This window comes from Somniosus microcephalus, chromosome 20, assembly GCF_052327205.1.
Source record: "Somniosus microcephalus isolate GS21.2 chromosome 20, FLI_Smic_1.0, whole genome shotgun sequence".
In the NCBI taxonomy this organism is placed as follows: domain Eukaryota; kingdom Metazoa; phylum Chordata; class Chondrichthyes; order Squaliformes; family Somniosidae; genus Somniosus; species Somniosus microcephalus.
In genome coordinates this window covers 76,879,327-77,167,684 of record NC_141006.1, presented here as the reverse complement: position 1 = coordinate 77,167,684, position 288,358 = coordinate 76,879,327, and the positions used below count along the sequence as shown (strand labels likewise).

Below are 288,358 nucleotides of genomic sequence, written 5' to 3'. Positions count from 1 at the left end.
ATGGGCACTAAATGCAGGCCTAGCCAGCCAGCGACGCCCACATCCCATCAATGAATAAAAATGAATAAACTAAATGAGGTAAATAATTTGATTAATACTAAACTAATTAATTAAATAAATAAAATAATGGGAGAACAGGAGATGTGTTGTTGCGGCAATATGTGGGAGCTTGTGGACATTTTTGTCACAGTCTCAGGATACGGGGTAGGACATTTAGGACTGAGATGAGGAGAAATTTCTTCACTCAGAGGGTGGTGAACCTGTGGAATTCTCTACCACAGAAGGCTGTGGAGGCCAAATCACTGAATATATTTAAGAAGGAGATAGATAGATTTCTAGACACAAAAGGCATCAAGGGGTATGGGGAGAGAGTGGGAATATGGTATTGAGATAGAGTATCAGCCATGATCATATTAAATGGTGGAGCAGGCTCGAAGGGCCGAATGGCCGACTCCTGCTCCTATTTTTCTATGTTTCTATGATATTTGGGTAATTAAAGTCCCCCAATATCACCACTCTATAGCTCTTGCATATCTCTACGATTTCCCTGCAGATTTGCTCCTCTGCCTCCCTCTCACTATTTGGAGGCCAATACAATACCACCAATAGCGTGATCATACCCTTTTTGCTCCTCAACTCTAACCAAATAGATTCTGTCCTTGTCCCCTCAAGAACATCCTCCCTTTCCAACACGACAAAGTCTTCTTTAATCAGCACTGCCACCAAAACTCCCTTTTTTTCTTCCCTATCTTTTCTGAACAGCTTGAACCCTTGAAAATATTCCAGTCCTCACTGTTTTTAAGCCACGTTTCCGTTATTGCCACAACATCATATTGTCACACGGCTAATTATGCTTGTAACTCACCAACCTTATTCACCACACTTTGTGCATATACGTACACGCATTCTAAACCCATTTTTGAATTTTTCATAGTCTTTCTTAGTCTGCTCCTATCCAATATGGTACTACTTCCGCCTCTAGTACTAATTTCTTCTCTAGTACTATCCAACACACTCACTATTTCATGCACCTTATTCCTCTTTTCTACTCCTATATGCTGGTGCCCATCCCCCTGCCAAGCTAGTTTAAACCCTCCCCAACAGTACCAGCAAACCTCCCCGCGAGAATATGGTAGGGAAGGCAGAGTGATGGGGATGGGATGAGTGGCACAGCAGGATGAGGTTGAGTGTGGCTTGGCATTAACGTTTCGGGATCTACTGAAGTCATTGAAAGGTTTGCGCCACTGCAGCCTGGTCCTCCTGACGACATCCCTGCTTGTGCCCTCCTGTGCAATGTGCAACCAGGCTGCGTTGGTCTCCTGGTGAGGCCTCTTCCGCCCATTGGAAGGGAAGAGGACCTCCCTGTGTGCTGTAACTCCCTCTGGAGGGATTCATGGGAGAGCCTGGGTGCAGCCGTGCACCTCTGTGCAGTGATTGTCAGTGTTTGCAGCACCTCAATGCTGTAGAACACTGAGAACACAACTGTCAAAATGAATGTGGACATGGCCCTTTTAAGGAAATCAGCTGATGACGCATCATCAGATTATGTCATCAGATCCGCTTCCTCTTAATTGGCTGGGAACCTCGAAGGCAGGTTTAACAAGCCGAATCCGGGCAAAATCACTCGGAGGAGGCGGAATGAAGATGGGTACGAAGTTTGAGACCATTGTCTGCTCCGGCCACACTGGACTCACCACAGCTGGCAAAATCACGGCCAGGTACAGCAAACAATTAAGAAGGCAAATGGCATTTTGGCCTTTATTGCAAGGGGGTTGGAATACAAGAGTAAGGAATTCTTGCTACAATTGTACAGGGCTTTGGTGAGACCACACCTGGAGTACTGTGCTCAGTTTTGGTCTCCTTATCTGAGGAAGGATATATTTGCCTTAGAGGCGGTGCAACGAAGGTTCACTAGATTGTTTCCTGGGATGAGAGGGTTGTCCTATGAGGAAAGTTTGAGTAGATTGGGCCGATACTCTCTGGAGTTTAGAAGACTGGGAGGTGATCTCATTGAAACATATAAGATTCTGAGGGGGGTTGACAGGGTAGATGCTGAGAGGTTGTTTCCCCCTGGCTGGAGAGTCTAGAACTAGGGGACATAGTCTCAGGATAAGGGGTCGGCCATTTAAGGCTGTGATGAGGAGGAATTTCTTCAGAGGGTTGTGAATCTTTGGAAAAGGACTGTGGATGCTGAATCATTGAGTATATTCAAGGCTGAGACAGAGAGATTTTTGGATTCATGGGGAATTAAGGCTTATGGAGATCGGGCGGGAAAGTGGAGTTGAGGTCAAAGATCAGCCATGATCTTATTGAATGGCGGGGCAGGCTCAAGGGGCCATGTGGCCGACTCCTGCTCCTAATTCTTATCTTCTTATGTTCTATCTGACACATACATGCTTCCATCCATAAACACAGTTCCATTATCCCTTGCCAGACAGCAATGCAAAGCCAGTAGTACAACTCCGATCAGCCAGCGCCGCATTGCCCTGCAAGTAATATAACTGTGCCCTTATGTAAACAGTTTTATTCTGCTTTTTCCAGTAGACTTTTAAGAATTTAGAGTTTGGCTTTTATATAATACTTTTTGTGCAAGTTTTTCTTTCTGTTGGTGGTTTGCTGATCTGCTCTTTAATCAGACTTTAAAATGTTATAATTTGATTTTCATTCCAAATACCTTTACCAGTAGCCAACTATTGGTCAGCCAATCCAACTCTTGAACGTTTCCCAACCAATTGCTAGTCTTGAATAACTGTCTTTAAAGACCTGTCTCACAGCCACGGCCATTTCCAATGATCTCTATAACCTAGCAATTACTGTTGGTAATACTGGTGGATGAATGCTTAACACATTCATGCAACATTCTTCTGTCCTCTGTTTGAGTGGTGGGATTAACCCTTTTAAAATATGCATAGAGCATTTGTCCAGTGATGTTGCCATCACTCATCCCTAGCCTCATGTCTCCTTAACAACTCGTAGAGCTACAAGGCAAGTGTACATGGCTGAATATATGACCCTAAGTAATGAACTGGGAGCAGGTCACTTGTCTAACCCTCTTGACCAGAGAATGATGCATGCAGAGAGGGATAAAATTAAAATGGAATCAACTAGGCAGAGGAAAGCAATAATCACTAAATAAGCACGGAGAACACCATGGAGCTAAATACTAACTCCGTGCTGGACCGACCAAGAGTTTGAAACTCACTCAACAGTAAACTTTGAGGCAATAAGAAAAATACCACAACAAATTCACACCAGACAACAGATGTATACCCACCACTACGTCGCCATAAACAGACACATTCAGACTAGTCCACAATGAACACAGATAGCATTCAAAAAATAGCATCTATCTTCAAAGAAGATGGACCTTTTCTAATTGACAACAATCCATCTCCCATTTAACATAAGGTAGTGTCACACATTGGAAGGAAAGCACAAATTGCCATTTTTTAAAGGAACAGGTATGTTGAATTCAAACTGGTTTAAATTGTTTTATTTTATATATAAATAAATCTGAATTGGCCTAATTCAAGTTTCTTCTTACGATAGCAAAATACTGCGGATGCTGGAAATCCAAAATAACAACAGAAAACACTGGGAAAACTCAGCAGGTCAGGCAGCATCCGTGGAGAGAGAAATAGAGTCAACGTTTCAGGTCGAAGACCTTTCGTCAGAACTGGAAAAAAACAGGAAAGGGGATAGATTCCCAGCCCCTACTTGCTTTAAAATCTATCCCCTTTCCTGTTTTTTTCCAGTTCTGACGAAGGGTCATCGACCCGAAACGTTAACTCTGTTTCTCTCTCCACGGATGTTGCCTGACCTGCTGAGTTTTCCCAGCATTTTCTGTTGTTATTTCAAGTTCCTTCTTGTTTGGAACGATTTTCTCTGATATGTTAACAAACTTGTAAACATACCTCACAGATTTCTACTGATTTCTAGCAATATCATAAGACATGTTCTTAATTCACTAGGAATAAGGGGTCGGCCATTTAAGACTGAGATGGGGAGGAGTTTCTTCACTCAGAGGGTTGTGAATCTTTGGAATTCTCTGCCCCAGGGGGCTGTGGAGGCTGAGTCATTCATGGCTGAGATCGATAGATTTTTGGACTCTAGGGGAATCAAGGGATACAGGGATTGGGCAGGAAAGTGGAGTTGAGGTCGAAGATCAGCCATGCTCGAGCGGCCATATGGCCTACTCCTGCTCCTAATTCTTATGTTCTTATGAATATAGAACAGGATAGGGGTAGCAGAGGTCTGGATCAGCTGAAGGTTATGGAGGGTGCAGGATAGCAGGTTGACCAGATGAGCATTCGAATGGTCAAGCCTGGAGACAACAAAAGCATGAAGGAGGGATTTGGTAGCATATGGACTGAAGTAGAAGCAAAGGTTACAGAGGTAGATGTAGACAGTCTTTTGATGGAGTGTTGATGGATCAGAAGCTCAGCTCAGGGCCCAATAAGTTGTGGAGTTTGCAAATTCATCCCTAGTTTTCAGTGCATTGTTTCATAAAATACAATGTAGAGGAGAACATGTGGCTTATTCAGTCCTTTGTAAATTGAGCAATTCGGTGAAGATCCAAGTCCTGTAGGCTATTGAATACCACCAGGATTGGAAAGAGCAGGAGAGAAGATAAGATCAATAAAAAAAAAGCTGAGTAATTTCAAGACTGGTATTTAAAAACCTGTATATTGTAAAATGATTTAAATACTGGAGATAAGGAACTCCACAGTATTGCAGTTCTGAGAAAATGGGAGTGAGAGTAGGCAATAGTGGGGTGAGTTTTGATTTCAACACTGTACAAATGCAATGAGGTGGAAAAGCATGTAGGGTGTGTCTGAGATGTGTTTACCTTTTTTCCTTAAAGAAAATAGCAACCAGAAACAGAGGTTCAGTCTTTGATTTTGATAGTAAAAGTAACTAGTAAAAAAAAGGACCCACCCTTATTAATAATCTGGCAGGAATGTAACTGCAAAGATGTTCTTGCCGTTGAGTCTTAAATCAGAAGTGGCACAAAGTTGGGATCGTACCAAATAAATCCTGGATATTTCTCGCTCCTCAGCCTAGTGGGAGAGGTACCTTTCTAGTTTTCAGTAATCCCCCTGACAATTTAACACTCAAGAAGAAAGTATTGTGTGTGTCAGCCTGTCAGACAAAAATCTTAAAAGCATAGAATAAATTGGCATGCGATTTTTTTTGTATAATACAACCTGCTCCCCCAAATATTGCAACCCACGTAATTTCACTGGGACGTTAAGATAAAAAATGTTCTTCATTTTTTACAGTCGCTGGTGGTGCTTATAAACTTAATAAATATAGTCTAATGTCTCTAAAGTGTTTAGTGAATTGTGTTATTTGATTAAATGCTGTGCTGATCATCAGCAACAGATAGAATTGTTTTCAAAGGATAATTTGCTTTATTTTAATGTGTTTTATATAAAAAAGAAGAAAGACTTGCATTTCTATAGTGCTTTTCACGACCTCAGGATGCCCCAAAGTGCTTTTCAGCCAATGAAGTACTTTTTGAAGTGGAGTCACTGTTGTAATGTAGGAAATGCAGCAGCCAATTTGCGCACAGCAAGCTCCCACAAACAGCAATGTGTTAATGACCAGATAAGCTGTTTTAGTGATGTTGATTGAGGGATAAATATTGGCCCCAGGACACCGGGGAGAACTCCCCTGCTCTTCTTCAAAATAGCACGGTAGAATCAGGGCAGATGGGGCCTCGATTTAACATCTCATCTGAAAGACAGCACCTCCGACAGTGCGGCACTCCCTCAGTACTGCACTGGAGTGTCAGCCTAGGTTTTTGTGCTCAAATCGCTGGAGTGGGACTTGAACCCAGGACCTTCTGACTCAGGCGAGGGTGCTGCCCACTGAGACACGGCCGACACTGTTCATTGCTGAGGCGCTGCTGCTGTGGGTTAATTTTACCCTTCCAACTTTGGCTTTAAAATTAAGCTTTGCGATATTAACCTGCCGACGATTAGCGTGTTTATATGAATTTCCTCTGTGCACTATCTTACAATGTCTCCGTTATAATAGCAGCAAGAATTTCACCAACACACGATCATTAGCGACCTATGTGCGCAGTATAGTTTCCGAGGCATTCGTTTTCTAAATTATGACTGGCCTTTCTACTGGTGCCCGCTTTTCCTCATCGTGGCTTCACATCTGTTGCAGGAGTGCATTTGCTGACCGCTTTCTTGGCAAAAAGCATTGGTTAATTTCAAAATTACAAAGCTCGTGCAAAATCGGACGAAGCAGCTCGTCCTTGCAAAGCAAGATGTGCAAAACCTCAGAGAAGCTCCAGAGAGAATAAGAACATCGGAATGGTCCTGTCTTTAATTCAATGGGCGTTTTGTGTGTCTGCAATAAGCACCCTATGTGGGTGCCTGAGCTGTCAAACCATGTTTAACTGATTACAATGGTGATATTACAGCAATACGTTTAACGCTTTAAATAAGCCCCAATTCACATAAAATAGCTTTTCTGAGATTATGCAACTAACCTGGAATTGGCAGCCCGTCCATATTCAGCTGGGGCTTTGCCACAGCCCCTGGCTGCTGAAGGTGTCAGCCTTAAATTAAGTCAACACTTCATGACATCATTACAAGATCCTTGCCGCGATGGTGAGCTTTGCAGGGGGGGTGGGCGGGGAGAAATGCTCTTTTAAATAAAAATAATAATCTGAGGGCTCGGGCGTTTAAAGAGATAAGAAATAAAAGAGAGATTTATCACCTTGATTGTCAGAACCATCGAGACTTGGAGCAGAGAGAGCATTGAATTGAATTGAAGACAGAAGAACTGGGGGGGGTGAAGAAAACTCGGTAGTTTATAAAACAATCTTTTTGCGAGTAACAGAAAGTGCAATTGTTTATTTCCCAATAGAAACCATTCCATCCTCCCTTTAAAAAGCTGTGTCTTCGGAGAATAATCATTAGGTCGCTAATCACAAATAAAATGCTTCATTTGCACAAAGTATAAACGAGCGGCATTGATCTTAAAACCCAACTATTTGTGGAAAATTCAAAAGTTGAAATGCAAACGTTCCTCAGAAGGGGCGCTTTTGCTTTTTGTGAACTTGTGATTCGGTTTTGTTTAGCATTTTTTTCCCCCGTGCATAAAAAGGACCACTTCACTGGTGTCTGTCCACTCCTTCCACCCAGCGGGTTACCAAAAAACCTCTTCCAGTTGTGTGTTTCTGCTGAAGGCGATTGGTTTCGGGTCTGCGGAGGAACTCGCTCTGGGAGGAGCTGAGTTGCCGACTTTGTTTCCGACTGTCTGGCGTGTTGACTGGGTCGGGGGCAGTTGCTGTGCCGGCGGTGCTGTCACTCAGATGTGGTCGGGGTCTCTCTCTCGGCACAGCAGCAGTGTGTGAGCACCGGGCGAGACCATGGAGCTGTCACCTGCCTGAAGCTGGAGCCTTTCCAGTCCCTGTTCTCACCATGAGCTGCCTGGAGGTTATGTACCACGCGTATGGAGCGCATCATCCTTACTTTACAACCACCCCAGCGTATACAACACACTGTCCACAGGTAGGGCACCCAGATGAGCAGCTCCGGCCAGAAAGGTTCCTGGTGAAAAAATATTGACCAAATGTTGCTGGACTAATCTCTTGTCAGGAATGTTGACTTACTAACTGGGACAAGCGGAGCTTTCAAGATTGAGATCGATAGGTCTTTGTCGGGTAAGGGTCTGAGGGATCTGGAGCTCAGGGGGTAGATGGGGCTGAGGTGCAGATCAGCCTTGGTCTAGGAGCAGGTTCGAGGGGCTGAATGGCCTCCTCCTGTTCCTATGTTGGGAATCTGTAATCTTAACGGATCTATTTCTCAAAAGTCGTCGTTACAAACTTGTTTACACTTCATGATCTCATAAAGTGAGCAATGCCTCTTTCAGTCTTCGAGTTTAACCGCCTTTCTCAGGCGGAACGCACCGAGCCCGGCTGGAGTTTGTAGAAATGTGATCAGTGGACGGGACCTCTAGTCCTGGGACATTAATCCTCGGTATAAAACACAGGAAAAGTTCACTTGTGTGGGTTGTCCTTGTAATCTTTTCTTAAGTTAAACCTTGTTTTAAATGTTCACCACTTTGTTTTCCATTTTAATTTGCTGTTTTGGCGATGGGGAGTGATGATGCGGGTGTTAAATGTCTTCCAGGGCTTTAGGATATATCGCTGAGTGAGTGAGGGAGGGAGGGAATGAGGGAGGGAGGGAGGAAGGGAGTAGGGGAGTGAATGAGGGAGTAAGGGAGGGAGGGAGTAGGGGAGTGAATGAGGGAGTAAGGGAGGGAGGGAGGGCGGGAGTGGGGGGGGTGAATGAGGGAGTGAGGGAGGGAGGGAGTGGGGGAGTGATGGAGGGAGTGAATGACGGAGTGATGGAGGGAGTGGATGAGGGAGGGAGTGAATGAGGGAGTGAGGGAGGGGGTGAATGAGGGAGTGAGAGGTGGATGAGGGAAGGAGTGAGGGAGGGAGTGAATGAGGGAGTGAGGGGTGGATGAGGGAAGGAGTGAGGGAGGGAGGGAGGGAGGGAGGGAGTGAATGAGGGAGTGAGGGGTGGATGAGGGAAGGAGTGAGGGAGGGAGGAGGGAGTGGATGAGGGAAGGAGGGAGGGAGTGTTGTCCCCCGCGCTCTGCGCGCTCGGAGCAAAGTTTTGAGCAACTTATTTTAATTTGTGCTAAACATTCCATTTTTACAAAATCGATGCTTTGTAGTGACGGAAGCGCCAGTCTGTGATGTGCAGGGTTGGGGAATCGGAACTTGCCCCTTTCCCCGGTGCTCGGGGGGGAGCCCAGCCTCTCTCTCTCGCCTCTCTCAGTGTCCCGGGATACTTCACACTGGCGGCCAGACTCGGTGCGAGTGAGCGGCCGCCGGGGGCACGGGATTGTTTTGAGTTTTATTCCTGGAATCGAGTCGCGTCAGATCCGACAGTCGGGATTTATAAAGGGAAACCGGGTAATAGAATCGGCCAGAATTTCTCCAATCCGGCAACTCTTTCCAGTATTAAAACCAGCGCTGTATCTCGGCCTGGGACAGAGTAAAGACAAAAAAGATCGGGCTTGTGTGAGTAGAAACGCTCAGAAAAAGACATTTCTATTAGAGTGAAGTACTGCAGCATAACCTGGGCTCACAGAGGTGGGTTTGGACAGATTCGCGACCTCTCACGGAAAGTTTTCTACAGTTCGTTCATAAGTATCTTGCAGTTTGCAACTGGCGTGTAATTTTGTCGTTGGGATTATGTCTGACTGGAGAATCTCACAGTAGAGTTGAAGGTGTGATTGCAGAGCCCCCCTCAGTGTCCCGCTGCTGCAGCCTGGGCTGAGCGTTGGAGGCCAGGTAAACGGGTCTAACCCTCGCCGCACTAACATTCTGCCATCTCATTCTTACAGACTTTGTCCGTTTACCCCCGAGTGCAGGAAGTGTCGATGGAGGGCACCCCGGGCACTGCGCCTCAGCCCCCGGCCCCGAGTAAAGAGGGTGGCCTGAGAGAGAAGGAGCGGCCCGAGGCGGAGTACATCAACTCCAAGTGTGTCCTCTTCACCTATTTCAATGGAGATATCAGCAGCGTGGTGGATGAACATTTTACTCGCGCTCTGAGTGACTACAATCCAGAGACCAGGAGCTGTAAACCCAGGAAGGGAAGCACAGGATCATCAGGTGAAGTGTCTGCAGCCCACAGCCAGCTCTCCTGTCCGCACGGCCCACACTCCTTCCTCTGGTGGGGGTCCCAGGAAGACAGTTTGCCTCTTGCTTTCCCCTTTTTCACCCCCCAAAAGGCAGACATAGAAACATAGAAGATAGGAGCAGGAGTAGGCCATTCGGCCCCTCGAGCCTGCTCCGCCATTCAATGCGATCATGGCTGATCATCCAAATTCAGTACCTGCCTTCTCCCCATATCCCTTGATCCCTTTAGCCTTAAGAAATATATCCAACTCCTTCTTGAATATATTTAATGTATTAGCCTCTACTGCCTTCTGTGGTAGAGAATTCCACAGGTTCACCACTCTCTGGGTGAAGAAATTCCTCCTCATCTCTGTCCTAAATGGCTTACCCCTTATCCTTAGACTGTGACCCCTGGTTCTGGACTCCCCGACCATCGGGAACATCCTTCCTGCATCTAGTCTGTCCAGTCCTGTCAGAATTTTCTAAGTTTCAATGACATCAAAGTTTTTTTCTCCTTTTTCCCCCTTTATTTTCGATGGTATTCTCACTAAGACAATCTATCTGCCGGTTGTTTATCACGTATTTGTGGGGCTCTAAGTCATTGTAGTTACCGCCAAGTACAGACAACCTTCACCGACACAAGTAACTGGCGAGAAGTAGAATTTTTTTTAAATAAGGAAAAACTGGGATATCTAAATGGGAACGGGATGTACAGACAGCAGGTCGGTCAGTGTCTGAGCAGGAAAGTCTGTGAGTTTGTCTGGCGAGGATTATGATCCATTCTCACAGCCACGCATTGAGCGTGTTGCCTGGTGCACATTCACCTGCCATTCTCCAACTGGGGTCTTTATTACTTCCCCTGGAGTGGGATCCGGAGCTCTTAATCTCAGACAAGTAGGAATGAAATTAAACAAGCAAACAGATTAAATGAGTATGGGCGATTATATAGCGCCTAGATTACCGCTAACTTTCCCACATTACAACAGTGACTACACTTCAGAAAGTACTTCATTGGTTGTAAAGCGCTTTGGGACGTCCTGAGGTCGAGAAAGAAAGATTTGCATTTCTATAGCGCCTTTCACGACCACAGGGTGTCCCAAAGTGCTTTACAGCCAATGAAGTACTTTTTGAAGTGGAGTCACTGTTGTAATGTAGGAAACGCGGCAGCCAATTTGCGCACAGCAAGCTCCCACAAACAGCAAGGTGATAATGACCAGATAATCTGTTTTAGTGATGTTGATTGAGGGAGACATGAACTAAAGCCAAAAAAAACCCACCTTATACCTGATCAAATTGTGGACAACTATTTTATTTTATTGAAATGCGCTATTTTATAAGCAAAGCCTGCCTGAGAATCTTAGCATGTAGAGCAGGGGGGAGCGGGACTAACCGGAGAGCTCTCTCAAAGAGCCGGCACAGACACGATGGACCGAATCGGCTCCTTCTGTGCTGTCTGATTCTGTGAGTGGCCTATATGGGTTTTTATATGTGATCTGCAATAAATAAAATAAAATCGGTCAGTTTGCAAGGATTCTGAGAAGCTGGACTAACGCGTTTAGTGAAAATACAAACCCGCACATCATTGGAGTCATTGTATTACGTTAATATTTTTTGAGATTCTAACAAATCTCTCTAGAAATGGTCTCACAAAATTGCTGCATTATTTTAACATCCTTAAAACGGCGCAACAAACAATATGGGGACTATTCCTGACTGGGATGTTTGCATTCCTCCTTCATTGCCAACCACCTCACTGCCGAATCAACATTAGAAAAAGAAAGATGATTCAAAACACAAACAAGGCCAGGTTTCCGAATAAACGGCTCTGGGGGAATCTCATGGTTCACCAGTGAAGGGAAGACATTACAAACTCTCCTCACTTTCTCCATTTATATGTTCTCGTTGCCTCTCGTGTTATTTACTGGTGAGAACGCGGTGAGTAATGTCCGATGTCAGCAGATTGGATATATCACATCTCTAGTCAGTCATTTTCAATAATACATCCCCTCTAAATATAACGCGTTTCCAAAAATGATTTTATGTTAATGGGCTCTTCCTTGACCTTGGTGTGGCGGCTGGATTCTAACTAATAATAGGCGCCTCGTGCACTCGGTTTATTTTAAGCATTAGACTGATTAACGCTTTTTTTTTAACGTTTTAAATTCCGATAGTGCTCAAACCCAGTTAATGTAGCAGGAGATCCCGGAGATGGCATTCACAACACTGCGGGGAATAGCTGCTATATGTAGAGACATGATGGTCACTGTGTTTATCACCTGCATCAGAAGTCTCCATGCGGCCCATTTGCAGAGTCCCCCAACACACAAGAGCAACAGGTCCCGGGACGCTCGACTCGGCGGCGCTTTCTTTGAGCCAGCCCAGGCTCGATGGGCCGGATGGCCTCCTTCTGTGCCCTGCCATCTCCCCCCCCCCTCCCCCCTCTCCCCACCACCCCATTCTCACAAAGTATCTATATCAAAATAAAACTCATGGGATCTTGCTTTTAAAATTAATAAAGCAGCTGGCTGCTTTGACACTGCTCGGTGAAGACAGAGTGTGGATTTGTGCTACCCTCTGTGGGACCTCGAACAGGGCTGAGAGGTTGTGTTGCGCAGGGTTCGGCTGGCGGTCGCTCCAGGGTGTTGCTGGGGAGTTGCTGTTATGTGTCCATGCACGCACGCAGAAACTAAGTCCACTTATCCTCGCACATGTCATATTTGAAGATAAACAGTGTTCTGATTAATAAAACAGGTCAATTATCCCCAGAGTTTCAAGGAAGTGTCCAGAGACCCCGAGAGATCAGTCAAGGCATCCCCAGCGACCTTCAGCTGATCACAGTTCAGTCTGTCTTGATAGCAAAATACTGCGGATGCTGGAAATCCAAAATAACAACAGAAAATGCTGGAAAAACTCAGTAGACCAGGCAACATCCGTGGAGAAACAGACTGAAACGTTGACTCTGTTTCTCTCTCCACGGATGTTCCCTGGCCTGCTGAGTTTTTCCAGCATTTTCTGTTGTTATTTCAGTCTGTCTTGAGTTCCACCATTGGATGTAGCCCTCCCAGTGTCTGCAGAATCCAATAATATTCTGAAATAACAGAAAATGCTGGAAACACGCAGTCGGCCAGACAGCCTCTCTCTCTCTCTCCACGGATGCTGCCTGGCCTACTGAGTGTTTCCAGCATTTTCTGTTATTTCAGATTTCCAGCATCCGCAGTATTTTGCTATTCCAATGACATCCATTCGCTGTGTGTTGACTCACTGGCCTGTTATAAAGACCGGGTATGTTTTTTCACTCGTGATGCTGTGTCTCTCTATGGATGACTGACACTAACTTTCAGGACAAGGTGGGCCGGGGGATTGTATCAGCATTTACACTGTTCACAATGAAGTCCTTTCTAAATATTGACATATTTGGAAGAAGGTTGGAAACACAATATCAGCTTAATTACTATGAATACAACAGCAGGGTATATTTTGTACAACAGATCCCTTCGAAGAGTGAGGTGATTTGTTTTGTAAAGGTGACTAATTGTAACAATTTGGCGTAAATATTAAGACCGATTGGAACAGAGGAGGCTGAGGGGAGATTTAATTGAGGTGTATAAAATTATCAGGGGTCCAGATAGAGTGTATAGGAAGGACCTATTTCACTTAGCAGAGAGGTCAATAGCATAGAAACATAGAAGATAGGAGCAGGAGTAGGCCATTCAGCCCCTCGAGCCTGTTCCGCCATTTAATGAGATCATGGCTGATCATCCAAATTCAGTACCCTGTCCCTGCCTTCTCCCCATATCCCTTGATCCCTTTAGCCTTAAGAAATATATCTAACTCCTTCTTGAATATATTTAATGAATTGGCCTCAACTGCCTTCTGTGGTAGAGAATTCCACAGGTTCACCACTCTCTGGGTGAAGAAATTCCTCCTCATCTCTGTCCTAAATGGCTTACCCCTTATCCTTAGACTGTGACCCCTGGTTCTGGACTCCCCGACCATTGGGAACATCCTTCCTGCATCTAGTCTGTCTAGTCCTGTTAGAATTTTATAAGTTTCAATGAGATCACCTCTCAATCTTCTAAACTCCAGCGAGTATAAGCCCAATTGACCCAATCTCTCCTCATACGTCATTCCTGCCATCCCAGGTATCAGTCTAGTGAATCTTCACTGCACTCCCTCCATGGCAAGAACATCCTTCCTCAGATAAGGCGACCAAAACTGCACGCAATACTCAAGGTGTGGTCTCACCAAGGCCCTGTACAACTGCAGCAAGACATCCTTGTTCCTGTACTCAAATCCTCTCGCTACGAAGGCCAACATACCATTTGCCTTCTTAACCGCCTGCTGCACCTGCATGCTTACCTTCAGCGACTGGTGCACAAGGACACCCAGGTCTCATTGCACTTCCCCTTCTCCCAATCTATTGGCGTTCAGATAATAATCTGCCTTCCTGTTTTTGCCACCAAAGTGGATAACCTCACATTTATCCACATTATACTGCATCTGCCATGCTTCTGCCCAATCACCCAACCTGTCCAAATCATACTGGAGTTTCTCGGCATCCCCCTCACAGCACACACGCCCACCCAGCTTTGTGTCATCTGCAAACTTGGAGATATAACCAGGGGGTATAGATTTAAAGTAATTGATAGAAGCATTAGAGGGGAGTTGAGGAGAATGTTTTCACCCAGAGGGTGGTGGGGGTCTGGGACTCACTGCCTGAAAGGGTGGTAGAGGCAGAAACCCTCATCGCATTTAAAAAGTACTTGGATATGCACCTGAAGTGCCGTAATCTACAGGGCTACGGACCAAGAGCTGGAAAGTGGGATTAGGCTGGATAGCTCTTTCTCGGCTGGCACAGACACGATGGGCCGAATGGCCTCCGTCTGGGCCGTAAATTTCTCTGATTCTGTGATTCGCCCATGCTGTACATTCTTACTAATGTCAACGATGCGAGGTGTAACTTGGAATTCAGCCTGTAAGCAACTCATGCTTTGCTTTATCTTTCAGAGGGCTCCTCTCTTACCCAGCGCAACTTCCCTGCTTCTTTCTGGGACAGTAATTACCAGGCACCGCCACCCCCAGCCCCAGCAGCGAGCAGCAGCAGTAGCAGCACCCTGAGCTCTCCACCCACCGAGCTCCACTTCACGTCTACAGAGCCATACCCGGCCGTCCTGCACCCTCACCTGGGCCAGCCGCCGGATCATTGGCACTACCCGCTGGGCGGGGGGCCCCTCAGCCCGCAGAGCTCAGCGTACCATCACCCCAGGACTATACACGAACTCTACCCGGTCAACCCCAACCTGGACCCTCGCTACAGCTCTTTGCTGGTCCCGGCGCTCCGCTCCAGCCGACTGCAACCGGCCATCGGCGGCCAGGAGCCCAGCTCCCCTTGGGCAGGGGTCTTCCCGACCTCTGAAGTGACACAGACTCTAAGCTTAAATGTCGATGCAGGTAAGGCTCTTTACATTGTCATCTGAGGAGGAAAGCCCGCACTGTAGAGCTGGATTGGGAATGTACAGTGTGAGAATCGCTGCAATTGTTGCAGAGACGCGATGATCAGCAATAGTACGGGGCGACTCTCTACATTTTACAATCAATGATCATTATTGCGTCCCACAGACTTTTAAAAAAACAAGACAATTCATTGAAGTTACTGTTTTTATTCTAATCTTCAGTGTCTCTGTTGGAGAAAGTTTGCTCTACAAATTGTACTTGAAAGATTTTTTTGAAAAAGTTCAGATATTAAAAACTAATCTTCACCTGTTCTTGTTTACTCCGATCCGTGTTTGTGTGGCGACATTGCAACACTAAATATTTCACTTTCCAGCCACATGTCTGTGTAATCGATTAACGAGTTTTAAAATGCCGCCTTTTGGCCAACAATTACTGGTCGCCCCTGTTCTTCGTTCACACAATAACTATAATTTTATGGCTCCAAGGACAGGTTGGAGAAGCTGGATTTGTTTTCATTAGAGCAAAGGAGGTTGAGGGGTGATTTGATAGAGGTGTACAAGATTATGATGGGTTTGTGATAGGCTAGACGAGGAAAGGCTGTTCCCACTAGTTGATGGTACAAGGACTCGGGGACACAGATTTAAGGTTTTGGGCAAGAGATACAGGGGGGATGTGAGGAAAAACTTCTTTATACAGCAAGTGGTGAGGACCTGGAACTCGCTGCCGACGGAAGTGGTGGAAGCGGAGACACTCAATGTTTTCAAAGGGAGACTGGATAGGCACTTGAGGGAAATAAACTTGCAGGGCTACGGGGATAGAGCGGGGGAATGGGACTGACTGGATTGCTTGACAGAGAGCCGGCACGGACTCGATGGGCAGAATGGCCTCCTTCTGTGCCGTTAGGACTCTATGACTGATAATTTATAGCCTTTTTCTGGGAATCTACTTTTAGTTATGGAGTCGAGGCCTCTTGAATTGTTGTAATAGCAAAATACCGCGGATGCTGGAAATCTGAAATAACAACAGAAAATGCTGGAAATACTCAGCAGGTCAGGCAGCATCCGTGGAGAGAGAAACAGAGTCAACGTTTCAGGTCTGGGACCCTTCATCAGAACTGGAAAAAGCTGGAGATGTAACAGATCCCCTTTACACGAGGCAATTATGGGACGGATTTGTACCCGATAGAGCAAAGCTTGCGGTCAGTGTTAAGAGTTAGAATTGTGGAAAAGGTCCTGCTCTGTGGGTGGGGAGAGGGGGCGCATTGACTTCATGTATTGAAAACATTGATCTCAGATTGGTTCCTGCACGGTTTGCCTCTCTCTGAGGGTGCAGTTCATTTCTTTATCTGTTTTCTTTTATTCTTTATTCTTTCTTCCAACCACCTCCCCCCACCCCACCCCCCACCCTCTCCCCCCGTCTTTTTTTTCTAATCAGGTCTCCAGCACCACGCCAAAGCCAAGGATGTGTTCTGGTTTTAGACATGTGTGGCTGCCTTGTTCAGTGTGCAAGCTGTAATAATGTCCTGTGATCTCGGTTACAGCTCGCCGCTTCTCTTTACCCGGCGGATCACTCTTCAGCTGATTTCTGAAAGACTTGGGGGACAACTTGCCGTGAATCTCCGCCCCACAAACAGTCGATCAGTTTGTACATATTCCCTGGCAGCGCCGGACGTGGGGCGAAGGCGAGCTCGCACTGTGAGCGGGCGACTCACCCAGCAAGCTGTCCCCGAAGATCATCCGTTCAGAGATTCCAAGGGAAGGTTTCCACACGGCCGGGTCACAATCTCACCGGCATCTATTTATTTTATTCTTCAACTGACTCTTAAAGCAAGAAGCAGGACTTAAAATAAAATTTCTCAGTTTCATCGTAATGCAATTCAGTTTTGTTCTTTCCTTTCCCCCTCCCTGTTTTTTTTGTGATTTGTTTTTTTTTGATGTGAAGAATCTCGCCGTGATTAAAGGAAAACGTGAGGCTCCTTCAGTGGGACATTGTATTCTTTGGGCTCTGGTTTGTTCATCGAGTTTCCTGAGAAGACTCGCTTCACACCAAGAATTGGAACTACTGCACAGAGTGGCGCAAATGGTACCGCGAAAAAAGAGCGGATTCGATTATTTCAATCTTCCAAAACTGCTATTAAGAGAAAAAAAAACCTTACCTGGGATACGTGCATCGATCTTTAACTCAAGAATTGCCAGGCAGAAGAATTCAATCGAGAATCTTATTTTACGAAGATGGCGCTGGAAAGTGTGCATGACCAATTATTTTTTATTCATTCAGGGGATGTGGGCGTCGCTGGCAAGGCCAGCATTTATTGCCCATCCCTAGTTGCCCTTGAGAAGGTGGTGGTGAGCCGCCTTCTTGAACCGCTGCAGTCCGTGTGGTGAAGGTGCTCCCACAGTGCTGTTAGGGAGGGAGTTCCAGGATTTTGACCCAGCGACGATGAAGGAACGTCCGATATACTAAGTCAGGATGGTGTGTGACTTGGAGGGGAACTTGGAGTTGGTGTTATTCTCATGCGCCTGCTGCCCTTGTCCTTCTAGCTGGTAGAGGTCGCGGGTTTGGGAGGTGCTGTCGAAGAATTGGTTGGGTTGCATTATAGACACAGCAAGGTGAACCGCCCAGGTCTGGAGTGCAGGTAGCATTACCAACTCTAGCTGGAGGTATTCCCGGAGCTTTGATCACGTGACTTCTGCCAATGTTCTTGCATTTGCCTTGTAAGGGTTGGGTGAGGTCCCCTGTAGTTGAGTGTCATTGCTCCAGGTTTCGCCAGCAGCTGTTGAGCGAGAAGTTCCCCCAGAACCAGGAGGGGAAGAATGGAAACTGAAAGAGGGAGAGGGATTCACCGGGAAACCAAAAGTGGCAGGAACTTTGATTCCACCAGCAACTCACACAATTTTGCACCAAAAACCAACAGTAATAATGGCAATACTGAGATATGTAACTGGTAGTAATAGTTATAGTGCCCCAATATTCTACCTGAAGCTAATAATAATCCTAGAACCTGCTGATATTCACCCTGTATCTACAGCCAGAATCCCCCTGCACTGCACAAGATGTGGTCAGGTTCCCCAGTCAATGCCACTTTAACAGGCCCCACCTTGCCCCTTAACTCCTTGGACTCTGGTCTGATTTGGATTCCAGTTCGGTGTGAAGCTATCAACTCTGAGCTTGGAACCTCAGTCAGAGCCAATCTGGACTTGGACTCCACATGCCAAAACTGGCTGGCACAGACCAACCTGAACCACACCGAGAGATCGCACAATGGGCAGCGGGCTCGGTGTTTGAAGCACTCGTCACAGAGCACATCATCCTAAACTCAGCTCAGCACCAACATTTCTAAACCACTCCCTGAGCTCAGACTCATTAAAGGAGTGTTTTCATAGAATTATCGAATTTACAGCATTCGACCCCAATGCCTATGTCGGTGCTGACGCTCTCTCCTGTGCCCCCATTTGCCCCCCTGATCCTTTACATTCCTCCCTTTAAAATGCATCCCATTTAAAAGTCTCTGAATCAACAGCCACTTGTCGTGAAGCATCCCATGGTCTTATAGCCCTCAGTTCAAAACCTTTCCCTCTTCCAGTGAGAATCCTGTATCCGGCTCCTTGTTTCCCATTCACCAACCAGTGAAAACAATCTTTCACTATTTACCCACAGTCTAGACCCCAGATTTCACTCACGCCTTTACTGGCTGCTCCACTCTCAGTGCCACACTCTCTCACCATGTTACTGCTGCTCCTGGATTTGCAGAGAGTGCTGGGCCCCATGCCCACCACATTCCCACTCTTTCCCCCACCCACCTGAACCCCAATCTCCCCTGACCCCCAGTCCCCAGATTGCCTCTCCCCCACCTGCTCAAGCCCCAATCTCCCGACCGCACGCCTCTCTCTCCCAGCCCAAGCCACAGTCTCCCCAACCCCCCAATCCCCTTTCTCCCTCTCCCCTGACCCCCAGTTCGCTGTCACTCCCTCTCTCCGCCCCATCACCAGCCTCTTGCCTCCTACCCTCTCCCTTCCCCCCACCATCTCCCATCAACCAGCAGGTCCCATTTCCGATCACCTGGTGACCTCACCCAGATGGAGGCTTCTCTACAGTGGCAGTCGATAATGTCAGGGAGCAGGGAAGGAGGTGCAGGGAAGGGGGGAGGGGGAAGGGGGTGCGGGGGGAAGGGGGTGCGGGGGGAAGGGGTGCGGGGGAAGGGGGTGCGGGGGAAGGGGGTGCAGGGGAAGGGGGTGAGGGAGAAGGGGGAAGGGGGTGTGGGGGAAGGGGGTGTGGGGGAAGGGGGTGCGGGGGAAGGGGGTGAGGGGGAGCGGGGAAGGGGGTGTGGGAAAGGGGGTGAGGGGGAGCAGGGAAGGGGGTGTGGGGGAAGGGGGTGAGGGCGAGCGGGAAAGGGGGTGCGGGGGAAGGGGGTGAGGGGGAGCAGGGAAGGGGGTGCGGGGAAGGGGGTGAGGGGGAGTGGGGAAGGGGGTGAGGGGGAGCGGGGAAGGGGGTGCGGGGAAGGGGTTGCGGGGAAGGGGGTGCGGGGGAAGGGGGTGCGGGGAAGGGGGTGCAGGGGAAGGGGGTGCGGGGAAGGGGGTGTGGGGGGAAGGGGGTGCGGGGGAAGGGGGTGAGGGGGAGCGGGGAAGGGGGTGAGGGGGAAGGAGGTGAGGGCGAGCGGGAAAGGGGGTGCGGGGGAAGGGGGTGAGGGGGAGCAGGGAAGGGGGTGCGGGGAAGGAGGTGAGGGCGAGCGGGAAAGGGGGTGTGGGGGAAGGGGGTGAGGGGGAGCAGGGAAGGGGGTGCGGGGAAGGGGGTGAGGGGGAGTGGGGAAGGGGGTGAGGGGGAGCGGGGAAGGGGGTGCGGGGGAAGGGGTGAGGGGGAGCGGGGAAGGGGGTGCGGGGAAGGGGTTGCGGGGAAGGGGGTGCGGGGGAAGGGGGTGCGGGGAAGGAGGTGCGGGGAAGGGGGTGCGGGGGAAGGGGGTGCGGGGAAGGGGGTGCAGGGTGGAGGGTCTGTGGCAGATAATTTAATGCACAAACTTCTCCCAGGGTGCTAGCAGCAGTGCCCGGGAGATTTATGTCCCATTCCATAAGAACATAAGAATATAAGAATTAGGAGCAGGAGTCGGCCATTCGGCCCCTCGAGCTTGCTTCACCATTCAGTAAGATCGTGGCTGATCTTCGACCTCAACTCCACTTTCCTGCCCGATTCCCATATCCCTTGATTCCCCTCGAGTCCAAAGATCTATCGATCTCAGCCTTGAATATACTCAACGACTGAGCATCCACAGCCCTTTGGGGCAGAGAATTCAGGGAGGCACCTGGGCACTCCAGGAGGGCTGACAACCCTTAAGTGCAGGGCAGCACCAAGATTGAAGCAAGTAGCAAAGAGGATGAGGTACATCAGGAAGTAGAAATTAGCGGAGGCCAAATTTGGATTTTAAAGCCTATAGATTGTAGGCAGAGAGAAAGCGGGATGGTTGTGGGGAGTCAGTCGATTCAGAGGAGCTTTGGCATAGCAGGGACATCAGAAGGAACACATGAACATGCATCTCTTTTGGATTGAAAGTAGGCGTAGAAAATGCAATAAGGAAATTGGAAGGCATAGAGCCAGATAAAGTTGAAACGTAGGCTTCAGTGCGAAACAAAAAGTATGGGGGGAAGGATGACTAGAAATGGATAAGAAAGATTCCAGGAGATGGCACAAGTTTGCGGAAGTGAATTTAAAGCAAGATGAGAAAGGAGCAGCTACGACCAGTGCAGTTTCCAATTTCTCAGAAGTCTTGGTAAATGGTGAATCTTCAGGTCACACTTCCTTATCAACATGTTAATAGAGAGATGGGATAGCAAGTGTAAGGAGCTATCAGTGAGTGATCTGGCAGATCCAAATCAGTGCGCACTGCGCCCTGTCAGTAGTGCACCCTGGACATAACTGCATGGTTGCGAAGGCACAGTGTAGCTATGATAAGATTTTCATCTGCTTGTAGACCAACTTCCCAAAGTGCTGCCAATGGGTTCGGGCCCCTAACAACCAACTGACTCGTACCTTTAAATCCAAATATCGCTTTTGCTGCCCCTAACCATCTGGGATAAACACAGCTGGCATATTCCTGGGTTTGCATGGAAGCTGTTTGCAAATAGGCACTGATGGTTGAGTCAGAGCCCGCTCAACTCTGTTGCTACCCCATGGAACGCTTCTCAGTAATACGACATCTTCATAGATTAGTGTAAAAACTGTTCACAGTCAAGCACTGGTGGTTCCATCATAGCTCCTTGCCGTGGCAAGAAACTCTTTTGGTGCCCCTAGACCTCTTGGAAAGTCAATCGGGGAGCTGTCGTCTTCGAGGGCTAGCTGGTGGTGCACTGGTAGCTCAGTCCAAACTCCCTCCGGCTCATGTAGTTGTAGAATGCAGCTTGAAAGACGTTGAGAGAGCTGGCATTTTCAGAGAACGACACGGACCTGTTCTCAATCAGGTGTTGGTGGTTCAGTCAGAGGGAGCCCCCTCTGACTCGCACTAGGGTACAAGATATATTGGCTCAGTGGGTAGCACTGTCATCTTTGAGTCAAAAGGTCGATGGGTTCAAGCCTCACTCCAGAGACTTGAGCACATAATCCAGGCTGACACTCCAGTGCAGTACTGGTGAAGGTGTCGTCTTTCAGACGAGATGTTATGCTGAGATCTTGTCTGCCTGCTCAGGATTCCATGGCACTATTCAAATAAGAGCAGTGGATGTTCTCCTGGTGTCCTGGCTAATATTTATTCCTTGACCAATATCAATTTACAAAAATCATATTCTCTGGTCATGTATCTCATTACTGTTTGTGGGATTTTGCTGCTCATAAATTGGCCACTGCTTTTCCCTACATTCCAACGGTGACTGTATTGGATGTAAAACACTTTGGGACGTCCTGAGATCGGGGAAGGGCGCTATATAAATGCAAGTATTTTCCTTTCCTTACCTTTGATTAGGTATTTCTAGTTAGGAATCTTCCCAGCAGTTTATGACCAGAGTGAGGGCTGCTGTGATCAGCGTCTTACTTAAAAGTGAAACTGTATCCACAATCGAAAGAACAAACCTTTTCTACTTCACCACACTCCCAAGTTGTTGAAGTCTGGTTAATGTTACAGTATAGATGTTATTGAGACTGATATTGGAAGGATGATTGAGTGGCTCATTTGGTGCAAGTATTTTAACACTTTACACAAGCTTCTACTTATTTGACATATCTTTAATTATTTGAAGCACTGCACTCATGGCAGCTGGTGAATCTTCATGGCTGGTGTTTTGATGAACTTTTCAAGAAGCGATCATTTCTTTTGTAGCTGGCCTTGCTGGCTGCATGACCTGTCTGAATGGTTCAGCTTAGGCTCATATCTAATCTCCTCGATTAGTGCAGTTTGTGATTATGATCAATGTCAATACTGTTGGTTGTGACTGGTCATTGGGCCAGTCACATTTTACTGAAGAGGATTTATTTTCCCTGCGCCATGCAGCCACTGCAAGGTTCCTCCCCAGCCGACTCTACATTACGTCTGCTGTCATGGCTTGCCTGCTCCTTCGCTCTTCCCATTGGCTCCTGCTCTTCTCTCTCCCTCTCCCTCCCAGGAACAGGCCTGCCACGGCAGCACACTGTCCACTGTTTCTCTTTTCCGGCTCTTGCGTGCAGCATTCCTGCTAAAAGCAGCATCGGCGCTCTCCATTCACTACCTGACTCCTGCTCCCACACCCAGGACCACATGAGGTCCTTTATTACATAGAAACATAGAAACATAGAAGATAGGAGCAGGAGTAGGCCATTCGGCCCCTCGAGCCTGCTCCGCCATTCAATGCAATCATGGCTCATCATCCAAATTCAGTACCCTGTCCCTGCCTTCTCCCCATATCCCTTGATCCCTTTAGCCTTAAGAAATATATCTAACTCCTTCTTGAATATATTTAATGAATTGGCCTCGACTGCCTTCTTTGGTAGAGAATTCCACAGGTTCACCACTCTCTGGGTGAAGAAATTCCTCCTCATCTCTGTCCTAAATGACTTACCCCTTATCCTTAGACTGTGACCCTTGGTTCTGGACTCCCCTGCCATCGGGAACATCCTTCCTGCATCTAGTCTGTCTAGTCCTGTTAGAATTTTATAAGTTTCAATGAGATCCCCTCTCATTCTTCTAAACTTCAGTGAGTATAAGCCCAATCGACCCAATCTCTCCTCATACATCATTCCTGCCATCCCAGGTATCAGCCTGGTGAATTTTATTTAGAAATGGATCTGTTTCATTTAATTACACATAAGTATTCATTTACTGGTGGTATGTTTTCTTTAACCTCTGTTAATTATCCTTCCCTCCCTATTGTAGAATTACAAAAAGCCTGATTTCATGCAATGAACCGATAGAACTACCTTCTGCAGTGCATCATCAAAATAGATAATGGGGCATCCTTGGAAGAATGAGACTAGGAAATCTAATCCTCTGAACAGAACATTTTTGTACAGTTATAGTAGCTTCTGCAAAGAAATCCTGAGGTCCCTGTGGGCTGTATAGGTATTATGAAGGTCCCTTTTCTCTAATGGTGGGTCGTGGTTAATCATAGCAGTCTTGTTCAGAGGACATAGGTCAACAACACAAAACTGACCTTAGATGCAGTAATGGCACTGTTACACTGCAGACACTTGTTTGAGAGCACGACGAATTTTGAGCAATAGGGATCCAGCAGATCCAAGTTATACTGTTGGGTCTGCCTCAGTTTCTGGCCAGACAGAGTGGGGGATCTGCAAAGTGGATCCAAATGCCAGTCAAATTCTTAATGTTAACAATGAGCAAGTGAGACAATCATCTTGTGGTCCGCGGGAAAACTTTGCTTCACAGTGTTTGATGTGGACACACGGCTTGTCAGAATATTAAACACCATTTCATTTGGCAATTTCATTCCCGATTTATGCTACTAGTTTAGTGCCATTGCGAAGCCAAAACCATTTCACATTGCTAAAGAACTGGCAGCATAACTGGTTGCTATTTTTGCCCAACAGGACTGCAGAATAGAAATGCCATGTTGCACAGTAACGAAGTTCTTTTAGCAAAGCCCCTCCACTTCATAATACCCATTGCATACATAGCAACATAGGAGCAGGAGGAGGCCATTCAGCCCCTCGAGCCTGTTCCACCATTCAATCAGATCACGGCTGATATATGACCTAACTCCATACATTAAAAGAAAGTAGAGGTTGTGACATACATAACTACCTAAGGGGTTTCCTGGCTCATTTCAAAACATTTACACTGGATTGATTTGAATTAAACCAAATTGAATTAAGAGTAAATTATAAATTAGGCCAGACTTTAAAAATTCTTATTAAGGTGAGCGAAGGTGCTGTGCAAGTACTACTACCAGTTTAATATGCAGTGCCAGTGTGTTATATAAGAGCTACATCTGAATTCAGTGTATTATCGTAAACACGGCCACGTGGGATTGAATGTAACTACCCAGAGGCATTCTGCTCATTCAGTTTTATTCTGCTGTTTAAAAGTGATAGGGGGAAATTCAGTTGTTTGCGCCTCCTGTTAGCGCCTTAAGAGGGCGCTAATAGGGCGCAAAGTAACTAGCGCCCGGACGCGGCGATGTTTGCTCCGCTCGCGAAATTAACTAGACACTTTGCGGCGGCGCTAAACACTACCGCCACGATCTCCTGTGCCAGCAGATCGTGACATCAGTCGAGTGCGCAACGCCCCGGTAGCGCCCCGGACCGGATATTGAGTGGTGCCCCCCTGCCTTACCACCTGCCACTAGCAACGACAGGTTGAGGGGAGCATTTTGCAGTCAGAAAGGGACTAGGGGAGCGCTATTTAAAGGTGACCGCTTCCTGCCTTTTTTTGTTGGTGACATTTTTGCACCACGCATTCTGGGAGAGAGAGAGAGACTTCTGGAGAGATTCAACGCTGTGTGAAGGAGTTTTGAGTACTGAGCAGCACTTTGCAGGTTCATTTTGATTTGCCCTTCCTTGCTTCGCCAGCGCTCTGAGGTAGCGCCTCGCTCCTCAGCCTTTGCGCCTTAAGACTGGTGTGTAACGCCTGATTTAGCGCTCCAATCACCTCCAGGGGCGATAAAAGCCAAGTTTGCCGTTGGAGGTGATAATTAGCGCCAGGCGCTAAACTGTGCGCACGGCCGATAATGGCACCCCAAAAGGGGCGATACTTAATTGTTCCCCCAAAATGCTTTGTGTTCTTAATCTTAGAAGTCAAGCAAAGAATAGTTTGCCTTAAACATGACTGAAACCTTTTGCTCTACCAGGGTGCAATGTGATTAAAAAGGACTCATGGAACACAAGCTTCTCGAGCCGAGGTTAGATCTGAAGGCATTTTATTACATTTTCTCATCTTTGCCTTTTAGCTTTGAGAAAACACACCAGACTGTACGCTTTTGGATGTTTTACCCATGTTTAATCATCTGCTTCGGGGAATTTAAGTAAGTTGAGACAATGCAAATCGTGCCTGGGTTCTATTGGACGGAATATGCTTGACGGGCCAAATGGCATTTTCCTTTGTTGTTATTGTAAGCGGGTTCCCTGATTGGTCCTGAGTTTGAAGAACAATCACGATGATTAGAGTTTTCTCTAAACTAAGCTTGAAAATCTTAAAGGGGAATTCAATTTGATAAATTTACATTAAGGAAATTTGTATAACAGATTTCAAAAATCTTTTCTAGAGCGACTTTGCTTGGTGGATGACTTTGTTGCATTCTTTCACCCATCATTTTTTAATGAGGGAAGTAACGGTCCTGCAGTGAATTGTTTGACTGCATCTACATCCTAGAGCACACCAAGCCAAGTGTTGACAGTGCAGCTGCGTGAAATACCGATTCACTATTCACCCAACAACTGAATCCACTTTACCCAGGTCAAGGCCACGGCGGAGCACTTCCACATTACCCCAACATGCAGGCTAACACCATGATGTTTCTGCTTCAGTGCTTATGTTACTAGACTACCAATCCAAAGGCCTGCACTAATGATCCATAGAGATATGAACTCAAATCTCACCACAGTAGCTGGGGAATTTAAATTCAGTTAATTAAATAAATCTGGAATAAAAAAGCTAGTATCAGTAATGGTGACCATGAAACTAGCGGATTGTCATAAAACCCCACCTGGGAAGGAAATCTACTGTCTTTACCCGTCTGGCTTCTCCAGACCCACAGAAATGTGGTTGACTTTTAACTGCCCTCAGAAATGGCCCACTCAGTTGTAACAAACCGCTACAAGAAACTATAATAAGACCTTCGCCACACGGACTGCAGCGGTTCAAGAAGGCATCTCACCACCACCTTCTCAAGGGGCAATTAGGGATGGGCAATAAATGTTGGCCTTGCCCGCGACGCCCACATCCCAGGAACGAATAAAAAAAATCTCCAAGCCTCCAATAACCAGGCTCGAGGTGAGTCTTGTATCAAACACTGTAAATTTCTAGTTCATCCTGTGCTACACTTGATTGTATTCGGCTGGTTAATGTTTGTAACCTTACATAAACTCTGTTTTTGCTGCTTTATTATTATTTGCGAGCTGTACCTGTAGCAGAGAATTCATGTTCACTGGGCACTGGGCTTGGACCACCTCCATTTATTTAAGATCTTTCAAAGCCACCAGATGCAAGGCTTCCATCCAGCTATCTGAGTCGGATTTGATGCAATGAAACATTGCTCTAACATACACTGCGCCATCAAATCATCTGAATTTTAAGATATGTGATGCCATTATGGACAGATTATAGATTTTCTAACACAGGAAACAATGCATGTAGCCATTCTTTATTGTAGAGGAATATCTGCTTCTTAAGATGATGGTAACATGGCAGCTGCAATAACATAATTTCTGTATTCTTAGATAAGTGAGGTCAGATACCATTCTTGACCATCACAAGTACTAGGGCGTCCCTTAGACGGTGAGGTTTCACAAGTGGAAAACTTTTTTGAGCGATGGATTCTTTTACCGCAGCATCAAGTGCTGCTCTGGGTGGGTTGATGAAGGAACAGTACTTGTGTAACTATGGGTAATTGAACCAACCTATCACCTTGATTAAGTACAGCACCGAGGCAGCAACAAAGAGGGGCGGGGAACTAAAAATAATATGTACAGAGGCTGCAAAGCACCAGAGCTGCCTACACAGCTTAGCTAACTAACTATGGTGGTGCAATATTTCAAAAACACACACAATACTAAGAGATGATTGAGAAAGTGCACTTTTGTGAAAGAAAGATACTGATTTTGTTATAAATCCACAAACTGCCAAACTGGAATGCCTCTTTAATAATGTGTTACTGAAGTCTGAAACCTGTGCATTAATCAGAAGAAATATACATTTAACATATTAAATATATGTAATACCCACTGGAAATGTTATGTACACTAAGTATGGTTATCAATCTTTAACTTAGACACTGTATTATCATTGTTATAAATCCCTGGGTTAAAGTTGCCCATGTGAAGGTACGGCAAGAACTTTTAAGGACACAATGTGACTAAGAGCAGACTTTCCATAATTCTGCACCAGTATCAACTGTTGCAGACAGTGAGGCTGCGCAGTCTCCAGGCAGAAACCCCAGGAGGAAGGGGTGGAGTCGGGTTTTTCGAGCGGGAAGAAGGGAGCGACTGGAAGCAAAGAGGGCAGGAGCTCTGAAAAGAGGGCTCAGGAGGCAAATGGCTGCCGCATCCCGTCCCGGGCTTCCAAACTCAGCCGCCGCCCTTCGTATTAGTAGCTCTGCATCCAGAACTCAAAGTGGGATTCAGTGATCGTGAAGAGAATTCAACGAAGGGGTTCGGAGTCGTAAGTCTTGCAGACATTATACATACCATGAGCTCCAACTTAAGCGCGCCAACGAAAGAGTGCACTCGAATTTGGACACAGGGACAGATTCTCCTTTGAATCCATATAAATGGAGAATGTATGTTTATTATGTCTAGATTCATTCTAATGTATGCAAATGTCTAATTTAGGTCATTGACCCGTAATCTTCTTATACTGTCTGACGTTAAAACTATAAAGTAAGATAATTAGAATTAAGCCATTGTAGTAGTGATCTCCTTACTGGACTATAGAATACTGTCTACAACAGAGACCACATCTCACATATATCTAGAGAACCGTGAAGGGGTTACATTTTGGGGGCTCGTCCGGGATTGTGGTCTATTTATGTCAGTAAACTAACAGTATTGAATGCTCATTGCTAAGAGAGTGGTTTGTGGTTTCTACTGGGCTGTTTGAGCATAAAAGATGGATGTTATTGAGGTTGAAGCTTGGTGCAAACGGAAGCAGATAGCTACTACCCATGCCATTGTGCTGAATGGTGTTGCTAACGATGACCCTGATGATGTCTTGCTAAGGGCTCTGAATTGTGTCAAAGCCTTTGGAAAGGTTAGGATAGTTGAGCGCTGCTTGGATACAGCTACCAAGAAGCAGTTTGTGTTGATCCAGACATCAGAGAACCTGAGAGGTCATGGTTTACCTGAGGTAGTTGGGCTTTCTGAAGAGGCTGGTCCCTGGCCAGTTCAGTTTGTCCCTATTACTACTAAGGAAGAAGAAGGGTTTCAGACCAAGTTGTTGTCATTCTTGAGACAAGAAGGCAAGACTGTTGCTGATGTCAAAGGTCTGATAGGTCCTTCGGCCCTGGATATGAACACTCAGTTGGTCAGTGCCATTAGTTCTCTGGTGGATAAATGCACCAATCTGCCCTTCGAGGCTCAGGGATACCGTAAGCTCCGTATGTTCTCAGGAGTGAGACCAACTCCCAGTGGGGAAGAGGAGTACGACGCCTGGGCTGAGCAAACCCTGCCTCTGCTAGAGGAATGGCAGTGCAGTGACAATGTGAAGAGGCAGAGAATAGTAGAAAGCCTTAAGGGTCCTGCTGCTGACATTGTAAGATTCTTAAAGGCGCAGAACACCTCTGCTACTTCCTTTGACTACATGCAGGCTCTAGAAACTGCCTTTGGAACTACTGAAACCATTTCAGATTTGATGGTCAGATTCAGAAGCACATTCCAGTGTGAGGGAGAGAAGCTGTCCAGTTATCTGCTGAGAATAGACAAACTGCTGCATTGTATGTTACGGAAAAGAGGGATTGAGTTGCCTGAAATGAATCGATTCCGCATTGAACAGGTTGTGCGAGGTGCATTGCTCGAAGACGTGACTGCTCTTCGCATACGCATGACCCATAAGTTGCGAGATCCACCTACCTTCACTGAGCTGCCAAGGGAAGTCAGAGAGGAGGAGGATATGCTTCAGGCCCGGAATGTAGCAAAGAGTGCTGTGATGTCCAAGCTTGTGACTCCTGTTACAGTTCCTACTCCTAAGGGTGATGTCAACCCTGAGATGGAGCAGCTGAAGAAGGAAATAAATGTCATGAGAGCCGAGATGGCATATTTTCAGTCTAAGCCCAACACAGAAAGGGATGACGCACGGGTGCAAAAGGTTGAACACCCTGCGAAGTCTAACAGCAAAATGAATGATTCCTCTAAAGGATATCCCCATGAAGGAGATAGACCTGGAGTCTTTTGTTATAACTGTGGAAAGGATGGACATTTCAAGCGAGAATGTAGAGGTGAGGAAAATCTAAAAAAAGTAAATGACCGTCTCATAAAACTTACCAAGAAGTCGGGAAACTACAAAGGGGCACAGTAACGGAACGGCCTGCTGTCCTTGTAGTTAAGACACATTCCGCTAAGTGCAATAATAGACGAGGGGATATGAAAGACATCATACCTGAAGGTTTAGTAGGGCCGAGTTCTGCTGTATCAATACAGATTGAAGGCATTTATACTAAAGCTATCCTCAACACGGGTTCTCAGGTTACCATACTGTACAGATCCTTCTATGACCGATACCTGACGCATTTGCCGTTAACCCCAATCAGTCTTCTGCAGATCTGGGGCCTTAGTCCTGCTGATTACCCATATGATGGCTATTTGTCGCTGAGGTTGGAGTTCTTGGAAGCTGATGTAGGGACCACTGAGACCATTGATGCACTTGTGTTGGTTTGCCCTGACCCCATGGTGAAAGGTGAGGTTTCCATACTGGTTGGCAGTAATACACCCATAGTGAGACAACTCCTGACAAGCTGCAAAGAGCAGGGAGGTGAAAACTTCTTGAGCACCAGACACATTCACCCTGTTTTCAAAAAGGCTTTTGAGAAACTGCCTGAACTTTCTTCCGACGTAGATGATAGCAAAAGAGGAACTGTGTGGTACGTTCGAGCCAAACCTATCACCCTGCGTCCTGGAGGAGTGGCTAGAATCGCTGGGATACCAAAATTCCCTGGAACGCCAGGTACTGAAGCCATTCTGATAGAGTCACCTGATGATCCTGCAGAAGAGTCACGGTTTCCAAATGAGCTTCTGGTGAGACCAGAGTTGCAGACCCCGACAGCTGTGATGTCAAGGAGAGTTACAGTGACCGTGAGGAATATGTCAGGCAAAGGAATCACATTGAGGAAAGGAATGCCGATTGCGCATCTGTTTCCTGTAAATGTACTGTCGTCACATGTGAAGGAAGAGTCCAAAGTTAACTCAACCGGAGATCTGACACCCTCCTCCTTCAACTTTGGAGATTCATTCATTCCTAAAGAATGGAAGGACCGATTAGTCAGGAAGATGATGGAGCGGAGAGGAGTTTTCTCTACTCATGAGTTTGATGTTGGTTGTAGTAAGAGTACTCGCCATTCTATCAGAATTACTGAGGATAAACCCTTTCGGGAGAGGTCTCGATGGCTGGCACCAGCTGACATCGAAGCAGTGAGACAGCACCTGTCGCAGTTCAAAGAAGCTGAGATCATTACCGAGTCCAGGAGTCCTTATGCATCTCCTATAGTGGTGGGGAGGAAAAAGAACGGAACGATTCGGATGTGTGTGGACTTTAGGACACTTAACAGACGTACTATTCCCGACCAATACACCGTTCCAAGAATTGAGGATGCACTGGCTTGTCTTAATGGAAGCAAGTGGTTCAGTGTGTTGGATCTCAGAAGTGGATACTACCAAATACCGATGAGTGAATCGGACAAAGAAAAAACAGCCTTTATATGTCCAGTTGGGTTCTACCAATTTGAAAGGATGCCACAGGGAGTTTCAGGCGCTCCAGCAACTTTTCAAAGAATAATGGAACAAACAGTTGGGGACATGAACCTGCTCGAAGTATTGGTGTACTTGGATGATATCATTGTGTTTGGGGCAACCCTTGAAGAACACAAAGCTCGGTTGCTGAAAGTGCTTGGTCGCCTGGAGGATGAAGGTCTCAAGCTATCATTGGACAATTGTCAGTTTTGCCAAACATCCGTGTCCTATGTGGGGCATATTGTATCACAGGATGGAGTAGCCACAGATCCATCCAAGATCGAAGCTGTTACCACATGGCCCAAACCGAACACATTGACTGCCTTGCGGTCATTTCTTGGGTTCTGCGGATATTACAGGCGCTTTGTGCAGGATTACTCCAAAGTGGCCCATCCTCTGAATCAGCTGCTGGCTGGTTACCTCCCACCAGCCGAGAGGAAGAAAAAGGCTAAAGGTAAAGAGAACAAGGACTACTTCAAACCCTCTGAGCCTTTTGGTGTTAGATGGGATGAGAAATGCGAAGAGGCCTTCCACACCTTAAAGCAAAGTCTTACTCAAGCCCCCGTGTTGGCTTTTGCAAACCCACAGCTGCCATATGTGCTACACGTGGATGCCAGTCAAGAAGGGTTGGGTGGTGTGTTGTATCAGGACCAAGGAGCAGGACTGAGACCTGTAGCGTTCATCAGTCGCAGTCTTACGCCATCAGAGCGTAACTACCCAGCTCATAAGCTAGAATTCTTGGCGTTGAAGTGGGGGGTGGTGGATAAGCTGCAGGATTATCTGTATGGAGCGAAGTTTGAAGTGAGGACAGACAATAATCCATTAACCTATGTGTTGACTTCGGCAAAACTTGATGCCACCGGCCACCGCTGGCTTGCTGCACTATGTGCTTACGACTTTAGTCTCAGGTACAGACCTGGGAACCAGAACATTGACGCAGATGCTCTGTCTCATCGCCCACACTACCAGAAACCAGAGTGGAAAGATGTTGCTTCAGCAGATGTGAAAGTAATGTGTCAGATGTCCGTGGTATCTGGACCAAAGAATTCATTTCATGCCCGAGAGATTGACCACTTGGGAGCGTCAATGCATGCTGTTCCCCAGGCATTTTGGAACCTTTCCAGTTTGGATGTACAAAACTTACCCATGTTGTGTTCATCTGAAATATCCAAAGCACAACAGGAGGATCCCTGTATTCATGAGGTGTTTTCAGCTCTCCGTCTGGGTGATATTACACAGATCGACAAATCAAAACATCCTGACTGTCGTCTGCTCCTAAGAGAATGGGACCACTTGGAAATTAAAGAGGGAGTGTTGTGTAGAATCACTCACCCACCCACTAAACCATGTCATTCACAGTTGGTCCTGCCTGAAAAGTACAGGGAAATAGTGATGAAGTCTTTGCATGATGACGCAGGTCATCTGGGAGTAGATAAGACCTATGGGTTGGTCAAGGACAGATTCTATTGGCCGCGTATGAAGTCTGTGGTTGAGGAGTTCTGCAAGTCCTGTGCACGCTGTGTCCAGAGAAAGACTTTACCTAAAAGAGTTGCTCCTCTGTTTCACATGCAAAGTGATGGACCTCTAGACCTTGTCTGTATGGATTTTCTGTCCATCGAACCCGATTCCAGCAATACCGCAAATGTCTTGGTCATTACAGATCATTATACTCGCTATGCCCAAGCTTTTCCCACAAAGGATCAGAAAGCATCCACCGTTGCCAAAGTGTTGTGGGAGAAATACTTCATCCACTATGGACTGCCAAAGCGAATACACAGTGATCAAGGTAGAGACTTTGAAAGTAGACTTATACATTAGTTGTTGTCCATGCTCGGGATTGAGAAGTCAAGAACAACTCCATACCATCCTCAGGGAGATCCTCAACCTGAGCGGTTTAACCGTACTTTGTTAGACATGCTTGGAACGCTGGATTCAAAGCGAAAGAACAAGTGGAGTCGGCACATTGGACATCTTGTTCATTCTTATAATTGTACCCGAAATGACGCTACTGGTTTTTCACCGTACTACCTCATGTTTGGACGTGAAGCGAGGATGCCGGTGGATTTGTGTTTCGGAGTATCCAGTGATGGCACATCACAGAGAACTTACCTCAAGTATGTATCTGACATGAGAAAGGAATTGCAAGCTGCTTATGAACTTGCTGAGTCTGTTTCTGCCAAACAGAATAAAGGAAATAAGCAGAGGTATGACCAGAAGATCCGTTTTTCCCAACTCATGCCTGGTGACCGAGTTCTCATACGGAACCTAGGACTTCAAGGGAAACATAAGTTAGCAGACCGCTGGGCTTCTACACCTTACATTGTTGAAAGTCAAATGTCACAACTACCTGTGTTTCGGCTAAAACCTGCAGGTGGGAATGGACCCATAAAAATACTGCACCGGAATCATATCCTGCCATTGGGACAGCAAGTGCGTCTGGATCCGCCAGCGGATAATGAGCCGACACCTAGTAGGAGAACCCTGCAGAGAAGAAGAAGGAAAAAAACGAGAAACCAGGAAAACTTTGTTCCAGAAGACAGAAAACCCATGACACAGTGTGTGGATCATGAGGAACCTGATGAGTCGGAAGATGAAGAATGGGATCTATGGTACGACCTCCCAGAAAGACGCATAAGACAGAATCTGGATGAATTGTCTGAACCATTTAGCTCAGACTTGGACATGGTCTGGGAAGAACCAGATGCTTCCGAGAAGGAGATAAAAGAGACTGAAAGGCATGATAACAAAGGAACCAACGCCTCCAACGTAGTTGAAAGAACTGAAGACCGGGTATCCGAAATAAGGAGCTCACAGTGAGTTAAGAAGGTTCCTGAAAGATTGACATACAGTACACTAGGAGTGCCAAGTGTAATGATAGCCCCTACGGTTCGATATGTTACCTCCCTTTATACATGGTTGGGAAGCATGCAACCCCTTATGTGTAAAGTTCATTAGTCATGGGGACATGCCTATATTTGGTAGGGGGGGAGTGTAATACCCACTGGAAATGTTATGTACGCTAAGTATGGTTATCAATCTTTAACTTAGACACTGCATTATCATTGTTATAAATCCCTGGGTTAAAGTTGCCCATGTGAAGGTACGGCAAGAACTTTTAAGGACACAATGTGACTAAGAGCAGACTTTCCATAATTCTGCACCAGTATCAACTGTTGCAGACAGTGAGGCTGCGCAGTCTCCAGGCAGAAACCCAGGAGGAAGGGGTGGAGTCGGGTTTTTCGAGCGGGAAGAAGGGAGCGACTGGAAGAAAAGAGGGCAGGAGCTCTGAAAAGAGGGCTCAGGAGGCAAATGGCTGCCGCATCCCGTCCCGGGCTTCCAAACTCAGCCGCCGCCCTTCGTATTAGTAGCTCTGCATCCAGAACTCAAAGTGGGATTCAGTGATCGTGAAGAGAATTCAACGAAGGGGTTCGGAGTCGTAAGTCTTGCAGACATTATACATACCATGAGCTCCAACTTAAGCGCGCCAACGAAAGAGTGCACTCGAATTTGGACACAGGGACAGATTCTCCTTTGAATCCATATAAATGGAGAATGTATGTTTATTATGTCTAGATTCATTTTAATGTATGCAAATGTCTAATTTAGGTCATTGACCCGTAATCTTCTTATACTGTCTGACGTTAAAACTATAAAGTAAGATAATTAGAATTAAGCCATTGTAGTAGTGATCTCCTTACTGGACTATAGAATACTGTCTACAACAGAGACCACATCTCACATATATCTAGAGAACCGTGAAGGGGTTACATATACATTTAACAAACATTGTCATAACTCTGTGGGCCCAGCTTTTTATGTGGTATTATGCTGGTATTAAAACGTGGTTTGATCTAACTACATTTATGGTGCCTTGTGCATATGTCAATTACATTATGATTCGGGTTCTGTTATTGCGAGTGTGTGTGAATTATCAGAACAAGCTGACCGTCTAGTAGGACCATTCTTCCAGCATGGGGGAGAAGCCTTGCTTGTTCCTATTTTGTTTCAGAATTTCTTTTTTATATTTGTTCTCAGGATGTGTGCGACATTGGCAAAGAACACGTGCACTGCCCATCCCCAATTGCCCTGTGAAGGTGGTTCTTACCTCGCAGTGATTGTTTTTCAACTGAGTAGTTTGTTAAGCCACTTCAAAGAACGCTAGGATTTAACCACCTAAAGAAAGACAGACTTGCATTTCTATAGCGCCTTTCACGGCCTCAGGACGTCCGAAAGCGCTTTACATAGAAACATAGAAGATAGGAGCAGGAGTAGGCCATTCAGCCCCTCGAGCCTGCTCCGCCATTTAATGAGATCATGGCTGATCATCCAAATTCAGTACCCTGTCCCTGCCTTCTCCCCATATCCCTTGATCCCTTTAGCCTTAGGAAATGAAGTACTTACAGCCAATGAAGTACTTTCGAAGTGTAGTCACTGTAGTAATGTAGGAAGTGTAATATAGTGTAGCTCTGGAGTTACAGGTAGCCTAGACTTTTAGTGGTTCTTTATACTGGACAAAAGTGCTTTGATTGTTTAATGAGGGAATATTTTTACCTTCTGTTCACTACTTTATCAAAATGCCATTGAACCTTTTTACAGCAAGCGTAAGCCTTTATTCTTGTAAATTAATCAAGAGATTAATCAAATTAAAGAAAGTGAAGCTTTTGTAAATCATTATTTAACAACGGCCTAGGACAGAAATGATGGTAAAAATGGCAAATTCTGTTTCTTCAAGAAACAAAGTGAAGCAGTCGGGCTTTTACAATAATACAGCAATGTTCATGGTTATTCTTACTGATCCCAGTCAACAAACGATCAGATTTATTGAATTCAATTTCACAACTTTCCACAGTTGGATTTGAACTCATAACCCTGCACCATAATCACTAGAGAACCACACTACAGATGACTGGGCACAATGTCATTACTCTTCAAACAGAACTGTGATCCTAGACACACTATTATGAAATGGAATCACTGGAGCCACACAAGACAATGGTCATGAAGCTCATAGTCTGGCTGAGGGCAACCCCATACTACCATTTTTATTATACTTACAAAAAATGAATTTGCAGGAATATGGGTGGAGCAAACATAAGAATGCAACATCAGCCCCAACTAAAACAACATTCCAGCCATTTCTTGCTAATGTTTGGGTATTTTATAGTGGTCCCAGTTGCTCTTCATCATTTTTGTCCTATGCCATTGTTAAATAATTACTTGAGAACATAAGAATTAGGAGCAGGAATAGGCCATACGGACCCTCGAGCCTGCTCCACCATTCAATAAGATCATGGCTGATCATCGACCTCAACTCCACTTTCCCGCCCGATCTCCGTATCCCTGGATTCTGCTAGGGTCCAAAAACTGTCACCCTCAGCCTTGAATATACTCAACGATTCAGCACCCACGGCCCTCTGGGGCAGAGAATGCCAAAGATTCACAACCCTCTGAGTGAAGAAATTCCTCCTCATCTCAGTCCTAAATGGCCGACCCCTTATCCAGAGACTCTGCCCCCTAGTTCTAGACTCTCCAGCCAGAGGGAAACAACCTCTCAGCATCTACCCTGCCAATCCCCCTCAGAATCTTATATGTTTCAATGAGATCACCTCTCATTCTTCTAAACACCAGAGAGTATCGGCCCAATCTATGCAATTTACAAAAGCTTCACTTTCCTTTGCTATGATCTCTTAATTAATCTCTTGATTAATTTACAAGAATAAAGGCTTACACTTACTGTAAAAAGGGTTGAATGGCATTTTGATAAAAGTACTGACTAGAAGGTAAAAATATTCCCTTATTAAACAATCAAAGCACTTTTGTCCATTATAAAGAACAATTAAAAGTAAGTACATCATCTATCATCGATGACAGCAGAACATTGCATGCAATGTAGTCCTCTGATATTTTGACTGCTGACTACCTGTACTGTACAAGTCTGTGTTTACAAATGTCTAACCTCTTGCAGATAAGAGACCTCATACTGATGTAGATACACATGGCATAGGATTAACAGTAGAACTTCAAACAATTCATATCAGATGCTGTTTGAGTGCAATGAGGGAAGCTTTGATCTCTGATTTGAAATGTATTGCTGTTTGCTAATGGATCCACGAGTTCTATTACCCCTTTCACTAACCCATTGGAGTGAAGTTGCAAATTTTACCCTTTTGTGATTTGGAATTATTCCTTTGTCCTATCAGTACATTCTGACCATGTTCCATCCTGCTGTTTTGCTCAAGATCCTTTCACGTCGCTTACGGTGCCATTAAGTACATGTAGAAAGAAGGTGGAATGTTCGGCCCTTTGTTTGCATAGAGTTTATTTTTATCTCTTAGCTGTTCAGATAAGACCAGGCTTTACCTAGGTCTTATCTGTGCCCAATTGAAGTGGTGGTGGGCTGGAGAGATCTTTACAAATGCAATAAAACCTTCCTCAGACAAATAGACTCCTGTTTGTATTGAACGAGAAGCCTGGCCACCAGCCACTAATTTTTCTTATTAAAAGCTAAATCTATCCGTAGCGGGGGAAAAAGAAACACAGAATGGGACACTATCCTAACGAATGCCCGAGGTCTTTCCATTTCTAGTGACTTACAACAACAACTTGCATTTATATAGCACCTTTAACGTAGTAAAACGTCCCAAGGCGCTTCACAGGAGTGTTGTAAGACAAAAATTTGACACCGAGCCACATAAGAAGAAATTAGAGTAGGTGACCAAAAGCTTGATCGAAGAGGTAGGTTTTAAGGTGCAACTTAAAGGTGGAAAGAGAGGTAGCGAGGCGGAAAGGTTTAGGCAGGGAATTCCAGAGCTTAGAGCCTAGGCAGCTGAAGGCACGGCCACCAATGGTTCAGCAATTATAATCAGGGATGCTCAAGAGGGCAGAATTTGAGGAGCGCAGACATCTTGGGGGGTTGTGGGGCTGGAGGAGATTAAAGAGATAGGGAGGGGCGAGGCCATGGAGGGATTTGAAAACAAGGATGAGAATTTTGAAATCGAGGCGCTGCTTAACTGGGAGCCAATGTAGGTCAGTGAGCACAGGGGGTGATGGGTGAACGGGACTTGGTGCGAGTTAGGACATGCACAGCTGAGTTTTGGATGACCTCAAGTTTACGTAGGGTGGAATGTGGGAGGCCAGCCAGGAGTGTGTTGGAATAGTCAAGTCTAGAGGTAGCAAAGGCATGGATGAGGCATGGATGACTTGCACCACAACTACCAGCAGTGGAAGATTTTTTTTCAACTCATCCCTTTGAATAAAATTTCGGTGCCAAAATGAAATCTCTATAGAAAAGTTTTGAGACCATTTGTCACATTTTGAAGTGAAAGTGTCCAAAGTTTTAACAATATCTTAAAGAAAGCCAGTCATTTCCTGCCGGGACTGGATATCTATAAGCTCCCACCAAAATGTCAGGGTAGGTCATTGTTTCATGTTGATTTCTTTGGACCAGGAGCTGGAAATTTACAAGAACGTTCCAATTTGCAAGCTTCCTGTGCCAACATCAATGAAACACTAATTGACCCGAGGTATCTGCTTATTTACGTCAATGGGGCCTTATGACCCTAAAAGAACTGGCCACTTTAGACACAGCTGCACTTTAGCAGCAGAATAATACATTACGCCTTAGATGGCGGAAAGCACTTATATTCTTATAAAGCAGCACATCATCGTATTGTGAGCAATGCCATGGGAGATCTGTGAGTGGGGCTGTGTGCGTGTTTGTGTGTAATAAACAAAAACGTTTTTGCATTCAGCACATCTTTCAAACTGAAAATGTAATGTGCCAAGTCAGAATTGCACTTACACCTGATTGTGTTGGGAATGTGGGACTCCTTTGCACAGACTGGTGAGAACGTGGAACACGTTGCCACATGGAGAGGTTGAAACAGTCCTGAATTTGAGGGGAGGCTTGATGTGGTCATTAAAGTGGGAGGAGGCTCGTGTGGAGTATAAGCGATAAAGACCAGTTGGGTCGAATAGCCTGTTTGCGTGCTGTAGATACTCTGTAGTTCTAGATAAAAATGGTTACTGAATAACCCTAACTTTTCCTTCAGCCCCTTTTATCCCCTCCCTGTTTGGTGTCCTCCATTTTCACCAACCTTGACTAAGTGCTTTTGTCTAAACTTGGTTTGTAGTCCCTTGAGTTTAGAGCGGTGATCTAATCAAGGTCTTGAAACTGATAAAGGGATTTGACAGGGTAGATACAGAGAAACTATTTCCTCAGCTGTGGGAATCCAGAACAAGAGGACATAATCTTAAAATTATAACTAGGCCATTTAGGAGTGAAATCAGGAAAGAAAAGAAAGAACTTGCATTTATATACAGGAAACTTTCGATTTACCGGCACCTAAATAACCAGAAATCTCAGTTAACCGGCAAAATTCAGGAGTAGGTTCAGGTAAGTTTTATTACTTGCCTTCCTCGATCTGTTGCTGTGCAAGGGTGTGGCTGCAGCTGTTGCTAAGCTACAGAGACGCTTGGAACCTGTGGCCATTGTTCTGAACCTGTTGCTAAGCAACAGGGTTTGTTGCTTTATACGGAGCTCTCAGCTCCGTATCTTTTACTATAGCTTTCGGTTATCCGGAATTTTTGATGAACCGGCACCACGTCGGTCCCGTCGGTGCCGGATAAAAAAAAATTCCTGTAGCACCTTTCATGTCCTCAGGATGTCCCAAAGTGCTTTACAGCCAATGAAGTACTTTTGCAGTGTCATCTGAGGGAAACGCAGCAGCCAATGTGAGCACAGCAGGATCCCACAAACAGCAATGTGATAATGACCAGATAATCTGTTTTTTAGCGATGTTGATTGGGGGATAAATATTGGCCCCGGGACACCGGGGAGAACTCCCCTGCTCTGCTTCGTCCACCTGAGAGAGCAGACGGGGCCTCGGTTTTAACGTCTCATCCGAAAGACGGCACCTCTGACAGTGCAGCGCTCCCTCAGAACTGCACTGGGAGTGTCAGCCTAGCTTTTTGTGCTCAAGTCCCCGTGAGTGAGACTTGGAATCCACACCTTCTTGACTCAGAAGGCAAGGGTGCTGCCCACTGAGCCACAGCTGACACTATAAGAGCATTGTAAGAACATAAGATCGATACATTTAGTATTATTATTTCCTTGTTGTGGCTCCTCTCACTAAAATTTAAAGCTCACGCTCACTAAAATTTTCACTTTTGTCTTTGTGAGGTTTTGCTCTCCGTTTGACTTCACATAACTCCGAATCGCAACCAAAGCTCCTGTGATTCACGTCCAGTTGTTGAACTCTTTAATTGCACGGTCCCATCAAACATTCCAATTTAATTTAAACCTGGCAGCCCGTTAAAATGTGCTAAACTACAGTTTATTGCAGGACCATTAATGCTAATTAACCACAATTTACCTTCCAAAATAGCCTTAATGTTCACAGACAGGATAATCCATAAAAGTTCTACAAATACTCACATTCTATTTAACTGATACACATGGGAGCTGGCCTGTTTAAAAGACAATAAATACACGGAATCACGGCCGAGGCCATATGCTGTGTGTCATTTATTAGCAGCATATGGTACACATTGCTGGTGAACAGGCTCAACAGCCCCACTCTGCATTGCTGTTACACCAACGGATTTGTATTACCCCTGTATATGGTTTCCAAAGTTTTATTTTTAAGTTGGAAGTTTGTAATAAGCTAGTGTAACATTTTCATTTTACAGTTATGTCCAAGATGGTGGTTTGTAAATTAACAAGGGTTGATTGGAAGAGGGATGAATAAATGATGTGTTACAAGATCACGTTGTTTTTGATACAAATACATTTTGCTTGGATTGAACAGCCTATTTAATTTTCCTCTTCAAAGTTAATGGAGTCAAGACTGATTGGTAGAGGACTGATGCTAATATTGCCATCTTTTGTCAAATCCAAAACCAGACACAGATAGGCAAGTCTTCTTCAGCAGCACCTCCCAAACCTGTGACCTTCACCACCTAGAAGGACAAGGGCAGCAGGCACACAGGAACACCACCACCTCCAAGTTCCCCTCCAAGTTACACAACATCCTGACTTGGAAGTATATCGGCCGTTCGTTCATCGTCGCTGGGTCAAAATCCTGGAACTCCCTCCCTAACAGCACTGTGGGAGCACCTTCACCACAAGGACTGCAGCGGTTCAAGAAGGCGGCTCACCACCACCTTCTCGAGGGCAATTAGGGATGGGCAATAAACGCTGGCGTTGCCAACAATGCCCACATCCCGTGAATTAATATTTTAAAAAGATAGAAGGCAGCGTGGGATCATGGTTTGAGTTCAGCGATTTTTGTTTTGCTGATGAAAATGAATAGAAAACTTTAATAATCTGAATAATTAATGCCACCATATCACAAAATAGCAGAACAAGTGGGAAAACGGACATTTATTTCGAAAAAAAATTAGACAGTTACCATCTACTTCACTTCTCAACAATTTCTGGACAACCCATTGGAAAAACGTACTGTCCAGTCCCAATACAGCCAGCTGGAACCTTAGCTGATGCCATCACATCAAGTGCTGCCTTATCGTGCCTTCAGATTGGATCTTTAATTGGTTAGTCGCTGTCAGATCAGGAGTTCCTTTGCGCTTCCTTGGTCGGTTTGTTATGTGTGGTAGCACTCCCATGGCAACTGATTGTAGCTGCGACTAGGTGCCAATCAGACTAGAACCGAAGAAGGAGTTCTGATTGGCTTGAACATATTCAGTATAGTTAAGAGTATTCAGCAATGTAAAGCAATAGAGAAGGTCAACGCATTTTTGCAGATCTGATAGGATGAAAACGGTGAATATTTCCGAAACTGCAACAAGAGGTTTGGTCATGGGCAATGTTATCTTCTTCAAAGAAAAAAGAAAAGACTTGCATTTCTATAGCGCCTTTCATGACCTCCGGATGTCCCAACGTGCTTTACAGCCAATGAAGTACTTCTGAAGTGTAGTCACTGTTGTCTTGCAGGAAATGTGGCAGCCAATTTGGGCACAGCAAGCTCCCACAAACAGCAATGTGATAATGAGCAAATAATCTGCTTCAGCGATGTTGATTGAGGGATAACTATCAGCTAGGACACCAGGGATAACTCCCCTGCTCTTCTTTAAATAGTGCCATGAGATCTTTTTCATCCACCCGAGAGAGCAGACAGGGCCTTGGCTTAACAGCTACATCTGAAAGATGGTACCTCTGACAGTGCAGCACTCCCTCAGTACTTTTCTTAAATTATTCTTCCAGATTTATTTAATTAACTGAATTTAAATTCCCCAGCTGCTGTGGTGGGATTGGACCTCATAGGCCGCGATTTTCTCATTGGATGCGGCTTGGGAACGGGTCAGCTGGTTTCTGGGTTCCAGTCCCGTCCCCAACTGCATCCGGCCCACAGACGTGATTTTACATCGATTGGCCTTGTTAAGCCCGCCCTGCGGGCTTGCCGGCCAATTAAGAGAAAGCCAGTCAGATGACGTCATTTGATGACGCGTCATCTGCCGGTTTTCTTAAAGGGACCACGCACAATTTTTTTTTTGACAGCTCACTTCTCAGTGTTTGAATGCATTGAGGTGCTGCAAACACTGACAATCACTGTACAAAGGTGAGCTCTTGCACCCAGGCTCTCCAATGACTCCCTCCTTAGGCTAGAACAGATGGCAACTGCAGGTGAGATTACAGAAGCGATCTGTCACTGGTGAGAGAGGTTCTCCCAATGAGGTGGGACTAGACATACAAGTCAAAACTTGTTACCTACAAAAAAAGTGTAAATGCATTATAAATGAATTTCCCAACATTTTCTTAACTCTGAGACTCACCAGTGCACCATTGGATCCTTCACACCACTTCTGTAGCTGTCATCCAGAAACATTACAGCAGACTCACAACACACCACACTTACCTGGCGTGGTGTTCGGACATCGGGAAACCCGAGGCAGAAGTGGCAAAATTTAAAAATAGCCTGTCAACTACCTGTTAACAGCCAGTTAAGTGGTTTTAATTCTCTTCCCGCCGCTAGGTGTCAGGTCCATGCACAAATCGGGGACCCGACACTTGGGAAAATTGTTTGGAGGCGGGTTGATGGCGGGATCGCAACCCACCGTCAATCAAAACCATTTTGACCCTTGGCCCGCCTCCAAACCCGCTCTCTGAGTGCCGATAAAATTGCGGCCCTTATGTCCATGATTGACCGTGGTTTGTATGACTCCACCCTTGGCGCTGTGTATTAGAAATGTTTCCTACGCTTTCAGATTTCACTCAGAGTTTGCGCATTTTATAAAATACACAAACAATAACTCACAAAATTTGGAACTTTTCATTTTTTTGTGATCAGCAAAATGTTTTTCAGGTGTAGATAACATACCAGACAAGAGGTCGATCAGCCTGATAGCTAACTGTGTGATACAGGCATCTCAAACTTTATCAGATTCAAACAAGGTGTAACCCTCCCTTCCATAAGCCCGTAGAGGAAGCAATGGTACATGAGTGCAATACAAATCGCAAACTGAAGATAAGGAATAATCTGGTGTGACACAGGCAAGGATTTGTCTTGCAGGAAGTGACTGAAAGCCAAGATGTTAGACACTCAATTACTTCATTTCATGGTGGGCATGCTGCGCCTTAACCTTTTTAAAAACTTACTAGCAAATCCTCCCACAGTGTTGCTTTGAAGCGAGGAATGGAGGCCAGCGAACAAGCGGGAGGGCGAGTTCAAAGATGGGTTGAAGAAAAGTGGTAAGTAAAGGACAAGGCCCATCAGAGATCAGAAGTCCCAGAAAATGAGGAGTGTGGATGGGAAGAGCTGGGAGCAGAGGTAGGTCATGGAACACGGAGCAACAGGCTACAGAAAGTGCTATGGCTGCACGCTGGAGACATGCTAAAGACATGCTAAAGACATGACCAATAATACCAAGTGATTAGGATGTACCAAACAGCAATGCTCCACAATCAACAACAACAACTTGTATTTATAAAGCGCCTTTAACGTAGTAGAACGTCCCAAGGCACTTCACAGGAGCGTTATCAGACAAAATTTGACACCGAGCCACATAAGGAGATATTAGGGCAGATGACCAAAAGCTTGGTCAAAGAGGTAGGTTTTAAAGAAGAGAAAGACTTGTATTTCTATAGTGCCCTTCACGCCCACCAGACGTCCCAAATCGCTTTACAGCCAATGAAGTACTTTTTGAAGTCTAGTCACTGTTGTAATGTGGGAAACGCGACAGCAAATTTGCACTTAGCAAGCTCCCACAAGCAGCACTGTGATAATGACCAGATAATCTGTTTTAGTGATGTTGGTTGAGGGATAAATATTGGCCCCAGGACACCGGGGAGAACTCCCCTGCTCTTCTTCAAAATAGTGCCATGGGATATTTTACATCCACCTGAGAGAGCAGACGGGGCCTCGGTTTAACGTCTCATCCAAAAGACGGCACCTCTAACTGTGAGGGAATACGCCATATTTCAGAAAGATACACTATAATATGAACAGAATTCTGATATTTATTAATACAAGGCATACTGGGTTTAAAAATCTAAAGCCTCGGAGACACAGGCTGCAAACAGAAATACAGGCTTCTGAGAGTTGTTTAACAAAGTTGTAAAAACCAAACAAGCTTTGAAATGGGAATTCATTAAATATACTAATGTAGCGGTTCGTGTGCATCACCACTAAATAATCGAGTTCGACTTCGACGAACTATAAATAAGTTGTTTATTTACAGGAACAGGTTAAATACAACAGGTAAGGTAGCAGGTAAGATGGCTGACTGTAGGAGCACCGTGGTGTAGGTCTTTCCCCAGCAGGGACGCCACAAGGACTGACTAGAAGTTTCCCAGCTCAACTGCCAGCAGGTTCCGAACCCAACTGCCAGCAGGTTCCGAGCCCAACTGCCAGCAGGTTCCGAGCTCTACTGTTGGAAGGTTCCGAGCTCTGATGTCATGACGCCAGAGTACAGGAGAGAAGCCTGAGTATAGTAATAGACACATACAGTAAGGTAAGTTAAAGGGAATTATGTATCTCAATGTAAGGGACAACCGGTGGTACCGCCACATAGGCCCCCCCAGAATTCGCTTTAACGAAAGTCCAAGGATGAGATGGTCTGACGAGCTGGTGGTCTCGGCGGTCGTGCTGTCTCGGCTTAGTAGACGAGGTATAAAAATACTGCTCGTAAGCGGATCCTTACGCATGTCATGGCGAATAAAACGTATCCGTCAGGCGAAGGACCATAGAGACGTGCGAAACAGCAGGCCTTATCAGAGTGACGGGCAGATTGGGCGGACGCGGGCGATGTCTCCGTTGACTGGTGAGCGAAACCTTCAGGAGGCTGGAACGCACGGAACAGTGCGTGCCATAATGCTACGACATTAACAGAACGGAGGGTGAAAAGTTGCTGTGTTGATCTGTGATCAGAGCAACTTCCACGTGTTGATCGCGGCCGCAGGATGCCCTTTGGACCTGTCCTCGATGTGTGCAGCTTCAGTAGACGTTTGCGTTTGTTAAAGGAAAAACTGGAGAAAGGGCAGCAACGGTCCAGGTTGTTGTTGCTTTCAGGAGGGGTTAACTCTGCCTGGAGGGCGGCAAAACTTGTAACAGTTGTAGATTTAGGAGAAAACAGCCGTGAGGGCGGCAACGCTTTTCGTTCGCGCTGAAACGTGTAGTAGGTAACACAACCAGCAGGCTGACGGGCTGGTGTGTCGTCGGCGGGGAACGAGTCTTCGTGTTTCATGAGGGCAGGGTCCTCGTGGTTCGCGAGGGATGGATCCTCGTGGTTCGCGAGGGATGGGTCCTCGTGGTTCGCGGGGGTGAGTCCTCGTGGTATCCCCGCAGGGCGCGCTCCGATTTTGTGGGCCCGAACATGCTGTACCCCGCGCTTGGAGAGATGTATACTTGCTGTTGCTTTGGACATAGAGGCAGACGATCCGTGTGGCGGTAGGAAAGACGAGTACGGGGACCGTAAGCAAGTGCGTGGTCGGCGCCGCATCGATGTTCTCATCGAACGGGGCTTCTACCTTTATAAAGCACGAGGGAGACTGTGGCTCCCTGGATTGCGGTAGCGACAGCAAAACGGCTGGTGCTTCCATGGCGTGCTTCTTTTGTGAAAATTGCTCACAAATAAAAACGGGGTCCGGTTCAGTTTTGTCCGTGTCAAACGGGATCTGCTCCAGACTGCGCTTACCTTGCGAATACGTTCACAAAGACGGGGTTGCCTTTGGAGGAATCGGTGTTAGGCGGTTGCTGTTCCGTGGTTGTTCGTCGGTCGTCTTCTGTGAAGACGAGGGTCAGGCTGCGCGTTGCTTCCATGAAAATCGTTCACGGATACGGGGTCACCAATTGTAGTGTAGGAATTGATGAGCTCCCGTACTCACGTCGTTGGGTCACCAATGTAGCGGTTCGTGTGCATCACCACTAAATAATCGAGTTCGACTTCGACGAACTATAAATAAGTTGTTTATTTACAGGAACAGGTTAAATACAACAGGTAAGGTAGCAGGTAAGATGGCTGACTGTAGGAGCACCGTGGTGTAGGTCTTTCCCCAGCAGGGACGCCACGAGGACTGACTAGAAGTTTCCCAGCTCAACTGCCAGCAGGTTCCGAACCCAACTGCCAGCAGGTTCTGAACCCAACTGCCAGCAGGTTCCGAGCCCAACTGCCAGCAGGCTCCAAGCCCAACTGCCAGCAGGTTCCGAGCTCTACTGTTGGAAGGTTCCGAGCTCTAATGTCATGATGCCAGAGTACAGGAGAGAAGCCTGAGTATAGTAATAGACACATACAGTAAGGTAAGTTAAAGGGAATTATGTATCTCAATGTAAGGGACAACTGGTGGTACCGCCACACTAAAACAATTACCCTATTGAAATGAGAGTTTGGCGATTCCAGAGGGTCTGGGGTTTGCAACTAACACAATGAGAAGATCCAGTTTAAGGTGTTATAAGCTAACACGTTGAACAGAAACACAAACATTAAAAGAGGCATGTGCCTTTTGAAAAGATGACATCAAGTAAAAGAAACACCTGCTGGTCAAATAGTTTTTATGTTAAACTTGGAAGACAGGAAACACGATTAAATATGCAACCAATTGAGATAGCTAGAAATGCATGAAACACTCTGGTCAAAGTGTCTTTAATATATACATAGTAAATATGATACCAACAAGAACACTTTGAAGATATGACTTCAATAGATGCACCAAGCAATTACATTGTGTTTGTATTGAACTTGGAGCAGTAAGGAGACTCAACGTCTGCTAAAAACCAGTTAAGCCAATATTAAGAATTAAATGAAAGAATTTTGTAAGAATGGCATCAAACAGAAACCATAGCTGGCATATTGCTTTTATGATGGTTTTTGAAACACCTAAAGGTAGAGACGTAATTGACAGTTAGAATAGAAAGCATTCAAAAGAGAGAATCAATAAAGACAATTAGCTGACATCAGCAGAGAACTTCAAAGAATAAAGCACTGCAAAAAGTGTATAAAAATAAGAGCTTTTCAAACAGAAAGTCAGAAGTCGCTGAACGGGCAAAACGTTTCTCAACTCTTCAGAGGCATCTCTATAAGTTTTTAACTTTGAGTCTCGGGTAATCAAAGTAATTGATTTTGGTGGATGTTCTGGATTTAGAAATAAGTAAGAAATAAAAAATGTAACAAAGTAAAGATTTGAGAATAAGGATCTCTGAGAAATAAGAAATGTAAGCTATCCGTATTTTGAATTGTTAATGTTACGACAGATTCAACAGCTGTTAAATGAATGTCGGCTCTTAAATAAAACAATATATTTTTAGAATTGTCTCAAAGAGTAAATCTGTATAAACTCACAAACCCAATTTCTGTACACTCTTTGTAAGGAGTTGCAGAATTCTGGGGTGTATTCCGGACCCTCATAATATCCGGAAGGTTACAGGCAAGTTAAACATATTAAAAGTGCTATCTGGAGGACAGTAACATCTTCAGTCATTCCTTTCCTTTAGGGAGAGATAGCCTGAACCTTAAGACCCATTCAAGCATCTTGTAGAATTCAGCTATCTCTAACTTAAGTTGAAGGTGAACGTCTGGGGAATACGCCTGATCTGGGGTAGCCCGAAAGGGCTAGGACTGTAATTATCCCTTCACAACAGTGCAGCACTCCTCCCTCAGCACTGCACTGGAGTGTCAGCCTAGGTTGTGTGCTTAAGTCTCTGGAGTGGGACTATGAACCCACAACCTCCTGACTCAGAGGCGAGTGTGCTGCTCATTGAGCCACAGCTGACACAATAGTGTCTAGGAGAGGCGAAGCGGTTTAGGGAGGGAATTCCAGAGCTTAGGGCCTTGGCAGCTGAAGGCACGGCCGCTAATGGTGGAGCGATTAAAATCAGCGATGCTCAAGAGGCCAGAATTAATAATTGATAAATTGTGGTTAATAGACAATGAAGGGCTTTATTTTATGAAGTCTACAGATTTTTTTCAAAAGAGTTTTACTCAGTGCCAGCGTCTGGTAGGCAATGAAGATCAAAAATAGGCTACTTTCTGTGATTGTTCCACTGTTCAGTGGAGAGTTGGTGCTGATTAATGGTTCAGTGTTCGTGCCTGAAGGAGTAGATTGCTGGAAAAACTCCATACAGCTCTTTGACGGGGAGCTTTTCGTATTTCCACTAAATCTGATGGAAGGGTAATCTTAGTTAACCAAAGTAATGTCCATCAGGCCCATTAATTTAGCCCAAGTTTGAATCTAAAATGTAGTGAGATTATAAAATTCAGAACTTACATGGAATTACGTGGACTTTCCAGCACAGAAACAGGCCATTCGGCCCAACTGGTCCGTGCCGGTGTTTATGCTCCACACGAGCCTCCTCCCACCCCTCTTCATCTCACCCTATCAGTATAACCTTCTATTCCTTTCTCCCTCATGTGTTTATCCAGCTTTCCCTTAAATGGAAGCTACGGACATTCTTTTAAAATTGTATTCAGCAAAGCTTCCACCCTTCCTTGGGTTCTGGAACATTGCTGGTTACAGATTACACCATACTTGTAGCGAGATACATTGAGGTTCTTGCCTAGTTTGGTGCACTGGTAGAACTAAGAGTGGCTGGTTGGTCTACAGCAGCAGAGTCTCTCCTTGGTAGACAGGAGTTTAGTTTGAGCACAGAGGGTGGTCGAGGTGCTTTCTGTTAACCTTTTCATCAGCATTTCCTGAAAAGATTAGGTTCAGTCTCGAGAAATAGGATCACGCCACTGAATCCAACTTGAAAGGCAGTCGGTGTGATGTTCTTTCACAGATCCTCTGAGAATTGTGGACAGGCGCTCCAAACAGTAAGCAAGGACGAAACAGGTTTAGTCATAGTAAACATAGTAATGTTTCACGTTATTTAGAGGCTCCTTAAAACCTACCGCTTACACCAAGCTTTTGGTCACCTGTCCTAATAACTTCTCCTTTGGCTTGGTGTCAATTTTTGTTTTTTGTCTGATAACGCTCCTGTGAAGCACCTTGGGACATTTTACTACGTTAAAGGCGCTATATAAATACAAGTTGTTGTTGTTTAGATAGAGTGATTCTATTTAAAGGCGCAACACAACAACAACAACATGTATCTATATAGCGCCTTTAATGTAGTAAAACGTCCCAAGGTGCTTCACAGGAGTGTTACAAGACAAAAATTTGACACCGATCCACATAAGGATAAATTAGGGCAGGTGACCAAAAGCTTGGTCAATGAGGTAGGTTTTAAGGAGCGTCTTAAAGGAGGAGAGAGAGGTAGAGGGGCGGAGAGGTTTAGGGAATTCCAGAGCTTGGGGCCCAGGTAACAGAAGGCACGGCCACCAAAGGATGAGCGATTATAATCAGGGATGCTCAAGAAGGCAGAATTAGAGGAGCGCAGATATCTCGGGAGGTTGTGGGGCTGAAGGAGATTACAGAGATAGGAAGGGGCGAGGGCCATGGAGGAATTTGAAAACAAGGATGAGAATTTTGAAATCGAGGCGCTGCTTAACCGGGAGCCAATGTAGGTCAGCGAGCACAGGGGTGATGGGTGAATGGGACTTGGTGCGAGTTAGGACACGGGCAGCTGAGTTTTGGATGACCTCAAGTTTACGTAGGGTGGAATGTGGAAGGCCAGCCAGGAGTGTGTTGGAATAGTCGAGTCTAGAGGAAACAAAGGCATGGATGAGGGTTTCAGCAGCGGATGAGCTGAGGCAAGGGCGGAGACGGGCGATGTTACGATGGTTGAAATAGGCGGTCTTTGTTATGCTGCGGATATGTGGTCGGAAGCTCATTTCAGGGTCAAATATGACACCAAGGTTGCGAACAGTGTGGTTCAGCCTCAGACAGATGTTAGGGAGAGGGATGGAGTCAGTGGCGGGGACCGAAAACAATGTCTTCGGTCTTCCCAATATTTAATTGGAGAAAATTTCTGCTCATCCAGAACTGTATGTCGGACAAGCAGTCTGACAATTTAGAGACATTGGAGGGGTCAAGAGAAGAGGTAGTGAGGTAGAGCTGGGTGTCGTCAGCGTAGATGTGGAAACTGACGCTGTGTTTTCGGATGATGTCACCAAGGGGCAACATGTAGATGAGAAATAGGAGGGAGCCAAGGATAGATCCTTGGGGAACACCAGAGGTAACGATGCGGGAGCGGGAAGAGAAGCTGTTGCAGGTGATTCTCTGGCTACGATTAGATAGATAAGAACACATCCTTATTCTGATCAAGAATATTTTGTAGTAAGATATTTTTTAATGTATCTCTGACTGATAGTTTTTTAAGTTAAATTGTGCTCAATTCTTTAAAGAACTAAAAGAGAAATTGATTTGGTCTGGTGCAGCATTCATTCATAAATATTCAGCAGTCACTAATCAATGATGCTGTGCAGATGGGGGGTACCATGGCTGTAATTTGTTTATATTTGTTTTACCCGCTGTGAATTTGTACACAAATTCCTACACTTCATAGAAGAATAGGATTGTAGAAATTTACGGCACAGAAGGAGGCCATTCGGCCCATCGTGTCTGTGCCGGCCGAAAAAGAGCTCTCCAGCTTACTCCCACTTTCCAGCTCTTGGTCCGTAGCCCTGTAGGTTACAGCACTTCAAGTACATATCCAAGTACTTTTTAAATGCGATGAGGGTTTCTGCCTCTCCCACCCTTTCAGGCAGTGAGTTCCAGACCCCCACCACCCTCTGGGTGAAAAAAGTTCTCCTCAACTCCCCTCTAATCCTTCTACCAATTACTTTAAATCTATGCCCCCTGGTTATTGACCTCTCTGTTAAGGGAAATAGGTCCTTCCTATCCACTCTATCTCGGCCCCTCATAATTTTATGCAGTTCAATTAAGTCTCCCCTCAGCCTCCTCTGTTCCAAAGAAAACAACCCCAGCCGATCCAATCTTTCCTCATAGCTAAAATCCTCCAGTCCTGGCAACATCCTCGTAAGTCTCCTCTGTACCCTCTCTAGTGCAATCACATCTTTCCTGTAATGTGGTGACCAGAACTGTACACAGTGTCACTCCCCCCACGTCATGCAGCTGTCCCCAGGCTGTGGTGCAGTCTAATTTATTGTAAAATTGTTTAGAGCTGGCAAGAACTATGTCATTTTGAATTTCACCATCAATATATTTAATCATTATAAATATACTATTATTGGGCAGGGTGTAATTTATTATCCATTATTATTTGCACACTTGTCAAAGAAAGGTCATTGCATTAATATCGCAGCTTATCACATTGTCAAATCATCTCTCAGCAAAATACTTCATACAAGGAATTACTACTGCTGTTTTGTAGGTAAATGCAGCAGCCATTTTGGACTACCAACACTTGACAGGCAGCAGTGCGAATCACAAGGTAGATACCGATGAGCATAGCCGTTTGGCCCATTTCAGTTAAAAAGGAAGATAGACTTGCATTTCTTTAGCGCCTTTCACAATGACCGGATGTCCCAAAGCACTTTACAGCCAATGAAGTACTTTTTGGAGTGTAGTCACTGTTGTAATGTAGGAAACGCGGCAGCCAGTTTACACACAGCAAGCTCCCACAAACAGCAATGTGATAATGACCAGATCATCTGTTTTTAGTGATGTTGATTGAGGGATAAATATTGGCCCCAGGACACCGGGGAGAACTCCCCAGCTCTTCTTCGAAATAGTGCCCTGGGATCTTTTATGTCCACCTGAGAGGGCAGACGGGTCCTCGGTTTAACGTCTCATCCGAAAGACGGCACCTCCGACAGTGCGGCACTCCCTCAGCACTGCACTGGAGTGTCAGCCTAGATTTTTGAGCTCAAGTTCATCCATTCAGAAAGCCCGTACAGTCCCTTCCCCATGACAGCCTCCAAATTCCAGTATTTTTCCCTCCACCACTCTGCACCTGGAAGCTCACACCAAGAGAAGAACAACCCAAATCCCCTTTGCTCTTGAGGCAGTACAAAGAAGGTTCACTCGGTTAATCCCGGGGACGAGGGGGTTGACATATGAGGAGAGGTTGAGTAGATTGGGACTCTACTCATTGGAGTTCAGAAGAATGAGAGGCGATCTTATTGAAACATATAAGATTGTGAAGGGGCTTGATTGGGTGGATGTGGGGAGGATGTTCCCAATGATGGGTGAAACTAGAACTAGGGGGCATAGTCTTAGAATAAGGGGCTGCCCTTTCATAACTGAGATGAGGAGAAACTTCTTCACTCAGAGGGTGGTAGGTCTGTGGAATTTGCTGCCCCAGAGAGCTGTGGAAGCTACATCATTAAATAAATTTAAAACAGAAATAGACAGTTTCCTAGAAGTAAGGGGAATTAGGGGTTACGGGGAGCGGGTAGGAAATCGGACATGAGGCTAGGTTCGGATCGGTCATGGCCCTGTGGGTGGTGAAGCGGGCCCAGGGGCCTTGTAGCCTGGTCCTGCTCCTACTTCTTGTGTTCTAATTCTGTGTTAGATTTCAGGAGAAGGTTCTATTCACAGGGATTAGTGGAGACCTCGGGAACAGGCTGCCAGCTAGGAGTCCTTCAAGAGTAAATTGGGCCTGTTCCTGGCTGGGGTGGAGATCACCTCTTACAGAAGGTAAGTACTGCAGGAAATACAGGGACAGAGTGATCTCCTGGATGAGTTTCGATCGCCTAGATGGGTTGGAGAGGAATTTCCCAGTTTTTTTTCTCCCAAATTGGCCATTGGGTTTTTTATCTGGTTTTTCGCCTCTCCCGGGAGATCACATGGGTTTGGGTAGGATGGAGAGTGAAAGTAGATTTGAGTTTAGGATCAGATCAGCCATGATCTTATTGAATGGCGGAGCAGGCTCGAGGGGCCGATTGGCCTACTCCTGCTCCTATTTCTTATGTTTGCTTACTTTCACAGTTTAGATTGAAGTAGTGTTCCTGATCTACCTCCCTTATATTGTGTACTGTCCTCCTATAAGATCACTTCTCAGTCACTTATTTTAATGCTGAAAAGAACAGAGAAAAAGAAAGATTTGCATTTCTATAGCGCCTTTCACGGCCTCAGCACGTCCCAAAGTGCTTCACAGCCAATGAAATACTTTTGACGTGTGGTCTCTGTTGTAATGTGGGAAAAGCACAAGTTCCTCTGGTCTTTCCCCATAACACAATCTGCTAACAGTCGGGACAAATCCTAAAGCTCTCCTTTGAATCCAGGCCGTGAATGTTTCCTTGTACATACTCTCCATTCCAGCTCGAGAAAGTTCAAGATTGCACTTCTGGAGTTGAAAATTCTTATTTAGTTTACCAGCTTCTGCCACAAATTTTCCTCGTTCTTTCCCCTAACAGTTTTATCAGTGTGTTCCCCTTTCAATTTTGACTCCTTTCCACTGCACTCCTACCCCCACACCCCCATTTTTATTTTCCTTCCCTTGGCTGTTCCCCGTCTCAATTTTCTTCTACTGAGCGGCGCACTTTAACATATTGTCAAACATTCCCCTTTTAAGTGACCTCTTTAATGACCTCTTGTAAAAAGAAAAAAAAGAAAGACTTGCATTTCTATAGCGCCTTTCACGACCACCGGACGTCCCAAAGCACTTTACAGCCAATGAAGCACTTTTTGGAGTGTAGTCACTGTTGTAATGTGGGAAACGTGGCAGCCAATTTGCGCACAGCAAGCTCCCACAATGCGATAATGATCAAATAATCTGTTTGTGTGATATTGATTGAGGGATAAATATTGGCCAGGATGCCGGGGAGAACTCCCCTGCTCTTCTTCAAAATAGTAGCCGTGGGATCGTTTATGTCCACCTGAGAGAGCAGACGGGGCCTCGGTTTAACGTCTCATCCAAAAGACCTGTAGATGAGGTCTGTGGGTAGGATGGAGACCATGGGATCGACTTTCACTCTTGGCGTTAACGGGACGGCGACAGATGCAAAATGGGATTGGTGGCCTTACTGCCCCATTAACACTAGCAATGCAGCCAATCACAGAGAGTTTTGAAGACTGAAGTTGTCCCAACAAGAATTGCTGCACTGTTTTTGTATTTAAGTTCCCGATGGATTCTTTCTCCCTCCTTTAACCTGCTGCCTCTTTTTAATACTTCATCATCTGTGTGATCGGATGTCGCTGGGCTTAGTTTGAAATCTACGGGAGCCCTCCTGCGAAGCAGTCACACCAGTCAAACAAAATGTAGATTGAGCGTTTGTTGTTGTTGCTGGCGAATGCAATGCTTGCCATTTCAGCCACTCAATATTAACATCAAACACTCGCAGGTTGGGTATGGTATGATAAGCTGCAGAATAAAGCTCCCTCTACTCAGCCCCAGGTGGGAAGCATGGCCCTCCACTGGGCACCTCTGAGTAACATTACCAATTCAGTGCCAGTTTCGTGCCCAATAAGAACTCAATTGACATTGCACAAACTCATTTCATATAAGACCCTTACAGACATCAGATAGAGGGAGCTTTCAGCCCATCAGCAGGATAGAAGTTAAAGCTATGAACACAAGCATTGGCATTCATTCACACTGTTATAGTTACTGGGCTGTGAAGTAATAAAATGGCATGCAACAACTGAAATGTAAAAACAGAATCAAACCCGGAAAGTTGATTTATCTATTCAAGTGATCATTTTTGTAGAATTACATTTCTAGAGTTTACTGTGTCAGCTGTGGCTCAGTGGGCAGCACCCTCACTCTCTGCAGTCAGAAGGCTCTGGGTTCAAGTTCCACTCCAGAGAATTGAGCAGAAAAATCTAGGCTGACACTCCAGTGCAGTACTGAGGGAGTGCTGCACTGTCGGAGGTGCCGTCTTTAGAATGAGACATTAAACCGAGGCCCCGTATGCCCTCTCAGGTGGGTGTAAAAGATCCCATGGCCACTATTTGGAAGAAGAGCAGGGGAGTTATCTCTGGTGTCCTGGTCAATATTTATCCCTCAATCAACATCACTAAAAACGTATTATCTGGTCATTATCACATTGCTGTTTGTGGGAGCTTGCTGTGCGCGAATGGACTGCCGTGTTTCCTACATTACAACAGTGACTACACTTCAAAAAATACTTCATTGGCTGTAAAGTGCTTTGGGACGTCCGGTGGTCGGGAAAGGCGCTGTAGAGATGCAAGTCTTTCTTTAACTGAAATGACAATCAGACAAATATGCACTCACAGTGACTTTCTTAGTTATGAATGCTACTGTTTAAAAATATTTCCACTTCAATTAAACATTTCGATACAAATTCAGATAAAACATAATCATACCCAGAAAGTTGATTATCTGTTCAAGTGTTCATTTTTTGTAGAGTTACATTTCCAACGATTACTGGCAATGTATCAAGGTAAACATGCCAATGAAAATATTTCTTAAATTTATTGCCTGGGTATCTCCTCCCTGTCACCGTATTTACCCAGTATAGAGAGAATGCTCCTTTACTTACAGTGCAAGTTATGGGAGGTCTCTCTCGAGAAGGTCTGCCTGTGGGCATCAAAAGACTTTCCGTTTTCAGAGTGAATCTGGACAGACTGTTGGCCCTCGTGAGATGCAGCGATCCTCGTAAATCTCAGAAGTGAGGTTTTTTACACAGAACTAATGCACTTACAGTGATTGGTTGAACACAATGTTACAAAAAACAGGCAATCCTGATTGGACACAGCAGCCCTGACACAAAGTATGCAGGTTTGAACATCAGAAGAGGACAGTATCTGGTTCCGCTGTGATACCTACCTAGTGCCTGATGACATTTATGAACATAAGAACATAAGGAATAGGAGCAGGAGTAGGCCACACGGCCCTTTGAGCCTGCTCCGCCATTCAATAAGATCATGGCTGATCTTCTACCTCATCTCCACTTTCCTGCACTATCCCCATTTCCCATAATTCCCTTAATATTCAAAAATCTATCAATCTCTGTCTTAAATATACTCAACGACTGAGCCTCCACAGCCCTCTGGGGTAGAGAATTCCAAAGATTCACCACCCTCTGAGTGAAGAAATTTCTCCTCATCTCAGTCCTAAATGGCCGACCCCTTATTCTGAGACTGTGACCCCTGGCTCTAGACTCTCCAGCCAGGGGAAACATCCTCCCTGCATCTACCCTGTCAAGCCCTGTAAGAATGTTGTATGTTTCAATGAGATCACCTCTCATTCTTCTAAACTCGAGAGAATATAGGCCTAGTCTACTCAATCTCTCCTCATAGGACAACCCCCCATCCCAGGAACCAGTCTGGTGAACCTTTGTTGCACTCCCTCTATGGCAAGTATATCCTTCCTTAGGTAAGGAGACCAAAACTGTACACAATACTCCAGGTGTGGTCTCACCAGGGCCCTATATAATTGCAGTAAGACGTCTTTACTCTTATACTCAAATCCTCTTGTAATAAAGGCCAACATACCATTTGCTTTTCTAATTGCTTGCTGTACCTGCATGTTAACTTTCAGTGATTTGTGTACAAGGACACCCAGGTCCCTCTGAACATTAACAATTCCCAATCTCTCACCATTTAAAAAATACTCTGCTTCTCTATTTTTCCTACCAAAGTGGATAACTTCACATTTCTCCACATTATGCTGTCTTGGATGTGGTACCAGAGAGTGGTTGACATCTATGGAGCTGTAGGCCAGCATAAATTAGCCTCTTTCGGATGAGACGTTAACCCGAGGCCCCATCTGCTCTCTCAGGTGGACGTAAAAGATACCATGGCACTATTTCAAAGAAGAGCAGGGGAGTTCTCCCCGGTGTCCTGGGGCCAATATTTATCCCTCAATCAACATCACTAAAACAGATTATCTGGCCATTATCACATTGCTGTTTGTGGGAGCTTGCTGTGCGTAAATTGGCTGCTGCGTTTCCTACATTACAACAGTGGTCAGTTCTCGGACCACTGCTTTTCTTGATATATATTAATGACTTGGATGTGGGTGTACAGGGCACAATTTCAAAATTTGCAGATGACACAAAACTTGGAAGTATAGTGAGCAGTGAGGAGGATAGTGATAGACTTCAAGAGGACAGAGACAGGCTGGTGGAATGGGCGGACACGTGGCAGATGAAATTTAACACAGAAAAGTGCGAAGTGATACATTTTGGTAGAAAGAATGAGGAGAGGAAATATAAACTAAAGGCTACAATCCTAAAGGGGGTGCATGAACAGTGAGACCTGGGGGTATATGTGCACAAATCATTGAAAGTGGCAGGGCAGGTTGAGAAAGCTTACGGGATCCTGGGCTTCATGGGTAGAGGTATAGAGTGCAAAAGGTGGGAATTATGATGAACCTGTATCTGGTTCGGCCCCAACTGGAGTACTGTGTCCAATTCTGGGCACCACACTTTAGGAAGGATGTGAAGGCCTCAGAGAGGGCTCAGAAAAGATTTACGAGAATGATCCCAGGGGTGAGGGACTTCAGTTACGTGGATAGACTGGAGAAGCTGGGGTTGTTCTCCTTGGAGCAGAGAAGATTGAGATTGAAGATTTAATCGAGGTGTTCAAAATCATGAGGGGTCTGGACAGAGTAGATAGAGGGAAACTGTTCCCATTGGCAGAAGGGTCGAGAACCAGAGGACACAGAATTAAGGTGATTGGCAAAAGAACCAAAGGCGGCGTAAGAAAATACTTTCTTACACAGCGAGTGGTTAGGATCTGGAATGCACTGCCTGAAAGGGTGGTGGGGAGGCAGATCCAATCATGGCTTTCAAAAGGAAATTTGATAAATATCTGAAGGAACGGGCGGGGGAGTGGGACTGGCTGAGGTGCTCTTGCAGAGAGCCGGCACGGGCACGACAAGCCGAATGGCCTCCTTCCGTGCTGTAACCATTCTATGATTCTATTCTACGAATACACTTCAAAAGTACTTCATTGGCTGTAAAGCGCTTTGGGACGTTCTTAGGTTGTGAAAGGCTCTGGAGAAATGCAAGTCTTCCTTTTTCTTCAGGGAAAGAGAGAGAACATTGGCGGAGAGGGAGTAAAATCCTGAAGATCTAAACTTAATAGAAACACAAGAAAATCAAATATATTAAGGGACAAAGACAATTCTCTGCTCCAATGGAATGAGATGTGACACAGGGCCCTCTGGTGTACAGAATCTGTAAATGCAGTTGCCATGCTTGCATTAGTTGGTAACAAATGTTGATACATAGAAACATAGAAACATAGAAGATAGGAGCAGGAGTAGGCCATTCGGCCCCTCGAGCCTGTTCCGCCATTCAATGCGATCATGGCTGATCATCCAAATTCAGTACCCGGCCCCTGCTTTCTCCCCATACCCCTTGATCCCTTTAGCCTTAAGAAATATATCCAACTCCTTCTTGAATGTATTTAATGAACTGGCCTCCACCGCCTTCTGTGGTAAAGAGTTCCACAGGTTCACCACTCTCTGGGTGAAGAAATTCCTCCTCATCTCAGTCCTAAATGGCCTACCCTTTATCCTTAGACTGTGTCCCCTGGTTCTGGATTCCCTGACCATCGGGAACATCCTTCCTGCATCTAGCCTGTCCAGTCCTGTCAGAATGTTATAAGTTTCAATGCGATCACCTCTCATTCTTCTAAACTCCAGCGAGTACAAGCCCAATCGACCCAATCTCTCCTCATATGTCATTCCTGCCATCCCAGGTATCAGCCTGGTGAATCTTCGCTGAATTCCTTCCATGGCAAGAACATCCTTCCTCAGATAAGGTGACCAAAACTGCACACAATACTCAAGATGTGGTCTCACCAAGGCTCTGTACAACTGCAGCAAGACATCCTTGTTCCTGTACTCAAGCCCTCTCGCTACGAAGGCCAACATACCATTTGCCTTCTTAACCGCCTGCTGCACCTGCATGCTTACCTTCAGTGACTGGTGCACAAGGACACCCAGGTCTCATTGCACTTCCCCTTCTCCCAATCTATTGCCATTTAGATAATAATCTGCCTTCCTGTTTTTGCCACCAAAGTGGATAACCTCACACTTATCCACATTATATTGCATCTGCCATGTTTCTGCCCAATCACCCAACATGTCCAAATCATCCTGGAGTTTCTCGACATCCTCCTCACAGCACACATGCCCACCTAACTTTGTGTCGTCTGCAAATTTGGAGATATTACATCTCGTTTCCTTGTCCAGATCATTTATATATATTGTGAATAGCTGGGGTCCAAGGACCGATCCCTGCGGTACCCCACTAGTCACTGCCTGCCATTCGGAAAAAGACCCGTTTATTCCAACTCTTTGCTTTCTGTCTGCCAACCAGTTCTCTATTCAAGTTAATACCTTGCCCCCAATCCCATGTGCCTTAACTTTACACGCTAATCTCTTATGCGGGACCTTATCAAAGGCCTTCTGAAAGTCCAGATACACCACACCCACTGGTTCTCCCTTATCTATTTTACCAGTTACATCCTCAAAAAATTCCAATAGATTAGTCAAGCACGATTTACCTTTTGCGAATCCATGTTGACTTTGTCCAATCCTGTCACTGTTTTCCAAGTGCTCTGCTATTACATCTTTTATAATGGGCTCTAGCATTTTCCCCACTACCGATGTCAGGCTTACCGGTCTGTAATTCCCCGTTTTCTCTCTACCACCTTTTTTGAATAGTGGGGTAACATTAGCTACCCTCCAATCCATGGATACTGTTCCAGATTCCATCGAATGTTGGAAGATGATCAGCAATGCATCTACTATTTCTAGGGCCTCTTCCTTAAGTACCCTAGGATGTAAATTATCAGGCCCTGGGGATTTATCGGCCTTCAATCCCATCAATTCCCCTAACACTATTTCCCTACAAATACTGATTTCTTTCAGTTCTTCCCTTTCATCAGACCTTATGTTCCCCGGCATCTCTGGGAGGTTATTTGTGTCCTCCTTTGTGAAGACAGAACCAAAAACGTATTTAGTTGGTCTGCCATTTCTTTGTTCCCCATTATAAATTCCCATGAGTCTGACTGCAAGGGATCTATGCTTGACTTCACCAATCTTTTTCTCTTCATATATCTATAAAAGCTTTTACAGTCAGTTTTTATGTTCTCTGCAAGCTTACTCTCATATTCTATTTTCCCCTTCTTAATTAATCCCTTTGTCCTCCTTTGTTGAATCCTAAACTGCTCCCAATCCTCAGGATTATTGCTTTTTCTGGCCAATTTATATGTCCTCTCCTTGGATCTTATGCTATCCCTAATTTCCCTTGTTAGCCACGGTTGAGTCAACTTTTTTGTTTTATTTTTATGCCAAACTGGGATGAACAAATTCTGTAGTTCATCCATTCGGTTTTTGAATGTTTGCCATTGCCTATCCACCGTCAACCCTTCGAGTGACATTCCCCAATCAATCCTACCCAACTCGCGCCTCAGGCCATCGTAGTTTCCTTTATTTAAATTTAGGACCCTATTCTCTGAGTCAACTACTTCATTCTCCATCTTAATGAAGAATTCGATCATATTATGATTGCTCCAACCCAAGGGGCCTTGTACAACAAGATTGCTAATTAATCCTTTCTCGTTACATAATACCCAGTCTAAGATGGCCTGATCTGTGGTTGGTTCCTCAACATATTAGTCCAGGAAACCATCCCATAAACACTCCAGGAATTCCTCCTCCACAGTATTGTTACTAATTTGGTTAGCCCAATCTATATGTAGATTAAAGTCACCCATGATGACTGCTGTGCCCTTATTGCACGCTTATTTAATTTCCCTTTTAATGCCATCCCCAACCTCCACCTTACTGTTTGGAGGTCTATATGCCACTCCCACTAACGTTTTCTGCCCCTTGGTATTTCTCAATTCTACCCATACAGATTCCACATCATCAGAGCTAATATCCTTCCTTACAATTGTGTTAATCCCTTCTTTAACCAGTAATGCTACCCCACCTCCTTTTCCTTTTTGCCTATCTTTCCTGAATATCGAATACCCCTGGATGTTGAGTTCCCAGCCTTGGCCATCCTTGAGCCACGTTTGGCCACGTTTGATTTAAACCGTTGATTTCTCTGACTGCCACTTTTGTTTTTCACTTTCCTATCTTTTGCTTTTATCCTTGTTTCCCTTTCCTCTGTCTCCCTGCTCAGGTTCCCAACCCCCTGCCATTTTAGTTTAAACCCTCCCCAACAGCACTAGGAAACACTCCGCCTAGGACATCGGTTCCAGCCCTGCCCAGGTGCAAACCGTCTGGTTTGAACTGGTCCCACCTCCCCCAGAACCGGTTCCAATGTCCCAGGACCTTGAATCCCTCCCCGTTGCACCATTCCTCTAGCCACGTATTCGTCTGTAATATCCTTCTATTTCTACTCTGACTAACACGTGGCACTGGTAGCAATCCTGAGATTACTACCTTTGAGGTCCTATTTTTTAATTTACCTCCTAACTCCCTATATTCAGCTTTTAGGACCTCATCCCGGTTTTTACCTATATCGTTGGTACCTATATGCACCACGACAACTGGCTGTTCACCCTCCCCTTCCAAGATGTTCTGCAGCCGCTCTGAGACATCCTTGACCCTTGCACCAGGGAGGCAATACACCATCCTGGAGTCTCGTTTGCGGCCGCAGAAACGTCTATCTATTCCCCTTACAATAGAATCCCCTATTACTATAGCTCTCCCCCTCTTTTTCCTCCTGTCCTGTGCAGCAGAGCCACCCCTGGTGCCAGGAAGTTGGCTGCTGCTGCTTTCCTCTGATAAGCCATCCCCCGCAACACTACTCAAAGTGGTGTATCTGTTTGAGAGGGGGATGTCCACAGGGGACCCCTGCACTACCTGCCTGCGCCTACCTGCCTGTGCCGATACAGATTACCAGAAATCTAAATTCATAGCAGGCTAATAAAATAAATATATCGGGTTCTCATTTATATTTTTTTGCAATGCTACTAAACATCAAGCCAAAGAATGTAGTTGAGGTACATACAACTTAAGGAGAAAGTTGTATGTACCTTTGATCAGACATGATCTCATTGAATGGCGGAGCGGGCTCGAGGGGCCGAATGGCCTACTCCTGCTCCTATCTTTCTATGTTTCTATGTTTCTAAATCTTTCAGGTGACTCCCCTGATGATTTAAAGAAAGACTTGCTTTTATACAGCATCTTTCACGACCTCAGGACATCTCAAAGCGCTTCATAGCCAATGAAGTACTTTTTGAAGTGTAGTCGCTGTTGTAATGTAGGAAAAGCAGCAGGCAATTTGCGCACAGCAAGCTCCCACAAACAGCAATAAGATAAACGGCCAGATCATCTGTTTTACATCCACCTGAGAGAGCAGACGGGGCCTCAGTTTAACGTCTCATCTGAAAGACAGCACCTCCGACAGTGCGACCCTTCCTCAGTACTGCACTGGGAGTGTCAGCCTAGATTTTTGTGTTACAAGTCACTGGAGTGGGACTTGAACCCACAACCTTCGGACACAGAGGTGAGAGATGCCACCCATTGAGCCACAGCTCAGTAAGTTGATCTACTGGTGGTGAAAACTCGTGAGAATAAGAAAGGCTTAATTAAAAAAGGTGTCCGGAAGATCTTTGACCATTTACCACCGAGTGGAGTGCTGAGTTGTTGAAGTTCTATTTCACAGTCCTGCTAAAATATGGTACGGATTATTTTGAAAAGAGAAATATTATATTTTTTTAAATAATTTGAAAGTTTATTGTAAAAGTATATATAGCTTCTACAAAGAAGGTACTGTTATCTGATCACTGGCTTCTAAGTTGCATTTGAAGTTGGAACACTGGCATTAGGAATGAGCAATATGAAGAGAAAAATATAAAAGGATAAGTTGAAAAAAGGGACAGTTTATCAAATTGACAGGATTGACGGCTGGAGAGGGAAGATGGAAGTAACATGATTGAAGAGAAGATGAAACCAGCAGAATAGCTGAGAGACGAAAGCCGAATATCTGCTCCAGGAAAAAACTAAACAAAGGCAAGAATAAAACTCATAGTTTCTGTGGGATAAACAATAAGCGTCAAGAAGCTGTTTTTTAAAAAAACCTATAGGAGCAGAGCTAAACTGGAAAGAAAAGGAAACTGTGAAAGACGATTAACAACAAAAAAAATCATGGAATAAGAACAAAAGAAGAGTTTTACATCGGATTTAAAACCAGAAAATCAAAGGAGATAACAAATATAATTGTCAGCATGAACTCCATCAGTTATTAGATAAATTTAATATTAATAGTTTGCACAGGAAATAATTTAGAAATTGTTACTGTATTTTAACCTGACTACGAATGTCTTGTAATGCTGTAAGTAGGTTACAGATAATGTTAGTGCATGTGTATTGGTTCATCAGAGCCTGTCCAAAGCAGACTGCTGAGGCTCAATCAATTCACAAATAAAAACACAATCACTTTATTATTTTGAGACGTTGTTTATTTGCCTTTGCCGATTTTCTACCTCACCCCAAAGGCATTCACTGGAATTGAAGTTTTGCAGGAATTAGATTTTTTTTTAAGAAAGTCCTGAAAAATAAACTGCACATCGTGGGGTAATGAAGCTTAGATGCATTACTCTGGCACCCTCCCTATCGCCAAAGTGGCCATTTGAAAATTATTAGAAATAATTTGTATTACAGAAATAAAACAGATATGAGAATAAAATGGAAATATATATCACTAATAAATAAACACCTGAGTACCAAGCCTTCCACATCATCGCTGGTATGACAAAAGTAAGTCTGGCCGAAGGTCTCACTGACTCCAGTGTCCTGGACTAAAGAAAGAATGACTTGCATTTCTATAGCGCCTTTCACGACCACTGGATGTCCCAAAGCACTTTACAGTCAATGAAGTACTTTTTTTGAAGTGTGGTCACTGTTGTAATGTGGGAAACGCAGCAGCCAATTTGCACACAGCAAGCTCCCACAAACAGCAGTGTGATAATGACCAGATAATCTGTTTTTTTTAGTTATGTTGATTGAGGGATAAATATTGGCTGCAGGGAGAACTCCCCTGCTCTTCTTCGAAATAGTGCTATGGGATCTTTTACATCCACCTTGGTTTAACATCTCATCTGATAGATGGCTCCTCCGACAGTGCAGCACTCCCTCAGCGGTGCACTGGAGTGTCAGCCTAGATTTTTGTGTTCAAGTCTCTGGAGGGAGACTTGAACCCACGACCGTCTGACTCAGCGGCGAGGGCGTTACCAAACTGAGCCACAGCTGTCAGGATGCTACTAAATGAGCCAAGTCATCTAGATTTCAACTCTAGACATTTTTACCCTTTGCTCTTGTCACATAGAGGTATCCTTAAAGCAAATTGCTTTTCAGTGAAGAAAAATGATCAAATTGAGAGTGTAGGGTTAATAAAGAACACACATTATTCTCTTATGACAAACAGTAATTACTTCATTAGTGTGATAAATTGCACATTCATTTTTATTCTTAAACTGAACAGCGATATTTTTAAGTGACTGACTTTGAATAATTGAATAATTTGCTGATGAAAGTCAGACTAACCTAACCTTCATTCAGTGAGTAACATTAGAATACAACCTGACAGTGCGGTGAGGGTCAGAATACAACCTGACAGTGCGGTAAGGGTCAGAATACAACCTGACAGTGCAGTGAGGGTCAGAATACAACCTGACAGTGCGGTGAGGGTCAGAATACAACCTGACAGTGCAGTGAGGGTCAGAATACAACCTGACAGTGCAGTGAGGGTCAGAATACAACCTGACAGTGCAGTGGGGGTCTTTTTAAAGTTGTTATTTGCCAAAGAACACTTTTGGTTTTAACAGCTCTCTGTGGGAGGTTTCCATCACATTCTCTCATGTGGGGGGCGAGAGGGAGGGGACGGAAACTTGAAGACCTGTGAGACTGCACTCTCTCGCCCTCCCACTACAGGATTGTGACCCGGCGAGTATATGGATTGTGCCAGTAATTCTCCAGCCTATATTGTTTTCATAAAGAGCTTTCACTGCCGTTATCAAAGCTGGAATAACCCCACTCCCATAACTGCAAGAGAAAACACTTAAAATCCCCTCGCCGGGCAGGTGTGAAGAGAGAAAGAGAGAAAGACTTGCATTTCTATAGCGCCTTTCATGACCACTGGACCTCCCAAAGCACTTTACAGTCAATGATGTACATTTTGAAGTGTGGTCACTGTTGTAATGTGGGAAACACGGCAGCCAATCTCCAATCTGCGCACAGCAAGCTCCCACAAACAGCAATGTGATAATGACCAGATAATCTGTTTTAGTGATGTTGATTGAGGGATAAATATTGGCCCCAAGACACCGGGGAGAACTCCCCTGCTCTTCTTCGAAATAGTGCCCTGGGATCTTTTACACCCACCTGAGAGAGCAGACGGGGCCTCGGTTTAACGTCTCATCCGAAAGATGGCACCTCCGACAGTGCAGCTCTCCCTCAGCACTGCACTGGAGTGTCAGCCTAGATTTTTGTGCTCCAGTCTCTGGAGTGGGACTTCGAGCCCACAACCTTCTGACGTGGAAACAAGGGTGCTGCCCACTGAGCCACGGCTGACACATACCACGCACAGAAGAAGATCTCACACTAGTCTGAAAACGCCCGATCTCGTCTGCTCTTAGAAGCTAAGCAGAATCAGGCCTGGTTAAGTACTTGGATGGTGAAACCACCTGGGAATACCAGGTGCAGTAAGCTTCCTTATCTGAGGAAGGATGTTCTTGCCATGGAGAGAGTGCAGCGAAGATTCACCAGGCTGATACCTGGGATGGCAGGAATGACGTATGAGGAGAGATTGGGTTGATTAGGCTTATATTCGCTAGAGTTTAGAAGAATGAGAGGAGATCTCATTGAAACTTATAAAATTCTAACAGGACTAGACAGACTAGATGCAGGATGGATGTTCCCGATGGCGGGGGAGTCCAGAACCAGGGGCCACAGTCTAAGGGTAAGGGGTAAGCCATTTAGGACAGAGATGAGGAGGAATTTCTTCACCCAGAGAGTGGTGAACCTGTGGAATTCTCTACCACAGAAGGCGGTTGAGGCCAATTCATTAAATATATTCAAGAAGGAGTTAGATATATTGCTAAAGGGATATGGGGAGAAGGCAGGGACAGGGTACTGAATTTGGATGATCAGCCATGATCTCATTAAATGGCGGAGCAGGCTCGAGGGGCCGAATGGCCTACTCCTGCTTCTATCTATGTTTCTATGTAAGACCAGTCTGAGATTGACAATTGGGATTTTTGCCGAGGGGATGATTACAGAGAAGACTCCAGTGATTGGCCTATTTTCCTCATGGTTGGCTATTGAATGTGTATATACTCTAGCGCACCATCCAGTGGCAATCACTGTGTACTGCACCAACCTCTCTCCAATTCAAAAAGGGCAGGATATCGGTGATTACACTCCATTTCTGCTTAGACTGGACATATATATAAAAATTCTAATTAATTGGCTCCTTGATTAGAAAAAGAAGAAAAGTTGTGATCTACCATCCCTAAACTATTCTTTTATAACTAACATTAATAATTATGCAGTTCTTTCTTACTGACTGCAGGAGCTAATAGTTTACAGAAAATGCTGAAAATACTCAGCAGGTCAGGCAGCATCTGTGGAGAGAGAAACAGAGTTAACGTTTCAGGTCGATGGCCTTTCGAAGGGTCATCGACCTGAAACGTTAATTCTGTTTCTCTTTCCATGGATGCTGCCTGACCTGCTGAGTATTTCCAGCATTTTCTGTTTTTATTTCAGATTTCCAGCGTCCGCAGTATTTTGCTTTTGTCTCGGAGCTGATCGTTTACCTTGTCTGCCGATGAAGATTCCAACCTGATCGATTCAGCCTCACTCAGGAGACTTTCCTCTGTTCACTCTTTTTACACACCTCAAAGGATTGCGGAGGCTTGTTAGATTTCCGTAAATGTCAGCCACGTCAAAAATAACTGGTTGTCATATCCATAATTGAACAAAGTCTGTGTGAGTATTTATCTATGAAATATGTGTTGGTCCGCCTCTCAAATGTGTTACCATGGAAATAACGACAAACTTCACAACCTATGTCCTGGTGCAGGCTGGAACAGTGCAAGCCGTTTTTTTTAAACCCTTGTGCCTAAATTAAAGAGACAACCAGACCGAAACAAGACAGAAATGTTTACATTTTTCTCACAAGTGTCACCTAATCTCTATTTCTGTACTTGCCTTGACATAGAGTCATAGGGGAAAAAATTCAGTATTGCCCCGCTTAGGGCGCCATTATCGGCCGGGCGCAGAGTTTAGCGCCTGGCGCTAATTATCGCCTCCGACGGCAAACTTGGTTTTTATCGCCCCTGGAGGTGATTGGAGCGCTAAATCAGGCGCTTCACACCTGTCTTAAGGCGCAAAGGCCGAGGAGCGAGGCGCTACCTCAGAGCGCTGGTGAAGCAAGGAAGGGCAAATCAAAATAAACCTGCAAAGTGCTGCTCAGTACTCAAAACTCCTTCACACAGCGTTGAATCTCTCCAGAAGTCTCTCTCTCTCTCTCTCAGAATGCGTGGTGCAAAAATGTCACCAACAAAAAAAGGCAGGAAGCGGTCACCTTTAAATAGCGCTCCCCCAGTCCCTTTCTGACAGCATAACGCTCCCCTCAACCTGTCGTTGCTAGCGGCAAGCGGTAAGGCAGGGGGTGCCACTCAATATCCGGTCCAGGGCGCTAACGGGGCGTTGCGCATTCGACTGACATCACAACCTGCCGGCGCAGGAGATCGTGGCGGTAGTGTTTAGCGCCGCTGCAAAATGTCTAGTTAATTTTGCGAGCGGCGCAAACATCGCCGTGCCTGGGCACTAGTTGCTTTGCGCCCGATTAGCGCCCTCTTAAGGCACTAACAGGAGGCGCAACCAACTGAATTTTTTCCCCCATAGAGCCATAATGGCATCGAGTCCGTGCCGGCTCTCTGTAGAGCAATCCAGTCAGTCCCATTCCCCCGCTCTATCCCCGTAGCCCTGCAAGTTTATTTCCCTCAAGTGCCTATTCAGTCTCCCCATGCAAACATTGAGTGTCTCCGCTTCCACCACTTCCGTCAGCAGCGAGTTCCAGGTCCTCACCACTCACTACGTAAAAAAGTATTTCCTCACATCCCCCCCTTGTATCTCTTGCCCAAAACCTTAAATCTGTGTCCCCTAGTTCTTGTACCATCAACTAGTGGGAACAGCCTTTCCCCGTCTAGCCTATCCAAACCCGTCATAATCTTGTACACCTCTATCAAATCAACCCTCAACCTCCTTTGCTCTAATGAAAACAAATCCAGCTTCTCCAATCTGTCCTTGTAGCTAAGATCCCCCATCCCCGGAACCATTCTGGTAAATCTCCTCTGCACCCTCTCAAGGGCCTTCACATCCTTCCTAAAGTGTGGTGACCAGAACTGGATGCAATACTCCAGTTGTGGCCTAACCAGCGCTTTATAAAGGTTCAGCATAACTTCTCTAATTTTGAACTCAATACCCCTATTTATGAAGCCCAAGATCCCATATGCTTTGCTAACCTCTCTCTCAATATGTCTTGCCACCTTCAGGGACCTATGCACATTAACTCCCAGGCCCTCTTTAAAACTGTGCCATTAAGTGTATATTGCCCCTCCCTGTTCCTTCTGCCAAAATGCATTACCTCACACTTCTCTGTATTAAATTCCATCTGCCACTTGTCTGCCCATTCTGCTAGCCTTTCTATGTCCTGTTGCAGTCGATTGGTATCATCCTCACTGTTTGCCACACCCCCAAGTTTGGTGTCATCGGCAAAATTAGAAACTCTACTCTGTATTCCAATATCCAGGTCATTTATATATATCAAAAAAATCAGTGGCCCCAGCACTAGCCTTTGGGGAACACCACTGTCTACCATCCTCCAGTCTGAAAAACAGCCATTTACTGTTTTCCTCCACTCACTGTTTTCTGTCCTTAAGCCAATTCCTTATCCAAGCTGCCACTGACCCACCTATTCCACGAGCCTCAATTTCGTTAACCAGCCTTCTATGTGGTACTTTGTCAAACGCCTTCCTAAAATCCATGTAGCTAACATGACGAATTTCTTGGGTCGGAGCGATCATAATATGATCAAATTCTTCATTAAGATGGAGAATGAAGTAGTTGACTCAGAGACTAGGGTCCTAAATTTAAATAAAGGAAACTACGATGGTCTGAGGAGCGAGTTGGGTAGGATTGATTGGAGAATGTCACTTGAAGGGTTGCCGGTGGATAGGCAATGGCAAACATTCAAAGACCGAATGGATGAACTACAGAATTTGTTCATCCCAGTTTGGCATAAAAGTAAAACAAAAAAGGTGACTCAACCGTGGCTAACAAGGGAAATTAGGGATAGCATAAGATCCAAGGAGAGGACATATAAATTGGCCAGAAAAAGCAATAATCCTGAGGATTGGGAACAGTTTAGGATTCAACAAAGGAGGACAAAGGGATTAATTAAGGGGAAAATAGAATGAGAGTAAGCTTGCAGGAAACATAAAAACTGATTGTAAAAGCTTTTATAGATATGTGAAGTCAGAATCAGGGGAATTTATAATGGGGAACAAAGAAATGGAGACCAATTAAATACATACTTTGGTTCCGTCTTCACAAAGGAGGACACAAATAACCTCCCAGAGATGTCGGGGAAAATAGGGTCTAATGAAAGGGAGGAACTGAAAGAAATCAATATTTGTAGGGAAATGGTGTTAGGGAAATTGATGGGACTGAAGGCCGATAAATCCCCAGGGCCTGATAATCTACATCCTAGGGTACTTAAGGAAGTGGCCCTAGAAATAATAGATGCATTGCTGGTCATCTTCCAGAACTCGATAGACTCTGGAACAGTACCCATGGATTGGAGAGTAGCTAATGTTACCCCACTATTCAGAAAAGGTAGTAGGGAAAAAGCGGGGAATTATAGACCGGTAAGCTTGACATCAGTAGTGGGGAAAATGCTAGATTCCATTATAAAAGATGTAATAGCAGAGCACTTAGAAAGCAGCGACAGGATCGGACAAAGTCAACATGGATTTACAAAAGGTAAATCGTGCTTGACTAATCTACTGGAATTTTTTGAGGATGTAACTGGTAAAATAGATAAGGGAGCACCAGTGGATGTGGTGTATTTGGACTTTCAGAAGGCTTTTGATAAGGTCCCGCATAAGAGATTAGCGTGCAAAATTAAGGCACATGGGATTGGGGGCAAGGTATTGACTTGGATATAGAACTGGTTGGCGGATAGAAAGCAGAGAGTTGGAATAAACGGGTCGTTTTCCGAGTGGCAGCAGTGACTAGTGGGGTACCACAAGGATCGGTCCTAGGACCCCAGCTGTTCACAATATACATTAATGATCTGGGCGAGGGAATTGGATGTAATATCTCCAAATTTGCAGACGACACAAAGCTGGGTGGGAGGGTATGCTGTGAGGAGGATGTCGTGAAACTCCAGTACGATTTGGACAGGTTGGGTGATTGGGCAGAAACATGGCAAATGCACTATAATGTGGTTAAATGTAAGGTTATCCACCTTGGTGGCAAAAACAGGAAGGCAGATTATTATTTGAATGGTAATAGATTTGGAGAAGGGGAAGTGCAAAGAGACCTGGGTGTTCTTGTGCACCAGTCGCTGAAGGTAAGCATGCAGGTGCAGCAGGTGGTTAAGAAGGCAAATGGTATGTTGGACTTCGTAGCAAGAGGGTTTGAGTACAGGAACAAGGATGTCTTGCTGCAGTTGTACAGGGCCTTGGTGAGACCGCACCTTGAGTATTGTGTGCAGTTTTGTTCACCTTATCTGAGGAAGGATGTTCTTGCCATGGAAGGAGTGCAGCGAAGATTCACCAGGCTGATACCTGGGATGGCAGGAATGACGTATGAGGAGAGAGTGTGTCGATTGGGCTTATGCTCACTGGAGTTTAGAAGATTGAGAGGGGATCTCATCAAAACCTATAAAATTCTGTCAGGCCTGGACAGACTAGATGCAGGAAAAATGTTTCCGATGGCCAGGGAGTCCAGAACCAGGGGTCATAGTCTAAGGATAAGGGGTAAGCCATTTAGGACTGAAATGAGGAGGAATTTCTTCACCCAGAGAGTGGTGAACCTGTGGAATTCTCTACCACAGAAGGCAGTGAAGGCCAATTCATTAAATATATTCAAGAAGGAGTTGGATATATTTCTTAAGGCTAAAGGGATCAAGGGATATGGAGAGAAAGCAGGGACAGGGTACTGAGTTTGGATGATCAGCCATGATCTCGTTGAATGGTGGAGCAGGCTCGAAGGGCCGAATGGCCTACTCCTGCTCCTATCTTTTATGTTTCTATGTTTCTCCCCCTATATCTGCAGCTATGTGTGCCCCTATTAATACTATTTTTTTTAATTTATGTAGAAAATATTTGGTGACTTTTTTTCCAACTGGGCTTGTCTCTGATACCCTACCCATGGTTGAAGGACCTGCCAACACTTGCTGTTCAGGCTCACACATGAAGAATAGGTAAGATACTGGAAGGTTCCTGTCACTCCTGGAACTACAAGCAATCATCAATCAAAATCTTCAAAAGAGAAAAAGAATTGGAAGATCAAAACCTGAGTTTCAGATACATTAGTTAAATAACAGTTTACAATGTACAGATAAAAAGAAAGACTTGCATTTCTATAGCGCCTTTCACAACCTCAGGACATCCCAAAACGCTTTACAGCCAATGAAGTACTTTTTGAAGTGTAGTCACTGTTGTAATGTGGGAAACACGGCAGCCAATTTACACACAGCAAGCTCCCACAAAACAGCAGTGTGATAATGACCAGAAAATCTGTTTTGGTGATGTTGGTTGAGGGATGAATATTGGCCTCAGGACACCGGCAATAACTCCCCTGCTCTTCTTCAAAATAGCGCCATGGGAACTTTTACATCCACCTGAGAGAGCAGACAGGGCCTCGGTTTAACGTCTCATCTGAAAGACGGCACCTCTGACAGTGCAGCACTTCCTCAGCACCGCACTGGGAGTGTCCGCCTAGATTTTTGTGCTCAAGTTCCTGGAGTGGGATTTGAACCCACGACCTTCTGACTCCAAGGTGAAAGAGAGTGCTGCCCACTGAGCCATGGCTGACAAAATGAGTGAGGAGGTGGAGGGATTGGATTATGAGGAGCAATTATGTAAATTGGGCACATTCTCACTGAAAAAAAGAGAAGGTTGAGCGGCGATATGATTGCTGCTTTTAGGATTCTAAAGGGACTGGATAAAGTCGACCGTGACGAGCTGTTTCACCTTGTCCAGCACAGTAGAACCAGAGGACACGGCCTGCACTTGAAGGGGGTAAATTCAAAACCTATCTGTGGGAACATTATTTGAGTGAGTGAGTGGGAAATCTATGGAATAGGCTCCGTGGAAGGTGGTGGAAGCAGAAAGTGCAGAGTCATTCGAATGCAAATTAAATAGATTACTTTCAGAAAATAATATTTTGGGATCAAGCATGGAGTAATTTGAGACGTGACATACAGTAAGCGTAGCATGCTGTGACATTGCCTGCGAATGTTGTACACATTTATGATGGATTCAAGTAATTTCTCTTAATCTCAAAGCATGTCAAGAGAAACTTCAACAAACTATCAAACTTCATTATAACAAAGTGTTCTCGCCGGTCCTTTTCCCCTGTTTACAGTTACGGGGCCCTGTTCCGCAGAGTAGATCAAGTCGTGATAAGATGAACAAAAAACTGCAGATGTTGGAAACCTGAAACAAAAACAGAAAAATGCTGAAAACACTCAGCATGCCAGGCAGTATTTGCAGAGACAACACATGGGTTAACATTTCGGTTGTGGACTTTTTGTCGAAACATTGTTTTGATGAAGGGCCCTCGCCAAGAACGTTAACTCACCTGCTGCCAGTCTTATTGAGTGTGGCCAGCATTTTCCTGACAAGGTGAACTCCAGATAAGATTTATTGGTCCCCGTGCCTTTTTAAAAGTGAGGTTTGACCAGCTGCCAGAAAGTAATATAGGCTATGGCTCAAAGTATAGACATTAGAGTGCAGTTTTAACTACTACTTTGAAGTTACAAAGTGAAGATTAAAAAATGACAACTACTCAGATATTTTCTTTGATAAAAGAGGCTTTATATTTTCTGTAGTTTAAAAAAATTTTTTTAATTCATTCCTGGGATGTGGGCATCGCTGGCAAGGCCAGCATTTATTGCCCATCCCTAGTTGCCCTTGAGAAGGTGGTGGTGAGCCGCCTTCTTGAACCGCAGCAGTCCCGTGTGGTGAAGGCGCTCCCACAGTGCTGTTGGGGAGGGAGTTCCAGGATTTTGATCCAGCGACGATGAAGGAACGGCCAATATATTTCCAAGTCAGGATGGTGCGTGACTTGGAGGGGAACTTGGAGGTGGTGGTGTTCCCATGCGCCTGCTGCCCTTGTCCTTCTTGGTGGTGGAGTTTGCGAGTTTTGGAGCGTTTCAGAGTAATAATAGGGCTCCTTTATGACAAAGAAAATTTAAAGAATCTGAGTAGAGGATTAATAGGAAGGGTTCAGGAAAGCAATTTATAATTTTGATGTAGACAACTGTAGAGGGATATGAGAAATGCTGTGGGACTCAATATTTCCTAAAAACCAGGTCCATTCAAATGAACCACAATGGTTTATTTCTGGTCTTGTATATTTCTATAAGGGTTGCCATTTCTGGCTACGAGGTGCACTCTCCTCAGAGGTATTTCTCAGGGTTGCAAGGGTTGGCAAGAGGTGGCAGAGCAGATCAATGCTGTGGTAGCTCTAGGAGATCTTTATCCACCAGCTATGTACTCCGATGTAATGCCTCCTCATCTTTGTTGTTTCTTTAAAAGTAGGAGGAAGCAAGCCACATTCATGCATGACACACCCATTGCATTTCTAGAGAACCTCTTTCTGATGCTGCGTAAAGCAATTAAAGACTTCTGCAGCACTCATTCTCGTGCTTCATGGTTATGCAAAGCACAGCTGAGCAACCACAGAGCGAGGGTGGGGCTCATGAAACAATCAGGACTTCAATAATCTCTTCATGATCACAGGACAGAAGAGGCCCACAACGGAAGGGAGAGGCCGTCACTTGGAGGAGGCGCTTCCAGTGTAAAGTCCCTAAGCCGCTTGGTGGAGCTCACTTTCAATATCGCCATCCCATGGAGCTAATTAGAGAGAGAGACAAGCACTGGTGAACTATATCTACATGCCAGTGCCTACATTCTTGCAGCTTTCTCTTTCTTCAAAGAATGTGTCATTCACTCCGACATTCTGCTAATATGCAACTTACTTGGCACCACAACTGTTGTGTATGTAATATGTATGTTACTTTAAACCTATGGCCAGGGCAGCACTACTTTGTAGGGCACAGTGATACAGTAGTACCACTCCTGGCCATAGGGGTATAAATAGTACTGTGGGTACTGATCTCCCCTCAGTTCCCGCCTGTTGGTATGAAGTAAAGACTTACGTCGAACCTTCTAAGCTGTCTCTTCCTTATTGTATATTAAGTATATTCGCATACTTTACACTGGCGACGAGTAACGTTCGAACTCACCAGTACAAGGTGCAACAAAGGATCGGTAGCAGTACGGGGAGAGAAGCTTCTTACCAGCCTGCAGAGTCCAGCGTCGACCGAAGGAGGCCGCCCAGTTCAGGAGGAGCGGCAGCAACGGAGCGAGAGAGGTTTCCAGCGGAGGCTGCGGCAGCTGAGAGAAGAGGCTGAACGGGCGTTCCAGACACGGGGCAAAAGTCCACCCAGGGCCAGGTAAACTGCAATCCTTCCCGGGGAACGCGAGCTGCAAGGGCCAGAACGGGCAGGCGATCTGGGGAACAAACGGAGCCACGAGGACTAGCGGGCCACGAGAGGGGAAGGTCATTGTAATAGCGGCGGTGGCAATAACGGGAGCTGCAAGCGCCAAAAATAACGAACCTGGAGAGACGTCGTTGACAGCAGAGGGAGAAAAGGCGGGGAAAGCGCCATCTAGTGGACAAAGGGGAAAAGTTTTTCTCTTCAGCAGTTTAAAATAAAAACAACAGTGCCATCTAGTGGAAAAAGGCGGGAAAACCTCTTCAGCAGTTTTAAAAATGGCTAAAGAAGCTCGGTTGTCAGAATTTGTTGCCGACATAGAAGAATGGGACGCATATGTAGAAAGGCATGAACTTTATTGCATAGTAAACAAGGTGAAAGATGACGAAAAGGCAGCAACCTTATTAAATTCTATGGGGGCAAAAACATACGGTCTGCTGAGGAATCTTCTTACTCCAGAAAAGCCAGCAGACAAAACGTATGCCCAAATTGTTGATACGTTAAAGGAACATTTAAACCCTAAGCCACCATTTATAGCGGAAAGGTACCGCTTTTACAGACGCGACCAAAGGAATGATGAGTCGCAGGCAGCTTATTTGGCTGAGCTCAGACGGTTGTCCAAACATTGCCAGTTTGGAGCCTTTTTGGCGGAAGCGATCAGAGACAGATTTGTCTGTGGCATGTTAAATGAGAGTACATGAAAACGGTTGCTAGACAAGAAACAGCTCAGCCTAGATCAGGCGATAGAAATAGCATCAGCACATGAAGCAGCAGCACAGGGTGCTGCTCAAATACGACAAAATACAACCGGCTATGACACCCATGAGGTAATATTTCACAAAGGTAAATGCTACCGTTGTGGCAAAACCACCCACGACCAAAGTAATTGTTGGTTTCGTGATAAAATATGCCGGCAGTGTGGGAAAAAGGGGTATATAGCGAAAGTTTGTCGGTCGGGTACGAAACCCAATAGTGGGGGCAATCCGAGCAGTACCAAGGCAAGGACAAAAATACATAAGATATCTGACAGTAGCTCAGACGAGTCACAGGAAGGCACAAAAGCAGAGCCTAAAGGTCTGGGATGTCTCAAGTTATATGGTGTAGACAAAACGGAGGACCACAGCACAATGTGGGTTAAAATGAAGGTAGCAGGCGTCGAAGTTAATATGGAGCTGGACACAGGTTCAGCCCTATCAGTAATTAATGAACAAGATTATAACAGGCTGTTCAAACGCATTCCCTTAAAGGATACCGAAATCAAATTTAAAACATATACGGGACAAAAAGTTTACCCGAAGGGAAAAATGCAAGTAACAGTTAAATACAACGGCAGAAAAGTGCCAGGACTTTATTTATACGTCCTACCAAATGGCGGACCACCACTTTTGGGTAGGGAATGGATAAGAAAAATCCATTTCGACTGGAAGTCGATACACGAGTTAAAAGTAGAGACCACCAAGGATGATACAACCATTACAAGCAGGCTGTCGAAAATATTGGCAAAAACGCCAGAGGTGTTCCAACAAGGGCTGGGGACCTTAAAGGACATTAGAGCAAAAATAACTATTGCTCAAGACGCAAACCCCAAGTTTTGTAAGGCCAGACCGGTGCCTTACGCCATTCGGCCAGCTGTGGAAGCAGAACTGGATGCCTTAGAGAGTGCAGGTGTCCTTACAAAGATTGAGTGGAGTGAGTGGGCCATGCCCATCGTCCCAGTTATAAAGAAATCTGCAAATAACACGCCGGGGGAACCAAAGAAGGTTCGCATTTGCGGGGATTTTAAGATAACTATTAACCCAGTCCTGCACACGGTACAGTATCCGCTGCCGCGGATAGAGGACATATTCGCATCGTTAGCTGGGGGTAGACACTTTACGAAGATTGACCTTTGTCAAGCTTATTTACAGATGGAGGTGGAGCAGGACTCGAAAAAGCTCCTAACGATTAACACACACAAGGGATTGTACCAGTACAATCGCCTGGTATTTGGTGTGGCGTCCGCCCCAGCCATATGGCAGAGGACCATGGAACAGGTCCTACAGGGCATTCCAGGAACGCAGTGCTACCTAGATGACATCCTGGTGACAGGACAAACGGATAACGACCACCTCGCTAACCTGGAGCGAGTACTTCTGCGATTGCAACAATACGGACTCAGGGCGAACAAGCAGAAATGTGAGTTTTTCCAGGAACGTATCTCATACTGTGGTCACATTATAGATAAGGAAGGCCTGCATAAGTCCCCGGAAAAGATCGAGGCAGTAGTGAAGGCCCCGCCCCCTGAGAATGTATCTCAGTTACGATCATTCTTAGGCCTTATAAACTATTACCATAAGTTCCTCCCGAACTTATCGTCCATTTTACATCCACTAAATTCATTGCTGCAAAAGGGAGTCTCCTGGAATTGGGACGAAGCGTGTGAGGCTGCTTTTAAAAAGGGTAAACAACTCATTACATCAAAGGAAGTGCTCGCACACTTTGACCCAAAAATGCCAATGAGGTTGGCATGTGACGCCTCCCCGTACGGGATAGGGGCAGTGTTGTCACACAAATTTCCCAATGGGACGGAGAGGCCAATAGCATTTGCCTCAAGGTCGTTAACTACAGCCGAAAGAAACTATGCGCAAATCGACAGGGAGGCCCTCAGTCTGGTGTGGGGTGTAAAAAAATTCCACCACTATCTACATGGGCAACGTTTCACACTACTGACGGATCATCAACCGTTGGTGTCCATATTTAATCCAACAAAAGGGGTGCCCCTGATGACGGCTCAAAGGCTACAGAGATGGTCACTGTTCTTAGGAGCACACCAGTACCTTATCGAATATAAGGGTACCAAACAGCATGGCAATGCGGATGGCCTGTCGCGGCTACCCTTGCCTACCGAGATCGAAGAGATAGTACAGGACCCCGTGGAAATATATCATACGGCGGTTATGGAACACTTGCCCATCACCAGCCAATGTATCGAGCGGGAAACACAGAACGACCCGACACTGGCAAGGGTTTACGAATTGACCGTGAAAGGCTGGCCGGCGCAGGGTGACGCATCATTGCCAGCGTTTTCGGCAAGGAAGGACCAGTTGTCCGTATGCCGGGGCACATTGATGTGCGGAGCCAGGGTGGTGGTCCCTCAAAAATTACAACATAAAGTGTTGCGGGACTTACACGAAGGTCATCTGGGGGGTGTCAAAATGAAAAGCCTCGCCAGAGCCTACGTCTGGTGGCCCGGCATTGACAGGGACATCGAGGAAGTAGCAAAAGCATGCCAAGGGTGCCAGATGGTACAGAACGTACCACCCCAAGCACCACTACATCCGTGGGAGTGGCCCTCAACACCGTGACAAAGGATCCACGTGGACTTCGCTGGGCCCTTCATGGATGCGATGTTCCTTATTGTAGTGGACGCCCACTCAAAATGGCCGGAGGTCATAAAGATGTCATCAACAACAGCCGAAAAGACGGTCGCAGCCTTAAGGACCATTTTTGCCCGAAACGGGGTGCCCGAGCAAGTCTGTTCGGACAATGGGCCACAATTTGTGGCAGAAGAATTTCAAGCATTCCTAAAAAGGAATGGAGTGCGACATTATACGTCCGCACCATATCATCCGGCTACAAATGGGCTGGCAGAGCGATTTGTACAGACTTTTAAAAAGGCCATCAAGGCGATGGGGGAGGAAAGGTTGCCACTACAACACAAGGTGGACAATTTCCTATTCGCGTACCGTAATGCTGCACATACGGTGACCAACCAGGCCCCCGCCGTCATGTTCTTTAATAGAAGGTTAAGGTCTCGCCTCGAATTGCTCAGACCAAACATCCGGAGAGATGTGGAAAACCGAGTATTTCGTAGGGCTCCTGACAGACAGACACGGAGCTTCGAGGTGGGGCAGCAAGTGTTGGCCCGTGATTATAGAAATGAAAAGTGGCGGTCTGGTACGATAAAGGCCCGCCAGGGACCTTTGATGTACACAGTGGATACTGGGGACGGCATAATCAGATGACATGCTGATCAACTTGTGGAGTCCAGAAACCCAACTGATTCACTACCTCAAACGTCTCAGCACATTGTTCCAGCGGAATCACGGCCCAGCTCGTCGCTACAGAAGTCTCAGGATTGCGAGGAGTTCATCACTCCAGTGAGCTCCACGGCACAGGATGTGCCATCGGACACCGACGACTCCAGCGATGAAGTGGTGACAGAAGTACCGCCGTCTACACCGAGACCGACTAGAGAAAGACGTTATCCTAGTCGAGACAGGAGGCCTCCTCAGAGACTGAATCTATAACATGTTTCTTTTTATATATATATAGGTAGACAACTCTGATGTAAATATGTTATGTATGTTGTGTTACCAAATGTTATTAGCCCTAGTTATGGGGCATCTATTGACTTAATTGCACGGGTACGTTTTAATTAAAAGGGGAGGAATGTTGTGTATGTAATAGGTATGTTACTTTAAACCTATGGCCAGGGCGGCACTACTTTGTAGGGCGCAGTGATACAGTAGTACCACTCCTGGCCATAGGGGTATAAATAGTACTGTGGGTACTGATCTCCCCTCAGTTCCCGCCTGTTGGTATGAAGTAAAGACTTACGTCGAACCTTCTAAGCTGTCTCTTCCTTATTGTATATTAAGTATATTCGCATACTTTACAACAACATCATATCATGATGCGTTGGTTACTAAAATATCTAACAAGGAGTATCTTGCTGATTACAATATATATACGAACATACGAATTAGGAGCAGGAGTCGGCCACTCGCCCCCCCCGAGCCTGCTCCGCCATTCAATAAGATCATGGCTGATCCGATTACTCCACATTCCCGCCTACCCCCGATAGCCTTTCACCCCCTTGCCTATCGAGAATCTATCTACCTCTGCCTTAAAAATATTCAAAGACTCTGCTTCCACTGCCCTCTGAGGAAGAGAGTTCCAAAGACTCATGACCCTCTGTGAGAAAAAAATTCTCCTCATCTCTGTCTTAAATGGGCGACCCCTTATTTTTAAACAGTGACCCCGAGTTCTAGATTCTCCCACAAGAGGAAACATCCTCTCCACATCCACCCTGTCCAGACCCCTCAGGATCTTATATGTTTCAATCAAGTCACCTCTTACTCTTCTAAACTCCAGCAGATACGCAGAATCTCCAAGCAAGTGTTTCCGATTTTGACCGAGTTGAACTGGGCCAAGCCCAGAGTCCTGGCCCCGGTGGGTAACCACCTCACAAGACACATTCCATCACCAGTGGACACTGCACGTGATCGATGGCTTCCTCCAACCTGATCTGATGACTGCAATTTCAGTTACCGTTCATTTACATTCGGTTTTTAATTTGGACAGACTGGATCATGTTGGACTGTCCGCTCCTCCTTGTGGTGTGGGAGCGCTTGTAGGAAATTACAATGGTGACATTGAGCTTGCCCGATCCCAACAATCACTGATCTGTACAGGACATGGCAATTAGTGAAGCAAAGAAACTTTTAAAGAAGAAGTGGAAAGAAGAAACCTTTGCTTGCTACTAATTAAAAGTAGTTCAAGAAAAGCCTTTTTATGTTTCCTAGGATAACTATATATGGAGTGAAAAGTCAGCAGAGGTTGATGCACGAATTTAATGTGGGTGAAAATTAGGACTGATACTAACAAGAAAAAGTGACAACCCACCTTAACAACAATCACACAACTCCCTGTGCAGAGCTGTCGAGAGCGTTATCAAATGGAGCAAATACTTGATCACTGACATGGATCTTGTCTGTAGCTAGGACTGGCAACACTGGAACGGAATGTGAACTACCAATGCCCGGCTACTATAACAACTACAATCTTTGCCAGTACTTTCACTGTTAATGATGTGAATGATTGAATCCCTCATAAAATAATACAGGATTTATTTATGTTCTGCGTTTTAATTTATCATCAATTATTTGATGCATTTAATAGGAAGCTAGGTAAGTGCTTGAGGGAGAAAGGAATAGAAGGATATGCTGATAGCGTTAGATGATGCAAGGTGGGAGGAGACTGGTGTGGAGCGTAAACATCGGCACGGACCTGTTTGGCCGAATGGCCTGTTCCTGTGCCGTACATTCGATGTAAATTACAAAGAAAGGAAGACTTGCATTTCTCCAGCACCTTTCACCACCTCAGGACGTCCCAAAGAGCTTTACAGCCAATGAAGTATTTTTCAAGTGGAGTCACTGTTGTAATGTAGGAAACGTGGCAGCCAATTTGCACACAGCAAGCTCCCACAACCAGCAATATGATAATGACCAGATAATCTGTTTTTAGTGATATTGTTTGAGGGATAAATATTGGCCCCAGGACACCGGGGAGAACTCCCCTGCTCTTCTTCGAAATAGTGCCGTGGGATCTTTTACGTCCACCTGAGAGGGCAGATAGGGCCTCAGTTTAACATCTTATCCGAATGACGGCACCTCTGACAGTGCAGCAGTCCCTCAGCACTGCCCCTCCAACAGTGCAGCGCTCCTTCAGTACTGCCCCTCTGACAGTGCAGCAATCCCACAGTACTGCCTCTCCGACAGTGCAGCATACCCGCAGTACTGCCCCTCCGACAATGCAGCATTCCCTCAGTACTGCCTCTCCGACAGTGCAGCGCTCCCTCAGTACTGCCCCTCCGACAGTGCAGCGCTCCCTCAGTACAGCCCCTCCGACAGTGCAGCACTCCCTCAGTATTGCTTCTCCGACAGTGCGGCGCTCCCTCAGTACTGCCCCTCCGACAGTGCGGCGCTCCCTCAGTACTGCCCCTCTGACAGTGCAGCGCACCCTCAGTACTGCCCCTCCGACAGTGCGGCGCTCCCTCAGTACTGCCTCTCCGACAGTGCAGCGCTCCTTCAGTACTGCCCCTCTGACAGTGCAGCAATCCCTCAGTACTGCCTCTCCGACAGTGCAGCGTACCCTCAGTACTGCCCCTCCGACAATGCAGCATTCCCTCAGTACTGCCTCTCCGACAGTGCAGCACTCCCTCAGTACTGCCCCTCCGACACTGCAGCACTCCCTCAGTACTGACCCTCCGACAGTGCAGCACTCCCTCAGTACTGCTTCTCCAACAGTGCGGCGCTCCCTCAGCACTGCCCCTCTGACAGTGCAGCGTACCCTCAGTACTGCCCCTCCGACACTGCAGCACTCCCTCAGTACTGACCCTCCGACAGTGCAGCACTCCCTCAGTACTGCCCCTCCGACACTGCAGCACTCCCTCAGTACTGACCCTCCGACAGTGCAGCACTCCCTCAGTACTGCTTCTCCAACAGTGCGGCGCTCCCTCAGCACTGCCCCTCTGACAGTGCAGCGTACCCTCAGTACTGCCCCTCCGACAATGCACCATTCCCTCAGTACTGCCTCTCCGACAGTGCAGCACTCCCTCAGTACTGCCCCTCCGACACTGCAGCACTCCCTCAGTACTGACCCTCCGACAGTGCAGCACTCCCTCAGTACTGCTTCTCCGACAGTGCGGCGCTCCCTCAGTAACTTCAAGGATCCCCAGTTCAAGTGTCGAAATGGAGAAGATATTAATCATTGGCCAGTCGTATTTTAACTGAAATTCTTTGCAGGAAATAAAGTCACGCTGGGGTTTGGTGATAGAAAATCAAGGTACAATTCTACTTGCCACCAACGGGTGGCGCCCAGACTTCATCAGTCAACGACTGAAAGCTGCAGCATTTGTTGCCATTGCCCTGCCAAAGCATGTGATTTAAATCCGTGAAGGTGCTGGTTCCTACTTTATAAATTTTGAAAATTAAACAGCATTTTTTTGTGACGTGGTTATTTGCTTCAGCCCAGGGATTTGCTTACACCCGTGTAGTTATTTTGTGCTGAACTCTGGATAATCTCGAGCCCTTTGGTGCGCCATGGATCTCAGGCCGTTTTTCATTAGAATGATATTCTGTGAATAAAAGGACAAGGGCAGCAGGTGCATGGGAACACCACCACCTCCGAGTTCCCCTCCAAGTCACACACCATCCTGACTTGGAAATATATCGCCGATCCTTCATCGTCGCTGGGTCAAAATCCTGGAACTCCCTCCCTAACAGCGCTGTGGGAGCACCTTCACCACACGGACTGCAGCGGTTCAAGAAGGCGGCTCACCACCACCTTCTCAAGGGCAACTGGGGAGGGGCAATAAATGCTGGCTTTGGCAGCCCAGGAACGAATAAAGAAAATAATTAATTTAAAGTGGAAGATAAGAATACCAGCCAAATGCATATTTATATGATTTAAATTGTTTTAAAATATAGCATAAATTCTCAAATTGTAATGCATTTTATTATGTATTTAAACCATCTTATTCTTACAGTATATATTTCCATAGAGCGAGTTTCCTACTCTTCATTTTGGTGGATAATATATGCATCTATATTATATTTTAAAATATATATTTTTAAAATTACTCCTGCATTCATTTCCTGTCAATGCTTCCTATTATAAATCCTTGTGTCCACCTTTATACTGGAAACTGGCTCAGTAAATATGCCACCGTCTGCCAATGGAGCACTCCACTATCTGAGGTGAGGTGCAGGTGAGGTGTTTCACCGCGGTTCCATCTGCCCTCTCAGTTGGATGTAAAAGATCCCATGGCACTACTGAAAGAAAGACTTGCATTTCTATAGCACCTTTCATGACCACCAGACATCCCAAAGTGCTTTCCAGCCAATGAAGTACTTTTTGAAGTGTAGTCGCTGTTGTAATGTGGGAAACGCCCATCTTTGCAATCATCGACTCCAGTGCACACCTACACCAGTGAGAGAAGAGGTGTGAAATAGTCATTCCTGCATGTGGAAAGGTAAGGCCACAAAGCAAGCTAACAACAAAAGGAAGCCTGTTGATGCACGCACATCTGTATAGAATCGAGAGCAAGATGGCAGCGACGGGCCGCGGAGCTGGGCAGTGAGGGAGCAGCGACACTGGGCCAGGGGACCGGACAGTGAGGAAACGCCGACACCGGGTCAGGGGGCCGGGCAGTGAGGGAGCGCCAACAGCGGGTCAGGGGGCCGGACAGTGAGGGAGCACCAACACTGGGCCAGGGGGGCCGGGTAGTGAGGGAGCACCGACAGCGGGTCAGGGGGGCCGGGCAGTGAGGGAGCGTCGACACTGGGCCAGGGGACCGGGCAGTGAGGGAGCACCGACACTGGGCCAGGGGGCCGGACAGTGAGGAAACGCCGACACTGGGCCAGGGGGCCGGGCAGTGAGGGAGCGCCGACACTGGGCCAGGGGACCGGGCAGTGAGGGAGCACCGACACTGGGCCAGGGGGCTGGACAGTGAGGAAACGCCGACACTGGGCCGGGGGCCGGACAGTGAGGAAACGCCGACACTGGGCCAGGGGGCCGGGCAGTGAGGGAGCGCCGACACTGGGCCAGGGGGCCGGACAGTGAGGGAGCGGCAACAGCGGGCCGGGGGGCCGGACAGTGAGGGAGCGGCGACACTGGGCCAGGGGACCGGGCAGTGAGGGAACGCCGACACTGGGCCAGGGGGCTGGACAATGAGGGAGCGCCGACACTGGGTCAGGGAGCTGGGCAGTGAGGGAACGCCGACACTGGGTCAGGGAGCTGGGCAGTGAGGGAGCGCCGACACTGGGCCAGGGGGCTGGACAATGAGGGAGCGCCGACACTGGGCCAGGGGGCTGGACAATGAGGGAGCGCCGACACTGGGCCAGGGGGCTGGACAATGAGGGAGTGCCGACACTGGGTCAGGGAGCTGGGCAGTGAGGGAGCGCCGACACTGGGCCAGGGGGCTGGGCAGTGAGGGAGCGCCGACACTGGGCCAGGGGGCTGGACAATGAGGGAGTGCCGACACTGGGCCAGGGGGCTGGGCAGTGAGGGAGCGCCGACACTGGGCCAGGGGGCTGGACAATGAGGGAGTGCCGACACTGGGTCAGGGAGCTGGGCAGTGAGGGAGCGCCGACACTGGGTCAGGGAGCTGGGCAGTGAGGGAGCGCCGACAGCGGGTCAGGGGGCCGGTCAGTGAGGGAGCGCTGACACCAGACCAGGGGGCCGGGCCAGGCTGAACGGTGCCGCGTCCATGGCCAGGACCACCAGCCACGTGGAAGTTTGATAGACTCATTTTATGTGAAACAAACGTTAGAGTTCTCCTTCACCGTCTGCCCCACCTGTGACAGAGACTGTAGGTCCCGCATTGGACTCATCAGTCACCTGAGAACCCATTTTTAGTGTGGAAGCAAGTCATCCTCGGTTCCGAGGGACTGCCTAAGAAGAAGAAGTAGAATACGCAGCAGCCAAAATGGTTTAAATACACAATAAAATGCATTACAATTTGCACAGCAAGCTCCCGCAAACAGCAATGTGAAAATGACCAGATAATCTGTTGTAGTGATGTTGATTGAGGAATAAATAGTTGCCAGGAAACCGGGGAGAACTCCCCTGCTCTTCTTTGAAATAGTGCCATAGGATCTTTTACGTCCACCTGAGAGAGCCGACGGGGCCTCAGTTTAACGTCTCATCCGAAAGACGGCACCTCCTACAATGCAGCACTCCCTCAGCACTGCACTGGAGTGTCAGCCTAGATTTTTGTGCTCAAGTCTCTGGAGTGGGACTTAAACCCACAACCCTCGGACTCAGTGGCGAGGGTGCTGCCCACTGAGCCACGACTGACACTGGCAGAGGATGAGGGGAATTCTCCCACTGCCCTGCCCAACATTTAACCCTCAGTCAACATCACTAAAAACTGACTATCTGGTCATGTGTCCCGTTGCTGTCGATAGGACTGAGCGGTGTGCAATTTCCCTACAACACCTTAAAATCACTTCATTGGCGGTGAAGTGCTTTGGGACATCCCAAGGTCGGGACAGGCACTTTACAAATGCCTCTGCATTCTTGAAAAAAAATTGCACCACTTATCCAAACTCAGATTGCAATCTAGTATACTGTATTCGCTGCTCACGATGTGGTCTCCTCTACATTGGGGAGACCAAATGCAGATTGGGTGACCGCTTTGTGGAACACCTCCGTTCACTCTGTAAGGGGGACCCCGAGCTTCCGGTGGCCTGTCATTTTAATTCTTCGCTCCATTCCCACTCAGACCTCACCGTCCTCGGCCTCTTGCATTGTTCCACGGAAGCTCAGCGTAAGCGCGAGGAACAGCACCTCATCTTTCGATTAGACACCCTACAGCCCTCTGGACTCAACATCGCGTTCAACAATTTCAGATCATAACCTCAGCCTCTATCACATATATGTATTTTCTTTTTTTTTAATCCACAATTTTTGTTTGACCCCCTTTTTTTTCCTTCTTCCCTCCCACATGGCAGCTGTCCTCCATTCTGCCGGCGCAATTCACACCCCATCTAGAGCCATCCTTTGTTCCTTAACCTGCCCCATTACCACCTCCTCTCGCCTTGAATATCTCTTAATGTCTCTCAATGTCTCTCAATCTCTCCCGCTTTCTATCCTATCACTGACCTTCCCTTTTGTTCTTTCATCCTCTCCCCCTTTTCCCAGCCCCTAAACTTGCTTTCCATTTCCTGCTTCTTTCTCAGTTCTGACGAAAGGTCATCGACCTGAAACGTTGACTCTGTTTCTCTCTCCACGGATGCTGCCCTGGCCTGCTGAGGTTTTTCCAGCGTTTCCTGTTGTTAATCCAAACTCAGAGTTGTTTTAAAACTTAATCAGAAACATTTCAAAAGCTCTCAAAGATCTAATGCGGGCTTGTTTTTTTTATATGATAAATACTGAAGCACTTTCCCAATATATTTATTATTACAACCCCTGCATCTCTGCGGTCACTGATGGGGCGGTGTTTTTGCAGAGTGTAGCTCTGCCTTGTTTTGAAGAGGACGCCAGAAATACTTTTTTTTGTAAATGATTGACAGGGAGGGTAGCCAATCGCCTTGCGCGCCAGGGTTTGGGGAGGCCAATCAGGTGGGGAGGGCGGGGGGATGGCTGGTGACATTAAATTGCTGTCCCAGGCGGCGAATATCGGACGGAGCTTTGGTGTAGCGCCTGGAATAGCAGCAATGTCGGTGTCACTTCACTGCGCAGCCTGGCTGCATCTCCTGCTCCTGCTCGCTACTTCCAGCCTTCCCGGAGTCAGGAAAAGTCTAGTCCAAGGACAGCAGGGTAAGTCTCGCCAAGTCCAGCTGCTGACACTGGAACTTGCGTGCAATGCAGAAAAGTTTGGACTTCACAAGCATTTTATTTTTAAAAAAAGAAACATTCATTCTGGAATGATTAGTGTTGCAGCCTCCTGTTATTTACGACTTTTCTTTAAAGAAATTGCACACACACTGCTTTTCAAAGGGCGCACCAACAGTTCTAAGGCAATTAATAATTAACCTGCACTCTGTTACATTTCACTGTAGAGGTGTGGAGGACCGTGTGTGTGTGTGTGTGAGGGTGAGTGAGTGAGTGAGTGTTGGGGGGGGGGGGAAGCTCAAAGCCAGGAGAAGAAACTGAAATTGGGACAAGTTTGTTAGAGATCTACCTTCAGATTCTCTGTCTGGCACCACCACTACATCCAGTGGCTTCATTCGTGGCACCAGTTTTAGGAATTCCTCAAATTTCTTCCACCAATCTTGGTTGGTTTCAGCAGATTGTGTTCGGCTTGTCTTTCTTTTTTTTAATATGGGTCTTGTTATATCCCCCCAGTGCTATTCATTACTTTATTCCATTCCTTGACGATTGTCATTGTGATGAATCTTATTGCGAGTGGCGGTGAATGATTGCCACAATTTCCACTTTACACTGAGAAATGGTACATTTCCATTCCACGGTTTAAAGAGGCAACTTTCCCCTGATGGTCAAGGCTCTGACATTGCATTGGGGGGGGTGGAGATTGAGATGCTCATTCTTTGGCATAGTGCATGTGCTTGCAATTCAGACCTGGTGCATCCCATAATTTGCACTAATATGGTGGAGAGTGGAATTCTCACCTGGGTCTATCCTTGGCAAGAATTGCACTGTTGACCTCTTCGCTCCACCCCTCCACGGTCTCTAAATTGTCAGACTGCTTGTCTGACATACAGTTCTGGATGAGCAAAAATTTTCTCCAATTAAGTATCGGGAAGACCAAAGCCGCCGTTTTCGGTCCCCACCACAAACTCCGTTCCCGAGCCACTGACACCATCCCTTTCCCCAAAATCTGTCTGAGGCTGAACCACAATGTTCGCAACCTTCGTGTCATATTGGACCCTGAAATGAGCTTCCGACCACATATCCTGCAGCATAACAAAGACCGCCTATTTCCACCTCTAACATTGCCCGTCTCCGCCCTTGCCTCAGCTCATCCGCTGCTGAAACCCTCATCCATGCCTTTGTTACCTCTAGACTTGACTATTCCAACACACTCCTGGCTGGCCTCCCACATTCCACCCTACGTAAATTTGAGGTCATCCAAAACTCGGCTGCCCGTGTCCTAACTCGCACCAAGTCCCGTTCGCCCATCACCCCTGTGCTCGCTGACCTACATTGGCTCCTGGTTAAGCAGCACCTCGATTTCAAAATTCTCATCCTTGATTTCAAATCCCTCCATGGCCTCTCCCCTCCCTATCTCTGTAACCTCCTCCAGCCCCACAAACCCCCGAGATATCTGCGCTCCTCTGATTCGGCCCTCTTGAGCATCCCTGATTATAATCGCTCCACCATTGGTGGCTGTGCCTTCAGCTGCCTGGGCCCTAAGCTCTGGAATTCCCTCCCTAAACCTCTCCGCCTTGCTACCTCTCTTTCCTCCTTTAAGACGCTCCTTAAAACCTACCTCTTTGACCAAGCTTTTGGTCACCTGCCCTAATTTATTCTTATGTGGATCGGTGTCACAATTTTTGTCTTAAAATATTCCTGTGCAGCGCCTTGGGACATTTTACTACGTTAAAGGCGCTACATAAATACAAGTGTTGTTGTTGACGACCATATCTGTACTGGTCCTGAGCTGCAGAGGTTAAGAATGGAACCACAACATTTATTTTGCAATTAAGGTGATGGAAAAACTGAATCTTTTTCTGGGTCTTTATATACTAGACATAAGTCTTGACCACTTAAGATTGTATGTTTTTATTCAAATGTGTAGTAATGTCACAGATCAACTTTCACTCAATTATTTAAGTATCATTCCTTTTCTGTGACCTTCCTCGCTATAGATTGACATTGACCTTGTATGCTTAAGGTAGGCACTATTCTACTGATACCTCTTCCTGATTTCACCGACTCTTACAGCTCTTACTCCTACACGGTTCAGACATTTTTTTCATTCATTCCTGGGATGTGGGCGTCGCTGGCAACGCCAGCATTTATTGCCCATCCCTAATTGCCCTTGAGAAGGTGGTGGTGAGCCGCCGCCTTGAGTCACTGCAGTCCGTGTGGCGAAGATGCTCCCACAGTGCTGTTAGGGAGGGAGTTCCAGGATTTTGACCCAGTGACGATAATGGAACGGCGATATATTTCCAAGTCAGGATGGTGTGTGACTTGGAGGTGAACTTGGAGGTGGTGGTGCTCCCATGCGCCTGTTGCTCTTGTCCTTCTTGGTAGTAGATAGTACACACTGCAGCTATGGTGTGCCGGTGGTGGAGGGAGTGAATGTTTAACATGGTGGTTGGGGTGCCAAGCAAGCAGGCTGCTTTGTCCTAGATGGTGTCGAGCTTCTTGAGTGTTGTTGGTGCTGCACACATCCAGGCAAGTGGAGAGTATTCTATCACACTCCTGACTTGTGTCTTGTAGATGGTGGAAAGGCTTTGGGGAGTCAGGACGTGAGTCACTTGCCACAGAATACCCAGCCTCTGACCTACTCTTGTTGCCACAGTATTTATGTGGCTGGTCCAGTTAAATTTCTGGTCAATGGTGACCTCCCAAGATGTTGATGGTGGGGGATTTGGCGATGGTACTGCCGGTGAATGTCAAGGGGTGGTGGTTAAACTCTCTCTTGTTCGACATGGTCATTGCCTGGCACTTGTGTGGCACAAATGTTACTTGCCACTTATCAGCCCAAGTCTGAATGTTGTTCAGGTCTTGCTGCATGCGGGCATGGACTGCTTCATTATCTGAGGAGTTGCGAATGGAACTGAACACTGCAGTCATCAGCGAACATCCCCATTTCTGACCTTTATGAAGGAGGGAAGGTCATTGATGAAGCAGCTGAAGATGGTTGGGCCTAGGACACTGCCCTGAGGAACTCCTGCAGCGATGTCCTGGGGCTGAGATAATTGGCCTCCAACAACCACAACCATCTTCCTTTGTGCTAGGTATGACACCAGCCAGTGGAGAGTTTTCCCTCTGATTCCCATTGACTTCAGTTTTACTAGGACTCCTTGATGCCACACTTGGTCAAATGCTGCTTTGATGTCAAGGGCAGTCACTCTTGCCTCACCTCTGGAATTCAGCTCTTTTGTCCATGGTTGGACCAAGGCTGTAATGAGGTCGGGAGCCGAGTGGTCCTGGCGGAATCCAAACTGAGCATCGGTGAGCAGGTTATTGGTGAGTAGGTGCTGCTTGATAGCACTGTCGATGACACCTTACATCACTTTGCTGATGATTGAGAGTAGACTGATGGGGCGGTAATTGGCCGGATTGGATTTGTCTTGCTTTTTGTGGACAGGGCATCCATCGGCAATTTTCCACATTTTACCACATTAAAGGTGCTATATAAATGAAAGTTTTTTTTGTTGTACAAGTTCTCAGCTGCCCAATGGTGTGTTGCAGCCTCATATCACACACCAGTCTGGTAATGTTTTATCTATAATACGTTAAAAGTCTCGCACACTGCACTCCCTTGCTTCCGTTTTCCTGTCATACTTTCCTTGTCGGGCTTTTCTGACTCACCATTAGTAATGGCACAGGAGGGCTGCTAATATTAGACAGAATCTTCTCTTGCCACAGTTCAAAAGTGCTCATCAGAACTCTGAAGCCCAAAACGGTTCAAGCTACTCCAAAGCTCTGGACAACGGCTTTGCAGTTTTTCTTTTAATGGCATGGATTTTTCTTCTGTGAAGAATTCCTCTTTAAAAATTCAGCAGCAATTAGTCGGATTTTTGAAGAACTATTTGCACCATAAGCCAAGAAAATGAGATGTAATAAAGCTGCTTAAAGTCTAAAGAGTAAAATGACTGATCTGGCACTCGTTTCAGGGGAGCCACGCACGGAGAATGCAGGTTGGAGAATTGGTGCGACAGGGTTGTCCACCTATCTCTGACCAGTGCACTTTTTGAGCAAGTGGAGGCCGCGGCGCTGAAGCTTACCTGGGAGTGATTGATGCCGACAGTCAGTACAATAAGTGAAAGGTCAGACAAGTCTCATTTTCACAAACACACAGGAAAAAGTATAAACCCTGTGCAAGTCAGGAAAATTAGAAAATAGGATTTTCAGTGTATGTGATAGTGAAATATGATCATAGAATCACACAGCACAGAAGGAGGCCATTGAGCCCATCGTGCCTGTACCGACCCTTTGAAAGATTCTCTCCAATTAGTCCCACTCCCCCTGCTCTTTCCCCAGAGCCCTGCAAATTTCTCCTTTTCAAGCATTTATCCAATTCCCTTTTGAAAGTGACTGTTGAATCTGCTTCCACCACCCTTTCAGGCAGCCGTTCCAGATCACAACAACTCACTGCGTAAATAAACTTCTCCTCATCTCCCCTCTGGTTCTTTTGCCAATTTCCTTCAATCTGTGTCCTCTGGTCACTGACCCTCCTGCCAGTGGAAACAGAGTAAATAAGGAGAAACTATCAAAACCCTTCATAATTTTGAACACCTCTATTAAATCTCCCAACATTCTCTGCTCTAAGGAGAACAACCCCAGCTTCTCTACCCTCTCCACATAACTGAAGTCCCTCATCCTGGTGTCATTCTAACAGATCTCCTCTGCTCCCTCTCAAAGGTCTTGCAATTCTTCCTAAAGTGTGGTGCCCAGAATTGGACACCAAACTCCAGCTTGAGACATAACCAGTGATTTATAAAGGTTTAGCTTAACTTCCTTTGCTTTTGTGCTCTCTGCCTGTATTAATAAAGCCCAGAATCTCGTATGCTTTTATAACCGCCTTGTTCTGCCAGCTTCACAGATTTATTGAGTATATAAAGCCGTGCTATCTGATAAACACAGTGGAAGTAGCTCTGTATTTACATTGATTAGTAATTCGTTACATTTCTCCAATTTAACAAGGAGCCCAGTGTTCCTTCTGCCTTGGCAAGTCAGTGTCACAGTGTGTATTATTCTTTCAACAAGGGTCCTCAGACTAAAAATGTAAATGAATGAGTTGTGTAGTGCTCGGAAACGTTCTAACCGAATCCACCCCCCGCCCCCCCACCGCGTTTACAGTAACTCAAACTCTCCCACTGTTAACAGTGAAGGGTAAATTAAATAAGATTCAAATCCAATTAGTCCAATTCTGGGTCAGATGCTGCTTCCGATGAAATCAACATATTCCTTGTTTAAGCAAACACTAATAGCAGAGGAGCTGAGCCATGGGCTTCCCCAATAGCCTAGCGAGTAAATACAGCAGTGAGCCACAGGGATCAGGAGCTCCCAGCTTTGATTCTTGGTCTGTGCTGAGTTAACTGATCTCTGTTGGGTTGCTATAATTTGCCTCAGTGCCTTTTGGGCTAAAGCAGGAGTGGTCTGCAACGACAGGCAAGGAAGCTCGAATGGCTGCCATCTTGGCTTTGGGGGCTACTGTTGAAACAACAACAACTTGACTTTATACAGCGCCTTTAACGTAGTAAAACGGCGCTTCACAGGAGCGATTATCAAACAAAATTTGACACCGAGCCACATAAGGCGATATTAGGGCAGGCGATATTAGGGCAGATGAAAGAAGTAGGTTTTAAGGAGCGTCTTAAAGGAGGAAAGAGAGGTGGAGAGGTTCAGGGAAGGAATTCCAGAGCTTAGGGTCTTGGTAGCTGAAGGCACGGCCGCCAAAGGTTGAGCAATTAAAATCAGGGATGCTCAAGAGGGCAGAATTAGAGGAGCGCAGATATCGCAGTGGGTTGCAGGTCTGGAGAAGATTACAGAGAAAGAGAGGGGCGAGGCCATGGAGGGATTTGAAAACAAGGATGAGAATTTTGAAATCGAGGCGCTGCTTAACCGGGAGCCGATGTAGGTCAGCGAGCACAGGGGGTGATGGGTGAATGGGGCTTGGTGCGAGATAGGACACGGGCAGCAGAGTTTTGGATGATACTCCAGTGCGTCACATCACTCCTGCATTCTGTTCTCCTGCAGAGCCTAGACTGGCTGAGGCATCGCCCCAGGAGAGTGGCCTTGGCTCCAAGGGAGAGGCACCTGCTGTCTTTTCTCAGGATGTCAGCCTGCCTATTGCCCCGACAGACACTCTGCCAGTGACTGTGTGATAGGATCACACAGCCAGCCAGACCAGACTAGTACAGCCCACGCCGAGATGGTACAGTCTGCAGCCGGGCACTCTCGGCCCAGAGCTGCTCAAGGTCAACCTCCGAGGCCATCTGGTGTCCTCAATGGGAGCTCAGCAACCTTCCACCTCGCAAACTGTAGCCACATCCGTCTTTCAGATGAGACGTTAAACTGCTGTCTCAGGTGGGCATGAAAGATCCCAGTAGCATGAAGGACCCCACAGCACTATCATTTAAGTATTTGCTTTCCGGAACAGTAATTTGTACAATGCAACACAGTACTCCACCGCCGGCGCACCGTGGCTGCAGTGTGTACCATCTACAAGATGCACTGCAGCAACTCGCCAAGGCTTCTTCGCAGCACCTCCCAAACCCGCGACCTCTACCACCTAGAAGGACAAGGGCAGCAGGCGCATGGGAACGCCACCACCTCCAAGTTCCCCTCCAAGTCACACACCATCCTGACTTGGAAATATATCGGCCGTTCCTTCATCGTCGCTGGGTCAAAATCCTGGAACTCCCTCCCTAACAGCACTGTGGGAGCACCTTCACCACACGGACTGCAGCGGTTCAAGAGGGCGGCTTACCACCACCTTCTCAAGGGCAACTAGGGATGGGTAATGAATGCTGGCCTTGCCAGCAATGCCCACATCTAAGACAAATTTTAAAAAAAAGTCCAATTCACATTTATAAGCAAGTTATTTTACAGGTAACATTGACCGCTTTTAGTGGGCAGAAGAAAGGATCATCCTTAAATTATTGAGGAGTTAAAGAAAACAAATTAAAATGACTTCATTGGAGAACGAATGTTCTTCAACCTTTTTTTTCTCCCATGGGCTCTAACTACTTTGCAGCACCTTGCCCACATGGCCATTCTTCATTTCTGAGACAGTAAATGTGCTATTCAACCACAAAGTCACCACAAAGGCCATCACATGTCTAATCCTGTTCTGACACACTTTTCAGCAGGAACTACTAATTAGCAATCCGGAGCAGGAATCCTGACCTAATTTTCCTCCTCCCTAGCCCAGGGGTGCTGGAGCTAATTGTCGCATCTTGATTGCTGCCTCTGCTGAGATTAGGTAACGAATCGTGGGCTCGGGGTTGTGTGGCTTAGCATTACATCAGGTGGTGCCTTACCCAGAGCAATGTGCTCTTAACCTAAACTGTAGCACCAATGAATTAAACGGAGGAAGGGGGATCCATCCATCAATGGCCATGTGGTGAACTGTAGCTTGATATTGAATGGTTTTCAGTCTGAATTTATTTCTTCTTCTGCTGCATTGAAATAACCTATTGACCCCGTACTCTGCTTGTCCTTGGGATTTCCCTGAAAGGTGGTTTGTATATCGCTGGGATAAAATCCTATTGCCACTATCAGATTCCACTTCGCTTACATTTCAGTAAGCGATGAAGTGATCTTATTTTAACTGTCTGATGTCTCCTGCTATAACCTGTCCATTTGACAATTATAAACCAACACTTCATATTGCTTATTTGTCTAAGAACAATTAAAAAAAAATATATATATATATTTGATTGCACTTTCTTACCGGTGAAGTATGGCTTGTGCAATGCTTGCTCAACATTCAGTCTGAATTGGACCATTAATTACTTTTAAATTCCTGTTAAGATTGTTGTTTACACAATGTTTTTTTATTGCTTAATATTTTGCAATATAAATGATGTGGCATCCATATGTTCAGAGGCAAAGTGCTGCCGCTAGCACTGATAAACAAACAGCTGTAACCAAAGAATTGCTGTCTGCACAAGTCAACAATGTGATTTTGGCAGTGCTTGCCTGTACGGACTCTTCCCCATATATTGTAGAAAGACTGCGGCCAGGTTTGGGGAAGCCTCCAGTGTGAGTTTATTATAACAGTGAGTTCACAAATCTATGCATGTTTGCAGTTTGGATGTTGCTGAATCCATTCTGTAGTTAAAAACCTGGTGAATTTCACAAGGAGAACTGGTTTACATTATGGGACCACTTCTGTAATCTAAGTGGGGATTAAATATATTTGTCCAACTGAACCTTTTTGCCTGATTCAGCCTAGGTCATAGAATCATAAAAATTTACAGCATAGAAGGAGGCCATTCGGCCCATCGTGTCTGTCAGCCGAAAAAGAGCTCTCCAGCCTAATCCCACTTTCCAGCTCTTGGTCTGTTAGCCCTGTAGGTTCCGGCACTTCAAGTGCATATCCAAGTACTTTTTAAATGTGATGAGGGTTTCTGCCTCTACCACCCTTTCAGGCAGTGAAAAAAGTTCTCCTCAACTCCCCTCTAATCCTTCTACTGTCAGCTGTGGCTCAGTGGGTAGCACACTCGCCTCTGAGTCAGAACATAAGATGTAGGAGCAGGAGTCGGTCATTCGGCCCCTCGAGCCTGCTCTGCCATTCAATAAGATCATGGCTGATCTGATCTTGGCCTCCACTCCACTTCCCTGCCCGCTCCCCATGACCCTTGACTCCCTGACCATTCAAAAATCTGTCTATCTCCGCCTTGAATATATTCAATGACCCAGCCTCCACAGCTCTCTGGGGAAGAGAATTCCAAAGATTCACGACCCTCTGAGAAGAAATTCCTCCTCATTTCCGATTTAAATGGGTGCCCCCTTATTCTGAAATTATGCCCCCGAGTTCTAGATTCCCCCACGAGGGGAAACATCCTCTCTGCATCTACCCTGTCAAGCCCTTTCAGAATCTTATATGTTTCAATAAGATCCCCTCTCATTCTTCTAAACTCCAATGAGTCTAGTCCCAACCTGCTCAACCTTTCTTCATAAGGCAACCCCTTCATCTCCGGAATCAACCTCGTGAACCTTCTCTGAACTGCCTGCAATGCAAGAAGGTTGTGGGTTCAAGTCCCACTCCAGGGACTTGAGCACATAAATCTAGGCTGACACTCCAGTGCAGTGCTGAGGGAGTGCTGCACTGTCGGAGGTGCTGTCTTTCAGATGAGACATTAAACCGAGGCCCCGTCTGCTCTCAGGTGGACATAAAAGATCCCATGGCACTATTTCAAAGAAGAGCAAGGGAGTTCTCTGGTGCCCTGGCTAATATTTATCCCTCAACCAACATAACAAAAACAGATTATCTGGCCATTGTCAGTTTGCTGTTTGTGGGAGCTTGCTGTGCACAAATTGGCTGCCGCGTTTCCCACATTACAACAATGACTCCACTTCAAAAGTACTTCATTGGCTGTAAAGTGCTTTGAGACCTCCGGTGGTCGTGAAAGGCGCTATAGAAATGCAAGTCTTTCTACCAATGACTTGAAATCTATGCCCTCTGGTTATTGACCTCTCTGCTCAGGGAAATAGGTCCTTCTTCTCCACTCTATCTCGGCCCCTCGTAATTTTATAAGGGGGAAATTTTAGGTCACAGTAATCTTTCGGGGGGGGGGAAAAAGAACTTGTAAATAGTCCTTACAAAACACATGATAAGAAAATTGTGTTAAGTGTCCATTTTGAATTAATGTGATTAAAAAAAGATACACTGCGACTGAACTATTGGCCCAGAAATTCGGGTCTCCACGGGTGAGTACGCACGGGTACTCACCCGTAAGCCCAATGGAAGTGCCAGTTTCCTGCATGCACTGCGCATGTGCGGAAAACCGGCACTTCCGTTCCCCTGAAAGCGGGGGTTCAGAGGTCAAACGTACGCGGGAGAGGCTGCGTGTGCGCATCGAACTTCGTTTTTTTTTACAGGTTTTCCCGGGAGGGTAAGTCTCCAGAAGTTAAACATATAAAAAGCAGTCATAAGGCCTGCTTTTTATAAGGTAAGTGGTGAATTAATTAAAATTAAAACATTTTTTCCACAGGTTTATTATTTTTAAATATTTTAAAGAAAGGTAAGTTTATTTTTAGCCCCGTTAGAAAATAAAATTATTTTTTTCAAAAATTTAAGTTATTGTTTAAAATAGTTATTTCATGTAATTTATAGTTTATACTAGCTTGGGGGGGCCCGCGTTGCCAGGGCTGTTTTGGGCCGGGCGGTTTAAATCGAGTCCCAGGCTTTCGGGCCTGTCTGTCCCTCTGTGAATCTGCTGCCGGGCAACATTTGCACCTTTTTAATACCTTGAAAGATGAAAGTGAAAGTACTTTTATAAAACGTTTTTGGTAAATGTTATGTTTTGACAGCTCTTCCTGTCAAACTTATGAATGGAGCATTCCCTGCTCCGATTGGCTCCCCATGGCCCACGTGATCCCAGGGGACGCATCGAACTAACTGCGCCCCTGGGATACGCAAGCACTGCGCGCCGGCAGCTGGAGCAGGCCCAGGATCGGAATTCCATGGGGGCCCACAGCTCAACGGCCGGCGCGCAAGTTAAGTGCAGGTCGGGGGCTTGCACCCGCGGGAAGCCCCCAACCTGAATTTCTGGGCCATTGTGTCCATGCATTCTGGAACAAATGAATATTCCGGCAGAATGCAGTTGGTCTGGTTGATAATTTCCAGGAATGCAGCAAAACCGGCCAATATGATAATTCAATCTTGTGGTCGGTCCCCTGAAGGTGACATGAGAAATCTGTCTGGGAACCAAATACGAATACAATTGGAATTATCTTTTTAAATAAAAAAAAACCACAAACCGTATGCAGCTGAATTGAAATAACTGCCCAATTAGTTACTTTATTGATTTTTTTAGTAGGTTTGAACAGAGTTCCTTGTGGTCAGCATAACCCTGAGCCTTTTCTGATTTTTACATTGGCGATTGTTTTTGCTTTTATGGAACCAGTGCACGGTGTTTGACATATTTACTAGCCGTTTCAGTGAGAAAGCTGCACGATGATTGTACGATAAACGGAGCCAATGTTAAATTTCAACTTTGGCAGCATAATACTGTTATTGAGTTTGGTCCAGGAAATACTGGACAAAGCGTGGGCTTGCAGCACAAGTATTTCGCAGTGTGCGCACAATCATTCCAAAAGTGGGTTCTAGCCATTGTTGGGAGAAAATAAATTGACACAACTCGGGGTAGTTGTGCCCTTTTAAATTAAAAAATGTATGGTATTCTTTACAAAAGTGTAAAAAATACAACTTTCAGATCTATCTTGCTGTGTTTAGTAAAGTTACAATCTTGCTCCCGCTGGGGGAGTTTTTCCCCATTGAGCACAGTACCTGCAGAGAAAAACCTCAGACTGTTTTTAAATTACCCTAAAATGGGACAGTCCCACCACATTCAGTAGGACATTACGCTTGGGGCACAAACCATGCGTTAGTTGGAAGTTAAATTAGTGTCTTTAATGTACTTGCCGCTGTGTCAAACTTTACTCTGCCTTTTCAGAAACCTTGGATGCCTTTGGGTGCATTTTTTTTTTAAATGCATGACTAAGTGGCCAATTGGAAAGCACACACGCTCAGTTAGCTAAACATGCAACAAGACCTGGTTGACGTTCAGACTTGGGCTGATAAGTGGCAGGTAACATTCGCGCCCACAGAAGTGACAGGCAATGCTCCAACAAGCGAGAGTCTAACCACCTCCCCTTGACATTCAACGGCATTACCATCACCGAATCCCCCATCATCAACATCCTGGGGGTCACCATTGACCAGAAACTTAACTGGACCAGCCACATAAATACTGTGGCAACAAGAGCAGGTCAAAGGCTGGGTATTCTGCGGCGAGTGTCTCACCTCCTGACTCCCCAAAACCTTTCCACCATCTACAAGGCACAAGTAAGGAGTGTGATGGAATACTCTCCGCTTGCCTGGATGAGTGCAGCTCCAACAACACTCAAGAAGCTCGACACCATCCAGGACAAAGCAGCACGTTTGATTGGCACCCCCATCCACCACCTTAAACAATCACTCCCTCCACCACCGGCGTACTGTGGCTACAGTGTGTACCATCTACAAGATGCACTGCAGCGACTCGCCAAGGATTCTTCGGCAGCACCTCCTAAACCCACGACCTCTTCCACCTAGAAGGACAAGGGCAGCAGGCACATGGGAACACCACCACCTCCAAGTTCCCCTCCAAGTCACACACCATCCTGACTTGGAAATATATCGGCTGATCCTTCATCGTCGCTGGGTCAAAACCCTGGAACTTCCTCCCTAACAGCGCTGTGGGAGTACCTTCACCACACAGACTGCAGTGGTTTAAGAAGGCGGCTCACCACCACCTTCTCTAGGGCAATTAGGGATGGGCAATAAATGCTGGCCTTGCATGCGACGCCCAGATCCCATAAGCGAATTTTTTTTTAAACGCTGTCATGAATCTTATGACTCATGAATTAACACTGGGCGGCCAGCTGGTGGCGCCGTCCAAGGAGTATCAATACTCGGGCATGGGCCCAGCTTGCTCAGGATGTTTCTGTAACCAGGAACTAGTGATGTAACTAGAAATCTCATGGTTTTGAAACAGTTGATTAAAGCCTTGTTTTAAACCAAGTGCTCAGTAGTCTTTTTACATCAACCACTACTAAACCAGTATAAATAGCGCACTGTGGGTTAGTCAAGCTTTGTTGCCCTTAATTTCTGAGTAATCGAGGAGCAGCACAGAATGAATAAAGCAAGGTTTAGGGATTGAGATCTGCAGGTCACTGCACCAGGCAGCAGGGGATTGAGCTGATTCAGGAGGCCATCACACAGGAGGTTACATAACAAGAAACTTTGGAACGATATCGGAAGAAGGTGTCCGTCTTGAAGAAATCTGTCAAGGTGAGAAGTGAAAATGAGAATGACCTATTGTGTGCATAGCTCGTGAAGGCAAATCAAGCACCTTGTAGATGTCAGATGATTTAGTTGCGTATATTTAACACCAACTGATCTGCTGCAAATGTAGCACAAAGGAAAGTAATGAACATGGCTGACAGCAGGATCCAAAAACAAGAGCCTTGAATGATGTGCAGTTTCTCTAAGAAATGGAAAGCCAGGCCTTTCAGGAGTGAAATTAGGAAACACTTCTACACACAAACATAGAAACATAGAAGATAGGAGCAGGAGTAGGCCATTTGGCCCTTCGAGCCTGCTCCGCCATTCAACGAGATCATGGCTGATCATCCAAGCCCTAGCACCCGGTCCCTACACTGACAGCCATCCCACCCAAGCCCCATCCCTGTAACCCCGTAACCCCACGTATTTAATCCCCCCTAACACTAAGGGCCAATTTTTATCATGGCCAATCAACCTAACCCGCACACAAGGGTGGTAGAAGTTTGGAACTCTCTTCCACAAACAGCAATTGATACTAGGTCAATTTTAAATTTTAAATCTGAGATTCAAAGATTGTTAACCGAAGGTATTAAGGGCTATGGGGCAAAGGCGGGGATATGGAGTTAGGTCGCAGATCATTGAAAGACGGAACAGGCTCGAGGGGCTGGGTGGGACTGAAAGCCGATAAATCCCCTGGACCTGATGCCTACATCCTAGGGTTTTAAAAGAGGTGGCAATAGAGATAATGGATGCATTGGTTGTCATCTTCCATAGATTCTAGAACAGTTCCAGCGGATTGGAAGGTAGCAAATGTAACCCCACTATTTAAGAATGGAGGGGGAGAGAAAACGGAACGATAGACCAGTTAGCCTGACATCTGTAGGAGGGAAAATGCTAGAATCTATCATTATGGATGGGGTAACAGGGCACTTAGAAAATAATAATAGGATTGGGCAGAGTCATCACGGATTTATGAAAGGGAAATAGTGTTTGATGAATCTGTTAGAGCTTTTGCAGTTGTAACCAGCAGAATAGATAAGCGGAACCAGTGGATGTGGTTTATTTGGATTTTCAGAAGGCATTCGATAAGGTGCCACATGAGGTTATTAAACAAAATTAGGGCTCATGGGACTGGGGGTAATATACAGGAAACTTTCGATTTACCGGCACCTAAATAACCGGAAATCTCGGTTAACCGGCAAAATTCAGGTAACTTTTATTACTTGCCTTCCTCGATCTGTTGCTGTGCAAGGGTGTGGCTGCAGCTGTTGCTAAGCTACAGAGACGCTTGGAACTTGTGGCCATTGTTCTGAACCTGTTGCTAAGCAATGGGGTTGGTTGCTTTATACGGAGCCCTCAGCTCTCCGTATCTTTTATTATAGCGCTCGGTTATCCGGAATTTTTGATGAACCGGCACCACGTCGGTCCCGTCGATGCCGGATTAAAAAAAAGTTTCCTGTACTAGCATGGATTGAGGATTGGTTAATGGACAGAAAGCAGAGAGTAGGAATAAACCGGTCATTTTCAGGTTGGCAGGCTGTAACTAGTGGGGTACCACAAGGATCAGTGCTTGGGCCTCAGCTATTCACAATCTACATCAATGATTTGGATGAGGGGACCAAATGTAATATATCCAAGTTTGCTGATGATACAAAGCTGGGTGGGAATGTAAGTTGTGAGGAGGATGCAAAGAGGCTTCAAGGGGATATAGACAGGCTAAGTGAGTGGGCAAGAACATGGCAAATGGAATGAAATGTGAAGTTATCCACTTTGGTAGGAAAAATAGAAAAGCAGAGTTTTTTAAATGGTGAGAGATTGGGAAATGTTGGTGTTCAGAGGGACCTGGGGGTCCTTGTACACGAATCACTGAAAGTTAACATGCAGGTACAGCAAGCAATTAGGAAAGCAAATGGTATGTTGGCCTTTATTACAAGAGGATTTGTGTATAAGAGTAAAGATGTCTTACTGCAATTATATAGGGCCCTGGTCAGACCACACCTGGAGTATTGTGGACCTGTTTGGTCTCATTACCTAAGGAAGGATAGACTTACCATAGAGGGAGTGCAGCGAAGGTTCACCAAACTGATTCCTGGGATGGGGGGATTGTCCTATGAGGAGAGATTGAGTAGACTAGGCCTATATTCTCTCGAGTTTAGAAGAATGAGAGGTGATCTCATTGAAACATACAAGATTCTTACAGGGCTTGACAGGGTAGATGCAGGGAGGATGTTTCCCCTGGCTGGGAGTCTAGAACACGGGGTCACAGTCTCAGAATAAGAGGTCGGCCATTTAGGACTGAGATGAGGAGAAATTTCTTCACTCAGAGGGTGGTGAATCTTTGGAATTCTCTACCCCAGAGGGCTGTGGAGGCTCAGTCGTTCTGTATATTCATGACAGAGATCGATAGATTTTTGGATATTGAGGGAATCAAGGGATATGGAGATAGTGGAGATGTGGTAGAAGATCAGCCATGATCTTATTGAATGGTGGAGCAGACCCGAGGGGGCCGAATGGCCGACTCCTGCTCCTATTTCTTATGTAAATGGCCTCTTCCTGTTCCTACAGCTTAGAAGGTGTAAGGCAATTTTTATGAATCAAGATTTGCAGATTACAGTAGATAGTGTGAGGGCGCAGCAGCAGATTACTTGTTCCATTTCAGTTATGTATACGAAGGTACTCCAGGAAACTCCTCTGATGCTTGTCAGCACTGATTGCTTGTACATATGACCATTGAAAATAATTCAAGGCGAACTAATTGTCCGCTGTATGTGTGAATAATTACACCGTGCTCTCAAACCATCTGTAGGCAAGATACGTTATGTTCAGGTAAACTATTTATAACCGTCTAAAACGTGGCTGCCTAAAATACACGAAACAAATATTTGCTCATTTAGCGTATATTTATCTTGCAGGAAAAATGCAGCCTTTAACAAACCAGAGTGCAGAAGGGTGGCGGGATTTAGCAAACCAAATCTATCGTTTCCTTCGAAGAAGCTTTCACAGAGGTCATCAGCTGAGGAGTTGTACACAGCATGAACTTGCTGACCTACATTGGCTCCCAGTTAAGCAATGCCCCATTTTTAAAATTCTCATCCTTGTTTTCAAATCCCTCCATGGCCTTTACCCTCCATATCTCTGTAATCTCCTCCAGTCCTACAACCCCCCCCCCCCCGCCCCCCGAGATATCTGCGCTCCTCCAATTCCGGCCTCTTGAGCATCCCTGATTTTAATCGCTCCACCATTGGCGGCCGTGCCTTCAGCTGCCAAGGCCCTAAGCTCTGGAATTCCCTCCCTAAACCTCTCCGCTTCTCAACCTCTTTCCTCCTTTTAAGACGCTCCTTAAAACTGACCGCTTTGGCATCTACCCTAATTTCTCCTTGAGTGGCAGATTTTGTTTTATAATCGCTCCTGTGAAGCGCCTTGGGACGTTTTAACATGTTAAAGGTGCTATATAAACACTTGTTGTTGTCATTCTCCTTCTCCTTCTGACTTGTAGAATTATACAATTATAATCACGCTTTTCCTCTGTACATGTAAGAACATAAGAAATAGGAGCAGGAATAGGCCACTTGGCCCCTCGAGCCTGCTCCGCCATTCAATATGATCATGACTGATATTGGGCTCAAAGCCACTTCCCCGCCCGCTCCCCATAACCCTTCACTCCCTTATCTTGTAAAACTCTGTCTATCGCCACCTTAAATGTATTTAATGACTCCGCCTCCATGGCTCTCGAGGTAGAGACCGCGTTGAGCCGTTAATGTGCTGTGTATAGTCTGCAGCAAGAACGCGCCAAACAATTTGCATTGACTGTTTCTGTGCTTCCTTCGTGTTGCAGGTACACCTCAAGCCTAGGAACAGAAAGCTCAACTCCCTCAGCACAACACTCAGTGACATCATTACTTCAAGCATGCACCCGACCAGAGACGCACTCTCTGGAGGGCTTTAGTGACTTAGAAGAGGAAGCACAGGGTGAGTCATCTCCCCTCGCTGCAGGAGGGATGATGACACTGGCTGAAGAAGGGCTGGGCTGCTGCTGAGTGGAGACATAGAATCATCAGGGGCCCTGCTGAATCACCTCTGGTTCTGACCTCATGGGGACATCTATGGGAGGAAAAAAGAAAGACTTGCCTTTCTATAGCGCCTTTCATGACCACCGGACGTCTCAAAGCGCTTTGCAGTCAATGAAGTACGTTTGAAGTGGAGTCACTGTTGTAATGTGGGAAACGCGGCAGCCAATTTGTGCACAGCAAGCTCCTACAAACAGCAATGTGATAATGGCCAGATAATCTGTTTTTCTTGTTACAGGAAACTTTGTGCTATCCGGCACCGACGGGACCGAGCTGTTGCCGTCCCATCAAAACTGCCGGACAAACCATCGCTAATGTTAAAACATACGGAAGCTTTTGAGCTCCATATCTAGCAACAAACCCTGTTGCTTAGCAACAGCTTCTAAACAGTCGGCCGTAGCTTGCAAGCGTCTCTGTAGCTAAGCAACAGCTTTAGCTAGACCTTGCAGAGCCTGACTGGTGGAAGAAAAAGCAACGAAAAGAAAAAAAACTTACTGAACCGACTCCTGAATTTTGCCGGTGGATCGAGCATTCCGGACAGTTAACCTCCGGATAAACCAAAGGTTCCTTAATGTTGGTTGAGTGATAAATATTGGCCCCAGGACACCAGGGAGAACTCCCCTGCTCTTCTTCAAAATAGTGCCATGGGATCTTTTACGTCCACCTGAGAGAGCAGATGGGGCCTCGGTTTAGCGTCTCATCCAAAAGACGGCATCTCTGACAGTGCAGCGCTCCCTCAGCACTGTACTGGGAGTGTCAGCCTAGCTTTATGCGCTCAAGTCCCTGAAGGAGGCTAATTGTCACACCAGTTTGTGCTTCAGAATCACTTGTCTCCTTGAGGGCATGTTGCTAACAGTTGGACAATGTTAGGCAATGTCACTTGGGAGCAGTAGGGCAGACATACCGTGCTGCGCAAGTTCACATACCACAGCGGGTAGGCAGAGCGGCACAACATGTTGAACACACACTGCACTTTTACTATTATTTTCAACAAAGACAACATTTCATCTTCCATTTTGTAGTCATTATTTACAGCACTACTGAAGATTGGTTGTTTATTACCTAGGATATACAGCACAGAAACAGGCCATTCGGCCCAACCAGTCCATGTCGGTGTTTATGCTCCGCTCGAGCCTCCTCCCGTCTTTCCTCATCTAACTGTATCAGCATAACCCTCGATTCCCTTCTCCCTCATATGCTTTTCTAGCCTCCCCTTAAATGCATCTATACTATTCGCTTCAGCCACTCCCTGTGGTAGTGAGTTCCACATTCTCACCACTCGCTGGGTAAAGAAGTTTCTCCTGAATTTCCTTTTTTTTTTAAACGTCCATTGAAGCCTTAAGGCAGACCTCAAGAAAAGAATCAGGACCAGGTGAAGCTGTGGCTTCTTTTCTGCTGTCTCCTAGGTCCTCCTCATCATCCTCCCCGTCTTGTGCCAAAACTGGTGACTGTTCACCTTCCAGAATACCTCTGAGGTGCAGCACGCAGTAAACCACTGCTACACTCTCAACTTGCTTTGGAATATATTGTACAGTGCCCCTGAGTGATCCACACAACAGGACCATCGATGGAGCATATCAAATTTATGCTTGATGATGTTCGTGTCTCTTGGATGTGCATCATTAGATGGTCTTTGCTGGAGTAGGGGTGGGATAAATGGTTTGTTATGATGTCATAAGCCAGATTTTTAATAGGCAAACTGGGATCAGCCATGGTCATATTGAATGGTGGAGCAGGTTCGAAGGGCCGAACGGCTGACTCCTGTTTCTATGTATATCTCAGCAGCCAAATAAGTGAGGAACCCAAAACATGTCACCACTGAGGGAGTGGTCAACCAGTGAGGGAGGAATTCAATTCACAACGGTCTCTTTTGTGCCTGATAAATAGGCGGCCAGGAGTTGAAAATTGGGGTAGGGGGAAATACCTGGACTGCCCCATTGACATCCAAGGCCTGTCTATCATACTTATTTTTTATTCATTCATGGGATGTGGGCGTCGCTGGCAAGGCCAGCATTTATTGCCCATCCCTAATTGCCCTCGAAGGTGATGGTGAGCCGCCGCCTTGACAACTGGGTGGCTTTCTAGGCCACTTCAGAGGGCAGTTAAGTGTCAATTACATTGCTGTGGGTCTGGAGTCACATATAGACCAGACTGGGTAAAGATGGCAGATTTCCTACCCTAAAGGGCATTAGTGAACCAGATGGGTTTTTATGACAATCTGGTAATTATGTGGTCACCATTACCAGATATATTTAATTAACTGAATTTAAATTCCCCAGCTGTTGTGGTGGGATTTGAACTTCTGTCTCTGGATCATCGGTCCAGGCCTCTGGATTACTAATCCAGTAACATTGCTATAAGTATTAGTGTCAGCTGTGGTTCAGTGGGTAGCACTTCTTGCCTCTGAGTCAGAAGGTTGTGGGTTCAAATTCCTACTCCAGGGACTTGAGCACATAAAGTCTATGCTGACACTCCTCCTTCTCTTAGGCAGTCCCTCAGAACCAAAGATGACTTGCTTCCACATTAAAAATGAGTTCTCATGTGACTGAGTCCAATGTGGGACCGACAGTCTCTGTCACAGGTGGGGCAGACGGTGGTTGAAGGGGTGGGTGGGTGGGGTGCTTGGGTTGACCTGCGCTTGGCTTCCGCTTGCTCCCGGCGAAGAGACTCGAGGTGTTCGGCGCCTTCCCGGATGCTTCTCCTCCACTTTGTGCGGTCTTGGGCCAGGGATTCCCAGGTGTTGGTGGGGATGCTGCACTTTTTCAAGGAGGCTTTGAGGGTGTCCTTGAAGCGTTTCCTCTGCCCACCTGGGGCTCTCTTGCCGTGTCGGAGCTCCGAGTAGAGCGCTTGTTTTGGGAGTCTTGTATCGGGCATGCGGACAATGTGACCCGTCCATCGGAGCTGATCGAGCGTGGTCAAAGCTTCGATGCTGGGGATGTTGGCCTGAGCGAGAACACTGACGTCGGTGCGCCTATCCTGCCAATGGATTTGCAGGATCTTGCAGAAGCAATGTTGGTGGTACCTCTCCAGTGCTTTGAGGTGCCTGCTGTACATGGTCCATGTCTTTGAGGCATACAGCAAGGTGGGTATCACTGCTGCTCTGTAGACCATGAGCTTAGTGCTGGGTTTGAGGTCATGGTCTTAACACTCTTCCTCAGGCGACTGAAGGCTGCACTGGCACACTGAAGGCTGTGTTGGACTTCGTCATCAACGTCTGCCCTTGTTGACAGTAGGCTCCCGAGGTATGGAAAGTGGTCCACGTTGTCCAAGGCCTTGTCGTGGATTTTGATAATCGGGGGGCAGTACTGTGTGACAGGGGCTGACACTCCAGTGCAGTGCTGAGGGAATGCTGCACTGGCGGAGGTGCCGTCTTTCGGATGAGACGTTAATCAGGTGGACGTAAAAGATCCCATGGCCACTATTTCAAAGAAGAGCAGGGGAGTTCTCCCTGGTGTCCTTGGGCGAATATTTATCCCTCAATCAACATCACTAAAAGCAGATGATCTGGTCATCATCACATTGCTGTTTGTGGGAGCTTGCTGTGTGCAAATTGGCTGCTGCGTTTCCCACATTACAACAGTGACCACACTTCAAAAGTACTTCATCGGCTGTAAAGCGCTTTGAGACGTCTGGTGGTCGTGAAAGGCGCTATAGAAATGCAAGTCTTTTATGCTACCGTCCACATATTTGGGCGTGCCTGTACAGGGGCGAGCAGTCCGCCCACCTGGCTACAAGATTGGGTCCTACATCCATTGTCGGATGGCAGCTGGGGAATTTAAATTCAGGTACAAATGGATGGATCTTGTGCTGTGTTGCACCAAATCCTCAGCGGCCTAACTGGTGGCCCTTACTGGGACCGCTGGAGGCCGCTGTTAGAGAGAAGGCCACAACAGACTTTTTCAGAGTTCTGTTATTGGAGAGCCAGATGAAGCAGGGAGTGCTCCTCCTCGTCCCAGACCAACACTGCAAGCCGCTGCCAACCTGGACTCTTCCACCCTGATTTACTTCTCTTTTCCCCGCCCTTCTTGGGGGTGCTAACCAGCCGGCATTCAGCAGGCCCCGACTGCCCACTGCTCTCCGCTTCCATTCAGTGAGGCTCGATGTCACACTTGGCTTGGGGCTCCGATTGTCACGTGCGCAGATCAATCACTCCCCTGACTCGCCGCCTGTTTTGGGCGCGAGTCGGATTTCTGCCCAAGCGTATTCACATTTCTTCTTCTTCTTTTGTGTGGTAGTAGCAAAGCAAATCAAATGTCAATATCCAAGTCAGATATCCAGGCCAAAGCTTCCGGTGTAACAGCATGGATATCTTGTAGGCTGCCTGTGAATTTCCTCTGAGGGCAGTGCTCAATGATGTGCTCCAGGGTCTGATCAGGAGCTCCACAGTCACATGATGGGGATGCTTTAATCTTCCATCTATGGAGGAGGTGGCAGCATCTACCATGGCCGGTTCGGAGGCGGTTGATGGTTGTCCACTGATTGCGAGGAAGGTTTGATCCTTCAGGTTGTACTGTGGGCTCCTTTTGAGGAATCCATTCCGTATGTCACAGTTCTTCCAAGCATTTCACCATTGGTCATCAAGGCTGAGGGGAGATCGCTGAAGGACTTCGGCGATGGTCCAAAATGGCCTTCCAGATTTGAGACAGGTTGGGTGGCCGGTTGTTCAAGTCGGCCTGGATCGGCGTGTCTTTACTGGTGTAGCGGTTGTATTCTCTGGAGACTGCATATTCGCGGCGTAGGTGTGGTGGTGCGATGGTTGCAAGGACGGGCAGCCAAGTGTTGGTGTCGATAAAAGCGTACCGGTGATAATTCTCATAGTAGAATTCAGCTGGACAGCAACGGATTTGACATGTGGACTCGATAGCCATGCCGGAGAGCAGTACTCCGCTGTAGAGCACACCAGGGTGAGTGCTGCCGTACGGAGGGTTTGAGCGTCTGCTCTCCATGTGGATCTGGCGAGTTTCTGGATCAAGTTGACCCTACTCTTTAGTTTCTTCCCAAGGTTCTGGAGATGTTGTCTATGTGACAGAGTGCGTTCAAGCGCGACTCATAAATAAATTCACATATGTAAGTATTTCGTGGCATAGCAGTCCATTTGGCTATTCATGGAATGCTATCCGTTTCTGTTGAAAAATACCATAGGATGTTGCCTATGGTTGGGAATGGTAACATTGTGGGAGACTACAGTCTCCCGCGTAAAGAAATAGGCAACACAGCGAGCTACAAGAAATAGGTCTTTATTCCAACTCTCACAATACAGTACTGAATTCGTAAAGCCCGCGAACCTGTGATGACTCACGGATTGGTCACCTGCTGGAACCTGATTGGTTTTCCTTCTCTCAGCAGCAGGCAAGTCTGAACATGCCTTATTCCTCTCAGCTTGCAACTGTCTTGCGGGGGGAGGGGAATACAGCAGTTAAAAGGGGATTATACAGGTTTACCTACATACACAGTGTTTCCTCAATGTGGTAACGCCACATACGCGCCCCCCCCACCCCCCCCCCAGAATCCTCGTTAACTGTAAAAGTCAGTCTCTGCGGAGGTTTGACCAAACGGCTGTAGCGGCTGTAGTAGCCATCTGGCGCGTGAGGAGGGCTGTCTGGGAGGTCGGCTGGTTGGTTCGTCGGCTGGTCTGGCGGCTGGTCTGCCGGTGGGCTGGCTGGACGGGCTGCCGGCGAAGGTGGGGCGGCGGCCGGGAAGTAAGGTTCTGGCGTGTCTTGGTCCTCTTGTGGGGCGGCCGCCAACGCGGGAGGTCTGCCCCGCCGTGGGGGAAGAGCCGGACGAAACGGGAAGCTGAGGTCCAGGTGCGCCGGTTTGAGGCGGTCTACTGAAATAAGGTCCGGCTTCCCGCCAACGTCGATAAGAAAAGCTTTGTCCCCCGTCTCCAATACTGAGAAGGGGCCGGTGTATGGTGCCTGCAGCGGGCCTCTGTGCGCGTCCCGGCGCACGAAGACGAACTCCGCATGTCGTAAGTCCTGAGGCACGTAGGACGGCTGCGGGCCGTGTTGCGAAGTGGGCACTGGACGGAAATGCTGGGCCGCGTCCTGGTGCAAGGAAAGCTGTCTGGTGGCCGACCACGGCTCCGTTGTCAGGGGGAGAAAGTCACCTGGTACTCTGAGCGGTTGGCCATAGACCATCTCGGCTGCGGAGGCGCGGAGGTCCTCTTTGGGCGCGGTGCGCAATCCCAGGAGGACCCAGGGTAGTTTGTCGATCCAGCTGGTGTCGGCCAGGCTGGCGCGGAGGGAGGCTTTCAAGGAACGATGAAAGCGCTCGCAGAGCCCGTTGGCCTGCGGGTGGTAGGCTGTTGTCCTGTGCAACTTGGTGCCGAGGCCGGCGGTGATGGCATTCCACAAGTGGGAGGTGAACTGGGGGCCTCTGTCCGAGGATATGTCGGTCGGCATGCCGAACCGGGCCACCCATGTCGAGACGAATGCTCGCGCGACGTCGGTCGTGGTGGTGGAGGCGAGGGGAACCGCCTCGGGCCATCTGGTGGTGCGGTCGACGATCGTGAGCAGGTGTGTGACACCGTGCGACGGCGGCAAGGGGCCTACCAGATCGACGTGGACGTGGTCGAAACGCCTCTCGGGCACCGGGAAACACCCCAATGGCGCCTTGATGTGCTGCTGGACCTTAGCGCGCTGACACACCACGCATGTGTTGGTCCAGTCTCTCTCATCCTTGTGGAGTCCAGGCCAGACGAACTTGGCGGACATGAGTTTCTGAGACGCACGCATCCCTGGATGTGAGAGGCCGTGGATGATGTCGAAAACTCGCTTGCGCCAGGTGGATGGGACGACCGGCCTAGGCGAGGGGACTGAGACGTCGCACATGAGGGTTGTGCCGGCTGCGTGGAAGTGGATGTCGGCCAGCGTGAGGTTGGTGGTTGACGTCCTGAGGGCCTGGATCTCCGTGTCGGCGGCCTGGTCTCTCGCCATGCTGGCGCAGTCGACGCCCAGGTGCACTGCGTGGAGCGAGGGTCTTGAGAGGCAGTCGGCCACCAAATTGTCCTTGCCAGCGACGTGGCGGATGTCCGTGGTGAACTCCGAGATGAAGTTGAGTTGGCGCTGTTGGCATGCGGACCAGGGTTCGGTTACTTTGGCCATGGCGAAAGTGAGCGGCTTGTGGTCCACGAATGCAGTGAACGGCCGGCCTTCCAGGAGGAAACGGAAGTGCCGGATTGCCAGGAACGGGGCCAGGAGCTCTCTGTCGAACGTGCTGTAGGCCTGCTCGTTCTTGCGCAGCTGTCGGCTGAAAAATGCCAGTGGCTGCCACGCGCCTTCGACCCACTGTTGCTGGACAGCGCCGACGGCGTAATCCGAGGCGTCCGTGGTGAGGGCGGTCTTGGCGCTCGGGATGGGGTGGGCCAGTAGTGTAGCGTTGGCCAAGGCGCTTTTGGTCTGGTGGAAGGCTGTCGCCATCTCGCTGGACCAGGTGAGTTGCTCTTTGCCCGTTTTGCCCCTGGTGGCTTCGTAGAGGGGGCGCATGAGTGAGGCGGCCTTGGGCACGAAACGGTGATAGAAATTGACCATCCCCAAAAATTCCTGCAGCGCCTTGACCGAGGTGGGCTGGGGAAAGTCCGCCACCGCCTGCACCTTGGAAGGTAGGGGAATGGCTCCCCTTGGCGAGATTCTGTGGCCGAGAAAGTCAATTTGGGCTGCTCCGAACTGGCATTTGGCCGGGTTGACGAGTAGCCCGTGTTGGCTGAGGCGCTGGAAAAGAGAGCGCAAATGCGCGATGTGCTCGGCCTTACTGGTACTAGCTACGAGGATATCGTCCAGATAGACGAACAGGAAGCTTGGGTCCCGTAGGACGGAATCCATGAGCCGTTGGAAGGCCTGTGCGGCGTTCTTGAGCCCGAAGGGCATGCGCAGGAACTCGAACAGTCCGAAGAGGGTGATGACCGCCGTCTTCTGGACGTCTGCGTGGTGGACGGGGACCTGATGGTAGCCGCGAATCAGGTCGACCTTGGAAAAGACGGACTTTCCTGCTAGGTGTGCCGAGAAGTTTTGGATGTGCGGAATGGGGTATCTATCGGGCGTGGTGGCGTCGCCGCAGAGGCGCCAGCCACCGCCCGGCTTGGGCACAATGTGGAGGGGGGACGACCACGGGCTGTTCGAGCGGCGGATGATGCCCAGTTTCTCCATCGTGGCGAATTCTTCCTTGGCCACCGCCATCTTGGCTGGGTCCAGGCGTCTGGCTCGGGCGAACACTGGTGGTCGGGTAGTGGTGATGTGGTGCTCGACACCACGCTTGGCTGCTGCGGCTGAGAAGGTCGGTTGTGTGAGCCTCGCGAAATCCGCGAGTAGGCGGGCGTAGTCGTCATCTGCCGGGGCAGAGCAGGACCCGACGAGGGCCGGGCTGTTGCTCTGCTGGCAGGCCAGTGAAGCGAAAGTTGCTGCGTCGATCAGGCGCCTGTCGCGGATGTCGACCAGGAGTCCGTGAGCGCAAAGAAAATCGGCGCCCAGCAAGGGATGTGCCACCGAGGCCGTCACGAAATCCCACGTAAATCACTGGCCGTTGAAACAAACCTCGGCCCGTCGCTTTCCAAAAGTAGCGATGGCTGCGCCATTTGCCGCCACGAGGGGTGAGCCGCTGCAGCCTGCCTGGATGGCGAGCTGGGAGGCAGGAATTATGCTGCATTGGGCTCTGGTGTCGCAAAGGAATCTGCGCCCTGAAAGGGAGTCGGTTATGTACAGCAGTTTACCTGCGGTGCCGATGGCCATCGTGGTGGCGGGGGTGCGGTCGAGCGGGCCTAGACAGCGACGCGGGGCTGGTGCGTTGGGCTGGGCGGCCATCTTGGTTTGATTGAAAGCGCAGGGTGCTCTGCAGCGTTGGGCCTTGTGGCCGAAACGCGCGTGGTAGTAACATAGTTCTGCGGCCTGGCGTGGCGGCGCACGCTCGGTGGTGTCGGGGAGCCTCGCGGCTGCACAGCCGAGTTGGGCGACGGCGAAGGCTTTGTCCGCAGCGGCTGCCAGTTGTACGCAGTCCGTGATCGGGGACCCCGTGAGGGCAGTCTGTACCTGCTGAGGAAGCAGGCTGAGGAAAAGGGCCCGAAACAAGAAGCACTGCGGTTCAGAGCCCAGGAACGCAAGCATCTGGCTCGTCAACTGGGTCGGGGTAGAGTCGCCGAGGCCTGGTAGTGAAAGAAGCCTACGGGCCCCCTTCTCCCCGGACAGGCCGTAAGCCTGCAGCAAGCGGCCCTTAATGGTTGAGTACTTGCCGGTCTGTGGTGGGTTCCCCAGCTGGTCGAGAACTTCGGCGGCGGTGGAGCTTGCTAGTGCTGAGACTACGTGGAGGTACCTTTCTTCATCGTCTTGAACCCTGCGAAGGGTGAATTGGGCCTCCGTGTGCGCGAACTAAGCTGGTGCTTGGTGTTCCCAGAAGGTGGGGAGCTTCAAGGACGCGGCGCCGGCCAACATCGGGCTGCTGCTGGTTGCCGTCGGGTCGTTGCTGGCCTCTGTAGGGCTGCGTGAGTCGGGGGCTTCGGCCGCCGACATTCGGGGTCACCAATGTGGGAGACTACAGTCTCCCGCGTAAAGAAATAGGCAACACAGCGAGCTACAAGAAATAGGTCTTTACTCCAACTCTCACAATACAGTACTGAATTCGTAAAGCCCGCGAACCTGTGATGACTCTCAGATTGGTCACCTGCTGGAACCTGATTGGTTTTCCTTCTCTCTGCAGCAGGCAAGTCTGAATATGCCTTATTCCTCTCAGCTTGCAACTGTCTTGCGGGGGGAGGGGAATACAGCAGTTAAAAGGGGATTATACCGGTTTATCTACATACACACAGTGTTTCCCCAATGTGGTAACGCCACAACATAGTGGTTATGTTACTGGACTCCTAATCCAGAGGCCTGGACTGATGATCTTGCCGTGGGGTGGGGGGGGTTAGGAGTTCAGATCCCATCACTGCAACTGTGGAATTTAAATTCAGTAAATTAAATAAAAATCTGGAATGAAAGGCTAGTACATTTAATGGTGAACGTGTAACTACAGGATTGTTGACTAATGTCCTTTAGGGAAGGAAATCTGCCGCCCTTACCCGGTCTGGCCGATATGTGACCCCAGACCCACAGCAATGTAGTTGACCTTTAACTGCCCTCTGAAATGGCCGAGCAAGACGCTCTGCTCACCACCACCTTCTCGAGGTCAATTAGGGATGCGCAATAAATGTTGGCCACAGCCTGTGAATTAATTTATTTAAAAGCTCGTATATCCAAGGCAATTTTAATATATTTCCCAACATATCTAGAAAGCTCATATCTGAGTTGTGCAGCATTGAATCAGTCTGACTGACCCTTTCTCCTGTTTTCAGAATTCCCGTTCTACCTGGACCCCTCCCTCTGGCCTCTTACCCTCTCTAGATCTTTTCATCGCTAACTGCTGCCGTGACATCGGCTGTCTCCATTTCTCTGCTCCCCTCACTCACTCCAACCTACCTCCCTCTGAACTTGCAGCACTCCATTCTCTTAGATCCAACCCTGACATTGTCATTAAACCTGCTGACAAGGGTGGTGCTATTGTTGTTTGGCGAACTGACCTCTACCTAGCGGAAGCTGAACTCCGACACCTCCACCTGGACCATGACCCCACTACCGAACATCAAACCACCATTTCCTAGACTGTCACTGACCCCATCTCCTCTGGAGATCTTCCCCCCCCCCCGCGGCCACCAACCTCATAGTTCCCCAACCCCGCACAGCCCGCTTCTACCTCCTTCCCAAGATCCACAAACAGGACTGCCCTGGTAGACCCATCGTTTCAGCCTGTTCTTGCCCCACGGAACTTATCTCGACTCTATCTTTTCTCCCCTTGTCCAGTCTATTCCCACCTACATCCGCGACTCTTCGGACGCCCTCCGCCACTTTAACAGTTTCCGTTTTCCTGGCCCCAACCGCTTCCATTTCACCATGGACGTACAATCCCTCTACACCTCCATCCCCCACCAGGATGGCCTGAGGGCGCTCCGCTTCTTCCTTGACCAGAGGCCCGACCAGTCCCCATCCACCACTACCCTCCTCCGCCTGGCTGAACTTGTTCTCACATTGAACAACTTCTCCTTTGACTCCACTCATTTCCTCCAAATTAAAGGTGTTACTATGAGTACCCGCATGGGTCCTAGCTATGCCTGCCTTTTCGTGGGATATGTGGAACACTCTTTGTTCCAGTCCTACTCGGGTCCCCTCCCTCACCTCTTTTTCTGATACATTGATGACTGTATTGGTGCCGTTTCCTGCTCTCGCCCTGAACTAGACAATTTCATTCACTTTGCCTCCAATTTCCACCCTTCCCTCACCTTCACATGGTCCATCTCTGACTCTTCCCTTCCCTTCCTCGACTTCTCCGTCTCCATCTCTGGGGATAGGTTGTTGACCAATATTCACTACAAGCCCACTGACTCCCACAGCTACCTGGACTACACTTTCTCCCACCCCACCTCCTGTAAGAACTCTATTACATTCTCCCAGTTTCTCCGTCTCCGCCGCATCTGCTCCGACGATGCCACCTTCCACACCAGTGCTTCCGACATGTCTTCCTTTTTCCTCAACTGAGGATTCCCCTCTACCGTGGTTGACACGGCCCTCGACCGTGTCCGTTCTATCTCCCGCACTTCTGCCCTCGCCCCTGCCCCTCCCTCCCGGAACCACGATAGGGTTCCCCTTGTCCTCACCTTTCACCCCACCAGCCTCCACATTCAACGGATCATTTTCCGCCACCTCCAAAGTGATCCCACCACCAAACGCATCTTCCCTTCCCCTCCCCTTTCAGTATTCCGTAGGACCCGCTCCCTCCGAGACACCCTAGTCCACTCCTTTATCACCCCCAGCACCCCTTCCCCTTTGCCTGGCACCGTCCCGTGCATGCGCAGGAGATGTAACACCTGCCCCTATACCTCCCCTGCCCCCCCCCCCCCTCCCTACTGCCCAGGGCCCCAAACACCCCTTCCAGGTGAAACAGTGATTTACTTGTACTTCTTGCAATCTAGTATACTGTATTCGCTGCTCACGATGCGGTCTCCTCTACATTGGGGAGACCAAACACAGATTGGGTGACTGCTTTGCGGAACACGTCCGTAAGGGTGACCCCGAGCTTCCGGTCGCCTGTCATTTTAATTCACTGCCCCATTCCCACTCGGACCTCACCGTCCTTGGCCTCTTGCATTGTTCCACGGAAGCTCGACGTAAACTCGAGGAACAGCACCTCATCTTCCGATTAGGCATTTTACAGCCTTCCGGACTCAATATCGAGTTCAACAATTTCAGATCATAACCTCGGCCCCTATTACATTTTTTTACTTTTTTTTATCCACGCCTTTGTTTTGGCCCTTTTCCCCCCCCCCCCCCCCCCCCCCCCCCCAAACCCACTTTTTTTTCTCTCTCCCACATGGCAGCTGTCTCCCATTCTGCCAGCGCATTTCACACCTAATCTAGAGCCGTCTTTTGTCTCCACTAGTCCTATCACCATCTCGTCTCATTTTGAATACCTCTTAAAGTCTCTTCTCTTTTGTTCTCTCCCAGCCCGGCCTCTCAATCTATTTCATTCCCTGTGGCTCTTTAGTCTTGATAAAGGGTTTTGACCCGAAACGTCGACTCTAATTTCTCTCCACGGATGTTGCCTGGCCTGAGTTTTTCCAGCATTTTCTGTTGTTATTTCACAGTCTGACTGACCCTTGCTGTTGCCTGGAAGGAGCCTGTTGCAAAAATACTGAGTGCTGTATGGTTGCTGGTAATGGGCCAGTGTTGTCCTTTGATTGCAGGTTTGGTTCTAGGAGTTAGGATGACTTATCTGTGGCTTTCTTGCTGTGGAGTAGTGTCTTCACATATTTCTCCTCGGTAAGATCAGGGTAGCTGCGTCACCTACAGTAGACCACTACCTGGAGCAGTAGTGGGCACTGGTGGTCCTCCTCCCACCACCTTGAACTTCCCTGGCCCTCCCTCGGTTTGTTGTCATCGTCCTCTTCCTCCAAGTGAGACTTTTTAATGGACCCAAGCTGTTGTGTGCACTGAAACAATGGGAGTCACCCTTTACAAAGTATCCTGTTCTACTCTGTGTTAGAACATCTGCCGACTCCCAGCTGTCTTTACTGTGGGAGTCAATGATGCCGTGTGAGTTGGAAGCCAAGCATGACTAAATTTGTGCATTCATCTTTAGTTGGTCCTTAACAAGCGGAAAAAAAAATTAATGCGGAATTTGTCCGTTGCTATGCATGAATGTGATTTTGATTTCAGCTGGAATTTTGAGAGCATGGGGAGAATGTGCTGAAGCTCTGTTAATGTAACAAACCAGATTGCTACACGTTAATACATACTTGAAACGTGTTTTCGCTCCATAGGAGTGAAACGAGTTGGTTAACATAAACTCTGTGGAGAGAACAAATGACACTTTTTGGAAACCTTGGCCCGGAATTTGCGGTCCGGATGACCTGGAAAAATCCCAAATCTGCAGTCTGTCATTGGCTGCTCCTCCACAGGTTGTGCTGTGTACCCACACCACCCCACCACACACCCACACCCAACCCCCCCCACCCACCCACACCCCCCTCGCACAGAGCCAGCAATCGGGCAAATCAGTGAAACTGACGGAATCCCGGGCTCTCCCGCAGTAATTACACTGTTAAATCCCCCCAGTAAAAGTTAGACCCAAAGGGATTATGTGTAACTGGGGTTTTAACAGCGTATTGACTGCTAAACAAAGGTTATGGCCCTGAAAAACTCATTTTAATTTTGTGCAGTGTCAAATTTATCCATTTTAATAAAAATTACAATTTTTAAGAAACTTAAAGAAAAAAAAGTTTGTTCATCTTTATTTCAGCTTTGCCTTTTCCCCGTGTAAGAGCCCCAATCTTTGTTTTACTCTCTCTCTCTCTCTCTCTCTCTCTCTCTAACATTTTTAAAAAGTTAGAATTTTAAGAGTTTACTCATTTTGCCGTCTTGTGAGAATTATGCCTTTTGATTGGCAGCTTAGACAGCTTGTTGACCTCACAGCAGCTCGCACTAGGGGATCTCCACTGTACTGCATTGATTTGAATTGAACATCGGAAAACCCGAAGTTCTCGACACAGATTGCGACAACTTTGTGGGCAGCTTCCTCTGGGACCAGCGGTGAACCCCTTCACTTCAACGACCGCAAATTCCGGGCCATTAACATGTCTATTGTGTCCACAGGTGCTGACCAACCTACCAAGTGCTTCCAGCATTTTCTCTTTCTGTTTCAGCTTTACAGCATCTGCAGTTTCTTTTGCATTTTGAAAAAATTGGTTAATCTGTTCAGGTGAAATTCTTTGTTTGCTACTTTGACAAAGCTGTTAACCATATTTTATTTTAAACAGATTAAAATAGTGAACAAATAAATTTCATCCCATCTAATCATTTTAATGCTGTACTGTATAATATTTGACCTGACTTGGGCCGAATGACCTCCTTCTGTGCTGGGGGAGTCCAGAACCAGGGGTCACAGGATAAGGGGTAGGCCATTTAGGACAGAGATGAGGAGGAATTTCTTCACCGAGAGTGGTGAACCTGTGGAATTCTCTGCCACACAGGGCAGTTGAGGCCAATTCATTAAATATATTCAAGAAGGAGTTGGATATATTTCTTGAGGCTAAAGGGATCAAGGGATATGGGGAGAAAGCAGGGACAGGGTACTGAATTTGGATGATCAGCCATGATCTCATTGAATGGCGGAGCGGGCTCGAGTGGCCGAATGGCCTACTCCTGCTCCTATCTTCTATGTTTCTAAACTGCTATGATTCTATGGCTAATAGCTGGAGATTTACCGTCCTTTTTCCATTTTGATTCAGGTGATGGATGTGGGCATACAGTCATTGGCCCCGAAAGTGGTACTCTAACTTCCAAGAACTACCCTGGCACCTACCCGAATCACACGCTGTGTAAATGGGAGCTTCGCGTTGCTCTGGGGAAGAGTATAATTCTGAGGCTTGGTGACTTGGACATTGAGTACACAGAGGACTGTTCATCCAGTTCATTGGAAATCTATTCTTCATCTGCCGATGACAGCTATGGTAAGGAATTAATATACTGAGCACGTTTCAATGGGTTCTATCCTAGAGTCATAGAGTAATACAGCACGGATAGAGGCCCTTCGGCCCATCGTGTCCGCGCCGGCCATCACGCCCTGTCTAATCTAATCCCATATTCCAGCATTTGGTCCGTAGCCTTGTATGCTATGGCATTTCAAGTGCTCATCCAAATGCGTCTTGAATGTTGTGAGGGTTCCAGCCTCCACAACCCTTCCGGGCAGTGAGTTCCAGACTCCAGCCACCCTCTGGGTGAAAAAGTTCTTTCTCAAATCCCCTCTAAACCTCCCGCCCTTTACCTTGAATCTGTGCCCCCTAGTTATTGACCCTTCTACTAAGGGAAAAAGCTCCTTTAGTATCCATCCTATCTATGCCCCTCATAATTTTGTACACCTCAATCATGTCCCCCCTCAGCCTCCTCTGCTCCAAGGAAAACAAACCCAATCTGCGCAGTCTCTCTTCATAGCTGAAGCGTTCCAGCCCTGGTAGCATCCTGGTGAATCTCCTCTGCACCCTCTCCAAAGCTATCACATCCTTCCTGTAGTGTGGCGACCAGAACTGCACACAGTATTCCAGCTGTGGCCTAACCAGTGTTTTATACAGCTCCATCATAACCTCCTTGCTCTTATATTCTATGCCTCGGCTAATGAAGGCAAGTATCCCATATGCCTTTTTTACCACCTTATCCACCTGTTCCGCCGCCTTCAGGGATCTGTGTACTTGCACACCCAGATCCCTCTGACCCTCTGTCTTGCCTAGGGTCTTGCCATTCATTGTGTATTCCCTTGCCTTGTTAGTCCCCCCAAAGTGCATCACCTCGCACTTTTCCGGGTTAAATTCCATTTGCCACTGTTCCGCCCATCTGACCAACCCATCGATATCGTCCTGCAGACTGAGACTACCCTCCTCGCTATTTACCACCCTACCAATTTTTGTATCATCTGCGAACTTACTGATCATACCTTTTACATTCATATCCAAGTCATTAATATAGACCACAAACAGCAAGGGACCCAGCACCGATCCCTGTGGTACCCCACTGGCCACAGGCTTCCAGTCACAAAAACAACCTTCGACCATCACCCTCTGCCTTCTGCCACTAAGCCAGTTTTGTATCCAACGTGCCAAGGCACCCTGGATTCCATGGGCTCTTACCTTCTTGACCAGTCTCCTGTGCGGGACTTTATCGAAGGCCTTACTGAAATCCATGTATACCACATCCACTGCGTTACCCTCATCCACACACCTAGTCACCCCCTCAAAAAATTCAATCAAATTAGTCAGACATGATCTTCCCTTGACAAAGCCATGTTGACTATCCCTGATTAATCCTTGCCTCTCCAAGTGGAGACTGATTTTGTCCCTCAGAATTTTTTCCAATAATTTTCCCACCACTGATGTTAGGCTCACTGGCCTGTAGTTCCCCAGTTTTTCCCTACTCCCCTTCTTGAATAATGGAACTACATTAGCAGTTCTCCAGTCCTCTGGCACATCCCCTGTGGCCAGAGAGGTTCTGAATATGTGTGTTAGAGCCCCCGCAATCTCTTCCTTTGCCTCACACAGCAGCCTGGGATACATTTCGTCCGGGCCTGGGGATTTATCCATTTTTAGGCCTGCTAAAACCGCCAATACCTCCTCCCTCTCGATGTTAATGTGTTCGAGGATATCACAGTCCCCCCGCCTTATTTCTATGTCTACATCGTCCCTCTCCATAGTGAAAACAGATGCAAAAAATTCATTTAGAACCCCTCCTACATCTTCCGGCTCCACACACAGATTGCCACTTTTGTCCCTAATGGGCCCTATTTTTTCCCTAGTTATCCTCTTACCCTTAATATACTTATAAAACATCTTCGGATTTTCCTTTATTTTGCTCGCCAGTGTTATTTCATGGCCCCTCCTTGATCTCCGAATTTCTTTTTTAAGTATCCCCCTGCACTTTTTGTACTCCTCTAGGGCTTCCTCCGTCTTTAGCCTTTTGTATCTGCCAAAAGCCCTCCTTTTTTTTCTAATCCATTCTCGTATATCCCCTGACATCCACGGTTCCCTGTGGTTTTTGGAACCACCCTTGACCTTTACGGGAACATGTTGCCATTGTATGATCTCAATCTCCCTTCTGAAAGCCTCCCATTGCTCCGATGCGGATTTTCCTACAAGTAGCTGATCCCAGTCCATTTTGGCCAGATCCTGCCTTATCCTATTAAAATCGGCCTTCCCCCAATTTAGAACCTTTATTTCCGGCCCATCCCTGTCCTTTTCCATGACCACCTTAAATCTCACCATATTATGGTCACTGTCACCAAAGTGCTCACCTACTAGCACTTCTTCCACTTGGACGGCCACATTCCCTAGAATTAGGTCCAGTAGCGCCCCCTCTCTTGTAGGACCTTCTACATGCTGGCTCAAAAAGCTCTCCTGGATGCACTTTAAGAATTCTACACCCTCTGTGCCTTTCACACTCTGACTATCCCAGTTAATATTGGGGAAGTTGAAATCCCCCATTATTATTACCCTATTATTTGCACATTTCTCTGAGATTTGCCTACATATCTGTTCCTCTATCTCCCCCTGACTGTTTGGAGGCCTATAGTACACTCCCAGCAAAGTGCTTGCCCCCTTCTTGTTTTTAAGCTCCACCCATATGGCCTCATTAGAGGAACCTGCTAATATGTCATCCCTCCTTACTGCAGTAATTGACTCCTTAATTAATATTGCTACACCCCCTCTTATACCCTCCCCCCCCCCCCCTCTGTCTCGCCTGAAGATTCTGTACCCCGGAATATTGAGCTGCCAGTCTTGCCCCTCCCTCAACCATGTCTCCGTGATAGCAACAATATCATACTCCCATGTGTTTATCAACACCTTCAGTTCATCCACCTTATTTGCAAGACTCCTTGCATTAAAATAGATGCCATCCAGCCTTGCCCTTGTATATTTGCCCTGTCTACCAAGCTGACTTGTTTTTTTCTCTATAATTGGCAGCACATCACCCCCTCTTTCAGCTCCCCTCTGTATCCCATCCCCCTGCCAAGTTCGTTTAAACCCCCCCCCAACAGTGCTAGCAAACCTCCCCGCAAGGATATTTGTCCCGCTCTGGTTCAGGTGCAACCCGTCCGACTTGTACAAGTCCCACATTTCCCAGAAGCAGGCCCAGTGATCCAGGAAAGTAAAACCCTCCCCCCTACACCAACTCTTTAGCCACGCATTCATCTGCTCTATCCTCCTATTCCTATACTCACTAGCACGTGGCACTGGGAGTAATCCAGAGATTACAACCTTTGAGGTCCTGCTCTTTAATCTGTTACCTAGCTCCCTAAATTCTTGATGCAGGACCTCATCCCCCTTCCTACCTATGTCGTTGGTCCCAATGTGGACCACGACCTCTGCCTGCTCACCCTCCCCCTTAAGAATGCCCTGTAGCCACTCAGTGACATCCATGACCCTGGCCCCAGGGAGGCAACAAACCATCCTGGAGTCACGTTTGCGGCCACAGAAACGCCTATCTGTTCCCCTTACGATAGAATCCCCTACCACTATTGCTCTCCCACTCTTTTTCCTCCCTTTCTGAGCAGCAGAAGCGTCCCTGGTGCCAGGAAGCTGGCTGCTGCTGCCTTCCCCTGGTGAGTCATCCCCCTCAACAGTATCCAACTTGGTATACTTGTTTGAAAGGGGGATGTCTGCAGGAGGCCCCTGCACTTCCTGCCTGCCTCTGTTGCTCCGCCTGATGGTCACCCCCTGTGCAGCCCTACCCTGAGGCGTGAACAACTTGCTAAACGTGCTATCCACGACCCTCTCAGCATTGCGCATGCTCCAAAACTCATCCACCCGCAGCTCGAGCGCCACAATGCGGTCTACAAGTAGCTGCAGCTGGATGCATTTCCCGCACACATGGTCGCCAGGGACACTGGCAGCGTCCCTGACTTCCCACATAGAGCAGGAGGAGCAGAACACGGGTCTGAGCTCTCCTGCCATGACTTACTCCTTTAATTAATCTAAAAATTTATTCAATTCCCCAGTTACAGGTATACTCTAGGGCGCTTTATTTACCAACTGTCCTCACTACAACACAGAGCCCCTAGAAATTTAACACCACAGAATTCAAGCTTGTAATGAAAAGAGAGAAATACTCACCAACCAATCACTTACCTGCTCCCTGGTGACGTCACACCCCGATTACTTTTTACCTCTCTGCAACTTCTGAGCTCGCAGACTGGAGTTTGGTATGCCTCTCCTGGCCCCGCTGCCGCCTTTTGTAGCTCGCCGCCGCCGCCGAGTCTCCCGCAGGTCCGCTGCTCCCGCTACCTGCCGCCGCTGCTCTGAGGCCTTTCCTGGCCCCGCTGCCGCCTTTTGTAGCTCGCCGCCGCCGCCGCCGAGTCTCCCGCAGGTCCGCTGCTCCCGCTACCTGCCGCCGCTGCTCTAACATGATTTTATAGACATATTGAGTAGAATGGGCCTATAGTCTCTGGAGTTTAAAAGAATGAGAGGTGATCTCATTGAATCATATAAGATTCTGAAGAGGATTGACAGGGTAGATGCTTAGAGGCTGTTTCCCCTGGCTGGAGCGTCTAGAACCAGGGGGCACAGTCTCGGGTAAGGGGTTGGCCATTTAAGACTGAAATGAGGCAGAGTTTCTTCACTCAGGGGGTGGTGAATCTTTGGAATTCTCTACCCCAGAGGGCTGTGGAGGCTCAATCGTTGAGTATATTCAAGGCTGAGATCAATAGATTTTTGAATATTAAGGGAATCGAGGGATATGGAGATTGGGCGGGAAAGTGGAGTTGAGGTCAAAGAGCAGCCATGATCTTATTGAATGGCGGAGCAGGTTCGAGGGGCCGGATGACCTACTGGAACAGGCTGCCGGCTCGTGCGGTGGATGCTGATTCGCTGAATTCCTTCAAGCGAGAGCTGGACCTGTTTCTGGCTGGGGCGGAGATCACCTCTTACAGAAGGTAGGCACTGCAGGGAATTCAGGGCCAGATGATCTGGACTAGGTTCCATCGCCTAGATGGGTCAGAGAGGATTTTCCCAGATTTTCTTTCCCCAAATTTTTACCTAGGATTTTTATCTTTTTTTGCCCCTCCCAGGAGATCCCATGGTTTTGGGTAGGGTGGAGAGTGTATATATTGTGATACTCAAGGTTTATATGTAGCAGATGTTTTGCAGATCTATTGGAGACAGCAAAAATTGATTGTATTCCCGTTCACCCATCACCCCTGTGCTCGCTGACCTACACTGGCTCCCGGTCCGGCAATGCCACGATTTAAAAATTCTCATCCTTGTTTTCAAATCCCTCCATGACCTCGCCCCTCCCTATCTGTGTAACCTCCCCCATGATATCTGCGCTCCTCCAATTCTGGCCTCTTGCACATCCCTGATTATAATCGCTCCACCATTGGTGGCCGTGCCTTCTGTCGCCTAGACCCTAAGCTCTGGAATTCCCTCCCTAAACCTCTCTGCCTCGCTACACCTCTCTCCTCCTTTAAGACGCTTTTTAAAACCGACCTCTTTCACCTGTCCTAATATCTCCTTACGTGGCTCGGTGTCAGATTTTCGCTCCTGTGAAGCGCCTTGGGACGTTTTACTACGTTAAAGGCGCTGTATAAATACAAGTTGTTGTTGTATCTCGGGTATTTTTCTCTTTGATATTTCTGTTGAATATTTGCCACCCATGGGCCACTAGCAAGCTTGTGTAAATGATTATAGGTCAAGAGTTTCAGTTCCTTTGTGTTTATATGTCCTTATATCAGGCACACAATCCACCGATTTCATAATTTATAGTGCAATATATTTTGCAGACTGTTCAGAAAAATGCTTGTTTATGTCTACAATAATAGGACCTTTTGAAGTTGGCTCTGCCCTTTTTAATATTACAGAATTCCCAAGGGAAGCAGATTTCTTGGGACTGTGTAAGTGAGGCGGGTTTCACAACACCAGCGGCAGTGAAGAAACAACTGCGTGTGTGTAATCTTGTTTAAAAGTTGTAAATCCCCACTTCCTGACCACAAAACTTTCCCGATGGCTGTGTGACCAATGGTGGCAGTTCCAGTACCGTATCTGACGTAAGAAAACTACTAGGCACTTGGTCTAAGCGTTAAACAAAGCTTGAATCAACTGTTTTACAACATGGAGGTCTAGTTGTGTCCTTCACTAGTTCCTGTTAAGAATGTCCTGCGCAAGCTGGGTCCGTGCCCGAGTATTTATACTCTCCCTGGACAACGCCACCTGCAGGTCGCTCAGTTGATTCATGTCAGTATCCACATTACCGTTCCACTGCCAGAGACTGGGCAGTACTGTAATGTAACTGAGGCACTGAAGAACTTTGGTCTGCACACCAGATAAACTCCCGAAGATAACTAGCAGGCGATTTGAATGATTATATTGGAGGCATGAATATGGGTGAATGAACTACAGGAAACTTTGTGCTATCCGGCACCGACTGGACCGAGCTGTTGCCGTCCCATCAAAACTGCCAGACAAACCAGCGCTAATGTTGAAACATACGGAGATTTTTAGCTCCGTATCTGGCAACAAACCCTGTTGCTTAGCAACAGCTTCTAAACAGTCGGCCGTACCTTGCAAGTGTCTCTGTAGCTTAGCAACAGCTTCAGCGAGACCTTGCAGAGCTTGACTGTTGAGAGAAAAAAGCAATGAAAAGAAAAAAAAACCTAACGAAACAGCTCCTGATTTTTGCTAGTGGCTCGAGCATTCTGGACAGTTAACCTCCGGATAAACCAAAGTTTCCTGTACTCGGTGTTCGGTTTGATTCAAGCACCCTCTGAGTGACCAGATTGGTGCTGAACTGGCTGCTCCGTAACGTGAAAAGAAAAATAAGTGTTTTAGAAAGACCAACTATGTACATATAGGGATTGGCATATGTGCAGCTTGACTTCTTAACACATTTAGTGATTTGGAAAGCCTCGGTATAGTGATCCTTCGGAGAGATAGTTTGTTTGAAGAGCAACTAACGCAAGCAACTGCAATGATGGATCATTGACTGCGGAGTGGTAGCATAGTGGTTATGTTACTGGACTAGTAATCCAGAGGCCTGGACTAACCATTGGGAGATGGGAATTTAAATTCAGTTAATTAAATAAATCTGGAATAAAAAGCTAGTGTCAGTAATGGTGACCATGAAACTACCGGATTGTCGTAAAAACCCATCTGGTTCACTAATGTCCTTTTAGGGAAGGAAATCTGCCGTCCTTACCTGGTCTGGCCTATGTGACTCCAGACCCACTGCAATGTGGTTTTCTCTGAACTGCCCTCTAAAGTGGCCCAGCGAGACACTCAGTTGTGCCAAACCACTTCAAAGAAGTATACGGCAGCAGTTCGAGAAGGCACCACCACCTTCTCGAGGGCAATTAGGGATGGGCAATAAATGCTGGCCTTGTAAGCGACACCCACATCCCCTGAACGAATAAAATAAAAACACAAAAATCCACCTCCACAGATGGAACCTCGGCATATGATCATGAGAAGGTGGAAACTTTCATACCAAGTGCTGCTGGAAAACCATCATAGATCTCGGCTCCAACCCTCAGTCGGACTATTGGCCTCTCTTCCAATGCCTGTCAACCACACTGACCACATTTAAATAAACTTGAGCGCACAAACACCAACGTGACGTTTGGCAACCTGAGGCTGGGGGAGTTATTTATACAGATGTGGGTATTAATGCTCATGGGGAGCTTTCAAAGACCATAATTGTGCATGTTTGAATCTCGTGCTTTGGGGGGGGGAAGCAATGAAGCCAAATCCAAACTCCGCCAGGAAAAGTATGAATTCAGCTCACTTTGTTGCACACACCAAGGTATAGACACTGAAAGAAAACCAGAGCAAAATTACTGGAGAGCCATAAACTCAGGAGATCCAGTGGATTGGAGCAGCTCACATTATTTCTGTTATGGATCATTGGAGCTAGCACAAAGTTGAGACTTTCAACTTATTCCAACTAATTGTACAGGGCTCTGGTGAGACCACACCTGGAGTACTGTGCACAGTTTTGGTCTCCTTATCTGAGGAAGGATATACTTGCCTTGGAGGCGGTGCAACGAAGGTTCACTAGATTGATTCCTGGGATGAGAGGGCTGTCCTATGAGGAGAGATTGTGTAGAATGGGCCGATACTCTCTGGAGTTTAGAAGAATGAGAGGTGATCTCATTGAAACACATAAGATTCTGAGGGGGATTGACAGGGTAGATGCTGAGAGATTGTTTCCCCTAGCTGGAGAGTCTAGAACTAGGGGGCAGAGTCTCCGGATAAGGGGTCGGCCATTTAAGACTGATGAGGAGAAATTTCTTCGCTCAGAGGGTTGTGAATCTTTGGAATTCTGTGCCCCAGAGGGCTGTGGAAGCTGAATTGTTGAGTATATTCAAGGCTGAGGGCGATAGATTTTTGGACTCTCGGGTAATCAACGGACATGGGGTTCGGGCGGGAAAGTGGAGTTGAGGTCAAAGATCGGCCATGATCTTATTGAATGGCGGAGCAGGCTCAAGGGGCCTTGTAGCCGACTCCTGCTCCTAATTCTTATGATCTTATGTTATTATTAGCTGAGTCCAAATCCAGTGTGAAAGTGGAAGGATGTTGTGTTAATCTAGTGCACCACCCAGCCCATTCTAAATAAAGAAGTTTGATTGACTATGACGTACAAAATTAGTCTTTAAAATCTCTGAGGATGAGACGTTAGGATGGAGTCATACGGCACAGAAGGAGGTCATTCAGCCCATCGAGTCTGTGCCCTCTCTGTGGAGCAATCCAGTCAGTCCCACTCCCCCGCTCTATCCCCGTAGCCCTGCAAGTTTATTTCCCTCAAGTGCCTATCCAGTCTCCCCTTGAAAACATTGAGTGTCTCCGCTTCCACCACTTCTGTCGGCAGCGAGTTCCAGGTCCTCAAAACATTATACATTGTTAAACTTAGAGTTCCGGAGTTTAATACTGAATACTGCCAGACTGTGGGTGCAATGTTGGATATGGCTGTGTCGTGGTGCAAGTGTGGAGCTCTGAGTTACACTGGCCACTTGCTTTGCTATTGGTGAGAATGCCGCCATGTTTTGCACATGTACCGTTGTCCAAAATGGCTTTTTAAAAAATTATGCTGACGCAGTAATTAAGTTAAGCAGTTGGGAACTTGTATGTTTACTTTGACAGAATGCCCTGCGGATAGATTGTGTGAAACTTCTTCATGTGCCTCGGGGACTTTTCATCTCGGTTTGAATTTCTGCTCCAGCTGCTGAACCACACTGTTAACTGTCACGGACAACAACCGCTCCCACCTCCAGCCCCAGCAGAGCATCACGCTCCGTGAAGGATTTAATCATTTCAGTCTGTACCTTCCCTTACAACCTCCAGTCCCTGTCCCAACCAAGTCCAATATACTTTCAGTGAACAAAGTTGAAAGTGTTATTGTAACGATTGAATGTTCAAAGCATGAGAAACCGTGGAATGAGTAAAGTTTATAAAAAGAATACATCATCACAACTCATTCTATTATGAACATTACTCTATCTGTTGAATCTCCCATGGGAAAGTTTTGTGTAAGTACTTCCCATTCTCCAAATTCTCACACCTTCACTATTTAGGTCTGGTCTGCAGACTGTCACAGACAATAACCGGCCCCAGCAGAGCATCACGCTCCGTGAAGTATTTAATAATTTCAGTCTGTGTACCTTTTCTTTACAACCTCCAGCCCCTTGTCCCAACCTAAGTCCAAGCCCAACCTATCATGGACATTACTCAACCCATTCAAGCTCCTGAGGAAAGGCACTGCAATGTCTCCTTGACCCCCCCCTCGCCAAGGTAAACTCTAGAAAACCTGGCTGAACCACTCCAACACTTCCAGGGCTAGTTGCTTTCGCTGATATTACAGCTCAGAAAGATCATGTTCCGCAGAAACATTCGAGTACCTGTACTTGCCCTTATAACCCTGTACATATCCTTATCCTTATAACCCACATTGCTGACTTCAACCAGATATTTATCTGGCTCTTTTTAAAGGACAGAACATCGACAGCTTTATATGTGGTTTAATTTGACATGTACATAATTCTACCGGGAACACTTCGTGGATTGTTTGCGTTTAGTTAATTTATACCCTCCTTTTCTATATTATTCATTCCTCTGTGTTTGGAAAAACATGGATCATGTCGGCTGAAAAAAAAATTTCTGTAATGAAAACAAGTTCAATATGTAGGTCCACTGCGCGGTGTGTACCGGACTGCGCGGTGTGTACCGGACTGCGCGGGACTGCGCGGTGTGTACCGGACTGCGTGGTGTGTACCGGACCGTGCGGTGTGGTGTGTACCGGACCGTGCGGTGTGTACTGGACCACACGGGCTGGAAAAGAACCAAGATTGATCCTAGACTGCGCTGTGCAGTGGAGGCTGCACACGTCCCCCGCATTCTCGGGCTAGGGAGGGGGGAAAAGCCACCCAGGCTTCCTTCTCCTGATTGCTCCCCATTGGTCCCTGTTGCAAGTGCGCGTGTGTGAACATGGAGTGGGAACAGAATCTGTGATCAGTCGTGATGCTATCCAATGATGGACTAGCCTGTCGACACTAGACGCAACAAGAATGGTTACCTGAGTAAGACTTTAAAGGGGAACGAGATTGTGGAACTGTACCTTAGTATAAAGTAGTTATTTTTTTATTCGTTCACAGGATGTGGGCATCGCTGGCAAGGCCAGCATTTATTGCCCATCCCTAATTGCCCTTGAGAAGGCGGTGGTGAGCCGCTGCAGTATACTTTGTAGTGGTTTGGGTAGCTGGGCCAAACAAAAAGTTAGCATGCAGGTACAGCAAGTAATTAGGAAGGCAAATGGAATGTTGGCCTTTATTGCAAAGGGGGATGGAGTATAAGAGTAGGGAAGTCCTGTTACAACTGTACAGGGCGTTGGTGAGACCACACCTGGAGTACTGCGTACAGTTTTGGTCTCCTTATTTAAGGAAGGATATACTTGCATTGGAGGCAGTTCAGAGAAGGTTCATGAGGTTGATTCTGCAGATGAAGAGGTTGTCTTATGAAGAAAGGTTGAGTAGATTAGGCCTATACTCATTGGAGTTTAGAAGAATGAGAGGTGATTTTATTGAAACATATAAGATTCTGAAGGGGCTCGACAGGGCAGATGTTTCCCCTCGTGGGAGAATCTAGAACTAGGGGGCATAATTTCAGAATAAGGGGTCACCCATTTAAAACAGAAACGAGGAGGAATTTCTTCCCTCAGACGGTCGTGAATCTTTGGAATTCTCTTCCCCAGAGAGCTGTGGAGGCTGGGTCATTGAATATATTCAAGGTGGAGATAGACAGATTTTTGAATGGTAAGGGAGTGAAGGGTTATGGGGAGCGGGCAAGGAAGTGGAGTTGAGGCCAAGATCAGATCGGCCATGAATGGCGGAGTAGGCTCGAGGGGCCAAATGACCAACTCCTGCGTCTTATGTATTTCAGAGTCAACCACATTGCTGTGGGTCTGGAGTCACATATAGGCCAGACCGGGTAAGGGCAGCAGATTTCCTTCCCTGAAGGGTTTTATACAGCAACCCGGTGATTTCATGGTCACTGTTACTGATACAGTACTAGGTTTTTAAAAAAAATTCCAGGTTTATTTAATTGAATTTAAATTCCCCAGCTGCCATGGTGGGATTTGAACTCTCATCCCTGGCCCAGGCCTCTGAATTATTAGTCCAGTAACATAACCACTGTGCTACCTGTAATGTCCGTGTGTAATTGAGACACGGACTGCAGAAGTTGGTTATAACAGGTGTTTACTGAATGGAGACAAAACTGGAACTACTATACAAAGTTACTGCACAGGCTTATATACAGGGGTGGTCACTAATGGTACTGCAGTATACAGGGGCTGCAGAATATAGTTCCTCCTTCAAAGTACATACACTACACTGCCATACCCAGTCCAGCATTCATGGCAGGAAATGTACCTTTCAATAATAGTGTTGCAATCGTCATTCATTCAGCATGATCATCATAGCCTGGAACGCCAAGATTTTCCTCTATCGGTGCTTACACTGAGTGCTACTGACGACAAACGACAGAACCAACATAAAATGCATAAGTAAATGCTTTAAAAAAAAAAAAAAAAGCAAATAAACCAGAGTATTTTCAAGACAGTTATCTAATCTGAGGAGTGCATAACTATTCAAAGCCACTTTAGTTTAATTTTTATAGTTTATAATTATTAAATGGTCATTTAATTTTTTTGCATAATGAAAATTCCCAGCAGACCCAGAAGAGACTGCAAGCAAACTCTATTTATAAAATGCTACGGTATTTACTGACTCTGAGATAAATATTTTTATTCATGTGCTTTATTTAGGCTACCTGGTGTTGCCAGGACATTTTTGGTCGATGATTTCAGCGATTCCCCTATTCCAGTCACAAAAATGACAGCATTTCCTGTATCTGTGATAATTATTGATATCGTTTCCTGTGTACGTGTGATTGTGAACATACCGAGAAGATATAATGGACTGTTTCATCGCTCTCCATGTTCTGTCAGCTGCTGTTCAATTCTTCGACAGTTTTAATGATTCCCTAAAGATAGTGGCAAAGACATGGCTGATTTCATGAGCTGCTTAGTACATCCGGGCCTAGTGCCTTCTGTGAAATTTCTATTTATTTTTAGTACTTCCAGCTCCTACCCATACCGCCACTCTCACCACAAGCCCTGAGCCGGGATTCTGGCTACATTTACAGAATAATTGTAGAGTTGATGCAAAGTGAAACCGCTTCACACTGACGATGCAGCTTATAATGTGAATGACCCTGAAATAATGAAATCTTCCAAATGCCACCGTTCTGCTGCTGGTGCTGCTAGAAGTATTACTAATGAAAGACATCCGGTCTGCGTGAGCAGCGAAGACTTGGCAATGGATAAAATATTCTGGAATTTTACTTCATGCCCATTTAGGTATCGGGGAATATTAATATGGCGCTTTCCCTCGGGCAATGAAACTGGTGGGATAGAGTCCTTGTTAGAGTAGAGTACATGTGGAAGGTTTGGGCTTGAAGGGACAAATGGCCTTTCTTCGAATATTGTAAATTTCAACTTTGGTGCCTTTGCTGTTTATTTTTTTTTTACTAGCTCTTACCAGCACAGCCCCTACATGGGTGAGAACCAAGAACCCTGCAGATTGGGTTGACCCATTCGGGTCATTTTAACCCCCAGAAACAAGTGGATTGGGGTCGGGTGGGATGTAACCCGCCTCGGGCCCGCCACCTTCTAGTTTTTAACGGAGGTGGGACGATGGGACGGGCAACCAATCCGCTCTCAGGAGGCAGGTCCGTTCGTAAAACCTTTTTAAGGTTGTGTGCCCCCATTTCAACCTGATGTCTATTTTTTAACTATTGTCCGCCAGGTTTCCCTGCCCTTGGGAAACCCAGTAGGTAAACGGGGGCAAGAAGGGCCGGCTCCATGAGGTAAGTGCCTTTACAGCCCTGCTTGTGGGCCAGGAGAGGCAGGAGTGCTTCCTCCAGGACCAGCAAGCTTACCCAGTAAACCCCCCACATTCTGTCCGACCCCACCACTTCCATGTTCACTGACCCCTCCCCGCGCCGCCCCCCCCCCCCCCCACCGTGAGCTCGCGTCCTGCGATCTGTCCACTCCCCCTACCCAGCGCGACGTATGAGGAGAGATTGGGTCGATTGGGCTTATACTCGCTGGAGTTTAGAAGAATGAGAGGGGATCTCATTGAAACTTATAAAATTCTGACAGGACTAGACAGACTAGATGCAGGAAGGATGTTCCCGATGGTCGGGGAGTCCAGAACCAGGGGTCACAGTCTAAGGATAAGGGGTAAGCCATTTAGGACAGAAATGAGGAGGAATTTCTTCACCCAGAGAGTGGTGAACCTGTGGAATTCTCTACCACAGAAGGCAGTAGAGGCCAATTCATTAAATATATTCAAGAAGGAGTTGGATATATTTCTTAAGGCTAAAGGGATCAAGGGATATGGGGAGAAAGCAGGGACAGGGTACTGAATTTGGATGATCAGCCATGATCTCATTGAATGGCGGAGCAGGCTCGAGGGGCCGAATGGCCTACTCCTCCTATCTTCTATGTTTCTATCTACCCCCCCACACACACACACACCCCTGCTACCTGCTTGGGTGGGAAACCTGGTGAATAAAATTAAAACACGGCCGGCAGTTCAAACTGCAGGGCATTCGGGGGAAACCCTTCTATCCTGGCTTCCCGCCCATAACTCCTTCCTTTCCCCGCCCCCCCAGCCGCCATCCCCATCACCTGCTCCGAACCTGCACCTCAGTAAATATCAGGGCCGTCGCTTCAGTTCTATTTGCATAATGTTTCACACAAAGTATTGGCCGGTCAATGGGATCTTTTACATCCACCTGAGAGAGCAGACGGGGCTTCGGTTTAACGTCTCATCCGAAATCATCGCTGAATCAATACATGAGAACTTCGCCATGCAGAGTTGCTGGGATTTATTCTTTAGCTGCTTTTAATAAGCTCGTTTCAAATAATGGCAAATGGAGACTGAACAGCGATTGTCCAGAAACTCCATCTTTATTGAGCATTTAATGGTAACTTCAACTTAATTGTGATTACATTTATAAGCCCTATTAGAGCGAAACTCAATGATATACAGATGTGATGAATGTAGTCTAATTATATTCACATTCCACTATTCAAGTCATGCCTGTACTTTTTGTTCTGTTTTCTATGCAACGCTGTGCCATTGAATCCAGATGAAGGCAGTTTGCAGTTATTGAATACGACCGCGGAACTGGGACTTGTCACTAGTTTTTATTAAGGACAGTGCCACCAGCCCGCTTACTCTGCTTTGGACTGCGTATAATGTCAATTCAAATTCCATTTATATACAAGTGACTCCCGAAATCTGCTATATATTCAAAGACTGCGTTTACAGAGCCATCTGACCACCCAGTGTTCCCTGATCATTGCCAAACTTCCTCTGCGCTACACATTTTTATTTTTCCAAATTCCCTCGGTGCTTTTCCTGTATCACTCTCTCACACACACTCGCACTCGCAGACACTCACACTCACAGACACACTCTCTCTCACACACACACACACCCCACACACACCTCACACAGAGACACAGACTCACACTCACACACCCCCGCACACACACACACTCGCATACACACAAGCACGAACGCATGGTACTCTGCCTTAAACTCCACATCTTGGGGATTCACTTATGGGCCTGGATTTTCCGGGGCCCATGACTGTGTACGCAGTGCATGACGGCCATAAGTGCCCCATAAGTCCCGGGTTTCCATGTGCGCTGCGCATGCACGAAAACCCAGAACTTGCGATCTGTCAAGTTTCAGCTCGACAGATCCTCCGCATCCCCGGGAAATGGACATTCGCTGGTGGAGAGTCGGGCTATTTGCCCAACTACTGCCAAGTGAATGCCCGTGAAACTCTTACACCCGGTAAAAGCAGGCCTTCTTTTAACAGCTTAAGAGTTTAAGTAAATAGTTTTTAAAGTTTTAATTTTTTAAATATAAAACTTTAAACTTAGTTATAGGTTACTTTTAGCCTAAATTTATTTTTCAAATATAAAATTTTTGTTTTAAATGTTTAATTTGATTGTATTTTGATTTTGAACATGTAATGATTTATTTTTATTTAAGTTGTGTGAAAGTTGTGTTTTTTAGGGGATTCGGTACGGAAATGGAATCCCCATCAGCATAATGGGGATCCCCCTTTCTAATGGGTTGGCCTGGCCCACGTGATCCCAGGGCACCTGCGAACCGCACGGGCCCCCGGGATACGTGGGCCTTTACGCAGGTGCATGCCCGCAGGCCCGGGAGCGCGAGTGTCCGAACATCCGGGACCATCAGGTGGATGCAGTGTTTTCTTGCGGTTCGGAGGCATTCACCCGCGGGAAGCCCCTGACCGCAAGTTCAAAGAATGATTGGTGTCAGAAATCTTGAAGGCACGTCAGCAGTTGTGGCACGTGACAGGCTTATTGTTTTAACCAGTGTGTTTGTTTTTAGACAAATGCGACCCCGTCCCTGGTTGCACATACTCCACCTGATGTTACGCTTTGCTTTGGAGGGTAATGCAATGAGAGCAATCCTTCATAATAAAGAAAAGACTTGCATTTCTATAGCACCTTTCACGACCACCGGGCGTCCCAAAGCGCTTTACATCCAATTAAGTACTTTTTGAAGTCTAGTCACTGTTGTAATGTGGGAAACGCAGCAACCAATTTGTGCACAGCAAGCTCCTACAAACAGCAATGTGATAATGACCAGATAATCTGTTTCAGTGATGTTGGTTGAGGGATAAATATTGACCAGGACACCAGGGAGAACTCCCCTGCTCTTCAAAATAGCGCCATGGGATCTTTTACGTCCACCTGAGAGAGCAGATGGGGTCTCTGTTTTAATGTCTCATCTGAAAGATGGCACTTCCAACAGTGCGGCAGTCCCTCAACACTGCCCCTCCGACAGTGCAGCGCTCCCTCAGCACTGCCCCTCAGTGCGGCGCTCCCTCAGCACTGCCCCTCCGACAGTGCAGCGCTCCCCTGGAGTGTCAGCCTATATTTTTGTGCTCAGGTCTCTGGAGTGGGACTTCAACCCACAACCTTCTGACACAGGCAAGGGTGCTACCCACTGAGTCACAGAAGGCCCCCAGCTTGATCCCTGGTTTAGTCCCCAGTCTGCGCGAGGTGAACTGCTGGGATACTGCATTGGCCCTCCGAGCCAGGCAGGACAGATCGGAGGGAATCCACCCCTGCTGGAAAAGTGTAAGCGTGAGGACTTCACAGGAGCAAAGGACTGGGGCACAGCTGTGATGCTCTCCACAGTTGAATATCCTGCCATGAAAATGTGATGAGTCACTGCATTCAGGAGGGGAAGGGAACAAACGCACTGATTGAGCAGGTAGATATAAAAAAAACACCTATCCAGAAAGGCCCACTATCATAGTCTGTGCCCTTGACTTTCCCTCAGCCTGATCTACAGTGGGGTCAGTGTAATATTCTGGGATTTTCTGATGTTTGCTAAGAATTGGTGCTGTGATGAAATATTCCATTCATCACTGCCTGTGACTGTGGTTGGTTTCAGGTTCCCCCTTACCATTGTATTGCCTGTGACTGTGGTTGGTTTCAGGTTTCTCCTCACCATTGTATTGTGTATTGGAATGTGTTGTGTGTAGGGCTCCGCCCATACCTGGCCTCTGCAAGCCAGCTCAGTCTGGCCTCACAGCCAGTACTGCAGACCTCCAGGGAAGATACCTCTCTCCACTGCGTGTTATCTTCTAAGTTAATAAAAGCCTTGTTTTGTTTCGCTAACATCGAGTCTCGGGATTATTGAGGCACATCAATTTTATTAACTTATTTTTCAACACAATGGATCAACTCCTGAAACCCGAACGTTTGGATTTGGATCAGCATGCTCCGGACGCATCAGCACGCTTCGGACACTGGTTTATGTGTATGGAATTCTTCCTGGACAATTCCGCAGCCGTCAAAGACGCTACGGACGCTGCGAGTATGAAACTCGGAATTCTGCGGAATTGGGTAAGCCACCGGGTTTACCCCCTCATCCAAGACGCCGACACGTACCTGGCCGCCTGCGACATCTTAAAGGCGCATTACCAGCAGCCTACGAATGAGGTGTATGCTAGGCATCTGCTCACCACTCGCGCACAGCGACCTGGGGAATCGGTGGAGGAGTTCCTAGGCACCCTGAAAATGCTTGGCAAAGACTGCAAGTGCCGAGATGTAAAAGCCGCAGTGTACACTGACGAGCTTGTTCGCGATGCCTTTATCACAGGCCTCAGCTCCACTTACATCCGGCAAAGACTGCTGGAAAAAACGGGATTGGACCTGAAACAGGCTGCGGACACCGCGCGATCCCTGGATGTGGCCCAGAGAAACTCGGACGCCTACTCTTCAGCCCGCGCCGTCCACGCCGCCACGTGTGCACCAAGGGCGCCGCCATCTTGGAAGGCATCTTCCCCTCCCGGCAGCCCGACACCGTCGGGGCCCCGCTCTCCCCCCAGAAGCCCTACGACAGCCGCGACGCGTCGGGGACCCAACTGCTACTTCTGCGGGCAGCCAAAGCACACCAGAAACCTGTGCCCGGCGAAAGGCACCACCTGCTTTAAGTGCGGTAAGAAGGGGCACTTTGGGAAGGTGTGCAGAGGGAACCCCGCTGGAAAACCAAAACCCGCCACTGCCGCGTGTGCGCCGTGGGAGCGGCCATCTTGGACGCCATCTTGCCCGACCTCGTGGGGTCCGCCATCTTGTGAGCAGACAGCGCGGACGCCATCTTGTCTCGATCAGGGCCCTACAGTGGCATCGGTCACAGTGGACCAGACCAGGCCCCACCCGCTATCCAAATCAATGGTGGACATCGAGGTAAACGGGTGCGGGGTTAAATGTTTAATTGACAGTGGAAGCACGGAGAGTTTTATCCACCCGGAACTGGCACGACAACTCTCCCTAAAGGTGGTCCCTACTCGGGGTACCATCTCTATGGCTGATAAAACCCAGACATCGACCATTCTGGGTTACTGCACGGTACAATTGTCCGTTAACGGGACTGTATACGATAATTTTAAAGTATTAATCATGAAGAATCTATGCGCGAGCGTGATCTTGGGCCTGGATTTCCAGTGCAACCACCAAAGCATCACGCTCAAGTACGGTGGGTCCCAGCCGCCCCTCAGTGTGCGGCCTGGCTACCCTGAAGGTAAAGCCGCCTTCGCTATTCGCGAACCTTACCCCTAACTGCCGGCCAAAAGCAGGAGGTACAGCTGGGAGGACAGGCGGTTTATCGCAACCGAGGTAGACCGGCTCCTGAAAGAGCGCATTATTGAATGCAGCAATAGCCCGTGGCGCGCCCAAGTGGTGGTGGTAAGGGGTAGCGAGAAGAAACGGATGGTGATCGACTATAGCCAAACGATCAACAGGTACACCCAACTAGACGCCTACCCGCTACCCCGCATATCAGAAATGGTGAACCAAATCGCCCAATACCGGGTGTTCTCCACCATCGACCTCAAGTCAGCGTACCACCAGCTCCCTATCAGACCAGAGGACCGCCCGTACACCGCCTTCGAGGCGAACGGACGCCTCTACCAATTCCTCAGAGTCCCCTTTGGGGTGACGAATGGGGTCTCGGTCTTCCAAAGGGAGATGGATCGCATGGTCGATGACCACCACTTGCAGGCAACCTTCCCCTACCTCGACAACGTCACCATCTGCGGTCACAACCAGCAGGATCACGACTCGAACCTCGAGAGGTTCCTGAAAACCGCACAAAAACTCAACCTCACCTACAACGAGGACAAGTGCGTTTTCAACACCACGCGCCTCTGCATACTAGGCAGCGTGGTGGAGAATGGGGAAATCGGACCAGACCCCGACCGATTGCGCCCCCTACGGGAGCTGCCCCTGCCCAACACTCCCAAAGCCCTGAAAAGGTGCCTGGGGTTATTTTCTTATTATTCCCAATGGGTCCCCAACTACTCCGACAAAGCCCGCCCCCTCTTGAAAGCATCCTCTTTTCCGCTCTCTGCTGAGGCCCACGCCGCCTTCAAAAGCATTAAGCAGGATATTGAGCGGGCCACGCTACAGGCAGTGGACGAGAACACTCCATTTCAAGTGGAAAGTGATGCGTCTGACTTTGCCTTGGCGGCCACCCTCAACCAGGCGGGGCGGCCCGTAGCTTTCTTCTCGAGGACCCTCCAAGGGCCCGAGATCAGACACTCCTCCGTGGAAAAGGAGGCCCAAGCCATCGTGGAGGCAGTGCGCCACTGGCGCCACTACCTAGCCGGCAAACGCTTCACCCTACTTACCGACCAGCGGTCGGTAGCGTTTATGTTCAATAATAAACAGAGGGGGAAGATCAAAAATGATAAGATTCTTAGGTGGCGGATCGAGCTCTCCACCTTCGAGTATGACATCATTTACCGGCCAGGGGCCCTTAACGAATCCCCAGATGCCCTCTCACGAGGGATGTGTGCCAGTGCCACCGGGGATCGGCTACAGACCCTCCACAACGACCTCTGCCACCCAGGGGTCACGCGGCTGTTCCACTTCATAAAGTCCCGCAACTTACCCTACTCGATTGAGGAAGTTCGGTCTCTGACCAGGAACTGCCGCACTTGCGCTGAGTGCAAGCCTCGGTTCTACCACCCTGATAGAGCCCACTTAATCAAAGCTACACGGCCCTTTGAGCGGCTCAGCTTAGATTTCAAGGGCCCCCTCCCGTCTGTCGACCGCAATGTTTACTTCCTGAACATTGTGGACGAATACTCCCGGTTCCCATTCGCCTTCCCCTGCCCAGACATGACCAGCGCCACGGTCATTAAATGCCTCAACAGCCTGTTCTGCCTGTTCGGTATGCCGAGCTACATCCACACGGATAGGGGGGCGTCCTTCATGAGTGAAGAGCTGCGCCAGTACATGCTGTCCAGGGGGATCGCCACGAGCCGTACCACCAGCTACAACCCCCGGGGTAACGGTCAAGTGGAGCGAGAGAACAGGACAGTATGGAAAGCAGTCACTCTAGCTCTAAGGACCAAGGGCCTCCCTATCTCCCGCTGGCAGGAAGTCCTCTCAGATGTGCTCCATTCGATACGGTCGCTATTGTGTACTGCCACTAATGCCACGCCTCATGAACGAATGTTTAGCTTCCCCCGGAAATCCACCTCAGGCGTATCCATGCCGTCATGGCTCTCCACCCCGGGTCCGGTATTCGTGCGAAGGCATGTGAGGGGCCATAAGATGGACCCTCTCGTGGAGCCAGTGCACCTACTCCACGCCAACCCCCAATACGCGTATGTCCGGCACGCCGACGGAAGGGAGGACACCGTGTCAATAAAAGACGTCGCCCCAGCCGGTAACGACAACAACCACGGCAATAGCAGCAACAACGACCACAGCAACTCTTACCCACCCACTACTCTTTCATCACCCCCGGAAGAACATCGACCAACGGCACCCCCACCAACTACCCCTTCAACAACCCTGGCGGCACCCCCGGCAGAGACCCAGGAGGCCACCGGGGACACCCAGCCGACACCCGCGACACCACAACTGCCACGTCGGTCGCAGAGGACTACCAAACCCCCGAACAGACTAAATCTATAGAAGGGGTGAATGTGATGAAATATTCCATTCATCACTGCCTGTGACTGTGGTTGGTTTCAGGTTCCCCCTTACCATTGTATTGCCTGTGACTGTGGTTGGTTTCAGGTTTCTCCTCACCATTGTATTGTGTATTGGAATGTATGGAATGTGTTGTGTGTAGGGCTCCGCCCATACCTGGCCTCTGTAAGCCAGCTCAGTCTGGCCTCACAGCCAGTACTGCAGACCTCCAGGGAAGATACCTCTCTCCACTGCGTGTTATCTTCTAAGTTAATAAAAGCCTTGTTTTGTTTCGCTAACATCGAGTCTCGGGATTATTGAGGCACATCAGGTGCATTACATAGAATTCCCAGCATAGAAACAGGCCATTCGGCCCAATAGGCCCATACTGGCATTGATGCTCCACATGCCCCTCCTCCCACCCTCGTCATCTCACCCTCTCAGCATATCCTTCTATTCCTTTCTCCCTCGTGTTTATCCAGCTTCCCCTTAAATGCATCTATGCTGTTCGCCTCAACCACTCCCTGTGGGAGCGAGTTCCACATTCTCACCACTCTCTGGGTAAAGAGGTTTCTCCTCAATTCTCTATTGGATTTATTAGTAGCTATCTTATATTTATGACCCCTTGTTCTGGTCTCACTGACAAGTGAAAATATTTTCTCTACGTCTACCCTATCGAACCCCTTCACAATCCTGAAGACCTTGATCAGGTCACCCCCTCAACCTTCTCTTTTCTGCAGAATAGAGCCCCCGCCTGTTCAATCCTTTCCTGATGGGTAGAACATCTCAGTTCTGGTATCATCCTTGTAAATCTTTTTTTTTGCACCTTCTCTGGTGCCTCTATATCCTTTTTATAATCTGGAGACCAGAACCGTGCACAGTGCTCCAAGTCTATGAAAGCCATTCTTGGTATTTGCAACTTTTCCTTCTGTGTCCCGAACCTCGGATTCGGCCGGATTCTGCTGTCCTTTCAGCTTTCGTCCTTGTAAACAAAGACGCTGCAGCCAGAAACAACAGACGAGCATCAGAGATTCCTTTCTCGAGGGTGATGCATGTCCTGGAAGTGTTGCTGCATTGTTTCACATCACGAGAGGCATTTTCTCTACTGGTGGGAGGTACATAAAAAAAATAATGTAATTGGGGGAGGGAAAAAATCTCTTCCAAAGCATCTCTTATCAGAAACGCCTAATCATTGTGAAGTTTAGTTTGCCGACACAACATAACCTTTCCCATCCATTTAAACCCTTTATTTAAAGAACACTTCTATTTTGGCAAAAATGCAACCACTGGAGGCTAATGTACAGTTGCTTACACTGCAAGGAACTCCAGCGGAAAGGTTCTGAAGGCCTGTTTTTGATTACATTAGGTTTGCGCACTTGCATTCTTTTCTCCTGTGAAATGATGCCTGTGGGTTTTTACAGCAATTTGGTTAAATAAGAAAATAGGTTTGCCTTTTTTTATATAGTGCCTTATTGTGTCCCAAAACACTTCACAACTTTTTAAAGTATAGTTACTGACGTAATAAAACTCACTACTCACTTGGCTTGAGTATAAAGCAAGGCTTTAATCAACTTGTTTCAGAACATGGAGGTCTAGTTGTACTTCACTAGTTCCTGTCTTACAAAATGTCCCTGGCAAGCTGGGCCCACGCCCGAGTATTTATACTCCTTGGACGGCGCCACCAGCTGGCCGTCCAGCGTTATTTCACAAGTAGTTTCTTAATGAATGATGAGATTTATAACAGTTACTGTTATGTAGGCAAACCTGGCAGGCATCAGACGGCCCCACAAACAGCGAGCGAGATGAATGACGTGTTCATCTGTTGTTGGCGTATATATTGATAAAGGGAACGATGTTGGCCGGGGTTCCAGAACTCCCTGTCCTCCACGAGATCTCTTTTCTTGTACATGCCGACGGGACCTCAGTCCAACATCTCCTCCAAAAGGCACCGTTGATAATGCAGCATTCCCTCAGCACTGCGCTGTCGGCCCAGATTATGTGCTCAAATTCTGGAGTGGGGTTTGAATCCACTACCTTCTGACTCGGAATACGGCCAACTGAGCCCAGCTGATGCACGGTAAATAATGGATAAAAGGGCAACAATTGAAACACTAAAGAGAGAGTTTTCACTTTGTCACTATTTCAGAAAATATTGAGCACTTTTCAGTTTCCCTTTGCGACCAAAACTATGTTCATCAGCTCTTGAGAGGAGAGCAAGTCAAACCTTAGTTCTCGCAGACTTTCTAAGATAGCAAGCAATTGGGAAGGCAAATGGTTTGTGAGGCTTTCGATAAGATCCCGCATAAGAGATTAGCGTGTAAAGTTAAGGCACATGGGATTGGGGGCAAGGTATTGACTTGGATAGAGAACTGGTTGGCAGACAGAAAGCAAAGAGTTGGAATAAACGGCTCTTTTTCCGAATGGCAGGCAGTGACTAGTGGGGTACCGCAGGGATCGGTCCTTGGACCCCAGCTATTCACAATATGTATTAATGATCTGGACGAGGGAACTTCATGTAATATCTCCAGGTTTGCAGATGACACAAATCTGGGTGGGCGTGTGTGCTGTGAGGAGGATGCCGAGAAACTCCAGTATGATTTGGACAGGTTGGGTGATTGGGCAGAAGCATAGCAGATGCAATATAACGTGGATAAATGCGAGGTTATCCACTCCGGTGTCAAAAACAAGAAGGCAGATTATTATCTGAATGGCAATAGATTGGGAGAAGGGGAAGTGCAACGAGACCTGGGCGTCCTTGTGCACCAGTCGCTGAAGGTAAGCATGCAGGTGCAGCAGGCGGTTAAGAAGGCAAATGGTATGTTGCCCTTCGTAGCGAGAGGGTTTGAATACAGGAACAAGGATGTCTTGCTGCAGTTGTACAGGGCCTTGGTGAGACCACACCTTGAGTATTGTGTGCAGTTTTGGTCGCCTTATCTGAGGAAGGATGTTCTTGCCATGGAAGGAGTGCAGCGAAGATTCACCAGGCTGATACCTGGGATGGCAGGAATGATGTATGAGGAGAGATTGGGTCGATTGGGCTTGTACTCGCTGGAGTTTAGAAGAATGAGAGGGGATCTCATTGAAACTTATAAAATTCTAACAGGACTAGACAGACTAGAGAGTTAAATGTGTGGCTCAAAGACTGGTGTGGGAGAAATGGGTTTTGCTTCCTGGGACACTGGCACCAGTACTGGGGCAGGAGGGAGCTGTTCCGTTGGGATGGGCTTCACTTGGCCAGTGCTGGGACTAGAGTCCTGGCGGATCATATAACTAGGGCTGTAGAGAGGGCTTTAAACTAACTAGTGGGGGGGAGGTTCCTAGAGAACAAATAATAAAAATGACAACAGAGAAGGCCATAGACTTAGGTAGCAGTGGGGAAATTAAAAACCAGAGCGTGTCAGGAAGGGGCAGAAGGTATGGAGTAAAAGGTAAAGTAATAAAAAGGGCAAAAGCAGGAACTAAGTGTCACAAAACACATTTGAAAGTTCTCTATCTGAATGCACGTAGCATTCATAACAAAATAGACGAGTTAATGGCACAAATAGCTACATATGGGTATGATCTTGTGGCCATTACAGAAACATGGCTGCAGGGTGACAATGCCTGGGAATTAAACATACCAGGTTATTTAACAATCAGGAAGGACAGGCAGGAAGGAAGGGGAGGTGGGGTGGCTATGTTAATAAAGGAAGGAATCACTGTAATACAGATATTGATATTGGGTCAAAAGATCAGGATAATGAAACAGTTTGGGTGGAGATAAGGAATAATAAGGGGAAAAAAACACTAGTGGGCGTAGTCTATAGGCCTCCGAACAGTCGCAACTCGGTTGGACGGAGTATCAATCAGGAAATAGCTGAGGCTTGTAATAAGGGAACATCTATAATTATGGGGGATTTTAACTATCATATTAATTGGACAAATCAAATTGGGCAGGGCTGCCTTGAGGATGAGTTCATTGAGTGTATTAGGGATGGGTTTCTTGAGCAGTATGTAACTGAACCGACCAGGGGGCAAGCAACCTTAGATCTGGTCCTGTGTAACGAGACAGGATTAATTAAAAATGTCCTAGTAAAGGATCCTCTTGGAATGAGTGACCATAACATGGTTGAATTCCATATTCAATTAGAGGGTGAGGAGGTTGTATCTCAAACAAGCGTGCTAAGCTTGAATAAAGGAGACTATGAAGGTATGAGAGCGGAATTGAGTAAAGTGGATTGGGAAAATAGATTAAAGGGTAAGACGATACATGATCAGTGGTGTACATTTAAGGAGTTATTTTACAACTTCCAAAAAAAGTATATTCCACTGAGAAAAAAGGGTGTAAAAGAAAAGACAGCCATCCGTGGCTAAGTAAAGAAATTAAGGATAGTATTCGACTAAAAACAAGGGCATATAAGGTAGCCAAATCTAGTGGGAGGATAGAGGATTGGGAAAACTTTAAAAGACAGCAAAAAATAACAAAAAGATTGATTAAGAAAGGGAAGATGGATTATGAAAGTAAATTAGCAAAAAATATAAAAACAGATAGTAAGAGGTTTTTATAGTTATATAAAAAGAAAAAGGGTGGCTAAAGTAAATGTTGGTCCCTTAGAGGGTGAGACCGGGAAATTAATGGTGGGAAATATGGAGATGGCAAAAACACTGAATATTTTGTATCAGTCTTTACAGTAGAGGACACCAAGAATATCCCAACACTGGACAAGCAGGGGGCTATATGGGGGGAGGAGATAAACACGATCAAAATCACGAAGGAAGTGGTACTCGGTAAAATAATGGGACTCAAGGCGGATAAATCGCCTGGACCTGATGGCTTACATCCTAGGGTCTTGAGGGAAGTGGCGGTAGGGATTGTGGATGCATTGGTAATAATCTTCCAAAACTCCCTGGACTCTGCAAAGGTCCCGGCAGACTGGAAAACTGCTAATGTAACACCCTTATTTAAAAAGGGCAGTAGACGGAAGGCTGGAAACTATAGACCGGTTAGCCTAACATCTGTGGTAGGTAAAATTTTGGAGTCCATTATTAAGGAGACAGTAACAGGACATTTGGATAATCATAATTTAATAAGACAAAGTCAGCATAGTTTTATGAAGGGGAAGTCATGTTTGACAAATTTGCTGGAGTTCTTTGAGGAAGTAACATATAGGGTGGATAAAGGTGAACCAGTGGATGTAGTGTATTTAGACTTCCAAAAGGCATTTGACAAGGTGCCACACAAAAGATTATTGCTTAAGATAAAAAATCACGGGATTGGGGGTAATATTCTGGCATGGATAGAGGATTGGCTATCTAACAGAAGGCAGAGAGTTGGGATAAATGGTTCATTCTCGGACTGGCAATCAGTAACTAGTGGTGTTCCGCAGGGGTCAGTGCTGGGTCCCCAACTCTTTACAATCTATATTAACGATTTGGAGGAGGGGACCGAGTGTAACATATCAAAGTTTGCAGATGATACTAAGATGGGAGGGAAAGTAGTGAGTGAGGAGGGCATAAAAAACCTGCAAGGGGACATAGACAGGCTAAGTAAGTGGGCAGAGATTTGGCAGATGGAATACAATACTGGAAAGTGTGAGGTTATGCACTTTGGCAGGAAAAATCGTAGAGCAAGTTATTATCTTAATGGCAAGAAACTGGAAAGTACTGAAGTACAAAGGGATCTGGAGGTCCTGGTGCACGAAACTCAAAAGGTTAGTATGCAGGTGCAGCAAGTGATTAAGAAGGCCAATGGAATGTTGGCTTTCATTGCTAGGGGGATAGAATATAAAAATAGGGAGGTATTGCTTCAGTTGTACAAGGTATTGGTGAGACCGCACCTGGAATATTGCATACAGTTTTGGTGTCCATACTTAAGAAAGGACATACTTGCTCTCGAGTCAGTACAAAGAAGGTTCACTCGGTTAATCCCGGGGTTGAGGGGATGGACATATGAGGAGAGGTTGAGTAGATTGGGACTCTACTCATTGGAGTTCAGAAGAATGAGAGGCGATCTTATTGAAACATATAAGATTGTGAAGGGGTTGGATCGGGTGGATGCAGGGAGGATGTTCCAGATGATGGGTGAAACTAGAACTAGGGGGCATAGTCTTAGAATAAGGGGCTGCTCTTTCAAAACTGAGATGAGGAGGAACTACTTCACTCAGAGGGTGGTAGGTCCATGGAATATGCTGCCCCAAAAAGCTGTAGAAGCTACATCATTACATAAATTTAAAACAGAAATAGACAGTTTCCTAGAAGTAAAGGGAATTAAGGGTTACGGGGAGCGGGCAGGAATTTGGACATGAGTCTAGGTTCGGATCGGTCATGGCCCTGTGGGTAGCGGAGCGGGCCCAGGGGCCGTGTAGCCTGATCCTGCTCCTATTTCGTGTGTCTAATTCTGTTAGATTCAGGAGATAGTCCTGTCATAGTGGATTGGCAGTTAGGATCAGATCAGCCATGATCTTATTGAATGGCGGAGCAGGCTCGAGGGGCCAATTGGCCTATTCCTGCTCCTATTTCTTATGTTCTTATGTAGATGCAGGAAGGATGTTCCCAATGGTCTGGGAGTCCAGAACCAGGGGTCACAGTCTAAGGATAAGGGGTAAGCCATTTAGGACAGAGATGAGGAGGAATTTCTTCACCCAGAGAGTGGTGAACCTGTGGAATTCTCTACCACAGAAGGCAGTAGAGGCCAATTCATTAAATATATTCAAGAAGGAGTTGGATATATTTCTTAGTTAAAGGGATCAAGGGATATGGGGAGAAGGCAGGGACAGGGTACTGAGTTTGGATGATCAGCCATGATCTCATTGAATGGCGGAGCAGGCTCGAGGGGCCGAATGGCCTACTCCTGCTCCTATCTTCTATGTTTCTATGTAAGTCTTGCTACAATTGTACAGGGCCCTGGTGAGACCACACCTGGAGTACTGGGCACAGTTTTGGTCTCCCTACCTAAGGAAAGATATACTTGCCTTGGAGGTGGTGCAACGAAGGTTCACCAGACTGATTCCATGTTGAAAGGGCTGTCCTACGAGGAGAGATTGAGTAGAATGAGAGGTGATCTCATTGAAACGTATAAAATTCTTACAGGGCTTGACCGGGTAGATGCGGAGAGGTTGTTTCCCCTGTCTAGAAGAGAGTCTAGAACCAGGGGTCACAGTCTCAGAATAAGGGGTCGGCCATTTAGGACCGAGATGAGGAGAAATTTCTTCACTTGGAGTTGTGAATCTTTGGAATTCTCTACCCCAGAGGGCTGTGGAGGCTCAGTCGTTGAGTATATTCAAGGCTGAGATCGATAGATTTTTGGACACTAATGGAATTAAGGGATATGGGGATCAGGCGGGAAAGTGGAGTTGAGATCAAAGATCAGCCATGATCTTATTGAATGGTGGAGCAGGCTCGCGGGGCCGTGTGGCCGACTCCTATTTCTTATGTTCTTAAATTTGACATTATTTAAAAACCAGTAATACTTTAGAAGTGAATAAAAGAAGGTATCTGCAGCCACAAAGTCTACACTTTGGGGGAGGTGGGAAGGGCAGTGGTCTGAGAAAATTGCACCAGATTTTATCGAAACAACAATCGATAAACTCTGAGAACATGCTCTGCCCTGTACAAGGTCTCAAGCTGCAGAAATTTAGTTTTTTTTTTTCATTTTTTTGTTTGGGCGCAGCCTGGCACCGGCTTTTCCAGTATTAAACTTCAGGGGTGCGTGAAGCTGTGACTGGGCCGCGCACCCCCTTAAAAGGGCCGTGCGTCCCCCCCCCTCCAAAAAAAGATTCGGGTGAACATTGGTTATATAAACAGGAAATTACATCAAAAATGCCAAAGTACACTTTCATTTATTGTTGTATCACCCATACATCAGTTTACTTAAAATATAAATCAATCAGAATACTATCGCAGAAGATTCACAATATGGCCTGAGACAGTTCGCAACACGCCTGCTAAACTGTCTCACTGTATAATAGATGATCAAAATCAGAGCACTACGCAATCTGCAGTGTGCGGAGTATTTGACTTTGGATCTATTAGGTAAACAGACAGTTAAATCAGAGCAGCATCATATGCCAGACAAACCCACAGTATAAAACTATTTAGTCTGTAGAGTATTGCATCCAGTCATCTTCGGTTCCGAGGGACTGCCTAAGAAGAAGAAGATTGCATCCAGATGCCGCCATACAGCATGCACACACGCCAGATGCAATGGTCGAGTCAGCCTGAAATACTCTGCGCAATGTGACACATACTGAGCATAACAGAATTTCTTTCATTTATAGACATGATGATTAATGCTAAAGGTCAGAATGCAAACAAACATTAACACAAATTGGCCTGTAACGAGCTCCTTTATCAGCTGTTAATAGACTGCTATGCTTTTGAGATGCAGTCAATTATGCAAATATGTTTTTTTTTTGAAAAAGAGGCAACTGTAGGAACGTGGGTTCCTAACTAAAAGACTGAGTTCTACTCAGGCGATCAAACAAAACTAACTTTAATGAAACAAACAGGTTTTAACAAGAAACTGCAGGATAACATCGAATACAGGCCTGCTCTCTTTGAAGGCTCCACGAGGACTGCTGGGGCGGTCCGGTGGCTGATGTCATGATGTCATCACGTTTTCCCGCCAGTCGGGGATCATGTGATGAATGGCGTGACGTCATCACGTTTTAACCGCGCTGTTAAAGTAACCACGCTCTGTACAGTTAAACAGCATAAATAAAGATACAGACTCCGGCTGTAGCTAACATGTTGTTAAAGGAATTATATACAAACGATCTGAGTCCTTTGGTGGCTCCGCCACATGCGCCCCCCCAGAATTGTCTTTAACAGCAAAAGTGAGGCGTCGAGGAGGCCTGACAAGCCTGTCCGAGCGACTTCGGTAACCCTGCAGAGGAAGCCGATGGACGATGGTCAAGCTGGCGGGCGGCTGTGGTTGAGCTGGCGCGGCGGCTGTGGTCGAGCTGGCGGGCGGCTGTGGTTGATCCGGCACGGCGGCTGCGGGCGGTCGGCCACGTTTTGGCGGTTGAGCGATGACGACTGGGCGGTCCAGGTCCAAGTGAGCCGGCTTCAACCGGTCCACCGAAATGTGATCCGGCTTTCCTCCGATGTCGACCGAAAAGGATTTGTCTCCCGATTCGATGACGCGGAAAGGACCAGTGTAAGGGGGCTTGAGCAGATCCCGGTGAGCGTCATGGCGGATAAATAAGTACTCGGCGCTCTTCAGCTCAGCCGGCACGTGGGAGCTCTGTAGGCCGTGATTTGATGTAGGCACCGGAGCGAAGCATCTGGCCGCTTCCTGGCGGCTGACTAGTTGCTGGGAGGCGGACCATGGCTCTGTGGGAGAAGGGAGGAAATCCCCTGGTACTCGGAGCAGCTGGCCATAAACGAGTTCAGCTGAGGACGATTGCAGGTCTTCTTTGGGCGCCGTACGAAGACCCAAAAGGACCCATGGGAGTCTGTCCACCCATCCCGCACCTTGAAGACTGGCCTGTAGGGTGGCTTTAAGCGACCTGTGGAATCGCTCGCACAGGCCGTTCGCCTGTGGATGATAGGCGGTGGTGCGATGAAGTTTGGTGCCGAGCCCCTGAGCTACAGCGTTCCAGAGCTCCGAGGAAAATTGTGGCCCACGATCTGAAGAGATGTCCGCCGGTACCCCAAAACGAGCAACCCAACGAGATGAAAGCTCTAGCGATGTCTGCCGAAGTGGTGGAAACCAAAGGAATTGCTTCTGGCCACCTAGTGGTGTGGTCCACCATGGTGAGGAGATGCGTATAACCATGGGAAGGCGGAAGTGGCCCCACAAGGTCCACAGGCACGTGGTCGTAACGACGCTCCGGAACAGCGAACGTAGCCACTGGAGCTTTTACATGACGCTGGACCTTGGCCTTCTGGCAGACCACGCAGGTGTTGGCCCAGTCACGGACATCGAGGTGCATACCTTTCCAGACGAATTTCTCCGACATTAGCCGTTGTGAAGCCTTCATACCAGGGCGCGACAGCCCGTGTATGGCATCAAACACTTTCCGGCGCCATGCGACTGGCACGCTAGGTCGGGGAACGCCCATGGAGACGTCACAAAGGAGCGTGGTGCCTGCAGCCTGGAAACTGACGTCGGCCGCTTGGAAACTAGAGGGGACGGTTCTTTATGATTGGACCTCTGGGTCCGAGGCCTGATCCGCAGCCATGAGGGCGTAGTCGATCCCCAGGTGAACCGCATGGACTGTCGCACGGGAGAGGCAATCCGCTACCAGGTTGTCTTTACCAGACACATGTTGAATGTGCGTGGTAAATTCAGAAATAGACGTCAGGTGACGTTGTTGACGAGCTCACCACGGTTCAGCGGTCTTGGCCATGGTGAACGTTAGAGGCTTGTGGTCGACAAAAGCTGTGAAGGGACGTCCTTCTAATAAGAACCGGAAATGGCGGATGGCTAGAAAAAGGGCCAGCAACTCCAGATCGAAAGTGCTGTATTTTCTTTCATTTCTCCGTAGTTGACGGCTGAAAAACGCCAGCCACGTGCCGTTCACCCACTGCTCCTGTACTGCACCACTGGCGCAGTCTGACGCGTTGGTGGTAAGGGCGATAGTGGCGCCTGGAAGCGGGTGCGCCAGCATGGTTGCGTTGGCCAAGGCGCTCTTGGTGTTGACAAACGCCTGGTCCATCTCGGCCGTCCAGCTGATTGGATCCTTACCGGACTTGCCCTTGAGGGCCTCGTACAAAGGCTGCATAAGCAGAGCCGCCTTGGGGACGAATCGGTGATAGAAATTGACCATCCCGAGGAACTCTTGCAGGGCCTTGATGGTTGGCGGGCGCGGGAAAGAGGTAACAGCCTCCACCTTCGTCAGTAAAGTGACGGCGCCGTCTGATGTGATGCGGTGTCCCAAGAAATCGATCCACTGCAGGCCGAACTGGCACTTGGCCGGGTTGATGATCAAACCGTGCTGACTGAGGCGTGTAAAGAGGGTACGCAAATGGCAGATGTGCTCTTCCTTGCTAGCGCTGGCGATGAAGAGGTCATCGAGGTAGACGAAGATGAAGTTTAGGTCTCGGAGCACGGAGTCCATCAAGCGCTGGAAAGCCTGTGCCGCGTGCTTCAAGACAAACGGCATCCGCAGGAACTCAAAAAGGCCGAAAGGGGTGATGACTGCGGCTTTTGGGACGTCTTGCAGGAGCACGGGAACCTGGTGATACCCACGGACGAGGTCGACTTTTTGAAAAAATGGAATTTCCTGCCAAATGGGCCGAGAAATCCTGAATATGCGGGATCGGGTACCGATCAAGGGTAGTGGCGTCGTTCAGGCGTCGGTAGTCGCCGCATGGCCGCCAGCCATGGCCTGGTTTCGGCACAATGTGGAGAGGCGAAGACCAGGGATTATTCGACCGGCGAATAATCCCCAGCCGCTCCATCGTATTGAACTCCGCTTTCGCAGCCGCGAGCTTGCCGGGTTCAAGCCTTCTAGCCCGTGCATAAACCGGGGAGCCAGTAGTGGTGATATGATGTTCAACACCATGCTTCGTGGCCGAGGAGGAGAAAGTGGGCCTGGTCAGCTCCGGGAACTCTCCGAGGAGCCGAGTGAAGTCATCCGGAGATGGGAACGCGCAGGCGTTACCACGGTGGCACGGAATCAAGTGGAAGGTGGCCGCGTTGATCAACTGGCGGTGCCGGACATCGAGGAAGCCATTGGCACACAGAAAATCCGCCCCTAGGATGGCCTGCAAGACTGTGGCCATGACGAATTCCCAATGGAAGCGCTGACCGCCAAAACACACTTGGACCCGCCGCTTTCCGAAAGTTCGAATGGCTGTGCCATTAGCCGCGAAAAGGGAAAGGCCGTGGCCCCCAGCTTGAATATCGAGATTCGACGCAGGTAGGATGCTGCACTGCGCACCAGTGTCGCAAAGAAAACGTCGACCCGATAGGGAGTCGGTGATGAAAAGAAGTTTCCCCGAAGATCCGATGACCATCGCAGCCGCGGAGCGCCAGTTAGTCCCGGTCCTCCTTCGCCAGGAACGCTGCAGGAGCTTAGTTCTTTTTGGGGGCGAAAAGCTGCAGGGAGAGCGGCAGCGTCGTGCTTTCGCGCCAAAACGGGCATGGTAGGAGCACCAGCCCGCTGCAAGAGGAGCTGGAGCCGCGTCTGTGGGGGATGGGCGTCTCGTGGCAGCGCAGCACTGCTGGTTTACTGTGGAAAATCTTATCTGCTTCGGCAGCAAGCTCCACGCAGTCTGTGACCTCGGACCTGGCTAGGGCAGCCTGCACCTGCTCCGGCAGTTGGCAGAGGAATAGCTCCCGGAAGAGGAAGCATTCCGGTTCGGCATCTAAGAGCGTGAGCATTTGGCTCATGAGCTCGGACGGTTTGGAGTCCCCGAGGCCGGGCATAGCGAGAAGCCGGCAAGCGCATTCTGACTTCGAGAGTCCGAAGACTTGTAGCAACCGCGCTTTTAACGTATCATACTTGCGGTCAGTGGGTGGACTACCAAGTAGGCTGACGATCCGCGAGGCAGTGGCGCTATCGAGGATGGAGACCACGTAGTAATAACGGGTCTGATCCGCGACGATGTTCCTGATGGCGAACTGGGCTTCAGCCTGGATGAACCACGCGGCTGGTTGTTGCTCCCAGAACTGTGGCAGTTTCAGAGTCACGGCGTTCGTTTCCATGCTGAAGATCTTCCGCGAAAACTGTTCGCGAAAGTCGGGGTCACCAATGTAGGAACGTGTGTTCCTAACTGAAAGACTGAGTTCTACTCAGGCGATCAAACAAAACGAACTTTAATGAAACAAACAGGTTTTAACAAGAAACTGCAGGATAACATCGAATACAGGTCTGCTCTCTTCAGAGGCTCCACGAGGACTGCTGGGGCGGTCCGGTGGCTGACGTCGTGACGTCATCACGTTTTTCCCACCAGTGGGGGATCACGTGATGAACGGCGTGACATCATCACGTTTTAGCTGCGCTGTTAAAGTAACCACACTCTGTACAGTTAAACAGCATAAATAAAGATACAGACTCAGGCTGTAGCTAACCTGTTGTTAGAGGAATTATATACAAACGATCTGAGTCCTTTGGTGGCTCCGCCACGCAACGATTAAAGCAAAACATAACTCATTTTTATTAAATCATTTATACTGCACAGATTTCAAAACTGGACATTGGCTTTAAAATAAACTTTCCTTTGGTAAATGGTAGAAGACATAAAACATAAGAAATAGTAGCAGGAGTAGGCCATACAGCCCCTCGAGCCTGCTCCGCCAAAAAAGAAAGACTTACATTTCTACAGCGCCTTTCACGACCACCGGACGTCCCAAAGTGGGCTGAATGGCCTCGGCATGTACTGTAAAACTCGATGATTATATAATTCTGTTGTGTCTTGCTCATTTTGTTTCTTGTCTTGCTTGTCAGAGTTGATGTAGCTGGCACAGCACTGTTGTGAAGTGAGTAGTGCTATAGTTTTGGTTGGTGGCCAGAGTTCTTCAATGAGCATGAAGGACTCGTATATCAATTCAATGCTGTGGTAGATCGAGATTGTCGAGGGACACTTTGCTTGCCAGCAACACACTTTCAATGCCACAACCTGTTTATTCTATATTGCTACATTACAAAAGTGACTCCACTTCAAAAGTACTTCATTGGCTGTAAAGCGCTTTGAGACGTCCAGTGGTCATGAAAGGCGCTATACAAATGCAAGTCTTTCTTTCTTTTACTTCTAATGGCTAGGGGTTTAGAGAGTGGGCGATATATTTTACATTGAAATAATTTTTCCATGCAATCTTTCTTTAATTAGAGATTATTCCACAATCTCACGCGCATCCATAGAAACATAGAAGATAGGAGCAGGAGTAGGCCATTCGGCCCCTCGAGCCTGCTCCGCCATTCAATGAGATCATGGCTGATCATCCAAATTCAGTACCCTGTCCCTGCCTTTTCCCCATATCCCTTGATCCCTTTAGCTTTAAGAAATATATCTAACTCCTTCTTGAGTATATTTAATGAATTGGCCTCAACTGCCTTCTGTGGTAGAGAATTCCACAGGTTCACCACTCTCTGGGTGAAGAAATTCCTCCTCATTTCTGTCCCAAATGGCTTACCCCTTATCCTTAGACTGTGACCCCTGGTTCTGGACTCCCCCGCCATTGGGAACATCCTTCCTGCATCTAGTCTGTCTAGTCCTGTTAGAATTTTATACGTTTCAATGAGATCCCCTCTCATTCTTCTAAACTCTAGTGATTATAAGCCTAATCGACCCAATCTCTCCTCATACGTCATTCCTGCCATCCCAGGTATCAGCCTGGTGAATCTTCGCTGCACTCCCTCCATGGCAAGAACACCCTTCCTCAGATAAGGCGACCAAAACTGCACACACTACTCAAGGTGTGGTCTCACCAAGGCCCTGTACAGCTGCATACCAATAGAATGAATGCAGGAGGTGTCACACCGGCAGAAAGCATCTCTGCCAGATACATCGGCACAGATTGTAGCCACAAAAATGAGTTGCACCATAACTGTGGTGAAATCAAGTCCCGTTTTTCCTCACACCACTGCATTACTCAACTCCATCATACCACCCTAGGGAGGCACTGAGGGAGCCCAGGCACCTTTCCAAAAGGTGAGGCAAATTGAAGTGAGGATCATCTTTGCTACACTGTCAGACAACAGCTGGAGGAGAATAACATGTGCAGAGGCCATGTCACCAGCTGATAGTTTGCCCAGGAGAGACCAAGGTGGAGGGAGGGTGTGGCCAAGGAGACTGGAGAGAGTTTATTTTATTCATTCACAGGATATGGGTGTTACTGGTAACCCAGCATTTATTGCCCTTGAGAAGGTGGCAACTGAGTGTCTCGCTGGGCCATTTCAGAGGGCAGTTAAGAATCTAACCACATTGTCGTGGGTCTGGAGTCACATATAGGCTCTAATAGTTTCATGGTCACCATTACTAATACTAACATTTAATTCCAGATTTATTGAATTAAATAGTTGCCATGGTGGGATTTGAATTCCTGTCTCCAGATCATTAGTCCCGGCCTAATGGATTACTAGTCCAGTAAAGTAGCCACTGTGCTACCATACCCCACAGGGCATATGTTGGAAAATGTAGGGCTTTCATATCCTCATTTTTAATTAAAAGTTACAAGGGACAAACTGGAAGGAGTTTTGTGTAGTGATATTTCATGGTATATTTCACTGATCGTGACAGCGGATCCTCCGTCAGGTGCAGCTTGTTTTTTCATTGTGTTGTCGGTGCCAAAAAATAATGAATAGTGACTGCCTGAAGTTGTGACTTTTTCGTTGTGAAGTCAGAATTGGTGGTAAATCTGGTTTACGCTCAAAAAGGCAAGCTGGTTTTTGAAATCTGCTGCACTCATTTGCGTAGATATCAATGGAGGAATTGTTTCAACAACAGCAACAAGACAACGTGCATTTATATAGCGCCTTTAATGTAGTAAAACGTCTCAAGGTGCTTCACAGGAGCGATTATCAAACAAAATTTGACACTGAGCCACATAAGGAGATATTAGGGCAGATGAGCAAAAGCTTGGTCAAAGAGGTAGGTTTTAAGGAGCAGCTTAAAGGAGGAGAGAGAGGTAGTGAGGCAGAGGTTTAGGGAGGGAATTCCAGAGCTTAGGACCCAGGCAGCTGAAGGCACGGCCGCCAATTGTGGAGCGATTATAATCAGGGATGCTCAAGAGGCCAGAATTGGAGGAGTGCAGATATCTCGGAGGGTTTCCTACATTACAACAGTGACTACACTTCAAAAGTACTTCACTGGCTGTAAAGCGCTTTGGGACGTCCCGAGGTCGTGAAAGGCGCTATAGAAATGCAAGTTCATTCTTTCTCTTTGTTTTAAAAAAAAGACGTGGGAATCCACCTATTCATGTTACCAGCAAAAGTATGTTCAGTGTTAGCTTTAGAGCGTGGGGAAGATTGAAGTTAACAGTTTTGAAAGGTCACACAAACTACATCTGCCCAGGCAGCAGCTGCAAAGCCGTGCGGTATCACCTGACTTTTTATGGCAAATTGTCCACAATACTGAGCGACTTTTTGCATTGATGAGGTCTAATTAATCCTCTACTATTTACGTAGTTTGCTTTCATTGAAAGGTTTCATTTAACTCCGAAATTGGATTACGCCTGTCTGTGAAAGAAAACTGAAGCAAAGAACGACGATAAAATTCATCATAAATGTATGGTTCACTGTCAGCAGAGGTTGCTTACCATTTCATATGGGGGAATAAAATGTAGTTCATCATCTTCAGACACATCAGTCTTACTTTGGCTTTTCAATTTTTTATGTTTATGTAGGTCATTTAAATTCCTAGTTTGCCATACTTCTCTTCACCTAAAATGACTGAAGGGGGCACTTTTATAAAAAAAAAAAACAGTAATCCTGTAACTCCAAGTTTCTAGATTCCAGTTTGTTTACAGACCGTACTTTTGCAAATGGAAACATTTCAGCCATGATTCTGTGTATAATCAGTCTGACGCTAATTAAATCTGCTCAGGAATTGTTCTAGTTCTAGGATCTGTTCTGACTGCCCCCGTACACAAAGATCTAGATGACCGAATCTCTTATTTTCTTTTTGCTGGGATCAGTTTTATAGGTTGAGATGCAGATTGGGAATCAGTACAGTTAAAATGACTCTAAATATAGCTCCGTTGTAATAATTTTACTTTCAAATTTTCCTCCTTTCTTTCCCTTCACCTCCTGAAGGGACTGCCTCACGCTCTGGTACAGTTGCACTTTCCCCAGCAACCCTCCAGGTAGTTACCCAACTTTCCGTTTTTCACTTTGAAGATAAGAATTAGGAGCAGGAGTCGGCCACATGGCCCCTCGAGCCTGCTCCACCATTCAATAAGATCATGGCTGATCTTCAACCGCAACGCCACCTCCCCGCCCGATCCCCATATCCCTTGATTCCCCTAGAGCCCAAAATTCTATCGATTTCAGCCTTGCATATTCTCAACAATTCGGCATCCACAGCAATTTGGGGCAGAGAATTCCAAAGATTCACAGCCCTCTGAGTGAAGAAATACCTCTTCATCTCGGTCTTAAATGGCCGACCCCTTATCCTGAGACTATGCCCCCCTAGTTCCAGATACTCCAGCCAGGGGAAACAATCTCTCAGCATCTACCCTGTCAATCCCCCTCAGAATCTTATATGTTTCAATGAGATCACCTCTCATTCTTCTAAACTCCAGAGAGTATCGGCCCATTCTACACAATCATCAGTGTCAGCTGTGGCTCAGTGGGCTGCACTCTCGCCTCTGAGTCAGAATTGTGGTTTCATAGTCCCACTCCAGGGACTTGCGCACATAAAGCTAGGCTGACACTCCAGTGCAGTACCGAGGGAGGTGCCGTCTTTCAGATGAAATGTTAAACTGAGGTCTGCTCTCTCAGGTGGACATAAATGATCCCATGTCATTATTTCGAAGAAGAGCAGGGGAGTTCTCCCTGGTGTCCTGGGCCAAATTTCTCCCTCAACCAACATAACAAAAACAGATTATCTGGTCATTTTCACATTGCTGTTTGTGGGAGCTTGCTGTGCGCAAATTGGCTGCCGCGTTTCCTACATTACAACAGCGACTACACTTCAAAAATACTTCATTGGCTTTAAAGCACTTTGGGGCGTCTTGAGGTCGTGAAAGGTGCTATAGAAATGCAAGTCTTTCTTTCTAAGGCCTAGAAATTCAGTGGGTTGCGCCACCCATTAGCGCCTTAAGAAGGCGCTAAGTGGGTCGGAAGCCACTGGCCACGCCTCCCGCTAAATTCAGCGGGACGCTAATGGCGCTAGCCGTTAGCGCTGCGCCGCTACCGATGATGTCATTGGTGTGCGCAGCGCCCCGCTGATGCCCCGATCGCGATATTTAGATGCGCCCCCTGCTTTAACGCCGGACGCTATGTGCGACCGGTTCAGGGGGGCCTACCTGTGGCGGTAGAGGTGCTAATTAAAGGAGAGGTGCGGGGCGGCCATTTTTGTTGCTGGCCACCTGCCAGCACCTCTCCGCGCTGCCGTCCCCGGCCTCCTGAGCACCCCCGCCCCCCGCAAGAGCCCAGCACTTCTCCTCGGTGCCGGGCTCTTTTACCGGCACTCGCGATCCTCGGGGGCCCAGCTGGGCCCCAGATCGCGCTGCACAAGGCCCCTCCCCTTTAAGAAGGGGAGGAAGGCCTGCAGTACCGCAGCGCGACGTGCCGCAGCGTGTTGCGCAGCGATATTCAGTTGCAGCGCCCCAAGAGGGATGCAGGGTGCCTCCAGTAGTGCCGCGCTTCCCTCCGGGGCGCTCCAACTGAATTTCCGGCGGGCGGCCGCGACTGCTTCCGGGGCGCCACTTTTAGCGCCCTGGCGAGGCTGGCGCCCCAAACGGGGCTATAGTGAATTTCTAGGCCTAGATCTTTGAAGATGTGCAACAATAACGAGAACAATGACGCGGACATTTGTCCCCTTGGTCTGGGTGGTTCGCCAGTTTTCCCAAATTCAGTGAAATTTTGCTCTTCTGCTTTCAGAATGTGCGCCTGCCAGTTCCAAGAGTTCCTTTAAACAACACTTGATTGCTTTTCAATAGATCTCCAAAGCTTTCTATATGAGCACCGTTGGCAGAGGATCATTACTTACTCTGTTTTCCTAGTTTTATTTATGCTTGCGTGTTAAAAACTAAATGAGGAAAGTAGGAGGCTTTGATGGAATGAAACCTTCTGGATTCATTTATACCCCGGTCTCCCTTTCACTGAAAGCATTTTCTCTTGAAACTAATTACATAGATTCATCATGTATTAACATCCCAACCCTCAAATATGCACAGTCATTTCTACACAAGGAGGAGGTTTTCCACCGGACAATTAACTGTGTTCTCCCCTGTAATTCCACCCGCCACCCCCCCGGCTCCCTTTCTAAAGACAAAGGCTCCCAAAATTCCTTTGGTTCAATTCCTCCGATGCTCACAGACCGCTCTCTGGTCAGGAGACTGCAAGATCAGCCAGCCCCTCAGCAGTGCCCCGCCAGCAGTCCAATGTTAACAGGGGGAGGGCAAGGATGGGCCAGCAGTGGACTGGAAGATTACATAGTATTATACCGTATTTACAGCACAGAAACAGGCCGTTCGGCCCCTCTGGTCCATGCTGGTGTTTATGCTCCACACGAGCCTCCTCCCACCCCTCTTCATCTCACCCTATCAGCATATCCTTCTATTCCTTTCTCCCTCATGTACTTATCCAGCTTCCCCTTAAATGCATCTATACTATTCGCCTCAACCACTCCCTGTGGTAGCGAGTTCCACATTCTCACCGCTCTCTGGGTAAAGAAGTTCTTTAATGTAAAAACGTTTACTTGCCTCTTTTGCAGTCAGCTTGCACAGACAGCTAATTGGACGGCTCTACACCTAGACCCAATGGACAGTGTACGCGGTGAAGACTCCGCTCCCTTGTACCTTAGAATTGTATTGGGGTCCTACAGCCGGCGTTGGACCCTGATTTACATTTTAAAACTAGGCTCCTGCCTGAAGCAGACAGGCACCAGGGCCACCCTGAAGGCCCTCGGGAAGATGGCAGTGGGGCAGAGCGGGAGCGGGAATGAGGCAGTACGTTCTGTGCATTTATTTTTGAGACACTATCAACTTGTTCCAGGAACTCCCAACTCAAATCTCGAGGCAGAGCCATTTGTGTGGCCGGGGTGGACATCTGTGCCCGGAAGGGGCAATCTGATTGAGGTTTATAAAATGATGAAGGGATTAGCTTGTGTTCCAGTAGACCGTTTGTTCCGATTAAATAGCTTAGGCAGGACCAAGGGTCACATTGTTAAGTTGTACAAGCCCAGATCGAGGTTAGATGTCAGGAGGTGGTTCTTTTCCCAGAGAGTAGTGGACCTCTGGGACAGGCTGCCGTCTCATGCGGTGGAGGCCGATTCGCTGAATTCCTTCGAGCGAGAGCTGGACCTGTTTCTGTTTGGGGTGGAGATCACCTCTTACAGAAGGTAGGCACTGCAGGTAATTCAGGGCCAGAGTGATCTCCTGGGCTAGTTTCTGTCGCCTAGATGGGTCGGAGAGGAAATGCCCAGATTTTTCCCCGCCAAATTGGCCTGGGTTTTTAATCTTTTTTTGCCTCTCCCAGGAGACCCCCTGGTTTGGGGTGGGGTGGCAAGTGTATATAGTGTGATACACAAGGTGTCGCCATTGTGCGGGACGGGCTGGGTGGACCAGAGGGTCATTACCTGTCCGTCATTGTTCGTATGTTGATAAGGGCCTATCAGGGGTGCCACCTCCATCCACCCTGGTAAGGTCGAACGACCGACACCCGCTTTGCCCGAGGTCCCTACTCGGCTCAATGCAACCGAGGAAGAAAGTGAACGTTTCTTTCAGGTGTCTGATCCAAAAGATGCTTCCAGACCAGGTAATTGATCCCTTCTGGGGAGGGAGGGGGAGGGAATCTCCCTCTGATCCATTCCTTTCAGAAGGAGGGAGCGGGAGGTGAGAGTAAACCTGCCCATGCCCTGTCCTCACTGAAATCTACATTGGAACGGGAGTAGGCCATTCAGCCCCTCGAGCCCATTCCGCCATGCCTAGTCTGTATTTTAACTCCATCTACCCGCCTTGGTTCCATCCCCCTTAACACCTTACATAGAAACATAGAAGATAGGAGCAGGAGTAGGCCATTCGGCCCCTCTAGCCTGCTCCGCCATTCAATGCGATCATGGCTGATCATCCAAATTCAGTACCCGGTCCCTGCCTCCTCCCCATACCCCTTGATCCCTTTAGCCTTAAGAAATATATCCAACCCCTTCTTGTCTTGAATATATTTAATTAATTGGCCTCTACTGCCTTCTGTGGTATAGGTTCACCACTCTCTGGGTGAAGAAATTCCTCCTCATTTCTGTCCTAAAAGGTCTACCCCTTATCTTTAGACTGTGACCCCTGGTTCTGGACTCCCCGACCATCGGGAACATCCTTCCTGCATCTAGTCTGTCCAGTCCTGCCAGAATTTTATAAGTTTCAATGAGATTCCCTCTCATTCTTCTAAACTCCAGTGAGTACAAGCCCAATCGACCCAATCTCTCCTCATATGTCATTCCTGCCATCCCAGGTATCAGCCTGGTGAATCTTGGCTGAACTCCTTCCATGGCAAGAATATCCTTCCTCAGATAAGGCGACCAAAACTGTACACAATACTCAAGATGTGGTCTCACCAAGGCCCTGTACAACTGCAGCAAGACATCCTTGCTCCTGTACTCAAACCCTCTCGCTACGAAGGCCAACATACCATTTGCCTTCTTAACTGCCTGCTGCACCTGCATGCTTACCTTCAGCGACTGGTGCACAAGGACACCCAGGTCTCGTTGCACTTCCCCTCCTCCCAATCTATTGCCTAACTAAAATCTTTCAATCTCCATTTTGAAATTTACAATTGACCCCCAGCCTCACCAGCTTTTTGTGGCGGGGCGGGGGGGGGAAAGAGTTCCAGATTTCCACTCCCCTTTGTGTGAAGAGGTGCTTCCTGACATCGCCCCTGAATGGCCTGGCTCTAATTTTACGGTTCTGCCCCCTTTGTTCAGGACTCCCCTCACCAGAGGAAATAGTTTCTCTCTACCTTATCAACAACATTCCCGCTAAGCTGTGCGGCCGGGCCGCTGTCTGGAGGTCCCGCGCAGCCCTGGGACCGGCTTTCCAAATGGGAGATTTCGTGCATGCGCGAAATTAAGAATGGGCCGCACAGCCCGTTAAAGGGACTGCGCACCCAAAAAAAAATGAGGGGAATATTGCTTGTCAACTCCTTTAAACAAATTTAATCCTTTAATTTAAAAAAGCATGGACAAACAAGGCTCGATCCCGGTGTAACTGGAGACAGCAGCCTAAATACCAGGCCTGTTCTCCTGTGGGTGGTTAAAATCCATCCCATCAGAATGTCATTTGTGCACACACCTAGTCTTTCATTACTTTCTACTAGATCAGCAGATTATTTGTATTGCTTGGTATTACAGTCTGCTAAGGTATATAATGTACGTAATGCCAGATTTAAAACATAAGAACATAAGAATTTGGAGCAGGAGTCGGTCATTCGGCCCCTCGAGCCTGCTCCGCCATTCAATAAGATCATGGCTGATCTTCGACCTCCACTCCATTTTCCCACCCGATCTCCATATCGCTTGATTCCCCTAGAGTCCAAAAATCTATCGATCTCAGCCCTGAATATACTCAAAGACTCAGCATTCACAGCCCTCTGGGGCAGAGAATTCCAAAGACTCACAACCCTCTGAGTGAAGAAATTCCTCCTCATCCCAGTCTTAAATGGCCGACCCCTTATCCTGAGACTATGCCCCCCTAGTTCTAGACTCTCCAGCCAGGGGGAAACAACCTCTCAGCATCTACCCTGTCAATCCCCTCAGAATCTTATATGTTTCAATGAGATCGCCTCTCATTCTTCTAAACTCCAGAGGCTATAGGCCCATCTACACAATCTCTCCTCATAGGACAACCCTCTCATCCCAGGAACCAGTCCAGTGAATCTTTGTTGCACCACCTCTAAGGCAATTTCAGGGTAATAATGTTGCTTAATCACATCAACAACAAGCAATGCGCAGAGGAAACTGTTTAAAAAACCTAATGTTTGGGTTGGATCCCAGGCGACGTTACAATCTAGCAATGTGGTGACAATCATTGCCTGGCTTTGTGTATGAAGAATAACCACCTGATCAAGGTAGTGGAGGACAAGCAGACCTGTGGAAACCGTACCCCAACAGAAGTCACACTGCACTCGGGAGAGGAGTGGCGGGGAGAAAAATAAGTAGGGGAGGGAAGCTGAGTAAAGTGAGTAAAGGCTGCGACACTGAGCATTGTAACGACGTCAGGATTCTGCCTTATTTTCCCCATCCAGTCTTGTTCGAGCTGGAATGATGTTGCTGCTTCACATCAATGTTTGAATTTCTACAAATTTTCTTGATAGGTCCTTATTGTGGAAATTTGAATAGAGTCCCTTCAAGAATACAGTTAACATCCGGTGTGGTGACTGTGGAGTTCCGAAGTATCACTCATATATCAGGAAGAGGATTTCTGCTCTCGTATGCTTCGACTGACCATCCGGGTAAGGATCGGCAACACTCCTTTATCTTTAATACCAATTCGTTATTTTGATAGCAAGTGTCATCTACCAAACACCAGCTGCATGCTATTCCCAACACAAAAGCAAAATACTGCGGATGCTGGAAATCTGAAATTAAAACAGAAAGTGCTGGAAACACTCAGCAGGTCAGGCAGCATCTGTGGAGAGAGAAACAGTCAACCTTTCAGTATAAAACAATCATGTGCTCTGTGCAGTGCTTTGCACCATCATCGTTTTGTCATTTAATCTCTCCGGCCTTCCACCCTATCACAGACCTTCCCTTTTGTTTTTTCCTCCCCTCCCCCCTTTCCCTGCCCCTGCATTTGCTTAAAACCTGTTACATCTCCAACTTTTTCCAGTTCTGACGAAAGGTCATTGACCTGAAACGTTAACTCTGTTTCTCTCTTCACAGACACTGCCTGACCTGCTGAGTGTTTCCAGCACTTTCTATTTTTATAGCATTGTATCCCAAACTTGCTTCTTCAGGAAGTTTCAGTGAGCTGCGACCCAGAGGTGCCTGCTCGATCCAGCAGGTCTGACCATTTTTCGGCAGCCTAATTGGAAGCTGCCTCGAACCAGACTGTTCAAGTTCAGAAATCTTGACATGTAATAAGAACTTTTAAAATCAATTTGGATTACATTAATGTGAAGTGAAGTAAATTGCTCCAGCGTATAAACAGAGGCTTTTCACCAAATTGTCAGCCATGGTTCAGTGGGTAACAGCCTCGCCTCTGAGTCAGAAGGTTGTGAGTTCATAGTCCCACTCCAGAGACTTGAGCACAAAAATCTCGGTCTGACACTCCCAGTGCAGTGCTGCGGGAGAGCTGCACTGTCGGAGGTGCCGTTTTTCAGATGAGACGTTAAACCGAGGCCCCGTCTGCTCTCTCGGGTGAATGTAAAAGATCTCATGGCACTATTTTGAAGAAGAGCAGGGGAGTTCTCCCCCGGTGTCCTGGGGCCAATATTGATCCCTCAATCAACATCACTAAAAAACAGATTATCTGGTCATTATCACATTGCTGTTTGTGGGAGCTTGCTGTGCACAAATTGGCTGCCACGTTTCCTACATTACAACAGTGACTACACTTCAAAAAGTACTTCATTGGCTGTAAAGCGCTTTTGGACATCCTGAGGTCATGAAAGGTGCTATATAAATGCAAGTCTTTCAAAGTATATTGACTGTAGATGTCAAATTACGTCTGCTCTATTGTTTTGTACAACATATAGCGTCTTTAACATAGTAAAACATCCCAAAGCACTTCACAGGAGCGTAATCAAACATAATTTGACACTGAGCCACATAAGGAGATATTAGGGCAGATGTAGTTTTTAAGGAGTGTCTTAAAGGAGGAAAGAGAGGCAGAGAGGCGGAGAGGTTTGAGGAGGGAATTCCAGAGCTTAGGGCCCCGGCAGCTGAAGGCACGGCCACCAATGGTGGAGCGATTATAATCAGAGATGCTCAAGAGGCTAGAATTGAAGTGGAGCAAAAAGTGAGGGATTTCATAGAATCACAGAATAGTACAGCACAGAAGGAGGCCATTCGGCCCATCGAGTCTGCGCCGGCTCTTTCGAAGAGCAATCCAGTCAGTCCCACTCCCCCGCTCTTTCCTTATATCCCTGCAATTTTTATCCTTCCAGTAATTATACAATTCCCCTTTGAAGGCTTCTATTGAATCTGTATCCACTGCCCTATCAGGCAGCGCATTCCAAATCCTAACCACTCGCTGCGTAAAGTTTTTCCTCATGTCGCCTCTGGTTCTTTTGCCAATTACCTTAAATCTGGGCCCTCTGGTTATCGACCCTTCAGCTATTTTAATCAAAGTTGTTTAGAGGAGCCTGACTTCAATCAATTCGCTTTCAGAGCCATTTCGCATTGGCAGTGAGATATAGTTGATGTTTCATTTGTAAGGTGACTTCCACGTGAACGGATTTGGATCATTTTACATGGCGCTACCCTGAGAGAGTCTCACACTCGCTCATTTACAGTTCCTTCCAGACTCGCCTGCTAATCTGTGAACCTGTCACAACAAATCAAGTCGACATTCTTTTCCCCATATGGAAACGTGTGAAGATGTATCCACTCCTCGTATCCAATTTATATCGCAGAAACATTTGTCCTGTTGAACCCGCCCCGTTGAATTCTGCAGGGCAGGTATGGCACCACTGGAACAGCTGTGCATGTAGGTTTGCAGAGGGTAAACAATGGGAATTGGGCAGAATAGGAACTGTTGGAAGTCATTCTAATGCAGACAGGGAGCACGGCCTGCATTGCACTCGACGAGATGAAATGAGCCTCTATTTTCCTTGTGAGCGTCTGTAAACCTGCTTGCTCCAAACCTGTTAATGCACCTAGCCCTTCCTCGAGTCTCATTTATTTTACGGACCTAACCATGACTCATTGAGGTGTTTTGCATTCAAGCTGTCATGAATGTAGCTTATTTATAAACAGGACTTTTGGCAGAAGTAACGATGTAAAAAGTTTAATCTATCCAGTTAAAATGCCAATGAGAATTTAAATAGGAGTCGACTGGTGAAAATGAACAATGTGCAGCAGTACATTTTGAAACTCTGGCACTGCTGTGTCTTTGATTGAAGAACACGCAGTGAGCAGAAGCTATTGGGAGTAATAAATTGCCCCATGCTTCTGGTGATCTTTATATCAAGGAACAAGTAGAGACAGAAAATCGGTGTGGGTGAGCTGTGATTTGGTTTAAGATGGGAAGTTCTGCAGTGTAAGAATGACAAAAGAGCTGAATGAAAGTAGTAGATCTTCACGGGAGCGGCAGTCTGCTGCTGTAGTACCTAGTCCATAGAATCGATGGCACCGTACACCCTGGGGAAGCCTACTGCACTCTCGTCCTGCTTTGCTCCATCCATGGGGAGCGAGAGCCAGGTTAAGTGAGTGGGCAGTAAGGTGGCTGATTTTTTAAAATTTATTTGGTTTTTATGGGATGTGGGCGTCGCTGGCAAGGCCGGCATTTATTGCCCATCCCTAGTTGCCCTCGAGAAGGTGGTGGTGAGCCGCCGCCTTGAACCGCTGCAGTCCGCGTGGTGAAGGTACTCCCACAGTGCTGTTAGGGAGGGAGTTCCAGGGTTTTGACCCAGCAATGATGAAGGATCGGCGATATACTTCTAAGGCAGGATGGTGTATGACTTGGAGGGGAACTTGGAGGTGGCGGTGTTCCCATGCGCCTGCTGCCCTTCTCCTTCTAGGTGGAAGAGGTTGCGGGTTTGGGAGGTGCTGCCGAAGAAGCCTTGGTGAGTTGCTGCAGTGCATCTTGTAGATGGGACACACTGCAGCCACGGTGCGCCGGTGGTGGAGGGAGTGAATGTTGAAGGTGGTGGATGGAGTGCCAATCAAGCGGGCTGCTTTGTTCTGGATGGAGTCGAGCTTCTTGAGTGTTGTTGGAGCTGCACTCATCCAGGCAAGTGGAGAGTATTCCGTCACACTCCTGACTTGTGCCTTGTAGATGGTGGAAAGGCTTTGGGGAGTCAGGAGGTGAGACACTCGCCGCAGATTACCTAACCTCTGACCTGATCTTGTTGCCACAGTATTTATGTGGTTGGTCCAGTTAAGTTTCTGGTCAACAGTGACCCCCAGGATGTTGTTGGTGGTGGATTCGACGATGGTAATACCGTTGAATGTCATGGGGAGCTGATTAGACTCTTGCTTGTTGGAGATGGTCATTGCCTGGTACTTCTGTGGCGCAAATGTTACCTGCCACTTATCAGCCCAAGCCTGAATGTCGTCCAGGTCTTGCTGCATGCGGGCATGGACTGCTTCATTATCTGAGGAGTTGCGAATGGCGCTGAACACTGTGCAGTCATCAGCGAACATCCCCATTTCTGACCTTATGTTGGAGGGAAGGTCATTGATGAAGCAGCTGAAGATGGTTGGACCTAGGACACTGCCCTGAGGAACTCCTGCAGCGATATCCTGGGGCTGTGATGATGATTGACCTTCAACCACCGCAACCATTTTCGTTTGTGCTAGGTATGACTCCAGCCAGTGGAGCGTTTTCCCCCCGTTTCCCATTGACTTCAGTTTTACTAGGGCTCTTTGATGCCACACTCAGTCAAATGCTGCCTTGATATCAAGTGCAGTTACTCTCACCTCACCTCTGGAATTCAGCTCCTTTGTCCATGTTTGGACCAAGGCTGTAATGAGGTCGGGAGCCGAGTGGTCTTGGCAGAACCCAAACTGGGCATCAGTGAGCAGGTGCCGCTTGATAGCACTGTTGATGACACCTTCCATAACTTTGCTGATGATTAAGAGTAGACTGATGGCGCGGTAATTGGCCGGGTTGGATTTGTCCTGCTTTTAGTGGACGGGACATACCTGGGCAGTTTTCCACATTGTCGGATAGATGCTAGTGTTGTAGTTGTACTGGAACAGCTTGGCTAGTTCTGGAGCACAAGTCTTCAGCACGATAGCTGGGATGTTGTTGGGGCCCATAGCCTTTGCTGTATCCAGTGCGCTCAGCCATTTCTTGATATCACATGGGGTGAATCAAATTGGCTGAAGACTGGCTTCTGTGATGGTGGGGACCTCAAGAGTAGGCCGATATGGATCATCCACTCGGCACTTCTGGCTGAAGTTGGTTGCAAACGCTTCAGCCTTGTCTTTTGCACTCACGTGCTGGGCGCCACCATCATTGAGGATGGGGATATTCATGGAGCCTCCTCCTCCCATTAGTTGTTTAATGGTCCACCACCATTCACGACTGAATGTGACAGGACTTTGATCTGATCTGTGGGATCGCTTAGCCCTGCCTATAGCATGCTGCTTCCACTTTTTAGCATGCATGTAGTCCTGTGTTGCAGCTTCGCCAGGTTGGCACCTCATTTTTAGGTACGCCTGGTGCTGCTCCTGGCATGCTCTTCAACACTCCTTATTGAACCAGGGTTGGTCCCCTGGCTTGATGGTAATGGCAGAGTGAGGGATATGCCGGGCCATGAGGTTACAGATTGTGGTGGAATACAATTCTGCTGCTGCTGATGGCCCACAGCGCCTCATGGATGCCCAGTTTTGAGCTGCTAGATCTGTTCTGAATCTATCCCATTTAGCACAGTGGTAGTGCCACACAACACGATGGAGGGTGTCCTCAGTGTGAAGACAGGACTTCGTCTCCACAATGACTGTGCAATGGTCACTGCTACCAATGCTGTCAAGGACAGATGCATCTGCGACACCTAGATTGGTGAGGACGAGATCAAGTCGGTTTTTCCCCTCGTGTTGGTTCTCTCACCACCTATCGCAGGCCCAGAGTGGCAGTCATGTCCTTCAGGACTCAGCCAGTAGTGGTGCTACTGAGCCACTCTTGGTGATGGACATTGAAGTCCCCCCACCCAGAGTACATTCTGTGCCCTTGCTACTCTCAGTGCTGTTTCAACATGGAGGAGCACTGATTCATCAGCTAAGGGAGGGCGGTAGGTGGTTATTAGCAGGAGGTTTCCTTGCCCATGCTTGACCTGAAGCCATGAGGTCTGGAGTCAATGTTGAGAACTCCCAGGGCCACTCCCTCCTGACTGTATACCACGGTGCCGCCACCCCTGGTGGGACAGGACATACCCCAGGGATGATGATGATGGAATCTGGGACATTGGCTGAAAGGTGTGATTCTGTGAGTATGACTGTCAGGCTGTAACTTGACTAGTCTGTGGGACAGCTCTCCCAATTTTGGCACAAGTCCCCAGATGTTAGTGAGGAGGACTTTGCAGAGTTGACTGGGCTGGAAGTGCTGTTGCCATGTCTGGAGCCAAGGTCGATGCCGGGTGGTCCATCCGGTTTTATTCTTTTTATTGTGGCTTGCTCGGCCATTTCAGAGGCAGTTAAGAGTCAACCACATTGCTGTGGGTCTGGAGTCACATATAGGCCAGACCGGGTAAGGACGGCAGATTTCCTTCCCTAAAGGACATTAATGAACCAGATGGGTTTTTGCGACAATCCGATAATTTCATGGTCACCATTACTAATTACTCCAGATTTATTTAATTAACTGAATTTAAATTCCCCAGCTGCTGTGGTGGGATTATGAACTCACATCTCCGGATCATTAGTTCATACCTCGGGATTATTAGCCCAGTGACATTACCATTACGCTACCATTCCCTATGGAGTATAACGTAGGGAAATTGAGGTTATTCACTTTGGTAGGAAGAATAGGAAATCCGAATATTTTTTAAGTGGTGAGAAACTATTAATTGTTGGTGCTCAGAGAGATTTCGGTGTCCTCCGTACCGGAAACACAGAGAGTTAATGTGCAGGTACAGCCAGTAATTAGGAAGCAAATGGCATTCTGGCCTTTCTTGCTAGGGGGTTGGAGTATAAGAGTGAGGAAGTCTTGCTACAATTGTACAGAGCCTTGGTGAGACCACACCTGGAGTACTGGGCACAGTTTTGATCTCCATATCTGAGGAAGGATGAACTTGCCTTAGAGAGAGTGCAACAAAGCTTCACCAGATTGATTCCTGGGATGGGAGGGTTGCCCTATGAGGAGAGATTGAGTAGATTGGACGTATACTCTCTGGAGTTTGGAAGAATAAGAGGTGATCTCATTGAAACATATAAGATTCTGAGAGGGATTGACAGGGTAGATGCTGAGAGGTTGTTTCCCCTGGCTGGAGTGTCTAGAACTAGGGGGCATAGTCTCAGGATAAGGGGTCGGCCATTTAAGACTGAGATGAGGAGGAATTTCTTCACTCAGAGGGTGGTGAATCTTTGGAATTCTCTGCCCCAGAGGGCTGTGGATGCTGAACCATGGAGTATATTCAAGGCTGAGATAGATTTTTGGACTCCTGGGGAATCAAGGGACCTGGGGAACTTCTTTTTAGTTTCTACAACCATACAGCATGGTAGCCCACCAAATTGATGGTGCAGGAGCTGTGGCAAGGAGGAGGGCACTATGCAGGAGGTCATGCCCATGGCGGGCATTCGGGGAGCGCTTCTCTTACATGAACTTCACTGAGGAGCAAAGTATGAGGCACCTTCGGTTCACAATGGAAACTGGCACCGAACTACGTCAGCAGCTACAGCCACAATACGAGCCTCGCACTGCCTGCGGCCGTCTAGGTCACCATGGCCTTTAACTCTTAAGCCGTGGGCTACTTTCAGTTTGCAACAGGTGACATCAGCGACATATCATAGTTTGCAGTCCACCGCTGTATCAGGGAGGTCACTGAGGCTCTCTGCACTGGAACAAACACCTGCAGCTCTCTCCCCATGGACGGAGCAAAGCAGGCCGAGAGGCTTCGCCTGCACAGTAGGCTTCCCCAGGGCGTACGGTGCCATAGATTCCACACACATTATGCCTCCCTCTAATCAGCCTGGCATCTTTATCAGTCAGAAGGAATTCCACTCCCACAGTGTACGGCTGGTTTGCGACCACTGGCACACTATCCCCCTGCCCTAGCTCCTGCACACTTGTGCCTGGTGATTCACCGCATGACGACCCTTCCTTTAGCCTGGCCTCTGAAGCGCACGTGTTGCCAGTATCTGAGCTGGTGATTGCGAGGGTGAGATCGAGCGACGCTGCATCATCAGGAAGGCTGGCCTCTTCTTCCTCCAGTGGCAGAGGTATGTCCACCTGAAATGAAAGAGAGGGACAAGGGTTGACTTTTGGTGTAAAGAGAGAGGAAGAAGTGGCTGGTGAAAGCATCTGCAGTTTGTCATGCAGAGTGTGTGGGGTGAGATTGAAGTAAGAAGGGGAATAGAGGAGATGGTGTGAAGAAACCCATGCGAGATGTCTCCTCCAGCGTTGCCAGTCACCACGGCCATGTCTCTGCCCCTGCCCATGAAGACCAAGACACTTCCTTCGAGCTGGGCTCAGCCTCCTTCACTTGCAGCCTGCTGTCTGGAGTTGTGGGTGACCTTCTCCTGTAAGACAGGCGGGAGTGTGTTAGTGACAGTCGTGAGGTGTTTAGACAACGTGCCTATCATGGTGGACTTAAGAACATATGAATTAAGAGCAGGAGCAGGAGTCGGCCACACGACCCCTCGAGCCTGCTCCGCCATTCAATAAGATCATGGTTGATCTTCGATCTCAACTCCACTTTCCCGCATTATCCCCGAATCCCTGGATTCCCCCAGAGTCCCAAAATCTATCGATCTCAGCCTTGAATATACTCAACGACTCAGCATCCACAGCCCTCTGGGGTAGAGAATTCCAAAGATTCACAACCCTCTGAGTGAAGAAATTCCTCCTCATCTCAGTCCTAAATGGCCGACCCCTTATCCTGAGACTGGGCCCCCTAGTTCTAGACTCCCCAGCCAAGGGGGAACAGACAGCATCTACGCTGTCATAGCTGGTATGCAGTATGTCAGATGTGAGGTGAGGGGAAGTGAAGGTTGGAATAATGGTGAGTGTGTGAGTCTGAGGAGAAGGAGGTGTGGTGCAGTGATTGTAGGAGAGTGAAGGGAAGCGGGGGAGGAGAGTATGGTGCGTAGTGAGGCTGGGGGTGTGAGCAGGGAATAAGAGAGCCGTATTCTTACCTTGCGGGCAGCCAATGGACAATGTGTGGAGCGGTGGCTGCACGCCTGATTCACGATAGTGAGCAGGCAGCACAAATATCACGTACTGTCTGGGACAACACTGACAGACATGTGCAGTACACGCCTCACCCCGGCACACCCGTTTCTGGGCACGGTCCAATTTCTAGACCAGAGTCTTCACCTCTGAGCCATCAGGGAGCTTGCTACACCCTTTTGATGTTATTATTTTCCACAGTATAGTAATAGATACTGTAATATTATGGCATCCAAGTACAGTTGAAAATGTTCTCACTTTGATGGGTCCTTTAGAAACCATGAATTCATCATGGGGCAGGGGGGGGAGATACAACCTACCCCAACATAGAATTTTGTGAGCTCAAGTCATGAAACTGCCGCAGCTTGCCGATCGCTGTCTTAACTGTTGGAAATAAAATTGCCTTGGTCTGTTTCGGGACTTCTGGATGGTCACATCACTTCAAAAAAAAAACATGGAAATTAATGTGGTTTGGAAACAAAAACAATCATCTTGCAATGACCACTGCCCTGTCACTATTTGTAGGGTCAAAATGCGGAGTTCCAATTTATCAGAGGCAGCGTGGTTGAAACACAAAGGGGTAGCAATTCACCTCTGATTCATTTATTCGCTCTTTGATGAATAAGATGAGTGGGTGGGCTTGCAGGAAGCTACAGGCTGTGGGTTTTGCTGCAACGCTCCTGAGGGGATTTTCTGCAGGGAAAGAAATGGAAAATTACACGAAACCTTCCTGTCAGATTGAAATGTCCGTGTTTCCGCAGCGTCTTTTCAAACAACATTGCATTTATTCAGAATAATTTTGAAGATAAGGGGGGTAATTTTAACCCCCCCAAAAATGGGTGGGTTTGGGTCGGGTGGGAGGATAAATAGTAAAAAAAAAATCTGGAACAGGAACCCGACCCTCCTCGAACCCACCCACTTCCGGGTGGGCGAGGTGGGCAACCAATCCGCCCCCAGGGAGCGGGTCGCTCATTGAAACCATTTTAAGGCAGCTGCGAGCCTTCATTTTAACTGCGTTTATATTTTTAACTCGTGTTGGCCGGGTCTCGGGAAACCTGGCAGGTAAAAAGGGGGCGAGAGGGGCCAGATCCATGAGGTTAGTGTCTTTACAGCACTGCTTGTGGGCCAGGAGGGGTGGGAGTGTTTGGACAAGGCCCAACGAGCTAACCTGTAAATCGCCCCACAATCCGTCTCCCCCCCCCCCCCCCACCCACCCCCTTCCGCAGTTGGACCCCCCCTCCCCCGACCATCACCATCTCCACCCCCCTTCCCCCCCCACCAACCACCATCTCCAGCCCCCCCCACCGACCACCATCTCCAGCCCCCCCACCCCCCACCAACCACCATCTCCAGCAACCCCCCCCCCCCCCCACCGACCACCATTTCCAGCCCCCCTCCCCCTCCACCGACCACCATCTCCAGCCCCCCCTCCCCCGCCCCCGGCCTCCGTGTTAATTTGCTCCCTATCCATTTATACCCTTACCCATCAATCTCAATCTTGAAAATATAAATTGACCCAGCATTCACAGACTTTTGGGGGAGAGAGTTCCAGATATCCACTACACGCTGTATGAAAAATGACTTCTCGATTTCACTCCCAAAGGGCTTAGCTCTAATTTTAAGGTTCTGCCCCCTTGTTCTGGACTCCCCCCCCCCCCCCCCCCCACCAGAGGAAACAGTTTCTCTGTATCTACCCCTTTACCTGCTGTGGAGGCGGAATCATTGAATATGTTCAAGGCGGAGATCGACAGATTTTGAGCAACAGGGGAGTCGAGGGTTAGGGGAGCGGGCAGGAAAGTGGAGTTGAGGCCACAATCGGATCAGCCATGATCTCATTGAATGGTGGAGCAGGCTCGAGGGGCCGAATGGCCGACTCCTGCTCCTATTTCTTATGGATTACACGTTTGATGAGTTGGTCACGCCGCAGGGTAGGGCTGCACAGGCAGAAGGGAAATGGGGGACCACCAGGCGGAGCAGTAGAGGCAGGCAGGTAGTGCAGGAGACCCCTGTGGCCATCCCCCTTTCAAACAGGTATACCAATTTGGATACTGTTGAGGGGGATGACTCACCAGAGGAAGGCGGCAGCAGCCAACTTCCTAGCACCGGGGGTGTTGCTGCTGCTCAGGAAGGGAGGAAAAAGAGTGGGAGAGCAATAGTGGTAGGGGATTCTATCGTAAGGGGAACTGATAGATGGTTCTGTGGCCATAGACGTGACCCCAGGATGGTTTGTTGCCTCCCTGGTGCCAGGGTCAAGGATGTCACTGAACAGCTGCAGGGCATTCTGAAGGGGGAGGGTGAACAGGCAGAGGTCGTGGTTCACATTGGGACCAACGACATAGGTAGGAAGAGGGATGAGGTCCTGCAACAAGAATTTAGGGAGCTAGGTAGCAGATTAAAGAGCAGGACCTCAAAGGTTGCAATCTCTGGATTACTCCCGGTGCCACGTGCTAGTGAGTGTAGGAATAGGAGGATAGAGCAGATGAATGCGTGGCTAAAGAGTTGGTGCAGGAGGGAGGGCTTTAGTTTCCTGGATCACTGGGCCTGCTCCTGGGAAAGATGGGACTTGTACAAGTCGGACAGGTTGCACCTGAACCAGAGCGGGACAAATATCCTTGCGGGGAGGTTTGCTAGCACTGTTCGGGGGGGTTTAAACTAAAATGGCAGGGGGTTGGGAACCTGAGCAGGGAGACAGAGGAAAGGAAAACAGGGATAAAAGCAAAAGATAGGAAGGAGAAAAACAAATGTGGCAGTCAGAGAAAGCAACGGTTTAAATCAAACGTGGCCACAGTAAATAATAATTCTAATAGGTTTAAGAGCGTTAAAAAAACAAGCCTGAAGGCTTTGTGTATAATGCGAGGAGCATTTGTAATAAGGTGGATGAATTGGCTGCACAAATAGAAGTAAACGAATACGATTTGGTTGGGATTACAGAAACGTGGCTCAAGGATGGCCAAGACTGGGAACTCAACATCCAGGGGTATTCGATATTCAGGAAAGATAGGCAAAAAGTAAAGGGAGGTGGGGTAGCATTACTGGTTAAAGAAGGGATTAATACAATTGTAATGAAGGATATTAGCTCTGATGATGTGGAATCTGTATGGGTAGAATTGAGAAATACTAAGGGGAAAAAAACATTAGTGGGAGCGGTATATAGACCTCCAAACAGTAAGGTGGAGGTTGGGGATGGCATTAAAAGGGAAATTAAAGAAGCGTGCAATAAGGGCACAGCAGTCATCATGGGTGACTTTAATCTACATATAGATTGGGCCAACCAAATTAGTAACAATACTGTGGAGGAGGAATTCCTGGAGTGTTTACGGGATGGTTTCCTGGACCAATATGTCGAGGAACCAACCAGAGATCAGGCCATCTTAGACTGGGTATTATGCAACGAGAAAGGATTAATTAGCAATCTTGTTGTACGAGGCCCCTTGGGTCGGAGCGATCATAATATGATCAAATTCTTCATTAAGATGGAGAATGAAGTAGTTGACTCCGAGACAAGGGTCCTCAATTTAAATAAAGGAAACTACGATGGTCTGAGGAGCGAGTTGGGTAGGATTGAGTGTGGAATGGTGCTCAAAGGGTTGACGGTGGATAGGCAATGGCAAACATTCAAAGACCAAATGGATGAGCTACAGAATTTGTTCATCCCAGTTTGGCGTAAAAATAAAGCAAAAAAGGTGACTCAACCGTGGCTAACAAGGGAAATTAGGGATAGCATAAGATCCAAGGAGAGGACATATAAATTGGCTAGAAAAAGCAATAATCCTGAGGATTGGGAGCAGTTTAGGAGTCAACAAAGGAGGACAAAGGGATTAATTAAGAAAGGGAAAAAAGAATATGAGAGTAAGCTAGCGGAGAACATAAAAACTGACTGTAAAAGCTTTTATAGATATGTGAAGAGAAAAAGATTAGTGAAGTCAAGCGTAGGTCCCTTACAGTAAGAATCAGGGGAATTTATAATGGGAAACAAGGAAATGGCAGACCAACTAAATGCATACTTTGGTTCTGTCTTCACAAAGGAGGACACAAATAACCTCCCAGAGATGCCGGGGAACATAGGGTCTGATGAAAGCGAGGAACTGAAAGAAATCAGTATTTGTAGGAAAATGGTGTTAGGAAAATTGATGGGACTGAAGGCCGATAAATCCCCAGGGCCTGATGGTCTACATCCCAGGGTACTTAAGGAAGTGGCCCTAGAGATAGTAGATGCATTACTGATCATCTTCCAGAACTCGATAGACTCTGGAATGGTACCCATGGATTGGAGGGTAGCTAATGTTACCCCACTATTCAAAAAAGGTGGTAGAGAAAAAGCGGGGAATTATAGACCGGTAAGCCTGACATCGGTAGTGGGGAAAATGCTAGAGTCTATTATAAAAGATGTAATAGCAGAGCACTTGGAAAGCAGTGACAGGATCGGACAAAGTCAACATGGATTTACAAAAGGTAAATCATGCTTGACTAATCTACTGGAATTTTTTGAGGGTGTAACTGGTAAAATAGATAAGGGAGAACCAGTGGATGTGGTGTATTTGGACTTTCAGAAGGCTTTCGATAAGGTCCCACACAAGAGATTAGCGTGCAAAATTAAGGCACATGGGATTGGGGGCAAGGTATTGACTTGGATAGAGAACTGGTTGGCGGACAGAAAGCAAAGAGTTGGAATAAACGGGTCATTTTCCGAGTGGCAGGCAGTGACTAGTGGGGTACCACAAGGATCGGTCCTAGGACCCCAGCTGTTCACAATATATATTAATGATCTGGACGAGGGAATTGGATGTAATATCTCCAAATTTGCAGACGACACAAAGCTGGGCGGAAGGGTAAGCTGCGAGGAGGATGTCGGGAAACTCCAGTACGATTTGGACAGGTTGGGTGATTGGGCAGAAACATGGCAAATGCACTATAATGTGGATAAATGTGAGGTTATCCACTTTGGTGGCAAAAACAGGAAGGCAGATTATTATTTGAATGGCAATAGATTGGGAGAAGGGGAAGTGCAAAGAGACCTGGGTGTCTTTGTGCACCAGTCGCTGAAGGTAAGCATGCAGGTGCAGCAGGCGGTTAAGAAGGCAAATGGTATGTTGGCCTTCGTAGCAAGAGGGTTCGAGTACAGGAACAAGGATGTCTTGCTACAGTTGTACAGGGCCTTGGTGAGACCGCACCTTGCGTATTGTGTGCAGTTTTGGTCACCTTACCTGAGGAAGGACGTTCTTGCCATGGAGGGAGTGCAGCGAAGATTCACCAGGCTGATACCTGGGATGGCAGGAATGACGTATGAGGAGAGATTGTGTCGATTGGGCTTATACTCACTGGAGTTTAGAGATTGAGAGGGGATCTCATCGAAACCTATAAAATTCTGTCAGGTCTGGACAGACTAGATGCAGGAAGGATGTTTCTGATGGCTGGGGAGTCCAGAACCAGGGGTCATAGTCTAAGGATAAGGGGTAAGCCATTTAGGACTGAAATGAGGAGGAATTTCTTCACCCAGAGAGTGGTGAACCTGTGGAATTCTCTGCCACAGAGGGCGGTGGAGGCCAGTTCATTAAATATATTCAAGAAAGAGTTGGATATATTTCTTGAGGCTAAAGGGATCAAGGGATATGGGGAGAAGGCAGGGACAGGGTACTGAATTTGGATGATCAGCCATGATCACATTGAATGGTGGAGCAGGCTTGAAGGGCCGAATGGCCGACTCCTCCTATTTCTTATGTTCTTGTCATTTTAAACACCTCAATTAGATCCCCCTTCAGCCTTCTAAACTCAAGGGAATACAAGCCAAGTGTATGTAACCTGTCCTCGTAATTTAACCCTTTAAGCCCTGGTATCATCCTGGTGAGCCTGCTGCAGAAGCATTGCTGCCTGTCTGTGGAGCACAGCCTTCAGGCATGTGAGATTTTTGTGTAATCTCAAATTGGAGCGTGAACGATAATTTAAAAACTTTGTGATGATACCAAAAAGCTACTTGTTACAAAAGCAAAATACTGCAGATGCTGTAAATCTGAAATAAAAACAGAAAGCGCTGAAAATGCTCAGCAGGTCAGGCAGCATCTGTGGAGAGAGAAACAGAGTTAACGTTTCAGGTCGATGACCCTTCGTCAGAACTGGAAAAAGCTGGAGATGGAACAGGTTTTTAAGCAAGTGCAGGGGCAGGGAAAGGGGGGAGGGGGGGAAAAGAACAAGAGGGAAGGTCTGTGATAGGGTGGAAGGCAGGAGAGATTAAATGACAAAAGGGATGATGGTGCGAGGCAAAAGGAGATGGTAATAGGACAAGTTAAGAAACAAAAGATGACTCTAGATGAAGTGTAAATGACACTGACAGAATGATTGACAGCGCCATGTGAGAGAGAGAAAAAAATGGAAAAAAAAGTTAGGGGCCGAGGTTATGGTCTGAAATTGTTGAACTCGATGTTGAATCCAGAAGGCTGTAAAGTGCCCAATCGAAAGATGAGGTGCTGTTCCTCGAGCTTACGCTGAGCTTCATTGGAACAATGCAAGAGGCCGAGGATAGAGAGATCAGAGTGGGAATGGGGCGGTGAATTAAAGTGACAGGCGACCGGAAGCTCGGGGTCACCCTTACGGACTGAACGGAGGTTTTCCACAAAGCGGCCACCCAATCTGCGTTTGGTCTCCCCAATGTAGGGGAGACCGCATCGTGAGCAGCGAATACAGTATACTAGATTGCAAGAAGTACAAGTAAATCGCTGTTTCACCTGGAAGGGGTGTTTGGGGCCCTGGACAGTGGGAAGGGAGGAGGTAAAAGGGCAGGTGTTGCATCTCCTGCGCTTGCATGGGAAGGTGCCAGGGGAAGGGGTGTTGGGGGTGATAGAGGAGTGGACCAGGGTGTCACGGAGGGAGTGATCCCTTTGGAATGCTGAAAGGGGAAGTGTGGGGAAGATGCTTGGTGGTGGGATCATGCTGGAGGTGGTGGAAATGGCGGAGGATGATCCGTTGAATGTGGAGGCTGGTGGGATGAAAGGTGAGGACAAGGGGAACCCTATCGTGGCTCTGGGAGGGAGGGGAAGGGGTGCGAGCAGAAGTGCGGGAAATAGAACAGACACGGTCGAGGGACGTGTCAACCACGGTAGAGGGGAATCCTCGGTTGAGGGAAAAGGAAGACATGTCGGAAGCACCAGTATGGAAGGTGGCATCGTCGGAGCAGATGCGGCGGAGATGGAGAAACTGGGAGAATGGAATAGAGTCCTTACAGGAAGCGGGGTGGGAGGAAGTGTAGTCCAGGTAGCTGTGGGAGTCAGTGGGCTTGTAGTGAATGTTTGATCAGCACCTGTGAAGAGACGCTCGCTCACTCAACCAGGAAACACCAAGACTGGTTCGACGAGAATGACCAGGAGATCCAGGAGCTAATAAGCCGCAAGCGCAAGGCATTTCTGATCTGGAAACAGCAACAGAACTCGAGAGCAAGAAAGCAGCTCTACAGAAGCCTGAAGGCCGAGGTCCAACAAAAAACTCGCGACCTAAAGAACAGATGGTGGGTGGAGAAAGCGCAGGAGATCCAGCAGCTAGCTGACAACCATGATGTGCATGGATTCTTTAGCGCAGTCAAGACCATCTACGGTCCAAGCACCCAAGGCCCTTCCCCACTGCGAGCCAAGAACAGAGGTACTCATCAAGGACAGGGAAGCAGTCAGTGCCCGCTGGAAGGAGCACTTTGAAGATCTCCTTAACCGCGACTCTGTCTTCAACACGAGTGTCCTCAACTCCATCCCACAGCATGCTACCCGCCACCATCTCAGCACAACCCCAGCCCGGCATGAGGTTGAAAAGGCCATCTGACAACTGAAGAACAACAAGGCCTCAGGAGCAGATGGGATCCCCGCCGAGGCACTAAAGCATGGCGGAGAAGCACTACTGGCGCGAATTCATGAACTAATTTCTCTTACCTGGAAGGGGGAGAGCATGCCAGGGGATCTCAGAGACGCCGCAATTGTGACCATCTTCAAGAAAGGTGACAAGTCCGATTGCGGTAATTACAGAGGAGTTTCCCTGCTATCTGCCACAGGGAATGTCATCGCAAGAATCCTCCTCAATCGCCTTCTCCCAGTGGCCGAAGAGCTCCTCCCAGAGTCGCAATGCGGATTCTGCCCACTAAGGGGCACAATGGACATGATCTTCACCGCACGTCAATTACAAGAGAAATGCAGGGAACAGCACCAACCACTCTACATGGCCTTCTTTGAACTCACAAAGGCCTTCGACACTGTCAACCGTGAGGGATTATGGAGTGTCCTCCTCAAATTCGGCTGCCCTCAAAAGTTTGTCACTATCCTCCACCTGCTTCACGACGACATGCAAGCCGTGATCCTGACCAATGGTTCCACCACAGACCCAATTCACGTACGAACCGGGGTCAAGCAAGGCTGTGTCATCGCACCAACGCTCTTCTCAATCTTCCTTGCTGCAATGCTCCATCTCACCCTCAGCAAGCTCCCCACTGGAGTGGAGCTAATTTACAGAACAAACGGGAAACTGTTAACCTCCGTCGCCTCCAGTCCAGATCCAAGGTCATCCCATCCTCTGTCGTCGAATTACAGTATGCAGACGATGCTTGCGTCTGCGCTCACTCGGAGGTCGAACTCCAAACCATCATAAACACCTTCACCGAAGCGTTCGAGAGCATGGGCCTTACACTAAACATCCGTAAGACAAAGGTCCTCTACCAACCTGCCCCCACCACACAGTACTGCCCCCCGATTATCAAAATCCACGACAAGGCCTTGGACAACGTGGACCACTTTCCATCCCTCGGGAGCCTACTGTCAACAAGGGCAGACGTCGACGACGAAGTCCAACACTGTCTTCAGTGTGCCAGTGCAGCCTTCGGTCACCTGAGGAAGAGAGTGAGGAAGAGACCAGGACCTCAAACCCGGCAGTAAGCTCATGGTCTACAGGGCAACAGTGATACCTGCCCTGCTGTATGCCTCAGAGACATGGTCCATGTACAGCAGGCACCTCAAAGCACTGGAGAGGTACCACCAACGCTGCCTCCGCAAGATCCTGCAAATCCATTGGCAGGATAGGCGCACCAACGTCAGTGTTCTTGCTCAGGCCAACATCCCCAGCATCGAAGCTCTGACCACGCTCAATCAGCTCCAATGGACGGGTCACATTGTCCGCATGCCCGATACGAGACTCCCAAAACAAGCGCTCTACTCGGAGCTCCGGCACGGCAAGAGAGCCCCAGGTGGGCAGAGGAAACGCTTCAAGGACACCCTCAAAGCCTCCTTGAAAAAGTGCAACATCCCCACCGACACCTGGGAATCCCTGGCCCAAGACCGCACAAAGTGGAGGAGGAGCATCCGGGAAGGTGCCGAACACCTCGAGTCTCTTTGCCGGGAGCAAGTGGAAGCCAAGCGCAAGGAGCGCACGTCAACCCAAGCTCCCCACCCACCCGCCCCTTCAACCACCATCTGCCCCACCTGTGACAGAGACTGTAGGTCCCGCATTGGACTAATCAGCCACCTGAGAACTCATTTTTAATGTGGAAGCAAGTCATCCTCGGTTCCGAGGGACTGCCTAAGAAGAAGAAGAAGTGAATGTTTGTCAATAGCCTATCCCCAGAGATGGAGACAGAGAAGTCGAGGAAGGAAGGGGAAGAGTCGGAGATGGACCATGTGAAGGTGAGGGAAGGGTGGAAGCTACTTGTTACAGTTGTCTGGGTAAGTTTTGTTTTTTGACCCTTTCAATAGATGGATATTGTTGTGGACAGCCCACATCCGAGCTGGCGGGGGAGGGGGGTTGGGAGGGGGCAAAGCCAAAGATTCAACGAGAAGTTCAAAAGTGGATCAGGGGAATGGAACAAAATTAGCATTTTGATAATTTTGTACTGAATCCGTTAATGTAACAATAACATCATTTTGGAGGGGTTATGGTTCCTGACCTCCTTGTTGTCAGCCGTGGCTCAGTGGGCAGCACTCTCGCCTCTGAGTCACAAGGTTGTGGGTTCAAGTCCCACTCCAGAGACTTGAGCACAAAAATCTAGGCCGACACTCCCAGTGCAGTGCTGAGGGAGTGCTGCACTGTCAGAGGTGCCGTCTTTTGGATGAGATGTTAAACCGAGGCCCCGTCTGCTCTCTCAGGTGGACGTAAAAGATCCTGTGACACTATTTTGAAGAAGAGCAGGGGAGTTCTCCCCGGTGTCCTGGGGCAAATATTTATCCCTCAATCAGCATCACTAAAAAAGCAGATTATCCGGTCATTATCACGTTGCTGTTTGTGGTAGCTTGCTGTGCGTAAATTGGCTGCAGCGTTTCCTACATTACAACAGTGACTGCACTTCAAAAAGTACTTCATTGGCTGTAAAGCGCTTTGGTACGTGCTGAGGTTGTGAAGTCCAGTGTGATGAAATATTCCATTCATCACTGCCTGTGACTGGTCGGTTTCAGTTTCATTTCCCTTCCCCCAGTTCCGTTTCCTCACCATTGTATTGTATATTGGAATGTGTTGTGTGTAGGGCTCCGCCCATACCTGGCCCCTATGCAAGCAAGCTCAGTCTGGCCTCATATCCAGTACTGCAGCCCTCCGGATGGAAGATACCTCTCTCCACTACGTGTTACCTTCTAAGTTAAGAAAAGCCTTGTTTTCTTTTGCTAACATCGAGTCTCGGAATTATTGAGGCACATCATCCAGAACCAGGGGTCACAGCCTAAGGATAAGGGGTAAGCCATTTAGGACAGAGATGAGGAGGAATTTCTTCACCCAGAGAGTGGTGAACCTGTGGAATTCTCTACCACAGAAGGCAGTTGAGGCCAATTCATTAAATATATTCAAGAAGGAGTTAGATATATTTCTTAAGGCTAAAGAGATCAAGGGATATGGGGAGAAGGCAGGGACAGGGTACTGAATTTGGATGATCAGCCATGATCTCATTAAATGGCGGAGCAGGCTCGAGGGGTCGAATGGCCTACTCCTGCTCCTATCTTCTATGCTTCTATGAAAGGCGCTATACAAATGCAAGTCTTTCTTTCTTTCTCCTCATTGCCAACCAAGATTAAGTGGAGCATCCATAACAAGGGCCTCAGTGCTAGCTATGCACAAACTAAATCGTGCTGTTACTGGCAGAAAACCCTGTGATTTTCTGTGCTCTGGTCTCTTTTTAAATAAGTTTTTACCTTTAAGCAGTCTATATTTTGAATTTTCACATGTAGCTTTTTATTCAGTCTCTGGATGTGGGCCTCACTGGCAAAGCTGGCAATTAACGCTCATCCACTTTTCTATTTGCTCTTTAAGTTGTTGACCCAGCCGAGGGGGGTCAGGCTACGTGCTCCCAGGCTGCTGCCAGCACTTGTGGAACGAGCTGCAGGAAGTTGCTTGAAAGTAGCCGGAGTGACCCGCCTCTAATCCCTTCAGCCGACCCCATTCCAACAATGCGGAAATGCCTTAACATCAGCTCAATGCCTGACAAACCAAAACCGTGACCACGTGTAGGGAATTGTTGGATCCTTCCAGCCCTGGGCTCTGCAAGCTCTTTGCGTCGATGATTTTATACTGAATCTTTTAACATAACATTAACATCATTTTGGAGGGTTTCTGATTGCTGAGCTCCTCAGTGCACTATTTCGAAGCAGAGCAGGGGAGTTCTCTCCGCGGTGTCCTGACCAATATTTATTCCTCAATCAACATCACTTTAAAAAAAAACAGATTATCTGGTCATTATCACCTTGCTGTTTTTGGGAGCTTGCTGTGGGTGTGGAAGTACACATTCACCTGTATCAGCCAGTGGCTCAGTGGGTAGCACTCTCGCCTTTGAGTTAGAAGGTTCAAGTCCCACTCCAGAAACATGAGCACAAAAATCTAGATTGACACTCGCTGTCCGAGGCAGTGCAGGGCAATTCTCATAGGAACAGGAGTAGGCCATTTAGCCCCTGTCATTCGATGAGATTATGGCTGATCTGTGGCTTAATTCCATATACCTGCCTTTGGCCCATATTCCTTAATACCTTTGGTTAACAGAGAGCTTATCAATCACTGATTTAAAATTAACAATTGACCCAGCATCAATTGCCGTTTGCGGTAGAGAGTTCCAAACTTCGACCACCCTTTGTGTGTAGAAGTGTTTCCTAATTTCACTCCTGAAAGGTCTGGCTCTAATTTTTAGACTCTGCCCCCTAGTCCTAGAATCCCCAACCAGCGGAAATAGTTTCTCTCTATCTACCCTACCTGTTCCACTGAAAATTTTCAAGGTGTTCAGTCACCCTAGCCTTAATTATAGACTCTAGCAATTTCCCAGCAACAGATGTTAGGCTAACTGGTCTATAATTCCCTGGTTTCCCTCACTCGCCATTCTTAACTAGCGGAGTGACATGCACAATTTTCCAATCTAAAGGAACAGTTCCTGAATCGAGAGAACTTTGGAGGATTATAGTTCGGGCATCTGCAATGTGCTCACCTACTTCCATTAAGCCCCTGGGATAGAAACCATCTGGTCCTGGGGATTTGTCACTCTTTAGTGCCATTATTTTCTTCATTACTGTTATTTTGCTTACATTAATTTTATTGAGTCCCTGTCCCTGATTTAGTTTCCTTGGGATTTCCGGCCTGTTATCCTCTTCCTCTACTGTAAATACTGACGCAAAGTAATTATTCAACATGTCCGCCATTTCTTTATTATCATTGATAATATCACCGCTTTCAGCTTTTAAGGGGCCAGTGTCCCCAGTGTTCTGGGCCAATATTTATCCCTCAATCAACATCACTAAAAACAGATTATCTGGTCATTATCACATTGCTGTTTGTGGGAGCTTGCTGTGCACAAAATTGGCTGCTGCGTTTCCTACATTACAACAGTGACTACATTCCAAAAAAAAAGTACTACATTGGCTGTAAAGCACTTTGTCCTGAGGTCGTGAAAAGTGCTCTGGAAATGCAAGTCCTTCCTTCGTTAAAAGAAGTCCCAAATATTTTAACTTTCGAAGCATAACCTCATTTCATTTTTTTAAATCCCCATAGCATAAAACATATAGGCGGAGAAATTGGGTAGCTTTGCACCTCCCGTTATTGCCTCCGGGGGTGCTAACGGGGCGCTAACCATTTACCGCCCGGGCGCGGCGAGAAGATCGCCTCCCGCTAAATTCGACTGGAGGTTTGCAGCGGCGGTATGGCGTTGCACCCCGATCACCTTCACCCGGAGATGGTGACGCCATCGCCGTGCGCATCGCCCCGGACCCGAACTTCGGTTCCGCCCCCTGCAGCATCGCCGGGCGATGACAGCTGCAGAAGGCGTTGATCGGGAGGCCGGGCGCTTTGAGGGCGATACTTAAAGGCGAAGTAGGGAAAAAAATAACCAAATGCTTGTTTTCGGGTTTTTTTTTCCTTCTTTTCCCAGCGCTCGATCAGCCTGGCACTCTGCTGCAGGGCATCGGGCTGATCGTGGCTGCCGTCGGGGACCAGGTATGTTTTCCTCTGGCAGAGCCTGCAGTGATATATCTTTCTTAAGGCTAAAGGGATCAAGGGATATGGGGAGAAAGCAGGGACCGGGTACTGAATTTGGATGATCAGCCATGATCGCATTGAATGGCGGAGCAGGCTCGAGGGGCCGAATGGCCTACTCCTGCTCCTATCTTCTATGTTTCTATGATGGCCTGTCCCTTTAAGGGAGGGGAGGAGCCTTCCGACACAGCAGCGCTGCCCGGTCCAGTGTACAGCGCTGCTCGCCGCCCGCCACCCCACCGGCTGCCCGCTGCGCTCCAGGGAGGAAATGGAGCACAAAACCGAATTTGAGTAACATTTTTGCGCCTGGCGCTAATTTTCTCAACTTTTAAAAGTTAGCGCCTCAAACGGGACTATAATGAATTTCTCCCCCATACACTTTATTAAAAAAAAATAAAAAAAAATGATACTTCAAAATGATACCATTTAATACTATACTAGGGTATAAAGTGAATAGGCCACATGGAACTCATTTGAATTGTTGCACTCTCCAAAGAAAATGGAAATTGTTCATATTTTTGGATGTGGCACAAAAAGACTGACCTGACTGGATACTGAGGTCATGAGCCAAGCGTGTTTCTGAAGAAGCTGCAAATCTCGGCCTGTAGCTAGTTCATCGTGAGGCCAGGGGCCCATTCTTGGTTTGCTCTTGTTTTTCACATTATTGTTTCTTTTCACCTCTGTTTGCTATTTATTGTTCTGTGCTGCATTTTTGGTTCCTCCACACCCCTACAGCCAGGGCTTCCTGCTCCCTGGTTACCGTCGGTGTCACTCTGGTTACTGGGAGAGACAGCTGAGCGTTCCCGAGAGTCCTCGCTACCGATTGTCACTTCTTCCCTATGAGCAAGCGCCGAGCCATTCCTCGATACCTTGAGTGTGTCGCTGTTCCTCTTTTGTCCCCCCGCCCCACCTCTTCAAAATAAACTGGTTGAAAGAGTTAAAACCTCGATGAGCACAAAAATCTAGGCTGACACTCCAGTGCAGCACAGAGGGAGCGCCGCACTGTCGGAGGGGCAGTACTGAGGGAGCGCCGCACTGTCGGAGGGGCAGTACTGAGGGAGCGCCGCACTGTCGGAGGGGCAATACTAAAGGGAGCGCTGCACTGTCGGAGGGGCAGTACAGGGTACTGAGGGAGCGCCGCACTGTCGGAGTGGCAGTACTGAGGGAGCACTGCACTGTCGGAGGAGCAGTACTGAGGGAGCGCTGCACTGTCTGAGGTGCCGTCTTTCAGATGAGACGTTAAACCGAGACCACGTCTGCTCTCTCAGATGGATGTAAAAGATCCCATGGCAACTATTTTGAAGAAGAGCAGGGGGAGTTCTCCCTGCTGTGCTGGAGCCAATGTTTATCCCTCAATCAACATCTCTAAAAAACAGATGATCTGGTCATTATTGCTGTTTGTGGGAGCTTGCTGTGCGCAAATTGGCTGCCACATTTCCTGCATTACTACAGTGACTACACCTCAAAAGTACTTCATTGACTGTAACGTGCTTTGGGACATCCGGTGGTCATGAAAGGCGCTATAGAAATGCAAGTCTTTCTTCTTATGTGGCAGTACAGCGTCACAGGCATTTGGTACTTCACCCCATGGCCATTCTTCACGTGTAACCCTAGACAGTGAGCGTCAGTGGGCTATTTGCCCTTGGAGGGCTTCGTAGCGGAAACCAATCTCATTTTCACGATGTCCATACGCAGGATTCGCCAGATGGTGATCAGGAGTAGGAATGCTTGCTGATTTCTTTCCTTCCCGGCCCCGGGATGGTGAAGCTGATTGTAGTGTTCCTACCTGCTATTTTCAGCTTGGTCCAATGTATATTTCTAGTAATTTCTGGTTTTATTTCAAATTTTCAGTATTCCCAAGTTGGCTTTTTTTTGTTTTACCGACTGTACACTCGCAGTACGCAGCGAGTGGTGAGGATTTGGAAAGCGCTGCCTGATAGAGACAGATTCAATAGCAGCCTTCAAAAGGGAATTGACTAAATACTTGAAGGGAGAAAATATTGCAGGGATCTGGGGAGAGCTCTGGGGAGTGGGAGCAATGTCCCCTCGTAAGCTGCACGGCCTGCCTCCCCCGCCCAATGCACGGCCCGTTGGAATCTTTGTGCGTGCGTGGTATCTACAGTGTAACAGCCGGCGGGCGGGCGGCCTGTGCGGGACCTTGCGGATCACTGCGCGGCCCCGCAGCCGAGCGGGAGCAGTGAGTGGGACTAACGGGACTGCTGCTCAAGAGCCGGTGCAAACTCAATGGGCCGAATGGCCACCTCCGGTAAACCTGCCTCAGGCGGTAACTGTTCACCGGGCGGTAACTGTTCACCGGGCGGTAACTGTTCACCGGGCCGTAACTGTTCACCGGGCGGTAACTGTTCACCGGGCCGTAACTGTTCACCGGGCGGTAACTGTTCACCGGGCCGTAACTGTTCACCGGGCCGTAACTGTTCACCGGGCGGTAACTGGGAGCAAACTAATCAATGAAAGCGGGTGAAAGAATGAGAGGGGATCTCATTGAAACTTATAACATTCTAACAGGACTAGACAGACTAGATGCAGGAAGGATGTTCCCGATGGCGGGGAGTCCAGAACCAGGGGTCACAGTCTAAGGATAAGGGGTAAGCCATTTAGGACAAAGATGAGGAGGAATTTCTTCACCCTTAATTCCCAAGTGGAAAAGACATATTTAGAAAATTTTAAAAACTGGCTGATCAATGTGTATTATTTACAACAACAACAACAACAACTTGTATTTATTTAGCGCCTTTAATGTAGTAAAACATCCCAAGGAGTATTTTAAGACAAAAAATTTGATACCGATCCACATAAGGTTAAATTAGGGCAGGTGACCAAAAGTTTGGTCAAAGAGGTAGGTTTTAAGGAGCGTCTTAAAGGAGGAGAGAGAGGCGGAGAGGTTTAGGGAGGGAATTCCAGAGCTTGGGGTCTAGGCAACAGAAAGCACGGCCACCAATGGTGGAGCGATTATAATCGGCGATGCTCAACAGGGCAGAATTAGAGGAGCGCAGATATCTCTCTGGGGGGTTGTGGGGCTGGAGGAGATTACAGAGATAGGGAGGGGCAAGGCCACGGAGGGATTTGAAAACAAGGGTGAGAATCTTGAAATCGAGGCGCTGCTTAACCGGGAGCCAATGTAGGTCAGCGAGCACAGGGGTGATGGGTGAACGGGACTTGGTGCGAGTTAGGACACGAGGCAGCAGAGTTTTGGATGACCTCAAGTTTACTTAGGGTTAGTTTGCAACATCTGTACGGTCGATATGAAATTAAGCTATCTGATCCCACTGTAGAGTGAATTGAAACTTGTTCTATTCAGACGAACTATCGTTTGAGTCAGACATGAACAAAACTTTCCCGCGCTCATCATTTACACAACTATGGACAATTATCCCATCAAATAGTTTCTGCCGTTGGGTGAACCCGTGGGGTGGAGACGGTTCAATGAGTCACCAAAAACTTCATCAAAATGTGCACAAGAGCTGGTGATAAAATAATAGACGTGGGGATAACCCATTAAGTGCCGTCACAGCGAATCTCTGCCCAATGTAAAAAGAAAGACTTGCATTTCTATAGCGCCTTTCACGACCTCCGGACGACCCAAAGCACTTTACAGCCAATGAAGTACTTTTGAAGTGTAGTCACTGTTGTAATGTGGGAAACACGTCAGCCAATTTGAGCACAGCAAGCTCCCACAAGCAGCACTGTGATAATGACCAAATAATCTGTTTTTAGTGATGTTGGTTGAGTGATAAATATTGGCCAGGACACCAGGGATAACTCCCCTGCTCTTCTGCGAAATAGTGCCATGGGATCTTGTACGTCCACCTGAGGGAGCAGACGGGGCCTCGGTTTAACGTCTCATCCGAAAGACGGCACCTCCGACACTGCAGCACTCCCTCAGCACTGCACTCCTGTGGAGATGAGAGAAGCAAAGTTGCACCACCTGGCTCCACAGCACTGCGCTCGGCCCCTCTCCCAGGCGTTTCCCCCCCCGGCCTCTCCCCTGTGTGCTGGGGATGGAGTGGCTGCAGGCCCCCATCCGATACCCGCCATCGGGTGAGCTGCCTCCAAAGGTGCAGCATCTATTATTACAATCAGGCCCCAATTTCTGACCAGACTCCCAGTTCGCAGGGTGATGGCACCATCAGTTATCCAGCCAAAAACGGGCCTTAGTGTATGTCTACCCCTCGCTGGCCAAGCTCAGATTGGGGCGAGCATTTATAGAACTGCACAACATCCTGAGTCCGGGTCAACAGGGGAGCAAAAGATAATGGGAGCAAACTAGAGCAAACTGGGAGTGAAACTAAGCAAAATATGTCATCTGGAATTGTTTTGTCAAACTAGAGCAACTTTTTCATTCTTAAAGCTTTCTCGAGGGAATTATTAGTCAGCAGAAACATCATAATGGGTTTATACACTGCCAGTTACAGAATTACCTGCAAAGCTGGAGGGGAGATAAAAAGATAAACGTAAAACGCGGGCAGATAGATTTATGTTAACTTGTAATTCACTTAGGGATATCTGGCTGCTATTTAATGTCCTGTGGAGTAAATTGTTTCTCTTACTTCTGAAGATGTCAGCGGCAAGAATGGTTCAACTTTGAGTTTTATACTTTCCTTACAATCGTTAATGTCATCTTTTGGTTTCTCTTTTTTTGTCTTTTTATATCCTATATCGATATTTGTTAGGCGTGGGATACTGAGCAAAGGCGGGTGAATGGAGTTGAGGTGCGGATCAGCCGTGGACTACTTGAATGGCGGAGCAGTCTCCAGGGGCTGAAGGACCTCCCCCTGTTCCTATTTCTCCCCCAGTTTTAAATAATTCTTATAACTCGTTCAGATGTCTCTTTTGATGACGCAATGATTGTATCGGTCTGCTGACCATTTGAGTAGGAATGGTGCCTTTTGAATAATGCTAAATTCTCAGAAATTGCCCTTCTTAAAACCCTCCGTGCCAGCAATGAACCAACTGAATGGGATCAGGGCACATTTTGAGTGATGTGATTTGATTTGAAAATGAATGGTCCAGATTGTTGACAGTGGCAAATGAAGATCACAGTTCAGATTGGCTGTTTCAACTCTCTGTGGTCAAAATAAATAAACGGGCAGCTGTTTTGTATCCCCGTCAAGTGCCGTCAGAGATCCCATTCCGTACATTATATCAAGAGATGATAAGGTTTCCTGGAGCCGCCCAACAGCTGGGCTGGAGAGCGTGGGCTGCCTGTTCCCAAGTCTCCGCCACTGCCAGTGGGATCCAGCTGCTCGAAGGTGCGCAGGAGCAGCCCTGGCCCTGACCGCTCCCTAATTTTCACTCCCGAGGTACGGCGATGCCTACTTGGCACTTGCCGAAGCAGCGCGCATCTGGGATTGGCCCCGAATCCCACCACTCGAGCGCTCTTTACCCGTTGGTGCTCCAGAACACTGCCTCATTCTGCTGGGGTGTTCCACGTTTTGAAGATGGAGTTTTAAAAAAAAAAAAAGTTTTTTTGGTCGGAGCGCTCGTTCTCCTTGTAATAATTCCCCGATTTTCTTTTCACATCTGTTAGCAATATAAAACAACATCTGCCTTTTTGTACGCCAAGTATATGAAGATCCCATGTGGCCATCCCCTTCACACTATGAACAGGAGATTACATGCCGCCCACCAGTGGTCTTCAGTGTCACAGAGCCCACTCCTACACAGGGGCCTCTTCTGCTCATTGTTTTACATGAATCCTCAGTATAATATATACTTTCACTTGGCTTATGCCCTAAACATTTGCAGTATATTAGGTTCTTCTGAATGCTGCGCCTTCAGGCACTTTTATGTTAATCCTACAGCATTGGAACAGCAGCGTTGTTTTGCTGGTCTCCCACTGTCCCTCTCCCCACATTCTCACCCAGTGCTGCCCCCACACAGATGCTGGGCAGGAGGTGGAACAGGTGATTCTGGCACCAGTTCACCAAGCCCAGAAAACTGTCAGCCTCCACTGGTGCTGGATCCAGGTGAATCGGCCCTTGTACGTCTCCAAAGTGCAGCCGCTTGTGCCGTCGGCTGCCCTTTTGTAACTCGAGAGCACCGCTAACGTTTCGGAGAGGAAAGGAAACAAGGGGAGAAAAATTGGGTTGCTTTGCACCTACCGTTCGCGCTCCTGAGAGGGCGCAAAGCAATCAGCGCCCGGGCGCGGTGCCGCTAACGCCTCCCGTGAAATTCAGCGAGAGGTTAGCGGCGACGGTAGCGGCAACGCCCGCAATGACATCATCGCCGTGCGCAGCGCCTCGGCCGCAAACTTTGCTCGCGCCCCCTGACCTGCCGCCGGACGCGATGTCAGCGCAAAAGGGCAGGTGCTGGGCGGCCATTTTTCTTTGGGCTGCCTGCCAGCACCTGCCTCCCCCCCCCCCCTCGCCGCCTCCTGCAGGGTGCCGGCCGCGTTCAGTCAGCCCGGCACTCCTCTTGAGTGCCGGGCTCTTTTGCCGACACCCCACTCCCCGGTGGTCCAGCAGAGCCCCAGATCACGCTGCACTAGGCCCCTCCCCTTTTATCAGGGGAGTGATGCCTGCAGTACCGCGGCGCTACATACACGGTGCACGTAGCGCCGCGATATTCAGCGGGAGCACCACCATTCAATTTCTGCCATGAGGGCGCTAACTTTTTCAGAGCGCTAAAAGTAGCGCCCCAGCAAAGTCAGCGCCCCAAAGGGGATGCGACCCAATTTTTCCCCCAAGTCTCTTGTCATCATTACCGGTGGGTTAGAGCCCTTTATTTTATTCAAACATTCAGAAATACTTGCTACGAAGTTTTCAGTACTAAACAGTTGAAAATATAGAGATAGAGTAAATAAAGAGAAACTGTTTCCAATGGCTGAAGGGTCGAGAACCAGAGGGCACAGATTTAAGGTGATTGGCAAATGAACCAGGGCGACAGGAAGAAAAACTCTCTTGCGCAGCGAGTGGTTAGGATTTGGAATGCGCTGCCTGATAGGGCGGTGGATACAGATTCAATAGTAGCCTTCAAAAGGGAATTGGATAAATACTTGAAGGAGAAAAAATTGCTGGGATATGGGGAAAGAGCGGGGGAGTGGGACTAACTGGATTGCTCTTCGAAAGAGCCGGCGCAGACTCGATGGGCCGAATGGCCTCCTTCTGTGCTGCACTATTCTATGATTCGATGATATGCTGGATGTAATGTGATGATTTTGTAGATAAAGCATCCACATCTGGTCACCTCTCAAGTTTTTTGTAAAAATTGTTTAACTTAATTTCTGCATGCATTCGTCACAAGATAGCATTGAAATTGCAAAGAGAGTTTTCAAGCGACTGAATATTCAGAATTGGTGCAATAATTGTGTTTCTGCATGTGACGAGGAATCTGAAAGAAGTGGTGGAAAGTGAACGTTCAGATTTGTTTCAGCTAAGAGCCAACATGAACTAGCACTTGACAGAACTTTCACTCCTCACTTCTACGGATTCCATGAAGCAGCACTATATTTAATGAGCAAATTCATTTGAACCACATCACCGCTGAAGAATGCGGCACAAATGCATGACTGTATTTTAGTTACAAATCTAAAAGCCTCTGCTATTCCAGTAGAGCACAGCAAAGAAATACGCGACAGTCAAAATCCCGCCGTGTGTGAAGATTTACCATTGCTTATCTCTCGTACAGACGAGTATGTATTTCTACACTCTTTCGGCCGTCTTTCGGATGAGACGTTAAACCGAGGCCCCGTCTGCTCTCTCAGGTGGATGTAAAAGATCCCGTGTCCACTATTTCGAAGAAGAGAAGGGGAGTTCTCCCCAGTGTCCTGGGGCCAATATTTATCCCTCAATCAACATCACTAAAACAGATTATCTGGTCATTATCACATTGCTGTTTGTGGGAGCTTGCTGTGCGCAAATTGGCTGCCGCGCTTCCTACATTGCAACAGTGACTACACTTCAAAAAGTACTTCATTGGCTGTAAAGTGCTTGGGGACGTTTGGTGGTCGTGAAAGGCCTGTCACTTTGCCCAAACGTGTTTAATATATTTTAATTTATGCAGGCGAGTTCCAAGCCCATATTGGGCCTGGCCAGGGGTGAACGGAGCAGCCCTTAAGGAATACAGACCATTAAAGGCAAATGGCTGTGATTGGCGGGGTGGAGGGAGCATTTGCTAGCCTTTTGAAAAGGCTGTAAGTACTTTAGCTGTGTGGGCCTGATCTTGCTGGTGTGAGGCATCTCACGGCGTCCCCCCGTTAGTTAGACTTTTTTCTGCACCCTTCAGCTCAATATGCTGCGCCTTCCCTTGCTGGAAGTGCGAGCCGGAAACAGCACAGCGAGGGCAATGGAGCATCAGGGACCTCAGTCCACATCAAATCAGGGTAACACAACCCCACCACGCGATGCATCGTTACTTAATGACACCCAAGCTGGGCTGCTGCTTCAGTGTGTCTGTGACTGTGCTTCTTAAACTTGCATTACAACATAGAAACATAGAAGATAGGAGCAGGAGTAGGCCATTTGACCCCTTGAGCCTGCTCCACCATTCAATGAGATCATGGCTGATCATCCAAACTCAGTACCCTGTCCCTGCCTTCTCCCCATATCCCTTGATCCCTTTAGCCTTAAGAAATATATCCAACTCCTTCTTGAATATATTTAATGAATTGGACTCAACTGCCTTCTGTGGTAGAGAATTCCACAGGTTCACCACTCTCTGGGTGAAGAAATTCCTCCTCATTTCTGTCCTAAATGGCTTACCCCTTATCCTTAGACTGTGACCCCTGGTTCTGGACTCCCCGGCCATCGGAAACATCCTTCCCACATCTAGTCTGTCTAGTCCTGTTAGAATTTTATAAGTTTCAATGAGATCCCCTCCCATTCTTCTAAACTCCAGCGGGTATAAGCTCAATCGACCCAATCTCTCCTCATACGTCATTCCTGCCATCCCAGGTATCAATCTGGTGAATCTTCGCTGCACTCCCTCCATGACAAGAACATCCTTCCTCAGATAAGGCAACCAAAATTGCACACAATACTCAAGATGTGGTCTCACCAAGGCCCTGTACAACTGCAGCAAGACATCCTTGTTCCTGTACTCGAACCCTCTCGCTACGAAGGCCAACATACCATTTGCCGCCTTAACCGCCTGCTGCACCTGCATGCTTACCTTCAGCGACTGGTGCACAAGGACACCCAGGTCTCGTTGCACTTCCCCTTCTCCCAATCTATTGCCATTCAGATAATCTGCCTTCCTGTTTTTGCCACCAAAGTGGATAACCTCGCATTTATCCACATTATACTGCATCTGCTCAATCACCCAACCTGTCCAAATCATACTGGAGTTTCTTAGCATCCTCCTCACAGCACACACGCCCACCCAGCTTTGTGTTGTCTGCAACATGTCAATCAAGACCATTTCTCTGCTTCCATGATCAGCCATGATCTCATTGAATGGCGGAGCAGGCTCGAAGGGCCGAATGGCCTACTCCTGTTCCTATCTCTATGACAAGATTAGACCCAATACTAGGGAACAAATCTGTAACTAGAAGACGACTCATGATTCCTTTGGATGAAGCTACCCTGGATAACCTTATCTATAAAGCATCAAGGAGTAAGAAGAGATGAAGACACAGACATCCACCAAGCTATGGCCTAGGACCATCCCGTTCTTATGTATTGCCCCCCACGCGCTCCCCCGCCGACCTCCTCATCGGCACACGCACAAACAGCATACGCAGTTAACATGTTGTAATGCCAGCTCCCTTCAAAGTTGCCTATTGGAGACAGCATTGTAAAATTAGTCACTCTTCCTTCACAGCAACTGGTCAAGAACTGCCAGTGGATCAGGGCAAGGCAACACCACACAGCGCCCTGAATCCCACACACCGAGCTTGCAAATGTCCTGGAAAGCTACACACACACAACTAACTGCTCTGGTTTTGACTCGAAGTATATAACGTGGAATGCTGTAGTGTCGACGTGGAGTGCGCCTCTTTAAATGACACTACTTACTTTCTTCTGGGACTGGCATTGTTTATCTTTTATTCGTTCCTGGGATGTGGGCGTCGCCCTAGTTACCCTCGAGAAGGTGGTGGTGAGCCGCCTTCTTGAACCGCTGCAGTCCGTGTGGTGAAGGTGCTCCCACAGTGCTGTTAGGGAGGGAGTTCCAGGATTTTGACCCAGCAACGATGAAGGAACGTCCGATATATTTCCAAGTCAGGATGGTGTGTGACTTGAAGGGGAACTTGGAGGTGGTGGTGTTCCCATGCGCCTGCTGCCCTTGTCCTTCTCAGTGGAAGAGGTCGCGGGTTTGTGAGGTGCTGCCGAAGAAGCCTTGGCAAGTTGTTCTAATGTCCTTGCTTTAGTTTGCCCCATTCCAGTTTCAGTGGATTTAGTGAGCTTGCCTAGCACTCCGCTGAAAAGTCCAGAAATAGTCTGATTGTTTTGGCTGTAAAGATCAAACCATTAAAGGTTGGGGTTACCGGCAACTTTTACTTTGGTGGCAGAGGAAGTGAAAGTTGGAGCAGATCTCCAAGGCAAACAAATTAGTTCATAATCGGTTTTTCTTTAAGCTTTTATTTTCCTTCAACATCCTGTCTATTATGTCTCACTGCTTCCCCTGTCAGATGAAGGTAAACTCTGGCCTATTGAGACTCTCTGCTGGTAAATTCCATGGATGTACATTTGAAAGCTAAAAAAGATTGCCGATTTACTCCCACCCCACTCCTTTCGATAAACGGAGGTAACTGTGCAATAATACTGTGGTGACTCTCTTAAAGAGTGAAGGAAAAGACTTGCATTTACATAGCGCCTTTCACAGCCTCAGGATGTCCCAAAGCGCTTTACAGCCAATGAAGTACTTTTTGAAATGTAGTCACTGTTGTAATGTAGGAAACGTGGCAGCCAATTTGCACACAGCAAGATCCCACAAACAGCAATGTGATAATGACCAGCTAATCTGTTTTAGTGATGTTGATTAAGGGATAAACATTGGTTAGGACACCAGGAATAACTCCCCTGCTCTTCTTCGAAATAGTGCCACAGGATCTTTTACGTCCACCTGAGAGAGCAGACGGGGCCTCGGTTTAACATCTCAACTGAAAGACAGCACCTTCGACAGTGCGGCACTCCCTCAGCACTGCACTGCAGTGTCAGCCTAGATTTTTGTGCTCAAGTCTCTGGGGTGGGACTTGAACCCACGACCCTCTGACTCAGAGGCGAGGGTGCTGCCCACTGAGCCACAGCTGAAACCCAGTGGTGCGTTTGACGCAACTTCTACTCGATTACAAATGAGAAAACCAGTCGTGGTGAATGAGTTGATGCTGTTCTTCACTGGGTGGGTGACGGGCAGGAGGGGGGGTGGTGTTGAACGGCAGATGGGGGGAAAGCAACCTATCCTGCCAATGCAAAGAAAAAACTAAATTTAAAATGTTGTGAAATGTGTGGAGATCAGCACTTTCTGTATGCCAGTGTTATTAACCTTCCTCCCTTATCTCCTTTCTAACAAAGCATTATATTAACTGTGCTCCCTTTATGCCAATGATACTTAAGTGAAATACTTATTTGAAGGATTTTTTTGTTAAAGCAATACAAATATTAGGAGAGTCCTACCACAGGATGCCATCTTGAAGCCAAAGGTCTGCAGCTGTGACTATGGCAGGGCAGGAATTGTTTGTCACCAGTGACCCAAATACCTGCCATTGCCCCAGTCCCTGGCCAGTGTTCCATGAACCTGGTCTGGAACACTCCTATGGGCCCCACTTTCTCCGTACAGATGTATTGCATGCCTGTATTTTGTTGACATACAGTATGTTGGGGGTCAGGAGGTGTACAACACGTGGGCCGAGCACCATTTGGTGATGTGCTTAGTCAAAATCCGGCAATTGAGAGGTGACATTCACGAGGTATGCAAGATAGCGAATGGTACAGAAAATGTAGATCTGTAACGGACCAATTCAACTCTGAAAGAAAGAAAGACTTGCATTTATATAGCGCCTTTCACAACCACCGGATGTCCCAAAGTGCTTTACAGCCAATAAAGTACTTTTTGAAGTGTAGTCACTGTTGCAATATAGGAAACGCAGCAGCCAATTTGTGCACAGCAAGATCCCACAAACAGCAATGTGATAATGACCAGATCATCTGTTTTATTGATGTTGATTAAGGGATAAATATTGGCCCCAGGACACCGGGGAGAACTCCCCCTGCTCTTCTTCAAAATAGTGCCGTGGGATCTTTTACATCCACCTGAGAGAGCAGACGGGGCCTCGGTTTAACATCTCATCCGAAAGACGGCACTTCCGACAGTGCAGCACTCCCTCAGCGCTGCACTGGAGTGTCAGCCTAGATTTCTTCATTCAAGCCTCGAGTGGGGTTTGAACCCACAACCTTCTGGCATTAGAGGTGAGGGTGCTGCCCACTGGGCCACGGCGGACACCTCAGTGTAATTTGTTTGACAACGATCATTTTTTTGTCTTGTTAACGTTGGATAGTCCATGTCATTTATTTAATAAATTAAATCCTTGTTCAAATGTGATACCACAGAGCTAGCCACGACCCACGTTATAACAGTTCATTGAATCGTAGGAATTACAGAAGGAGGTTATTCTGCCCATTGCACCTGTGGCAATGTCGCCTCTCCAGCTCGAGCAGTCTGATCTCATTTGCCTGCCCTTTCCTTCTTCTGGCCTTTTATATTCTTTTTCAAATGATTGTCCACTTCCCTCTGCCTCAATAGCTGCTTGTGGTAAAGCATTCCATTCTCTAATAACCCGCTGCATGGAGAGAAATTCTACCACTCACCCCGCGGCTCAGTGGCTCAGTGGGCAGCACTCTTGCCTCTGAGTCAGAAGGTTGTGGGTTCAAGTCCCACTCCCGAGACTCGAGCGCAAAAATCTAGGCTGACACCCGCAGTGCTGAGGGAGTGCTGCACTGTCAGAGGTGCCATCTTTTAGATGAGACGTTAACATCTGCTCTCTCTCTGGTGGGTGTAAAAGATCCCATGGCACTATTTCGAAGAAGAGCAGGGGAGTTCTCCCCGGTGTCCTGGGGCCAATATTTATCCCTCAATCAAAATCACTAAAACTGATTATCTGGTCATTATCACATTGCTGTTTGTGGGAGCTTGCTGTGTGCAAATTTGCTGTCGCGTTTCCTACATTACAACAGTGACTACACTTCAAAAAGTACTTCATTGGCTGTAAAGCGCTTTGGGACGTCCTGAGGTGGTGATTATTTTAGTTGTTTGGCTGTAATGAGATACCCACTTATCATGTCCTGCTATAAATGCACCTTTTATATGCACCTTCCATTCTACATCTGAAAGAGGAAGTTGAATGTCTCAGGTGGAGATCCCTCGTTAGAACTGGGCTGTCCCACTCGGCATTTTGTTAGCTTTGTCCTTTCCAGATGCTGTGACTGAAGCTGCTGTGAATGGCAGGACTGCACTCCCCAAATCTGGCACCTAAGCTGAGATTGCTGCAGTTGCCAACATGTATGTTTCCATTGTGGCTCAGTGGGCAGCACCCTCGCCTCTGAGTCAGAAGGTTGTGGGTTCAAGTCCCACTCTAGGGACTTGAGCATATAAAACTAGGCTGACACTCCAGTGCAGTGCTGAGGGAGTGCCGCACTGTCTTTCAGATGAGATGTTAAACCGAGGCCCCGTCTGCTCTCTCAGGTGGGCGTAAAAGATCCCATGGCACTATTTCGAAGAGCAGGGGAGTTATCCCTGGGGCCAATATTTATCCCTCAACCAACATCACTAAAACAGATTATCAAATTGGCTGCTGCGTTTCCCACATTACAACAGTGACAATACTTCATTGGCTGTAAAGCGCTTTGAGACGTCTGGTAGTTGTGAAAGCCGCTATATAAATGTGAGTCTTTCTTTTCTTTTAATTTAGACTGTATTTGTTTTGAGGGGGAGGGATGTACTGTGTTAACCAATACAATGATCTGTTCCATTTAATAATGTATCAATACTTTACTTTGTGCAGATTTGATTACCTGTTTGGATAAAGGTATTCATTATTCTCAGCAACAGTTCACGTAAGTTGAAATCTGCGGCAGCCTTGTCGTATATACTTTACATCTTATACTGAGCCTTGATGCAAAGTTTTACATAGTTTTGAAAACAAAATAGCAGGAGTGTTGGTTTACTGACCAGGAAAGGGAGCTGGAAGCAGTCAGGCAGTTGCCCCACCGATAAATGGCAGCTTTCAAAGAAGTGGATCTGCCTCCGGTTTGGGAGTTCACAGGATGGCACCTAGTGACAGGAAAGCGAGTCAGCCAAAAATTCTCTTTCGGGAAAGTTAGATTGCCAATATCATTTTTTTCTCTTCCTGATGTTCCTGCTCAAATCAACAAATAAACCGCCGGAGCTTTGTAAAAGTTTATTGCTACCCTATGATGAGCTTTTTTTTACTGTTAACCTGGAGCAAGGCTCTGGGGAAAGAGCAGGGGGGAGTGGGACTAATCGCAGAGCTCTTTCACAGGCACGATGGGCCGAATGGCCTCCTTCAATGCTGTACCATTCTATGAATCTTTAATAAGAATTCCAATTAGAATCGTAAACGCTTGAGTTCAAGCTCTCGCTTGAAAGAAAATGTAAAGCTTTTTAAAGGTTATTTGTACACCGTGATTGGCGTTGTAAAATAATTACTTAACCTGATGTCGGATAAGATTTCATTATCTCTTTGCCACATTAATACTTGGTGCAGTATCTAAAAGGTTCCCACCGAGACTGTACCTTTTAACTGTACACATTGCAGAGGACAGATAAAGGAATTCTGGCTGTGCAAGACTTGGACCCAGACAGATGTCTCTAGCATTTATAAATAGTAAGCACGAGCTGTTTAATCACTCATTCTGAATGCAGTCCTGTAACAGAAAGTGACGATGTTTCGACAGCCACGCTTCGTTACCAGAATGTAGCGCGTTTGGCCGCGTCAGTTATTTGCTGCCTTCGTGGTCCATTGTTTTTGCTGAGACTTCTAATGACTCACTGCGACAGTGTGTATGTGTCTGTCATAGACTGACACTAATAACAGCTAAATAAGCCAGAGGAAGTGTGATGGAGTCCAAGATAACCGAAACAATTAAGTTCCTATCAAACTTTGCAACACCCTAACAGTTGGAAACTGGCAGGACCTATTCTGGAGACTGAAAATGTTTCCTGCACTGAGGATGGAGCCTAAAGACCTGAATGATGCACGTACAGGCAGCATATTATCCTGAAGTAACAGTCATTTAATATCTATAATCATTGTCCTCCTCAGTGGAAGTGTGTGCGGTCTACATGCGCATGTCAGGGGGTAACATTTATATAAAAGCAAAATACTGCGGATGCTGGAAATCTGAGATAAAAACAGAAAATGCTGGAAATACTCAGCAGGTCAGGCAGCATCTGTGGAGAGAGAAACAGAGTTAACGTTTCGGGTCGATGACGAAGGGTCATTAACCTGAAATGTTAACTCTGTTTCTCTCTCCACAGATGCTGCCTGTGTAACATTTATATTTGTGCAAATAGAAACATAGACAAATAGGAGCAGGAGTCGGCCATTCGGCCCTTCGAGCCTGCTCCTCCATTCAATATGATCATGGCTGATCCTCTATCTCAATACCATATTCCCGCTCTCTCCCCATACCCCTTGATGTCATCCTTGGTCATTGTATGCAGGTGTATGAGATGGAGAAATGGTGTCAGACTGCATCAATTGTTACGCCACTGCTTTCTATTGCCAAATGTACCCAAAAACCAACTGAAGTCTCTTCTTCCAGTGAACATGAGCTGAACTTTTTATGTTGAATGGTGCCAGATTCACACCCCAGCAATGGGAAAGGTCGAGCCCAGGCCACTCACCGGCTTCCCCGTTGTAAATACCGCGCAGGTGCGGAAACTTAAAGGGACCGCGCACTGAAAGGAGCAGGCCGCGCAGAGCAAAGCGCAGCTCACAGTGAACATTGCACCAGGGGTCCCGCGCAGCCAGTGAGCCGGAGAAACCCCCCCATCTGCGGAATTCTGAATGGGCCACGCAATCCTTTAAAGGGGCCGCGCGGCCCAAAATAATTTCCGGGGAACATTGCATTGCAACCCCGGCTAACTTTTCATTTTCATGCCAGTACAGCTCAAGAATGAACGGGGCAGATCCTGACTTGAAGTCAATGGAAATAAGAATCAGGAGGGATGCAAAACTGGCTGCCACCTCACTAACACCCATTTCACATTATTGCACAAAGTCAGGATCTACCACACTGTCTCATTCCTTTTGCCTTGTATCATCTGCTGTACTTTCTACTCTGCTACGCCTCTGTATCACTTGGGGGTAAACAAAAGATACACACCTTTTACAGCATCTGATGTGTATATCTGTATACAGCACATACACCAGTTAGGCCTCCGCTAGAGTACTGCGTGCAGTTCTGGTCACCGCATTACAGGAAAGATGTGATTGCGCTAGAGAGGGTGCAGAGGAGATTTACGAGAATGTTGCCAGGACTGGAGAATTTAAGCTATGAGGAAAGATTGGAGAGGCGGGGGTTGTTTTCTTTGGAACAGAGGAGGCTGAGGGGAGATTTAATTGAGGTGTATAAAATTATGAGGGGTCTAGATAGAGTGGATAGGAAGGACCTATTTCCCTTAGCAGAGAGGTCAATAACCAGGGGACATAGATTAAAAGTAATTGATAGAAGGATTAGAGGGGAGTTGAGGAGAATGTTTTCACCCAGAGGGTGGTGGGGGTCTGGAACTCACTGCCTGAAAGGGTGGTCGAGGCAGAAACCCTCATCGCATTTAAAAAGTACTTGGATATGCACTGGAAGTGTCGTAACCTACAGGGCTACGGACCAAGAGCTGGAAAGTGGGATTAGGGTGGATAGCTCTTTGTCGGCCAGCACAGACACGATGGGCCGAATGACCTCCTTCTGTGCCATAAATTTCTATGATTCTGTATGTGTTCATGCTCAACAAAACATGGCTGCACTGAGGGGCAGTGGTAAAAATGGGCCACCTCCTCCACTCCTCCAAACAGAATCATCATCTGAGAAAAGACTAAAGCCCCGGGCTGGATCCACCACTGCCGTAGTGACCAGTTGCCCTGGGCTGGATCCACCACTGCCGTAGTGACCAGTTGCCCTGGGCTGGATCCACCACTGCCATAGTGACCAGTTACCCCGGGCTGGATCCACCACTGGTGTAGTGACCAGTTGCCCCGGGCTGGATCCACCACTGGTGTAGTGACCAGTTGCCCCGGGCTGGATCCACCACTGGTGTAGCGACCAGTTGCCCCGGGCTGGATCCACCACTGGTGTAGCGACCAGTTGCCCCGGGCTGGATCCACCACTGGTGTAGTGACCAGTTGCCCCGGGCTGGATCCACCACTGGTGTAGTGACCAGTTGCCCCGGGCTGGATCCACCACTGGTGTAGTGACCAGTTGCACCCTCTGTGATAGTGAGCCACGTGCATTCGATGGTCGGAGGTTTGTGCTCAGTTACCTGATCTCGCCCTGGGCAGCGGTTTGATGTTAACATGCGTGGAATTTACAGTACAGAAACAGGCCATTCGGCCCACTGGTCTATCAAACAATCAGCCTTAGCTCGAAGGGAATATCAACCAATGATAAGCCGCCGATCCCTGCCAGAAGTGCACTAATGTCTGTGCTTGGTTTGGGGCTTGGCGATATCTTTTGGTCAACTGGGTGTCCGAGAGGCACAAATACATCCCACCATATTTTAGAGTCTCCAAATGAAGCGACTGGGAAATCCACACAGGTACTGTTTCCGTTTAGCTAATGTGCCAAAATCAAAACACGTAGGTCTCCTTCTGTCAGCTGTTTTGGGAGATTGACACCCGTACACTGCACCCCCCCGTATTACAGTTGGATGAGAGAGCCCGTCTCCATACATAAGCTGGACACTCCTTTCATATGCAGACCCACAGGAAGCAAATGCACCGGATCATTTCCTCCGAGACTCCCCTATCGGCACGGGGGTGGGGGGGGAATAGTAGATGCAGATTTTAACAGGTCAGCGATGGGGTCAATTCCTGTAACCTAGGTTTGGTTACACAACGGAGTGCGGCTAGTGGAAAGACACCTACACCTCTGAAGTCAGCTGCAATCTTATCGTCTGAAAGCACCTTCAGTGTAAAGAGGGAGGCCCCCTCCCCTCCCCTCCCCACCAATGTTATACAGGCTGCACTGTAGACCAGCGCATGTCCAGCTGTTCATTTCCCCACAGGAGATGCTCTGTTGGAGTATTTTTCTCATGGATGTAGCAAACCGCACATCCTAACATATTTTTCCAGACGCTCCAGACAAGTTCCGTTAAACGTTCTCTCCTTTAATGGACCTCTCTCAACTGGCTCTCCTACTGTTTTCTCCCACAGAAATACTCTTTTCAATCATGATTATAACTCCCATTGAAGCAATAATACCAACAGAAGAAGAAATAAATGTTAACGTTCTGGGTAGGACAGTTAATCAGAATTCCTCATTTATTTGACTGCTATTCTTGCACAGGCGGTGCAGCTTATCCAGCCGGCTGGCCTGTCCACAATAGATGTTATATTGATTAGATCCAGGCCAGTGGCACGCTATCAGTAATACCTTAACTGCCCAGCGGCAAACGAGTGGCGCTCGCGTTCATTGCACTTACAGCTGCCCACAGACTTTTTGTGGGCTTTTGCGCGGCAACTTACCGTAATCAGGAGACTGAAACAGCGCAGCGCCCTCTGCAGGCGATCTGGGACCTGTGTGAGCAGAACAAGCATTAGCATGCCTCTTCAACCAATCAGATTGCAGAATCCTTACTGAGGCGCGCAGAATCTAAACCAGGAAGTGTAAGTTAGAATATTTAATTCAATGTCAAATCATGTACAGAAAGCGAAATAAAGAGAGGGAAAGAAAGATGTGATTAAGAGACAGAAAGAAGAAGTTAAAAGTTTTAATTTTAATTTTTAGTTTATTTTAAATCTCCAACAATAATTAAAATCTGAAGGATGAGACTCCACACTTGTAAAAGTAAATTTTCAGTGCCAGAGAGGATGTTTGGTAGTAATTATCATGTGTTAAAAATTAACTTACACTTGAATGGACAAGCCCTAATCTTTTTCTGGCATGTTTCTGGGTTTGTAGTGGGTAAGTACTGCAACTTCGCGCCCTTGATGTGCTTCAATGCCGAGTCTCTCGGCGAGGTACCGGTGTAGCGAAGCTTGTGGAGGAGCAGGGCAACTCGGACAGCAACGTCCTGATTTCCGCGTTTAACTGCACATGTGCGGACTCCGGAAGTTGCTGTCTGATTTGCTCCATGATAACGGTGAGCGCTGGTAGCCTCCTCATTGTTCCTATCGCAAAATCCGGGCCATCATAAAGAAACTAAACTCGATGCCTCAAGCAGCATCTGAGACCCAACTTTTCCTGGGTCTATAAATCGGCCAAGGGGGGCAACACAAAACATGTGGGTCTTTCCTATTTGGTCTCCATTGGGTTCAAAAAGGACCAGTGGCATACTGGTAACAAAAAAACAGGAAATTTGCACTTAGAGGTTCCAGGTTCTTCGTGAACAGTGCTTGAACGCTTCTTGCCCAGTGCCCGAGAAGCAACCTTTCACCTTAAACATTCACCCCCTCCACCACCTCCAGGTCACACACCATCCTTCTCGAGGGCAACTAGGGATGGGCAATAAATGTTGGCCTTGCCAGTGACGCCCACATCCCAGGAATGAATTTTTTTTAAATGAAAGCACCTTTAGAGTACAGTTCACGCAGGATACATGAATGTAGGTTGTATGTTGATTTTAATGAGCTCTTTATTTAGTGTTTTGTGGTAACCATTCATTTTGTTTACATTATAGTAAATATTGCCCAGCGGGTTGTAAAGGTGTCAGTGGTGAAGTTTGGGGAAATGTTCAAGCGGGTTATCGTGATGTGAGTATAAATCAATTCATTAAACGTATAGCTGATTAACTTTTACTGTAAAGTCATTTGAGTATTAATACCATTGGAGTTTTTGTTTGTTTCCCCTTGTTTAAATAGTTTATAATTGTGCTTTTTGCTGCTAGTTTGGAGGGTTGACCAATCGAGAGCAATGTTCCCTTTAAGCTGTGTGGTTGCGCAGCGGTCTGGAACTCCCGCACAGGCCGTTCACTGGCTTTTCAATTGGAATAACCGCGCATGCGCGAACATTTGAATGGGCCGGGCACCCAGAAAAGAATTACAGGGAACATTGATCTAGAGAACGAACTATTCTGCTGACATTAAATAGTTTGCCGGTACTTCCAACAGGTCTACAGAGAGCAGCTAATAACGAGAGGGTTGCATGGAGATTGTTGTAATGGTCATCTCCTAAGACTAGATACCAAATGTATGTTGGTAAAAGTGCTACTCCCAGGTAGAATTTAACTTGTAACAGACTAATCTAATATGGGGACATTACCCGCTTCCTTACCTATATTCTTGTATGATTTGTATACCTTCCACCCACTCAAAGACTTGCATTTCTATAACGCCTTTTATGGCCACCGGACATCCCAAATCACTTTACAGCCAATGAAGTACTTTTTGAAGTGTAGTCACTGTTGTAATGTAGGAAACGCGGCAGCCAATCTGCGCACAGCAAGCTCCCACAAACAGCAATGTGATAATGACCAGATAATCTGTTTTTAGTGATGTTGATTGTGGGATAAATATTGGCCCCAGGACACCGGGGAGAACTCCCCTGCTCTTCTTCAAAATAGTGCCGTGGGATCTTTTACATCCTCCTGAGAGAGCAGATAGGACCTTGGTTTAACGTCTCATCCGAAAGACGGCACCTCCGACAGTGCAGCACTCCCTCAGCACTGCACTGGAGTGTCAGCCTAGATTTTTGTGCTCAAGTCCCTGGAGTGGGACTTCAACCCACGACCTTCTGACTCAGAGGCGAGAGCGCTGCCCACTGAGCCACAGCTGACACTCAGTGGGGGAGGAATCATAGATAACAAAGTAAACAATTACAGCAAAAATTGATTCTCGACATACTTTGTTATATTTCACCAAAATGCAAATTTCAGTTAAAAGCTGGAATAGTAGGATTTTTCAATGATAAAATATTATAGAAATAATAACCATTTATCTCAGGGAGTCAGTGCAGAGTTCTATTCCTCTGCCAGTTCCCCGCGGGTCATTGTTGGGGCAGAAATTGGACAATATATTTCCAAGCATTATATATCCGTGCTTCTTTTTTCCAACTCCGTCATTTTGTATTGGACTGGTTTCACTGTAACAAGGGGGAAACCTGTCCAGCGAGGATTCACATTTCAAACTGTATGCCGTTTTGTTTAGTCCTTGTCATGTAGCCCTGCAAATGTTCAGAGTATGTGCAGAAAATAAAGAGGGAATACTTTAGCCTGTTTCACTCCTATAGAATCAAATTCATTATGAGCACTGGAGATCGCTCACAGCCCTTTGAGTTTTTCTCCTCTTTGTTGCTGAATTTTCTGTTCATGAATTTACGTAGCTGCAGCTGGACAAGCTCAGTGGTTTTTATTACCTTCATAATGAATTCTAGATAAGGGATAAATGAGTTGGAATCACATTCTATAATAGTAATGAACTCCTCTTTAACGTGTTACAAAATCTTGCGTCTGTGTGCACTTCCTGTCAACACTTTTCATGATAAATTCCACAAGTGCCACCACTGGTGGGGGATGGTAATTACAGCGTGACGTGTTTACATAGCCAGTTCCTATTTATAAATGTTCAGATTATTATGAATGACTCTTGTGACCAACATTTTCAGATACAGAAAAGGTAGAGGGGCAGAATAAAAGGATACATAAAGACCATCATCCCTTAGTGTCTAATTGCAGAGCACAAGAGTGGCAATACCGTACAGGCGATTCTGTGACCACATGGGTGATCAAGCCTGAAGATAATTACACCGTGTGTCCCAAGGATCATTTTGTTGATTGATGTACAGGAAACTTTGGTTTATCCGGAGGTTGTATGTCCAGAAACCTCGATCTGCCGGCAGAAATCAGGAGCCGTTTTGTTAGGTTTTTGTTTCTTCTCGTGGCTTTGTTTTCAACAGTCAGGCTCTGGAAAGTCTCTCTGAAGCTGTTGCTAAGCTACAGAGACGCTTCCAAGGTACGGGCCGACTGTTTACAAGCTGTTGCTAAGCAACAGTGTTTGTTGTCCGATACGGAGATGAAAACCTCCGTATGCTTCAACATTAACTTTGTATGTCCGGCAGTTTTGATAGATCGGCAACAGCTCGGTCCCGTCAGTGCCGGATATAACAAAGTTTCCTGTACTACTGAAGTACAACACAAATAATACAACAACAACAGGTTGCATTTATATAGCGTTATCAAACAAAATTTGACGCCAAACCACATAAGGAGGTATTAGGGCAGATGATCAAAAGCTTGATCAAAGAGGTAGGTTTGGAGGAGCATCTTAAAGGAGGAAAGAGAGGCGGAGAGGTTTAGACAGGGAATTCCAGAACTTAGGACCCAGGCAACAGAAGGCACAGCCGCCAATGATGGAGCGATTATAATCAGGGATGTTCAAGAGGGCAGAATTAGAGGAGCACAGATATCTCGGAGGATTGTAGGACTGGAGGAGATTACAGAGATAGGGAGGGGCGAGGCCATGGAGGGATTTGAAAATAAGGATGAGAATTTTAAAATCGAGGCAAAGAAAACACTCTGTACTTTTGAGGTCTCCAACTCTGAAAATTGTGGCAGAGGAGTCAAGATGGCAGGCAATTGAAGTGCTGATGATGAAGACTCCCCTATATATCCTAGGCAAATCCAACAGGCGCTCGCAATTTTTACGAAATAAGTTGAAGGTAATGAAGTATTTTCTGTTCCACAGACCTCGGTTCTGTGTAAAGCAGCGATCCATGCCGGTGCAATAGCAGATGATCTTGGGGGCCAGGTCTCGGTGACTCTGAAGAAAGGCATCACTCTGTATGAAGCAGCTTCTGCGAATGGAATTTTAACTAAAACGTAAGTAAAAAAGTAACTGAGGGTGAAGTTTGTGAGTCGCTTCTCCTGATCTCCTGCCACAGCTTGGGCAGAAGCCCCAGAGACATGGTGTAAATGGCCCCAAAGTTACAGCGGGAACTCGGGAGAACACCAGCAGCAATTCTACACACTGATGTTTTAATCACACGAACTGTCATATTTGGGGATGAGAGGGAGAGGAGTTGCAGAGACCTCAGCCTCAGCAAGATTGTGTCTTTGGAGGGGGGTGCGGTAGTTGCTGGTTCTGAGTTTAGATGCCTTGAACAATTTTATGTGTGTGAACACAAGAACATAAGAAATAGGAGCAGGTGTCGGCCATTCGGCCCCTCGAGCCTGCTCCGTCCTTCAGTAAGATCATCGACCTCAACTCCAATTTCCCGCCCGATCCCCATATCCCTTGATTCCCCTAGAGTCCAAAAATCTATCGATCTCAGCCTTGAATATAATCAACGATTCAGCATCCACAGCCCTTTGAGGTAGAGAATTCCAAAGATTCACAACCCTCTGAGTGAAGAAATTCCTCCTCATCTCAGTCCTAAATGGCCATTAGGTCTCACTATGGCATTTTTCCTTTAAATGACAAGTAACTTGACCTCATTTTGTCGTACATTACATTTGATTTGTGTTGTATTTGCTTTTATATGTTAAGTGCTAGTGAATGGGCAAAGTATAGACACAAAAATAAATGACCATGCCTGGATTGATGTAAACTGGAACTTAAACTATTCTATTTTGCTTGCTGTATGGAGTGTAAGAGTTTTCAGGATTATTTAAGTAATAATGCTTGGCTACCTGCGCCCGCAGTGCCTAAATAACCCGTCGCCACTCATCGCCTCGGAACACAAATGAAGATAGGCCATTCAGGTGAGGTGCCGAAGGTGAGACAGCACAAGTCAGCAGGTCATGTAGGGTGTGGGGGTGAACAGGAATAAAATCCACAGCAGGAACGCTGATGGTAGCAGAGCTTCTGCTGGATCATGATCATTTCCCCAAAGTGGATGAGGCTAGCTTTATAAGATTTGTTGTTTCAACGGTCTGAGTCGACTCCGTGCTGTGAAGGGTGGGGGAGATTTGTGTCGCACACTTTAATTGCATTAATGAAAGTGTCCTCTGGTCCACTTTAGTCGTGAAATAGTAAACATGTACATTTTGTTATAGTGTTCTGATTCATTTATCATTATTATTAATCTTTGATGTGTCCATTTCTTCCAGGGGTTCTCTGTCTGAGAAACGGATCAAGATTAGAAAAGGTAAAAAAACAAGCTTGAACTGTACCACATTGTGCACAGAGGAGGGTAAATAAGCTCTACAAGCGGAACTTGCAGACCATTGCACACACCATTACAATTAGCAAGCACCGTTGATCAGTCAGCAAGATCCTGCAACGTGGAAGGAGTTTTACCCTGTGAAAATTATGACACACAGTCAGAATGGCAGATAATAGAAGTGCTGATGAAGAAGGCTCCTGCTATATGAGTGTCGGCTGTGGCTCAGTTTGGCAGCACCCTCGCCTTTGAGTCAGAAGGTTGTGGGGTCAAGTCCCCACTCCAGAGGTTTGAGCACAGAAATTCTAGGCTGGCACTCCAGTGCAGTGCTGAGGGAGTGCTGCACTGTCGGAGGTGCCGTCTTTTGGATGTGATGTTAAACTGAGGCCCCGTCTGCTCTCTCAGGCGGACGTAAAAGATCAGGGCACTATTTCGAAGAAGAGCAGGGGAGTTCTCCCCGGTGTCCTGGGCCAATATTTATCCCTCAATCAACATCACTAAAAACAGATTATCTGGTCATTATCACATTGCTGTTTGTGGGAGCTTGCTGTGCGCAAATTGGCTGCTGTGTTTCCCACATTACAACAGTGACTGTACTTCATTGGGTGTAAAGCGCTCTGGGATGTCCGGTGGTTGTGAAAGGCGCTATAGAAATGCAAGTCCTTCTTTACTATATACCCTAACCAAGTTCAACATGCACACACAATATTCACTAAATAATTTGAAGATAATCAATTATTTTCTGCGCAGCTTGAGTGTGTCTTGTACAAGGTTATGGAATCCATTAAATTTTTGCCATCTGCATGAACAGTGCAAAGCGGGAGAACGTCCTGCTGTGGCAATTTAGAAAGCCCCATTCAGTGTTGAGTTTTCATTTTGATTGGCGTGGGAAAAAAGCTCAAAATCTTTGTGCATTTTAAGCGCAGGCCAAAATCGGTGTGAGTCACTTGGGGTGAACAGTACTCAGCATTAATTCAAGTGCCTAATCTGTAGGTGTTTGTCACAGAGGAGCAGATGTTCATGCAACTGCTTCCATTGTACAGGAGGCGGGCAGAACAATCCCGCCACCTTCCCTACAGGCGCGCCCCAAAGCCTGACCAACTTGCCTCAGCTTTGGGCTTTTAATTGCCCGCCTGCTCGGTTTCCGCCGGCTGGGTAGGGTTAAAGTCGCCTGCATTGCTCTAAATATTTGCAAAGGATATTCAGCTCAGCCAATCTGCACAGTTCCTGCTACAAGACATTTATTTCCAAGCCACATATAATTGTTCTCGTATTGAGATATTTTAACTACTATTTTAAAGAAAGACTTGCATTTCTATAGCGCCTTTCACGACCACCAGACGTCCCAAAGCGCTTTACAGCCAATGAAGTACTTTTGAAGTGTAGTCACTCTTGTGTATAGAATATATAAAAATATAAGGGCATATCTAACTTGGATTTAGGAATGTTCCAAGTGGAAATGTATTACATAATATTTAAGAAGGAGTTTGCAGAGCCAGGATCTTGAATCATTCATCAACTGTTTAAATGAATGTAATGTGTGGGTTGCTGCACGCCTGTAATTTTGTACCTCATTACTGACAGTTCATTCCAGACAGACAGAAAAAATGAGGTCTGTACCTTCACCACATAATAGAACTGTGCTTATATTCTTATCACATCAACAATTAAATGATTCGATGCGAAAGCAGCAAGAACGGTACAGGAAAGCATTTTTCTTCTTCATGCTGCCACTCTGATTTGCAGAATGTTGTAGAGAGAGCGAGTGATTACAAGTGGAAACTCTTGACGTTGAACACAGGTGACAAATGGAACTCCGGGGGATTGGTCCTCGGGCCTCCGTTAGTGCTGATATTTAAAAATCATCCTAATGAGGGGCATTTAAGCGGGAGGTCTGAGTTGGCTAAATTATATGAGAAATCAAGATTTATAGAAGCATTGGGTGCAACGAAAATGGATCTAAAACAACTTGACGTCCGGGTAGATCAACGGTAAATAGCAATTAATATTTGTAAATAAATGCAAGTTAATGTGCACTGGTCATAAAAATTTACAATGGTGGGGATCTGGAGAGCATTGAATGCAGAAAGGACCTCAGGGTAGAGACTGCCCAGTCTCTTATCAAGATAATGATAAGGTAAGACCTTATAGTCTGTGGGAGTTAGTGCTACACACTCCAATGCCTTTTCCAGTTAGACCATTGTAGCACTTCAGGCAGACGTGTCCAATCACCGCTATGACCCATCCAGAAGGGTAGACTTCCTCCTCAACCTGATCAGATTCTGCATTCAGCAGTGACAATTTATTTCATAAACTCACAGATGTAACGGCAGCTGTAACTCATGCTTAGCTTGTGAATCCTAACATTAACATCATTCCCTCTACTTCCTTGCCTCTATTTAATCAATAAGAAAGACTTGCATTTCTATAGCGCCTTTCACCACCTCAGAACGTCCCAAAGCGCTTTACAGCCAATGAAGTACTTTTGAAGTGTAGTCACTGTTGTAATGTAGGAAACGCGACAGACAATTTGCGCACAGCAAGCTCCCACAAACAGTAGTGTGATAATGACCAGATAATCTGTTTTAGTGATATTGATTGAGGGATAAATATTGGCCCAGGACACCGGGGAGAACTCCCCCCTGCTCTTCTTCGAAATAGTGGCCATGGGATCTTTTATGTCCACCTGAGAGAGCAGACGGGGCCTCAGTTTAACGTCTCATCCGAAAGACGGCACCTCCGACAGTGCAGCACTCCCTCAGCACTGCACTGGAGCGTCAGCCTAGATTTTTGTGCTCAAGTCTCTGGAGTGGGACTATGAACCCACGACCTTCTGACTCAGAGGCGGGAGAGAGTGCTGCCCACTGAGCTACGGCTGACTAGACCGGTTCGTGCGCTAGATGTGCTCAGGTCTGTGGCCCTCAGACTTGGGTTGTGGAGAGGAGAGCTGTACCAGACTCACAATTTGAATTGGCAGAAAGAAAAAAGGCTTGCATTTTTACAGGGTTTTATTACGTCTCTAAGGAATGTACCAAAGCACTTCACATGCAATTAGCTATTTTGAACAGCAGTGACTACTGTTCTGTAGGCGGGCATGACAACCCTTTTACACACAGCAAGATCCAGTCATGCTATGTAATAGACTATCATTTCCTGTTCCTGATTTGCAATGCTTGCTGCCTAGAAGCACAGATACTGTATCTATTGACTCTGAGCAATAAATGCTGATTATATTTGTATAGTAATTGTAGGAGATTACTACATTAGATCAATTAGATTTGACATTAAGCGTTTTAAACCACATTAAAATTCCCCGCTCTAGGGTTGCAGTTTCCTTAATGTGTTTGTCTGAATGTTCTATCTCTGGAGTCCCAGATTCGCGTCGTTGCTACGGAATACCGTCTGTAAGACTTGCTGAATGCAATTATCGGAGTTGGCAGATATATATATATATATATATTGTTAGCTATTGTTAATCAACTTCAAATACTACTGACTGCAAGTATAGCAATGGGTTTTCTAATCGACTGATAGAAATGTCACTACAGGGAAACTCTCGTTTAAATGGCACCTAAATATCCGGAATTCTCTATTAACCGACAAAATTCTCACTCCGAAAACAACACCTCAATAACCGGCAATGTTGCCGAGTCCGAGTCTCCCGTGGTGGCCGAGTTAGTCAGTGGGGGTAGTTCTCCAAACTGCCACTACTCGGCTTCTTGGCGCTGTCGGAAGTCGGAACACCTCAATACCCCTGTAACAGGAGTCTGACTTTCCCGCGCTGCTGGGAGTCTCTTCTGATCCACCATTTTACAGGGGTACTGTGTGTCTCCCACGCTGCTGGTAGTCATTGCATTGCATTACCCTCAACTGGCAGTACTGTACTTAATCAAGCATCTTCCACCATCCATTTAACACAACATTCTGTAGGTGAGTACCCAATTACTGTATACTGCACATTTCTTGATTTTTTTATTTTTCTTTGTTTAAAATAGCCTTGGTAGATAACCCTCTCCGTCATCCGGAATTTTTGATCAACCGGCAACCCTTCGGTGCCGGATACCAAAGAATTTCCCTGTAATATTATAAGCTGTGGCAGCCTCAGCAGGGAATTCTCACCAAGGCACTTCCGATCCTGTGCAGCGAGATGCATACCAAGGGTAATCAAGCATGACGCTTGTAAAAGATGAATATCAGGCCAGTGCTGCTGGAAAGCAAAATGTTTAACTAGACCTCGATTTTAATTTATTAGCCAAATGATAGTATTTAGTCTCTGATGTTGAAATTGCGGCGCATTTTGCTCTGTAGAATGGAGAATGGCTGGCAATAGCATCTTTTTCTGAACATGAAAAGTCTATGATAGTTTTATTAAACTAGCTGATATCCCATGACATTGCTCACGGTAAGTCCGATAATATGAAATAACAACAGAAAATGCTGGAAGCACTCAGCAGGCCAGGCAGCATCCGTGGAGAGAGAAACAGAGTTAACGTTTCAGGCCTGGGACCCTTCATCAGAACTGGAAAAGGTTAGAGATGTATTAGATTTTTAGCAGGTGCAGAGGCAGGGAGAGGGGGAGGGGAGGAAGGAACTGAAGGAATATTCTGTGCTAGGGTAGGAAGCAGGAAAGATGAAATGTTGCAAATGGGGATGGCAGAATCATAAACAGCCTAAAAAATGGGGGGCAGAGGTTATAGTCTGAAATTGTTGCACTCGATGTTGAGCCCAGAAGGCTGTAAAGTGCCCGATCGAAAGATGAGGTGCTGTTCCTCGAGCTTACGTTGAGTTTCATTGGAACAATGTAAGAGGCCGAGGACAGAGAGATCAGAGTGGGAGTGGGGCTGAGAATTAAAGTGACAGGCGACCGGAAGCGCGGGGTCACCCTTACGGACTGAACAGAGGTGTTCCGTAAAGCAGTCGCCCAATCTGCATTTGGTCTCCCCAATGTAGAGGAGTCCGCATCGTGAGCAGCGAATACAGTATACTAAATTGCAAGAAGTACAAGTAAATCGCTGTTTCACCTGGAAGTGGTGTTTGGGGCCCTGGACAGTGGGAAGGGAGGAGGTAAAAGGGCATGTGTTGCATCTCTTGTGCTTGCACATGAAGGTGCCGGGGTTAGTTATTTCAGATTTCCAGCTTCTGCAGTATTTTGCTATTGTATAAGTCCGATAATATCCTGTATTGTAACAGCAACTGGTAACGCACCATGTATTATTCTACTGCTATAGTTCAGCTGAGATTAAGGGGATCTGTTCCTTTTTAAGGATGTAAATATGTACATCCTAAGGTCAATTAAAGGTTATTTGCTATTGTTGGCAGATAGTTGTAAATTCCCAAATCTGGGTCAGTGGAAACCAGCATGAAATGATTGACTTTATTTCTCCTTTTAAAACGTAACGTTGGTGTTATTTGAGGATGGATGTGAATTTGCATTTATATAGCGCCTTTAACATAGTAAAACGTCCCAAGGTGCTTCACAGGAGCGATATCAAACAAAATTTGATAAGCTTGGTCAAAGAGGTAGGTTTTAAGGAGCGTCTTAAAGGAGGAAAGCGAGGTAGAGAAGCGGAGAGGTTTAGGCAGGGAATTCCGGAGCTTAGGGCCTAGGCAGCTGAAGGCATGGCTGCCAATGGTGGAGCGATTAAAATCGGGGATGCTCAAGAGGCCAGAATTGGAGGAGCGCAAATATCGCGGGGGGGGTTGCGGGGCTGGAGGAAATTACAGAGGTAGGGAGGGGCGAGGCCATGGAGGGATTTGAAAACAAGGATGAGAATTTTCAAATCGAGGCATTGCTTAACCGGGAGCCAATGTAGGTCAGCGAGCCCAGGGGTGATGGGCGAACGGGACTTGGTGCGAGTTAGAACAGAAGTAGCAGAGTTTTATATGACCTCAAGTTTACGGAGGGTAGAACGTGAGAGGCCGGCCAGGAGTGCATTGGAATAGTCAAGTCTAGAAGTAACAAAGGCATGGATGAGGGTTTCAGCAGCAGATGAGTTGAGGCAAGGCCAGAGTCGGGCAATATTCCAGAGGTGGAAATGGGCGGCCTTAGTGATGGTGCGGATATGTGGTCGGCAGCTCATCACAAGAGATTAGCGTGTAAAGTTAAGGCACATGGGGTTGGGGGCAAGCTATTGACTTGGATAGAGAACTGGTTGGCAGATAGAAAGCAAAGAGTTGGAATAAACGGGTCTTTTTCCGAGTGGCAGGCAGGGTACCGCAGGGATCGGTCCTTGGACCCCAGCTATTCACAATATATATTAATGATCTAGACAAGGGAACTAGATGTAATATCTCCAAATTTGCAGATGACACAAAGCTGGGTGGGCGTGTGTGCTGTGAGGAGGATGCTGAGAAACTACAGGATGATTTGGACAGGTTGGGTGATTGGGCAGAAGCATGGCAGATGCAATATAACATGGATAAATGCGAGGTTATCCACTTCGGTGTCAAAAACAGGAAGGCAGATTATTATCTGAATGGCAATAGATTGGGAGAAGGGGAAGTGCAACGAGACCTGGGTGTCCTTGTGCACCAGTCGCTGAAGGTAAGCATGCAGGTGCAGCAGGCGGTTAAGAAGGCAAATGGTATGTTGTCCTTCATAGCGAGAGGGTTTGAGTACATAGAAACATAGAGATAGGAACAGGAGTAGGCCATTCGGCCCTTCGAGCCTGCTCCGCCATTCAATGAGATCATGGCTGATCTTCGTCTGAGATCATAGCTGATCTTACCAGTTCAGTACCCCGTCCCCGCCTTTTCTCCGTAACACTTAATCCCCTTAGCCTTCAGAAATATATCCAATTCTCTCTTGAAAATATTTATTGAATTAGCCTTCACAGCCCTCTGTGGCAGGGAATTCCACAGGCTCACCACTCTTTGAGTGAAGAAATTCTTCCTCATCTCTGTTTTAAATGATTTGCCCGCTATTTTTAGACTGTGGCCCCTGGTTCTGTGCTCCCCTGCCATTGGAAACATTCTCTCTGAATTCAGCCTGTCCAGGCCTGCCATAATTTTATATGTTTCGATGAGATCCCCTCTCAATCTTCTAAACTCCAGTGAGTACAAGCCCAAACTATTTAATCTCTCTTCGTAGGTCATTCCCGCCATTCCAGGTATCAGCCTGGTGAATCGCCGTTGCACTCTTTCCATGGCAAGAACATCCTTCCACAGATGGGGCGACCAAAACTGTACACAATACTCCAGATGCGGTCTCACCAGCACCTTGTACAGCTGTAGTAAGGTATCCCTATTCCTATACTCGAACCCCCTTGATATGAAGGCCAACATACCATTTGCCTTCTTAATCGCCTGTTGCACCTGCATGCTCTCCTTCAGTGACTGGTGCACAAGAACACCCAGGTCCCTCTGCACTTCCCCATCTCCCAATCTATTGCCATTTAGATAATAATCTACCCTCCTGTTTTTACCCCCAAAGTGGATAACCTCGCATTTATCCACATTATAGTGCATCTGCCACGTATCCGCCCATTCCCCCAACCTGTCCAAATCGCACTGTAGCCTCCTGACATCCTCATCAGAGCCCACCCCTCCTCCTAGTTTAGTGTCGTCAGCGAATTTGGAAATATTGCATCCAATTCCCAGATCCAGATCATTTATATATATTGTGAACAGCTGGGGTCCCAGGACAGATCCTTGCGGCACCCCGCTGGTCACTGCCTGCCACTCCGAAAACGAGCCGTTTATTCCAACTCTCTGTTTTCTATCCGCCAGCCAGTTCTCTATCCACGTTAATACTTTGCCCCCAATTCCATGAGCCTTAATTTTGCATGATAATCTTTTGTGTGGAACCTTATCGAAGGCTTTCTGGAAGTCAAGGTACAGCACATCCACTGGCTCTCCCCCATCTATTTTACCAGTTACTTCCTCAAAAAATTCCAGCAGATTAGTCAAACACGATTTACCCTTTGTAAATCCATGTTGACTCTGTCCGATCCTTTCCCCATTTGTCAAGTGCTCCGCTATTTTATCCTTAATAATGGACTCTAGCATTTTGCCCACAACCGATGTAAGGCTTACTGGTCTATAATTCCCTGCTTTCTCTCTACCCCCCTTTTTAAATATTGGGGTAACATTAGCTACCCTCCAATCCACGGGTACTGTTCCCGAGTCAATGGAGTTCCGGAAGATGATCCTTGGAGCATCTGCTATCTCCAGGGCCACCTCCTTAAGTACCCTAGGATGTAGTTTATCAGGCCCCGGGGATTTGTCGGCCTTCAGTCCCCTCAACTTACCCAACACCATATCCCTAGAGATACTAATTTCTGTCAGCTCCTCCCTCTCATTAGTCCCTATGTTTGCCGATATTCCTGGGAGGTTATTTGTGTCCTCCTTTGTGAATACAGAACCAAAGTATGAGTTTAATTGGTCTGCCATTTCCTTATTCTCCATTATATATTCTCCCGAATCGGACTGCAAGGGACCGACTTGGGATTTTACCAGTCTTTTCCTCCTGATATACCGATAAAAGCTTTTGCAGTCTGTCTTTATGTTTGCTGCAAGTTTACTTTCGTATTCTATTTTCCCCTTCCTGATTAATCCCTTTGTCCTCTTTTGCTGTATCCTGTACTGCCCCCAATCTTCCGGTCTGGTGCTTTTTTTTGCCAGTTGATATGCCCTTTTTTTTGATTTTATGCTGTCCCTAATTTCCCTCGTTATCCACGGTTGAGTCACCTTTTTAGGTTTATTTTTATGCCAAACCGGTATAAACATGTTCTGGAATTCTTCCATTCTATCTTTGAATGCTTGCCATTGTCTATCCACTGTCAATCCCCCCAGAAACACCACCCAATCAATCTTACCCAATTCCCGTCTCATACCCTCGTAATTCCCTTTATTTAAGTTCTGGACCTTAGTCTCTGATTCAATTTCCTCACTCTCCATCTCGACTGAGAGCTCGATCATATTATGATCGCTCTGACCCAAGGGGCCTCGTACAAGAAGATTGCTGATAAGTCCCTTCTCATTGCACAATACCCAGTCTAAAATGGCCTGATCTCGAGTCGGCTCCTCGACATATTGGTCCAGATAACCGTCCCGAAAACATTCCAGGAATTCCTCCTCCTCAGAATTTTTACTAATTTGGGTAGTCCAATCAATATGTAAATTAAAGTCACCCATGATGACAGCTGTGCTCTTATCGCACGCTTCTCTAATTTCCCTTTTTATGCCTTCCCTCACCTCCATATTACTATTTGGAGGCCTATATATCACACCCACTAACGTTTTCCTCCCCTTGCTATTTCTCATTTCTACCCATACAGATTCCGTTTCATCCGAGTTAATATCCTTCCTTTCCATTGCATTAATCCCCTCCTTTACCAGCAATGCTACCCCACCTCCCCTACCTTTTTGCCGATCCTTCCTAAATATTGTATATCCCTGGATGTTAAGTTCCCAGCCTTGCCCACCCTGCAGCCACGTTTCTGTAAGCCCAATCAAATCATACTTGTTTACCTCTATTTCCACAACTAATTCATCCACCTTGTTCCTAATGCTTCTAGCATTAAGATACAAAGCCTTCAGGCTTGCTTTTTTCACACTCTCATTATGAATTAGTTTGGCCCTTTGTGTTTCTCTCCTTTGCTTATTGCTTCTCACCTTTCTACCATCTATTTCTAACTTCATATGACTTCCCTCTTTTCCACTACCTAGGTTCCCATCCCCCTGCCAAATTAGTTTAAATCCTCCCGAACCGCCCTAGAAAATATTACCCCGAGGACATCGGCTCCCTCACAGTTCAGGTGTAGACCGTCCCCTTGGTACAGGTCACTCCTCCCCAAGAACTGGTTCCAATGCCTCAAGAATTTAAATCCCTCTCCCTTGCACCACTGCTCAAGCCACGTATTTAGCTTATCTATCTTACTCTCTCTAAACTTATTAGCTCGTGGCACTGGTAGCAATCCAGAGATTACTACCTTTGAGGTCCTACTTTTCAATTTAGCTCCTAACTCCCTAAATTCAGCTTGTAGGACCTCCTCCCTCTTTTTACCTACATCGTTGGTACCTACATGTACCACGACAACTGGCTGATCCCCCTCCCCCTTCAGAATGCTCTGCACCCGCTCCGAGACATCCTTGACCCTTGCACCAGGGAGGCAACATACCATCTTGGAGTCTCGGTCTCGGCCACAGAAACTCCTATCTATCCCCCTTACAATTGAATCCCCTATCACTATAGCCCTATCCCTCTTTTTCCCGCCCTTCTGTGCAGCAGAGCCAGTCATGGTGCCCTGAACCTGGCTGCTGGTGCCTTCCCCTGATAAGTCATCTCCCCCAACAGTACCCAAAACGGTAAACCTGTTTTGGAGGGAGATGACCGCAGGTGACTCCTGCACTACCTTCCTGCCTTTACCCTGCCTTTTGGTCACCCATTTACTGTCTGAGCTAGCGTTTACCTGCGGTGTGACCAACTCACTGAATGTGCTATCCACAACATCCTCAGCATCGCGTATGCTCCAGAGTGAGTCCATTCGCAGCTCCAGCGCCGCCATGCGGTCCGCTAGGAGCTGCAGCTGGACACACTTCCTGCACACATAGTTGTCAGGGACAGTGTCCCTGATTTCCCACATGGCACAGGAGGAGCATGACACGGGTCTGAGCTGCCCTTCCATGACTTAACCCTTACAAGACCTTTTTATTTACTATGATTTAGCTTAATTATTGAATTCTACTTAGAATAAGTTTGTGAAAGTACTCACCAACCAGTCACCTACCTGTTTTCTGGTGTTGTATTTTCACTGCCGCCTCCTGTCCTGGAACCTTTTCCACCTAGGTTAGGCTCCTGAAATAAAATAAATTGAACCTACCTTTTCAACTTCCCCTAACCCCTAAAAGGTTAGAGGAGGTGGAAGGGTGGGAGACACTACACTGTAGTGTTTCGGGTTTAGCAACAGCTCCACCTATATAAGAGTTACTGGCCTCCTGCTCTCCCGACTGCACCAGCTGCTCCCTGGTGACGTCACACACTGATTACTATTTACCCCTCTCCTCTGCTGTTGATTTGGTACGCCTCGCAACTGCCGCCGGTTTTGAAGCCGGGCTCCTCCTCGCTGCTCTCTGCTGCTCCGAGTGGTCGGGCCTCGCAACTGCCGCCGGTTTTGAAGCCGGGCTCCTCCTCGCTGCTCTCTGCAAGAACAAGGATGTCTTGCTGCAGTTGTACAAGGCCTTGGTGAGACCACATCTCGAGTATTGTGTGCAGTTTTGGTCGCTTTATCTGAGGAAGGATATTCTTGCCATGGAAGGAGTTCAGCGAAGATTCCCCAGGCTGATACCTGGGATGGCAGGAATGACGTATGAGGAGAGATTGGGTCGATTGGGCTTATACTCGCTGGAGTTTAGAAGAATGAGAGGGGATCTCATTGAAACTTATAAAATTCTGGCAGGACTGGACAGACTAGATGCAGGGAGGATGTTCCCGATGGTCGGGGAATCCAGAACCAGGGGTCACAGTCTAAGGATAAGGGGTAGGCCTTTTAGGACAGAAATGAGGAGGAATTTCTTCACCCAGAGAGTGGTGAACCTGTGGAATTCTCTACCACAGAAGGCAGTAGAGGCCAATTCATTAAATATATTCAAGAAGGAGTTGGATATATTTCTTAAGGCTAAAGGGATCAAGGGGTATGGGGAGAAAGCAGGGACCGGGTACTGAACTTGGATGATCAGCCATGATCGCATTGAATGGCGGAGCAGGCTGGAGGGGCCAAATGGCCTACTCCTGCTCCTATTTTCTATGTTTGGGTCAGGTATGACACCAAGGTTGCGAACAGCCTCAGACAGTTGCCAGGGAGAAGGATGGAGTCAGTGGCAAGGGAACGGAGTTTGTGGCCGGGACCGAAATAAATGGCTTCAGTCTTCCTAATATTTTGGAAGTCCTTGTGCACCAGTCGCTGAAGGTAAGCATGCAGGTGCAGCAGGCGGTTAAGAAGGCAAATGGTATGTTTTGAAGAAGGGTTCGACCCGAAACGTCAACTCAAATTTCTCTCCACGGATGTTGCCTGACCTGCTGTGTTTTTCCAGCATTTTCTGTTGTTATTCCCAATATTTAGTTGGAGGAAATTCCTGCTCCTCCAGTACTGGATGTCGGACAAGCAGTCTGACAATTGAGAGACAGTGGAGGGGTCGAGAGAGGTGGTTCAGGGTTACCAATTTGATATCTCTTTCACTCTCCTTAGATTGTGATGATGTTCTTGAGAGCAGACACCTTACTGCCTCATCATCTTGGACAGAGAAGAACAACATTGGAGCGTTGATTATCTGGTCTCCTGACAGAGCTCAGACCAGCAGCAAAGGACATCCATGGGCTTGGGCTGCGAGCTTACCCAGTGAGAAGGAATGGCTGCAAATAGACTTTGGAGAACGGAAGAACATCACCGGTTAGTATATTATACATTCAGGTTCTTTAAGCAAATTATAGGCTACATTTCTGAGCAAAAGTTGAACCCTCCCAGGCCACATAGTGTGAGCCAGATGCAGAGTAAATTTTGCTGTACGCTGCTGTAATATTGTTTTATGCATAATTATTTCCCCTATTTTCCACACCAGACATCCTCTTGAGCAGGATAAATGTTGTGCTAAGTTATGGGAACTGTTACGGCATGTTCCCACACTCACGAGGAAGTGGTTCTAAACTGCCTAATCTAAGTTCTCATAGAACACTTACAGCTGGCATTGAGAAGAGGTTTTCATCCCACTATGCCTGGACTGGCTTCAGTGGTGAAAGGACAGTGTGCTAACTCACTCCGCCACCCAGTATCCCCTTTATCTGTATTGAAGTGCTTAACAAAGTGATACATTTATCAATAACCGTGAATGCATAAAATGATTCTCTGGACCGTTCAGCTGTTGTGAGGGTTTAGTGTGCACTATAAATAGTCTGTTGTATTTCCAATTTTGGTTAGGTCCAGTATCTGCACTCGCCACCAAGGCACTGGCTATTTCCCAGCCGCACAATCAGCCACGGAGTTTAGCCAAGGCTGCAGAATGGGCACTGCCTGTGTTTCACAGACTGCTTCAGCTGTTTCTGCTTCTACAGCAACCCTTTGCTCCCGCTGTTTTCACACTATTTTCTTTTATAAAAGGCTTGTGTTTTGTCGTTTTCTGGTAAATTTCGGATGAGACGTTAAACCGAGGCCCTGTCTGCCCTCTCCGGGCACTATTTCGAAGAAGAGCAGGGGAGTTCTCCCTGTTGTCCTGGGGCCAATATTTATCCCTCAATCAACATCACTAAAAACAGATTATCTGGTCATTATCACATTGCTGTTTGTGGAAGCTTGCTGTGCCCAAATTGGCTGCCGTGTTTCCCATATTACAACAGTGACTACACTTCAAAAGTACTTCATTGGCTGTAAAGCGCTGTGGGACGTCCGGTGGTCGTGAATGGCGCTGTAGAAATGCAAGTCTGTCTTAAATGCTTTAATGCTAGGAATCGTAGAATTCTCATATTTAATCCAATTTTTTTTTTTTTGGAAATGTCTGCGTGTGTATGGGAATTTAGGGCTGATTTTTGTTCCCGGGACTGATTGGCAAATCTGACATGGAGATCAACCCTCCCAATTAGCAGAACGTCAGAAGTACCGCGAGTCAGAGGGACTGACCTCTGCTGCAGAGCGCCGATCCATGCTTCGGCAGTGAGGCTCCGCACCAGGAGTGAGGACTTGCAAAAATCAGCCCTTTTGTGTTTAAATGAGCTTTATTGTTTTTGAAAATGCTGTCAGCTGTACTTTAACAGAATGTGATACAGGAAACTTTTTTTTATCCGGCACGGATGGGACCGACGTGGTGCCGGTTCATCAAAAATTCCGGATAACTGAACGCTATAGTAAAAGATACGGAGCTCAGAGCTCCGTATAAAGCAACAAACCCTGTTGCTTAGCAACAGGTTCAGAACAATGCCCACAAGTTGCAAGCGTCTCTGTAGCTTAGCAACAGATGCAGCCACACCCTTGCACAGCAACAAATGGAGGAAGGCAAGTAATAAAAGTTACCTGAACCTACTCCTGAATTTTGCCAGTTAACCGAGATTTCCGGTTATTTAGGTGCTGGTAAATCGATAGTTTCCTGTAGTTTGTTGCTGTTTTAAGAGTGCATTGGCACTGCAGGTTTTCGTATTGGTGTGAAGAGCTTTTCACTGCACACCGACGTGAACCTGGCAGTGGAAATCCAGAACCAGGACCAAGCCTGACTCCAGAGTAGTGTGGAGCGAGACTCCTCGGAGGGGATAGTCTTCACCGCATTTGTTTGTACGGAGAGTAAATGTAATGCGATGTCAAATCTGGTTTGCAAAATGTTCAGGTGATTCACAGAATAGAATCGCACAGCACAGAAGGAGGCCATTCGGCCCGTCATGCCTGTACCGGCTCTTTGAAAGAGCGCTCCAATTAGTCCCACTCCCCCGCTCTTTCCCCAGAGCCCTGCAAATTTCTCCCCTTCAAGTAGTTATCCTTTTGAAAGTTATCATTGACTCTGCTCCCACTGCCCCTTCAGGCTGTGCATCCCTGGACTTTTTAAAAAAAAATCTACCTCATTTTAATTTGAATGTTTAGCGATGAGGGTTTATCATGTTCCAGCTCTCTTAAACATTTAAATCTATAGCTCTCCCCGTGCATGCATTCCAGGCAGGAGTCAGAAGTTCCAACAGGATTCTGAATTGCATCTGCCGGTCTCGGACTGGTAGCTCATTAACACATAAATATGTTTGGAACATTTACTACTGTGCCGCGAAAACTAGATCGACCTGCCACAAAATCCACATTCTCTTTCTGCAGTAATCAGCCTTGCAGTACGGCAGAATCCTATGGAGCCTACTCGGAATTCATATCATTGCAACGGACACAGGAAACTGTTCAATATTCGGACATGTTTTTTTTTTTTGCAGCATTCTGCTTCTCCATGCTGTCCGGAACATAGCTACCACAAATGTTTACTGGAAGATGTTGCAGTATTAAGTAGTTTGGGGTCAAAAGGAGGACAAACTCCATTGGAATGCTTCACAGTTACCTGCACCTGAGAAGCAGACAATATGTTCAACAATGCGATTTTTTTTCCATACTTTCTTCCCTATGGTGTTTTGAACTGATTTTGATCCACTCATTTTACCAAAGTTAAGAAGTTACTGCCGGCAAAACTCGAAGCACTGTGGCAGGTGGGTGGATAACCAATGAAATAACAACACAGCATGCCCCAAAAACCATTCATCAGACTCGTGCTTTAATGGAGCGTGGGTGACTCAGAAAGCTCAACAATAGATTGCAATTTCTGGGAGCTAATTATTCCTGGAATTACTTGTACAGGAAACTCTCGATTTACCAGCACCTAAATAACCAGAAATCTCTGTTAACTGGAAAAATTCAGGAGTAGGTTCAGGTAAGTTTTACTTCATATTCGTGGCCGTTCCTGGATCTGTGGCTGTGTAACTGGGGTTCCTGCACTTGTTGCTAAGCAACAGGGATGCTTGGTCTGTGGCCGGAGAGCCTGCACCTGTTGCTAAGCAACAGGGAAGCCTGGATTTGTTGCTGTGTACGGAGCTCTCGTACCTTTTAACTATACATCTCTGTAATCCGGACTTTTTGATAAACCGGCACCACGCCGGTCTCGTCGGTGCCAGATAAAAAAGAGTTTCCTGTAATTGGGTGGGGGTATTATTGACAGTGGAATGGCATAGTTTTGGTGAAGAATCAGTGACACACCAAAACTTGCCCAGCAGTTGCTTGTGAACCATTTAGTTTGAGGCAACATGTACAGAGATTTGCGAATAGACTTCGCAGTGAAATGGTGATATTCAAAACACTAAAGATTGAAAGACACTACGGCCTAGAAATTCAGTGGGCTGCGCCACCCGTTAGCACCTTAAGAGGGCGCTAAGTGGGTCAGAAGCCACTGGCCACGCCTCCCGCTAAATTCAGCGGGACGCTAATGGTGGCGCTAGCCGTTAGTGCTGCACCGATACCGATGGCATCATCGGTGTGCGCAGCGCCCCGCTGACGCCCCGGCCGAGATATTAGGAAGCGCCCCCTGATTTACCGCCGGACGCTGTGTGCGATCGGTTCAGCGGGGCCTTCCTGCAGCGGTAGAGGCGCAAATTAAAGGAGGTGCGGGGCGGCCATTTTTGTTGCTGGCCGCCTGCCAGCACCCCTCTGTGCTCCCGTCCCCGGCCTCCTGATCCCCCCCCCCTGCAGAGTACCAGCTGCGTTCCAAGAGCCTGACACTTCTCCTCGGTGCCGGGCTCTTTTGCCGGCACTCGCGATCCTCGAGGGCCCAGCTAGGACCCAGATCGCGCAGAACAAGGCCCCTCCCCTTTAAGTAGGGGAGGAAGGCCTGCAGTACCGCAGCGCGACGTGCCGCAGCGTGTGGCGCTGCGGCACGTTGCGCTACGATATTCAATTGCAGCGCCCCAAGAGGGATGCAGGGCGCCTCTAGTAGCGCCGCGCTTCCCTCTGGGGCGCTCCAACTGAATTTCCGGCGGGCGGCCGCGAATGCTTCCGGGGCGAGGCTGGCGCCCCAAACGGAGCTATCGTGAATTTCTAGGCCTACATCTTTTAGGAAGAAGTATTCTGGTCACAGGAACTGGAAGAGAAAGACTTGCATTTCTATAGCGCCTTTTGCGACCACCGGACGTCGCAAAGCGCTTCACAGCCAATAAAGTACTTTTTGAAGTGTAGTCACTGTTGTAATGTGGGAAACGCGGCAGCCAATTTGCGCACAGCAAGCTCCCACAAACAACAATGTGATAATGACCAGATAATCTGTTTTAGTGATGTTGATTGAGGGATAAATATTGGCCAGGATGCTGGGGATAACTCCCCTGCTCTTCTTCAAAATAGTGCCATGGGATCTTTTACGTCCACCTGAGAGAGCAGGCGGGGCCTCAGTTTAACTTCTCATCCGAAAGACGGCACCTCCAACAGTGCGGCGCTCCCTCAGTACTGCCCCTCCGACAGTGCGGCGCTCCCTCAGTACTGCCCCTCCGACAGTGCGGCGCTCCCTCAGTACTGCCCCTCCGACAGTGCGGCGCTCCCTCAGTACTGCCCCTCCGACAGTGCGGCGCTCCCTCAGTACTGCCCCTCCGACAGTGCGGCGCTCCCTCAGTACTGCCCCTCCGACAGTGCGGCGCTCCCTCAGTACTGCCCCTCCGACAGTGCGGCGCTCCCTCAGTACTGCTCCTCCGACAGTGCGGCGCTCCCTCAGTACTGCCCCTCCGACAGTGCGGCGCTCCCTCAGTACTGCCCCTCCGACAGTGCGGCGCTCCCTCAGTACTGCCCCTCCGACAGTGCGGCACTCCCTCAGCACTGCACTGGGAGTGTCAGCCTAGATTTTTGTGCTCAAGTCTCTGGAGTGGGACTTGAACCCACGACCTTCTGACTCGGAGGCGAGAGAGTGTGCTACCCACTGAGCCACGGCTGACACAAATATATATATATATATAGTAAAATAAAAATATTAAAATTGTTATTAAATTTTGCTCAGTTTTGTTTCCATAGAAACATAGAAACTAGGAGCAGGAGAAGGCCATTCGGCCCTTCGAGCCTGCTCCACCATTCAACGAGATCATGGCTGATCATCCAAACCCCAGCACCCGGTCCCTACACCGACAGCCATCCCACTCGAGCCCAGTTTTCTCCCAGTCTTTTCTGAAGGTGCAGACGTATGCTGGAGATTGTTCAATGGCGCCATTAAACTTCTGGCGCCTCAACAAAGTGGCATTTATAAATCTGTGAGCATCAGCTGTATATTCAACCATAGGGTGCATCACAGCCAAAGTCAATCCTGTGGCTCTGGGCAGCACACACTCTCGCCTCTGAGTCAGAAGGTCATGGGTTCAAGTCCCACGCGGGTGGATGTAAAAGATCCCACGGCCACTATTCCAAGCAGAACAGGTTGTCCTGGCCAATATTTATCCCTCAATCAACATCACTAAAACAGATTATCTGGTCATTATCACATTGCTGTTTGTGGGAGCTTGCTGTGTGCAAATTGGCTGCCGTGTTTCCTACATTACAACAGTGACTACACTTCAAAAGTACTTGGCTGTAAAGGGCTTTGGGATGTCGTGAAAGTCTTTTTGCTCTCACCTAACATCCACACAGCGCAGTTTCCCGCACAGGTCACTGGTTGGTGATTAGGAACGGGATCCCGAGCTAATTCTTCTTTTCTCCTCTGGTGTAGCTGTGCTGGGTCAACTGTAGTGTCCCTGTTGCCAGGCCAGATGAGAACAACTAACTTCGCACAGCCCAAGGATCGAACTTTAGAACTCCTTGGGTGGTTTAGTACCATGCCAAGTGGTGCTTGTACCCACTGAGCATCGGGCAGCTGTTTTGCAAGTGGACTAAATTTTAAAATCAACTTTGAAGACATTAATTCCAAAACAACTTGGTGTCTTCCCTCAGTTATCAGTTTGTATGCAAGTTGTTATAATCATAAAGATTCACGTTAGCAGTGGAGAACTACAGTTAGAAAAGAAAGAAAGACTTGCATTTCTTTAGCGCCTTTCACGACCACCGGACATCTCAAAGCGCTTTACAGCCAATGAAGTACTTTTGAAGTGGAGTCACTGTTGTAATGTGGGAAACACAGCAGCCAATTTGCGCACAGCAAGCTCCCACAAACAGCAATGTGATAATGACCAGATAATTTGTTTTTTGTTATGTTGATTGAGGGATAAATATTGGCCAGGACACCGGGGAGAATGTCCCTGCTCTTCAAAATAGTGGCCGTGGGATCTTTTACGTCCACCTGAGAGGGCAAACGGGGGCCTCGGTTTAACGCCTCATCCGAAAGACGGCACCTCCGACAGTGCGGCACTCCCGCAGCACTGAAATGGAGCGTCAGCCTAGATTTTTGTGCTCAAGTCTCTGGAGTGAGACTTGAATCCACAACTTTCTTAGAGGCGAGTGTACTACCAGCTGAGCCATGGCTGACACAGTTAGCCTCAACGCCCCTGAACTGGGGCAGGAGGGGACCACTGGGAAGACTGAAGCCAGTGTCTTTGCCCCTCCCCCTTCCCACAAACTCTGTTCCCTCACCATCGATCCCACTCCCTCCCCGCCCAGTGGCTCATGCTGAACTTTACTGTTTCCTAATTCCACCTCCGTAACATTGCCCGCCCCCACCCGGGCCTCGGCCCATTCTCGGGGAAAACCCCCAGCGATGGATTTGTCAACTCCAAACTCGAGTATTCTGATGTTCTCCACCGGCCTTCCATCCTGCATAAACGTGAGCTCATCCGCAACTCCGTTGCCCGTATCCAAACCCACACCGAATCCCGATCACCCCTGTGTTCGTTGATCTTCATTGGCACCAACGCTCCCACTAAGCTGCACGGTCGTGTGGCCGCACGGCAGTCTGATGGTCCCGCGCAGGTCGCTCACGGGCTTTTCGATGTAAATAACCGCGCATGCGCAAAAAATTGAATGGGCCGCGCAGCCAGTTAAAGGGCCGGCGCACCCAAAAAAAAATTACAAGGGACATTGATTGGCACCTGATCCATCTACAAATCCATTAAAAAATCTCATCTTCGTTTTAAATCCCTTCATGCCCTCGACCCTCCCCCTCTCTGTAATCTCCTCCAGCCCTACAACTCGACAAGTACTCTGCATTCCCCCGAAATCTGGTCTCTTGCCCATCCCTCACTCCCTTTTGCCCCAGCACCATTGGCACCTGTCCATTCGGCCATCTAGGCCCTAAGTTCACCCTCCCTAAACATCTCTGCTTCTTCATCTCTCTCTCTCAGACAACAACAACAACTTGTATTTATATAGCACCTTTAATGTAGTAAAATGTCCCAAGGCGCTGCACAGGAGTATTTTAAGACAAAAAATTTGACACCAAGCCACATCAGGATAAATTAGGGCAGCTGACCAAAAGCTTGGTCAAAGAGGTAGGTGTTAAGGAGCATCTTAAAGGAGGAAAGAGAGGTAGCGAGGCGGAGAGGTTTAGGGAGGGAATTCCAGAGCTTAGGGCCCAGGCAGCTGAAGGCACGGCCACCAAAGGTTGAGCAATTTATAATCAGGGATGCTCAAGAGGGCAGAATTAGAGGAGCGCAGATATCTCGGGGGCGGGGGGGTGGTCGGGGGGTGAGGGGCGGTTGTGGGGCTGAAGGAGATTACAGAGATAGGGAGGGGCGAGGCCATGGAGGGATTTGAAATCAAGGATGAAAATTTGGAAATCGAGGCGCTGGTTAACTGGGAGCCAATGTAGGTCAGTGAGCACAGGGGGTGATGGGCGAACGGGACTTGGTGCGAGTTAGGACACGGGCAGCCGAGTTTTGGATGACCTCAAGTTTACGTAGGGTGGAATGTGGGAGGCCAGCCAGGAGTGCGTTGGAATAGTCAGGTCTAGAGGTAACAAAGACATGGATGAGGGTTTCAGCAGTGGATGAGCTGAGGCAGGGGCGGAGACGGGCGATGTTACGGAGGTGGAAGTAGGCGGTCTTTGTTATGCTGCGGATATGTGGTCGGAAGCTCATTTCAGGGTCAACCGTAAAACCTACCACTTTGACCCAGCTGTTAATCGCCCCTCTTAATATCTCATTCTTTGACTTGACTCTGTGAACTTTTATCGAATAACGCTCCTGTGAAGTTCATTGGAATGTTTTCCTACCTTTAAGGTGCAATATAAATGCAAGTTGTTAATTACTATTCAGTGACCCCCTGCTAGAAATGCGTGTGTCTGAACCCATGGCAAGGACAGAATAAGGCTAAGCCATGATAGCACCCACAGCTGAACAATGCTCAAATACTATGCCGAATCACACTGGGACAAATGGGGTCACTTGGTTGATGTACCAGAGGTCACCAGCATTAGTGTGGACAGACCACACCTGCACTTGGAGGAGGAGAGGCAAAGGGAGAAAACGGATTTTACCATTGAATATTGTTTTGAGAAGAATACAATGTTGATAACTAAGGATCTCGAGCAAAGATATAAAATGTGTCTCAACTACAAATGACTCCAGAAATATAATTAAATACAGTTCTCCAGTGTATTATGTTTCATTACCTGTGTAATTTAGCGGGTGTTTTGCGCTACCTATACTTTCAGGGATTGTGACCAAAGGCAGCACGAACAATGGCTATAACTTTTATGTGAAGACATACAAGATCTCTTACAGCAAAGATGGAAAAACCTGGAGAATCTATAAGAGAAAGAATAACAAGGAAGACAAGGTACATCTTGTTTAAGAGCATAAGAAATAGGAGCAGGAGTCGGCCACACGGCCCCTCGAGCCTGCTTCACCATTCAATAAGATCACGGCAGATCTTCGACCTCATCTCCACTTTCCCGCCTGATCTCCATATCACTTGATTCCCCTAGAGTCCAAAAATCTATCGATCTCAGCCTTGAATATACTCAAAGACTCAGCATCCACAGCCCTCTGGGGCAGAGAATTCCAAAGATTCACAATCCTCTGAGTGAAGAAATTCCTTCTCATCTCAGTCTTAAATGGCCGACCCCTTATCCTGAGACTGTGCCCCCTAGTTCTAGACTCTCCAGCCAGGGGAAACAGCCTCTCAGCATCTACCCTGTCAATCCCCTTCAGAATCTTATGGCCTAGAAATTCAGTGGGCTGCGCCACCCGTTAGCGCCTTAAGAGGGCGCTAAGTGGGTCGGAAGCCACTGGCCACGCCTCCCGTTAAATTTAGTGGGACGCTAATGGCGGCGCTAGCCGTTATTGCTGCGCCACTACCGATGACGTCATCGGTGTGCACAGCACCCCGCTACCGCCCCGATCGCGATATTTAGTTGCGCCCTCTGCTTTAACGCCGGACGCTATTTGCGACCGGTTCAGGGGGGCCTACCAGTGGCGGTAGAGGCGCTAATTAAAGGAGAGGTGCTGGGTGGCCATTTTTTTTGCTGGCCGCCTGCCAGCACCTCTCCGCGCTGCCGTCCCCGGCCTCCTGAGCCGCCCCCCCCCCCCCCCCTGCGGAGTGCCGACTGCGTTCCAAGAGCCCGGCACTTCTCCTCGGTGCCAGGCTCTTTTGCCGCCACTCGCGATCCTCGATCGCGCTGCACAAGGCCCCTCCCCTTTAAGAAGGGGAGGAAGGCCTGCAGTACCGCAGTGCGCCGTGCCACAGCGTGTGGCGCTGCGGCACGTTGCGCAGCGATATTCAGCTGCAGCACCCCAAGAGGGATGCGGGGCGCCTACAGTAACACCGTGCTTCCCATTGGGGCGTGCAAAGTGAATTTCCGGCGGGCGGCCGCTACTACTTCCGGGGCGCTACTTTTAGCGCCCTGGCGAGGCTGGCGCCCCAAATGGGGCACTACTGAATTTCTAGGCCTATATGTTTCAATGAGATCACCTCTCATTCTTCTAAACTCCAGAGAGTATCGGCCCAATCTACACAATCTCTCATCGTAGGACAGCCCTCTCATCCCAGGAATCAATCTAGTGAACCTTCGTTGCACCGCCTCTAAGGCAAGTGTATCCTTCCTTAGATAAGGAGACCAAAACTGTGCCCAGTACTCCAGGTGTGGTCTCACCAAGGTCCTGTACAATTGTAGTAAGACTTCCTTACTCTTATACTCCAACCCCCTTGCAATAAAGGCCAACATGCCATTTGCCTTCCTTATTGCTTGCTGTACCTGCACGCTAACTCTGTGTTTCTTGCCCGAGGACACCCAAATCTCTCTGAACACCAACATTTGAAAGTTTCTCACCATTTAGAATGTTACTTAATAATTCAATGCTGAGTTATAATCTCCAGCTGCACGTTGGTATTGATACTCTTTCAAATGGTTGGGCCACCTACCTTTGTTCTGTGTTTTATTTTTATTTTCCTTTTTCCAAAAAAGGTTTTTGAAGGAAACGTGAACTACCAACAGCTCGTTCGCAATAATTTTATCCCATCTTTTGTGGGGCGGTACATTCGAATTACTCCACAGAAATGGTACCAAAGAATTGCTCTGAAGGTACAGGTGATTGGCTGCAAGGTCTCACAAAGAATCCGACCAATTGGTAACGATTCAACTTTTTCTTCTTTTTTTTTTGCTATTGTGGGGAGAAAAAAAGGTCCATGTTAATCAAGATGGCCGAGTGTGGCAGCATAGAGGCAGGAAGGCAAATGGAATGTTGGCCTTTATTGCAAGGGGGATGGAGTATAAAAGCAGGGAAGTCCTGCTCCAACTATACAGGGTATTGGTGAGATCACACCTGGAGTACCGAGTACAGTTTTGGTCTCCTTATTTAAGGAGGGATATAATTGCATTGGAGCCAGTTCAGAGAAGGTTCACGAGGTTGATTCCTGAGATGAAGAGGTTGCCTTATGAAGAAAGGTTGAGCAGGTTGGGCCTATACTCATTGGAGTTTAGAAGAATGAGAGGTGATCTTATTGAAACATATAAGATTCTGAGGGGGCTTGACAGGGTAGATGCTGAGAGGATGTTTCCCCTCGTGGGGGAAGCTAGAACTAGGGGGCATAGTTTCAAAATAAGGGGTCGCCCATTTAAAAGGGAGAAGAGGAGGAATTTCTTCTCTGAGGGTCATAAATCTGTGGAATTCTGTGCCCCAGAGAGCTGTGGAGGCTGGGTCATTGAATATATTTAAGATGGAGATAGACAGATTTTTGAAGGGAGTGATGGGTTATGGGGAGTGGGCAGGGAAATGGAGCTGAGCCCAAGATCAGATCAGCCATGATCTTACTGAATGGCAGAGCAAGCTCGAGTGGCTGAATGGCCTCCTGCTCCTATTTCTTATGTTTGCTACTAGACCAGTAACCCAGAGGTCGCACGTTCAAATCTCTCCGTGGCTAGTTGTAAAACTGGCTTCATTAAATCTTTTTCATTGTGGTGGGGGAGGAGAAAAAATAGCATAAAAGCTAACAGAGTGTCGTCAAAGTCCAACTCATCCAACTAATGTCCTTCAGAGGTGGGATCCTGCTAGACCTCCCCAGTCTGGCCAACACGTGACTCCAGTCCCATACCACACGATTGACTCAGAGTTCCCCTCTGAAGTGACCTCGGCAAATCTCTCAGTTGTAAAACAATATCTTAGGGCAACTAGGAATATGCAAGAATGTGATCTTTCCAGTGTTGTTCACATCCCAAGAACAAATAAGGTGAAAATTGTCGACATTTCCAGAGAAATAGACTGCTCTCGGAGAGTATTGTGTTCTTTCTTGTTCCCATTCCAGATACAGGGTTAATGACTTTCAGCTGAAGAACAATGTACATATCTTGCAGATGAATCAAATATGCAAGAAAAAATTGAAATTTATTGTCATACATAACATTTGAGGAAAGTTACTTACAGGCTTACTTGCTCTTTTCTTCCTCTATCTCTCAATGTTCTCCCCTCCTGCTCTCCTGAAGACCTTGCTGAAATATGGTTCCACAGCATCAGCCACCCCCTAGGCCCCTCGGAGTCAGGAGGTTGTGGGTTCAAGTCCCACTCCAGGGACTTGAGCACAGAATTCTAGGCTGACACTCCAGGGCAGTGCTGAGGGAGCGCTGCACTGTCGGAGGTGCCGTCTTTCGAATGAGACGTTAATCTGAGGCCCCGTCTGTTCTCTCAGGTGGACGTAAAAGATCCCACGGCACTATTTCGAAGACGAGCAGGGGAGTTATCCCCGGTGTCCTGGCCAATATTTATCCCTCAACCAACATCACTAAAACAGATTATCTGGTCATTATCACATTGCTGTTTGTGGGAGCTTGCTGTGCGCAATTGGCTGCCGCGTTTCCTACATTACAACAGTGACTGCACTTCAAAAGTACTTCATTGGCTGTAAAGCGCATTGGGACGTCCAGTGGTCGTGAAAGGCGCTATATAAATGCAAGTCTTTCTCACCTTTCAGCCTAGAGAATGCATGTTGATGACTAACAGACCGTGCGTTAACTCTTGTCTTCACTGGTAAACTAATGCCACTGAGTTGTCTTTTATTTATACAACATGTTGTCCATCATAATTTTAGCAACTTAACTTTAAATTGCTTACAACTAATCATTTGCTCCAATTTGGGGAGAGTCAAGCTGTGAGGGAACCGGTGAGCCGGAGAACATCAGGTGGGAAAGTGGCAAGATCGAAAAACCATAATCCAGGAGAGGGAGGAAAAGCAAGATTGAAAGAGCTAGACTAGAAGGGTGCCTTCGGTTGAGTTGGGATAATATGTGTGAGGCTGGAAAGATGCAACTACGCGAAGCATTTGAAGGCTGGAATCAGAACAATGTCACTACTTCAAAGAGAGAATCATTTTTCAAAACCACAGATGTGAGATAATGTAATATAAATCACGCACGGCTTTTAATTACTCTTTTTGAAACACAAATAAACAGTTCAGTAAAAATCGAACAAGGATGTGGCTTCTTACATGATGTCATTGTCCCTGAGATCACATGACACGTCCACATCCTTCCTTTGCTGATTAATTCACCACCAGATCGGGTCACTCCATTTCTTGGGGAAAAACATTCCATTTCTCTAAAATTACAAATGAAACTGGCGACCGAGTGATACAGTGGGTTAGACGCTGGCCTTTGGCTTTGGAAAACTAGATTTGAATCCAGCCCAGATTGATGGTATGGATATCTGCTCCGTCTGCTGGCTGTAGGGTCCGATGTGAAATGAGCTTGGGCGGGCTTAATCCAGGTCCTGGTGGGGATTTTCCCACAGCATCAAATTGCTCATAATTCAACCATAATTGGCAGTAACTTGATAGTCTTACTCCTAATGTTTGGTGTAGAAAATGAGGGGGGGGCGGGGATCGCATGAATGTAGTAGGAATGCTCTTCTCGGGTGAGGGGCTGAAGCCTATTGTTGCGTAGAGGGAACTTTACTCTGTATCTGACTACTGTGTCTGACTAGGCTGCACTCGATGCGTCAGACAGAATGTGTTCTGTTCCCACATTAATGAGCTGAAAATAAAAGTCCTTAAATGTGTTACCCAAACAATTAACTTTAGTAAAAATCAGGAGCGTTTCACCCAAACTTCTCAGAGTTATATTTTTTTCTGAAAGGAAATCAGAATGATTAGATTGCAGACAGCGCAAACTAAAGGATCAATGCCAGGGAGACAATAGCGACTATTAACCTGTGAAAGAAGATCATAGATCAAACAGGCCGAGTGTACATAAATCAAAGAGGTGCTGCCCCAGTGGAATGGAGGAATACTCCGGGGGTGACAATCACTGCCAATGTGGACTGCCTCCTGGTGCCTGGTTTAAGAGCTGTATTGACAGAGGCTTGGGGAAAAGACACGTGGCTAATTACTGGGCCGGGAATGATGCGTGTTACCAGGAGAAGGTGAGGGGAGGAGGTTAACAGTAGGAAGAAAAGGAGCACATCATTAATTTCCCTCGCAAAAGAAATTTAGAAAATATCAGGCACTTTGGAGAAAGTAATTCATTGCATGAAAGCTGACTTTTGCCTAATTATTGGCGGCCGAGCCTTCAGCTGCCGGGGCCCTAAGCTCTGGAATTCCCTCCCTAAACCTCTCTACCTCTCTCTCCTCCTTTAAGTCGCTCCTTAAAATCTACCTCTGACCAAGCTTTTGGTCATCTGCCCTAATATCTCCTTATGCCCCTCGGTGTCAAATTTTGTTTGATAATCACTCCTGTGAAGCACCTTGGAATGTTTAACTACGTTAAAGGTGCTATATAAATGCAAGATGTTGTTATAAAAACAGAAAATGCTGGAAATACTCGGTAGGTCAGGCAGCATCTGTAGCGAGAGAAACAGACCTGACCTGCTGAGTATTTCCAGCATTTTCTGTTTTTATTTTAGATTTCCAGCATCCGCAGTATTTTGCTTTTGTACGAGATGTTGTTGCTGTTTAGGAGGAGATGGTGAATACTGAAAGGGACGTATAGTGAATCCTCTCTTTGTTGCTGGAACTACTGAAGGAAGATCTTGAAATTGCCTTCTAATGAAACATCAGGTTTTCTTGAGAATGAAGCTGCTTTAAGCTGCCTCTCTGTGGATTACGTTTGGATGCTCGCTCTCGTTTTTTAAATGGTGAGAGATTGGGAAATGCTGGTGTTCAGAGGGACCTGGGTGTCCTTGTACACGAATCACTGAAAGTTAACATGCAGGTACAGCAAGCAATTAAGAAAACAAATGGTATGTTGGCCTTTATTACAAGAGGATTTGTGTATAAGAGTAAAGACATCTTACTGCAATTATACAGGGCCCTGGTGAGACCACACCTGGAGTATTGTGTACAGTTTTGGTCTCCTTATCTAAGGAAGGATATACTTACCACAGAGGGAGTGCAACGAGGGTTCACCAGACTGGTTCCTGGGATGGGGGGATTGTCCTATGAGGACAGATTGAGTAGACTAGGCCTATATTCTCTAGAGTTTAGAAGAATGAGAGGTGATCTCATTGAAACATACAAGATTCTTACAGGGCTTGACAGGGTAGATGCAGGGAGGATGGTTCCCCTGGCTGGAGAGTCTAGAACCAGGGGTCACAGTCTCAGAATAAGAGGTCGGCCATTTAGGACTGAGATGAGGAGAAATTTCTTCACTCAGAGGGCGGTGAATCTTTGGAATTCTCTACCCCAGAGGGCTGTGGAGGCTCAGTCGTTGAGTATATTCAAGACAGGGATTGATAGATTTTTGAATATTAAGGGAATCATGGGAAATGGGGATAGTGCAGGAAAGTGGAGATGAGGTAGAAGATCAGCCATGATCTCATTGAATGGCGGAGCAGGCTCGAGGGGCCGAATGGCCGACTCCTCCTCCTATTTCTTATGTTCTTATGTTTTCTCCAGGAGTTCCTCGTAGTGCAAAACCTATGCCCAAGCCGACGAGTATTCCCACAGAAAGCAGCACTCTGGAAGACCTTGTAATTGTCGAGAAACACTCACCAGGTAATGTGTAAGAGGAAAACAAAAAAGACTACATATGTTTGAAACCTGAAACTAAAACAGAAAATGCTGGAAATGCACAATTTAACATGTCGACGTCTGTAAAGAGGAGACAACCTCTAGTGTAACCCACCATCGGAGCTGGTGTCAATTGTGACCGTTTCCATATCATAAGAACATGAGTGTCATTTTCTATTTCGTATCCTGTAATTAAGAAAATGTTACACTTTTTGATAATGCGCATAAAATATTTTCAAGTTTATTAGTAGCTTTTATTTTTGACTTTAATGGAGCACAGTGTGGAGCTGTACTGATCAATACAGGCCAGTAGAGTATTGTAACTAAATATCTTATAAGGGGTTTCATTTATACCTAGATATAATTAACTCATAATCACCCAATAGATGTACCCGGTGTTTAATTATGTGTCTGTAGTCCCTGACATTTAATATGTTACTTTACACAATACGTCGGGGGGGGAAATTCAGTTGTTTGCGCCTCCTGTTAGCACCTTAAGAGGGCGCTAATGGGGCACAAAGCAACTAGCGCTCGGGCGCGGCGATGTTTGCGCCGCTCGCGAAATTAACTAGACATTTTGCGGCGGCGCTAAACACTACCGCCACGATCTCCTGCGCCGGCAGATCATGACGTCGGTCGAGTGCGTAATGCCCCGGACTGGATATTGAGTGGCGCCCCCTGCCTTACTGCCTGCCATTAGCAACGAGAGGTTGAGGGGAGCGTTTTGCAGTCAGAAAGGGACTAGGGGAGCGCTATTTAAAGGTGACTGCTTCATGCCTTTTTTTGTTGGTGACATTTTTGCACCACGCATTCTGAGAGAGAGAGAGAGAGACTTCTGGAGAGATTCAACGCTGTGTGAAGGAGTTTTGGGTACTGAGCAGCACTTTGCAGGTTCATTTTGATTTGCCCTTCCTTGCTTCGCCAGCGCTCTGAGGTAGTGCCTCGCTCCTCGGCCTTTGCGCCTTAAGACTGGTGCGAAGCGCCTGATTTAGCGCTCCAATCACCTCCAGGTGGAGGCGATAATTAACACCAAGCGCTAAACTTTGCGCACGGCCGATAATGGCGCCCCAAACGGGGCGATACTGAATTTTTCCCCCGTCATGTTTAATTCTTCCATTTAAATATTGGCATTTCCCAGATCTCATTAAGATTATTGTCATTTAACTAAACGGGGCAAAGCAAATTCAAGAACCCAGACACTGGGTGGCTGACCAGTTAAAATCACTCAGGTTACTTTCCCACCCCGGGGACGGCGGGGGTTGATGGTTCCTGATTTTAACCTGCTCCACTCAGTCGGCAGCAAGGACACTCACACAAAGCCGGCGGGGCCCGACTGCAAATTGAACTCTGCAGCCTGAGCGGGAAGCCGCAGTGAGTTTCTCGCCAGGCCGACGTAGCAGATCGGAGCCAGAAGAGGCCCAAAAAGGCACTTTGTTTTTCTTACTTCCCTTGCGGGGAAGTTTTTTACTTTTATTTTTAAACTTCTGTTCCCTCCGGTCCCCACAAAGATAGCTTACACCTCCTGACATGAATCGGTCATTCATGAAAGAAAGACTTCTGAAATAATATTGAGCGGCCTGCGGGTGGCACTGTCCAGGGAGAGTATAAATACTCGGGCACGGGCCCAGCTTGCTCAGGACATTCTTAACAGGAACTAGTGAAGGACACAACTAGACCTCCATGTTGTAAAACAGTTGATTAAAGCTTTGTTTAACGCTTAGATCAAGTGCCTAGTAGTTTTCTTACGTCACCTCCCATGCCGCGGACTCACTGTTATCGGCTATCTAATGGCCAACTAGTAAAGAGGTTAGCAGGTTCTCTTTGGGGGGGTCAAGGTGGCTTCAAGATGACACAACCTCAATGGAAGTTCAGAACCGATTCAGCTCTCTGTAGCAGGCATGCTATTTTGGATTTCCAGCATCTGCAGTATTTTGCTATCGTACTAGTGCTTGGTTCACTGCCACACCTCTTCTAGGAATGCCTACCTTGAAGAAGTTCTGCTCTTCTCTTCGACGGGATCTCCGTTTGGCTCTTTAACCTTGTTCTTCTTCATTACTTTCAGTCTCCCTTCTCGTGTCTGACCTTTTATTGTCTCTTTTGTTCGATCGCAGCCTTGCCTTCGATCTATTTTCTTTTCTTTCCAGTTTTGAAGAAGGGTTTCGACCCGAAACGTCAACTCAAATTTCTCTCCACGGATGTTGCCTGACCTGCTGAGTTTTTCCAGCATTTTCTGTTGTTATTTAGGTAATCTGATACCTCTGTTGAACAGCTCGACAGTATTCCCCAGCTGATTAAATACCTGTCACTGGTATACTTTTCACACAGCTCCAGAAAACGGTGGGAGTTAATGCCCTTGTGGGAGGATTGCTCTCCCTGGGCATGTAGCAGGAAGTGTACCAATGTTTGCCCAGGTATGCTGGATAGCTTCAGTTGATTAAACTCCAGCACTGCTCCATCACGTACTCGGAGTCCTAAACTTTGATTCAGCCAACCTGCACCTAATCTCTCTGGATTTCGGTAAATTGAGTGTGTCCCTATTGGCAGACAGTGAGCACTCCATATCGAAACTTGACCCCTATGGATTTCTCAGTACGTTGGTGCGGAGGCGCTCCAGAGAACGATCACTTTGAAGGGTTCAGATCTGTTTTTGATGAGTCTACGCGGGGTCATTATTTTTGTAATGATTTTGACAAAGGCAAAAATTGTGAAACTTACCGGGAAAAGACAAATGTGTGCACGGGTTGGCATTAAGGAGAAGATTAGTAGGTTGCAAGTTGCTTTAGATAAATTGTGAATGGGTTGAGAAATGGCAGATGTCATTCAGTGTACAGCAGTACTGTGTTATACACGGGGGGCCAGGAACCTAAAGATACCCCTGTTCCATGCGTGGGTGCCCATTAAAAGCAACAGAGCAGGGTGGGACAGCATTGATGGGTGGCTAACAACGTGTGGGAGCTGCAGGGAAACAATAAACGTTCGAGGAAATATTGCTAGGTCAATAAAGTTAAAGCATTATACTTCAGTTATGTAAGACTTTAGTTATCTTTGCACTTAATTGTGTTCCACTTTGGTCCCCACATCTGGTGATGGTTAAGTATTGAGGCTCTAGCGAGAGAGCAGAGGAAGGCAGCAACAACGATATCTGCACTTCAATCTCTGATTTAAGAGGAGAGGCTTAAAAAGCTCGGGTCATTAATTTTGGAGAAATGTAGGCTCAACGGGGTAAGATTGAGATTTTTTAAATTCTGAAAGGATTGGATGTAGTAGATTTGGATGAGATATTCAAAACAAAACGCAAGAAGAAAAAGCAAGCCTATAAAATACACTGGCAAAATGTCAGGTTTCTTTTTTCAGAGTTTTGTTATCCTCTTGAACAGTTTACCCACGGATATGGTAAGTATGGGTGTACTAGTGTCCTTTAAGAAGGGACAAGGCTGTTGTCTGATTGAGGAAGACTTTGGAACAGATCAGGAGTATGGGGATTGGTTGACTATGCGGGAGGAGAATTTTCCAGAGTTATTCCTGAAATTAGCCCCAGGTTTTCCTCTCTGTTTTTTGCCTCTCCCGGGAGTTAGCATTCCGAGCAGCTGGGGAGGGCAGGGCAGGAGATTGCACCATCTGGTGGATCGGGTGAGCATTGCGGGGCCTTCTCTCAGCCTTTTTGTGTGTTCCTATTCAACTTCCTATTTTAAGAGTGATTTTGGATGAACTGGTAGCAATGAGTTGTGTACTTAACCACAATTTAGCTTAATAATTGACCTAATGATAGAATCTAGCATTTTCCCGACAACTGATGTCAGGTTAACTGGCCTATAGTTCCCTGTTTTCTCTCTCCCTCCTTTCTTGAACAGCGGAGTTACATTTGCTACCTTTCAATCCATTGGGACCATTCTGGAAGTTGGGAATTCCGGAAGATCAAAACCAATGCATCCACTATCTCTAGCTACCGCTTTTAAAACCCTAGGATGTAGGCCATCAGGTCCAGGAGATTTTAGTCCCATTAATTTCTCCAGTAAAATTTCATTACTAATACTAATTTCTTTTAAGTTCCTCATTCTCGCTGGACCCTCTTTCTTGATTGGTTCAGTTGTGGTTACTGCTAGTTCTCGCTTTCAAAGAAGGAAAAATACCTGGTTCAATTCGCAGCCGCAGCGAGATTGAATGAAAAATGAGAAACGCGAAATAAGAATGTTTAAAAGTCAATAAACCTTTTGTCCGCAGAGGCTCAGTGGGTATACGCTGTAGTACTGAGCCTTTCAAACCGGGACGAGCTCAGCTTCATCCCCCGCTCTGTGTAAATGAACTGGTCGCTGCTGGGGCTGGCGGTGGGGTACGACAGTCGGCCTCCGTGGCCCTTGCTTTGGGAGAGGAGAAAATTTAACAAGGGCTCCTGCTCCAGATTGTGGCCAATCATTCCTGCTGATAATTGTACATGTGTGGACATCGGATCAGTAATATTGCCCTGCAGTCGAAGGAGCTGCCCAATTCTCAGGGTGCCATGTGAAGAATCGTCCTATCAGAGGGCTGACACAGCCTGTGCCACCACACCACAAAAGGAGCCAACACCTTTTTAAGACGAGGGGGAAAATTACTCTCAAATGTGTTAATACAAACTTTAGTAACGATAACAACCCTGGTATTGTAAGTTATATGAAGATTCTGAGGGGGTTTGACAGGGTAGATGCTGAGAGGATGTTTCCCCTAGTGGGGGAATCTAGAACTCGGGGCATTGTTTCAGAATAAGGGGTCGCCCATTTAAGACGGAGATGAGGAGGAATTTCTCCTCTCAGAGGGTCGTGAATCTTTGGAATTCTCTACCCCAGAGAGCTGTGGAGGCGGAGTCATTGAATATATTCAAGGCGGAGATTGACAGACATTTGAACTACAGGGGAGTCGAGGGGTATGGGGAGAGAGCGGGAAAGTGGAGTTGAGGCCAAGATTGGATCAGCCACGATCTTATTGAATGGCGGAGCAGGCTCGAGGGGCCGATTGGCCGACTCCTGCTCCTGTTTCTTATGTTCTTATGAAAACTAAATTTACCTGATTAAACAACACTTCATTGCCTATATTGAGTAACATTTTTTAATTTTGATATCCCCTTTGCCAAGCCCTCGCTTCATAGATATTCAACCCTGTCATCCACACAGTTGTTAATTTTAAATCAGAGATTGATAGATTTTTGTTAACCATTGGTATTAAGGGCTATGGGGCAAAGGCGGGTACAGTATATGGAGTTAGGTCACAGATCAGCCCTGATCTCATTGAATGGCGGTACAGGCTCGAGGGGCTGAATGGCCGCCTCCTATGTTCCAACTAGGAAACCCAGTGAACAGCTTCTAGCACCATTGTGTTATGGAACAGCCAGCGGGAGGCGTGCGGTCGTGAGGGTGAAGTGGAGAGTGACATTTTTTTCCACCTAGTGAGATACTCACTTAGCGACCAGATGAAGACGGGACAAAACTCTGTACATGTATCAGCGAATACATCTGAATGGAGGTCGTGGATACGAGTCAAACTTGCAGCCACCATGGGTGGGAAAGCAAAGATGGAAGCTTGCATTCGTGAAGATATTTGTAAGGGATGTCCATCTAGACCAGGTTCATTCTGTCAGCCACATATCTTAATTGTAATCAAATGTATGCTGTAAATCATATTATTCTCTCATTTTTTGCAGGTTTTAATTTAATGGTGATACTTATTGTGGTTGGTTTCGTAGTAATCATTTCCACAGTTACCCTGTTGTTGTGCTTCTACTGCAGGAAAAGGTGAGTCATTCTAACATATTAAGAATATAAGAACATAAGAACATAAGAATTAGGAGCAGGAGTCAGCCACACGACCCCCCGAGCCTGCTCCACCATTCAATAAGATCATGGCTGATCATTGACCTCAACTCCACCTTCCCGCCCGATCTCCATATCCATAGATTGCCCTAGAGTCCAAAAATCTATCGATCTCAGCCTTGAATATACTCAACGGCCGCGATTTTTTCAATGGAGGCGGGTTGGGCGCGGGTCAGGTGGTTTCCGGCTTCCAGTCCCGCCCCCAACTGCATCCGGCCCACAGACGTGATTTTATGTAGATTGACCTTGTTAAGCCTGCACTGCGGGCTTGCCGGCCAATTAAGAGGAAGCCAGTGTCGGATGACGTCATTGATGACGTGTCATCTGCCGGTTTTCTTAAAGGGACCACGCACACGTTTTTTTTGACAGCTGATTTCTCGGTGTTTGACAGCATTGAGGTGCTGAAAACACTGACAATCACTGCACAAAGGTAACCTCTTGCTCCCAGGCTCTCCAATGACGCCCTCCATAGGCTGGAATAGATGGCAGCTGCAGGTGAGGTGATAGAAGCGATCTGTCACTGGTGAGAGGGGTTCTCCCAATGAGGTGGCACTGGACATGGATTTCAAAACTTGTTACCTAAAGAAATGTGTAAATGCATTAAAAATGAATTTCCCAACATTTTCTTACCTCTGAGACTCACCAATGTACCGTTGGATCCTTCACACCACTTCTGCAGCTGTCATCAATGCAGAAACATTACAGCAGACTCACAACACGCCACACTTACCTGGCGTGGTGACCGGACGTCGGGAAACCCGAGGCAGAAGCGGCAAAATTTAAAAATAGCCTGTCAACTACCTGTTAATAGGCAGGTAATTGGCGTTAATCCTCTTCCCACCACTAGGTGTCGGGTCCATGCGCAAATTGGGAAGCCGACACTTGGGAAAATTGTTTGGAGGCGGGTTGACGGCGGGATCGCAACCCGCCGTCAAAACGATTTTACCCTTTGACCCGCCTCCAAACCCGCCCTCTGAGTGCTGGCAAAATCCAGCCCAACGATTCAGCCCTCTGGGGTAGAGAATTCCAAAGATTCACAACCCTCTGAGTGAAGAAATTCCTCCTCATCTCAGTCTTAAATGACCGACCCCTTATCCTGAGACTATGCCCCCTAGTTCGAGACTCTCCAGCCAGGGGGAAACAACCTCTCAGCATCTACCCTGTCAATCCCCCTCAGAATCGTATATGTTTCAATGAGATCACCTCTCATTCTTCTAAACTCCTGAGAGTATCGGCCCAAACCTAGTGTAAAGTTCAAACTTATTCTGAAGTGTTTTCCCAGTTGCTTCTAATCCTTTAGAATTAAGTGAAATGAATTTCAGTTGACTGAGAATGTGTCACAGGAATACAAAACTTTGTTTCCTAATATAGTGATATGAGTTTCTTTAAACATTCAAAGCTGGCGGGTTGAAGAACATCAGGCTTAGACAGTAGCTAGTAAAAGGTGCCGTGGTTTCGGACCAGGAAATGACGCTGAATCCTTGAAAAAACTCCACTGGCTTTGGCACTATTTGATTTTTTTAAAATACATACAGAAGCCGAATGTAAGGAGTTAATGTTCACTGTTACCTGCAGCTTAGTTGCGAGTCCTTTGAATTGAGGTTAAAAAATGTTGCTTTCAAGACATGAAAGGTAATGTGGAATAATCCTTTTCTAATGCTTTGCATTGTGTGTAATTAGGACGCATTATGCAAATTTGTTTTTATTGCAGTAGAATTTATATATAGTCATGAATGACATGGAGCAATGTAATACTGTTACGCATGAGAAAAACTGAAAACTAACATGATCTTAAAATGTATTGCAATGGACTATGGCCAGTATTTTTTTTTAATGTATAAACTGACAATTTTGAGGAATTTTATGGAGCTGAATTTTATGTTGTTTTATCTCTGGAATCTGTTCCACTACTCCTAATAGTTACTTGCCTAAAATATATGGTATTTTGTGTCCGTATAGCTTTGTATAATTGGCATTTTATTGTATGTAGGAAGTCTGGACCAAGAATGGACTGTTCTTTACTAAAAGGTAAATTATTTTGTTCTTGATTTTCAGAAAGAGTCAGGTTGTCACATAATATTTAATTTTGTAAGTAATCTGCAATCCCCCCACCCCCAAACTTTGCCAGCTGACCTGAATCATTGAATCTTCATAGAATCATGGACGTTTACGTCACAGGAGGAGGCCATTCGGCCCATCATGCCTGTGCTGGCCTAATCCCACTTTCCAGCTCTTGGTCCGTAGCCCTGTAGGTTCCGGCACTTCAAGTACATATCCAAGTACTTTTTAAATGTGATGAGGGTTTCTGCCTCGACCACCCTTTCAGGCAGTGGATTCCAGACCCCCACCACCCTCTGGGTGAACAAAGTTCTCCTCAACTCCCCTCTAATCCTCCTACCCTATGCCCACTATGCTCCCTGGTTATTGAACTCGGTGCTAAGGGAAATAGGTCCTTCCTATCCACTCTATCTAGGCACCTCATACAGGAAACTTTCGTTGATCCGGAGGTTAAATGTCCGGAAAGCTCTATCTACCGGCAAAATTCAGGAGTCGGTTCAGATCATTTTTTTTTCTTTTCGTTGCTTCTTTTCTCCAGTCCTGGCTCTGCAAGCGTCTCTGTAGCTAAGCAACAGCTTCAGCTAGACGCTTGCAAGCTGCGTCGACTGTTTTGAAGCTGTTGCTAAGCAACAGGGTTTGTTGCTTCACACGGAGCTCTGAGTTCCGTATGTTTTAACATTAGCGCTGGTTTCTACGGCAGTTTTGATCTAACGGCACCAGCTCGGTCCCGTCGGTGCCGGATACCAGAAAGTTTCCTGTAATTTTATACACCTCAATTAAGTCTCCCCTCAGCCTCCTCTGTTCCAAAGAAAACAACCCCAGCCTATCCAATCTTTCCTCATAGCTAAAATTCTCCAGTCCTGGCAATCTTGCTGGGCTATGGTTCCACAGGCACGGACAACCCTCCAGTCACCTAAGTGGGTATGTGTGAGCCTAGTGGGCATTGGTAGGCTGGCTAGCTAGCTCTTTGACTATGGACAGCATCACAGCTTAGCTTGATTCTATCCGCACACAAATGTCCATAAATATACAGGAACAGCAGGTGTCGGATATATAAAACTTGCCTGATTCACCCCCCAGATGCACTGAGGCTCACTGCAGCACCCCAACTCAGATTAGCTGACTGAAGACAGACCAACAATTCACCTGCGGGTCTGTATGGCTCAGTATTGCGCTAGGAAGTGGCGTTAGTGCATCAGAAAGAGTTCTGTAAGTAGGACCCAGTGAGCAGGGTGTTCATGGATTGGCGGGAAACTCACGTAAAGCGAAGGAGGAGGGAAATGGATGTTGCAGTGGGTTTGACACTGCCCTTTCACCTCTGGGGCCTGAGCTCAGATCCAGCTAGACTGATGGGCTAAATGTCTTCTCTCTCTGCTAGCCATAAGGGTTCCATGTCCACTGGTTTTGGTAGCTTCGATCCAGTCCCTAGTGGGCATGGGACTACAGCACAAAACTCTCCCTAATTTATTAATAATTAGTGAGGAAAAGCTTTTTCACGCAGCGAGTGGTTAGGATTTGGAATGCGCTGCCTGATAGGGTGGCGGATACAGATTCAATAGTAGCCTTCAAAAGGGAATTGGATAAATACTTGACAGAGAAAAAATGCAGGGATGTGGGGAAAGAGCGGGGGAGTGGGGCTAACTGGATTGCTCTTCGAAAGAGCCGGCGCAGACTCGATGGGCCGAGTGGCCTCCTTCTGTGCTGCACTATTCCATGATTCTACTCTATTATAACCCACTTTCCTGGCCTGATACTACACCGATAATGCCTTTCCTCACTGGGCATATTAGCTTCCAAAGATGCCGCTACCTCCTGTGAGTCCAAGGTCATAGGGACACTCATCGTAGTGAATGCCCACCCCCTTCGTGCCTGACCTTGTAAAGGGTGGGCCTGGGCAGCAGCCCTGCCCCCCTAAAAGGCCAAGTCGGAATCATAGGGAAGACATGGCTACAGAAAAATCAGGACTGGGAATTAAACATTGCAGGGTATGACACATTTAGAAAAGATAGAGAGGGAAAAAGGGGAGGTGGAGTAGCTGTACTTATTAGGGATAACATAATGGCAGTAGAAAAAGTGACGCAGCTATCAGCAAGACAAAAATAGAATCCTTATGGATAGAGATAAAACATAATAAAGGATCATTCACACTAATAGGGGTAGTCTACAGACCACCTAATAGTGTAAGGGAGGTGGAGGAAGAAATATGCAAACAAATTAGGGAATTAGTAAAAAATATAGGCGTAAAAATTCGGTTGCTTTGCGCCTCCCGTTACAACGGGGTGCAAAGCAACTAGCGCCCAGGCGTGGCGCCGCCAACTCCTCCCGCGAAATTCAGCCGGAGGTTAGCGGTAACCGGTAGCGCCCAGCGGTGCTGCGGCGCTGGCAAAGACGTCATCGCCATGTGCAGTGCCCCGCTCGCGCCCCAGCCACGATCTTCAGTAACGCCCCCTGAATAACCACCGGACACTATGTCCAGTGGGGTCAGGGGGGCCTGCCTGAGGCCGGAGCAGCGCTAATTAATGGGAAGGTGCCGGGTGGCAATTTTCGTTGCTGGCCGCCCACCAGCACCTGCCCCCGTTGCTGTCCCTGGCCTCCTTTTGAAGCTCCCCCGCCCCCCACCGCGGAGTGCCGGCTGCGCTTCGTGAGCCCAGCATTTCTCTTGCGTGCCGGCCTCTTTTGCCGGCACTCCGATCCCTGGTGGCCCAGCTGGGCCCCGGGCCCCTCCCCTTTAAGAAGGGGAGGAAGGCCTGCAGTACCATGGCTCGATGTGGTGCTGCAGCTCGTAGCGCCGTGATATTTACTCACAGCACCCCAAGAGGGAGCCGGGGCGCTTCCAGTAGCACCCCGCTTCCCTTTTGGGGCGCTATCGACGAATTTCGGCCACGGGGGTGCTAATTTTTTCGGGAGTAGCACCCCGGCGAAGTTAGCGCCCCAAAGGGGACGCGACTCAATTTTTCCCCCATAGAATAATAATCATGGGGGATTTCAACTACCCCGATATTAATTGGACAGAAGAGGTAGGTAAAGGGGATAAGGGAATGGAGTTCCTACAATGTGTACAGGACTCCTTTCAAACCAAATATGTAAAAAGCCCACAAGGGAGGATTCGCTATTGGATCTAGTAATGGGGAATGAACCAGAGCAGAATGAACCAGCAGCAGAGAAGTAAAAGTAGGGGAACATCTAGGCAATAGTGACCATAATATAATACAGTTTAAGATGATAATTGAGAAGGACATAAGTATGACGAAAACCAGGGTAATAGATTGAAAAAAGCTGATTTTGAGGGGCTGAGAATAGAACTTGGGAAAATAAAATGGGTAACAATATTGGCAAACAACGATGTAGAACAGCAATGGGAAACATTTAAAACGGTGATCAACAGGGTGCAGGAAAAATATATTCCGCTGAAAGAAAAGAACAAACTAAATACTAATGAGACTCCATGGATGAATAAAGCCATAAGGGAACAACTGAGGGTAAGGAAAGAGGCATACATTAAATACATAGTCAGCAGGGAGAATACGAAGAGATTAGGAGAGATGTCAAAAAAACAATTAGGAAGGCAAAGAGGAACTATGAAATTAAATTATCAAGGAACATGAAACAAAATAGTAAAATATTTTACAGGCACATCAACAAAAAAAGGAAGGTTGGGGTGGGAATAGGGCCATTAAGGGATAGACAGGATAATACTACAGGTAATGATAGAGAGATGGCAGAAATATTAAATAATTATTTTGCTTCAGTATTTACCAGGGAGATAGAACAGGTGGACATGACATTGGATCATGAGATTAGTAATGAGATTAGTGCATTTAAAATAAAAAGAGGGGATATATTAAATAAACTAATCAAACTAAAAGAGGATAAAATCCCTGGTCCAGATGGATTGTATCCATGCATTTTTTTAAAATCTAGGGAAGAGATAGCAGAGGCATTACTACACATATTTACTAATTCGTTAGAAAAAGGTATAGTGCCAGAGGACTGGTGGATAGCTAACGTAATACCAATATTTAAGAAGAGGGATAGAACATGTCCAGGGAATTATAGACCAGTCAGCTTAACATCGGTGGCAGGAAAAATAATGGAATCCCTACTAAAGGAGAAAATAGAAGAACATCTAGAAACCAAAAATATAATAATAAATAGTCAGCATGGATTTCAAAAGGGGAAGTCTTGCTTGATCAACCTCATTGAATTTTTTGGAGAGGTAACAAAGAGAGTAGACAAGGGTAATGCAGTAGATGTAATTTATCTAGATTTTCAAAAGGCCTTCGATAAGGTACCCCATAATAGACTGATAAACAAGGTCAGAGAACGCGGAGTCAGGGGACAAGTAGCAGAATGGATAGCTAGCTGGCTTCAGGACAGAAAGCAGAGAGTGGGAGTAAAGGGTAGCTATTCACAGTGGCAGAAGGTGGGTAGTAGTGTTCCACAAGGATCAGTGCTGGGACCACTGCTGTTCACAATTTACAGTAACGATTTAGACTTTGGAATCAAAAACACAATTTCTAAATTTGCGGATGGCACCAAATTGGGGGGGATAGTCAATACTGAGGAGGACAGCAATAAATTACAGCAGGACATTAATAAACTTGCAGAATGGGCATATAATTGGCAAATGAAGTCCAACACAGATAAATTTGGTAGGAAGAATAGGGAGGTCACTTATCACTTGGAGGGTGCGAGTCTGGGTGGGGTAGAGGAACAAAGGGATCTCGGAGTACAAATACACAAATCACTAAAAGTTGTGACACAGGTTAACAAGGCCATAAAAATGCAAACCAAGCACTAGGGTTTATTCCTAGAGGTATAGGGGGAAAAATTGAGTCGCGCTCCCTTTGGGGCGCTAACTTCGTCGGGGCACTACGTTTAGCGCCCCCAAAAAATTAGCGCCCCCGTGGCTGAATTACACCGGTAGCACCCCAAGAAGGAAGCAGGGTGCTATTGGAAGCGCCCCGCCTCCCTCTTGGGGCGTTGCGAGTGAATATTGCGGTGCTACGTGCTGTGGTACTGCAGGCCTTACCTTAAAGGAGAGGGGCCTACCGGGGCCCAGCTGGGCCACCAGGGATCGGAGTGCCGGCAAAAGAGCCCGGCACTTGAGAAATGCTGGGCTCATGGAGCACAGCCAGCACTCCGCGGGGGGGGGGGTGCTGCAGGGGAGGCCGGGGGCAGGTGCTGGCAGGCGGCCAGCAACTAAAATGGCCGCCCGGCACCTTCCCTTTAATTAGCGCTGCCCCGCCCGCAGGTAGGCCCCCCTGACCCGTCGGACATAGCGTCCGGCAGTAAGTCGGGGGCGCTACCGAAGATCGCGAGCCAGGCGCTGCGCACGGCGATGTCATTGCCGGCGGCGCTAACGGTTACCGCCGCTGCTAACCTCCCGCTGAATTAGGGCGCTAACGGGAGACGCAAAGCAACTGAATTTTTAGGTCATAGAATTGAAAAGTAGGGAAGTTATGCTAAACCTGTGTCGAACCTTGGTTAGACCACACTTGGAGACTGCGCACAGTTCTGGTCGCCATACAGTATTATAAAAAGGATATAGAGGCACTGGAGAGGGTGCAGGGAAGATTTACAAGGATGATACCAGAAATGCAAGGAAAGGATGAACAGGCTGGGTCTCTTTTCTCTTGAAAAGAGAAGGCTGAGGGGTGAGCTAATAGAGGTCTTTAAAATGATGAAAGGTTTTGATAGAGTGGATACAGAGAGAATGTTTCCACTTGTGGGGAAGAGCAAAACTAGAGGCCATCAATATAAGATAATCACCAAGAAACCCAATAGGGAATTCAGAAGAAACTTCTTCACCCAAAGAGTGGTGAGAATGTGGAACTCGCTACCACAGGGGGTGGTTGAAGCGAATAGTATCGATGCATTTAAGGGGAGGCTGGACAAGCATATGAGGGAGAAGGGAATAGAGGGTGATGCTGATAGAGTTAGATGAGGAAAGACGGGAGGAGGGTCGAGTGGAGCATAAACGCCGGCATGGACTGGTTGGGCCGAATGGCCTGTTTCTGTGCCGTATGTCCTATGTAATACCATGGAATGATTTTAAACACCTCTATCAAATCTCCTCTTAGCCTTCCCTGCTCCAAGGATCTCAAACCTAGGTCAGTGCCTAGCGTATCCAGGCCCTGGCATGTTTTATGGCCCTTCCACTACACTTCTGATCAAGTTATGGCGGGGGTGCATTGGAAGGGCTGAGAAATTTCAAGCCCTCTGTCTTTGTTGGAGCCCTTGGAATGTTATCTGTGAAGTGTGGCCATCTTGGGTTGGATGTTGTAATTTTAATACTAAACTGATATCCTGGAGATTGTCTTTGTGGTTTAGGGGAAACCTCAGTGTTTTTTTCCCTCCTATCCGCTCCTGAAATTACTTGTGTGGCTATGGTTCCACAAGTACTGGGAGCCCACCAGTGCTTCACTCAAATGCCCATTCCTCACAGCGAGCTTCAGAAGTAGCTGTTGGCATAGAATTTGTCTGCAGAGCATAATAGCGGAGCTGAACGCTGCCCTCAACCATTAATAAATAAAGGCTTAAGAACATAGGAATTAGGAGCAGGAGTCGGCCATTCGGCCCCTCGAGCCTGCTCCGCCATTCAGTAAGATCATGGCTGATCTTCTACCTCAGCTCCACTTTCCCCCTCTGATCTCCAGATCCCTTGATTCCCCTAGAGTCCAAAAATCTATCAATCTCAGCCTTGAATATACTCAACGACTCAGCAAATGTTTCAATGAGATCACCTCTCATTCTTCCAAACTCCAGAGAGTATCGGCCCAATCTACTCAATCTCTCCTCATAGGACAACCCTCTCATCCCAGGGATCAATCTGGTGAACCTTCGTTGCACCGCCTCCAAGGCAAGTATATCCTTCCTCAGATAAGGAGACCAAAACTGTGCACAGTGCTCCAGGTGTGGTCTCACCAAAGTCCTGTACAATTGTAGCAAGACTTCCTTACTCTTGTATTCCAACCCCTTTGCAATAAAGACCAACATGCCATTTATATAGTGCCTTTCCTATCCACATTATGTCCCAAAGTGCTTCACAGCCACTTATTACTTTTAAAGCGTCATTCATTTGTTTGGACTGCATGAAGATGACCAACTAGAAAATGTGTTTACATGTTCCTCTGTATCTTCAGTCTGTGACAAATCCATGAAAAAGCAGAACTGTCAAAGGGGTCAGCTGCAGCCGACTGAATCGGAGATTATCACTTATACCAGTGAGGAGGGATCTTGCAGGAACATCACTGGAAACAGCTCGTCAGGTACTGGATCTATTTATCTCCTCCATTAATAAATGCCACTGATTTTCTTATTCAATCAATTATAATTCTTCCCCCGCTTTTCTCCCCTCCTCTCCTGAAAGCAGGGATTAAAGTTAAACATGCAATTGCAGCCCGCTGGATCCCTCACCCAAGTCTCTTTCCGCACTGTCGACTCTGGAGGGTCTCCAATGGCACTTTTCAGCCAAAGTTGTTCGATAGCATCAGGAGTGGGAAAGAATTGAAAAAAACATTAAAGGCTAACTAGTTCATCAAGACTGTCCCAGCCAGACATGGTGCAGCCTACATGCACCATTATCTTTCTAGTCTTTGTTGCCTTTACCAACGGAGTCACCTGGAAAGCCCCTTTCCCAAGTTCAATCCCTGCCTTGTACTGAGCCAGTTAAACATGGCCAATGTGGCACTGAGGTAGGAAAGAAGAAAATCGCACAGAATTCCTGGTCCTGATCATTATCCAGTGACCCCGCGGAACAAGTGTGAGGTGATGCATTTTGGGAGGACTAACAAGGCAAGGGAATACACAATGAATGGTAGGACACTAGGAAGGACAGAGGATCAGAGGGACCTTGGTGTGCATGTACTGTACATAGATCCCTGAAGGCAGCAGGACAGGTAGATAAGGTGGTTAAAAAGGCATATGGGATACTTGCCTTCATTAGCTGAGGCATAGAATATAAGAGCAGGGAGGTTATGATGGAGCTGTACAAAACGTTAGTTAGGCCACAGCTGGAATACTGTGTGCAGTTCTGGTCGCCACACTATAGGAAGGATGTGATTGCATTGGAGAGGGTGCAGAGGAGATTCACCAGGATGTTACCTGGGCTGGAGCGTTTCAGCTAAGAGAGATTGGACAGGCTGGGGTTGTTTTCCTTAGAGCAGAGCAGAGAAGGTTGAAGGGGGACCTGATTGAGGTGTACAAAATTATGAGGGGCATAGATAGGGTAGATAGAAAGGAACTTTTCCCCTTAGTAGAGGGGTCAATAACCAGGGGGCATAGTTTCAAGGTAAGGGGCAGGAGGTTTAGAGGGGATTTGAGGAAAAACTTTTTCACCCAGAGGGTAGTTGGAATCTGGAACTCACTGCCTGAAAGGGTGGTAGAAGCAGGAACCCTCACAACATTCAAGAAACATTTAGATGAGCACTTGAAATGCCATAGCATACAAGGCTACGGACCAAGTGCTGGAAAATGGGATTAGAATAGACGGGGCTTGATGGCCGGCGCGGACACGATGGGCCGAAGGGCCTCTTTCTGTGCTGTATAACCCTATGACTATGACTCTAACATGTCACTGTGTGGAATTTCAGAGACCTGCTGTCAACGGTAGAACGGTATCGTACCAAGAGAAGTCACCCTTTCGGTGAAATTTAGAGGGGAAATTGGGAAAAAATGTAGGAGGGTACCTTTCAGTAAATAACATTCCCAAAGTGAAATACCTTGCAGGACATATTGGGGTAGTTTGTCAATGTGTCTAATTGCATCAGGCAGGAGGCGAGTGGTGTAAGCCTACCACCAGCCCGGTGCTATCAGCCTGATGCCCGACCAATCTTCATGGTTGGGCCTCATTTCCATCCCATCAGCAAGCTGCTCGCGAATTTTGAGCTGCTTGCTGATCAGAGCGGGCACTGCTCTTTGATTGTGGAACCCACTCAATTTTCAATCCATTCAAATAAATAGAATGAAAATCAGGCAGGTTCTACAGTAGCCAGATCGTCCGCTCTGCTAGATTACCACCCAGGCCATGACAACAAAAATTTACTCCAGTGTTATTTCATTTTTAGAGGTATAGACTGGATGGGCGGAGCTTTATTATAGAATCATAGAAATTTACAGCGCAGGAGGAGGCCATTCGGCCCATCGTGTCCGTGCCGGCCGAAAAAGAGCTCTCCAGCCTAATCCCACTTTCCAGCGCTTGGTCTGTAGCCCTGTAGGTTCCGGCACTTCAAGTACATATCCAAGTACTTTTTAAATGTGATGAGGGTTTCTGCCTCTACCACCCTTTCAGGCAGTGAGTTCCAGACCCCCACCACCCTCTGGGTGAAAAAAGTTCTCCTCAACTCCCCTCTAATCCTCCGACCAATTACTTTAAATCTATACAAGAAAAGACAGATAAGGGAAGAAATTTAGAGGGAAAATGCCAAAGATATACCAAAAGATATCCTTTTAATAAATTGGGGCCTAGAAATTCACAGGGCGCCAGTGTAATGAAACCTGTTTGTCTTGCCTGTATTCGTTCTTGCCTGTATTCGTTTTGCACTCATGTATATTACCCTCCCCCACACGGTGTATAGTTTCACTTCCTCTTTCCTGACTAACCTGGAAGGTTCCAGGTCTTGGCTCTTGGCTCCGCCCCTGACTTCTCTTACATAAAGATCCCAGGATCTGTATGACTCATTCCTGCGAGCCAGTCAGTGTGTTGAGATGTTAGCTCTGATCTTAGTGATTAAAAGCCAACTTGTTAAAGTCTATAACTTCTAGTTTTGTGGTTATTGAAGGCACATCAGCCAGTCTCGCCAGGGTGCCGGAAGTACCGCCCCGGAAAGAGTCGCAAACGCCCGCCGGAAATTCAGTTTCAGCGCCCCAGACGGAAGCGCAGCGCTACTCGAGGCGCCCTGCATCCCTCTTGGGGCGTTGCAACTGAAAATCGCAGCGCAAAGTGCCGCAGCGCCACACGGTACTGCAGGCCTTCCTCCCCTTCTTAAAGGGGAGGGGCCTGCTGCAGCGCGATCGGCGATCGCGAGTGCCGGCAAAAGAGCCCGGCACCGAGGAGAAGTGCCGGGCTCTTGGGACACAGCCGGCACAATGCGGGGGGGGCTTAGGAGGCCGGGGACAGCTGCGCGAAGAGGTGCTGGCAGGCGGCCAGCAAAAAAAATGGCCGCTCCGCGCCTCTACCGCCGCAGGTAGGCCCCCCTGAACCGGTCGCAAATTGCGACCGGCGTTAAAGCAGGGGGCGCTACCAAATTTCGCGATCGGGGCGGTAGTGGGGCGCTGCGCACACCGATGACATCATCGGTAGCGGCGCGGCGCAGCGCTAACGGCTAGCGCCGCCATTAGCACCCTGCTAAATTTAGCGGGAGACGTGGCCAGTGGCGTTAAACCCACTAAGTGCCCTCTTTGGGCGCTAACGGGTGGCGCAGCCCACTGAATTTCTAGGCCTGGGTGTTTCCCCCCTCCCTCCCACTCCCATTTTTCCCTTGTCGATCTTTTCTTGTTGGGGTTTGCATCCAAATTTGACAGCAGCGTTTGCCGGGAATAATTCTGGCATTGTCTCCGAGAAGATGTTCACTCTAATTTTTGGCACGATGTGAATGAGGGGTAGTGCCTTGTAATGAAAATATCTTCCCGCTTCCCCCCGCCCCACCATGCACAGTTTTTTAAAAATTTGTTCATGGGATGTGGGCATCGCTGGCAAGGCCCAGCATTTATTGTCCATCCCTAATCGCCCTCGAGAAGGTGGTGGTGAGCCACCTTCTTGAACCGCTGCAGTCCGTGTGGTGAAGGTACTCCCACAGTGCTGTTAGGGAGGGAGTTCCAGGATTTTGACCCAGCGACAATGAAGGATCGGCGATATATTTCCAAGTCAGGATGGTGTGTGACTTGGAGGGGAACTTGGAGGTGGTGGTGTTCCCATGCGCCTGCTGTCCTTGTCCTTCTAGGTGGAAGAGGTTACGAGTTTGGGAGGTACTGCCGAAGAAGCCTTGGTGAGTTACTGCAGTGCATCTTGTAGATGGTACACACTGCAGCCACGGTACGCCGGTGGTGGAGGGAGTGAATGTTGAAGGTGGTGGATGGGGTACCAATCAAGCGGGCTGCTTTGTCCTGGATGATGTCGAGCTTCTTGAGTGTTGTTGCAGCTGCACTCATCCAGGCAAGTAGAGAATATTCCATCACACTCATGATTTGTGCCTTGTAGATGGTGGAAAGGCTTTTTGGGGAGTCAGGAAGTGAGACACTCGTCACAGAATACCTAGCCTCTGACCTGCTCTTGTTGCCACAGTATTTATGTGGCTGGTGCGGTTAAGTTTCTGCTCATTGGCGACCCCCAGGATGTTGATTGCCAAATGTTGGTGACACTTCAATAATACATGATATCGAAAACCGTACCATCGGTGTGACTAATGCATTAAGATGGATGCCAGCACAAGAGATTTTAAACTGTAAAATTAATACCATGAAGTATCTGTGGATTTCTTTCCCCTCCGCAACCATTGCTAGCGTAAGGCGGGGTCATCTAGTCTACCACGTTTAGGCTGTATTCTGTTCTTTCAAATTTCAGATTGTCAGGCAATGTTCCCTGTACACTGAGCTTTGTTTCTTTTAATGCGCGGTCCCTTTAAATTTCTGCGCGTGTGCGGTATTTACAGTGTAACAGCTGGTGGGCGGCCTGCGCGGGACCTTTCCAAATACTGCACGGCCATGCGCGTGCCACACCTTCGCGGGAACATTGTTGTCAGGTAGCCTATCTGAAATGTTGTTTCACCAGCTGCATCAAGTCCCACCATCAGGCTCCGCATCAGTTTCTCCCCGAAGATTCTACCCGGTAAGCTCATGAGGGCTTCCCCATGGTTTGGGGACTATATAACACTATTTTACAGAACTTCACTGGTTACACAGCCTTTCTAAAATTAGTACCAAGGCATTTTAGGAGAGGGGGGCTATTAATCTGCTTCCCCCTCCCCCCATCTTAGAACCAAGATTGCCTGTACCTAATGTACTCTTTTTAATTTATTTAATTACTAACATTTTTTTCAAATTTCATGAATTTGTTTCATTTTCTGATTTCATAAGAACATAAGAATTAGGAGCAGGAGTCGGCCATTCGGCCCCTCGAGCCTGCTCCGCCATTCAATGAGATCGTGGCTGACCTTCGACCTCAACTCTATTTTCCCGCCCGATCTCCATATCCCTTGATTCCCTTAATATTCAAAGATCTATCGATCTCTGTCTTAAATATACTCAATATACTGAGCCTCCACAGCCCTCTGGGGTAGAGAATTCCAAAGATTCACAACCCTCTGAGTGAAGAAATTCCTCCTCATCTCAGTCCTAAATGGCCGACCCCTTATCCTGAGACGATGACCCCTGGTTCTAGACTCTCCAGCCAGGGGAAACATCCTCTCAGCATCTACCCTGTCAATCCCCCTCAGAATCTTGTATGTTTCAATGAGATCACCTCTCATTCTTCTAAACTCCAGAGTATCGGCCCAATCTACACAATCTCTCCTCATAGGACAGCCCTCTCATCCCAGGAATCAACCTGATGAACCTTCGTTGCACCGCCTCCAAGGCAAGTATATCCTCCCTTAGATCATTTCAAAACCAATACAAATTAATACTTAATTTGAATTAGCTGTTTGGATCTTTAGCGAGAGAAATGATTGAGTGGTATAAAAAATAGACGTTTTTATTCGTTCCTGGGATGTGGGCGTCGCTGGCAAGGCCGGCATTTATTGCCCATCCCTAATTGCCCTTGAAAAGGTGGCGGTGAGCCGCCGCCTTGAACCGCTGCAGTCCGTGTGGTGAAGGTGCTCCCACAGTGCTGTTAGGGAGGGAGTTCCAGGATTTTGACCCAGCGACGATGAAGGATCGGCTGATATATTTCCAAGTCAGGATGGCGTGTGACTTGGAGGGGAACTTGGAGGTGGTGGTGTTCCCATGCGCCTGCTGCCCTTGTCCTTCTAGGTGGTAGAGGTCGCGGGTTTGGGAGTTGCTGCCGAAGTTTTAAGGAACAGAATGGCACAGCTTTAAAATAACCCTGCATGACATTGCCATGGTATCAGCTGTGGCTCAGTGGGCAGCACCCTCGCCTCTGAGTCAGAAGGTTGTGGGTTCAAGTCCCACCCCAGAGACTTGAGCACAAAAATCTAGGCTGACACTCCAGTGCAGTGCTGAGGGAGTGCTGCACTGTCGGAGGTGCCGTCTTTTGGATGAGATGTTAAACTGAGACCCCGTCTGCTCTCTCAGGTAAAAGATCCCATGTCACTATTTCGAAGAAGAGCAGGGGAGTTCTCCCCGGTGTCCTGGGGCCAATATTTATCCCTCAACCAACATCACTAAAACAGATTATCTGGTCATTATCACATTGCTGTTTGTGGGAGCTTGCTGTGCGCAAATTGGCTGCTGCGTTTCCTACATTACAACAGTGACTACACTTCAAAAAGTACTTCATTGGCTGTAAAGCGCTTTGAGGTCATGAAAGGCGCTATAGAAATGCAAGTCTTTTTTCTGTTTTCCTACAGCGCTGCTGGTACAGCATGAACACTCTAACTGTGTGTGTGCGCATTGTCCACACATATTTGCAAATCTGGTGGCAACTATATTTTTCAAGAAAGCATTTTTTTATTTCAAATTCCAAGCGTCAGTGAAGTATCCCAAGTTAATTCCAAATCAGTTAGGTTTAGCTGATCTGAAGCAGCGTTATGGTTAGAAAGGGGAAATTTGGCCTGTGCTGCTGCTGGAAGTGACTACATGCAGACAGATTGAGGTCAGTAAAGGGTCATGCTCTATTGTGGTTCCCTACATGGTCACTTAGTCTTCCGACATTGCCAAGGCTCAACCATGAATAATGGCTAATGAATTAAGGAACTAGACAGCACCTCACCCCACCACAAGACAGTGCCTTCAGAAGAGGAGAGGAAATTAACGGAAAAAATACATCTCTGGTTATTCATCTCCACTGAGACACGATGGAAAGCGTCATTTCGGGTCTCATTAAATAGATATTTTGTCAGTGCTTTGAGGAAACTAGCGAAGAAGATTGAATGCAGTCTGCCGTGGCTCAGTGGGTAACACCCTCCCAGCTGAGTCAGAAGGTCGTGGGTTCAAGTCCCACTCCAGAGACTTGAGTACAAAAATCTAGGCTGACAGTCCAGTGCAGTGCTGAGGGAGTGCTGCACTGTTGGAGGTGCCATTTTTCAGATGAAATGTTAAACCGAGGCCCCGTCTGCCCTCTCAGGTGGACATAAAAGATCCCGCAGCACTATTTCGAAGAAGAGCAGGGGAGTTCTCCCCGGTGTCCTGGCCAATATTTATCCCGGCAAAACAGATTATCTGGTCATTATCACAGTGCTGTTTGTGGGAGCTTGCTTTGCGCAAATTGGCTGCCGCGTTTCCTACATTACAACAGTGACTACACTTCAAAAAGTACTTCATTGGCTGTAAAGTGATTTGGGACATCCTGAGGTCGTGAAAAGCGATATAAATATAAGTTTTTTTTTATGAATGTCCCTTCAAAATCAGTGGGACTTGCACAGATTCCCCAAGTCCTCTTGACTTGGCATGTTAATGGTCCGAATTGCTACGGTACACAAATACCACCAGTAATTCTGACAGGAAAGTGACGAGCAAATTGCTGGAAAGAAATGCAAGACTGTTTCTTTGACTGGTACCAATGGAAACTGGCAAACGGGACTTGGTGGGAGTTAGGACACGGGCAGCCGAGTTTTGGATGACCTCAAGTTTACGTAGGGTGGAATGTGGGAGGCCAGCCAGGAGTGCGTTGGAATAGTCAAGTCTAGAGGTAACAAAGGCATGGACGAGGGTTTCAGCAGCGGATGAGCTGAGGCAAGGGCGGAGACAGGCGATGTTACGGAGCTGAAAATAGGCGGTCTTTGTTATGCAGCGGCTATGTGGTCGACAGCTCATTTCAGGGTCAAATATGACACCAAGGTTGCGGACAGTGTTGAACAAGGTTGAGAACGTTGGTCTCTGTTTTGTCCTTGACTATTTCAACACTATTCATGCAGTTGGTGTATTCTTCATTTTTTTTCTTTGCATGTATGGTACTTTACACTTGCCTGCATTAAATTTCATCTGCTAGTGTGGTATGCCCACTTGCCTATTTTATCTGAGCTGCCTCCTCCAGTTCCACTGCCCTTCCTAGTTTGGTATTGTTTGCAAATTTGACCACTTTGTATTGAATTTCTGAGTCCAAGTAGCGCAGGGAGTAGCTACTGTAAATGGAATTCCCTTTCACCTTGCTGTGCAACAACTGAACAAGCGGTTTGCAAATCTTTTCACAGGTTACTTACTATAGTTTGTACATTTTATCCTTCAAAATAAGGGTAGCAGCGCCATCTGGTATTTCAAACAGTAATTACAGTACAGGAATTTGTGCACATTTTAATTGACCCCTTGATGTATTTTTGAGGTTTTAAATTTATTAAAGGTTTATTTAAATTTCATAGGCAGTACCAATAACATGTTACAATACCGTTGGAAATATGAGCAAATACACAAAGACCTCTGTACACGTACAGCATATACTAGTTAACAATCCCAGTAATTGGCAATAGACAAAAGAACCAGAGGGGAGGTGAGGAGAATTTGGTTTTTTATGCAGCGTCTTGTTATGATCTGGAACGCGCTGCCTGAAAGGGTGATGAAAGCAGATTCAATAATAACTTTCAAAAAGGGAACTGGATAGATACGTGAAAGGGGAAAAACAATTGCAGGGCAGTGGGGAAAGGGCAGGAGAATGGGACTAATTGGAGAGCTCTTTCAAAGAGCTGGCACAGACACGGTGGGCCGAATGGCCTCCTCCTGTGCTGTATCATTCTGTGGTCTATGACAGGATACCCGAACGCACCTTGCACTGAGTTTTGTTGCAATGTGCAATTTCAATTTCCAAAAAATGCCACTTTTAATAAATGTCAGACTTTGATAGAGTACTAATTTAGATTGCTGACATTCTTCCATGAAAACAACATTTTGTTTTCCTGCTTCTGCAGTATTGGCTAGGCTGATCTAGTGACATCGCTGTGCTATATTTATCTATACCTGTATAACAGTTTGGAGAGCGTAGATCATGCTTCAAATATCACATTTTAAAGTGTCAAAATTACATATTAAAAACACAGGAAGAAAGACAGTCAATATAGAGCTGGAAATTTATAAGCTCCTGCCAAAATGTAAATGTAAGTTGCTTCATATTGTTTTCATCTGACCTAAAGCCAGAAATTTACCAGCACCTTCCAATCGACAAACTTTTCTCACTCAATAATTAAACTCTATGGGGGGGAAAATTCAGTTGGTAGTGCCACCCGTTAACACCTTAAGAGGGCGCTAAGTGGGGCGCAAACCAACTAACGCCCGAGCGCGACAATGTTTGCGCCGCTCGCGAAATTAACTAGACATTTTGCGGCGGCGCTAAACACTACCGCCACGATCTCCTGCGCCGGCAGATCATGACGCTAGTCAAGTGCGCAGCGCCCCAGACTGGATATTGAGTGGCGCCCCCTACCTTACCGCCTGCCGCTAGCAACGACAGGTTGAGGGGAGCGTTTTGCAGTCAGGAAGGGACTGGGGGAGCACTATTTAAAGGCGACCACTTCCTGCCTTTTTTTGTTGGTGACATTTTTGCACCACGCATTCTGAGAGAGAGAGAGAGAGACTTCTGGAGAGATTCAACGCTGTGTGAAGGAGTTTTGAGTACTGAGCAGCACTTTGCAGGTTGGTTTTGATTTGCCCTTCCTTGTATCTATTTAGAAGAGACTGTGGGGGCTGCACTCTGAGCTCTTTCCCTGGGTCTCTCCATTGTTTTTTCCAGCAGATTTGATGTACAGGTCTCTCCAGGCCGAGATTCAAGGCTGTAATGAGCAGGATATGGATGGAGAGCAAGATCAACCCTCCCCTTTAAGATAAAAACAGAATATGCTGGAGAAACTCAGCAGGTCAAGCAGCATCTGTGAAGAGAGAAACAGAGTTAACGTTTCAGGTCAATGACCATTCATCAAAACTCCCCTTTAAGAATTGGCCGGTGCCAGTGTGTCTGTGTTCCATTGCTGACTGACATCGCATGAGCTTCGCCAGCGCTGTGAGTTAGCGCCTCACTCCTTGGCCTTTGCATCTTAAGACAGATGTGAAGCGCCTGATTTAGCGCTCCAATCACCTCCAGGGGCGATAAAAGCCAAGTTTGCTGTCAGAGGTGATAATTAGCGCCAGGCGCTAAACTTTGCGCACGGTCGATAATGGTGCCCCAAACGGGGCGATACTGAATTTTTCCCCCTATTGACCTTGGGCTTAAAGAGCATTTATAGAAATTGCAACACAGAAACAGGCCATTCGGCCCAAAATGTTCATGTTGGTGTTTAGCCTCCATGTGAGCAGTGGGCCTAATCTCATGTGCCTGCCCTGTTGCCATATTTTCTATTTCCCTTTTCCTTCAACGACCTATCTAATGTATTCTTAAATGTGGACATGGTTTCTGCTTCAATCCCGAACTCCAGTAGTGAATTCCACAGCCTCACAACCATCTGTGTCAGCCGTGGCTCAGTGGGCAGCACCCTTGCCTCAGAGTCAGAAGGTCGTGGCTCCAAGTCCCGCTCCAAAGACTTGAGCACAAAAATCTAGACTGATACTCCAGTGCAGGACTGAGGGAGAGCTGCACTGTCAGATGCTGTAGTAATGTCTTTCAGATGAGTCGTTAAACAGTCTGCCCTCTCGGGTGGATGTAAAGCATCCCATGGCACTATTTTGAAGAAGAGCAGGTGTTCTAGCCAATATTTAACCCTCACCCAACATTGTTAAAACAGATTATCTGGTCATTGGAACATTGCTGTGTGTGGGAGATTGCCTTGTGGAAATTGGCTGCTGCGTTTCCTGCATTACAACTTCAAAAATACTTTGATAGCAAAATACTGCGGATGCTGGAAATCTGAATTGACAATAAAAAAAAGGCTGGAAACACTCAGCAGGCCCAAGTATTTTCAAAAATACTTCATTGGCTGTAAAACGCTTTGGGACGTCCTGAGGTTATGAAAAGCGCTATAGAAATGCTAAATGTCTCCCTTTATGTTTCTCCTGCTCTGTCTTAATTAATCTTATATCTTTGTCCCCTAATTCTAGACCCCTTCATCACTGAAAACAGTCGATTTCTATCTAATCTGAATCATCCCTTCATTATTTTAAACACTTGTGTCAAATCACCCCTTAAATCTCCTCTCCTAACAATGGCAGCCCCAGTTTTTCCAAGACATTTTTCAATTGTAATTCATCATACCAGGCAGCATCCTGGCGAATCTGGACTGAACCCTCTCGATTGTCTCAGCATCCTTCCTAAAGTGTGGAGCCCAAAACGGCACACATTATTCCAGCTGGGATCTGACTACGGTTTTATATAGGTTCACCAATACATCTCAACTTTTAGATTCTATGTATTTTTCCATAAAATCCAGTATTCCATTAGCTTTTTTATGGCCTTATCCACGTGCTGCTTTTAATGTATATGAATCTGAACCTCCAAATCCCTCTGCTCTTCCACATCACACAGCTTACATTCTTTCAAAGTATACTTATTACTTTTTTTAAACAAAATGTACCAATCTCAATTAGACTTAACACAGCTCCATCTTAAAATCAATACATTCCTGATAATTCAAAGCAATGCTCCCGCTAATTTTTTTTTGAGTGCGTGGCCTCTTTAAGGTGCTGCACGTGCGGTTTTTCCCGTTATAACAGCGTCGAGCAGCCTGCGCGTGACCTGCAGATCGCGCGGCCACGCAGCTTAACAGGAACATTGATTTGAAGTCATTTTTGCTCTAAACAAATTCTGAATTACGCAATAATTTGAATTTTGTAATGTAAGTTAGTTACAGTGTGTGTAATCTTAGTTAATATCTTTAAAGCTTCCATTGCATCATAACATATAGGCCGCAAATTTAATGGAGGAGGCGGGATGGTGGCGGGAGAGCTGGTTTCCTGGTTCCGGTCCCGCTCCCATCTGCCAGCGCTCTGTAAACGTGATTTTCCCTTGATTGGCCTTGTTAAGCCCCGCCCTGTTGGCTTCCCGGCCAATTAACAGGAAGTGGATCTGATGACATCATTTGATGACGCATCATCAGCCAGTTTCCTTAAAGGGACCACATCCACATAGATTTTGGCAGTTCTGTCAGTGTTTGACAGCATTGAGGTGCTGCAAACACTGACAAGCACTGCACAAAGGTGGACGCTTGCACCCAGGCTCTCCAATGACTCCCTCCATATGCTTATGGGGGGAGTCCCAGCACGCAGGGAGGTTCTCTTCCCATCCAAGGGCGGAAGAGACCTCCCCAGGACACCAACGCAGCCTGGTTGCACATTGCACAGGAAGGCAAAAGCAGGGATGTCGTCAGGGGTCCCTGGCACCAACCGTTCAATGATCTCAGTGGGTCATGAAACGTTACTGCAAAGCCACACTCAAACTCACCCTGCTGTGCCACTCAACACATCCACATCACTCTGCCTTCCATACCCTTCTCCTGCACATACTTACTCACACCAACTTACCTTGCAACTCCACCCAACCCTCTCTATCTACTTTATCACTTCCCCATCTCACTAGACACCCCTCACACTTACCCCTCATCCTACTGCAAGCAACTAGGGATGGGCAATAAATGCCAGCAACGCCCACATCCCATGAATGAAAAAAATACCAATTAACAACATAAGGGTGAGCACTTGAGAGGTTTAGCCAATGTCCATGTGTAGTTTCTGGTAATGTGTTGTCATATAATGAAATCTATTTTTCCAAAAGTGCCCCTTATTGGACAGATCTGAGCACACCTTGAGATCACACCTTGAGAAGTGTCTTACTGAGTTCCAGTGATTGTTCAAATATAACTTCCCCACCCCACCCCCACTATAGTGATGTGTGTGCATGGAATGGCTTGGACATTAAAGGGATGCTTCACGGTGCTGGTGTGGGATGGTGTCAACCTGGCGCATCATGTGGCAGCCAGGGTTTACAGCATCAAGTGAAGTAAATCTGGCCATGATGATGCCATCACTGGCCTCCCAGGCAGCAATGTTGTCAAGGGCTGATGCCCTGTGTCCAATGCAGCATCAGGTGATGGCGGAGAAGGTTGGTGATGATGTTGGTGTAGGGGCTGATCATGGAAGGATTCGGAGGACCACAGTCTGATTGTTTCATTGGCTCCGATGTTGCTGGAATAGATGGCAGCTGCAGGTGAGATGACAGAAGCGATCTGTCAATGGTGAGAGGTTGTTCCAATGAGACGGCACTGGACATACAGCATACAGTTGGATCTAAAAATGTGTAAGCTGAAGCAATCTCTATATGTATTAAAAATGCAGTAACCGACAGTTTCTGTGCTTTGAAACTGACCATCTGCAACATGGCATCCTTGACACCACTTCTGCAGCTGTCAGCTTTTCACAAACATCAGAGCAGACCCACAACACGCCAGGGTGAGCTGGCGTGGTCCCCAAACAGCGGGTAACCTGTGGGGGAGAAGGTAAAATTAGAAGTAAGCCTCAAAATAGTCTTAAATTGGCTCTTAACAAGCCATTTAAGTAGCTGAATTGTCTCCCCCGCTGCTTGGTGTCGGGTCAGTTCTGCACTGACAGACCCGACACCTGGGAGACGCGCGTGGAGGCAGGTTGACAGTGGGTTTCCTACCCGCAGTCAATCTTCGCTATTTTGACAGCGGACCCGCCTTCAAACCCGCCCCCTGAGCGCTATTAAATTCGCGGCCATAATGTGTGAGGAATCTAGACAGCACATTAATTATATAAACATTCCTTTGTTCTCAACTAGCAAGTATAATAGAACTTAATTCTATGCTAAGAAAAAATGACCTTTATGAAACTTGAGGTGGTTTCAATAAAAACCATTCATCAACACATCTTTAATATTGTAGTTATTGACAAAAACAAGTAAACCCCCAAGATGAATGAGATGTTAACTTCCTTCCAATTACAAATAAGAAAGGCTTGCATTTCTACAGCGCATTTCACGACCACTGGACGTCCTAAAACGCTTTACAGCCAATGAGGTACTTTTGAAGTGTAGTCACTGTTGTAATGTGGGAAACGCCGCAGCCAATTTGCACAGAGAAAGCTCCCACAAACAGCAATGTGATAATGACCAGATAATCTGTTTTAGTGATGTTGGTTGAGAGATAAATATTGGCCAGGGCACTGGGGAGAGCTCCCCTGCTCTTCTTCGAAATAGTGCCATGAGATTTTTACGTCCACCTGGTTTAACGTCTCATCTGAAAGACGGCACCTCTGACAGTTCAGCACTCCCTCAGCACTGCACTGGAGTGTCAGCCTAGATTTTGTGCTTAAGTCTCTGGAGTGGGACTTGAACCCACAACCTTCTGACTCAGGAGGCGAGGGTGCTGTCCACTGAGCCACAGCTGACACAACCTTCACCATTTTGTTCAGTGGTGCTACAGTCACACTACACCACATAGCACCTTGTTTACATAGGAAAAGAAAGTGAGAAAGAAAAGTAGCAAATAGTGCAGTAAATCATCACAAAACTATATAAAGGACCTGAAGTAGACAGTTTTGAGATGATGTGAACAGCAGTGCATAACCTGCATTCATTCACAAGTCAGACAACCTCTTCTAACCAATCAGGAAGTGACATTTGTTTGTGTCAAAAACAGCAACAACTACAACTTGTATTTATATAGCGCCTTTAACATAGTAAAAATCCCAAGGCGCTTCACAGGAGCGTTATAAAACACCGAGCCACGTAAGGAGAAATTAGGGCAGATGCTTGATCAAAAAGGTAGGTTTTAAGGAGCATCTTAAAGGAGGGTAGAGAGGCTTAGGGAGGGAATTCCAGAGCTTAGGACCTCGGCAGCTGAAGGCATAGCTGCCAACGGTGAAGGGATTAAAATCGGGGATGCGCAAGAGGCCAGAATTAGAGTGCAGATATCTCGGCAGGTTGTAGGGCTGGAGGAGGTTACAGACATGGGGAGTACAGAACCATTCTGAATGATGCTAATCAAAAAAAATCTCCTTTATTGGTTGTGTCTTCAGTTACTTAGCAGCCCACAGACACTGCCTCATTATTCCTTTTGAAAATTGCTTGGCTGGTTCATTGTTGCAGGTTAATGTACAAACACTACAGGCAGGATTCTCATTGGGCCTTGGAGGCGTGTGGGGGGGTTAAAATCCCAAAATTGGGGGGCACAAACCCATCCCGCCCCCAACCTGCCTCCATGCCAGTTTCAAAGGAGGCGGGTACCCGACCCGCACTGGGATCCGCCTCCCTGAGGCGGGAAGGGGATTAGTGCCAATTAACTGCCTGTTAACAGGTAGTTAACAGGCAGTTTTTAGCCTAATCCCTATTTTCATTCTTGAAGTGTGGGATTCCCAACGGTTCCAAACCATGCCAAGTTAGCGAGGCGGGCCGTCGGGCTGAAGGGCTTGCAGGGGTTGAGATGTCCGGTGTTCAGGTGAGTGATGGGTGCATGAGTGCAGAGGTAAGTGTGTTTGGTGTGTTTAAAGTGTTTAAAGATGTTTTACTTACCTTTACAGACTTCCTTCAGGTCTCGGGAGTCCCTCATCTCACCGGCACAGAAAGCAGAATGGCCACGATCTGTCAAAAATTGCAGCATTCAGCTTTCTGTTCCGGAGAGATCTCTAAATCATCCTGAGAGGAAGGAATTAACTTGGAGTACAGATTGTCAGTGTTTGACAGCTTCAAACAGCTGTGAAACGCAGATATTTCATCTGTCAAAAGGTCTTGACAGATGAAATATCAATCTGTGATGTCACCTGTTGCTGGGTGGCCCTTAATTGGCCTGCTGAGCCCGCTGGGCGGGCTCAACAAGGTCAATCAAGTGGAAATCGAGTGGGTTGGCTACAACTCGATGGAGGTGGGACTACAACCCCGAAAGTTGTAGTCTCGCCTCCTCAATGAAAATCCAGCGTATTTGCTTGTTTAACATTAGACTGTTTTTCTTCCATTAGAGTATGCAGAGCCTGACATTATTCAAGGGGGAATAACAGCCCAAAAAGCCTCATCGACGTTCAAACCCCCAGTGGACGATGGCTACACTGTGCCACTTGTTGTGAATCACTACGATGTTCCATTTTCGGGGAAGAACCATGAATATGCTGAACCATTACCTAACCAAGAACCAGAGTACGCCACTCCATTTGTTGAGCAAAGTAATGAGTCAGAACTATCCACAAAGAAAAACGTCTGCATCATAAAAGTTGTCCCATCTATGCAAGAAGCACTTTAAAACCCTCAGTCGTGCCAGGTGTGCTGCCTCAGTGTGATACACCTACTCAAACATTAGACAGGTTTGTGTCATGGACTGAACCATCGCCGAGGCTGCCGAGAAAGAGTGCGGTCAAACACCATAACCAGAAAAGGCAAAATGGCAAGTAAATTACACCAAAGCAAAGTTCCTCTCTGCCTAGTGAGGCTGTAATGCCAGTGTCCTATCGAGCACTATGAATTGTGAACAATAAGCACTTGTAAGTTTAAAAACTATCACATTCCTGAATTATGAAGAAAGTTGACAATACAGCACTATTTATGTCAACTGGTTCAAATCAGGAGGAAAAAAGGCCAAAAAGTCTCTGGTAGTAGTTCCAGGGCAAGAAGACTGCATGATTACATTGGAATCGCTAAGTGAAAACATTGAACTCGAAATATATGATGCTGTTTCCAACAAGGAACGTTTTTACAGTCAAGTTATTTAATGTATTTTTTTTTAAGTACTGAATAGATAAAAGCATTTCTTAAAATAGGATTGGATGGGAGCATGCATTAATTGTTCATCTTTGTTACAGAATATTTTTTGCTACAGAAAATGCTGGTTAATCAGCAATTAATTAGGAGATTTGTATTAATAAAATGTGACATCTAGGTTTCTGTATAGACTCTTTCTACGCTCAAAGTGATGGGATTTACAATTCCCAAACATGATACACCTTCAGGCTATTTTCTCAGAATCATCGTTCATAAACAATGGATTGATTTTGCAACATAACAAGTACAGAGTAAATACAAGGGAGTGATTTGAAGGCAGTAGTAGTTTCATCAACGGGTTCATAAAGGTGAAGCTTGAGTCGCTTTAGAGCTTCTTCCAAAGTTTGAGTTGAAATTACTACAGGAGACTTTGTGATATCCGGCACCGACGGGACCGAGCTGTTGCCGATCTATCAAAACTGCCAGACACACCAGCGTTAATGTTGAAGCATACGGAGGTTTTCATCTCCGTATCTGACAACAAACACTTGCTTAGCAACAGCTTCTAAACAGTTGGCCCGTACCTTGGAAGCGTCTCTGTAGCTTAGCAACAGCTTCAGAGAGACTTTCCAGAGCCTGACTGTTGGAAAAAAAAGCCACGAGAAGAAAAAAAAGCCACGAGAAGAAAAAAAAACTAACAAAACGGCTCCTGATTTCTGCCGGTAGATCGAGGTTTCTGGACATACAACCTCCGGATAAACCAAAGTTTCCTGTACAATGAAATCACGTCCTTGTACCTAATGGTTTTCATGTTTTATTTCCCCCATGACTTACATCCTGTCAGCTATCAAGGTCCAGGACCCTCCACGAAGTGGAAACAACAGGATGTCCTTACTAAAGGATTGCTGATAGTAAAGTGGTTATATCATAGTCTAGTGAAAATCTATAGTGATTAGTGGGAAATAATAGTTACATATTAAGTCCTGGTCATTATCACATGGCTGTTTGTGGGAGCTTGCTGTGTGCAAATTGGCTGCCGTGTTTCCTACATTACAACAGTGACTACACTTCAAAAAGTACTTACAGTAATTGGCTGTAAAGCGCTTTGGAGCGTCCTGAGGTCGCGAAAGGCGCTGGAGAAATGCGAGTCTTTATATTTTTTTAAAATTTACACGAGTACATTTGGATACTTACCAGATGAAACCTGTGGCAGGAATTAAATAAACTGCTAGCTGCACTACATTACACGGAAGCATATGTGGAATAGTTTAGTGCGTGGAACAGTTGTTTGGAGTTGTGAACTCCTGTGCACCTGGAACTCCGTTAATGGAGACAATGCATCGGGATTGCTTTTGAATAATAAGATAGTTTAATTTTCTGCCTATGATTACAGGTAGCGCATATATCCATTGGATAAAAGTGAAATATTGCTGCCTGAAATATATTGTACTTGTATTTGAAAAGTAACTTTCAGGGGGGGGGGGAAATTACTGGGTGTCGGTGATCATGGGGTTCATTTTAGTTTTGGCAGTAATGAAATCCTATCACTGGTTAACTGTATAGGCTGTAATGAAGTATCCCAGTAACTAATGTGTAGTTCTGCAGTTTGCCCTGCTGTAATATTTTATTCTCGAACCTGTGATGCAAGCTAAATATGTATCATCATGAGAATTGTTAAAGGAGTATTGTCATGTTGACTTTGTGTTAGAGAGAACGAAGGTGCATTGTTATTTGGAGCTTGCTTTAAGGAAAATGGGCACATTACAAGTGCGTAGTTATTAGGAATTTGTGATGAGACTGGATATTAAAGGTGCAGTGTCATTGGAAGTTTGTGTTGCGGACGGATATTTGTTAAAGGTAAATTATCAAGGAACTGGGTGGCTGGATGAATTTGCGCCGTCACCTCTGTGCCGTGATACAAATCTATCCCAGACTAATGAAAAGAAAATTTCTTCTCTTCTTGCTTACTATAAGGGTACTACATTGAGTATGTTTGTGTATTCACACCCACTTCACATTAGACGAGTCCACACTCAGTACTAATATGTCCACAATTTTGCACAGAGAAATCATGTGGAAAATGGGGACAGGGTGGGGGTGCAATCGCATTGGTGCACGATGGCACAAGCATTCAACCTGTGGCCCCCAAGCCCTGCCAACCCAGCTCTCGAAGCCCAGACAACTCATTTTATTTTAAAATTTCCTCAGGATATGGACAGTACTGGCAAGGCCAGCATTTATTGCCCATCCCTAGTTGCCCTTGAGAAGGTGGTGGTGAGCCGCCTTCTTGAACCGCTGCAGTCCGTGTGGTGAAGGTGCTCCCTTCACTGCTAGGGAGGGAGTTCCAGGATTTTGACCCAGCGACAATGAAGGATCGGTGATATATTTCCAAGTCAGGATGGTTTGTGACTTGGAGGGGAACTTGGAGGTGGTGGTGTTCCCATGCGCCTGGTAGAGGTCGCGGGTTTGGGAGGTGGCTTAACGCACACATTTGGAGAAGAGTAAAGGAAGTTTTATTCAGCATTGACCTATATTATTTCCCTGATCTAGGAGTGCTCAATACTGACCCTAGATGCTAAAAGTGTAAATGTTCCATTTCTAAGAATGATATCTTAAACATGTTGAACTCAAAACGTCATCAGAAAGTATAATTTTTAAAAAATTGCCATGAATCTCTGAGTTGGAACAGCCGTGGATTGTCATCTAGTTTCTACTACGGTTGTGGAAGGTCATTGGGAGCCGGAGTTCAAGAGAATGGATTTTCCAGTATTAAAAAAATGAATGTATATTAAAGGTATGCTGCATCAAAGCTTGTTAGAATAGGGACTCTTGATTGTAAATCAAAGGTGGACAGTAAATCTCCTGTGATCTTTTTAATGTCATTAGATTTCAAAGATGTTGAATGGTATGAAGTCATCTCTCTTTTTGTTATTTATTCATCCCCGGGATGTGGGCGTCGCTGGCAAGGCCAGCATTTATTGTCCATTCCTAATTGCCCTCGAAGGTGCTGGTGAGCCACTTTCTTGAACCGGTGCGGTCCGTGTGGTGAAGTTACTCCCACGGAGCTGTGCTTCAAACAAATATTATTAGAAAGATTCACTGCCAATCTTCCATTCACTCGCACCTTGAAATTTCCAAACACCAGGCTAGAAATTACTGATGCTGATATTGACAGACAATACTTAAATAGGTTAATACCTCCCAGAGGAATGTCATACATTTGCTAATATTGCCAAAAGTGATTTCTAGTCCACGGCTGTCAGTTTAAACTTACTAGGGTTATTATCAACAACACTTCAGTTACATGGATAGACTGGAGAAGCTGGGTTTGTTCTCCTTAGAGTAGAGAAGGTTGAGAGGAGATTTGATAGAGCTGTTCAAAATCATGAGGGGTCTAGACAGAGTCGATAGAGAGAAACTGTTCCCATTGGCGGAAGGGTCGAGAACCAGAGGACACAGATTTAAGGTGCTTGGCAAAAGAACCAAAGGCGACATGAGGGAAAACTTTTTTTACGCAGCGAGTGGTTAGGATCTGGAATGTACTGCCTGAAAGGGTGGTGGCGGCAGATTCAATCATGGCTTTCAAAAGGGAATTGTACCTGAAGGAAAGAAATTTGCAGGGCTGCGGGGAAAGGGCGGGGGAGTGGGACTAGCTGAAGTGCTCTCGCAGAGAGCCGGCACGGGCTCGATGGGCCGAATGGTGGCCTCCTCCTGTGCTGTAACCATTCTATGATTCTATGAACAGTGTACCTTTTAAAGTCTACATTCTATATGGGTCTTAGTGCACATAATGAACTTTGTTGCTTGCTAAGGTTTGCAAACAGAAATTACTGAAAATGTAAGCATATTTGGAAGTCCAGACATTATTCAACAAAAAAAACTTTCAAATGTGCATTTATTACAAATACAGTGAATGTGGTTTATGCAGTAAATATTGTTGAAAAGTATTGGGTAATTAAATGGACTATATTAATATGATAAAAGCCATTAGTTCTCAATTCCCCCTTTCCCTGTCCCACACTTGCTTAAATATCTGTTACTTCTCCAACTTTTTCCAGTTCTGATGAAGGGTCATCGACCTGAAATGTTAACTCTGTTTCTCTCTCCACGATGCTGCCTGGCCTGCTGAGTGTTTCCAGCATTTTCTGTTGTTGTTTCAGATTTCCAGCATCCGCAGTATTTTGCTATTGTATTAGTTCTCAATTACCATCCCTAGAAATAAGCATGCTGTCCATAACATGCAAGCTATTAGGCATCAAATAAATTTTACAGCTAAGAAATGTATGTAAAGAACATTATAATAGTCACATTTAATGAGGATTTTACCAACATTATATAACATCTTAATGTGAACAAAAGCAAGAGGCAAATCTATAACATCTTCCCCTAAAGCAGAATCTCGAGGTGCCCGGGCTGCGGAGAGAATCTGGCCAGGACCATTCCTGACCAACTTGTGCCAAGAAATCAAACAGCAGCATGGACTGCTGTGGGCAGAAGTCTATGGCCTGGACCACCCTGTCCTCAAGACTGAAAACAAAACTGTGGGAGCAAAGAGGAGCAGGAAAAGCAAAAATATGAATTGTTGATACCCCTTGGATTCTAGCAGTTATATATTCCTCTCAGCTACAAGAAGCAGCTTTTGCATTTAGCCACTATTTCCATAACAACTTCTCAGGAATTTTTATTGCTTTCTGTTTACAGGTCAGAATTTTTTATATGGTTTATGTAGCTTAATACGATGCAACAACTTGACATTTGTATGACGTCTTCAATATAGCAAGGCATCCCAAGGACACCAATTGAAGCATTAATAATAGCTATAAATGCTTTACAAGCCACATGACAAATATACAGCCTGTAATGTCTGGTAAACGTAACTGTACACTGGATATGAGCAGCAGTGCTATAAAACAATATTCTGTGGATTAACAAGATTTTGTAGAAAACCTGTGTGGGTTATAGCTCTCCCATAGTTCATTTTATAAAGGCAGCAGGCAACTGGGTCTCGGCTTCAGTTCCCAGTCAGTGCTAGGCTAGCTGGAGTGGTGGTGGTAGCATTAACAGTTGCTCTCGGCACTCTTTGGGTAATCAGGGGGAAATTACACGTGCTTCCTTCTCCTAGTTGTTATCCATGAATTCTCCCAACTGTTATCCAGTAACCCGTGCTGGGACGTGGATGTTGGGCAAGGACAGACTGGGCTTGGTTGTGATGGCCCCCGTTGTTGATTTGCCCATGAACGCTCACCCTCTCGGCTCTCACAAGCCAATTGGGTGAAGTAACAGAGGATGCTGGACACCCATTGATACCAGATCACAGCCCGAATCAGCACCTTCAGGGGTGGGAACGTAACCCACATTTACACGGTGATTTCTACAAACATATTGTTATAATAACTCTTATCACCCATCTTACACATCCATGTAGTAAATAAATGGGGTTTTTTCAGAAATGAGTAAACTTGAAACTATATTACTAGCAAAAAAAAATGCATGGTTATTTTTATAAAGTAAGAGATTCTGATCCAAGCCATTTGATCCTTTGGTTTTCTCTCTGTTACAGGCCTTACCATTGTGTCAATAGTTAAATTGTAACGGTGGCTTAATGAAGTTTGTGAACAATTCTTGTTTCTTATTACCATTCAACATTTCTATATAGTTACTAGAATAACTATAATATAGTTAAAAATTCTAGTGCCCTGGAATATCTGGGTTTAATATACCCGATGCTGCATATACAGATAGGACATTGGGAGGAAAATGGTTTTGTTCCTCTCCACGTTCTTTATTTTAGGACAAAGATGTGGACATTGCCTTTCTGTAGACCTGTATGCACTGTGTGTAAAAATATACTCAATTGTCAAGGAACACACTGTTCAAATAGAAATATAGAATAATCAGCTGATAATGTTTGGAAGCTTTTTATCTGGCGAGCTCAGTCTGTACATTGAAAACCTCTTGGTGCAGCACGAGAGACAGACAGTTGAAAGATGATCTGGTCCTTACCACATTGCTGTTTGTGGGAGCTTGCTGTGCGCAAATTGGCTGCCGCATTTCCTACATTACAACAGTGACTGCACTTCATAAGTACTTCATTGGCTGTAAAGCGCTTTGGGAAGTCTGGTGGTCGTGAAAGGTGCTATAGAAATGCAAGTCTTTCAAACAGTTAACCTGTATGCAATGACTTTGTCCTAAGGGCAGGTGCAGCAGTGCATATGTCCCTAGCAAATGTACCCATCAATCGTGCAGTGGCAGGAACCTCTGGCAGCTACACAAGTCTTACAAGGTACTGACTTGTCTTTTCAATCTGAAGTCATTGCATGCACCCTGGTCTCTGACTAAACCCATGGTAACCCCTCCTAATAGCTCCTTTTTAAATTACACCTCTGTGAAGCACTTTGAATGTGTGTAAATGTCGGTTTTAACATGTATTTAAAATGCATTTTCCATTCTATAAGACAGGCACAGGAAATAATAGCCTTGTCATGCCCTCTTCTCTATCTGACCTTCGTCTGCATTGAGTCAGGGTTAGGGAACTCTGAACGCTAGATTGGTTAAAGCCACCTATTCAGTTTTACTTAAGTAAAGTGTCAACAATAAGAAAATGTTAGGTGAGGCATTCTGGATAATGAACAGTAAAATCACACAACTATATAGACGAGACATCCCAGGATCAATTCCCAGTCTGTGCAGAGCTAACTGATCTAATCTGGGCAACAGTTGGGGTGCTATTGGCCTAAGCTCACTGGGGCTAATCACCTCGGGTTTCCACTCCTGACTAATAGCCAATGACCCTGATGGAAAATGTATACATGGACATCAGATGATAGGACCAGCTGTGATGTGCAGATGGTTGAATAGCAGGTTGACACAGTCTCTCCTCATAAATCAATAATGGCCTCTTGAGCATCCAAGTCTTCAATATCTTCCGGAAAATGGAAGAAAATTGGCAAAAAGGCAACATATTTCTCATAAATACAGGTATCTTGCTTATTTAAATTTATTTTTCTTTGTTTCTTGCTCTATTTAGTGTTAATTACCAGATCAATTTTTTTTACATTCAGTCTTTGTTGTTTTGTATGATGGGAAAAGCTTATAATGGGATGTCTAGTTTGATTATCCTTTTGATGACCACCTGAGATACCGAGGGGAGAAATGAGGTGCCTCCCGCCACAGATCTCAGTGGGCAGGTTGATGTGATGTGTTCCATGGTCTGGGACTCATGGCCACAGTCGCACTCTGGATCGTCCCTCATCTTCCACTTGTGGAGCAGGTGACCACATCGTCCGTGCCCTGTGCAGATTCGGTTGAGCGCAGTCTTCGAGGGAGGTTGAAGCCAAGGACCTCTGCTGTTGGGTCAGTGATGAGGTGTTATATAGGGCCCTGGTGAGACCACACCTGGAGTATTGTGTACAGTTTTGGTCTCCTTACCTAAGGAAGGATATACTTGCCATAGAGGGAGTGCAACGAAGGTTCACCAGACTGGTTCCTGGGATGGGGGGTTGTCCTATGAGGAGAGATTGAGTAGACTAGGCCTATATTCTCTAGAGTTTAGAAGAATGAGAGGTGATCTCATTGAAACATACAAAATTCTTACAGGGTTCGACAGGGTAGATGCAGGAAGGATGTTTCCCCTGGCTGGGGAGTCTAGAACCAGGGGTCACAGTCTCAGAATAAGGGGTCAGCCATTTAGGACTGAGATGAGGAGAAATTTCTTCACTCAGAGGGTGGTGAATCTTTGGAATTCTCTACCCCAGAGGGCTGTGGAGGCTCAGTCGTTGAGTATATTCAAGACAGAGATCGATAGATTTTTGAATATTAAGGGAATCAAGGGATATGGGGATAGTGCAGGAAAGTGGAGAGGAGGTAGAAGATCAGCAATGATCCACCATTCGACAGGGTACGCCGTGTGTCCCTGCTGTGTTCAGGATGGTGGAAATGCACTCTCACATTCATGGTGAGTTTTGCTGTTCACCATGACACATGGGGAGCTCCCAGCACCTGCTGCCCACCGAGCAAGGGCTCAAACCAACACTGGTCAGTTTTCTAATAAGCTGCTAAGTAGGATGTCCTTAGTGTTGGTGTGGCTCCAAGAAGACACACCCAGCAATGGGAGTTCAATGTGGGGAAGTGGGAAAGTGTGAGGTAAAATCCACTTTAGTTCCAAGAAAGAATATTTTCTTAATGGCGAGAGACTAGGAACTGTGGAGGAGCAAAGGGATTTGGGTGTCCAGGTACACAAATCACAAAAAGTTAGTGCACAGGTACAAAAAGTCATCAAAAAGGCTGATAGAATGTTGGCCTTTATCTCAAGGGGTGAGAGTACAAAGGGGAGGAAGTGATGCTTCAATGGTACTGAGCAAATTGTTGGAGCTGCGGGCTGACAGGTCCCCGGGTCCTGATGTACTTCATCCTAGGGTCTTAAAAGAAGTGGCTAGTGAGATAGCTGATGTGTTGGTTTTAATTTTCCAAAATTCCCTAGATTCGGGGAAGGTTCCATTAGATTGGAAAATAGCGAATGTAACTCCTTTATTCAAAAAGGGAGGGAGACAGAAAGCTGGAAACTACAGGCCAGTTAGCTTAACATCTGTCATAGGGAAGATGTTGGAAGCTATTATTAAAGACGTTATAGCAGGGCACTTAGAAAAGTTCAAGGTAATCAGAGTCAACATGGCTTTGTGAAAGGGAAATCATGTTTAACCAATTTATTGGAGTTCTTTGAGGAAGTAACATGTGCTGTGGATAAAGGGGAACCAGTGGATGTACTGTACTTAGATTTCCAGAACACATTTGATAAGGTGCCACATCAAAGGTTATTGCAGAAAATAAAAGCTCATGGTGTAGGGGGGTAACATATTGGCATGGATAGAAGATTGGCAAGCTAACAGGAAACAGAGAGTAGGCATAAATGTGTCATTTTCTGATTGGCAAGATGTAACGAGTGGTGTGCCACAGGGACCAGTGCTGGGGCCTCAACTTTTTACAATTTATATAAATGGCTTGGATGAAGGGATTGAAGGTATGGTTGCTAAATTTGCTGAAGACACAAAGATAGGTAGGAAAGTAAATTGTGACGAGGACATAAGGCTACAAAGGGATATAGATAGGTTAAGTGAGTGGACAAAGATCTGGCAAATGGAGTATAATGTGGGAAAATGTAAAGTTGTCCATTTTGGCAGGAAGAATAAAAAAGCATATTATCTAAATGGTGAAAGATTGCAGAGCTCTGAGATGCAGAGGGATCTGGGTGTCCTAGTGCATGAATCGCAAAAGGTTACTATGCAGGTACAGCAAGTAATTAAGAAAGCTAATAGAATGTTATTGTTTATTGCGAGGGGAATTGAATACAAAAGTAGGGAGGTTATGCTTCAGTTATACAGGGCATTGGTGAGACCACATCTGGAGTACTGTGTACAGTATTGGTCTCCTTATTTAAGGAAGGATGTAAATGCTTTGGAAGCAGTTCAGAGAAGTTTTACTAGACTAATACCTGGAATGGGTGGGTTGTCTTATGAGGAAAGGTTGGACAGGCTAGGCTTGTATCCGCTGGAGTTTAGAAGTGTAAGAGGTGACTTGATTGAAACATAAGATCCTGAGGGGTCTGGACAGGGTGGATGTGGAGAGGGTGTTTCCTCTTGTGGGAAAAGGGGTCGCCCATTTAAGACAGAGATGAGGAGAAATTTTTTCTCAGAGGGTCGTGAGTCTTTGGAACTCTCTTCCAGAGAGGGCAGTGGAAGCAGAGTCTTTGAATATTTTTAAGGCAGAGATAGATAGATTCTTGATAAGCAAGGGGGTGAAAGGTTATCGGGGGTAGGCGGGAATGTGGAGCAATCAGATCAGCCACGATCTTATTGAATGGCAGAGCAGGCTCGAGGGGCCGACTCCTGCTCCTAATTCGTATGTACTGAGCCTTGGTCAGACCCCATCTGGAGTACTGCGTTCATTTTTGGGCACCGCACCTCAAGGAGAAATATTGGCCTTGTCGATCTGCAGCGTAAATTCACCAGAATGATACCGGGGCTAAAAGGATTAAATTATGGGGATAGGTTGCATGAACTTGACTTTTATTCCCTTGAGTTTAAAAGTTTGATTGAGGTGTTTAAAATGATAAAAGTATACGATAGAGTAGATACAGAGAAGCTATTTCTTCTGATCGGCAAATCCAGAACAAGGTAGCACACAAACTGCAGTGGTTCAAGAAAGCGGCTCACCACCACCTTCTCAAGGCCAATTGGGAATGGGCAATAAATGCTGGCCTTGCCAGCGATGCCCACATCCCGAGAATGAATTTTTAAAAGTCTTAAAATTAGAAGTAGACCATTCAGGAGTGAAATCAAGAAGCATTTTATCACACAAAGGGTAGTGGAAATGTGGAATTCTCACCCCAAAAAGGTTGTCTTCAAGACCGAGACCAGCAGATTTATCAGATAAGTGTATCAAGGGATTTGGATCAACGGCAGGTAAATGCAGTTAAAAGACAGATCAGCCATGATCTCACTGAATGGCGGAACAGGCTCGAGGGGCTAAATAGCCTATTCCTGTTCCTATATTCCTAATGGGAAGTTCAGAACCAAGTTAACCCTCTGTGGTAGACTTAGTAATGAGCTAAAAGAAAAAAAGAAAATGCTGGAAACACTCTGCAGTTCAGTCAGTATCTGTGGAGAGAGAAAGAGTTAATGTTTCAGGGCAACAACCTTTCATCAGAACTGGAAGATGTTCGAGATGAACAGCTTTTAAGCAAGTACAGAGCCAGGGAAAGGGGGTGGGGGCAAAGAAAAAAACTAAAGGGAAAAGTCTATGATACGGCAGGAGTGATTAAATCGCCATTCCTTCATCGGCGCTGAGTCAAAATCCTGGAACTCTCTCCCTAACAGCACTGTGGGAACACCTTCACCACACGGACTGCAGCGGTTCAAGAAGGTGACTCACCACCACCTTCTCGAGGGCAATTAGGAATGGGCAATAAATGCTGACCTTGCCAGCGACGCCCACATCCCAGGAACGAATAAAAAAAATGACAAAAGGGAGGATGATGCAAGGCAAAAGGAGGTAATAATGGAACAAGTATGGAAACAAAGGATGGGTTCAGAGGAGGTGTAAATGGTTACAGAATGTCCAAAAGAAAATTGGAACGGTGGTTAAAGTCTAAAGTTGTTGAACTCAATGTTGAGGCGGGAAGGCTGTGAAGGGGTTAAAATGAACCCTCTCAGAATAACAACTTTCTTATGTGAAAAAACAGAACTAAAATTGTAGACTGGAAAAGTGTTACTTTCTTATGTGAAAAAGACTTTATCAGTACAGACTGGATAAAGTGCTACTTTCGCTAGTTTTGCACAAAGGACGGTGTGTAGGGAAGCTTCGCAAAACAGAGATAAGACGCAGCGGTGGGACAAGACAGAATATGTGTTTTGAGTAAGCGATAAGGAATGTGCTGCTTTAGCTAAAAATTGTAGACACAGCAGAATATAGGGGTCATGGGAATTTGACCTGTGACCAAAGGCATAGTAAGATGTAACTAACCTTTACTAATACTGAAAAGAATAAATAAGCCATATGTGATCAGATGATTATTGTAGTACAATGTGATTGGATGAAAATGGAATAAAAAGCTGTACCAACCAAGAGAGAACGAGAAGGGTGTCACTAGACCACGGGGTCTATGACCTTCTCCCAGAACGTTCTGTTAATAAACTGTGTACTTTTACTTTAAGACAGACTCGAGTGAATTGAATTTATTTTTCACCAACAAATTGGCGCTGCGAGCAGGGTGCTACGGAACTGAAAGACTGCCCGTACTAGTGAACCCGGACGAGAAGTCAAATTTTGACCGTCCAGAAATTGAGTCATCTGGGAAGGCGGAGGGACAGTGCCGTAGCATCACGAATCAAGTGAAAGTCTGTAAGAGGTGAGAGAACACAGTTGTGTGAGTGTGGATCGCATGAACTAAGAGAACACTGTATAGTGATAGAGGTCGCGAAGGAATGAGTGATTGACTGATCGACAAGGACAAGGAGGGTGCCTGTCTTACTGACCCTACCTGAGCCGGAATTAAGAGGGTGATGGGGCCCCACGTGATGGCCAGGATCAAGTAGGCTGAGAGACTCCAAAGTACCCTGGGATCGTGAAGTCAATGAATGTATGTGTGCTTAATTGTGATTAATTAACCACTTAAAAAGTCTTTTACGACCACCGGGGGTGTTACTAGAGGTAAGACGGAGGGGAGAAATCCCAGGTCACGGACGTACCACGAATAAAGACAGGATCACGGCAAACCCGCACAGAGAAACGCAGCAGAGTAGGTAAGACTGACGTAGGACTGGATATGGCGTCGGGGAAAGAGATGGAATGGGGACTCCCTGGGTCCCTTACCAGGCTCTATGCAGACGACCGGAAGGGTTTGATAGACAAGATGAAAAAGGACGGATGGGATCCGTCTAAGGTACCAGTGTACCAACGAGAATGGTGGGAGACACAAAAGGGAAGTAAGACAAAGAAAGCAGGAGTTATATTGGTACACCAATTAGTAACGGTCATTCGAAAGACCGAGGAAATTAAATCGAAAATCTACAGGAGCAGGTGACAAAATTAGAGAAACAAAATTGGCAAAACTAAAGGATAAACAAGGAGAAAGAAGATGGGGACACCGATGGAAAAAGAGGAAAAAAAAGAGAAACTTAAAGTTTTACTGACATGGAAATTACTGTATTAACATTTGTGCTGAGACAAATAAAACACAAGATTTGCTGAGTGAAAGGAACCTTAAAAAAATGCTGGAATTTCAGTTTGTGTGAAAGTTTTCCTGACTATGAATGTTTAAGAAGTTACAGTATTTCTTTTGTCTGAAAGTCTGTCTTTAAAAGAAAGATTCTGTTATGTTTGTTTTAGCTCCACCCACTTGTCTGTGTTAAAAGCGTTTAAAAACTTTTGTCTTGTCTTGGATTTTGGAAGTTTTAAGAATGTGTGAATAAGATTGTGCCCCAAGAATTGGGAAAAAACCTTTGAACTAACTTAAGTTAAGTTGGTGTGTAAAAACTGAAGAGCAACAAAAAGTTTGTTTAAGAAAAGATTAAGTTTCAGTCTAAGATTTAACCTTGGAGTCGCGGTTGCTATGGTGAAATCTTCTAAAGCAGTTTGATTTGATAAGAAAATATGACGTAATTTACTGTTTTCTGCAAGAATGTGCTATTTTGTTTTGTTTGTTCATAGTTTTACAAAAGATAAGCTTCTGCCTTAAAGTTACAGCTGCCAATGTGCTTGGAAGAAAATTAATTTGAATGTTTACAAGATCTGGATTAAATTGGAGTTATGAGGTTAATTAACCTATTAAAACCAGACTTTCATTGTGGCCACGGTGAAATTTTGGTTGGTGTAAATTTGTGTAGACCGCATTGAATAAGATAACTCCGCTCCGCAAGAACATCCGATAGTTGCAGAGTTCCTTAGAAAGACTTACTTAGCTTGTGAACTTTGCTCAATCCCATCTTTCTTCACTGTCCATATTACCTTCATGTTTAGTTAAAGTGTGAAAACACAACTGTCTTTCGATCAGGACAGTTCTTTTTTTTGATTTACGTGAATTGACGCAGTTGCGTGCATTTGATGTTTTGCTCCACCTTCTTAAAAAACCAGCAAAGGAGTTAACCCTTTCCACTGACAGCTGTTTAAGTTCACCAAGCAACAACTTTAGTATGAAATCTAAAGATATTGGACATTATTAAATTTAAGTTTCTTAATTTTAAGTTATTATTTCACCACAGTGACAGAGGGAAAATTAAGATTTGATAAATTAACCCCTTGGGCTCTAAGCAGAGTCACAATGGATTCCCTTCTTTTGTTATATGGAAGTTACCTTGTAAACTAATTGCAGCACTTCTGTCTCTAATGTTAAAAACACTGTAAGCTACCTAGCCTGAGAATCACTTGTTTCTGAAATTGGAAATGGAAGATAAATTGATAGAGATGAAATTGAACATTGACAAAACCTGTCAGTTCAACTGTACTGCTATTTGGATTTTGGGATAATTTTGAAATGACAAAATGGGCTCAGGCACTATATATTTGGTTACTTTTGGGAAAATAAAAGATCCTCTGAAAATAATGATAATAAAATGTGTTAATAACTTGGATCAAGTGCGAACATTTGATCTATGTTTCCTATCTTAAATATTGTACTGGACAGTAAAGTTTTCCCAGGACTCATGAATGAGATATGAATGGTAATTAAAGGAAAGTGATTGAGGGTGTAAGATTAAAACAGGAGAATTACACTACTGAATGGGAATTTTCAACATTTTCTAGTGAAAGTCAGGAAAATGTAGTTAAGAATAGTAAATTGATAGCTTTCTCTTGGAGACATGTGTCCCTGCCTTTAATGAACTTTTAAGAAAACTGAATTTGATAGTCTGACCACTACCCAAGACATCGGGACCATGCAGAGGAAGATGGGCAAAGATCTCCAGGCGACTACAATCTTTCGATAAGATACCTGAAAGCCTGAGAAAGGCTTGTATCGGATGGCACGTGTAGCATGATATTGAGATACTGATATGAGTGTGCAAATGTGATTCAATACGTATCAGGTAATTACCATCCAGGAATGTATGTTGAGTTTGCACTGAAGAATGGGTCTCCGACATGCTCAGTTACTTGACAACAGCAAGACATGAAATGGTTAATGTGGCTCAGGAGAGCGAGATAACTTTTAAAGCATACTCCATCGAGAAACTATCTAATTAATGAAACAATCAGAATAGAGTTAAACACACGGGTACCTGTTAGAGGGATTGAAGTTGAAGTGGAGAGTTGCATGGAATCTGGATTGGTACAATCGAGGGCCAAGGAGAAATCATGATTAGTAAGAATTATCCACAAGATAGATATGAGCAAAAGAGAGATCTGGAGAATCTTTTAAATCCATGATTTGTTGATTAGATGTTAAACTGTAATGTATTTGATATGATTGTAAGACTGAATTTAACTGTGACTGTAATAATTGTGTTTTGTAGGTAACAGAGCGTGGGAAAAACCAGTATGAATCCAGTATGAGGTGATTTTAGTGGTGCCTCCTGTGTCACCACTACTGCAATTACCATGCTTTACGGGTCTAACAGGACCTGTCCCATCAACCAACACGTTTTTAAGTATGAGCTACACAATTATGTGGCACAATTCGGATACTCAGATATGACATTCCCCTGTTGTTTGTGGGTTTCAGTGAGCTCATGATGCGACTGAACTCCTCCCTAAAGCATTTTTATGTTTTGGAGCAAGACAACTCGAGAATAGATATTGAAATTGACAGCATAGGGGACAACTCGCATTGATGGGATATTGGGCTTAATACATCAGCACACCCTTAGGTTTGTATTATTTCACATGCTCTGGTAGTTATCCAACTTGTAATGATAGTGTATTTGATATATGTAACGTGTGTAGTAAGACTTTGATACATAAGCCAATTGGGTACTCATGCCCATGACTAACCAGCAGTAACAAATTAATTGAGCACACCAAAAGAGAAGATCCGAAGCAATGTAGAGGAGACCCCAGGCGGGGTAACATCAGGAAAGATAGAAGAAACAGAGGAGCCCCAGGCGGGGCAGAATTGGAACACCGGAACAGTGAATTGAATTTGAGTAAGGGGTTAGAGGTTGCTCCTTCTCCTCAAAGGAATGGACTGTAAGGAAGGGAGAAATCTTCAAGACTCCCTACTAACTAACACCCAAGTTGAGAGAGCAATAAGAGCTAGCTAGATTAGTCAATAAGGATATTTCCTTCTCAAAAAAGGGAATTGTAAGAAATAGCTGTTAGATTCAAAGATGGGTTTTAATTCTTAGACCAGGGACTGACAACAGGCAAGCGGAAAAAGATAGCATCAATGCCAGCAAGGTCAAATATCAAGCATCAAAAGACAAATAGAAATGATAAGGGAATGGTAAAATGCAAGGAAACGGGGAGGATAGCACCTGCTAGATAACAAGGAGCCACGAAACCCCAGGGGAAGGTTGGTGGAGTTGGCTATTTGGAGTATCTTGGAGTTCATATCTGACGCATGGACTTAGAATTGTTATTATAGTTGTAGTATTATTTTGTGTTATGATGACTGTTTTGAATGCATGTTGTAGGGCAGCTGTGTCCCGAATAGTGCCGGTTGCTATAGTTGATATAATCGATATTGAGCCAGAAACCGAACAGTTAATGCGGGATAATGAACTGATAGAGATAGGAACATACATGTAAAGTTCTTTGGTCATTTGGACAGACTACCACACCTAGCACAACAAGATAGACAGAGGGGAAAGATGAACTTAGGTACTAAGTTTAAGCCATCAGTATAGGAGTAATCCCGGGGATGGTAAAAGTGGAAGAGAAGTTGGTATCCCTAGCCAAAATCTAAATTTGGTGCGGGACCAACAGGAGGGACTGAAGGGGTTAAAATGAACCCTCTCAGAATAACAACTTTCTTATGTGAAAAAACAGAACTAAAATTGTAGACTGGAAAAGTGTTACTTTCTTATGTGAAAAAGACTTTCTTATCAGTACAGACTGGAAAAAGTGCTACTTTCGCTAGTTTTGCACAAAGGACGGTGTGTAGGGAAGCTTCGCAAAACAGAGATAAGACGCAGCTGTGGGACAAGACAGAATATGTGTGTTTTGAGTAAGCGATAAGGAATGTGCTGCTTTAGCTAAAAATTGTAGACACAGCAGAATATAGGGGTCATGGGAATTTGACCTGTGACCAAAGGCATAGTAAGATGTAACTAACCTTTACTAATACTGAAAAGAATAAATAAGCCATATGTGATCAGGTGATTATTGTAATACAATGTGATTGGATGAAAATGGAATAAAAAGCTGTACCAACCAAGAGAGAACGAGAAGGGTGTCACTAGACCGCGGGGTCTATGACCTTCTCCCAGAACGTTCTGTTAATAAACTGTGTACTTTTACTTTAAGACAGACTCGAGTGAATTTATTTTTCACCAACAGCTGTAAAGTGCCGAGTAGAAAGATGAGGTGTGGTAATGATCTACGAGAGGCAAGCAGCTCTACAGCACTTCAGGGCACTGTTAATGATTGATCAGCTAGATGGCTCATTAATGGAACCTGAACCCGTCAATGGGGGCTATGATTCTTTACAGTTGGCTCCAAATAACCTTACAAATTAGTACCCAAAATGGGTACAATGGGAAAATAAAAACACAGAGCATGGCAGTGCCCTATATTGGTTGGGGTGCAATGTTCACAGGTAAAACATAGAAGATAGGAGCAGGAGTAGGCCATTCGGCCCTTCGAGCCTGCTCCGCCATTCAACGAGATCATGGCTGATCATCCAAACCCTAGCACCCGGTCCCTGCACCGACAGCCATCCCACCCAAGCCCTATACCCGTAACCCCACGTATTTAATCCCCCCTAACACTAAGGGCCAATTTTTATCATGGACAATCAACCTAACCCGCACATCTTTGGACTGTGGGAGGAAACCGGAGCACCCGGAGAAAACCCACGCAAACACGGGGAGAATGTGCAAACTCCACACAGACAGTCACCCGAGGCCGGATTTGAACCCGGGTCCCTGGCGCTGTGAGGCAACAGTGCTAACCACTATGCCACCGTGCTAGCAACAACCCTTACCCACACTTCATGAAGGGGTATGTGCTTCTATTTGTGTTAACCGTGGCTCAGTTTGTAGCACCCTCACTTCTGAGTCAGAAAGTTTGTGGGTTCAAGTCCCACTCCAGAAACATGAGCACAAAAATCTAGGCTGACACTCCAGTGCAGTACTGAGGGAGTGCTGCACTATCGGAGGTGCTGTCTTTCAGATGAGACATTAAACCGAGGCCATGTCTGCCCTTGAGTGGATGTAAAAGATCCCATGGGCACTATTTTGAAGAAGAGCTGGGGAGTTTTCCCCGGTGTCCTGGGCCAATATTTATCCCTCAATCAACATAACAAAAAACTGATTATCTGGTCATTATCACATTGCTGTTTGTGGGAGCTTGCTGTGCACAAATTGGCTGCCGCGTTTCCTACATTACAACAGTGACTCCACTTCAAAAAGTACTTAATTGGCTGTAAAGCGCTTTGGGACGTCTGGTGGTCATGGACGGCGCTGTTAGAAATGCAAACCATGAGGAGTCGGGGCAGAGTACGATAGAGACACAAACCGTTCCCATTGGTGGAAGGGTCGAGAACCCAGAGGACACAGATTTAAGGTGATTGGCAAAAGAGCCAAAGGCGACGCGAGGTAAACCTTTTTTTTTAAACGCAGCGAGTGGTTAGGATCTGGAATGTGCTACCCGAGAGGGTGGTGGAGGCAGGTTCAATCGCGGCTTTCAAAAGTTGGATAAGTGCCTGAAGGGGAAAAAATTTGCGGGGAGAGGGACTGGCTGAAGTGTTCTTGCAGAGGGGCTGGACAGGCCAAATGGCCTCCCTTCTGTGCTGTAACCATTCATAGAAACATAGAAGATAGGAGCAGGAGTAGGCCATTTGGCCCCTCAAGCCTAGCTGATCATCCAAATTCAGTACCCTGTCCCTGCCTTCTCCCCATATCCCTTGATCCCTTTAGCCTTAAGAAATATATCTAACTCCTTCTTGAATATATTTAATGAATTGGCCTCAACTGTCTTCTGTGGTAGAGAATTCTACAGGTTCACCACTCTCTGGGTGAAGAAATTCCTCCTCATCTCTGTCCTAAATGGCTTACCCCTTATCCTTAGACTGTGACCCCTGGTTCTGGACTCCCCCGCCATCAGGAACATCCTTCCTGCATCTAGTCTGTCTAGTCCTGTTAGAATTTTGTAAGTTTCAATGAGATCCCCTCTCATTCTTCTAAACTCCAGCGAGTATAAGCCCAATTGACCCAATCTCTCCTCATACGTCATTCCTGCCATCCCAGGTATCAGCCTGGTGAATCTTCGCTGCGCTCCTTCCATGGCAAGAACGTCCTTCCTCAGATAAGGTGACCAAAACTGCACACAATACTCAAGGTGTGGTCTCACCAAGGCCCTGTACAACGGCAGCAAGACATCCTTGCTCCTGTACTCGAACCCTCTCGCTACGAAGGCCAACATACCATTTGCCTTCTTAACCGCCTGCTGCACCTGCATGCTTACCTTCAGCGACTGGTGCACAAGGACACCCAGGTCTCGTTGCACTTCCCCGTCTCCCAATCTATTGCCGTTCAGATAATAATCTGCCTTCCTGTTTTTGCTATCAAAGTGGATAACCTCGCATTTATCCACAT

The 288,358-nt window shown here is 46.8% G+C and overlaps 2 protein-coding genes across 8 annotated transcripts; both read left to right on the top strand.

The window, feature by feature from the left end:
- The first annotated feature begins 7,203 nt into the window (after positions 1-7,203).
- On the top strand, positions 7,204-16,982 carry LOC147103450 (transcription cofactor vestigial-like protein 2). 7 transcript variants are annotated; one of them, XM_085963042.1, is made up of 4 exons: positions 7,204-7,535; positions 9,385-9,652; positions 14,666-15,109; positions 16,547-16,982. In XM_085963042.1, the coding sequence occupies exons 1-4, from the start codon at positions 7,446-7,448 to the stop codon at positions 16,588-16,590; spliced, it is 846 nt and encodes a 281-aa protein (XP_085819168.1). In that variant the 5' UTR covers positions 7,204-7,445; the 3' UTR covers positions 16,591-16,982. The 7 variants fall into 7 exon arrangements, with proteins under 7 accessions (XP_085819168.1, XP_085819169.1, XP_085819175.1 ...); XM_085963043.1 differs by having other exon boundaries at positions 7,205-7,535; positions 16,653-16,982; XM_085963049.1 differs by lacking the exon at positions 7,204-7,535 and adding an exon at positions 7,549-7,570.
- Positions 16,983-87,125: 70,143 nt separating this feature from the next.
- LOC147103449 (discoidin, CUB and LCCL domain-containing protein 1) lies at positions 87,126-269,291 on the top strand. The gene is made up of 15 exons (XM_085963041.1): positions 87,126-87,292; positions 119,043-119,264; positions 163,287-163,424; positions 199,377-199,428; positions 205,232-205,304; positions 208,233-208,366; positions 209,597-209,634; positions 221,838-222,038; positions 230,701-230,825; positions 232,453-232,615; positions 237,369-237,467; positions 243,157-243,247; positions 245,316-245,353; positions 252,529-252,654; positions 268,382-269,291. Exons 1-15 carry the CDS (start codon positions 87,190-87,192, stop codon positions 268,657-268,659), a joined length of 1,881 nt encoding a protein of 626 aa, XP_085819167.1. The 5' UTR covers positions 87,126-87,189; the 3' UTR covers positions 268,660-269,291.
- The last annotated feature ends 19,067 nt before the right edge of the window (positions 269,292-288,358 follow it).

What these genes read in the sequence shown, in the direction of transcription:
- LOC147103450 (XM_085963042.1), top strand. Translation starts at nt 7,446, where the DNA reads ATGAGCTGCCTGGAGGTTATGTACCACGCGTATGGAGCGCATCATCCT. An exon ending in ATACAACACACTGTCCACAG is followed by an intron (nt 7,536 to 9,384) that starts GTAGGGCACCCA and finishes TCATTCTTACAG; the next exon opens with ACTTTGTCCGTTTACCCCCG. An exon ending in AAGCTTAAATGTCGATGCAG is followed by an intron (nt 15,110 to 16,546) that starts GTAAGGCTCTTT and finishes TTTTCTAATCAG; the next exon opens with GTCTCCAGCACCACGCCAAA.
- LOC147103449 (XM_085963041.1), top strand. Translation starts at nt 87,190, where the DNA reads ATGTCGGTGTCACTTCACTGCGCAGCCTGGCTGCATCTCCTGCTCCTG. An exon ending in AGAATAACAAGGAAGACAAG is followed by an intron (nt 230,826 to 232,452) that starts GTACATCTTGTT and finishes TTTCCAAAAAAG; the next exon opens with GTTTTTGAAGGAAACGTGAA. An exon ending in GGACTGTTCTTTACTAAAAG is followed by an intron (nt 245,354 to 252,528) that starts GTAAATTATTTT and finishes CTGTATCTTCAG; the next exon opens with TCTGTGACAAATCCATGAAA.